Below are 254,251 nucleotides of genomic sequence, written 5' to 3' on the forward strand. Positions count from 1 at the left end.
TCTTTCTTTCTCTTTTCTTCCTTCCTTCTCTTTCTTTCTCCTTCCTTCCTTCCTTCTTTCTTTCTTTCTTTCTTTCTTTCTTCTTTCTTTCTTTCTTTCTTTCTTTCTCCTTCCTTCCTTCTTTCGTTCTTTCTCTTTCTTTCTTTCTCTCTCTCTCTCTCTCCCTCCCTCCCTGATCGCCTCTTCACGCACGACAACCCAGAAAAATTTAAGGCGCCCTTCTGGATTTGCAACTCTTCTGGACGAAGCAGCGCCACTCCCCGCAGGATGCCCAGGGCACCCGCCCAACGAGGCGCGCCGGCCAAAGGGGAGGCGAGGGCTCTGCCGGCCGGCCTCGCCTGGCGGAAGGGGAAGGCTCGTACCCATGAAGCGGCCGGGGATTGGCTACCGGGGAGGGAGGCATCTTTCGCCTTCACTCTCCCCGCCGCGCCTCCCCGCTCTGTAAATAGCGGCGCTTGGCAGGGTCTGGCGCCTGCTCGCCCGGGTGCAAGTCGAGCCCTCTTCGGGAACTGCGGCAGGTCCGGCGTTACTCTCGACCATTGAGGTAAGCGGTGCCCTGCAGGCTGGGCGCCTTGTCACTCCGGGGGATGGGTCGGGCGAGTCGGGCCTAGGAGTCTCCCAGACTCCCGGCGCGCACATGCGCCGGCTGCTGCTTTTGCAGAACCTGCTCTCCCTGTCCTTGCAGTAGGCCTCGCATGGGGAGCGCATGGGCAGTGGGAGCGGCGCGCCAGGTTAGCGAAGGGAGGCGGGAGCGAATCCTCCTCCGAGCTGCGTCTCTTATGAACAACTTCTTCTTGTTGTTCCTGGCGTTTAATGGGAGCTTCGTAGCCTTCCTTAACTCTTCTCTCTTTTTTTTCTCGTTTCTCCTGAAACCCCCCCCCTCCACCCCCAGGCTTTGGGTTATAGGGTTCGCTTCCCTTGCCTTTTCCAACATGGGTTTTTGGGCACATTCCCAATCGGCAGTCAGTCGGGAATGATGGTTCCAATAGATGTCGAGTCCCTCAGGTTGAGAGAAACATCCTGGCTATGCATCAGAGAGGAGCAAAATAAAGACTTTCGGTTTTTTTTTCTCCACATGAAAATCCCTCAGGCGTTCAGAGCTAGAAACAGAGGCAGGAGAAAGCAGTTGGCTGAAAAGTTTCTTTGGCTACTAGATCAGGGGTCTCCAACCTTGGCAACTTTAAGCCTGAAGGACTTCAACTCCCAGAATTCCCCAGCCAGCTTTGCTTTGCTGGCTGGGGAATTCTGGGAGTTGAAGTCCTTCAGGCTTAAAGTTGCCAAGGTTGGAGACCCCTGCACTAGATCATAAAGCAAAATACAACATTTAAGAGGTTTGAGGTCTCCAAGATCAGTCCGACTAAAGACATTCTGGGAATATGAACATTCAATAGTCTTGGGGCAGTTGAAGATTTGCTTTAAAGAATTGCTTTAGAGATTAGAGACTTCCAAAGGCAACTTCTATCTACATATTTAACAGATAGCATAGCAGTCCGTCCCTTTGGAGAGGCAGTTTGATGTAGGCAGGGAATAAAAGAACTAGGATGGAAACCAGGAAAGTGATTTCTACTCCTGCTTAGGCACGAAGTTAGCTGGTTGACTTTGGGCCACTCCTTCTCCCTCAACTCTGCCAGAAAGGAGGCAATGGCAAACCACTACTGAAAATGCTGCCAAAGAAATTGCATAGAAAATTGCATAGAAAACAGCATTCATTATTTAGAAGAGCACAAAGTTTTGAGGTTATCGGCCCATCCTATCCCCATCCAACATAATACTGTTGGCTTCTAGATTAGTTCCATTTTCTTATTCTTGCTTAGATTACAAGTTTGGCTGTATTATTGCTACTTTTGCAACTTTTCTGGGATTGTTTCTGTATCAGATAATGATTTTCTATTTCTGTACTGTAAAGATCAGGTCAATAGCACAATTCAGAAATGTAGAGGAGGCAGTGATTTTCCATTGCCATTTCTTAGCAACTAGTGTTCAGTAAATGCTCCCTGTGATCTCAGAGAAAATAAATAGGTGTGTTGGATGCCTTGTTGTAATTGGAGTATTTAATGACTTTGAGTTTTATTGTGTTAGTTATAAAAATTCAGAGTATTTCTAGTATTGGTTCACTTCCATGAGTAGCAGTATAAGAAAAATAAGCAAATAACTTATTAAGGTGAATTCTCATTGGTAGATGATCCTATATGAATTTTTCTACAGCATTTTAAAGGCCAACTTAATTGGTGACCATCAAAACATCTTTTTACATCAACGAACTCATTCATTCATTAGTGTATTTATGTATTTTGCAGAATTTTAAAGAATAATTCCATCCTGAATTTCCCATATTTAATTTTACTGCATATCCTGAGTTCTAACATTGGGAGAAAGATTTTTCATACCATGAAATCCTTATCCAGTTTCTTCTTCTATGGTTTTGCCACAAGCTAAAAAGACCCCCAAACTGTAGGCTTTCCTTGTAGAGGCCCACAGTTCCCCCACATCACACTTTGACAACCACTACTCTAGAATATCCTTTTTTTCACTTGTGGTGATCACAATGATAAGCAGTGCTCCAAGTTTGAAGTCATAAAGTCACATAAGGAAATTCTGTTGTTCCCGTCTGAATGGTTTCATTTCAGCAGCCATATACTGGATTGATATTTATTTATATTATTTATTTGTTAAATTTATTTGCCACCTATCTGGCTGCAAGGCTACTCTAGACAGTTATTTTTCTTAAGCTACCCATTTGTGAGTCAAAAATAGGCCTTCTGATCTGCTTAGATCAGGGGTCTCCAACCTTGGCAACTTTAAGACTTGTGGACAAAGCTGGCTGAGGAATTCTGGGAGTTGAAGTCCACAAATCTTAAAGTTGCCAAGGTTGGAGTCCCCTGGCTTAGATCCTGTTAATGTGTATTTGAAGTTTAGATTTTTTTTAAAAAAAGTGAATGACATCCTTGTTTCCATTTAATTTGTTTGCTATTTGATAATTGGGATTGATCCTATTGGAGCTCATTATAATCTCCTTTTGCTTTTAATATAATTAACAACTTACAAATATTAGTAAATTTGATCAACTCACTGCTCTCCTTATAGAATCCCAGTTTGCATTTTTTTTTCAACCATGAAAACTGTTCATTTATTAACTTTCCTATATTTAAGTCAGTTAACAATTCAAAAGAATATGTGCCTTCTTATCCCATGTTACTCAGTTTGGTAACTGTAATAGTCAAGGTGTTATATAACTGTATATTGATTTTAGAAGTGGCAACTAAACTGGAACAATGTTGCTGTTGGCAGAACAGTATGAACATCTTTGCTACAGTGTTTAAAATTGGGTGTAAACAATTACAGATTTATTTGTGGAACTTTTTTTAAGGCTAAGATTTCTTGTTACTTATATGCATGCATGCTAGCACATGTATAAATTCCAAAATTGCATTTTGGTCATGTAAATCACTGAATTACAAGGGCACTCTAACTTTGGAGGCATAGGGGGTGTTTGAAATTGTGGACACTGTGGCTGAAAACTTTGAAGGGTTAAGAACTCCCAACAGCAAGAAGTAAAATGTCTTTCTCTTTTGTTCCATTGGAGGTTATGTTTAATTGTGAACAGAGATCTGTTGTTTTATAGATTATTTCTTATCTTTTCCCCTGGAGTGTTTCAAAAATGTATCCCTGTGCTTGGGTAAGAATATCTCACAACAACACTATAAAATGTTTGTAACGTATAGTCCAAATACATCTAAAACCATTATGTGAACTCTACACTGGCATAAATTGGTATGCAATTTGAGAGTTTCTCTGGTAAAGAGAGAGAAGGTGATATCCAAATTTGGTAAATAAATAAATTTCTGAAACCTCACTTTCTTTTAGGCTTGTTGCTACTAGCAGTACTAACTGCTAGGATATGAACTGGAATTTGATTTTATCATACAAGTTCAGAAATACCTTATCCTGTCCTATGTATTCCTGAGTATAACTGAACTACAGTAGTTCTGATTATTGCTTTAAAGGCCAAAGTGACTTCAGATAGCCAGAATAAACCTGAATATGAGAAATGCCACTTTTTCTCTTGTGAACCTACTTATGAACATAGATATTGATCTTCTCGAGGCACTTTTGATGTCAAACACAATGCAAATTTCAAATGGGGAGAAGGCTTTTTGTGATGGAATTTGGAATATTTTCCTTAAGGAGTTTCATTGGGTTTCAATTTATGTATCTTTCCAGTAAACTCTTTGAACTTTTTTTCACCTAGGCCTTTAAAAAAATGTTAGGTGAGGTCAGATAAAGTACATATCAAAGCATTATTTCATTGAGTATAATGCTATTTCTTAATCACAATATAAATATTTAAGAAAAATTTAAAGTTGCATTGTTTGGTGTTTGTACCCATTTGCATAGTTTGGTGTGGCAGTCAAGATACCAGGGTAGACATTTGGGGAGACTTTCTGGTCCCACCTTTGACACAAAAGGGCAAACCATGTCTGAAAAATCTTGCCAAGAAAACTGCAAAGACTACAGGTGGTCACCAGGATTGAAAAAAAAAATTGATTTGGACTGGGGTCCTTTTGGAAGAGAATTAAAATCTGGCTGTGCAGGCTGACTTGGAGTCCCAATAGGAGCGCTCAAGGTTGGGAGTGGCTGATGGGTTAGAGCAGTGTTTCTCAACCTTGGAAGCTTGAAGATGGGTGGACTTCAACTCCCAGAATCCCACAGCCAGCGCTGCTGGCTGGGGGATTCTGGGAGTTGAAGTTCACCCATCTTCAAGCTTCCAAGGTTGAGAAACACTGGATTAGAGAAAAGATCTTCGTCCCTGTGATGCCTGTGGCTTTTTAGTCTATTTAATTCTTCTTAATTTTAACTCTTTTGTATTATCTTTTTATTATGCTGTAAACTGCCCAGAGTCACTGTTATAGTGGGGTGTGTGTGTCATATAAACTTAATAAATGAATTAAAAAACTAAATGGAATTGTGGATTGTGGATTATTATAATTTTGATCAGTGTGGTTGGTAGGAACTTTTATTCAGAACCATAAACAATGTGAATTCTAGGGGAAGGTTAGGATTGATTGGTTTGGATGTGTTTTTTGAATTCTTGGAGCACCTTTGGTTTTTTCTTTTTTTTGGAATGACATGTATATTTACGGCACTTCTCCTGTTTTTGATATGTTACCTGCAAAGTGCTGTTATGATCTTGTTTAGTAAAGAAAAGCCATTTGAACAATAAAAAAGGACTCAAAGTGCTTGACTATTAGTGTGGTAATACTAAGAGCAGTAATGGTAATAATAATGGCAATGTGCGTTTATGGCTTATTAGCTGCCTAGATTTTACAGCAGATTTCTAAGGAATCAAGATTTCTTTCTCTCTTGTTCCATTAAAATGTTGCTTCAAAACATATTTATGCTGTATTCGTTTGTTACTGCATCTTTGCTGTGGCAAGGTTTTCAATCATGCTGCAAGCATTCAAACACACGGGGGATCAGTTTGAGAGGCACCTTTCAAGATGGCAGCATTATCACAAGTCTGTCCTGGCAATCAGGAGAGAGGATGTTAATGCCTGGGAAAGAAGAGCCCCTCTGGCACCACGCCATGTCAAGATGTTGACCAACTTGGGGTACAAAGTTCTGGTGCAACCATCCAATCGCAGGGCCATCCATGAAAAGGTATGTTTAGGTCACGGTGGTGTTTGCGTGTAGTATTTTATTTTGCTCTTTTGAACAGAAAGAATGCATGAAATGCACGGGCAAATTAATAAACAACAAAAGCTGTCTATACCAGGGGTCTCCAACCTTGGCAACTTTAAGACTTGTGGACTTCAACTCCCAGAGTTCCTCAGCCAGCTTGGTTGGCTGAGGATCTCTGGGAGTTGAAGTCCACAAATCTTAAAGTTGTCAAGGTTGGAGACCCCTGGTCTATACTATATAGAGAGATTTTGTGGAAAGCTAATGAAATCCTGACATGGATGGGCTAAAATGCCCTTACTCAGGAGCAAAGCAGCTGGAGGCTTTCAGAAAAGAAAGAAGGAAGAGTCAGAGACTTTGGAAAAAGATACCTGAGATACCTCAAGCAAGACTTAGATCAAAAGCAAGGCTTGGAAGAAGGAATGAACCAAAAGAATGATAAGAAGAATTAGAGATAGAGCCCTGGTGGTGCAGCAGACTAAAGCACTGTTATTAACACCAGCTGCCTGCAATTACTGCAAGTCCAAATCTCACCAGGCTCAAGGTTGACTCAGCCTTCCATCCTTTCTAAGGTAGGTGAAATGAGGACCCAGATTGTGGGGGCAATAAGCTGACTTTGTATACATATACAAAAGTATGAAGGCTATTGCTTAACGCATTGTAAGCCGCCCTGAGTCTCCGGAGAAGGGCGACATAAATATATATATATATAAAAAAAAGATAGGCAAGAGCAGCAGAGGTGAAGAAGGATGGATTTCACACCAAAGAATCTTTTGTTCAGAAGCTTCTCTTTTAATGTGAAAGGAATTATATTGCAGCTCTGCTCTGGGCTGATGAATATGATCTAACTGAAAATCAAAAGTCCCCCCCCTTTACAGGACTGTAGAACCACTCCATGGGGGGGCGGCTTCTGCTATAGCTACGTGATCCTGGAAACAGATGTGACTGCTTTAATGAGTGGCAGGCTCTGTACAGGTGGTCCTTGACTTACAGCCACTTGTTTCACAGCTGTTCAGAGTTAACAGTGGCACTGAAAAATAAAAGATACCAGTGCCTATGCTTAATGACTACATGGTTCACTTAACCATGTGAGTTGCTTAACAACCGTGGCAGAAAAGGTCATACAATTGGGCACAACTCACTTAACAACTGCCTTTTTTAGCATCAGAAATTCTGGTTCCAATTGTGGTTGTAAGTCACTGCCTATAATTCGGCCTTGCCCGTGTTCTAAAATAGCTCTTCAGAATCAAATCTGAAGAGCTGCACATCTCTCTTGACCAGTATAGATATAAATTATACTCACTCAGAATAGCATCTAGAAAACGTATCTCTGTTTTCTGCTTTTGTTCATCTCGGCTGTCTCAGTAACCTTTTAATGATCCATTGGCAGGACTATATTAAAGCGGGAGGCATTATACAAGAAGATATTTCCCAGGCTTGCCTTATTGTGGGTGTGAAGAGGCCCCCAGAAGACAAGCTAATTCCCAACAAGAACTATGCATTTTTCTCTCATACTATCAAAGCTCAAGAGGCAAATATGTCCTTGCTGGATGAGATCCTAAGCAAGGTAATACTGCACTTACTGAGAACTATTGTTATGATAATACCATTATGAAATGCAATAGAAGCTGTGTGAGAATACTTGTCAAGCATGCAATTAACTTTCCATACTATGACAGTTATCTATAATGTGTGTTAGGAGTTTTAAAGGCAAAAAAGGAGAAGAAAAATACACATGCTCCCAATCTACTGCTATGCATTTTTAGACTATATTAATCTAAGCAGGAAACATTCCCATCAGCGTGGCTTACATTTCAATAGAGATGCATCAAATGCTTGATTTAATTTTTTACTATAATTAAAAGATGTTTATCTTTAATTGGCTTTTCCTTCTGTTCCCATACATCTCTATCATGAACTTTTCTCCATCCACACACAGTAAATTATTAATTACTAATTTAGGCAAAGGATTGGAGAGACGGAAATTGTATTTTAGGTTATTTAGAGAAATTCAAGTGGAGTAAAAGAAGGATAAATCAAATGCAAATTAAAAAATCAAGATTGTGTTGAAACAAAAAAGTCACTAATGCCAAGAAATACCCTCTGGAGACAGAGTTGATTTTGAATTCATATTAATGATTTTTTTAAAAGCCTACAAAATATTTTGAAGTCATGAGTAAAACAAAGGCACATTTCTCTTATGCTACTATTTCTGAAATGAAAGATATTAAAGCTGGCTTAAACTTTGATACTTGCTTCAATCCCATTTGTTCCAGCGATATATGCATGGGATTTGTGAGGCACCAAACCTGATATAAAAACTGAAACCACATTCACCTCTGTTAAAAATCTGGATCACGGAGACTAATGTGAGAAGCCACCTGCAGCCTGGCTTCTATGACTTGACTTGACACATGCTTTCTCTCTATGTTTTTAGAAGATTCGATTGATAGATTATGAGAAAATGGTGGATCACAGAGGAGTGCGAGTTGTAGCGTTTGGAAAGTGGGCTGGAGTTGCAGGTATCTGGATTGAATATTAATATTGTGCACTTATTTTCCAAGAAGAATATTTGGGGTAACTATGAAGTGATAGTGTATATAAAGTGATCCTTCTGTTTTGTTCAGTTTTAGTTCATTCATTTAGATTAGAATGTCTTAAATTTCTGCAACATATTGCACTCTTAGACCATAAGATTTTACCTAATCAAAAGTCAGGCTATTTGTATAGCTCAGTTTCATTTGGGAAGTTGTAGACTGCCTGGTAGCTACTCATCCTGCCTCTTCCCATTAAAACAAAAACTAGAATGCAATGCTTCACTCAGGGGTGGATGGTTCACATTATCTAATCAGTAAGATAAGTAATAGATAATCTTATCCAGTATTTATTTGAATAGGAGATTGCATTTATATGTAGGATCTGGTCTGGCTCAATTTTAGATAAGAATAGATAGCAACTTTCTCCAACAGGAATCCTTCAAACACTGCAGGCTAGAGTTCCTTCATTCCTAGTAATTTATTTGATAAAGGTCTGAAGGGATTTGTACTTCTAAACTTCAGAACTGACCCATTTTGGAAAGGATGATGATATATATTTGATATACAAGCTATTTCAATTCTGTTCTGTGTTTCAATTGATTTTTTTGTTTTGGCAACAAAAACATTTTATTTTGCATCATTTGATTAATAACTATATAAATTGCAATTCTAATCCAGGTATGATCAATATTTTACATGGAATGGGATTACGTTTTCTGGCTTTGGGACATCATACTCCATTCATGGTAAGACTATGTACCAAACTGCCAGCCAAACATTGTTAATCTTTCTGAAAGTGCTACTGACAACAGTAACTGTTTTCTGTCTTTGGTTTCAGCATATTGGTATGGCCCATAATTATAGAAATAGCAATCAGGCTGTTCAAGCAGTTCGGGACGCTGGCTATGAAATTTCCTTAGGATTGATGCCGAAATCTATTGGGCCCCTCACATTTGTGTTTACAGGAACTGGCAATGTGTCTAAGGTAAAACACATTTGAAATATGCCACATTAATACATTTTCTCACTGAAATCATAAGCTATTATCTATATCAGGTTAATAAATAGTTTTTAGAAGTACATAATGCCTATCTACCTTATAAATACCGAGTGCAGTAATGTGATTGCCCCAGGTAGCAGGTAGAACAAGACATTGCCACAGTGGTGAAATCCAATTTTTTTTACTATCGGTTCTGTGGGCATGGCTTGGTGGGCGTGGTGTGGCTTGGTGGGCGTGGTGTGGCTTGGTGGGCATGGCAGGGGAAGGATACTGCAAAATCTCCATTCCCAGCCCACTCCAGGGGAAGGATACTGCAAAATCCCCATTCCCACCCCACTCTGGGGCCAGACAGAGGTGGTATTTGCTGGTTCTCCAAACTACTCAAAATTTCCGCTACCGGTTCTCCAGAACCTGTCAGAACCTGCTGGATTTCACCCCTGCATTGCCCTTATATCAAAGTGGGAAACTCATGGTCTTCATTCCTGATACTTTGCTCCTCTCTTTTTCTTTTGGCCCCAGAACCACCCTTACAAATATCACTTAATCTGTTTTATTGTTGCAAATTGTCTTGATAGTCAAATACGCTACTGGTTTTCATTGTGTTTTCCATGGAATCACAGTTCATGAGAACTGGATGGAGTTTTACAAAAGACTAAGTGCAAAATCTCTCTCTCCCTCTCCCTCCCTCCCTCCCTCCCTCCCTCTCTCTCTCTCTCTCTCTCTCCCTCTCTCTCACACACACACACATACACAAAATAGACTTTTAAAAACTAACACACTCACAGTTTTATGGCCCCAAAAAGTATAAACACTCCTGTAATAGTCAGAAAGGTAAATTAGGAATCCAACAGGACATTTAATTCATGAAGTTGATATTAGTCAGTAAGGTTTTTTTAATGCTTTGTGAAAAGAAAGAAAGGGCAAAATAGTTGTATTATTTTATTTATTTATTAAATTTATATACCACCCATCTCATTATAAAGTTTCCACAAGACTCAACACATATTTTTCTCCTCTTTTTTTCAAAGGTAAATGAAAATGGGCTATAGTCATATTAAAACTGACTATATGCCACAGTGGGATCATGTACACTCATTGGTGGAATCTCCAGGATTTTAGAGGCTTTCTCAGATCTCCCCATAGGATTTCTAGGCTGAAAGCAGATATTTTGCCCCTTAGAGTCAAAATAGCAAATGCCCTCTTGCGGTCTGGGGTCCCTCTCTGTAGTATCTATCACACATTCAGTAGTAGAGTCTACAGAGAGCAAGAAATGAGAGCAAGGATTGAGAAGGAGGGAATGGTGATCTAAAGTCAGGTAGGATATGAATAGCATTTTTCCTTGGCCAATTTGAGCATCATATGGGAGGTATGCAGTGGCGTACCCCAGGGCTCTGTTTTAGGCCCAGTACTCTTCAACATCTTCATCAATTATTTGAACGAAGGGATAGATAGGGAACTCATCAAATTTGCAGATGACACCAAGCTAGCAGGAATAGCCAACACTCTGGAAGATAGGCTTAAGATACAGAAGGATCTTGACAGACTTGAAGATTGGGCGCTATCTAACAAAATGAAATTCAATGGTGAAAAAAGTAAGGCTCTACATTTAGGCAAGAAAAACAAAATGCACAGATACAGTATATGTGGTACCTTGCTCAATAGTAGTAACTGTGAGAGGGATCTTGGAGTCCTAGTGGACAATCACTTAAATATGAGCCAGTGGTGTACAGTAGCTACCAAAAAGCCAACACAGTTCTAGGCTGCTTATACAGAGGGATAGAATCAAGATCGCATGAAGTGTTTATACCACTTTATAATGCCTTGGTAAGGCCACACTTGGAATACTGCATCCAATTTTGGTCACCATGATGTAAAAAAGATGTTGAGATGCTAGAAAGAGTGCAGAGAAGAGCAACAAAGATGATTAGGGGACTTGAGGATAAAACATATAAAGAACGGTTGCTTGAACTGGATATGTCTAGTCTTATGAAGAGAAAGACTAGGGGTGACATGATAGCAGTGTTCCGATATCTCAGGGGTTGCCACAAAGAAGACGGAGTCAAACTATTGTCCAAAGCACCTGAGGGTAGAACAAGAATCAATGGGTGGAAACTAATCAAGGAGAGAAGCAACTTAGAACTAAGGAGAAATTTCCTGACAGAACAATTAATCAGCAGAACAACTTGCCTCCTGAAGTTGTAAATGCTCCAAAACTGGAGCTTCTCTTCTTTTAAGAAGAGATTAAATAACCATTTGTCTGAAGTGGTGTAGGGTTTCCTGCCTAAGCAGGGGGTTGGATTAGAAGACCTCCAAGGTCCCTTCCAACTCTGTTATTCTATTCTATTCATACCATTACCGACTCCGCATACTGGCTCTATAAAGTATAGTATGCAAAAGTCTTTAGTATAAATATTATTTCCCATTGTCTTGCATTATTTCCAAAATCTTATATTTTTATCTGCAGGGTGCCCAGGAAATGTTTAATGCTTTGCCTTGTGAGTTTGTGGAACCCCATGAATTGAAGGAGGTCTCTAGAACTGGAGGTATTACTAAATCAATCATATGTGCATTAGAAATTTGCAGTATCTAGTATCTCTGTCTGATTTACTGCCTACTTCATCACAGACCTAAGAAAAGTATATGGAACAGTACTAAGTCGACATCAACATCTTGTAAGGAAAACTGATGGGGTTTATGATCCAGTAGAATATGACAAGCATCCAGAACTCTATACATCACGGTTCAACAATGATGTAAGTAGGACTTCTATTTTTTCCAGGTTAGGAGCTCCTTGTTCTTTGGAATTCACCATAAATTGTGAGCACCTGCCCTCTAGTCATGAAAACACTTGTCTGAAATTCATGCTAATGGTGGCAATTCTTGGCAAGGTATCCTACCTGAACAAAGCTTTTTTTGCGTTTTTTATTTTGGGTTCTTCAACTCTTGATTACTTAGACCTGCTTCTGAAAAGCCCATAATTTGCATGTAACCCTCAATGATTCAAAGTGTCAACTTCAGAAGGAATAGGTTGCTGTCACCAAAATTCTCTGCTAACTACCACCAAAGGAAGTATACTTAAGGCTCCTGTTCAGTGGGATAGGATAATTTTCCCGGAGGTGGGAATCAAGAGTGGTACAATCTCTCCTTAAGCATTCAGCATTGTAAAAGGAGGTCCCTTTTGACCACCAATTATCAGGCAGCCTGTTCTGCACCCAAATCTTTTGATGTCAAAATAAGTGTGAGGAATTCAGTTGATGGAAACAGCTATTCAAGGTAATTAATTTGATTCATGTAATTGACATCACAGGGAATAAGTAAAATACAGTTTCATTTACAGATCGCACCCTATGCTACCTGCGTGATAAATGGAATCTACTGGGAGCAGAATACTCCACGCTTGCTAAACAGACAGGATGCACAAAAGCTTTTGACTCCTCTCCAGCCTTCTCCTGCTGCTACTGAGGGCTGTCCTGAATTGCCACACAAGTAAGATGTTTTAATTAGGACATGATTTGGAAACAACCAGCTCAGTATCACAGTGGAATGGATGGAGTTGGAAGCAGACTTAGAACTTGACTGGCACTGAAAAAAAAGCTGGGAAAGCATTGGAAAAGCAATGCCCTTTAATCCCTGTTTTCCTTTTGTGATTGCCTATGCCACTTTAACATTACTCCAGAAGATGCTCAGATTTTCTGGAACACGATGAGAGGTGGTGCTGTAGGTTGCAAGTCAGATGATGATTGGAGAACTGGCCCTAATATATCCAAAATAGCCAGATGCCAAATTATCTTCTTTAGCTGCTATCTTCATCATTCCCATTATTAGTCATGCTGGCTAGACTGACAAGAGTAATAGGTGACAATTAATTTATCTAGTTGCTAGTTAAATATCTCTCTCCTGTCCAATAAAGACAAATAGTAATAAAATAGCTTTCCTCAATTTACAAGAAGAACATTAAAAGGCTTGCCAGCAACAAATATAGGGCAAATATCATTTAAACTTGTTAGGGCAAGCGAGACAGTTTAAAAACTGCAGATCAGTTTAGATGAAAATTTATTTGCCTATTGATAGATAACATCGTGGGGTTCCTTGCCAATCTGAAGATGTTAAAATCCTTACAAATAGCATGTCTTCAAATAATGTCAAGATTTATAGACCAGTAATTTGAGTTTGAATAGAATATGTCAACTCTAGAAAGCTATGCATTTAATCTCAGTTGTCAGGGTTTTCTGGGAAGGAACCTGGAATTACATTTCTAATGAATAATTCTGTGCTGAAGACATAGTTGACTAAATTAGAATCCTTCTAGTCTATTCCTACCAATGCAGTAACTATTCTGTTATTGCTAATAATAATATTTTATTCTCTACTGAGTTCAGGTATGCATATGGATTCAGCTGCACTTCTCTATCTTGTGTAGGTAACCTGGTGACCTCAGATAGTTTGGATTTATACAGTCTCTTGGCACTAGCCATAGTGGTTGGTACTGGTAAAAATGAATCCAAACTATTTGGATGACAACAGTTATCTATCTCTGTCTTATATGACCTACTATGTATGGTTATTGTGTTATGATTTCATTAGTTTTAGGCATGTCACATTCTGCAGTCTTGATTTTAAACATACCTTTAAAAATACCAAAATAAATAGGAAAAAAATATTCATATTTACGTCTAAACTTTACCTGATGACTAGCATTGTGTTAGCATTCTTCCCACTGCTTTCATTCCTTTTTTAATAAATTTACCCTGGAATGGTAATGCTTCTCAAGTTTCCAGTTTTATTCTTTTTTATAATGAATGACAATCTTACTGAGATGAATGTAGTTAAACCAACCTCACTATATAAGCTTTAAGTAATGTTGAGTACACACACTGTCCAATTAGAACATGGTTTAGAGGCTAGATATTCAGAAATACAATTCTCCTAATTTATGAAGATAGCATTTTTTCCACTTAAATTTATCCATAATGACATTTCATTCATTATTCTGAGGGATTTTTTATGTCAATGGATTACTATTTTGTTACGATCAATTCTAGACTTGTTGCAATATGTGACATCTCAGCAGATACTGAAGGATCTATAGAATTTATGACAGAATGTACAACAATTGATAGTCCATTCTGTATGTATGATGCTGACCAGCATATTATTCATGGCAGGTAAGAGATTTTATTTTTAAATTTGTACTGGTTTGCTTTTGAATTGATGATTCAGGGTGTTTTTTGTTTTTTTTTTATTATGTTTTTGCAATCATTAACTAGGATGAATGTTATCAAGCGTAAGGGATGCCAAAATAATTTAGTTTAAGGAATTTCCGGAAATAAAAGTTTCCTGTCTTAACTACCCCTTTCGTGGCAATCATTTGTAAATGAGCCCCTTCTCAAACCATTCTGGCAGGGCAAGGGTTCTCTTAAATAGTGTGCAAAAATTAAAAATACTTTTTTCCAAGAGAAATGAAATTTTTATTCTGTGTACTATTTACTTTAAGATCCAAGCCAGATTTGGGAATAGGTCACACTCCCAAGCATTCCCTAGACCAGATGTCTCCAACCTTGGCAACATTAAGACTTGTGGACTGCAAATCCCAGTCAGGAGTTGAAGTCCACAAGTCTTAAAATTGCCAAGATTGGAGATCCCTGCCCTAGACCCCTGCCCTAGACCCTATCTGGCCTCCTCCTCCTCTTAAGAGACAGTTGTCTCTTTCCCCCAGTGCCATCCATGGCACCTTTTTGACTGTTCATTACATGGAATGAAATGTCTCTCTCTTCCAGTGTGGAGGGACTTGGGATTTTGATGTGTTCCATTGATAACCTACCAGCTCAGCTTCCAATAGAGTCAACAGAATGTTTTGGAGACATGCTGTTCCCCTATATTGAAGAAATGGTAAGTAGAGGATGCACCTTTTGATCTATTCTAAATAAAAGAAATCTGCTGTAAAATGTAACAGGCTTTAATGAAATGATTTCTAAATACTCTTTTTTACATCTTGCTAAAGTTTAATATCTTCAAATGGTTTAATATCTTCAAATATTTGTCAACTTGCAAAGCTTTCAAGTTGCCATGAGCAGGAGGGAGGGAGAACTGAAGTGAATTCCATACATTCTTTCTGACCGAAATCAGAAGGAGGGTGTTAGGTTTCACAGCCAGCCAAAGTGGTTAATTGGAGAATGTGATTTATGACATGGCCAGAGAGGAGGGGAGAGACAGGGTCATAGGGGAACGTAAATCTACGTAGGATCAGTCCTAATTGCATCCGAGTATTGCCGGAATGGTGCTCCTAATAAATGAATATATTTCCTTTGAAGTTTGGATCATGGCTCATGAATTAATTAGGGCATCTTTCGGAAACTTGACAATATTGTTGGACAGTTTTTCTTTCTTCCTCTGCTCACATTGCTTGAGAGAAATTCATCATCTGGGGATAAAAATGTAGGAGATGAATGTTGCATACATATTATAGTATATCATATAGGAGCCATTTCATTGAAGTTGTCTTCCTACCTAAATTATGATGGCTCTTTTCTGGATATGTTTCATCTATGTTAATTTGGGCAGTTCTTCAAAAGGTGGCTAGTGAAACATTTTTTTTTTAAAAAAAAATTGCAATGGATGCAATGGATAATATTGTACTATAGCCCAATCTGATTGGCTATATGATATCACAATATCATTACATTTGTGATATTTAAAGTGGAAAATGTATGTTATTAGATTGAAAAAAGTTCGGCTGTTAAATAGCTATGGTAAAACCAGTGAAAAATTAGGCAGCTGAAAACCTCCAATACAGTGGTTACAAAATTTAATACAGCTTTAATTTGCACTGAAAATATATTTTGGGTAGAGTTGGGTAAAGTAATAACTCTATTTGTGGAGTGCTTGGTGCTCTGTGAACTTGGTTGTTTGCTTTCAGATGTTTTATTACCTGAGTAGGTAACATCATCAGAAGTAGTGAGAGTTTGCTCCCTGTTTATATATGTAGTAGCTTATCCTACCAGTGTTGATAGGAATGCGGTTTTCTTCTCGGTAGTTTTTGATTAGAATAGTGGGTGTTTTTCCCCCTAGGTGTTGTCTGCTGTTAACTCCTTGGCTGCTAGAGTGGAATGTGATCTTTTTGTTTCTTTCTTAGCTTTTTTATTGGCTTTTTTTTTAATGGTATGATACACTTACATCACAAAAATGTAGCAAAGCTTTTGACAATTGACAAAGGCCTCCAATCCTATGGATGCCTCTGGGAACTATGGTTAACCTGATTTTATTTTTATCTTTATGGATAAAGCAATTTTCTGACAACTGATACAGTAAATAGAGGTTAGGAAAGATTTGTGGTTGACAAGTCTTATCCGGAGAGGAACATGACTATTACAGTGGTTTTCTAGATACTAGGCTGCAATTTTATATCTGTAATCACAAATTGTGTGAAATGAAAACAATGAACTAAATATATAGCAGCATTATTGACTGTTTTGAGGATAGAATGGTTCAAAATAGCTACTAAAGATAAATATATGTTAAATATCAAATTTTAATCAATTTGGATTCTGAATACATTTTAAAATGGAGACACCAGTGACTGAATTTGAGATAATCTCATATAAAACTAAGCTATTCTGTTGGCTAGAAATGGACTTCAAGTGTCTTCATAGCACATCAAAAGTATTTTATGGTGCTTCCAATGCAAGTTATTCTTTTGCTATAAGGAATTATTCAAATATATTAGAACTACAACATTCACAGTCATTGGTGTGATATTAGTTTGCCTATCCCTATTTTAAACAGTGCTTCTGTAAAATCCAGTTGTTAAGCTGGTTTCTTATAGTTTCCTGAATAGTTTCTTTTCTGTTGTGATATTAAAACTTATCCCTGTTAAATTTAATTCCTTTCCAAATCTTGCTCAAGAGCAAAAAGAATAATGGAATATTTGTTACAGACAAGGAAAGGAGGAATGATATATACATGGCTGAAAAAAAGAAGATAGAAACCATGTGATTAAAAATAAAGCTATGGATGGATAGTAATAATAAAAAGGAGGTTTTTATAGATTAATAAAAATGACTATGAATATGAGATGAATATGATATAATATGTAAAAAGCTGAAATAAAGGAAAAAATAAGAATATGTGAGGAATAGAATATATTAACAGAAATTTACTAATTTATATAAGGAAGTGGTTGGAGTAAGAACTAAGCCTCAATGTTAAATTGTTATAAAGATGATAATGATAATGTGATTGAATATTAACAAGTAATGTATTGATGGATGATAAAATTAAAAAAGGTGATTATGCTGGGATAAGCAGCAAACTAAGGTGATTATGCTGGGATAGACAGCAAAACTTAGAGAATTATACTGGATATAACAGTAAAATATTAAGAAAATTATGCTGGGTTTGACAGCAAAACAAGATGATTATACTGGGAATAACAGTAAAGATAAAAATAATTATGCTGGGATTGACAGCAAAAATGATGATTATACTGGGAATAACAGTAAAACCTAAGAAGACTATGCTGTGATTAACAGCCAAAAGAGGATAATTAAGAGGAAGATTATATACTAGGATAAACTTTTAGAGATAAAGAGCAAAAAGAATAATCTTTTATGTTACTTTCTAAGAATTATAGTTCTTGTGTCTCTTGCCTTCTAGATAAAACCTGTAATTATCAGGGAATGTACGAAAAGGCATGTCTTGTACTGTATATTTGGCTTTTTGTTTGTATTTTGTCATTCTTCTTTTCTTCCTGCCTTCCAGCTTTTGTAATATATTGTGCTTGTGTACTTTTCACCTCAGTGGTGTCAATACGGTAATAAGTTAAAATGTGGAGAAGTTAATCCTAGTTTTAATTGCCAATTAACGTTCCAGAAAATTTCTCATTTTCAAAATAACGTGGCTACTATTCAGCCAGTTTTTTCATTTGAGTTTCTGTCTTGACAGTTCCTATGTTTTTAATATTTTTTTCCCCAAGGTTCTCTTACCTGTCCAACATACGGTAATTACATATCTGAGGATGTGTGTCTATGTGAAAGCAAGTATTCTAACAGAAAACCTTGCTCTCCACAGCTCCTCTCTGATGCTTCAGAACCCCTGGAAAGCCAGAATTACTCACCTGTAGTTAGAGATGTAAGTCTTACAAATCAATTGTCTTTCTTCCACACACTTTAAAAAGGAAATCTGGCATGCCAAGGTCAAATGTAAAGAATAATGATGTCTCTCCTATACCTTTCTAGGCAGTGATAACATCCAATGGTTCACTGACTGATAAATATAAATATATCCAGAAACTGAGGGAGAACAGGTAATACACAGAGTACTTTTTCCCTCTTCAGAATATATCTCAAGTGTAAAATTATTGAGTCTATGTGTGCATGCTAATATGAATGTTTTGTTTTATGAGACGAGGTTAACATAGCAATCACAACAGGTCTATGTAAAGTCATGAGAAAACAAAAGGAGCAAATATGGACCATTCCTTCTAGTGTCACCACTAATGATTAGATATTTGTGATTCTTTGGGAAAATGTCCAAAGTTTACTTTTAGATCTGATCATCTGGATTACAGTCTCTTGCCACTGAAATGTGTGGTATATAACGATTCACTTGAAGGTGACATTGTCATTGATTTGAAGGATTCATTTGAAGGCAATTCAATTTAGTGCAGAATTCAATTGATATAGTAAAGTGTTTTCTGCATTTTGTGATTGTGGCGACATGCGGACAACAACACATATGTCTTTTGTGCCCTGATCAATGCACACTTGAGGACCTTATGGCAAAAAACAGAAAGCAATTAAGGTTGCTAGTTTGTGGGCAATATCTGTTTAACTTGTACATATTTTAATCTTGTATTTTATATTTTAAATATAATATACTATGCGTTATTTTAATTGTGATGCTTCTGACACGATTAAACAAATAATGAAGTGGCCTTATATAACACTAACTCTGAAAGGGTTAAATTAGTTGCCCATTAGTTTTTGAACCCAAGATGCTGGTTCCCACCTTTATTGCACATTCAGAGTCCAAATTTAACATTTAGCAAGATGCCAAGGATCACAGTGGGAGAAGTAATGGTGCAAAGCAGCTGATTTTTTTCATCTTTTTCCCCTTGGGTTTTTTGAGGGATTTGGATTCTTCTTTGTTTTATAATGTATGTCAATCATGCGTTAAGACTTAGGCTATATTTCTGTGTATTTCCCATCACACAATTCAGAAAAAACGTTACGATTTTTAGCAATTTTGGACAGAGAACCTTCTAGAGCAGTGATGGCTAACCTTTTTGCTGTCGCGTGCCAAAAGCAGGGGGAGTGTGTGTGTGGGGGTCACCCACATGCGTGCCCACATCCATAATTCAATTCCTCTCCATGCCCCGCCCCCCCGCGCATGCGCATGTGACCCGCTCCCTCCGCTTTTGGCACACGACAGCAAAAAGGTTACCGGTGGGCCCGGTAGACCCATTTTTCACCCTCCCCAGGCTCCAGAGGCTTTCTTGGAGCCTGGAGAGGGCGAAAATGGCCTCCCCCCCAGGGACTGGAAACAGCCCGTTTTCTGACTTCCAGTGGGCCCGGAAGGCCTGAAAACCAGCTGGCTGGCGCATGCATACATGCTGGACCTAGGGCCCACTCATGTGCCCACAGATATGGCTCTGCATGCCACCTGTGGCACCCGTGCCATAGGTTCGCCATCACGGTTCTAGGGATTGTAAGTGATAGTTGAGGCTTGTTTTAATACCTTAATGATTCTATTTCTCTGTAGAAGTGTTTGTTTCAGTACCCCACTCGGTACTGAAGGAGGGAGGGGCTTCCATGTTGCGTAAGGGGAGATAACCTCTGGTCTTGCATTGGTCTTGCATTTTGGAAAGACGTCCAGCAATATCATGCAGCCCTGGGTCTTTCGTTGTACACTCCTGGCCTCAGGCAATACATTTAATGCTGCCATTGTAGTTTCTGTAAGTTTTGGGTTGTGGCAAGATGAGTTGTCCTAATGGAGTTGAGATGATGTAGTAAAATTTGTGGGATTAAACCCTATTGTCTATTATCATCTTTCCTTTTGTGAATGAATTCAGACTGGCTAGCTAAAAGATTCTTACACCTATATTTAAACAAGTCTCACTGATCAATAGAGCAATAATCTATTGGGCTGTATTTAATAATATGTGTAGATACTATGATGGCAGCAAAAAGAAATATATATTGATTTCACTGTAACCTTGTAAGTGTAAAGCTACTGCTAGAGTTAGTAGAGGCATATAGAGGCATAAATTTGCACACTATCAAACTGACCATTTTTCACCATCAAATGCAATATTGAAAATATTTTCATATGGGCTCTGAAGGAATAAAATCCTAGTAATCAAAAGTTTTTAAAGCTAATTTATAATGTTAACAATTTTCATGTTTATTTTACTGATATTTACTTTAAATTGTATATATATTGTAGGGAATATATGCAATCCCTGACCATGGATAAGAAGAAGAAGGTTTTAATACTTGGATCTGGATATGTTTCTGAGCCTGTAATAGAATATCTTACAAGAGATCCCAATGTTGAAATAACAGCAGGTTTGTAAGTAAGGTTATAACCCTAAAATCTCAGCATTGTTGAAACTAGGGGAGTTTCATTTATTCAATTTTTCATTTATTTGAGAAGGATTGTCTCTTTGTTCCTTCTGATTGTTCTTGGCTGGGGTACAGGTAGTCCTTACCTTATGACCAAATTGTTCAGCAAGTCAGTTGTTAAGAGTCACGCCCAATTTTACAATCTTTTTTTATCATGGTTGTCAATGCAGTTAACTGAGTTAGGCAGTCGTTCTGGATCCCCCTATTGACAACTGGGAAGGTTGCACATGACACTGGGACACTGTAACCAATGTAATTACATGCTGGTTGCCAAGTGCCCAATTTTGATTTTTTTTGCTTGATCATGGGGATACTGCAATGGTTGCAAGTGCAAGAGCTAGTCATAAGTCACTTTTTTTCAGTGCTGCTTGAGTGATCACTAAACAAATGGTTGTAACTCAAGGACTACCTGTGCAGGCCATTGGGTGGAATGAACATAGATTTTACTTGCAGAAGGGCATCACTCTCACAGAAGCATCCTACCATGAAAACACTAAATCTTATGACAACAACTACACTTACTAATTTATGAATTACAACAAGAAATGGGTAAAAGCAGAAGAAGGCAAGCCTCTGTTTCAGTGCCAAGGGGTTCTGTACATCTTCAGGCCTGCATGTGTGAATATTTGCTTTGCTCTTCCTCAGTGCTCTGTTTTTGATTATTATGTGGTGGGTTTTTAAAAATCCTAATATGGAAGCTGTCTAGAGTTGCTTCTATGACTGAGGTTTATAGATGTTTATAAATAAATTAAAAAAAAACATCTGAGATACTTAACCTAAGATGAAAATTAACCCAATATACCTGTGTGCATTGATGTTTCTAATGTGCTGCTAGATCTTCTCCCTGAAATATGTTGTGTTCCTTTGGAATTAACTTTCCCAATACTGGCATTTTTTTTAAAAAAAATTAAAATTGCAGAATTAAGATTTTAAACAGAATTGATATTTGGATGGAATCTTGGGCTAGCTCTTCTTTACTGTGATTACTCTTCAATTTTTTAAAATTTTGTTTAGTGATGTTATCAACATCTCTCCATGACTGATAAAATTCTAGGGTGGTTTTTTTTCCCTTTTGCTTTATTTATTTAGTTGAAGATCCAGAGCCTTATGGCACTTGCTAGCAAATTGAGTTAAAATGCACCTGGCTGCTTACGGTGTCACCCACATTAAATCTCTGCCTGGTGGAGAATGTGGGAGTAGTTGACCTGAATGGCTTAGAATGACTAAGCCATCATTTCATTATTTTCATTTGTTGATACTCTTGATTTCTTTCCCCTCCAAACAGTTTCTTCGGTGACCCTTTGTCCTAGAACAGGTACTGCTTTGCCTGCATGGATTAGTTTAGCTTTAGTTAAATATTGATCAGAACTCCTCCTTCTGTTCTTGCCACTATGTACCACAAGATGGTTTTAGAGAACATTCACTTTTGGGTCCTGATTCTACAAATAATATTTTCCAGCAATAAGCCTTGTTTGTTGAAGTTTTATTGCTCTAATCCATTTGATACCTCGTTCTCCTTTCATCTTAAAATGCTGCCTCCCTGTTATAATGACTGCCTTCAGAAACCATTGCAAATCACTGAAGTTTATTATACCTATTTTATTGCCTAAGAAAAATAATTTTGCCAACTTGTGATGGCTAAAGTACCAAACAATTTCCCATTATTGATTTACATGACCAGTTGGGCTTTATATCTCACAGATAATCCCCTTCTTTTCTGGATGGCTCAGCAAGCTATGCCTAATCTGATAAGAATGTGAAACTTTTTGACATTGTTTCAGTGGAGTGCATGAGAACAAGGTTTTCCTGATCTCATCCTGCTAACGCTAAGCTACAGTTCTGGTTTTGAGAGGCAGCATACTTCTCAAATCAAAGATAATATAGAGGTTAAAAATACTGTGGTAGCCAGTCTTTTTCATCTATCATTTCCACTCTCCAATAGCCTCCATCATGAAGACTCAGCTTCAGCAGCTGTCCAAGAAATACAATAATGTTGTTCCCATCTTTATGAACATCACAGAAGATGAGAGATTATCATCATTGGTGAAGAAACATAATCTTGTTATTAGGTCTGTATTTGATCATCAATTTCAGAAAATGAACTGTTCCAGAATAAGGCTTGATAATTTAAGCATCTGATTCCTAGCAATCACCCATGTTGGAATTCTATTTATTGAAACCTTTTAGGTGTTTACCTCCAAAATATCGGCCCATCATTAGATAATGTTAGCATTAAACAATAAAAATGAATTATAATGATAAAATAATCACAAAAATAAAGTCTAAATGTATATTTTAATATCTCTCATAAGTATACTCTGATGAAATATAGTGAAATTCACAAAAGATTATATGATAATACATTTGGTCTTATATAGATGTTGCCTTTTCTATTATTATTTAAAACATTTTTTTTTTTACACTAAGAACATGCTCCAGGCTACTTGAAACATTCACTACATTTTCTGGTTCAGGTGGTTTTTCCCCAAAGAACTCAGGATTATATATGCTAATTTCTCCCAACTTGATGTTTTTTATGGAGCTTGATGGAAGATCATCATCTGGAACAACACAGTTTGAGAAAAAAATGAGATATAAACTCCCTCCCTCCCTCCCATTTTATTCTTAACAACATCTGCGTGAGAGAAGAATAATAATAACTGGCCCATGTTCACTCGCTGATATTATTTATTTATTTAATTAATTTATTAAAAATGTACTGTATGGCTGTACATCTGAAGCAAATAACTGCGTGAAAACAATCAAAACCACTATAAAACAACAAAGATAGAGTTAAAAAGAGACATAATAAATACAAAAGCTGGAACATCTTATGCATAATTAAAAATCCCAATGCACATACACTAAATCAAGTTCTGCTAACAACTCTGCCTTCTACTATTTTAAACTCAGTTTACTCAATTTCAAATTTGTCAAGTAACTGAAAAAGTTCATAATTCTGATTTCAGTGGACTATGTAAAACTAAAGAAGTATGTGCGGGTGTGTGAGTATTCGTGCAAACACACATACACAAGAAAGCTCATGTAGCAAGAACTAAATGCATTAATTGCCGCACATTTAATTAAATATTGGTCTATTTGAGTTAGCACTGACAGCTAATGATTTCCCATAATGATTGAGCAGAGAGATGAAAAGGTATAGATAGGTCTTCTACTTACAAATGTTCAAGAGAGATTCCAGATTTAAACCTGGATCATTACATATGTAGCATGTGCCCTAGTCCTCTCAAAATTCCATTTAGCAATTTTTATATATTGTTGCAAAAGTGTTGCTTAATAGCGTTTGAAAAATAAATTAGAGCAGTTCGTATTTAGAGACAAACAAGTTAGTCCATTTCTCAGAAAATTTTATTTTAAAAAAATCTGACAAGTATTTCCTACTTAAACCTTGATACTGAATGCTATTTGTGGATGTAAGTATGCGTGAAAAAAAGTTATTTTTCTTTTCGCTTTGTAACCTTATTTTAAAAGTCAGAGAATGACCTTTCCAATTAAACTGATTTTATAGAAATCAGTAATTATGGGCTACCTTTCTCTTTAGAAATGAGACAACATTGGCCTGGGTTTTCTGCCTGTTTTGACAGCATAGAAAAGAATTGGCATTTTCTAGTGCTGACCTTGCCCTCACTTTTCCACTCTCTTGTTTTTAGTTTGTTGCCATATTCATTCCATCCTCTGGTTGCTAAGAAATGCATAGACAGCAGAGTGAATTTGGTGACCGCGAGTTACCTGACGCCTGAAATGAAAGAGCTACAGAAAAGGTATGACCCACCATGTTTGAGCACTTAGCATCCTCTGCAGATTTCTTAACATCATTCTTGAAGCTGAATGTAAGTTTAAGCCAGGTAAATGACTTAAATGTGGATTATCTCCAGGCACAGAAATTCACCATTTTAATCAGAATATCAAAATCCAGCATGGCTAAGTCACAACTTTGCTCCCATCTTGTGACAAACATACAAATGAGGCAAGGTTTGTGACAACTCTGCAGTGCCTCAGGGTTTTTTCCTCAAAATCCTTTGCCAACCATGGCTGGATTATCATTACCATGGCTTAAGAAATACAGCTTTTTGGTGGCAACACTTAGCTGTTTTTAAGATGATGAAACAAAGCAGTCAGGATGATGTCATGCACCTATATGCTTGTCTTCCCAGCCATCCACCCCCAAATTTCTACTTTGTTTTATGAGCTATTAAACATGTTGTAGGCATATGCAATAGGATTTTTTTTCAATTTTCCCATCTCATTGGGAACCCATACCCATGACTTTTGGCAGTTATAATAGGGAGGTACAGAATGAAGGGAAGGGGAAGGGGAAGGGGAAGGGGAAGGGGAAGGGGAAGGAAAGGAAAGGAAAGGAAAGGAAAGGAAAGGAAAGGAAAGGAAAGGGAAGGGAAGGGGAAGGGAAGGGAAGGGAAGGGAAGGGAAGGGAAGGGGAAGGGAAGGGAAGGGGAAGGGAAGGGAAGGGAAGGGAAGGGGAAGGGGAAGGGAAGGGAAGGGGAAGGGAAGGGGGGGGAGGGGAAGGGAAGGGAAGGGAAGGGAAGGGAAGGAAGGAAGGAAGGAAGGAAGGAAGGAAGGAAGGAAGGAAGGAAGGAAGGAAGGAAGGAAGATCAAAGACTACCTATATGACCTGGAATCGAAAGTTGGGCACCCTGTTTGAAAGAAAGTCATTTAGGTTAAAAACTTGTTTTCCAGATAATTTCTTGTGTGTAGAAAGCACATGTAAACCAGTATTCCTCTCACTGAAGGAATCAAGTGTAGCCCATTCAACTCACTGCAGTGATATTTGAAAACAACTTGAAATACAGTGAATTGTATGGACCCTGCCTGCTGGAGCAATGTCTTTAAATCTTGGCCTCTTTAAGACGTATGGACTTCAACACCCAGATTTCCTCGGCTAGGATGGGTTTCAATTCTGGATGTTGAAATCCACACTTCTTAACAATTGCAAGGTTGGAAATCCCTGTGTTAGAGGATGGTTTGGGAGCTACTGAGTTCAATCAACAGTGGAATATAGGTAGTCCTTAACTTATAATTATAGTTGAACACAAAATTTATGTGAGACAGTTAAGTAAGTTTTACCCCTTTTAGGACCTTTCTTGCCACAAATGTTAAGTAAATCACTACATTTGTTAAGTTAGTAACTTAGTTGTTAAGTGAATCTGGCTTCCCCATTGACTCTGCTTGTCAGAAGGTTGCAAAAGGTGATCACATGATGCTGGGACACTGCAACCATCAAAATATGAACCAGTTGCCAAACATCTGAATTTTGATCACTTGATCATGTGGATGCTGCAATGGTGGTAAGTGTAAAAAATGGTTATAAGTCACTTTTTTCAGTGCTGTTGTAACTTCAAATGGTCACTAAACGAAAGGTTGTAAGTCGAGGGTTACCTGAAGTTCAGGGGTGTCAAACTGGCGGCCCATGGGCCAGATGTGTCACATGCAGGTCATGCTCACCCCAGCTCCACAAGGGAAAAAAACGTTGCAATACGTTACATGAAGGCAACATGACGCTGCGAGATTGACCCCCGTGCTGTCGTTTGTAGAGATATCTTGCTGTTGCCTTTCACCTGACAGCTTTCCTTGTATTACAGCGCAGAGGAAGCTGGCATTGCCATTATAAGCGAAGTTGGTTTGGATCCTGGCCTTGATCATATGTTGGCAATGGAATGTATTGATAAAGCAAAAGAAGTGGGTGCTACGGTAAGCTCGACTAACTAAAAAAGAATCCATGTCATCGCCCACACTCCTTGTCCCCAGTTTTGTTTTTATCCTCCTCTTCCTCCTTAGAAAAACTGGAAAGCTTTCCTCTTTCCTTTGCTTTTTCTATGAAGCATCAGATTTTTACCACACGCAAAGACAAAATGGAAAAGACAAATTCCTATGAATCTTAAATTTTGAATTTCACCCGAGCAAAGTCCATAGCCTGAGGAGCAGATTAAGTCCCCCAGAAAGCAACAATATGCAGCTGCTATAATTTTAATGCATTTATAATAAATCCCATCATTTTCAGAGGGGTGTGTAGTAGAATCCCTTTCATGTCTACCCGTTTCTTTTTCTGAAGCTCATCGATAGCTATGGGATTGCAGTAAATTCACTTTGTGATTTGTTTGTGCTTAGAATGTGCAGGCTTTATATGAATAGAAGACCCTAAGTTAACTTTTAATTCTTTTTTGTTACTAGACATTATAAAAGTTAAATGAATGCATTTCTAAAGAAAACTGTATAAAATGTCTTAGATGTCTTTCTGTCGACATACTGCAAAACTAGATTAATCAGAAATATAGAGTTAGACTACATTAAATAAATTCAGAAATTTAAATTGAGAACTTCATTTTCATCAACTCCAGGTGATCTCCTACACTTCCTTCTGTGGAGGCTTGCCTGCTCCTGAATATTCTGACAACCCCCTGAGATATAAATTTAGCTGGAGTCCACAGGGAGTCCTACTAAACACAGTTAAATCTGCAACCTATTTAAAAGATGGAGAGGTGACGTAATTTCTTTCTAACAGTATATACATTTGTTTGTATGTGTGAGTGCTTTCAAGTCCACGCCTTTCTTGTAACATTTTTAGAAATAGTCTGCCACTGCATTTCTTCTGGGACTGAAAGAAAGTCCAAAGTCACCCAGCTGGCTTCATACCTAAGGCAAGATCAGAACTCTGGTTTCTAGCTTGGTGGTTTTAACCACTGTATCAAACTGGTTTCCATGTATATGCATATATATATATGAAAAGGTGGCTAATAGGTATATCAGGTTGAGGAGTTTTGAAAACTCTTCTGAAGTGAACAAAGTTAGTTCTTAATGGAATGTTTTCGTTTTCAGTTAGGCAGGGGCAGATATAACTGAGCCAATCTAAGCACAGCCATTTTTGTATCACTACCCCTTTCCAAAGTTGTCTTTCCCATGTCATCCATGGCTAAAGGAAACGTAGCCTTAGCTGTCAATCACCTGTTCTATTAACTAAATTGTCTAGTTCAGGGGTGTCAAACTCCCATCCCGTGGGCCAGATGTGTCAAGCACTGGCCATGCCCATGCCAAGTTTAGCGAAGGGGAAGAAAGTTACAATACATTATGTGATGCTGCTATGACGCCACAAATTTGACACCCATGGTCTAGTTCCTTCCTGTTAGAATAATCAGTGGACAATACAATGGTCACCTAATTGTTATGTGGTTAGGTGATCAAGGAAGAAATCACTCTATGGGGAGATAAATTCGATAAACAATACGAAAGCAAGAAGAGTCTTCATGCTGCTATAATTGTCATGGAGACTGTTTTAAAGAAAAGCAAAACATTGATCAGCTCGAGAAAGGGCTAATTTCTCCTAATTCTGAATTAAATCTCCTTTGAATTCAGCCACACCCATTGGGACAAATTTGAAGAGGAACAAACAATTTGGCATAGTAATAACTTTTGTTATTATATGAGATTATGTTAGTAATTTAGGCTTTTAGGGCATGAAAAGTAAGATTTGAGGCAATGTCAAAATTTGTCTTAAGAAAGTTTCTATTAAGGGAATGCAGGTTATGTGTGTCATGTAGCACACTGAAGGTGTTGCGAAAGGACAGAGCAGGGACCTGAAAGGAAGTGGCCATAAATAAGATTTGGGAGAGATGCTCAACCTTCATAATTGTGGGAGACAGGCATTTATAAAGAGGAGTTTACAAAGTTTGGTGGGCCCTGCCCTCAAATATAATAACACTTACATGATTGTTATTTTTCATAATCCTTAGATTATTAATATTCCAGCCGGAGGAGCTTTGCTTGATTCTGTTACTGTCATGGATTTTTTCCCAGGATTAAATTTGGAAGGCTTTCCAAACAGGGACAGTACAAAATATGCTGAACCTTATGGAATTCAATCAGCTCACACTCTTTTAAGAGGAACTTTAAGGTACACGGTAGGTACATTTGGCATCATAGAAGTGTGATTGATCGTAGAGAGAGCATGGGCACCCACAGAGGAAGTGGGAAATGGCAAAATAGATGTCATAACTCAAACCACATGGATTATGTATTTGCATGGGCTATGGAACAAAAGGATGAAAGACTGGGCTTTTGTGTTGTGATATCATAATACATACATCATCATTTTTGCATCATTGTGGTTTGTAATACATGCCTGTGTCAGAGAGCTGAAGGTGTATTTCCACACCAATTAAAAGATTAGTTACCGTATTTTTTGGAGTATAAGACGCACCTTTCCCCCCCTAAAAGGACATGAAAATTTAGGTGCGTTTTATACACCGAATGTAGCCCTGCTCACCCACTGGCCCCCACCCTTTGGCCTCTGCCTCCCAGCAGTTTACCTCTTTGCAGCAAGAAGAAACAGCTCATTTCAGCTTCAGCACAGCCTAATTAGCACAAGTTGATTGGATTGGCCTCCCGACTCTCAGCTGTTTTGCTCTCAGCTGTTTTGTACGGGCCTCTGCTGCTTGCTGCAAGGAGGTAAATTGCTGGGAGCAGATTTTTTTGTTGTGCTAATCAAGCTATGCTGAAAACGAAAATGAAAATAAAGCAGGCTGTTTGCTGCAATGAGACAAAATTGCTGGGAAGCAGATTTCTTTTTCTTGATTTCCTCACCAAAAAAAGGGAGGTGCGTCTTATAGTCTGGAATGTCTTATACTCCGAAAAATATGGTAATTGCTCTTTGGTTTTTAATTCTGGAACAGGAGGCTTTTTTTAAAATAGCCCCTGCTTTATACACAGATAATCCACAACTTGCAACCATTTGTTTAGTGACTGTTCCAAATTACAACAGCACTGGAAAAAGTGACTTATGGGTGGTGCTCACAGTTATGACTGTTGCAGCTTCCCCATGGTCATGTAATCAAAATCCAGGCTCTTGACAATTGGCAACTAACTGGTTGCGGTGTGCCAGGGTCCTGGGATTACCATTTGTGACCTTCCCAACTGGCTTCTGACAAGCAAAGTCAATGGAGTCAATATTGTCATGAGCTGTTTTCATGCTTATTAGGTTAGTAGGTCTGAAGGTTTGTGTTATTTCCTAATCCTTTCCATTTGTCTTTTCCAGGGTTACTGTAAAGCTATAGAAGGTTTTGTGAAATTGGGATTAATAAATCAAGAACCCTGCCCTATGCTTAGTGCGACTACACCTTCTGTAAAATGGGTAAGTTATACCCGTTCCAAATGAGAGAAATAAAACTGAGGATGGTATGATAATCAATCAGTTCCTGTAAATTTAGTAAGTTTATAAAATGTATTGTTTTAAATTAGTGTAAATAAGAGCAAACCTGTAAAATCATTTTCTCTTGAGGGATTCTGGGTAGAGGGGCCATTATTCAGGAGACCCAGTCTTTGGTGTCAACCAACCTTTTATAATTTTTATTGAAGATTTTTTTACAAAGTTAAAATTACAGAAAAATAAAAAAAAACACATAGAAGAGAGAAAAGTATATAAAAAGAAAAACAGAAGAAAATTTTATAGTATAGATCAAGAAAAGAGAAAGAAAAAAAGCAACTCCAATCTTCTTTACAGAGGTTGCAAGCATAATTAATCCCCCCAAATTACATAACATAGTTCCCTTCTTCCCATCTATAGCCCTTTTTAATCAGTAAGTCCAGAGATCACCAGTTCATTTTTATCTATTTTCAGCAAAAACTTTATAAAGGATTTCTAGTCTTTTATAAAAGTAGTTACTGCTCCTTCCTAAGTCAAATAACTCAATTTAGCCATTTCTTCACATTCTGCCATCTTCCTGATCCACTTTTCCATTGTGGCTATTTGTATATTTTTCCATCTTTGTGTATATAATAGTCTTTTTGCATTTCCCATGAGTCTTTACCAGTTGTCTGTCCTTAAATCCTATTAGGAAAAGTTCTGGTTTTAGCGGAATATTAAATTTTTAAAATTCTCTGCATATGAATTTGCACCCAGGTTAAAAAAAAACCTTTTCACAAGTCTATCAAATATGGTAAAATGCCCCTTCGTGTTCTTGGTGATATGTGTCAGAAAACCTCTCTAGTGATATATACCTACAGTATATCATTTTATTAAAAAATCTCTCTTAAATTATAAGACAGTGTAAATTTTATTTCTTTTAACCACATTATTTCCCATTGATCTATCTGTATGTTGTAATATTTTCTTAGCTCATGTTATCATGCACTCTTTAACTCATTCATCTTCCATTTCAAATCTCAACAGTCATGTATACATTTTAGTAATTACATGTTCATCATCTGTTCTATACCTGCTAGCTTTTTATCTATATTCAACTTCTTCCTTAGTTGTGCATACGAAAACTATTGAAAAATAAATCCTTCTATGGCAGGGGTGGCAGTTGAAGTCTACAGGTCAGAGGTGCCCATCTCTTCTATGGTCATTGGTTCTCAGGATTTCAAATTCTCAATTTTCCTGTATTAACAAAACTTGATATGTTACCCATTTTTCCTTGCCTGCTGTTTTGGTATAATATTTTTCTGCAATTTTTTAAGGCCTCAGTACAGTGGTGGGTTGCTACCGGTTTGCCCTGGATTGGGCAAATCGGTAGCGGCAGTGGCAGGAGGCTCCGCCCACTCACCCGGATGCTTCTGCGCATGTGCAGAAGTGTCACACGCACGCATGAGTGCGTGTGTACGAGCGAACCAGTAGCAAACAAAATTGAAACCCACTACTGCCTCAGTACCTTGGTTTTCAGAATTTCAATCATTTTTCTTAAACTGTTTGTATTTAGAAAGAGCTAATGTGTAAGTTACTTGGACTTCAGCCTTCTGTCAAATATGATGAACTCCAACAGGCCGTCTGCAAACATCTGAATGAGAACGAAAAACAATTGGAAGCAGTGGAATGGTATGATAGAAATTGTAGGATTTCCTTTTCCCCCCCTCCACTTCTAGCATTTAGATATTTCATATACTGGCCAAAATTTCTGTTGCTAAGCAGGACAGTTGTTAAGTGAGTTTTGCCCCATTTTATGACCTTGTTAAGTGAATCATGCATTCTTTAAATCAATCTGGCTTTCCCCATTGACTTTGCTTGTCAGAAGCTGTCTGGGAAGGTTACAAATGGTGATCATTTGACCCTGGGATAAATATAATATGTGTCCGAATTTGGATCACGTGACCATGGGGGATGCTCATGTGTGGAAAATGGTCAGTCACTTTTTTCAATGCCATTGTAACTTCAATGGTTACTAAACAAATGGTTGTAAGTCGAAGACTGTAATTTTGCTTCTCAGTCATTCCTGTGCAGAATATGAAATTCATACATCTTTGTCAATCCTGCATGTACTTAATAGGGTATAGATTTTCATTCTTCTTTTCCTAGTTTGACGTTTTAGGATGTGAATTTTTAATAAAAAAATTGTCTCAGAAATTTGTGTAAGTTTAGGTTACATAGCCTACCTATATCCATGAAAATATAATTTTCAGGGTGGCTGTAATGATACTCAGATATGGAAGAATAAAAAAAAAACCAGTTCAAGTGCTTTATCTTCTGCCTTTACACCTGTTGAACATCTCCACTTGAGAAAACTCTTCTTATTGTTCTTGGCATTACCTGTTTTTATCTGCTTTTCAGGTTGGGGTTACTTGGAGATGAACCTGTTCCAAAAGCACATAGTATAGTGGATGCATTGGCCAAACACATGGAAGCAAAGCTCTCGTATGGTAGGTGACAGGTTGTTCACATATAGTTTTATTTTCCAATACAGGTAGTCCGCAATTTATGACTGTAATTGAGCCAGGAATTACGGACCTAAGTCATTGCAGTCATTAACAGAGTCACCATGTGACCGTGTCTGATTTTCCAATCATTTTTGTGGTGGCCATTCAGCACTTGTTAAGTGTACCCAGTGGTGGGATTCTGCCGGTTCTAGGCGGTTCGGCCGAACTGTTTGTTAAATTGCTGGCTCACCCCGCCCCTTGCCCCACCCCTCCACACCACTATTTATTGCCAATAAATAGTGGTGGGCGGGGCGGGGTGAAGGGCGGGCGAGCCAGCAATTTAACAAATGGTTCGGTTTTTTTGCAATTTATTGACCTCGCAGCACACCGAACCGTTTCTTAAATTGCTGGCTCGCCTGCCCCTCTTGCCGCCCCCCCCCGTGCGGCGCCAGCCTACCCTAGCCCATTCAGTCGCTGGGGGAGACGCGCGACTTTTCTCCACCCCGGAACACTGGCTGCCCAGGCTGCAGCTGAAGCTCCGCATCCTAATGGGCTCCAGGAGGAGGAAGGGCGCCATCTGCCCCATTGCTAAGCTCAGTAAGAGCAACCAGATCTGGCTGCGTGCGCAGCCGGGTGGGCGCACCTGCGGTGGGGCGCAGACTTAAGATGCTGCCTCCAAGCCGAGGGGTGACCCGATGGTGCGGTAGGTGCGCTGCCGCCGCCGCCCGAACATAAGAGGAGAAAGAATTGGAGAGAAAGAGAGATGAAGGAGAGAAAGGGGGAGAAAGAGAGATGGAGAGAAAGAGAGATGAAGGAGAGAAAGTGGGGGGAGAAAGAGATGAAGGAGAGAAAGGGGGGAGAAAGATGGAGAGAAAGAGAGATGGAGAGAAAGAGAGATGAAGGAGAGAAGGGGAGAAAGAGAGATGAAGGAGAGAAAGGGGAGAAAGAGATGGAGAGAAAGAAAGAGGGAGAGAGATGGAGAGAAAGAGATGAAGGAGAGAAAGGGGGGAGAAAGAGATGGAGAGAAAGAGAGAGGGAGAGAGATGGAGAGAAAGAGAGATGAAGGAGAGAAAGGGGGGAGAAAGAGATGGAGGGAAAGAGATGAACGCAAGAAAGGGGGGAGAAAGAGAGATGAGGGGAGAAAGAAAGAGATGAGAGAAATGAAAGAGACAGACAGAGATACCTGTTTAAAAGAAAATACTGGGAGCCGCAAAATCTGGGTGGGAGTAAGTGATATGGAGTTGGCAATGCTCACTCAGGTTTAAGGTTGTGTTTAAGTGTTTACATGTGTTTAAGGTTGAGTGTTTAAAGTTGCAGACCCCTGACCTACCCCATCTGATCGCTTCACCCTGCAGCCAGTCCTGTAGGTCTGAGCCCGCCTTCCACCTGGGCAGCAGTGGCCTACCTACCCCAGTTGTATCACCTTGCCCTGCAGCTGGCCTGAACGCCCACCTCAGACTGCCTCCGACCGGTCATTTTTATTTAATTAATTTAATTAAGAATGCTGCAATGGGCATAAATGATGACCAGTCAAAAGTGCGAGGACCTGTCAGAAATCACTTTTTTCAGCCCTCTGGGTAGTCCCTATGTGCATGTGGACTACTCAGAGGGCTGAAAAAGTGATTTTTGACTTGAACTTGAACTTACGACTGTCCTCACATTTTACATTTTATGCCCTATCTTGTCACTGTGGTGAAGAGAAGTAGTGGTGAAATGACTGACACGGTTGTTAAGAATACCGCAACGGGCATAAATGTGAGGATGGTCATAAGTGCGAAGACCGGTCAAAAGTGCAAGGACCAGTCAGAAATGACTTTTTTCAGTCCTCTGAGTAGTCCCTATGCACATAGCCATGCCCACCCGGTCACATGACCAGCTAGCCATGCCCACCCGGTCACATGACTACCAAGCCACACACCCCCCAACTAAGCCACGCCCACAGAACCGGTTGTTAAAAAAATTGAATCCCACCACTGAATGTACCCATTTTACTCAACGGCTATTTTTGGTGGAATCTAGAAGCTAATAAAACAAAGGAAGGAAATATCTAACTACCAGATGGATTCATTCAACCTGTCTTAATTAATGTCAAGGAAACTGAGCATTGAGATGGTCAGACTATTCAAATGATACAGTCCAGATAGTCCTCGCTTAAGTGCTAATTGGGACTTCAAAATCTGTTGTTAAGGAGCACGGTTGTGTCAGCCGTCCCAGGTTTGTTTGTTTATTGTTGCCAGAAGCATCACAATTAAAATAAAGCATACTATACGACATAAAATTTAAAATATAAAATATAAGATTAAAATATGTACAAATTAATCTTGCCCAGAAACTAGCAACATTAATTGCGTTCTGTTGTGTTGCCATGAGGTTCTCAAAGTGCACACTGATTGGGGAACAAAGGTATACATATGTATTGTTGTTTGCATGTCACCCCAATCGCAAACAGCAGAAGCTTATTTCCCAGGTTTCATCAGATTAAAGCTCCTCCATTGGTTCCATCCAGGGTTGGTTCTTTATAGCTTTCCATAGATCCACTCTGCTTTCAAATTCTTCAAAGTCTTCCATTGACCTGAGGAAGTTTTTCCTGCATTTTAATCTCTGCTGAGCTGGTTGTAGGCCATAGAGAAGGTGCTGTCTAGATATTGATGAAATGAGTCTCTTTCTTTGTGCTGCTGCTTCTCTGTGAACAGCAGGCAGGGCAATTGCCAGCTAGGTGGTAGATCTTTACCTAGAGGGGTAGGTTTAAGGCATTTGGTGAGAAGCAAAACGTCTTCAAGGGTCCAGTGTTGGGACATGAAATATGAAATATGACCTGGATGACTGGGAATGTCTAGGCATTTGATAATAATTCTGCTACCTTCATTCAGAGCAACATTTATTTTCCCAGCATGTGCTGATTTATATCAGACTGGGCATAACATTGTTTAACCTCCTCGAATGATTTTCCCTGTACAGCCATTGCCAGCTATCTCAGGTAATCAAGCAGGACACATGATCATATGAGATAGACCTACTTTATTATAAGGCTCCATTAACAGATCCTTGCAAATCTGAAAGTGCAAACTTCCTACTGCCACTTTTAACCATCTGATTACCGTATTTTTCAGAGTATCATATGCACCTTCCCCCCCCAAAAGGGGGTGAAAATTTGGGTACATCTTATACTGGCCCCCACCCTATGGCCTCTGCCTCCCAGCAATTTACTTCCTTGCAGCAAGCAGCAAGAAGAAACAGCCCATTTCAGCTTCAGCACAGCTTAATTAGCACAAATTGATTGTCGGCCTCCCAACTCTCAGCTGTTTCAGGCTGCAGGGATTGCCATCGCCTATTGCTGCACGGGCTCTGCTGCTTGCTGCAAAGAGGTAAATTGCTGGGAGCAGATTTTTTTTCCTTGTGCTAATCAAGCTATGCTGAAAACAAAAATGAAAGTAAAGCAGGCTGTTTGCTGCAACGAGGCAAAATTGCTGGGAGGCAGAGGCAGATTTCTTTTTCTTGTTTTCCTCACTAAAAAAGGTAGGTGCGTCTTATAGTCCGGAGTGTCTTATACTCTGAAAAATAGGTAATTAGGGTGGGTCCATCTTACTTATAATTCTTTCTCTGACTGTTAATTTTGTGGTGACTCCACCCTCTTTGATCATTTCCTATTTCTTTCCCTCAAACCCCCCCCCCCCAAGGTCATTCACACATTCCATTACAGGTCATACGTCAAAAGAATCATGTGACTGGTTGCAACACTTAGCAACCACTTTCACAGTTCCACTTGCGATCATTAATTGATGAGCATGAGGGCCATTAAGTGAGAACTTCATGTGACCGCAACTTCCTGCCAGCTTCCTCATCTATATTTCCTCCACCTAATCTGGCAGGGAAGGCCATAAATAGCAATCACATGACCTTTTTAAATAGAGAAGTGAATCTTTAGTATGATTTGGATGGGAGTTAAACTGCTGTTTTAATGCATTTTTATTATACGGCAAAGTTAATGATAACTGAGTTTCATAATGTAAGTACAGATTTTTTTTTACAATTAAAACTTTATTTAGCAATAACACAACACATACAGATATACATGGAGATATGTATTCAATTCTGTGAAGCACATTGTTTATAGACAAAAAGTGTGATGGGGATTCTGAGAAATATATTTTATAAATGGAGAAATAAGATAATTAATTGATGTTATGCTAAGAAACTAGGAATTGAAGGGCAGACGGTGATATTGTTTATATATTATGTATTAAGAAGAGATTAAGATAAGATAAAGAAGTAGGGAAAAAGAATAATATGGCTGAAATGAAATATGTAAATTGTATTTGGAAAAAACAAAAAGGAAGATTGGAATAGACTAGAAAAATCAATATATAACTATGTTACAAGATGTATACGATATGACCTGGTCAACACTCTGTTCATAAAATATGTATGTAAAAGAAAAAAATAATAAAACTTGTTTAAAAAAGGTATGTATTCAATTCCCTTTTTCAAAAGGTGGATTAGCAGTGCTCTGTGCTAAATTTTTCATTATAATCCTTTTATTGTATTTAAAATGTATTTTGAAAAAAACATTGTCTATGAATAACAGATAATTACTACTCAATATAGCATTAGTAAAAGTTGTGCTGTTCTTGAAATAGTTTTGCAGTTCACTTTTAATGCACAACTTGGTCAATTTTTTAAAAACAATTTCCTTTTGTTTAGGATCTGGAGAGCGAGATATGATAGTTATGAGGAATGAAATAGGAATTAAGCATCCCTCTGGTCATTTGGAAGACAAATATATCAACCTTGTGGTGTATGGAGATGATAAAGGGTATTCTGCGATGGCCAAAACAGTGGGATACCCTACTGCTATTGCAGCAAAGATGATTCTTGAAGGTATGTATCTTTCTTCCCATATTTTAACTGTTATAAAATGCCTCCTGAAAAAGCACAACTTATTTACCGCATTATTCCTTTCTATGATATCTTTCTATTTATGTGGTAAATTAAGCCTCAATGCCCAACTATTTATTTTAAAGGACTTCGGTTACACTCAGTGACATTTCGTTAAGATACATTCTGTTGCTCTAACCTAGAAATATGTGTGGAGTAATTTCCCATAACAATCCTGTCCTCATATTCCTAGTACGGAATGTTCCCAATTTTTCTTTTTCTTTCACTTCTCTTTCTCTGAGTGAAAGGAAATTAATTGTTCACTTGAAATTAATACACTTGCTTTCAAGAATAAGTAAAGACGCAAGCCTTAACTGCCAGTAGAATTCCATTGAATTTTTTTATTAAATGAATACCTATAGTTTCTTAAATGAAATGTTATAGAACTATTATGCTGTTATGCCCCTCTAAAATTTGTTCAAATAGAAAATTGTATTATTTTGTATTTCAGGTGAAATTAACAGCAAAGGTATGATCGTCCCATTGACAAAGGATATATATGGACCAATACTAAAACATATTCAGGCAGAAGGCATTGCATACACAACCCAGAGTGTTATCAGGCAATAAAGCACCTTTCATGTTCCTCTCAGCCACCCGTCCACTGAGTTTCTAGTATGCAAATTGAAGCTTGAAAATCTGCCATGGATACCTTCAATTGAGAAATTAAACCATGTTGAAACCATTGAAATGAACGGAAGAGCAACAGCGTTTCTATTATCTTGAGAACCTCCAGCCTTTGGTTCAGGCTTTCACATGAGATTATCCTATTGAATTGGGTTTATTAAAGGCTACAGTGCCAACGAACTTATTTGGAAGCAAGTCTCAATGACTTCTGTTCTATTTGTGTATTTATCACAGTATTTATCATAGTATGTCATGGTATTTTTTCCTTCAGAAATGTAGGATTTTTATACATGAGGCAAGGCTCTTAAGACTGTGCAGAAGTGTTTTTCATTGTTTCATAAATGCTGCAAAATTGCTGCATATGGTGAATGTTCAGACTATTTTCTAGTACAGTATTTAAAATGGATTTCTAAAACAATGTATTTCTAAATTTAGAATGATTTGCTCTTTATTAGGAATGAAGAGGTTTATGACCTAAGTGCCCATACTATTGATTTTGAAAAGCTCCCACTTTACCCAGATATGGCTAAGTTTTGTCATTTATTGGTCTTCTAAGAATGTGTAAGGGATAATTCATTTTTCCATGAGCCATTTTTGTAATCACTGTGTGATTTGATCCATATGCTGTGTGATTTGATCCATATGCTATGAGCATCTACACTGATTCCTTGATAACTAGAGTCAAAAGTATTTTGGCTTTTTTAAAACTTAAATCATATTGTTGAGCTAGCTCAGTCTAAGCACTTCCAGTTAAAGGCTACAGTTAGCAGAATTGGAAAAGATCTGTCTCTAGAACTCTGAAGAACTTCTACTAAAAAGGAGATGTTAATGTGCAATACGCCAGCCTTTCCTAACTTGGTTACCGTCCAACGGTATTGGGACTGAAGTTTCCCATATTGTTAGAATGTATGAACAGTTCTTTGAATGTCATAAAAACTGATACAGCTGTAACAGAGATGATTTTATAGTCAAAGGGAAAACTCTTTTTCAGTTGCACTTTTAATTTGGCATTTTTAATGTATTGAGAATGTGATTGTAGACACTTCTGTATGTTTAAAATCCTATTGTGGAGGTAAAATGATCTACTTTGCTTTACATTTGCCAACTGTTATATTCCTAGAAATTATATTTTATATATTGGACAACTTCTGAATTCTGAAGTGCCATGTAAAGTTGCCAATTAGTTTATTTATTTACATTATTTTGAAGACAGAATATTCTGCAGTGCCTTGTAAGGTCCTTACATGCTTCAATATTGGAGAGAAACAATATATTAGGTAGATATCTGGTATATATATAAAAAAATATTTTCTTATTCTGTAATGGACTTTCAGATCAGTGTCACACGAATAATATGAATTATCTGTTTCAAATGAAAATATGATGTAAGGAAACCAGGATGTTTTCCTTAAAACCATTCAGGAATGGAGAAAGGTCTTTTTTTTTTTTTTTAATCCCAGGGAGGGAAAAATGTGGGCAGAATTCATTTGGAAGTAGAGATAAAAATTGAATGTGGTGGGAGAAATGTGGAGTCTCCACTGACATCTGCAGCCACACACTGTTGACCATTCAGATAGCTAAACTAATATCAACATTTTCCCAGATTTCCAGGATACAGTGAGTGATAGCTCTGGCTCTTAATATTTTTGGATATACAAATACTAAATTTACACATGGGCCCCTGATATTTGATGTATTAGGTTAGACCAATTTTTAATATTGTATAATCCTGTGCACATTTACTGAAAAGTAAATTCCACTGTAGCGACGAAATGTAATGTGTATATACAAGTGTATCAGTAGAAGCTTTAATATCTATATAGCATTAATATCCCTAATTTTATTTTTTTGATGCTCACTTATGTTAACAGGAGATAATTGCTATCTGAAATCATTTAATTTTTTTTTAACAAAATGTCCAATGTTCTTTCTCTGCCTGTTGCGGTCACTGAGAAGTAAGAAAAGTGAGTACAAGATATTCACTGGAAAGTACTGGAACTGCTTCATTTATACTTCGCAAATTTTGCAGAAAATTTTTTGAGGGCTGCTGGCCTGCAAACAATTTGCCACCTAATTTCACAACAAAATGCCTCGCTTTGTACAATCCCCATAACAAAAAGCAAGCAAGCAAACAAACCCTGTTCTAAAATAAATCTGAAAAGGTTAAATCATAAAGCTGTGTTACTGTGCATTTCTATGGCTCCTGCATACAAGAATGTATGCATGGAGAAGTGGGAGAATAAGGAAACTAAGAAGTAAGGAGTAAATGTGTCAGTAGAGTTTCAGGAGGGATGATGTCCAATTTTAGACTTCATTCAGGGAAAAAGGCACAACCTGTTTAAGAGAAATGTTGTTTCAAGTAATCCAGAATTGATTCAGATCTTTACTCTTTTCATCTCCCCAAATTAAAGGGTTATCATGGAAGCCTTAGTTTTATACGGTTTTCAGTTTACAGTAAAGGGGCAAGAAATTGCCTGACTAAATCCAGAGTCCCTGACATAAAAAGTGTGCTTGTGAAAGACTATTTTGTAATTTGTATTGTTTTTGAAAATTACTTTCTTGCAGATAGGTAAAGCTAAGGGTAATGTGTTACATTGGGTTTAAAAATCTGGTGCTTTTGCTATCCTGCCACACAAAAATAAAAATGTTTGACTTTCATGTGTGAGCATCTTTTTAGAGTAATACTGTGGGAGCAATTCTTCATATATGTGAGAGTGTTCATACTGCATTGTTATTATCATAAAGTTTATGTACAGTTAGTGCAAAGAAGCATTAGATCTACATGCAGAAATGTTTTGAATTCTTTTAAGTATAAGGCATCTGTCAGAGATCCCATAAGGCCTTCTGTTTGAAGATCTCTATTTCTGATAACTGCATTCATGTAGTAAAGTATTAACCGCAACTAAATCTCCTTAGCTTTTGAGATCACTCAATTTCAGTTAAAAAGAAAAGTACAGCTAGCCACAGAGTGGCTTGTTCACTAAAAGGAAGACCTTCTATGGTTTATGAATTGGATTTTTTTCCCCCAGAATTAATGAAGATTGGTCAAGTTGCTGCAATGTTACCAAATGTCAAAATGACTCTTAATGGATAAACTTATATATCCATAGCATTGGCCTCTTTTGCAGCTAAGGATGCACCTTAGAATGTTGCCTGATTTTGTAATGAAATATTTGGTTCTAACAATGAGAAATGAAGCACCAAGTTAAAATCAAAACATTTGGTTAACAATATGCCAGAAAGATATGTATTGGAATCATGAATCACTATTATCAATGAAATACTGGAAAATTTGCAAGCTTCATAGTGGTTGGACTGACATTTAGAAAAGGGACTATACAAGAATAATCTGAAAGTTTGCCTTTGTTAGGATTGTTTGCATCTCTGATATACTTATTTCCAAAATATATATGCCATTCAGTCCCCAAAAAAGATTCTAAGCCCTTTACAAATGCATATGTTTCTTGACATATAACTGTTTGTTTAACAATCATTCAAATTACAATAGCCTTGGGAAAAAATGTGATTTACAACCTGTCCTCAAAGTTACAGCTGTTGCACAGCCCCTTTGATCATGTGATCACAATTTGTCTGCTTGGCAATTGGCTTGAATTTACAACTGGTTGCAGTCAAGTGATCAGGACTTGCAACCTTTCCAGCTGGTTTCCAACAAGCAACATCAATTGAGGAAACCAGATTTGCTTAACAACCATGTGATTTGCTTAACAACAGTGATTCGTTTGATAGTGGTAAAGACAGCCGTAAAATCAGATCCAGTATGTGATGACTCACTTAACCACATTGTTTAGCAACTGAAATTCCAGTCCCAATCATAAGATCTACCTGTAATAATAATAATAAAAAAAAATGAAAGCAGCAAGGAAAGCACCATCATCCTAAAAACCCCTAGTAACAGTAAGATTTCTTTTTGAATAACATAGAGAGGGCAAATAGTCATCTTACTTGCCTCCAATCGGAAAAGGCCTTGCATAGGTGTCACCATATCAACAGTCCTTAAAAAACAGTAGCAGTTTGGAGGATCTGGGTGCCAAATTTAATCCTGTATCAAGGCCTGTGACCATTTTTCTGCCTTGCCAATATTTTGCTGCTGAAAAATGAAAAGGCATCTCTGAAGGTACAACGAGGGTCTTAAAGAGTGATGAGGCAGATTTTATTTTTGCTAAGTGTTCAATACAAGCTGAAATATTGATACTCATTTTTGTAATGTCGTGGATAAAAGCCATTGAAACAATGCTTAGTACAGACGTTATTTTCATAGAAACTTCGTATTTCAAAACAAGTATATTTCGATTTCCCACAAAAGTTAAAATTACATGCAGAAATAGTTACCATTTAGGATGCATGACAATATATCAGAAGCTACTAAAATTAAGAACAGGTAATGAACTACATCATTTTAACAATGCAATTACACAGAACTAGAAAACTGACTTTGTAGTAAAATATAAAAATCTACAATTATAAATATAAATTTGGTCCATGGAATCCACTCTAGAAATATTTACAATAAGTATCAGTTCTACTAAATGCCTACTAAAATCTTAAAATGTTGAATATTACAGAGAATATATTTACATTCTACCATATTAAAAGTTAAATTTCTAACAAAGGTATTAGGAGTGCTATAAATAACAGGGAATTGGATACTAAAATGTGTGTTGCTGAAAACTTCAGCATCTATAGTTATGATAAAATTTAAGTGAAAATGTAATCACAAAAATTAAAAACTAATACTGTAAAAGACTACATACCATTCTTAGAAACTGCAGAGTTCAGTAAAATTAGTTCAAACGTAACAAAATGCATTACGAGATTTTTTTCCAAAAAGGCACACATTGTTAATGCATTTGCAAGAAATGTTTATTCAAATCAAATGAAATAAAAAAAGATTATCTAATAGCTGGACATCACCCTGCCCCACGTAAAAAAAGGAAATATTTCCAGCTCTGAATAATTGCTCTGTCATATTTTGATTGAAGTCAAACTAATGATTCCAAGCTCTCGGCTGCACTGCCATCTGGTAAAGCTGAGCCATTACTGTCGATGGATATGGAGGGATTTTCTTCTTGCCTTGAACTAACAAGACTGAGGACAGTTTTGTACAAAAACTGGTAATGGTCCTAAAAGATTGTGGGTGGGTAGAAAATGATGGGACATTAGCGTAGCTTGTATGGATTACAAGAATCACTAACAGCACATTCAGTCACCAGGTAGTAAAAAACAAGCAACCACATGCTCAGGAGATGGTTGAAAGAGACACATCAATTTGTCGTCAACACAGAAAGGAGAGCATTTTCTTGGCCAAGAATAGTGCCTAGGTGATGGTAGGGAGAAAAGTGACATATTCAAAATAGTAAAAGTAGCTGTTCCTGAGTTATAGATCACGTATATCCATGTTCAGCAAATTGGCAAATTAATTGTTGCCAATATGAAGCAATACTAGCCCTGCTATTTTAAATACTTAAAATGAGATTTTATCTCTTTGGGAATGGAATTTCATCCCACAAAGAATGCAGTTTCATTATGCAGAGTAATTCTTGCCTACTTACAATATCTGTGAAGACTCCAGGTCTCATCAAATTGACCATCTTAGCTACATGATAAACATCCACACAACTTTCATTTTCTAGCTGATGCATAAGTGTTGTTAAAGCACAGAAGGTACCTGCTGTCACTCCTCCATGCCTTATGAAAAAAAAAATACATGAATGTACATCTAGAAAAAGGACATGCTTTACATTGTGATAAAATATACAGCTGCTTAATAAAAATGCCATTTAGGACTTCCTAGAAGGGTAGAGAATCAATCAAATGTGATTTATTTATGATCAACTACTGGTTCTAATTACTATTAGATGGGCATATCCACTTAAAAAAACATACTAAAGGGTTCACATTCTCTTATTTAAGAGCACCCTTAGTTATCTGCTTGATTGTTGCAGTTATGAAACATAAAAATATAAAAAAATAATGTACGCACACTACTTTTGGACCTTTTAACAACTGTATTATTATAAATCAGTAAATCTCTTGCCTTCTACTCCAGAACTATGCTTGCTGTTCTACCATCTTTATTTTTTTTCCTATTTCTCAAAATCATTTCTTGTATGTATTTCTTGGATCTATTTTGAAGCTGAATTAATGTCTTTGAGTTGACATGACAGTTAACTTTTCTGTGCCACTACAAATTTTATTATTATCGTTTTAAGTAGTTTTATATGCATGCTGTTTTAAATGTCCAAATACAGCAATAGACCATGTAAATACATTTCATTGCCTTAAATTACAGAGGATAGCGTTAGGGCACCTGACTAGAAAGTGGGAGGCCATGAGTTCTAGTCCCGCCTTAGCCAAGAATAACTTTGGGCCAGTCACTCTTTCTCAGCCCAACCCTCCTCATAGGGTGGTTGTTATGGGAAAAATAGAAGGAGGAAAGAGGAACTCAAGGTATGCTCACCACCTTTAGTTATTTGTAAAAATAATAAAGGCAGGATGCAAATAAATAAGTAAATAAAAAAAACTATTTTTTTCTAACAAAGCAATGACTGAATAATAAGAAATTATTAGTCATTGCTTTTGAATGATCTTTTACTTATAATGATTTTATTATTCTATTAAAGTGTTGCTATTTCTTTTCCACGTACTCTTAAACTGTTTTGCTCCATGGACAGTTCCCACGGATGCAATATACTGAAGTACTGGCAGAGTCAAGAGATGAGTCAAGAAGGCATTGTTAAGAGATTTTGAATACTGGCAATTTTTAAGTGAAAGAGAAATTTGGTTCCAATTTCTTTCTATACATATGACTTTTAATAAATCACAAATGCTGTACAAAACATACATAGAGATGCCAACAACTATTGAAATTGAATTAATACTTACTCATCATGCACAATCATAGGGCCATCTCTGTTGGAAGTTTCTTCTTTTATGATGCTTATAAGTTCAAAAGTTTTACTAATAGGGCTATCTGGATTTGGCCATTTTGGACACTGAAAGTGCCTCACTTCAAGAACGTAATCATCCTCAAAGATTAAAAAAAAAAATAATGCATTTAATTGATTCACATTTATGAAACAGGTGAATCGATACAACTGAAAAACATGTTTGGCTTGAAAATTTCCCACAGTTCTGTGAAAACGTATTTGCCCCCCTTTAGGATTTTCTGAATGGTGACAGATCTTTGCCACTAAATGCATCAGAATTACTGATATATAAAAGATTGAGTGAACAGAATCTCAACCTCCTCCTCAAATGTTTGGGTCATGTTTTATTTAGTTCATGAACAAATAATCCTAGACACATAATAATCCCAGTTAATCTACATTCCTTTAAGAAAACAGGAGTGACCTGCGTCAACTCTGTTTTATATAATTTTTTAGTTAATTCAAGTGAAATTCTCATCATGCAAAATCTAGATGCAAGTCATAATACCTCTGAAATTAACATTTTGAAAACCTAGATAAAAAATCACTGATGCCTTTCAATCTGGAAAATATTACAAAACTATTTCTAAAATTCTGGGGCTCTACTACTACTTTAAGACAATCTTAACATTGAGAATGTTTGGAAAAACAGTGAATTTTCCCAATTTTCCCATCCTGTTAAAATGAATAAAAAAGTGCAACATAAAAATTGAGAACATCAAGAGGACTGTAATCCTTTTTTTTTTTTGCTTTGCAAAAACCATTGCTTGCCAAGATGATTGCTTATCTCAGTTATTAAAAAGTATTTCTGTGGAGGAATGTTTTATGGAGAGATGAATCAAACATGCTCACATTTGGTCTACATTAGTATTGTTATGCTTTCTGGAAGCCAAATTCTGCGTTTTACAGTAAGACTTTTATACCAATTATGAAGCCTGGAAATACTGCCATGGGTTGTTAGGGTTGTTTTGCTGCCTTGGGAACTAGACATTTGGTCATCATTTAAGGAACCAAATTCTCTGCTTTATATCAGAGAATTAAAAGTACATGAGAAAATCAGGACATTAACAATTAACTGAATGGCCAGGTCAAATCAAAACCTAAACCTTATACTAATATTTTGACAGATTGTGAAATGAGATGCCCATGCTATAAAATTCTGAAATGATATTGAACTAAAACAGCTTGGTATGGAGTAATGGCCAGGGTTCTGATATAGGAATATAAAGAACTAATAACTAATTATGAGAAGCATACTAATCATTTAATTGTTAACTCACTGCCTTGAGTTACTTATAAGGTTATAAAATCTAATAAATAAATAAATGTGACTGAGATTACTGCACCTGAACAATTACTTTTTCATACTGTGTTTCTCTGAAAATAAGACCCTGTCTTATATTTTTTTGAATCCTGAAATAAGCGCTTGGCCTTATTGCCATGTGCTCAAAAACCCGATTGGGCTTATTATCAGGGGATGTCTTATTTTGGGGGAAACAGCGTACTTGTTCACTACATATTGGATCACGATGTATAAAATAAATTAAATAAGCATCAATGTGAATTATTCACTCAGACTCCTTTTCATATCAGCAAGAATTTCTGATAACATTAAATGGCAAAGTTAAATAAAAATTAAGAACCTCCAAAATGGTTAAATACAGGTAGTCCTTCACTTATGACCACAATAGATCCCACAATTTCTATTGTTAAGTGAGACATTTGTTAAGTGAGTTTCGCCCCATTTTACGACTCTCTTGCCACAGTTGTTAAACGAATCACCATAGTTGATAAATTAGGAACCGGGTTGTTAAGTGAATCTTGCTTTCCCATTGACTTTGCATAACAGAAGGTCTCAAGATCATATGACCTTGGGACACTGGAATGGTCATAAGTGACATTTGGAATTACAAAAATATAAATTACAGGGCTAGAAAGCAAGCTATTGTAATCCACCCATAAAAGCAACATGATCATCTGAGTTATGTTTGAATTCAAATGACAGTAATACTCTATTGTATAGTAGGAGAGCAAGTATACTTGTGTAGCTTCTAAAATGAAATCCTGGATTATGAGTTTCTCTTCATTGGATAAACATTTATGCTCTTCTGAAATCAGGCTGACTTTAAAGCTCTCACAATATATAGGATCTTCTTTGTTTGGCCAGTAGACAAATTCATCTTCTGCCTGCTAAAAGGAAAGGAAAAGAAACCCTTCAGATTTGCTATGAAGAAAAATAATGGTTATTTTAATAAATTAACTATGATGTAATTTAATTGCACATTCTAAAATAGGTCAGAATCATGATGATCTTAAGCTTTATGATTAAAATCAAGATTTTAAAAATATGTTTTAAAAGACATTGTCCTGGTTTTGTTTAATAAATCACTAATTTTTCAGTGCATTTTAAAGCATAAATACCAACTTTTAAACAAAGTTATCATGCTAACACATGCCAGGCAACAATTTCCTATCTCTTTTCTTATGACAGAAATATATTATCTTTCCAGAATTCTATCATTTTAAGTATTTTATTTTATTATCTCTATTATGTCCAAAAGACTATTTCCCATGTCTTCATTAAGATATTAGTAATGAGAAAAATGGTTTTTAATATCATTTTCTTATTTTTAACACCGAGTTCGCTAATCAGTAAAGCGATGAGATTCTGTTTCGTGATTAACAACTCTAGTAAGTAATAAAAATGCTGATGTGAAGCAAAGCATTTAATCTTACCATATTCTGACTATCAGGGAGCATAACAATTATTTGAGCATTGTGATCCCATATCATTTTCCAGAAATCTTTGATAGTGTGTAGCAAAGGATGTTGGGTAATAATGAATTCATTACTTTGATAATAACCCTGTAAAGAATACAAATTAAATTAAGGACACCCTGTTTCTTATAAGCATGTGTTTCTTATAAGGAGTGCTCTTCCTTTTAATAGGCTTGTGCTGTTTCTTCAAAGCCTCAGAAAAGGCATAATCTTATTAAAAGAAGGAAGATTCCTCCAGAAGATGAAGAACTAAACCAGTACATAGACCCCAGACTACTGCAGAAACACTTCAGAGGGTTTCTTGTTCAACCTTTTCCTTAACCTGTTTTATAACTACATGGTTTAGGGCAGTGGTTCTCAACCTTCCTAATGCCGCGACCCTTTAATACAGTTCCTCATGTTGTGGTGACTCCCAACCATAAAATTATTCCTAAAACCATCGAAAATATGTGTTTTCCGATGGTCTTAGGCGACCCTTGTGACCCCCAAAGGGGTCGCGACCCACAGGTTGAGAACCACTGGTTTAGGGAGTTTTTAAAATGGTTATATTGGCAAGGAAGAATATTCAATCAGTTTCATTTCTATGATAGCAAGTATGGATGACTGAGGATCTCCATAGACATTTACCTAAAAGTAAGTTTTTTTGACTATCTATGCAAGATGACCTACATCAGAATTATAATTTTACTAGTTCTCTATAAATATACTTTAAATTGGCTATATATTCAATTAGAGTGATACATAATTTGTGCTTTTGTTTTTAACTATTTTTAGCTGTTTATAAATTTTTAATTTCCCTTTTATTTTCTAGGGATTTTTTCCCACTGCTTTTTTTTCTCTTTAGTATAGTATAGTATAGTATAGTATAGTATAGTATAGTATAGTATAGTATAGTATAGTATAGTATAGTATAACACTGTGATGGCGAACCTATGGCACACATGCCAGAGGTGGCACACAGTGCCCACTCTGTGGGCACGTGAGCTGTTGCCCCAGTTCAGCTCCTCTGTGCATGCGCGCATGCATCCCACCAGCCAGCTGGTCTTCGGGTCTCTGCGCACATACGTGGGCGGGTGGGGCACATAAGGGGAGGTCGCACATGCATGCATGGGGAGTATGGCACATGTGGGGGGCCATGCACAGGGGGCAGGGCATGTGCAGGGCCTGCACACATGCATGGGGGATACATGCAGGGGCGCGCGTGTGCATTGCATTTTGGGGGGTTGGGAGCACGTGCATGCATTCGCGTGTGCATATGTGCGCTTTGGGTACTCAGTCTGGAAAAGGTTAGCCATCACTGGTATAGTATATACTCCTCCCATCACTGTACAGTTTATTAAAAACATTTAAAAATAAGAAAGCAAAACATCACAAAAAGGATGACAGAAATGACAAAACTCAATTGGTTGAAGTCTTTGTGTTGAAAAATTAGTCTGAATTGTGTTTCTGTGGTATTTTTCCTCTTCCTTTTATTGTGTTTGTTTTTATATTTTTTCCTCTTTTAATACTGACCCATGGAACACTTTCAGATTGCACCATGGATTTTCAGTGAGACTGATTATTTAGCTCTGCTTTCCTTCCAAAAGTTACAAAACAGGTAAATTAAGGTTCCCAAAGTTGATGCCTTTCATTAAAAAGACCCCAATATGAACCTGCAGTCCCTGGTCTCTATGTCCTTTCAGTCTGTGATCAGTGGGAAGAGAGTGAGCTGGAGGGGAGGGGATTGCTTAAAGCTGCTGTTACTCCATCCTGGGGTTGGGATGGTTCAAAAAGCTACAAATAAATATTAAACTGTCACATCCAATTATAAATAGCTACTGTTTCCTAACTTAAGGACTGGCATGGATTTCTGAATAACTCTTCAACTTAAAGAAAGCTGTGTCATGATATCAAAGCCAAATATTGTGTAATATTGTGCTGGTCCTTACATTTTACTTGATTACACATGTATTCAACCTATGGATGCCACTTCACACAAGATAATTGCAACTCTTTGGTGTTCTCCTTGCCTTATCTAGGCTTGTTGCTGGTTTGTTTGGTCAAATGGGCAGGCCATGGCTGAGACAAAGAAAGTTCCTCAGAAAGCTGACACCAATGTGTAGATCAATTCAAATTGCAGTGTGATTTACAAGGTAACTCACCATAATATAGGAAGCATTAATGTAATCAGTGCCCTCACCAGACAATGATGAAATACCAACTCTAGATCTTTCCACTGTAACACAAAGATAAGAATTTATTGGGGCGTGTGCTGCCAAACACCAACCATTTTCTGACATATATTTTAAAATTCTCCAAATCAGAGAAACTGGAGGAGCACTGCTATTAACACAGGAACCAATATCTGGAGCTATATCTATTGTAATTATTTTACCGAGAGGCCTGGTTTCTTGAGATCTGGAAGAATAATAGGGCCTTCCTTTCTTTCATCCTTCCATCTAAGCAAATGATACATTTGGGATCATTTGTACATTGGATCCATACATTTTATCCCTTCAGATTAAGTTATGGTAAATTGATCCTCCTCCATTTAATAATGTGTGAATGGTCTGTAAATTATCAGAAGGAATCTTTCTTTCTTTCTTTCTTTCTTTTCCTTCCTTCCTTCCTTCCTTCCTTCCTTCCTTCCTTATTTTCCTTCCTTCCTTCCTACTAAAAGTGCATGAAATACAAAACTGAAAAGAGAGAGTTTGGGATGATCTGAGTTACATTATCTGAAATGTACAGTTTTTCATAAATGCATTGTCATTTCAAGGTGCATCCATCTTATTCATTTTGAATTATATCTATTTAGACTTATACAGAAAAATACTAAAAGTTAATATAAATAATTACTGGTACTTATCACAAATTTTAGTATACTGCATAGCTAACTTCAGACTTTCAGGTCACAAATATTAAAAAGAGAAAGTAAAAAACAGCAGATTTGTTTTCCCCAAACTTCCTTTATCATGATATACTTCTGGTATACTAATAATAACTGCAATAAAATCACTGTCCTAATTTTGTGGTTATGTTTCGTGAATTTTGTTTTTGACAAACCTACCAGGAATTATAGATGAAGTCCTGTTCTTTTCTCTGTTGCACTGTTTCAAGGCAGTAGAATAATCACACTGCTGTATATTTGATTGGTTCAGAAGCTGAATAAATACATACATAATAGTATTAATAATAAATGAACAACTGTAGTACCACTTGAATACTATTGGCATTGACAAAATTACCGTCAGACAATTGCCAAAGGGAGCTTTATTCCAAACAGATTACATCCTGCGATGATACCTTTAACGCCATCAAATATCCACACCTGCCTATTCCAGGTCCTTGGGAAGGACTTGATAGATAAATAAATATGCCAAACCCAGTCTGAACATCTGGCTGACTTTGCTGACTATGAACCATAATAATAAAGAAGGGTTGCTTTAGGTGGACAATGCATATTTCCCTTTATCCTCTTAACTCAGAATAGTTAAGGTTTATTGCCTTTAACATGACTGCAATACTTCTGCATAAAAGCTATTGACCTACATCCAGCTCCCCAGCTACCAGGATACACACATGGACCACATAAAATGTTCGATCCAGCCATCTATAATTTTTCTAAATCTCAAGTTATACTAAACATTCATCCACAAAAAAAGTAAAATAGGTTAATGATGGAATTCTAAAGTACAATAAATTTATTTATATTCTGCCTTTGTTATTTATAGAAATAACTCAAGGCAGCCAATGCCCCTTCCTTCTCTTATTCTCCCCACACCCACCCTCTGAAGTGAGTTGGGCTGAGAGAGAATGACTGGCCTAAAGTCACCCAGATGGCTTTCATGCATAAGGTGAGACTAGAACTCATGAACTCCCAGTTCCTGACCTAGTGCTTTAACCACATGACTTAACTGGCCTTCAGTGAAAGAGGTTTTGTAATTAGTGGTACAGTTTAAGATACAAAGCAGTTGATGAGGATTAAATATAATAGATAATTAGAACTGCAGAAAAAACAATTACTACCAACCTGCCTTCCATTGAGGACCCGTATACTGCACGAGTCAAAAAGAGGGCTGTGAAAATATTTACAGACCCCTCACATCCTGGACATAAACTGTTTCAACTCCTGCCCTCAAAATGATGTTATAGAGCACTGCACACCAAAACAATTAGACACAACACTGTCAAACTATTCACTAAGTCTGCATTACTATTACTATTAGTCTTCTCATCGTTCCTATCACCCATCTCCTCCCACTTATGACTGCATGACTGTAACTTTTTTGCTTATATCCTTATGATTTATATTGATATTGTTTCCTAGTATGATTTGATTGCTTATTTGTACCCTATGACTATCATTAAGTGTTGTACCTATGATTCTTGACAAATGTATCTTTTCTTTTTATGTACACTGAGAGCATATGCACCAAAGACAAATTCCTTGTGTATCCAATCACACTTGGCCAATAAAGAATTCTATTCTATTCTATTCTATTCTATTCTATTCTATTCTATTCTATTCTATTCTATTCTATTCTATTCTATTCTATTCTATTCTATTCTATTCCATTCCATTCCATTCCATTCCATTCCATTCCATTCTATATCATCATCTGGGTTCTATAGCAGCAACTGGGACATGGTGTATCTATAAAGATACTGCTTACTATCAAGTATATTCATTGCCATAGATAGCCAGATTATTATTATTCTTTTTCACTTCAATATATATATTTCATTTTTTACAAACAGCCTAAGTGATCCAAGCATCAGGGAGGAAAAGCAAATTCCATTTTATTCCTGATAGGTATTGCAACTGCAATATTGGAAAAATGACAAAACTTGTGATGTGATGTCAAAATGCAAACCCTGGAGTTTTCTCTTGCATCCCAATATTGTACACATCTGTGTAGGTCATATCAATTGTGTTATGAAGTCATAACAGACATTTTGTCATGTTCTGCTTAATCGGCAGACCCCAGAAACACATGGTAATGGTACTATGATTTCAGTGAGTCAAAATGTTAGGCAGCAAAAGCACAGAGTATCTCTCTATGGCTGGCAAGTAGTGTGAACTTTGTTGGTTTGTTTATAAATTTATATAGTTGCCCAACTCACACACAGTGATATTAGCATGCAGAAGGCACAGAACAAAATGCCAGGTAGTTAGAGGTAAATAGTTAGAGTATGCCAGAGGTAAACTGGCATACTTCACATGGCAGTATTTGCAACACAGTTGAGGAAACAGCTGAGGCTGAATTGCCAATTTCTTGAAATCCAAACAGCCTCACCTTGAACTGTTTCTCTAATCTTGTCTTTCCCATTGGTCCTGGTATTAAGAGTGAATTCACATAGGCATGAATGTGATTTTCGGGTACTTCTGTTTCTTTGCTTAGTATGGCTTCCACAAGTGCATCATGAATGAAGATGTACTGTTCCTGATTTACAACATGAAGAAATAGTCTTGGTCATAGCATTAATATTTATTGTGATTCAATGCCAGTTAATTTAGGCTACGTCCTACTATAAACTATTCAGCAGAACAGACTAACAATTATATACATTTTATTCCAAAGTTGGAAATGTTTTCTACAGTTACAACAATTATAGAGATTGCTACAGTACCATGCTGTAATGTATATATAATGTAATGTATTATTCATTACTGATCACAGGAGGCATCAACAAACTATAAGGTGTGTAATGTTTTATTTTTGTTAGAACTTGTCAGTCATATGTAGTCTCCTGTGTTTGGACTATCTTGAGGACTTAGTACAAGCAAATAAAAAAGGAAGGTACCATTCGTAGCATCAATGCAGGTACTCCTTGACTTACAACCAATTATTTAGCAACCATTTAAAATTACAACGGCATTGAAAACAAGTGACTTACAATCATTCCTCGCACTTACAACCATTGCAGCATCCCCATGGTTACATGGTCAAAATTTGGATACTTGGAAACCGACATGTATTTATGACGGTTGCATATCCCGGTGTCATGCAATTGCCTCTTATGATCTTTCCAATCAGCTTTAAGAAGCAAAGTCAATTTGGATTTGCTTAATCACTGCATTTAATAACTGCAATGATTCACTTAAAAAACATAGCATAAAAGGTCATAAAATCAGACACAACTCACTTAACAACCACTTTGATGAGCAATGGAAATTTTTGTGCCAGTTGTGGTCATCATGAATTACCGGTACCTTTAATTACTATACTATTTTCATACATATATATTTACAGGTATATAAGAATAGTTTGAACAGTGCTATATTTTAAATCCACCCCAGAACTGATCTGCATGACAAATTTTTAGTTTTTTATTTTAGATCTAGAACACAAAAGGTAATAAAAAGGTCTCAGTAAGATGTGATATGGAAACACTATAATAGTAACATAAGGTGCCAAGAAAGATCAGTTTAATGTTCCTGATACTGTCTCCACTGTTCATGTAAACACATTTCGGATTTCTTCTAATTATTGAAGTTGCAGAGCAAAAACCAGGGAGCTGATACTGATTTTATCTTATAAAATGATATAGGCATTTTCTACACTTCCCTTATAATAGCTTTCAAAATATGGCTCCAGTACACATAAAAAAAATCAGGGGGAACTTCGATAGCACCAGTGTGGATGCCACCTCCTTTTTTGCCCACATGCCACTGCAATGTAAAATGTGGATGAAGCCCACAAGTTTTTTTTTTTAATTTGATTTATATGCCGCCCTTCTCCGGAGACTCAGGGCGGCTTACAATGCGTTAAGCAATAGCCTTCATACTTTTGTGTATTTATACAAAGTCAGCTTATTGCCCCCACAAACTGGGTCCTCAATTTACCCACCTTAGAAAGGATGGAAGGCTGAGTCGACCTTGAGCCTGGTGAGAATTGAACTCGCAGTAATTGCAGGCAGCTGGATGTTAAATGCTGCCTTAGGAGGCATTAGCCTCCTACGCCACTCAGGCAAGTAAAATATGCTCATGCCAATTTTCTGTGATAGAATAGATTTTAATTAATTTCTCTAATATATTTCTCTAATACACTGAAAAGGTTACAGGTAACCCTTGACTAACAACAATAATTCTGCCTGGAATTGTGGACATAAGATATTGGCAGTCATTCAGTGGGTCACCACATGACCATCCCTGATTTTATGACCTTTTTATGGCAGTCATTAAGAGAACATTGTGGTAATTAAGTGAATGCTGTAGTCATTAAATGCACCCATTGTATCCAATGGGCCTTTTTTATTGGAAACTGGAAGTAAACATTGGTTTCTGGCAAAAAGCTGGAATTCATGGTCAAGTGACTATGGGACGCTGCAAATGGCTGTAAATTGCCAAATGGTCAAAATGCAATCATGTGACTATGCAGCCATTGTAACCTCAAATGATCCCTAAGTATCTGGTCATAAGTTAATGACTATATATATATATATATATTAGTGCAAAATGACTACTGGCATAAGCCTGATGATGGCAGATGGGATTCTGCCGAAACGTCGCTTCTACCCTTTTAGGGATATATCCACAATTACACGGGAAGAAACCCGAAATATTAACTATACACACACACACACACACACACACACACACACACACACACACACACACACACACACACACACACATATATATATATATATATATATATATATATATATATATATATATATATATATATATATATATATTGAAACTAATCAGTTTTCAGGTGGTTATGTTACCTGTATTTTTTTTTTGTGAGGCAGGGGAGCCATTTTATAACAGGGCTCTGTAACCGGTATTGGAACCATAGAATATTTTAATTTGCCTCTTTTAAATCCATTTCAAAAGTTACCTTTGTGAATTTTCATGATACAACATGGACAACCTAAGCAAAGCAAACCATTTTCGTACCTCTGTCTGCACCAAATAATTCCTTTGTGTTCGAATATGCTTCAGGAACCCAAATATGTTGACAGTCCCTTCATGTTGAATTTGCTGGAGCATGCTGTCTAATACTATGTATGTGCCTGTCCTTCCAACACCAGCACTGTTAAACATTAAAAATGAAGAATATATATAAATCTGAGAAAAAGCATTAATACGACTATTCAGATCAATTCATTCACAACAGGAGTCACCTGCAGAAGAAAGGCCTTGATACTTCCTTATATCTAGTTGAAAACAACATTTTACACTTTATGATTCAAAATCTGCTTTGTTAAAGTGAAACCTAAATGAGAAAGCCAAGTTATAAAGCAGACTGAAGTTCACTTGAATTGAAAGCATTAAGAAAATATACTGTGTTTCCCCGCAAATAAAACCCTGTCTTATATTTTTTTTGAACCCTGAAATAAGCGCTTGGCTTTATTGCCATATGCTCAAAAGCCCAATTGGGCTTAATATCAGGGGATGTCTTAATTTGAGGGAAACAGGGTAGCTTGCTTATGGAGAGATTCATTATGTTTTTGCTAATAATTAAAAGGAGAAAAGGGGAATAAATATCTAACGAGTGAAAGATGAGAACCACAGACCTGCAATGAACCACCACAGGACCTACAGCATGTCGTTTAGCATAGGATGCCTTTCGAACAAATGTCAGCACTGGCAACGTGTACTCAGGAACTCCCATGTCAGGCCACTGAGTATAATGATACTGAGAAACTAAACGACCACTTGACCTTCCTTTTTGGGAGCCCTATGACATAGAATAAAAATTAAATCAACAGCATTTATATTTATTTTATAGTTTTGTGAAGTCACATCTCTCACAATGTGACTCTGGCAATCTACAAAATTGAGTATGGTATTATTATTCAAGACAATACAATACAAAGCAAAACCAACAGATCCCAACAAAATCGAAAACATAAGCAACAACCAACTGGAATATCTACCTTTTTCACTTTGGTGTTCCTGATAGTGAAATTCCTCACGGTGTAGTAGGCAAGAACATGAATGCTCTTTTGTGTCACCAGAAAATTTCCATATTCTTCACTGCCATCAGCAGGCCAGTACTGATCACATTTTCTCTGGCAGCCAAGAAATATACAACGTTAATATGGAAAGGATGCTTTAAAGCATTATTTTAACTAGCAAACTGTCCGAGCGTGTGTATTTAAATATCTCTAGTGCTAAGTGACTACATTATATAAAGGGTCTGTGAAGGCTGTTATTTTTCCCCAGACTTTGGAATTTTAAAATATTTTATCTGATTTGAATGGAAATGGCATGGAAATGGCCAATCGTGTTTGAAAAATAGTATTAAATTAGATTACTTTCAATCAAGGATTAATTTTTTCTTTCCAACTTTCTTCAATGTTTTTATTAATTTTCTAGAATTATGGAATTCACCAATACAAATGAAAATAAGATCAAATCCAGACTTCTGCCTTCAAGATTCCTGGAGATGTAGTTATCACTTTTGAAAGCTAGAGAGAGAGAGGATTTTATTAAGAGCAGATTTCAAAAAAATTCTTTCTCAACTGAATTTGAACAGCTCAGGTTTTCTAATGACTAATATTAATATTTCAAATATTTCAAGCCTATGTGTGTTTATTTAAAATGAACCTGCTCTGTTCCATGAGTTTATCACTAGAAAGCATTCAATTAATAGGTTTTATTGAGAAGTTCATACAACATATAAAGCTAAAGAATATTAACTAAGAGGTTTATACCCGTCCTTTCTCAACAAGGTTCGTTATCATTACAATGACTTCCACATTATGTTCCCATATCATTCTCCAGAAATCTTCCGCTGTTGATTTTAAAGGGCCTTGAGCTGCAATATAAGCTTTGGGTCTGTTGTAGCCCTGCATGAAATAAAGCAAAGAAGACAGTTTATGATAGGACAATGACATATGGTTCTTTTTAATGAAATGGTAGCTTCGGGCAATCCTCTACGAAATATATTCATTTTTTATGGATTGAGAAATAAAAATTACACCTTTTTCTTGGACTGAGGTTATAGTTGAGGATGTAATGTTAAATATTGCTTAGCATAGATTTCTCAGACTTTCAGGCTGAACTGGATTGATGATTGGCTCTCTCATCCTTTTACACAGTTTTTTTTCAAAAGGGATGAAATCCAGCAGGTTCTGATAGGTTCTGGAGAACCGGTAGCAGAAATTCTGAGTAGTTTGGAGAACTGGTAGCGGAAATTTTGAGTAGTTAGGAGAACCGGCAAATGACATCTCTGGCTGGTCCCAGTGAGGTGGGAATGGAGATTTTTCAATATTCTTCCCCCAGGAGTGGGGAGGGAATGGGGATTTTGCAGTATCCTTCCCCTGGAGTGGGGAGGGAATGGGGATTTTGCAGTATCCTTCCCCTGCCATGCCCACCAAGCCACGCCCACAGAACCGGTAGTAAAAAAAATTGGATTTCACCACTGGAATAACATGAACGGGTATGTGACAGACCAATATTTTATGTAAATTTGTTCCATTTGCTAACCAACTGCTATTTGACCCATGAAGTAAACACCAATATGCAATTTATCTTAAACAGGAGAAAAAAGAAAGAAAGAAAGAAAGATAGAAAGAAAGAATTAAAGGAAGGAAGGAAGGAAGGAAGGAAGGAAGGAAGGAAGGAAGGAAGGAAGGAAGGAAGAAATCTTTTGAGTAACTGGGACCTTTAAAACTACAGGTTCTAGGCATGGGGAGACTTGATTTAATCCATCAAAAGGCTTTTGATATACAGTATTAATGCTAATCTGAAGCTAATATTCAAGGAATTACTTCAAAATGTATAAGACTATCCACACACACCATTTTGAGATTATATGTATAAAAATAATTATGTAGAAAAGCAGATAAATAATGGTGTCCTCACACAAACACAATGAGTCATATGCATGGACCAGACATCAGGGTGAAAATATGCAATGGCAGCATTTGTGTGATGACTTCATTTTGAATGTCATTTGGGTGTCACTATAGTTTTTGCATATGCCATTGTATCAACACATACTTAATGGCAGCTTTGGATCTGCTTTTAAGGTTCACGTATCAAATTGTGGAGAGGAAAAGGGGATTATAATAAATATATTGTTTTTTACAGTGCATATTCTTTTATACAAAGAATGGGATAAAGATGTAAGATCTCTCCATCCTCCTCAACAAATATTCTCTAAAGCAATGTTTCTTAACCTTGGCAAGTTTAAGAGATGTGGACTTTAGCTCCCCAAATTCCACCAGCCAGCAGAAAAACACTGCTCTAAAGAATACATTTTCTTAATGTTCTTAATTTATTTTATTGGTTCGGTGACTTAAGCTCTCAGCTGGGTCTCTTTTTTTCTTTTTCTCAGCAACTTGGTATACTTCTTTCCAGTTTCTTATTGTTTCCAGTGCTGGAAAAGGGGAAATCTTTCAGCGATCCAAGGTCAAAACTCACACAGAATGCTGAATAAACAAAAATAAAAGAGCCATATGTGGGAAGATGCAAACTTACATCAACATAATTGGCATTAATATAGTCAGTAGGTTTTCCATCCTTGTCTGAAAGTTGGGTAAGTTTAACTCTGCTATGATCATCTACATTGGAAAGAAAGTGAAAATAAGAATGTTTTAGCAACAGGAATAATAGTCTTTCTTAACAGTGAACTACTAAAATTAAAAAAATCAGAAATTATTTATAGTGCATCCACTATCCTACTTACTAAACATAATACAATAAGGTGAAAACAAACCAAAATAAAAATATACAGGACTCGAAGAGAGAGTGTAATTGCTTTCGGTAGAGGTTTTTTTTGGCTATATATGAAAGCTTCTATGTGAGTTTTTAGTGAAATATTCCTTTTGTAGATGATCTACACTGTTCCTAGAGAAACAAAAGATTCCTTGGGGTAACTAGAGAGGGAAGAGGTTGCTTTCTGTTCTGTACATATTGACTTATACATGCACTAGCTGAATACCCGTGCTCTGTTACAAAACTATGTGATCGGGCTTGATAAATCGACACTTACAGCTTAAAAATTAATGAATAGTTATGATTGACCTCTCCTCTCCCTCAGCCTTGCCCCACAGAAACATCTCCTATCCTATCCCCTTCTCTCCTTCAGGCTTGCCCCACAGAAGCCTCCCCTATCCTATCCCCTTCTCCCCCTGAGGCTTGCCTCACAGAAGCCTATCCTATCCTATCCTATCCCCCTTCTCTCCCTCAGGCTTGTCCCACAGAAGTCTCCTCTATCCTATCCACTGCTTGCTGCTGTGAAAGTAAAACTGAAACTCCTCTCCTCTGTTTGTGTTTTGCATTTGGAGCAGATTTCTTTTCAGGTGGTGAGGGGGAGTAGAACTTAGCATCAGAGCCTGTTAATAATAATAATATAGGAAATACTAATGTTCTAATGGTCATTTCAAAAAATCGTTTCTTAGTGAGCACCTAGAAGCCAAGAGGAACATACGTGGCAAATTTCAAGTTTGTAGGCTTTACGGTTCTGGAGATTTTGTGATGATTTGTGAGTGGTATTTCACACACACACACACACACACACACACACACACACACACACTATCATTTAAACCAAACTGTTACAATTTTTAAAAAAAAGTTTCATTGGAATACCCAAACATAGTATAGTTATCTGTTTATACCTCATCTTCCTTCTCTAGCAAATAGTCAAGATGGCTTCTCCAATTACATAGAAATATAGCAGCTAATTTATATCATATTTCTTAACATTAACAACTTTAGGATGGACTTCAAGTTGTAGAATTTCTCAGCATATTACTGTTTACAATAAATAATATGTAGAATTACTTACAGGCAACAATATTTATGTATCTATTCTTATTCTTGTTATCTGGATGATTAGAACTGTCTGATGTAATACCTAGATCTACTGTGCAACTCTGGATTTCCTGAAAAAAAGAAAATAGAAACATGCTGCTGAATACACATGTATATTTGCATACATGGCCCCACCCCACCAAATATTCACATCTTGCCACTATTTCTTTACTAAAATAAGATTTGTTTAAATAATTCCTTACCTGATAAAACTCTTTCAGTGTCTAATGAAGGAATGAATGCAAAAATAAAAATAAATCAAATTTCACAGCACACAAATGAATGTTTATATATTACAAATACAATGGAAAGCAGTTATGGTTATGAGATACACATATATACGATAGATATATACATGTTGATAATTGAATATTGCTGAGTATTTCCAATAATAAGGCATGCAATTAAAATCATTTTGAAACATAATTTTACTGGCTAGATCAGGGGTGTCAAACTTGATTTCATTGAGGGCCACATCAGGGTTGTGCTTGACCTTGGGGGTGTGTGGCCAGAATGGGCATGGCCAGCTTGACGTCACTCATGTCAGGGGGCGCCTGTGGTGGCCCGAGTCCCCTGACAGCGAAAATGGACTACCGAGCTCTGTTTTCAGTTGGGACATCCTCCTGCAACCCTCTACCAGCAAAAATGGAGCTCACACGTGGCCCTCCCAAGCTCTGTTTTCGCTGGCAGAGGCACCGCAGGCTGCTCCTTCACTGTTTCCAGAGTGGCCCCATGGGCCAGATCTAAGCACCCTGCAGGCTGGATCTGGCCCGCAGTTCATGAGTTTGACCCCCCCTGGCCTAGATGTATAATACAATGTTCATTGAAGTCAGTGGAAATACATCATTTTGCTATCATAGGTTGTTTTCAATGCATAATGCGTAAAAATGCTTGTGATTTTTCAGTAGTATTGTCTTAAACAGAAAGTTGGTAAATGCAAACTTGTTTTGCAAATAAAAATATTAATGGCAACGTTTCCATTAAAACATGCAAATAATGTCATGCATAGAACTGGTAAAATATATGAACTGCAAATGAAGTTAAATTTCTATTTCACTGATGCAAGACACAGAAATTAGGTATCTAATGGGGTTACTTTTAATGTTTTCAATGCTTTATAGCAATACTATTCATGCATTGCTTTCTAGAGAAGAAAATCATGATGTATACATGTATTCTTATGAAACTAATATGACACACCGGAAGTCTCACAAATATAAGATGCGAAACTGAATAAGGTAAAATTCAATGTATTATTCTGTTATATATTGATCAAGACTTCCAAATGTTTCTCTTTTCCTGTACTCCGAGCACACTCTGTTTAAGTATAGTGAACAAAACCATTTTACTTCCATATTTATTATTCAGAATTAAGGTCAGAAGCAGCAGTTCAGGTGCGACATGCCAATTATGTCAAAACCCAACAACTACTCAGCTTCAAGAGCATAAAGTACAGAATGAGAAGTCCAGTGAAAAAGGAGAAAGAGCAGAAGAAAAAGTAAGAGGTTTAAACTACAGTACTGTGGGTCTAAAAGAGAACTGTACTTAAACACAGAGGGTAATTAATTGAACTATGTCAAATGAAAGAGTTCAACGGAGTTCACATTTAGCAGATACTGCAGTTAGGAATTTGATTTTTAGCCAGGTCCTCATCCATGTGCCTCACACCTATGAAACGTATAACACATGAAATGGGAGTACAGGACAATAATAAGTTTGAGATGGGGAGATTTATAGGAGACTGTCAGAATAAAACTTCCTCTTCAAATGTTCCACGTGCAGAAAGGCTCAAACATAGTTTCTTGTACTTTTTTTAGTTAGTTCTTATGTGTACTTTTTGCAGCGTTATTACTACAGTTTTCTACTATAGTAATTAAAAGTGTGGTTCAACCCCACATAAGCCTAGATATTCTTTTCATACAGAAACTACTCAACTTGATCCTTGCCACATACCCAATCCACTTTGTGCTCATCATAACATGGCTGAGATTAAACATTTCTTTTCCATATATAAATATGGACATTTCACAATTCATTCTTTTAATTCAGAAAATCTGATTTTTTTTTCACTTATGAATATACTTTCAACTGTGCCTTTAATTTTAAAGGAGCAATAGTTCGTACCTCAAATTCTTCTGCAAATCCATTACTGGCATGCAAATCTGCAACATGTTTTGGAAAATGTTTTGTTGGGATTGCTCCAACATCGTCTTAAAGGTAAATTGAGAAAAGTGGAGAAAGATGTGGGGAAGAAGAAATGTAAAAAAGGTAAATAAAGTAATTGTAAATAAGTACTTATTTTTAAGTTATTATTTTTGAACAGTCAAGTCTTAATGAGTTCCTTCATAAACATGTCAGAAGATGGATCTCTCCATTGTTGAAATGCACCAGTGGAACATGGAAAATTGTTTCTGAAGACACACAATTATCCAAGCACATCTATTCTAGGATAAAATATACATCAGCACAGCAAACTAAATACATTTAATTATTGGTCCAAGATTGATTGGTTCTCCTGAAAATTAGAATAAGCACATTGCAATTGAGTGCCTTATTTCACTAGTTTTTTTTTTTTTTCCCTTTTGGAATAAACTCCTGCCAGAGTTTTTTAGTGTTTATTTTTAACTTTTCCTCCCAAACTTTAAAAAAACATATTTATTTAATTGTTTTTGTTGACTGTTTTTAGCTGGATGAAATCTGCATATTAAATGGGTGGATATATATATATATTCCAAATAAATAATCATAACTTCAGGGAGATACCTATACATTTTTCAGATCCTCGACTTATTAAAATCAAAAAAGGCTAAAGGATATATAAAAATTTTCTGTGATAAAAGTTTAATTAGCTTTGTGTTTGAATGTCATTTCCCCATAAAATATTTAAATGATGTGGCTGATTATTCTTGAGCTTCTTCTAGGTTTTTTAGAGGGATACTGTGATTATCTTATTAGAAATGAGGTATTGAACTAACCCCCCCCCCCAAATATGAACAATAGGTTGCTTTGTATGTTGTTTTTCTTATGTCATACTTTGTAATTTCAAATGATGAATAAACATTGAAAAAAACTGCACAAGAAACTTCTATATGTGTCAGCAGATGTTCCCTTATTTAAGTTAAATAACTTTTTAAAGCTTTAGCTAACAATAATTTGCTGTTTTGTATTAGGATCCATCTGTTCTTCTTTTATCTGAATAGGCTTGAATGCACAGATCAAATTAGCAGTTCAAACCTGCATAAAACTGCATGAATGTGCAAGAATAACTTCACACCTTGGGGAAGGAAGCTGTCAAAATGTATTTCCTAATGAAATTAGACTATATGTTACTTATTTACTTTATTTGATTTATTTTTAACTTTTAAAATTAACTTTTAAATGTTAATTTTCCTTTAAATACACAGCCATACAATTTTACTATAAGGAAAAGACAGAAGCACACTTGTAATAGGCATAGAAATTACATGTTATATAAAGTGGGATAAACTTATATGAATATCTACACACACAAACACACAAGGGATAAAGATCCAGATGTTGCAAAATAAATAATTAAAATAGAAAGATAAGTTGTATGAAGGACTGTTAGGCTGCTTAGAAAGTTCACTTCAACAAGATGGAACACAGGATAAAATAAATCTTCTCGAATACAATTTTATTTAGGGAATTGCTAAAGAATTGCAGTTAGAGAATTGCTCACTATCATATTGTAAGCATATTGCCGATACTTATTGTCGAGAGAGTGATTGTCATTGCTCATTGTCAATTGAAGCTTGCTAGAATGCTAGAGATAGAGCCCACACACATTTATCTAGAAAAGGACTCTTTGTCCAGCCTTTTCTGTGCTTTTTCTGTGTGATGATTAATCCTGGTATTTAACTTTTTAAAGAATTTTATATTTTCTTAAATGCAAGGCACATACACTTAGCTTTTATCTCCCTTCAGAAATAACTTTTGGATTAATGTCTACAAATCGAAATTAAACCTGACATATTCTCTATATATCTAAATATACTGACATTGTTAATAATGAAGGTGGCACAGGAGATGATAAAATAGATTTAAGTTCAAATTTCTTTGCTTTGTGCTCCTATATAGTTTCATAAACATAAAATTGTCAAACAATAAATTTGCCTTTTAGGAACCACATCTAGAAATGCAAAAGACCAAGAGTCACTCATAATTACATTTCAAAGTGATTATGATTATCTACCATGTTCAGAAATTTCTAGAACAGGCTTCTGATCAGATACCCAAATACAGGAGAACATAAGCCTCCATTCTGCATATAGCACTGAACTTGATGTTCTTCTGCTGGATGCTTAGATTTTATAATCTGATTGCAAAAGCCTGAATGGAATGTCTATTCAACACATAATTATATGGTATATCACCAGGGGTGAAATCCAGCAGGTTCTGACAGGTTCTGGAGAGCCGGTAGCGGAAATTTTGAGTAGTTCGGAGAACCGGCAAATACCACCTCTGGCTGGCCCCAGAGTGGGGTGGGAATGGAGATTTTGCAGTATCCTTTCCCTGGAGTGGGGTGGGAATGGAGATTTTGCACGCCCGCCAAGCCCCGCCCACAGAACCGGTAGTAAAAAAAAAATGGATTTCACCACTGTATATCATGCCTCTTTGTCAACTCACAATTCTATTTACTGAAATGATGCATTAATCACCATGATTAAAAATGGTCATTCTTCATAAAATAAATTCTAAGCATAATACCTGACACAGGAAAGACTGGTGCTGGGGGAATGGATATCACTCGAGGGGATGTATTATCTTCTAAATAAAAGTGTGCAGTTTGAAAGCATTTCCTAAAACAAAAGAAAACAAAACTTCACATAAATATAAGACAGTTCCACCCAGTATTAAGATTACATTCGTCTGTTAAATCATGACTGAAACACTTGAGGGGAAAAAAATTACTATGCATGCATGTTCTGACACCTACATGTCAACATCAGTACAGTACATTCCAAATAATAGGACATTCCTCAGCCAAAGTTTAATACATTTATATTGCCTTGATTTCTAAATGACAGTTAAAAAAAAGATATATGCAATGACACCTTAAAGCTTTAATTTCGGTTAGATCACTCCAAAACAATATATGACACAATTGTTTTTAAATACAATTTTTACCTGAAGAAGATGCAGAAAATATAGCAGACATCTGTCATAGTGGCAAGGGTATATCACTGAAACACATTCTTAGTAATGAAGTTTAATGTTTCAGTGATAAAACTATTACTGCAATAAAATCCAAATGCTTCCTTAACAGGTCTTTTTCATAAACTAGCTAGCTTAGTTCTGGATCTGCTCTTTCAAGCATCTTTTTATATATTACTGAGAGATGTTTCTCCAGGGATATTGAATTTAATGAAAAAGTAAACTATTGTGAAGAGGTTCCAGTAGTTTCCAATAAAACAGCTGAAATTCAGGGAGGAAAGGTTAGTTAATCAAATGATCATCAGCCTGTAGCACTCTTTATCTATGCCCATTCATTATAGATTATAGAACATTTCATTGATCAATAAAGAAAGTTAGCAATTTAAGTCAAAACATTTACTGTGTTGCATAACATAATTTGAATATTCTTTCAGTACTCCAGATGTGATGATAATAGAAATAGCATCTGGTAAGAGCATGCTATTAGCAAATTAAAAAACAGTACTAATCAACTTCAGCTTCAAACAATGCAGTTTTTCCTTAATTAAAAAAATCAATTTTAGATAATTATGCCTACTAATAACTTTATATGGATCATTTATTTTATCAGAAATATTATTTATCAAATATGCTTTTTTTAATATGAGACAGCTGCAAAGAAAGCCCTTCCGAATGAGTCAATTTTTTCTTTTTCATTTTGTATTTGTTTTCTGACTATTGCATAAATTAATGAAGCTGGATTTTTTTATTTTCAAAGCTATTATGCTTCCACTGATTTAAATACTAATATATTATAGTGGATAGAAAATTCTTTTACGCTGGACTTAATAGACTGCATTATGCTTCAATAAACTTTTTGCTATGGAAAAAGGAAATATAATGATAAATTAGTATTTTTTTTTAATATGAAATTACCATATAAGATGAAATAATACTTAAAACATGTGTAAGCAATAGTTAATTTGGGCAATTTAAATAGCCAGAATATAATCAGATCAATTCAAATCAAGGGGAGTTTATATGTTTAAGTCACAAAATATTCCAAGCAAACAGAGTTCCAACTTCTGGAATATTTTTGTGTTAAGACAGAAGGAAAGCTTTTGTTCTTGTATGAGACAGCACTAGTCTTTTCTTACATGACACAAGTATTAAATGGTGTCAAAAGAGGTATCTGAACACAGCAGCAGCTCTAGAAAGAATAACCTCAAATACATGGCAAGTACAGCAATTGATTTCTTATTCCGGGAAAGTGGCAGGAAATTGGTTCAAGTCCAGCAGGAGTTAGAATTTGCAGGCTTTGAAGGAGAGAAATGGCCTGAAGAGGACAAGGAGGCACGCTCCTGATAGCCATAAGTGGGAAAGACGGTGTTCATGTGTGTGTGTGTGTGTGTGTGTGTGTGTGTGTGTGTGTGTAGATTGCAAGTGTTACTACCTAGCTACTGCCTAATCACAAACTATTATTTATCATCAATTATTATTTAATATTTATTATTATATTATTATTTTCAAACTTTTGGGCAAGAACAAGACTATGGAGAGCAGGTTTACTTATGGGAAACTTCAAGGACAATGTGAATTTATAGGTGAGTTGATTAGACATTGCCATAAAGTTTGCACATTTCTTGAAATGGCCAAAACACAAATCGAGTTGGCACAAAATAAACAATTAGTAGGACAAAATGAAAATTTGTGACAAAGCTGTAAATGTTGAGAAGCTGAAGATGATGAATCAGAATGCCCTGTAAGACTATGTATTATATATGTTAAATGCAATATGTAATTAATTCCTTGCTCTATAAAACAACTTTAATATTCCTCATCTGTTTTTGTGTGACTTTACCACATCCAGAATTAAGATATGCCAAGAAGACAAGAGACATAGGAAATGTTGCTTGATTTGCACTTTAACATGAATCTGATAAATTTGTGTTTTGAGACAATAAAACAAACTGAGATCTAATGATTAGTTGAAATCCATGCCTTTTTGTGATGATGTTCCCAATCCCTCATATCAACTGAAAAAAACTGCACTTCTATTTTAAACATAATACTAATAATCACAATATCCATATGAGTTTTCACATTATACAGATATTAACATAATTGGCTTAAATGTGCCATAAAGAACAACTAAGAATTCACAAAATTATGCTTCAAGCAAATATTTCTTGTGCCCAATCAAATATGTGCATCTTCATACTAGTAATTTGCTTGGTCCTTAAATTGTGGAGAAATAATCTCCTCAACGATTCTAAGGAATGGTCACAGAATAAATAACTTAACCCAGAAGACCATCCATTTATCCAGCGCAATGTATTACTTCAGTTGAAAAAGTATCAGCCACCATTTGCCCAATGTCACAGTGCATATTTAGGATTGTTCTTAATATTTTAACAGCATTTTAACATGATTGAAATTTTACTTCAAACAAGGAACTAATATGCTCAGACTTTCAATTATGATTTTCTATTAAATTCATTCATCTGAATTCATTAACTCTCTATTAAAAAATTACCCAAACAGGATTTACCAGTATCAGGCAGAGAAATTATTAACAAAAATGAGTATAAATGAGGCTGACAAAAAAGAAAAGCTTACCTCCAGTATATTAGAATAGCAACAAGTATCACTAGACAGGTGAATGTCAAGGCTGATACGATCACAAGGGGTATAACTGTCTTCTGTTCTGGCAGTCCAATAATCAACTGATGGCTACTATTACTTGCTTCTGCAGTCGGAGAAAATTGAAACAGCCTATATTTAAACTTTGGCAAAAGACAGCACATAACTGGCCATGATTTCAGAATCCTAGGTTATTGTCACTTACCCATATGCTTTACCACAGAGAGCAAAATGTGTGTGAACGTGTGTATTCATAGACAGCACATGTACATTTGCAAACCAGTTTAAGGGAAATAGACAGAAAAGGCAGCAAAGCAGGAGAAGCCATGCTTAAGCAACTGAACCTCCTCAGAGTCCAGAATCCCATTTGCCATTCATGATTTTATGGCGAAAAAAATCAGGTTTGATTCAATCCAGAATAATAAAGTAGGCATGTCCTTTATTTATTTATGGCTAGAAACAATAAAAATAATTTCATATATGTTTCCCTATAGTTTAATGCTGATGGGATGCAATTACTGTTTCTAACTTACCATTTTTATTCTTTACTCATACTTTATAATTAAATGTTTTGAATATGCTCTTCATTGAAGATCAGATCTGCATTAAGGTAACTCCCATAAGAAAATAGGATTTTTCTATAACAATACAACTCAGAAATAGACCAGGCTTAACCTTTCTGCCAGTGGAACTTGGAAGAAATTGTAGAATGTTTTGTATCAAAATGTCTGCTTTTCTTCATTAATATATTGACATCAAATGGCAGGTATTCTTCTGCAATTATAAATGGTTCCATAAAAGCTCAATATATTGTAATGATCTAATGAAAAGAGTAGAAGCTAGAAGCTAAAATTATAATCTTCTAAGTCTTCATAGAGTATATTTGAAGTATTAACATAGTCTGGAGACATAGGCACATATTGTGAAATATGTGAAATTTCCCAGCAATGACAATATAAATGCGTTTGTGGAACCCATACATAAAACTGAGCTCTTGGTTGAAAATGAAAACAGTAATAATGATGGGATGGGGGAGGACAGCATGACAGGGGGCCAAATTTGGAAACCTACTATCTGAAATAAATGATTTTATCAAGACAAATAGAAAATGCTTTTTTGGGCCAAATTTTGTAGTTTATATTTTAGTAAATACCCAACTTGATGGAAAAGTCTGTATTTAAATTGCATCACAGGACTAGAGAAATAAGCCATGATAAAAAAAATGAGGATCAATTCTAAACTATTATTACACTTAAGCAATCCTGACAATGATTTCAAGAAGATGTTGTATGGCCCATGGAGTTATGTTCAACAATCAACAGAATGGATATGGCTAGCAAAATGGATTTCTCCTTCTGCAAAGAGGTCAGTGATCCTTCTAAGCAGATTTGGAAAGCACAGAAAAAGGACTGAAAGAAAGGGAAAGACTGATTAAGCTTGTATGGAATCCAAACCAAATAGCATTTTGTTCACTGTAACATCATGAAAAAGTAGGTGCTGTGCAAAAGAGTCGGGTGCATATAAAACTTCACAAAATCCTAAGGAAAAAGGCAGTCACTATTTGTACCAAACTGCACACATGTATTAGCATCTAAAATAACATTAGGCTTCTCTATTTTAAGTTATCAGCATTTCCCACTACACAAGATTGTGTAGAACATCTTAATGCCTGTAAAGCAATTGAAGTTTTTTTTTTGAAACTTCTTCAGATTTCTGAATTTATATTACTGACAATGGAAGGATATAAACTGTGAATTTCATACACCAAAATGCACAGCCAAAAAAAATAAAAAAACAAACAGCCTTTTTAATAATCTATTTAATACTATCTATTGACTGTCAAGAATCTGTTCAGGGCAACTGATTCTTCTGCTTTCAAGTTTGTCTTGCTCACACAGATCTGACCTGCATAATCTGATAAAAATTTCCACATGGTTTTAGTGCAGAAAACAAATCAAAACTTCTAAAATCATTGAAGAGATTTTTCCTCCACTGAAGAGGCTGGGGTATTTAGGAGCCTTGCAAACATAATGAGTACTGTATAATGAACGAAGAATAATGGACTGCATTTAAAAACCATTTATAGAGAACAACACAAAAACCTTAATCTGCTAAAAAAAAATTGCCTACTTCTAAAGGAATGCTATTAATGAGATCATCCTCCTTGCCAATATTCATTTATTTATTACAACCCCGCACTCTTGGAATAACAGGTATTTTTAAAGTCAGTGGCATAAATGCAGTCAAAGCAGGGATGATGGCCACCTTGGGATCTGCAAGAATTGCAGCCTATCCTGGATCTTCACTCTAACACCTCCCCCCCACTCTCCTACCTTGGCATTTGCCTAGGTTTGTAGAATGGAGATAGAATTAGTCACCAGCAGAAGAGGGCTGTGGATGGCCAGCCTTATTCTGTGCTGCACAATATGAATTCTGGGTGGCATCAAAGAGATACAGAAAACTTTCAGTTTTGCTGTTTTACCGTTGTCTGGATTTGTGCAATTCAGATATGGTAAGAACCTGTAAGTGCTGCTCCATTCAACAGGACTGCTCTAAGCTGTGCTGCTGCTGGCCATTCAGAAAATAGCTTGTATGTGCAGATCCTGCTGCTTCAAAGGTAGTAATGATGAATTATTACAATGGGGCACCTCATTTATTTAGGGACCAAAAAACTTTACTCATACATATGGTTTAGACTCAAAGGGCCAGGTCATTGAATCTTGCGTTTTGCTAAATAAATAAATAAAGTCCCTCAGCCACAGTCTATAGCCATAGATAAGTCTAATATTCAATCCATTCATTTAGACTTGAAAATCCATGAAGTGATTTTCTCTTGTGTGCATGAAGAACACTTTAAAATCATTTGTAGGACTTCAGGCTTACTCCTGTTTCCTGAACTTAGGTTTCATGTGCATTTCTAGTTGATTAACAAAATACCACTTCATAGAAAACATTAATGTTTAACTGCTGCTCTGCTGAAATAAAAATAAAGCAGAGTAGAAGGAAATACTGTTATAATACCAGGAAGGGGTAGAAAATCAAAGATTGCTTCCCGTGAAGCATAGCATGCAGCCTTTCTAATGTATCCTTTAATTGCTGCTTAGGGTGAACTGCACACAATGTATTATATTGTTAATTAGAGTAAATTAAATGTACTGTCCTCATTTAACTTTTAAAATCCCTCTTTGCATATTTCATTTCTATCCTTTATACAAATTGTCAATAATCTGATTGATGTTACTATTGGAAAGCTGTTCAGTGTGACACATGGATATACATTTTACTGGATTGTTCCGATGGTGAATATTTCATGTGATGATCTAAAATCTATATGCTGGATACCCATAACATCATTTTAGTGAAGGTAAAAAGAAAAAAAGAAAACAAAATGTATTCCTCAGAATCTTTAGCCTTATAACCATGCACACTAGCTCAAATTGTTGTATATGAGGCTGAAGTCTCAGAAACGTAAAGACACAATTCTTTTCTACACACAAAAGATAAAAGGTTATATAATACTGCCCTCTACAGATACAGCTTCTGTGTGCAGTTCACACTTAATTTATCAAATTTAATTTAAATCTTTATCATACGAGACCATAATTTGACATTGCATTATATCATATGAATAAAAAACTGATTTTAGTTCCCTAATGTTTATTTTAAATTAAGTCATATAGATATAAAGAAAGATTTAATTCTTCTTTCAGTTTTAGTGCGAGGGAAGATAGCAAAGCCTTTATGTCAAAACAATTGAGATCAAAAGCTTTTCCTTACCAAGAAATGTCTTATCATCAGCTATTCTAGCTGAATTATATAATAAATTCATAGTTCTAAAAGTCAATACTGATGCTTTGTTTTCTTCCCATCCCACTTCATTTTTTCTTTTGTATTATATTAGAACATAAGCTAACATAAAGAAAATGTTTTGCACTTAATCTCCAAAAAGTGTCATATTAATGAACATTTCCTAGATTCAGAGAACACATTGTTTTGAATGAACACGGGCCTTCTCATAGTATTGCCTCCAAGTTACAATCCACAGAATTCTCTTTAAAAAGATATTAAAATCAAATTAGAAGACTGCTATAGCTATGCAAATCATGAATACCCACCCACAACTAACCTGCCTCAGAAATGTTGAATACTGTGGAGACAGCTCTAGATATGAATTCTATCGATGACTGTTGCAGTCCAGGAGTTAATTCTGAGTTACCTGTTCCAACTACCCCCTCCAGGTCATGTTCATTAACATCAAAGAAACTGAAATCTGTGGACATCTCCTCATTTATGCTATCTGAGGTACCTGGACCTGAACCACTTTCTTCATCACTGGTAAAAACTGCCCAAGATTTAGATTCTAATGTTCTTTGCAATGGGCTGCTAAGAGTCTGAATGGAATTATCCAGTAAAGCCTGATCACCGTGTTTCTTCATCTTCCTGTTTGGAGCCATGGCTGGAACTGATGCTTGCTTGAGTTGGTCTGTCTCCTCAGTAAGTGTACGGTCTGACAAAGAACTGAGGATTTTCTTTGCTTCCTTTTTCTGAGGACTTTCAAAATGTAGTTTTCTAATTATGTTCTGATGACTGTTCACACTGTTTAGGTCAGTATCTGGCTCATCTATCTCTTCCTGAGTTTCTCTGTTGGAAATGCATGTGTGACAACCACTTACAGGCAAGCCACTATCATACTCATCATATTCATGATCAACAAGAGAAGACCATGATGCAGGATCAGAACTGGTTGTGGGGAGCAATTGAGTGGGAATTAATAGAGGGTTTAAACTTTTGCTGCCTTCACTGCTGGAAGAATCAGCCGTAAGAGAACTATGTACATTGATAGAGGCATGCTGAATGGAATCAGAAATTATTTCAGGCATAGAAAACGTCATATCAACTATCTTAGCACTTGAGGATAAAGTGAGAGACTCAGCCTTTGGCAAATCATTTGGAAGGCTGTAACTCTGAATAAAGGCAGCTGCATTTGGCAACATTTCAGTTGGCCCAACAGGAATAGTCACTGTATTCACTGCATTCAGGGGGAAAGCATTTTTATTTTCAAAATTGGTTGGTGGATATGGCACACCATTATTATACAAGGAAGGAGAAACCTGTTGTATGTCTTCACTCTTATGCAAATAGGGAGAGATGTATTCATCACTTATATGGGGAAAAGTTAAACTTTCTGGTGAACTGATAGCCTTACCAACAGTATGGGATATATTTACAGCAGATGGTTTTGATGTAGAATGCAATACTTTTTTATTTTCAGCTGCATTTGTTGCCCTTTGAGGCAACATTTGGTTAAAAACAGAACTACTACTATGACCATTTGTAACATTTTCAACCAGTACTGGATCACCAGGCACAGATGTTTTACGCACTGTATCGTCATTGGAGGATTGAAAGGAGGTTTGCAGCAATGAAATATTATTTAGGGTAGCTGAAGCCCAGTAAAAGTACTGCTGGCTGGGAGAAGGCAGTGTTTTGCTAGAAGCAGGGGTAGAGGAAGCTTGCTGTGAGCTTGCACTAAGCATAGGCTTAAGCAAAGTGTCATCAAAGGCCGGAGTTGTAACATGCAAAGACTGAATAGGAACATTTTCCAAGCGCTTACTAACATAATAACCAAACACCTTAGTAACAGGAAAAGCAATAGATCCTGGCAGGATTCCCTTTGCACTAGAGACAGTAATGAGGCTTTCTTGAGGACGTATATCCTGCTTAGGAATCTCATAATTAGAAACTGATGTAGGAGGTTCAGTCATTTCATTTTCAGTATGAGAAGCCATTTCACTGAAAGCAGAAATTTGCAGTCCTTTGTCATATCCATGCATTACACCATTTTGGGGAGTCATCTCAACCTCACCTGTAAATACAGGTGTGCTGCACATTACTTCACTGGAAGGAACATGCGAAGAAGCTTTCAGTACCGACCAAATATCTGTGTCAGGCAAAAGGGACTCACTACCAGAATGAGCTTCAGAGCAATCCATTTCACTAGAAAGAAAACATGGTGGCCGCAGAAAAGTATCAACTTGCGAGACTGCAGAAGAAGGCTTAGGCACCGGCATATTGCTATAGCTGCTAAACAATGGACCCTGGTGAAATGTGCCAACAGACTCATGCACAAATTCAGACGTGTAATAAGAAGCAGCAACAGTTTGAGGAGAGCCCACATTACCAGATAAAGCATAAATAGATTCAGACATTGTAGACACTCCATGCCCATTGAAATCATTGCTGGGTGGTTCCACTTGAGATAACAAGTGAGTTCTATCATGGCCAAATCTCAATGTCTCTGAAGTAGCATGGATCATCTGATATGACGTCACATCAGAAAACTGAGTGAAGCGTGATTGGGTTAATGTGCCACCCTCCTCCAATGTCAAAGAAACATGCAGGGACCCTTTATCATTTTCAATAGCTGGAGCAGCTTGTGGAAATGTTTGAGAAACCATATATAAATGGTGAAACATTTTACTACTGGAGGAAGCAGAGGAAAATGGAAGCAAAGGTACATCATCATAGGAAGACAAGGTGGATTCAAATGACACATCAACACTGGGAAATACAGGTGTAGCATGCAAGGTCACATCACTACTTGATGCTTCAGGGGAAGTGTTGAGCAACTGAGTGTCAGACAATAAAGGGGTGACTAGAGGAAACACTTCACTACTGTAGGAAGGTTGAAGTGGTATCTCACCATTATAAACTGCTTGAGTTGTCTGAGAGAGTACCTCACTTCCAGAAGAAGCAGAGCCATGTTCTTCAGAATTTGATGAGACAGAGTAAGATGATAACTCAGAAGAGGAGAGAGCAAAGGTAGAAGAATGTAGCAATACTGTAACTGCAACTGAAGTATCTTGTGGCCCCTCAGGATCATTAGGATAAAGTGCTGTTGTAGGAATAGGGGAATTAACGTTAGAAAGATCCTTGCTATCCAATGCAACAGCAGTACTATCTGTGCTATTAGGATACCACTCATTTTCATTGATTGCAGATATTTTGGGAGCAGATTCTTCTGCTTTTGAGGGTAACATGTCTTCTGATAGAATTTTGACATAGTTTTGAGAAAGATCATCCTGTGTGGTTGTGTCTGGACTCCCAGAACTAAAAGTATTTTCCTGAGATGTCTCCATAGTAACTAACCGGGCAGCAGAGGTGATAGGAATGGAACCCCAAGAGTCATCAGTTTCTAGGTCAGGCTTAAAAGCAGATACCTCTATATCATCTTCATTACTATCAGCAGCAGATTCTCTGGTTGTTTCATTGCCAGAAAAAGTGTGTGCATACTCTTCCTCATTACCTTTGGAGGAGCTGCTTGCAGGAGGAACAATTGCTGTTGCTGCTTGAAATTCCATGGCGTTATCCTCTTCCTCCTTTAGTCCTTCAGTGATAGGTGGAAAAGTTTGATGAGAAATTGTTTTGGAATGATCGGGTAAGTATTTCTCTTCTGTGAAATATCTCTGTGTTTCATCTTCATTGAATTTTGTTTCCATTCTTTCCTGACTGTAGCTAGATGTAGTTAACTGGAACTTGCTTTTTTGTATTTGGTTTGTTGCACTATCTCTACTGGCAATTACAGTAGCATCTTCATCCAACCCTGTCCTTTCATCTTCCATTTCATCTTCCTCCTTTAAAAATAGGCAGCAAACATGTGTAAAATATAGTTAATGATCTCTTAAATAATGCCTGAATAAATGAACTAAGATATTATAAAAAATGGTATTTTGGTAGCTTATAGTAGCAGATCCCCAGGCTTTGCAGATTGGTGGGGGGGGGGAGGAAGAGAGAATGGTTACATACAAGTGGTGGGCAAATGCGCGCATGTGCACAGCTCCACTTGTGCGAGTGGTGGGCACATGCACCCCCTGCTTGCACAAATGGAGTTGCGTGCCCGCTCACCTGCCACTTCCACAGCCCATTTCTGAAATGGCCTGGTAGTGGGCTGTGGCCTGGGGGTATATCCTTTTGAAAAAGACTGCCAAAAGTAGAATCCAAGTTGTTTTGGGAATTAGCAATATTCCAGAATTTTGCAAACATACAGAATGTTTTCAGTGATGTACATAATCACTATTAAGAAATACATATGGTAATGAACCAGAAAATAATTTCATTAGATGTCATGAATTACATTTGATTCCCATCCAATAATAAGCTCTATGTATAATTATTTCCTTTCTCTCTTGATAATAGTTACTGATACACAATGTAAAATATATCGTAAGATTCAAAGTTTTCATCTCCTCAAACAGTATCCTCAAACAGTATACAAACTCAAGGTAAACCGCTTCAAAATCAATTGCAGAAAATATGACTTCAGCAACAGAGTGGTCAACACCTGGAATGCTTTATCCGACCCTGTTCTTACAGCCTCAAACCCTCACAGCTTCAATCTCAAAATGTCTACCATGGATCTCACCCCATTCTTAAGAGGTCCGTAAAGGGGGCATGCATAAGCACATCAGCGTGCCTACCATCCGTCTTTCTGTCCCCATTTATCTGTATTTACTTCCTTTGTTCATGTTTATGTTCATACCTATACTTGTTATCTTGTATATGTTTGACAAATAAATAAATAAAGTATGAAGTACAGCATGACTGGGAAATCTATTTAAAAGAACACATGGCAAAACCTATTTTTGGGTACGGCTGTTTTCTGCATTGTGTACAATATATATTTTTGAGAAGACGTTTTAGCATCTGTTCGTTGATATAAATCAGTCTGATTCATATAGCCAATCAATAGCCATGTCCTAGAAGTGTCTACTGAGATATATATGCTGTTAGTTCAATGACTCTACCTTTAGACACGTTATAGAATTGCAGCCCTGTAATCATTTTTCATGCTTTACTATAACTTACCATATTATTTAGAATGCTTTAGACTAACTTTGTGATAGCTAAATATTTTACTTCAAATGTCAAAATATTCACACTGAATATTCTATTAAACACTTATTTTCGATTAGCAGTAGCATAATATCCTGCAAAATAATGTAATAAGAATACCTCATAATCTTCTGTTTCAGTCAATTCAGGAAATAGTTCAATTTCTACAAAAGAAAAATATGAATGTTTAAGCTAACATTTAAAATTCATAGACAATAAATTGTTTAAGTGCTTAAGATCTATTCTAAAGTTGTTTTTTTAAAAAATCACTTTACAAATATTTTTAAAAAGTTTTAATGGAATTACTGAATAATTTCTGTACTTTGGTTTCTAGCACAATTATTTCTGAGATGTAGTATGGTACATAGCAGAAATATTATAAACTACTGACATTACATGATCAAAGGAGCAGAAATAATTATCTAGAAAACTCTGATAGAATCAATCTATTCTAGGATACAAATGTATAGGGAAGATTAAAAAAACTAATCTTTAATTTAATATTGGAACTTCTATGTCCCAGGACCAAGTTATATGAGACTGTGGTGATCACAGGATCATAGACCACATAGATAATAGAAATGCATAATAATGAAATAAACCATATGTATTGGGAAAATGCAATCTAGATATCTATCTTTTGATTCAAATACCAGAGTTGTATTTGTGTGTCTTAACTTTGGAACTGGTCATACTATACTTTGGAAGTTAATCTTAATATTACTTGTCCCATATTTTATTCATGATATTACCATTTCTGAATTATGTTCTGTTTTAATATTTTATGTTTCAGTATTTTGATGACTGTTTAAAAGTTGGGATCAAATATTTTAGGTAAATAATATATTTAAAATCAATAATGTGTAGCACAAATAATATCCTCACCATCTTCCAAAATATTAAATTTGTGAATAATTTTTCCAAACAAAAGATGTCAAATTTCCAGTCATGAATTCCCACATTATATCTTAGTCTGTTTATTAAAGAAGCAGGAATATCAATGTACCCTTATGACTTTCTTAAACCTGAATCTATTGAACATGTCCATCTGTACAGCCCATTCCATAGGAATGTTAGAATTAGTCTAAGAAGTTACTCTTATGTTTTCATTTATTACAAGGTTATGCTATTACTGATTGTAATCCTTTAATAACTTATAAGACTGGGATGTGGTATGCCAGCATAAAATAGATTTTGGGAACTGACTGCTAGTAAAACAAGACAAATATCGTATTAATACATCTGTATTTTTTCATTATCAGTAATTATTTATCTTTAACTTTTAATTATTGTATTATATCATAAACCTCATTCTAATGCAGGGCAGAATCTTAATATATTTAAATAGTCAACTCAGGATTTTTTAACTTAGGCTACTCAAAAACCATATCAAGTTTTTTTTTATTTGATCTGAGGAAAAAACAAATGTATGTAGGCATATGCTATTTTTTGCAAATCACAAGCTAAAAGGGAAGAAGCTTGATAAGGTTACAACCATTGATGTGCTGGTAAATGTTTAAAACTCTGTAGAGCCTGTAGTACAGTGGACTAAAGCACTGTTATTAACATCTGCTGCTTACAATTACTGCAAGTTCAAATCTCACCAGGCTCAAGGTTGACTCAGCCTTCCATCCTTTCAAAGGTAAGTGAAATGAGGACCCAGATTGTGGGGGCAATAAACTGACTTTATATAAAATATACAAAAGTATGAAGGCTATTGCTTAATGCATTGTAAGCCACCCTGAGTCTCCGGAGAAGGGCGGCATATAAATCAAATTAAAAAACAACAACAAACAAACAAACAAAAAAAAAACCCTCAACTTTGGCAACTCCATTGTCATCATTGCACTGCTAACCCAAAAGTTGATTGGCAAGCGGGTCATTAGGGCTCAAATTCAACCAATTCACAAAATTTCAGGAAATTTAACAATTGCCTCGCAAGCCTGTGTGATCTGGACCAAGAACTAGTTGTACCCCTTAACTAATAATTTAAGAATAATTGGAATAGTTTGGGCATAATTGGAAGTTCCATACAAATTTAAAAAAAAATGCACCATACTTTTCTGGTGTAGAATGTGCACCAGAGGTGTTTAAACAGTGTACATAAATTCTTAAGTGTTAAAAAAAACATATTTAGGAAAAAATAGCATGGAACGCAGCAGTTTTTTTAGAAAAAAACCAAAGCAAAAAAAGATGCAGAATTTTATTAGATGTTTAGGAAAAATGATCTTACCTGTTATGTTTTGAAGACTAAGAAGCTAATGGATAAAATAATGATGATATTCCCTGGCTTCTCAATACTGAAAGTCATATATATATGATAATACTGAACGTCACACACACACACACACACACACACACACACACACACACACACACACCTACATACATATATACATATTGGTGGTTTAAATATTTTTCTATTTCATCCAGGAGTGAAATGCTCCTGGTTTGGACTGGATCACCCAATCCGGTAGCGATGGCGGTGGGTGGCTTGGAGAACCGGTAGCAAAAATCCCTGCCCCCCCCTCATGCCCAGCTGAGCCGCATGATCATCATAGGTTTTTTTTTTTTTACTTTTAAAAGCATTTTTTCTACAACCTCTTCGGCCGAAAAAATGCTTTTAAAAGTAAAAAAAAAAAGCCTCTGATGATCGCGTGGCTCAGCTGGGATCGTCAGAGGCTTTTAAAAGCATTTTTTTCTGCAACCTCTTAAGGTTGTAGAAAAAATGATTTTAAAAGTAAAAAAAAAAAAGTTGGTCATTCCCACCCAGTCACATTACCCCCCACAAGCCACGCCCATAGAACTGGTAGTAACAAATTTTACATTTCACCACTGATTTCATCCATTAGTCACAATTACAGCAATCTTACAGATATTGCTTTTGCAAACTATAACCATGGAGAAGTGATGCCTGAACACCTTTTCCCTTTCTGTTTCTCTTTTTAAAAGTAAATATTTTCAGATCCCATACTTTGTTTTAATTATATAAAAATTGCACTGGGTGGCTTCCAGCAAAAAACTTTATGCTTTAAATAAACAAATGCTGCTTCTCTTCTTTTTTTAAAACATGCACTGATAAAGTTTTACATATTCTTGTATTTTTGCCATCATTTGCTCAATTTAAATTACCAACAAAACACTGAACACAGCATTAGCTCATGATGAAGAGCCAGGTCTCCCTTGAATACTGATGAAGAAATAAATGCAAGTGAACTTTATTTGCATAAACCAGAAACCAGGCTGAAAAATCAGGATGCGTCTCGTTTCAGAAGATGCAAAAAGGGACAAGAAGAAAGACTCTGAAATGCAACAGAAGCTTTTTCAACTTCATCACAATAAGTCTGTCTAAGACAAAATAGTTTCTCGAGCTTTCTATAACAAAGAAGTTTCCTAACGTCATACTTCCTTGCTTGGAAGAAAACAAATGTTGAATGAGTTCTTTGCTGATAAAGGGAATAACAAATAAATTTAATCTTATTAATTAATTCATTAATTAATCTTATTAATTCATGCTACTCTGATTGAATTCATGCTACTCTGACTGAAAAAAAGAGTAAAAAAAACTATCAACTTAAAGCTGTTTGGAAATATATTCTTTAAAAACAAAAAACAAAAAACTTTACAACAAGCAAGGGAGCAAATTCAGTGTTTCATGAATGGATGTTTGTTCTCTTGTTGAATCCTGAAAGTTCACCAACCCTTCTGAACTAGATTTAAAACAGAAAGGCTGTAAGAAGAGCATCTATGAGAAGAAAGGGAATTTGTTCTGCTGGGAAAAAAATGTTAAATATAACCTTATTTATGGTCCTGAATCATAATAAATTTGCTCAAAGAATATTTCACAGAAATTCACTCCTTCCAGCAAATGTGCAATAGCACTATTGTTTAACATGAAATTTTTAAAGAAATTAGTGACAATACAATAGATACTAGCTGCAAAATTGGATAATACATTTCAGTGGGAAACAGATGAAACAAGTGAGTCATATTATGTCTTTCAAGAGTGAAAATAAAGTTTTGAAATAAGTGCAATTAATTGTTAGTCTTCTGATTTCAGCAATTCAACATTAAGAAGCAAGGGAATTCCATCACCACTGCACTGAAATCTCATTTTAGAAAAGCAACATGCAATGGAGTTTCAGAATCATAAGAACAGAATTTGTTAATTACTATGTCCTATGTCACAGGCCTTTCCTTAATAAATAGAAATTAGTCATATTTTATACATTCTTTTAAACACAGACACTTATTATTTTTTCTCCAATTGGAATTATGTTGTGTAGGAATCTGAATCTAATAATATTCAGATTCAGAATAATAATATTCAGAATAATAAATTTAATTTATTATTTTTAAAAGTAATATTTGGCATATTTTATGTATTAGCTCATAATAAAACTTATTATGGACCCCCAGATCTTATTTTTATTCTAAAATAATAAATCTGGTTCTAACATTTCAAAGGAATCTTTGAAATATCTCAGAAAATGAGATATTTAAGGTGAAGAACACTGATATAGAAATACCATTGCATTGTATTTTGAGCTGGTTTGCAAGTAAAAGACCATTGTGGATTTTTAAGTAAAATTTACCTTTGTAAACTTACCTGGGTCATCTAAAGGCATGTCAACAATAACTTGATCACTGTACTTTCCATACAGACCATTAGCACAAATAGCAACTATCTGAAGAATATAACTTGTATTGGGCAGCAGGTTATTCAGAATTGCTCCCTGAAATGATTTAAATTCATAAACCATATTTATTACTTTCTGTATTTCATATAAAGTTACATATTATATTTCTTTAGTCACAGAAAATTCCACTGACAAGAAAAGGCTTTCAAATTAATTTAATGTAAATATAAATATGCAATTTTAATCATTCCAACACTTCCACTCATCCATTTATGGCTTATTATATGAAGAAAACAATTGAAAATTAATTGTTAAGCATTGACTGAATAGCCACAATGCAAGATTCTGTAAAGGTTCCACAACTCTCTAGTAGGTTGTACTCTGTTCAAGACTGAAGTATATTTTTATGTGTCTATGTATGCATGTTTAGAGTAGATATATGTATATCGGTGTATTAGATATTCAGTATATATTATTGCAATTGTGATTTTTTTTCTCATAATAATCAAGGAAAAATGTTTTTGTTAATGGGTCATTAATGATGGCTGCAAACTTAAACACATTTAAATTCAGTTGTACAAGAATTCCTTAAGTCATGACCATAACTGGGGGTCGAATTTCCATTGCTAAGCAAGAAACTGAAGCAAATAACTGCATTTGTTAAATGAATCATGCAGTCATTAAGTGAATCTGGCTTCCCCCATTGACTTTGCTTGTTGGAAACTGGCTGGGAAAGTTGCAAATGGTGACCACATCAGTGGTGGGTTGCCCCTGGTTCGCACCGGTTCTATAGAACCAGTAGTAAAACTGGCGGGAAGCCCCGCTCACTGACTCTGATGTCATGAAAACGCTTCTGCGCTTGCGCAGAAGAGCACGCACGAGCAGAAGCAAGCGCACCCACGCGGCCCCGTTGCGAACTGGTAGTAAAGGTAAGTAGAACCCATCCCTGGACCACATGACCCTCTGATGCCGCAAGTGTCATAAATACTTGCCAGTTTCCAAGGGTCTGAATTTTGACGAGGCCATGAAGATGCTGCAATCAGGGTGAATGGGAGAACTGGCTGCAAGTCACTTTTTCAGTGCTATTGTAACTTCAAATTAATAGTTTCAAATCAAGGACTGCCTGTACGTCATCTGCATAGATGTTATTTAACATCTTTGCAATCAATTTGGAAATAGACAATATTCGTGTTAACATATGTGGACCCAGAGTGAGCAGCACGATGGCCTAGAGGTGGAGCTCTCATGCCACAATTGTGAGGTAACAGCAGATATTTTTCTCTCTGGGCACAAAGTGAAAATATCTGCTGTAAATTCTGCATAGGCATGAAGGGCATCCGGCTAGTAATGTTCAGCTTCATTCAGTCGCCCCAACTCTACCCCAATGCAAGGGATGACACGGTTGTTAAAAGAAAAAAAATGCGGACTCAGCATACCACTAACACTATTGGTACTGGCTACAAAAACCACCAATTTTTCACCTTGCAAATTGTATTAAAGATACAGATGACTGAGACTTTCATATTCTCCCCTGTCTGTTACAGGTTTTCCAGCTTTTAAAAAGCATCTCTGAAAATGACCTCTAAGGCAATCTGCAAGATGGAGTGGTAGAGAAAAGTGGGCAGCAAAACTTCCTTTTTCTTAAGATCCCTTAAGCTAATTTACCTAAGATTTGGAGTGAGTCTATTCTCCAGTTATGCCTACATCCCACTTCATTGTGTTATAGAAAATTCAGAGAGTTTTTAAAGTGTAGATGGAGAAGAAGCAGCATTTGGAAATCTTCCTCATGCAGACTTTTTAAACTTTTTAAAGTTTATTTATTTTGGTATGAGGATAGTATCTCTAGCTAGAGGTTTTGTATTAGTATATGATTATATGCAGCTGATTCACAGAGCAATTATTTTATAACATTATAACAACCATTTATAATATAATCAGATATTTTTGATACCATCCACAAGGACATTTAACATTAAAATGGGACTAAGCATAAAAACATTTGGAGTTAAAAGCTGCACTGAATGTCCATTAAGGAAAGTAATCAATATGAATTTGAATATCATTGGCTTAAATGATGGGTGAACTGCACAACACTGATTTTGTCATCATTTGTGATAGTAAGTTTTTTCAGAGGAGTAATTATTTGTTCAGATGAGTAAATTATAGATTTTTCTTGTGCTTCTGATAATATCTTTATTGTAAGAGATTTATGTATATATTTATACAGATTATGTGACTGCCAGCCTGCTGCAATGATCCTGGCAGGCTAAAATAATAAAGCAAAAGGAACACCCAATAGAACAATTAAAAAAACATCTACAATAACAATTGGAGGTCCAAATCAATCCCTTCAATCTTGCAATAGGCAGTCTATAAGCAAATAACCAACCAGGATCGTGCTTGTGGGAAAAGTCAAACCTTTTAAGGCTTTACAAAACACCAACAGGGTCAGGGCCATCTGAATCTTGGAGGTGGGGGAGTTGCTCCTCCACAGGTGCTGGGACAGAGAAAGCATGTCTGGGTCTTAAGCATGTCTGCTTAATAGATGAGACCTGGAGTGAGCCAACCTGTTCCATCTGGTAGGTTTAGCAGAAACAATAAAAAAGGATGTTCCACAAACAACTTTGCTCTAAGACTTTATAGCAATAACCACCACCTGGATTTGAACTCAGAAGTTTACTGGGAGCTAGTTCAGCTCATGAAGGACTGATTTTAAATGGGCATTTCAAGCTGCTCTTAATGCCACAACCGGAATCAATTGCAGCTTCTAAATGTTTTGCAATGAACTATGAGTGCAGAAAGAGCTTCAAGCAGCATATCAACTCTGTTTGGGGAATGCAACTCCACTCAGAGTTAAAGAGGGAAGATCTTCAGATCCGGGAGTGTTCTCCAAACCCATACCCAATGATATTGCCAGGGTTGAACCAAAGTTATTCCCTATCCAGACTCTCACAATGTCTAGACATTGACAAAATGCCAATTCAATTAATTCTTGATTTACAAGCATAACTGGGACCAGAATCTTGGTTGTTGAGTGAAGTGATCATTAAATGATATGTCACGTAACTGTTTTACTTAATAACTGCAATCCCAGTACTCCTGGTTGTGGCTCTTAAGTGATCTTCTGAGTTGTTCAATGGACAGAGTCTGAGGTGAGGCATGTAGGAGTGCCTCAGGAGGGTGGGGCAGGTTGTGTAGGGGCCTGAGGCAGGTTATAGGACCCACCAGCACATGAAGCTTGAGCCTGCTTCCTGCCTCAACATGCCCAGGAAACCAAGAAGAACAGGAGGCTCAGGCCCAAGCACCCCCCCACAATTCTACCAATGTTCATCAACAGGTGTGACCAATGCTACTACAATACTGTAACCAGGTCTAAAATCTGGCTGAAAAATGTCCAGATAATCAGCATGGAGATTTCAATCATCATCATTCCAAGCATCTAAGGCCCTGGTGGAACCATGTACCAGAGCCACAAGGCAAGACCAAGGGTCCTCTGAAACCCAATAAGAATCCATCAGGTGCTGGGATAGATTATCCAACTAGGTCCTATCTTCCTGCAGTAGAGCAGTCACAGATTATTCCAAGACAAATGTCATGGCATTAAAAGTGACATCACTCTATTCCAGATCATGTCACCATAGACCTGAATTAAAAACCAGATCTAATACATAATCCCTACTGTGAGTTAGGCTAGAGATAAACAGGCTGCCATAATGACCATATATTCCTGGTTCGTTTTTAGGTCTATATCCATGGATGGAAGGCTCATCTTCACTAGTACCATAACCCTGGGAAACTCCACTACTAACCCAGATTCCAATAGATAGGCAGATTACTATGTGCCTGTGGTGATGGTATATTAGTCTCCTCATCAGACCAATTTCACCAACAGGGTCCCAGTGCCACTTATTTCTGTGGCAAGGGGTTTGTTTTATACCAATATTTACACAATCCATGAAATGTCTTAGTAAGGGAATGATTGTAAGGAATGGGAATGGCTTAAGGGTACTGCATTAGGTGAAACCAACTTGGTAAGCAAAAGCTGTCACAATTATCCTGCTGAAGCATTTTAAATTCAAGTTTATCCTAATCTAATCCACTATATTTGTGCAATCCCATACATTTTGATTCCCAGTTCTATAGAATACCTTCACAGAAAACCTTTTAAATTGTCATTTACCAAGTCCTGATAACCATCTGTTAGAAATTCATGTTTTGTCTGGTCTTCTCCTTCCAATTGTTGGTAAAAAACAGCAAATTTTTCTATCATTGTGTCATATACAACTCGTGGTCTTTCCCAAGTAACAAGAAGACTGGTATAATTCTTTGGATCGGCTTGAACATTTTCTGGTTCTAAGCTGCAAACTTAAAAAAGGAAAAGGTGGTTTACAAATTATAGCAACTATGTATTAAAAAACAACAACTATAAAATAGACCTACAGAGAGAAAATTCACATTTCTGGCTTTCACCCATAAAATAAATCTAATTTTTAATTAACCAATATATAGTCCTCCTCCCCATAATCCTCATTCCATAATCTTTACTAGAGCTATTACTAGAACTGTTAGCTTCATTTTTTACTTTTCATACTGTAATATCTTTATATATTATGAGTTCTTATATAAACATTTTAGAAGCACATGTTAACTTGTTAAATTTATGTCTTTTAAAAATGGGAATCGAATAAATATGATGAGGAAATAAATCAAACATGTACTATTGCTGTGATATAATTGCAAGAACTAGAATGATAAAAATAACTAAGGAATTGAGATGAATAACTGATATCTCTGTTTCAAATATACAGTATGATACTACCCTCCTCACATTTTTTTAAGCTTGGAGATTTAATCTGGAAATCCCTTCTCATTTTAAGATGGAAGATCTTACCTCAGACTATGAGAGAGTTTTTGGTTTTCAAAAAAATAACAATGGTCATTCTATATCCAATTAAGTATAGAATTACTGTGAATGCTTGGATAATTTGGGTGCAGTGAAAACACGTTCTGTGGTATTGTGGTAAAAATCAATGATTTTCCACAGGCCAGAAAAGCTAAACTGTTTTTAATTAGATTTAAACTAGTTCAATGCAGCCACCTTAAAAAATAAATTAGCCTAAATTCAGACAAAAAAGCCTTAACTCATTTATTGAGATGTCACCATTGCCAATCAATTTTCATTAAATTGATTTCACTTGTTTTTTAATGTGTTTTTCTCTAACATTATTTCAGAATTTATCTTTTGAACACAAGAGGGCACTCACTAGTCGGTATAGCTTTCCAACATTAAATGTGCATGATAAAATAAATTTTAAATTTGTATTTTTCCAATTTATCAAACTGAAGTTTAATAACTTCATCAATTCCAGTTTATCAAACTGAAGTTTAATAACACAATCTTATTTAATGTGTGACCCATTTAAAGCTTCTTTTAGAATAAAACAATAAACAGATAATGTATTAATGCTCATTTGCCTGATTTTGTTACATATTCCTTTGTTAGACTGAGTGGATACTCTGAGTGCTTGATTTATCCAGTGGGCAAAAAACCCTTCACTCAGTTGTATTAATTGCTTTTTGGCCTTTGGCTAACTAAACTCATTCACAGGTGTGTTAGATTATACTAAAACAACAAATCATGGAATCTATGTGGGGTGAGTCATGTGACAAATGTGTGTGATGGTATCATCAATCACCACAGCTTATATACTTGTTTTACATCTCAGGATGGAAATACAAAATTGTGGCATTTGCAAGATGCCATTATCACAAATGGATGATACTTATCTAACATCCACACTTTTTGCTGTGAACGGGAGTTATATCTATTGCAAGTAATAGCTCACTTAACCAAGGTGAAGGCAATATGAGAAGCCTTATCTAATTTGGTGTTTTCCAGATGTACTAACAGTCCCAAGGTATCTAAAAGGCACTAGCCTGATGTAAAGGCACATACCTATGTGTGCATCCCCAGGACTATATTGGTATAGCTTCAAAAGCTCAACTGCATGACAGATAATCATGCTGGACAAATGTTCAAGTTTGGGCAAGGTTGAATTTATTTGCTCATTTATTTATTGTTCCTTGCTTCATGTCCTACAGCTAATTAGCACAAAAGATACTTGTCTTAAAACTCTCTGCATATGGACAGTTGAATAAGGATCTCTTATTGTTTTCCTTAGGAGCAATTCACTGTGGCAAAAATTATGCTTAAGGCCACAATTTTAACACACAAGTACCTGCTTCATGAATTTCTTCCTGTCCAGTGTATGATGAAAATACTTGGCCGGAAAACTTGTGCTGCTGATCTCTAAAATTATTTTGTAGGTAGTCCATTAGCATCACATAACCAGATTGCTGCATGGTTAGAACATCACAGAACACTGACAGCTGGAATAAGACAAGAAATAAGAGAAGAGCCTTGGTAGTACAGTGGTTTAATGCACCCTGTTATTAACAGAGCTGCCTGCAATTTCTGCAGGTTCGAATCTCTCCAAGGCTCAAGGTTGACTCAGCCTTCCATCCTTTCTAAGGTAGGTGAAATGAGGACCCAGTTTGTGGGGGCAATAAGCTGACTTTGTATAAAATATACAAAAGTATGAAGGCTATTGCTTAACGCATTGTAAGCTGCCCTGAGTCTCCGGAGAAGGGCGGCATATAAATCAAATTAAAAATAAATAAATAAATAAAAAAAATTAAAAAAAAAAATGGAAACACAGAAGTAATTTAGTAAGGAATACATTTTTGAAAAGCCACATTCAGATGATGGAGAAACATGTATTACTCTAAATGTTATGTTGCCTGATTCTTCCTATATAATCTTTTTGTTCAGCAGAACATTAGTTCTTTAGAACTAGAGAGTTCATAAACTCTACGGACAAACATTTTAAAAAAATAAAAATTTGAATCTTTCTAGGTAAGTATATCAAGGTTGATGACTTTATTATTAAACTCTTTCCATACCTTCCATTCCAATGGACCTTTTTCTCTTCTTTTGTCACTATAGTTCTAAAGAAACTCCAGTGTATTGTGCAGGGATTTTCACTTTGATGCCACCCCCCATTTAATTTTAATTTCCAAGCAATTGTTTAAAAGAAACATACTCAGAACCTCATTTTGTCATTCTTTTTGTCAATAAAAGAATTCAGATGTACATCAAAATGGCATTTTAAACCACAATAGAAATAAAATATGTATATGAGAGGAGAAGAGAAAGAGAAGACATGAGGTAGCACACTGTAAAGTTTGAAGTTCATTCTGAGCCTTAACAAAATACTTGTTATTGTTCAACATTGTTATAGATACAATCCATACTATCACAACATCAGTTTGTAGGTACAGATATTCCAATCACCAACAAGCAAATATATTTTGTTGGTTCAGAAAAGAGCATGCTTTTCCTAAAGCTGATGTAGATATAGATACCACAACTGTTTATTTTTTGAGGAAACTCTGTCCTTGTTTCACTCTAATCATGTAGATTTGTTGTCTGATGCTGGCTGCAAATCATTTTCCTTTACCATTAGGATCAACTTTTTCATTCAGATATGTATAAATCACCTGGTTTTCTGAAATGTTAACAGTGTCTTTGAACACAATCCATTCAACTGTTTCTGAGCATGGAGGAGTTGACAAAGATCCATTGTAAGTGTAATATTTGTCTGTTGAATTTGGCAAAAGATTCAACAAAATGAAAGGTTCCAGTTCATTTTTCTTCCCTGCAAAATATAAAGAAGTTCCCATGATGATATTTAAAATCCAAATTGCATGGTGTAGAAATGGGGTAGCTAGATGAAGGCATGGATCTGTCTAGGTTAGAATTCAAGACTGAATTGTCTTCAAGATTATTCAAAATCAATATAAATAAGGAAACCTGTAATTTGCCTTGTCTCCAACACACAATTTATATCTCACAGAGCCATAGAATGCCAGGCCCAAAATTTGGGAGGTAAAGGCTGTGTTAAACTTTGTAATGGTGTAAGGCTCCCTTAGCATATTTTAAAATTTCCCAAGTCTACCATGAAGGTACCTAATTTTTCCAATGAGGAGACATGGAAAGGTTAAGGGGCAGAATTGGTACTTTAAGTCTGTGAAAGGAAACCAAATTAAAGCATCCCTTTTACATAAAGTTATGTATGATAGATTGTTAATCAGTGGCCACTAGCCATGGACTAAAATGTTCAGTAATCCACTTATCCAGCCAAATCCCTTTTCAAGCTCAGTTTTGCTCCTCCTACAGACCCTGAAATCTCTCTGTTCCAACTGATATTTTCCTGCTATACCTGAATAGCTGCAGTTTTAGTATCAGTATCAGAAATAAAGAAAAAAAAAAGAACTATTAGATTAAGATACCAGTTGAAGGAAAAAAATAGAGGTGGAGGTTGCTTCTTTAATGCTATGGTTATGAGCTCCCTAAGAATCTCATTAGCTTATGCTAAAAAACAATGGTAGACTACATGGTCTTTTTCTTTAATCAGGAGAATAACTCTTAAAATTAATGCATGTATATATTTAATTATAAGCCTCCTATAAATTGTCATGGTGGGAATCTGATATTTACAGATTCCACTAAACTCCCTGAGCCTGTTCTTATCTCCAATGGATCTCTTATAAACAATAGAAGTGATTACAATTCACCAGCTCTGTCATCTATCTTGGGAACTACAGAAAGCGTCCATTGTTGCAACATATTTTCCATCATGGTGGCACACTTTCCTTTTGGTAGAAAAAGGGATGCAGTTCTCTTCTCCATGCCTCTAAGAACACAGAACACAGAAGGAGAGATCTCTCTATCATGGAAATGCTTGGTGGACCCATTTCAGGAAGGGTGAGATGGTATTTGTACAACAGGGTTTCAATGCCTTAAATCTGTTCTTCTCTGGGGTTGCTAAACACATGCCACGATGATATCTTACTGAGAGTAATGTGTTATATTTCCTCTGTGTTTTATTTCAAAACCCAGATCTCTCAAATAAACAACATGCTATAGCTACTCTCTTGATACATATTATTCTAATCCATAATATTTAAACCAAACATAAAGGAGGCTATTACAGCTTGTTTGGGTGCGATTTACATTATTCCTTACTTAAATACTAATGAAACACTTTGATTTTTTTTTTTTTTAGTTTACTCATATTGACTAGGGTCTGAAGGAGCCACAAAGTGCCCTGTGCACTAAAATAAAATTTCCTTTGAGATGAACCCGATTCCTGGTGATCTCACATATCTTATGGAAATGGTTTGTCATTAACTTCTGATTTTGTTGTATTTTGTTGTTTTAATCACCACTCATAACTGTTAGATTGTTGGATTCCAATTCCTAATAAATTCCAACCCGAATAGTGAGTTTCAATCTTGCACTAGTCTGCTACCTGGCCTTTATAAGGAAGGTTCATATTTTGTCATGATATGTAAAGTTATTTTTTTAAAAAAAGAAAACAGTATCTTTATTCACATAAAATGATATTGAATACTATGGCTGTGATAATAGGGGAGTAGGGCTGATTAAAATCCTTTGGAGACATGTTTTGCATAGCATTGGAGCCATGTTCTTTTGAACATTTGGCATGGCATCTAAGCATGTTCAGAAGAACTTCCATTGAGATGCAATGTGCCTACTGGATGGTATGCAGAACCCTACCATTTATATAACTTCGGCTATAGAATTTGAACAAATTTTTGCTATGCATCCAGATTCCATAAATTCATATATTACTAGGCTTAGAATCTTAAAATTGATAACTTCATATAATTTCTCATATTTTATCACAGACTCACCAAACCGACTAACGCTGGCCACTCCTTCAATAATTGAATTATAATCTATATTATCTTCCAGACCCACCTGTTGAAGAAAGATTGGTTTTTTTTCAATAAGAAATCATGCAAGATATTGTTAGTTTGATAGTTAATAAATTATAAAAATTACACTTCTTTTAATACTTTACACAGACACACATTAGTGCCCAAACCTTTTTAAAAATAAAGCTATTTCTTCTTATGCAAAAATAATTAACAATAATAATACCCATACATATAGTACAACTCTTACCCTCAAAATGGAAACAATTACATTTCAAAGTTGAAGAATCATTAAAAACTATTACCTCAAATAAAACTGATAAAGTTCTTAATTTCCCATTTCCTTCAATTGCTTTGTCGATATCTGAAAACTCATTAGAATCATAACAGTAGATTTGCATCTATAATATAATACAGTTAAAAAAGTTAATAGAACAGTGAAAAGAAGGACATTCATTCATCTGGTATTTATATTATATTTATTATATTATATTATATTATATTATATTATATTATATTATATTATTATATTATATTATATTATATTATATTATATTATATTATATTATATTATATTATATTATATTATATTATATTATATTATATATATTATATAATATAATATAATATAATATAATAATATAATATAATATAATATAATATAATATAATATAATATAATATAATATAATATAATATAATATAATATAATATAATATAATATAATATAATATAATTTAATATAATATAATATAATTTAATATAATATAATATAATATTGCCACCTATTCGCCCATGGCGACTCAAGGCGGCTTACAGAATATAAAATGACATTTAAAACAATATAAACTAACAAAAACTAATATAGTACAATATAACAAAATCACCACCTATCTCCCACCCCCTGCCCTGGTGACAGCAAATCACACGAGCCATTTAATGGGCTCCATCCCACTCTGGCCCGCTGGCAGAACCAGATCTTCAGCGCCTTCCGGAAGAGTATTTGAGTGGGAGCCATTCTAATCTCTGGGGGAATGATGTTCCAGGGAGCCACCATGGAGAAGTCCTTCTTCTGGGTCCCACCAGGTGTATCTCCCTTGGGGGATGGGACCCGCAACATTCCCTGCCTTCCTGCTCTGATGGGTCAGGTAGATGTGACCAGAAAGACACGGTCCCTCAGATAATTTATACCAGGAACTTTAGAAATTTAAAGCACTGATATGCTCAGATGCATATCACTTGGTTTCAATCAATATAATATATGGATATTAAATTAAATTATAAATTAAGTTTATTATTATTACAAAATTATATATTTAATGATTATTTTTCCATTAATAATGGAATACATATCAAAGTTATTTGGTAGCACTGGACATTAGCAATATTTTAAATGATTCCGAAGCCATGCATAATCCTCTGTTGTTCAACTGATACTGTGCTGGATTTCAGAAGAGGCTAACTCTAGAGTGTTCTGATTGTTCTAAAGTTATCAGCAGTAAAAAATAACAAGGAAAGTGACAGGGCAGCCCATAAAATATTAGAATGGTATGAAATTCCAATTCTACTAAATAATAATAATAATAATAATAATAATAATAATAATAATAATAATAATAATAAGTCTGAAAGCAAAAAGCTCTTTACAACTGTCAAAAAGAGGGCCATAATAGGTTTCAGGTGCAGCTGGATTAAGGCTAACCTAAACACAGCCTAACAATAGTGCTCTTCAGCCCTGACATTGCTTAACTTAAATTAAGACATAATAAGTGTTGGAAACTAAAGCTGAATGTGGCATTGAAAGGGTAAAAGTCATGTTAACTAGAGAAATAGAGTCTATGGTGCCCCCCTTTTGCTTAGGACCTTTAACACATGCTTATTTGACTGAGTAGCTTTAGTTTCATCTCTCTGGTAAAAGCATATGACAAATCCGAAAAGGCAATTGAAGAAAACATTAAGGCACAAGAAGGATTCATCCAATGGAATGAAACCTAATCTGTGCCCCTTGAAAGACTAAAAGCAGCACCTCAAAAATTGCATCCAGAATTAGTAACTAGCACACATGGCAAACTAGCTATATTCTTTGGAACTAATTGAGGTTATCATATCAAAGGGAAATTTATTAATGGCATTTATAGCTATTTAATTATGCCTAGGCAAATGAATGTGCACAAATATATTGATACTTATAATGTTATTAAATCAATTACCTCAAGGGGATATTTTTGTCCATCTATACTATGTTCAGATCCATCATGAGATACATTACATTTTCCCCAGTGAAATGTTATCCTGCTTGCTTTAAATATTGCTTCTGATCCTCCTCCAATCACAAAGTATTCATTTTTCAGCTTAATTTCCACTGGAAAAAAACAAAAAATAACTATTATTCATTATATTTAAGAAGAAAAGAGGAACTTGCATTTCAAATTTATCAGCATTAATTTTAAGATTATCAAATCAAATATCACACCATGAGTGAAATTTAAAATAGGTTAACTACATTTTCCCCCACTGAAATCAACAGGATTTGAGTTAAATTAGGCTTATTATTAATTATAATAATAGTCATATATTTCAACTCAGAATACAGTTTGAATTTAACCTAGTAATTATTTATACCTTATGTATGGGAATTATGGAAATATATAGGTAGACTCCAATATAGAAAGGGTTAATTTTACTGCTAATTAACTGCTAAATATTATTTTCTACTCTCACTGTGGTACTGCTGAATGTTTAAAGTAATAATTTCTAAGGACTTTAGAGATGAGAGTCAAGGAATTACTAATAGCTCTCTCTCCCTGCCTCCCACCTTTAAATGTTCACACACATCAAGCATTTCTTCCTCACTTTTCTATGAAAACATGTCCCATTGCCTATTTGGAAACACGATGTTTACTATTTATGTTAACACAATGTAACTAAAATGAATCTAAACTAAGCATTAATATATAGTGTTTGCATGTTAGATTAATAAGATTACTTATATGAGCTTTAATATATTTTGAACACTTTAAGTACAATGTTTTTATATATCAGTTTTGTTTTTTCAATTTATAATTTTCAAAAGTTCAGTTTGCTTAAAAATTTTCTGAAAAATAAAAGAACAAAATAAATTATGTAGCAATATAATTGGTTTGCACAACATAGCTTCAGCAGATAAATGGTACAATATGTTACAGTAGGGAAACCTACCCTGTTTTCCCCAAAATAAGACATCCCCTGATAATAAGCCCAATCGGGCTTTTGAGCGCATGGCAATAAGGCCAAGCACTTATTTCAGGGTTCAAAAAAATATAAGACAGGGTCTTATTTTCGGGGAAACACCTTATTAATACTAAATATTATATCAAATTTAATTAAATAGATAGCTCAATTTCAAATGTTGAAATATATTTTATAGGCCTGGTAAATATTCAACAGATTTCTATTCCATACTTCAAGTTTTTGTAATTTCCCTTCAGTTTTCAAATGAAAACTACTAAGTAATTTAGTAGTTTAGTAACTACTTTAGTAACTACTTCAAATGAAAATTACTAAGTAATTTAGTGATTCAAATGTATGTTTTGAGGAATAATTCACCGTTTTCTTATACAAAAATAATACAAATCATTAGAACCAACTGATATGAAGATTTGCAGGTTTTATAATACATATTCTAGACAAATAATATTCTATATGATTAAATACCAATTGGATAGATGGTATGTTTATTTCAACTCTTCTTTTATGTGACCTATCAATACATTAATAATCTGTACATGGCAAACTCCCAATAATTAGAATGATGCCTCTTGAAATAGAACATTGCAATTAAGTATGATAAATTTTTTTAAATATCTTTATAAACAACTCTGTGAAAATATTAGCTGGGTCTTTGTGACATAACATTTTGCACAATTTGGGCTATATTAATAGCATACATATTATGCTAAAATATATTTATATTCAGAAAATAGAGAGGACTGGATTATAGGAATTATGTTATTTCAAGGGCTATTTTTGTTAATATATTTCTTTTGTGCCTGGTATCCTCATGATTTAATGCTTGTTTGCTATTGCCAGCTGTCTTCCCATTAATTGCAAGAATCTTACTTTCAAAAAGATAAAAAATAATAAAATAAATCAAGAGACTGTAAAAAAAACTTTAAATAATTGCTTCACATGTGAACAAAAACTTCTATGAATATCAAACCAAATATGAATATGTATTCTGTACCTGTTTTGCCTGTATTATAGATTAAGGTGTCTTCTGAAGTTTCTTCTTCCCAACCTTTGAACTTCAGTTGCTTGAGGTTCACATTTACTTGAGTGAGATCTTCATCAATATTTATAGGTGACTGCTTGGCACCATTGCATGCTGGATATTTTTTCCCCCACTTTGTTTGATTTAAGGCTCCTAAAAATCAAAACGAATCAGGGAAGTAATTTAGTTAAACGTATTTGATAGCTTTTCATTTGTTTATGAAAGCCACAAATTATGTTCTAAAAGATATTCTGTTAATCTCCGAAACAACAAGAATCCCCTCTAATTCACATGCTTTTACAACAATATATGACAATGCCAGAAAAGTTGTTATGGATAACATTTACAAATGACCTGCCATATCACAAATCTCAGCAAAGGTAGTACATCAAAGTATGAGTCTTTTCCTTGAACATGAAGTTTGAGTTTTAGCACAATCATTTTCAGTTTCATGGTGTCTACAGTAGGAATGCAAGAGGGAAAATGGTGACATATGCATATGGTAAAAATGGTTTCACTGGAAGATGGGTGAAGAGGAATTATAAAGATGTGTGTCCTCGACTTACAATTGCAAAGGAACCTGCAAAGGAATATGGTTGTAAGTTGTGACCAACTTGATTTTATAACCTTTTAAAATGTGTCTATGGAGATTCTCAGCCATCCAGGTCATGGTTGTCCCAAAGGTGCTTTTTGAAGAAGCAACTGGACTTTCTGGTTTTTCGTTTTTCTTTGAAGACATTTCACTTCTCGTCCAAGAAGCTTCTTCAGTTTCTTCAGTGGGAGCCTTGATAGTACAGTGGTTTAGTGCACCTTGTCATTGACACAGCTGCCTGCAATTTCTGCTGGTTTGAATCTCTCCAAGGCTCAAGGTTGACTCAGCCTTCCATCCTTTCTAAGGTAGGTGAAATGAGGACCCAGTTTGTGGGGGCAATAAGCTGACTTTGTATAAAATATACAAAAGAATGAAGGCTATTGCTTAACGCATTGTAAGCCGCCCTGAGTCTCCGGAGAAGGGCGGCATATAAATCAAATTAAAAAAAAAAAAAAAAAAAAAAAAAAGAAAAATGAAAAACCAGAAAGTCCAGTTGCCTCTTCAAAAAGCACCTTTGGGATTTTTTTGAGGTGGTTTTAAAGTGAACCCATTGTTTGCTATGAGGTATTTTTGCTGAAAACCATAGATAAGCACTATTTTTTGGCAAAGATATTGCAAACAACTGTTTGCTAAGCACCCAAAATGTGCTCAAGTGTCTGTGGGACGGTCAGAACATAAAGTTCCAACTTACAATTAGTCCCAGTTGAAGTTACAGCAGAACCCTCCTCCCCAAAACAAGCAATTATGATCCGGTTCTTAAGTGCTGGGTACTACTGATTCACGTAATGTTTCAGTATGTAATAGACAATTAAGTAAGCATTTATTTTAACCACAAAAAGGCTGATACTTTGTTTTTTCCTCTCTTTGGTATGGAAAGTATGTGCAAAGTTCGATGATCTTTCTCATCTTCAATACTGCTTACCCTTGGGATGGTCTTATCCTTGGCAGGAATGGATGATGCATTCCAGGAATAAGACAAGATAAGCATATCTCTTTGGCTTGGCAAAATCAAGTGAAACAATGCTCACTGAGAAAGGACAAATTATGCTTCAGAATATATATAAGCTGGTTGGCAATCCCCACGAGATGGAAATTCCATGCAGACCTGACTGAGACAGGTGCTGCATAATCAATAGCTCTGAAGAGGCCCACCGTCCATCATTTTTTGGGTTCTCTGACTGGCAGAAGAAGTCTTTTGTCTTCCTTTTGTTCTTGAATATTTTTGAATATTATCTGATTGTTATTTTATGTTATGATGTTATGTTTATAGTTAATGTTATGTTGTTATACTGGTTTGGAATAAAGCCATATGTTCTTATATTCAACGTTGTCATTGCTTCTGAATCCAAAAGTACCTGTGACTCAAACCTGCTGGGCTGGGCAAAGAGCAATATACAACATGATGCATGTAAATTTTGAATCAGGCATCAGGACACAAATATACAGTCATGGGCCACATATGGCATCATATATTCTTTCATCAGTTTAGCATTATTGCAATTTTTTCCGTAGGCTCCTGGTCATTTTTATTATCCCCAATTTCTAGTTCATTCATTTTTGGTTTCTATTTTAAAGTAATCTGGAAACTCAGCTGGTCCTTAGATTAATATTCAGCCATTTTTCTCAATCACTTTGGTTTCAAAATTCATTTCAGCAAAGTTGACCTATCAAAGAGTGACTCCTCTTAAGTTTCCATTTCTATATATTTCCCATATTTCATCCAATGTCTAATTGACCATAAGTATGTCAAATAATGTTTTAGTGCAAGAGTAGCAAAGTGGTGTTCATAGTCCTTCTTTCTGATATAGCGTTTGTCAAATTTAAAATGCCCCTATGATGTGAGGTCAGCAAATCTCCCTAGATTTCCATATTCTTTGAAAATGTTACAAGGTTTCCTGTCACAATTCCATCATTTTATATGTACTGTTAATGTAAAATTTTCACAAGATTTTCATATTTGCATGAAAAATGTGGTGATCTAGTATTATTTCAGTCTATTATTTTCACCTATTTTCCCCATCCTTCATATGACAAGATATGTCAAGTATATCACTTGACAGATGCCAGAATCACCAACTTAGGTCTGAATACCTGAATACATGCTGAATACCTCTAAATGAAAGTATATTCTGGATTAAGTTTCCTTTCACAAATTGCAAAAGAGTGAAACAAGAACACTTACAAAGCCACTCAGTTGCAGTCTAGCCGTTGCTGAAATATTGATGCTGTATACACCATGCTAGACAGCTGCTTTGCTAACTTGAACCCCCAATACTAGATGATTCACGAGTGTGAGAAATTGACATCATATGTATCATTATATTATTATGCAAAACATGTATTTTGTGTCAGTCATGATTACATGGATATGGGCCTAATGCTGGACATGATATAATTGTGGCTTCTATTGGGATCCTTGATAGAAATAACAGTAAGGCCAGATGTTACTTCCTTGGCAAGAATAATACTAGGAGCAGAACAATATCATGCCAAATTCATCACATTCTCTTTAGAGTGAAGGGCAGTGGTGGGTTGCTACCGGTTCACCCCGGATCAGGAGAACCGGTAGCAGTGGCAGCGGGAGGCTCTGCCCATCTACCCAGAAGTCTCTGTGCATGTGCAGAAGCGTTGCACGCACCCATGCATTTACGCCCACGAGCAAACCGGTAGCAAATGAAATTGAAACCCATTACAGTGAAGGGCATAAATGTAACAACATAACTCATTAAACTATGATTTTCCATCATTATGGCAGGATTCTGAGCAATATTTCCAGGAAAGAGTTTGTAACAGAAAGTCCACTTAAAAATAAAAACAATCATATTTCCTCCTCCTAGTTCTAATTTAGCAATCTCCAAAAGTTAATAATTGTTCTCTATGAAACAACTGACTTCCGAGTGCTTAAATTTAAATGTTACCAAATTTTAACAAAGTTTTTAATTATAAATCTAATCTTGCAAACTGTGTCACCCATTTAAATTAATAGTAGACAGCCAGAATTGCATCAAAAATATTATTACATTGACATTTTGTTTGATTACTCTAATTTTTGCTGAGTTCTATATAATCTGTCACAAAGAACAGAAATATATAATGGCCTGTCATCTCCTCATTCTCTGCCAGAGCAGGTAATTACTATGATTTTCAAGCAGCAATTGTTCTATCCTACTCTGAAAATATTCTTACCACTGTACTTCCCTATGTCCTCCCTATACTTCTCTGTTGCTTATTAGAATTGATCCTAAGATGCTAGTCCTGCAGCTGACAGATACTGTATGTTGGATTTTTATCCTTTCCGAAAAAGAATGAAACAAACTTTCTTTCTTTCAAACAAAAGAATGTTTGAAAGAAAGGAGGTTGAAATTCTGTCAATGAGTTTAATAGATCGATGGAAGAGAATATTTGTAGCTCAGGATTGAACTGTAACATGGTTGATGTACTGATGACATTACCTAATGTGGTAATGAAATGTCTGCAAGAAATCAACCAAACTCAGAGAGCATCAAACACCCCACAGTTTAAGAAAACTCTGAAAACTGAACAGTCTGGAACCAACTAAGTAGGGAGAAGTTACCAAAAGAAAAAGATCAGTGAGAAGGCTACAAAGAGGGAAAAAATTACCAGTGGATTCCTGTTCAGTGGCTCAGAATGTTAGTGATTTATCTATTCTAAGTCCTACCCCCTCCCAGTCACATGATCCAGAGTGGACCACATGCCGCTTACACAGCCTTTCCCAGCACTCTTGGTGCAACATGAATGAAAGCAAAAATTTACACTTAGAAACATCACTTTGTTACACATAACAGATGCACTTTGGTTCTTGGTAAGAAGTTGGAAGGAATTCCAGAAGTCATTCTCTGCATGCTGTGGCTACATTATTTATCAATGTATTATATACATTAAAGGTTTTTCTTTCTTTCTATTTCTCCCTTTTGTTTTGAACAACCAATACACACAATGGCACATCCCTGCTAGTCAGTGTGTTTCCTGTTTAGGAGGTTGCCGTACTTATGCCAATGTGATATTTCAGTTCTTTTCTTTTTAATAAATTTGCAGACATTTCTAAAGTTCTGTTTTCACTTTGTCATTATGGAGTACTGAATGTAGATTAATGAGGAAAAAAATGAATTTCAACAACTGCAGAATCAGGCTGCAGCATAACAAAATTGACAAAAGTGAAGAGGGTCTGAATACTTTCTGAATGCACTGTATACAGTATTTCAAGAGCCCAGGAAAACCGTCAATAGAGATAATGACTATTCATTCAGCGACCATTTAAAATTACGACAATGCCAAACGAGACACTTATAGCTAGTCCTTGAAGTTGCAGTTGTTGCAATGTCACATGATCACAATTTGGGCACTTAGCAACTGGCTATCAATTACAATAGTGGCAGCATCCTGTTATCACATTTGTAACCTTCACTGTTGTCTTCTAATAAGCAAAGTAAATGGGGAAACTGATAGGAGATTGCAAATGTCGATCACATGATCCTCTACCCAATAGCCATGGGCAATGTGCCTAACAACCACCACCACTGGAATTGCTGCCATTAAGTCAGCATGGTCACATGACATTACATTTAATGACCTCATTGTTTGATGACGGGGTTCACAGTTCCAGTTACATTTGTTAGCCAAGGATTACCTTCACTATAGGGAGTTGAACTATTTTCAGGTTGAAGTCTAAAATATCCCAAAGAGTTCTTGGATGAATTAACAAGAACTGAATTCATAGTAAGCAAATAGAATAAGATTGTGATAAACAGTGAATATATATGCTATTTCTTTAACTGAATGGATTTCCTCCCAGAGAAAATATCAGAACTTTTAACCTGAAAATCATTCTCAAAATTTAAAAGTTCATTTCCCACTAATTAAAAAAAAATGGACTGCTGTGAACAGCTGGCTAGGAAGTGACATTCAAGCTAAGTTCCTTTCTGAATTATATCAGTATAGGTGACCTTTAAAATAATTGTAGTCTCAGTGACTGTAGTTGATTCTGAGTTATAAATTTATAGATCAGAAAGAAGACAAACTTCATAGTCTGTGGAGCAATGTCACAATTCTGTGTGGCTGTAATATTCCATATATCTCATTTTGGGATTTTTTCTATTTTAACTGAGTTATGCATATTTTAAAGTTGGAATTTATGATACAATCCCACTCCCTTATAATAAATATTTTAGAAAATCTTGCTGAATCTTTCAGATTCAAGTTTTGGTCTTGTGCTCCAATATATTATTGCTAATACGTTTTATGTGTGCGCTCTCTCTCTCTCTCTCTCTCTCTCTCTCTCTCTCTCTCTCTCTCTCTCTCTCTCTCTCTCTCTGTGTGTGTGTGTGTGTGTGTGTGTGTGTGTGTGTGTGTGTATGCATGTCCTATCGCTACCTACCCTCTGACCGGTCTCAACACAAACTGTCACAACGGCATCCAAGAACATGTCTACTGTATTAACTTGAGGGCAGCCACCCCAAACACTTTGTACACTGACACAAAAGACTTTTTTAGTAATTACACTTATACAATCTGTCACACTCCGGATGTTACTGAATTGTAAGTTCCAGATGCTGTAGCTCAACATCACCAGAGCTTCTTCTAAGGGGAAGATATTTCCCAACAACCATGATGGCTCTCCATATTCAATGTATCTGCAACTCAACACAGGACCTAACAGAGTCTGCAATCTAGATATCAAAATAAGAAGACTTTTCAGTTGATGGCTGACAGAAAAGCAGATGTTTCTGTTGTCCTATAGCATAAGAAAGAGCTGATCTTTGCCTGCTGTCACTCATATCCAGAAATGATGAAAAGAGAAGAATGGGGGACATGGAGAACTTCAAAAGGTGCTACTCACACACTTCCGGATATGAAGATTTGATCAGTACACATAGCAGCAAATATTTATCATAATTGAAAAACTTTTTCAAATGTCCTATTTCTGCATGTATAACCAGTTAGAACAACTGAGCATCTAAATATACAAAGAGTATTAATATTCTGCACAACTTGCAGAACCAAGAGGCATAGATGGAAGGAAAGTATTTGCATGCAGAATTAGATAAAAAAACAGAGGGAAAATGTCATTTAGCTAACTCTGAATGTAAACTTCTCTGAAGACAATCTAGAACCACTATTTGTTGTTTGTTTGTTTGTTTGTTCGATTTATATGCCGCCCTTCTCCGGAGACTCAGGGTGGCTTACAATGCGTTAAGCAATAAACTATGCATTATAAATATTTAAATGAATAAAATTAGATATACAAACTACAAATAAAGATATTAAAAAGGTATGCCCTGAGTAGAGCAATGTAGAAAATATGTTATCCCAATTATACCGGCAGGCTCCAAAATTATTCTGAATAGATTGCTCTATTGTATGAGCGCATGCATGCAATACAATAAAATGAGTGCAATGCTGCTTCCATTGAATTTAGTAGAATTCATCCTCAGGTATATAAGTAGAGGATTTTTAAACTGGAGTCCAGTTTAAAAATAGCCACATTATATGCAACTCATTAGCTGAGACCCAATTATATATCTCCAACCTTAGTCAGACAGGTGATGCCATGGCTGTGCTGGTTTAGTGAATGTAAGTTGTAAGGGTCTGAATGGAGAGAAACCAACTTTGACTCAACTTGGCAAGACAGAGTGATTCTGGATTCTTGGTTCCTCAGGCCCTCATCTTTGACTCTGGATGGGATAGCATTTCCCTGGACTGTGCAATTTGGGAGTCCTCTTGGGAGGGCTTGGATCATCAGAGCATTTAAAAGAAAAAAAGGGTTTGTTTGTTTTTAAATGCTCTGACGATCTGCCAATCAACTCAGCTTGGATTATCAGAGCATTTAAAAGAAAAAAAACCTTTTTTTCCTTTAAATGCCTTTGACGAGCCGCGCGATCATCAGAGGCTTTTTTTTTTTTACTTTTAAAAGCATTTTTTCGGTCGAAGTTGTAGAAAAAATGCTTTTAAAAGTAAAAAAAAAAAGCCTCTGAGGATTGTGCGGCTCAGCTGGGCATGGGGGGGGGGTTTGCTACCGGTTCTCCGAACCACCGCCTCCATCGCTACTGGATTGGGCGATCCGGTCTGAACCGGGAGCATTTCACCCCTGCTCTGGATGGTTTACAGTTGTTGAACCATTTAAAAACAAAGAACAATACAAAAACAGCATAAGACAAAAGAATAACACTGGCAAATAAAGTATAACTTGTATAAGAAAATTATATTTGAAGGGTCTCCTCCCACTCCCCGTGTCTAATTCTTGGAGACTGCCTGGACACAAGTCCCTCCATGGGTTTTCACAAGGTTTTTCAGAAGTGGTTTGCCATTGTTTGCTTCCTAGGGCTGAGAGAAAGTGACTGGCCCAAGTTCTCTTTGCTGGCTTTGTGCTCAAGATGGGATTAGAACCAGGGGCAGGTTTCAAAACCCGTCGCTACTGGTTTGCTCGTTCTGCACGCATGATGCTTCTGCGAATGTGCAGAAGCGTCGGGTGGGTGGGTGGGTGGAGTCTCACACCGCCGCTGCTATCGGTTCCGGGGCGAACCGGTAGCAACCCACCACTGATTAGAACTCACTGTCTCCTGGTTTCTAGCCTGATGCTTTAATCACTATACTAAGATGGCTTTCATTAGAAGTTTAGTTCTATGCATATCTATGTCTCCTACGGACAATTGAATACTGAATTTTCATGAAGTGCAAAACTTATTATTTCAGAGGACACAAAACGCTTGCAGGAAAGGAAAAGGGAATTTTCTACTCTTATATTATATCTACTCTTATATATTTTCTACTCTTATATTTCTACTCTGTCTTTTAATGTGTTAGGGCACTTTTTAAAAATGTGTAAATGATGTAAAAGAATCAGGAATTGTACAAACTCAATGACAAAAATCCAAAGCCAATTTCGATGGGTTCATATAAGTGAGCATAAACAAAAACTTTTCAAGGCAATTGCCATCAGCATTCCTCCTAGTGTGTTACATTATAGTGTTATTTTCTGTGTCTCTATTCCATTTGGCATAATTTTTGCACTTATTCAACTTTAACTGCAGATATTTGTAATTGATTTCTTAGGAGATAGATGAAGATTGTTTATGGTTGCAGCAAAATTTCTGTCCCACTGAAAGTAATGCAATATGGCTGGGATGACATCTGGAGTCTATTCCAGCTATAATTTGTCTGAATTGGCTGGATTATGGTAAAAGAAAGCTAGTTTAATTGTTGTGCCAAATGTGATGCGTCTTTCTCCCTCCAAACAATCTGGATGCAGTTTTCTTCCTATCTTGAAAGCATTTTTGGAGAGGTTGATTGAGCCTCTTTCATCCTTTCTGTTCCCCTCAGGGTCTATTTATTTCTAAATATTGTTCTTTTGTCTTGTGCTCCTTTTGTCTTGTTTGTTTTTAAATGTTTCAACAACTGTAAACCATCCAGAGTCATTGGGAATTGGGTGTCATATAATTTTATTATTATATGAAAAATATTTCATAAAACAAGTCAACAAGGCTGTATTAACATTTGTGGAATCATACATATTGCTATAGTTAACTTATTGGTGAAATTATTCAGTTGAGTATATGAATTGCTGATTTATTTACTACATGGTTTTAATGTATCACCTATTTCTATAAGATTAAAAATAGCGTAAAACCCAGAAAATATATAGAATAAAACAGAGCAAATATCTCTATCTAACTACAGCAATTGCTTTATAGACCCCTATGCACTGTAAACCATAAATTAAGCCAGGATTTTGTGATGATGAGTTACTAATGGTTTTTTAAAGTGATGATAATACAGGCAAATTATTAACAAATGCATTGATTTTAATTCATGGAGACTTCCTGGACAAGTGCATTTCAAGGTGTTGGTGACCACCTTTAAAGCGCTCCATGGCTTAGGGCCGGGGTATTTACGAGACCACCTTCTGCCACCAATAGCCTCCCACCGGCCAGTACGCTCGCACAGAGTGGGCCTCCTCAGGGTGCCGTCCACCAGACAATGTCGGCTGGTGACCCTCAGGGGGAGAGCCTTCTCTGTGGCGGCGCCCACCCTCTGGAACAACCTCCCCCCAGAGATAACAGACCTCCGGATTTTTTGTCGGGCCCTGAAAACTTATTTATTTCAACTAGCTGGGCTGGCTTGAGTTAAATTTTAAACTGATTTTAAATTGGGTTGTTTTAAATTACGGCCAAAAATATTTAATCATTTTAAACTGCTTTTAAATGTTGTATGTTCTGTTTTTTACTCTGGCTGTTCACCGCCCTGAGTCCTATTGGAGAAGGGTGGTATAGAAATGGGGAAAAAAAAAGTTCTTTCAGTTTTCTTGAGGTTCTTCAAAAATAATTCGTTACTTCTTAGAGGTATAGTGAGTGACTCATTGTCTAGTCACCCAGTTAGGTTATATGTCTAAGGCTGGGCTAGCTTATAGACTCCCAGTCTCTAGCCTGAACCTCAATCATTATACCAAACTCATGCTAAGAAATTAGAGAGTTCTGAATCACTTTTTAGATGCTATATTAATTACTAATTACTAGCTGCTCTTTTTCTTTTCTTTTTCCTTTGATTTATATTGTTGTTATGAATAACTTTTGCCTTTCTATAAGGAAATATGGCATGTTCTTGGATTGAATATGGTTGATTATTTCATTTATTCATGGCATTGAAATTAATTATTCATGAAGTGAATGTTGATAAATTTGTTATGCTTTGCATTTTAAACATTCCTCTTCTTTCACATATTTATAAGATGTATAAAAAGGATACATTAATTATACCTATTTGAAATGTAAACTTGCATCCCTCTTAGAAGAGAATATGAATATACTTGTATTCAAGGAAGAAGAAGAGTACAGTAAGGTACACCAGTAAGGTACAAAGTGCTCTCTGTGAATGCCAGTGGAATGAGATTTCTCCAGAGAAAGTAGACCACAGGAAGCTGTCCAAGAGCAGAGGGTCTGCATTGGAATTATTCACTTCTTGAAGGTTTCTGACAGAAAAAACAAGAGAAGCCCCATGCCACTGCAGCTGTTCAACAACTTTGAGCTCTATATATGGAAGGTAGTATCTGACCATCAAAATAATTTTATCATCCCAAACTCTTCAAATGAATGAAAAATAACAATCTTATTTCCACAAGGATCAACAAAATAAAATTCTCTATTTTCTATTCTGGGGAATAGAGTTTGGGAGAAAGGGCTCACAATATATTAATCAGTATTCATCTGGAGGGGATAATATATGTATACGTGTTGGATTTTGTTTTTAATGCACTTTTTTCAATGTCTTGTTTGCTTTTCATTTTTGTTTTGTTTTCTTTTAAAATTTTTTGCAATTTTGTATTTTTTTCAAATAAAATAAAACTAGATTAAGAAAGAACAATATATATCAGCCAATGGAAATTTACACTAGTTTAGTTTAGTGCTTAAGGCATCAAGCTAGAAACAAGGAGATCATGTGTTCTAGTACTGCTTAGATATGAAAGTCAGCTGGGTGATCTTGGGCCAGTCACTCTCTCTCTCAGCCCAACCCAACCTAACCCACCTCGCAAGGCTGATTTGTGGAGAAAATAGGAGAAGGAAGGAGTGTTATATATGTTTATTTTATTTCACAAAGGACTGAAGTTTCAATCCTAGATACATTTGCAGAAAGTAGTATTTATGGGGTATACATCCATGGGTAGGATCAGATGGCCCTTGAGTTATTAAATAATAATAATAAAGGCAGGATGATAAAAAATCTAATCTCACAAAGGAAGGCAAATATATAGATGTTCCAGGATAATGTTGCAGGATTCAATCTGGTCAGTCACTAGGATCAGAAGTTTACTCTTCCGAGCCGTTGAACTCATGCTGGAGACAATCCTCAGGGAACATCTCTCTCACCAGAATGTGTAGGATGAGCCAAACTCCAGCACGAGTCCGAAAGCTTGGAAGACTAAGCCTCTGGTGTTTGACCCAGATTGGATCTTGCACATCTAAATCTAAACTAAATAGTGAAATTTAGGAAAACAAAGGAAATTTAGGAAAACAAAGGATAAAATGATAAAAGAATAAAAGAACTTCCTTTTGACAATGTAAAAGAATAATTGTAACTGAATATCTTGAAAAGATTGGACACTTTGCCACAGTGGCAAAGTATCAAGCCAATCAAGATAGTTTCTTATTTATTTTATTTAGTATTTATTTACTTTATTAGACAGAGACATTTCTGGACATCAAAGTGACAATAGGCAGCTTGTTAGAATTATGAAAACAGATGCCCCCATATCCTACATACAGTAATTAGTCTGAGATAATAGCAACATCTTCTTACATTTTTTTGATGTTAGATCAATTAGAGTAAAAGTCAAGCAAAAGGACACACATTTTCTGTATGCATTGTAGAATCCTGGGCCCACTAACCATACGGTGCTGATTAGTGCTAGAGAAAGAAACTGGCAACAAGGCAAAACCCAAGAATGCACAAATTTGCTATCCTGAATAGCATATTTTTAAACAAAAGTTAACTACTGGGAAGTAAATAAATCAGGAATCCCAGCAACAATAAAGAACAGAATGGAAACAGAATCCCCCAAATACACTTTTTCTTTCCTTTGCCTAATAAATATCTCATAATCCACAAACATGCATGGAAATTCTACAGCATCAAATGATGGAATGTATAAACCTGACTGAATTTTGTTTTGGTGCAAAAATAATGCTGTTAGATTCTTGATTCTTTTCAATCAATAGTAAGAAAACAAGGAAGCAACTATGAAAACACATTGGATTGGTGGCATTTTTAGAATATAGGAGTGATGATACATGTCTCACCTCTAAGAGTAATTCAAAGCAGTTGTAAGAATCAATTAACTTGATAAATAACCTGAACGTTAAAATCCTAACTGAAAAATATACATCTGAATCTTATTTTTATCTGCACAATTTCTGTAATAAATTATGCATTCTCACATTATTCATCATAGTATTATTTCCATCATTATAATATATATCAGAATAAGAGATAAAATAGGCAGAAATGTTACTTTGTATTCTCTCTTTCTGACATTTTCTGTAATAAATATTATTTTGAAGCCTACAGAGCATGAAATTAATACTATTATTCTGGTCCTACATAATGAAATCTTACATTTGGAGAGAAATAAAATGTTTTAGAATTGAGTATGACTAGTATTGTTAGAGATTATCTATCTATCTTTCTATCTTTCTATCTATCTATCTATCTATCTATCTATCTATCTATCTATCATCTATCTATCTATCTATCTATCATCTATCTATCATCTATCATCTATCATCTATCTATCTATCTATCTATCTATCTATCTATCTATCTATCTATTTATCTATCTATCTATCTATCTATCTACCTATCTATCTCTCTATCATCTATCTATCATCTATCATCTATCTATTTATCTATTATACATATATTAAAATGCTTTAATTAAAAGCTAATATTTCATACTGGTTATTAAGAAAATGGGATAACATTTGCGGATTTTAAAACCAATATTATATTATTATATTGCTTCTAATAATACTGTACATTTCTTGGATGCACATTTTCTGTATTCAGGAACATTTATTCTTAGATCAATTTTATTGCTTATTATGGTAAAATCTGGGCTATATATGAATAGGGGCAATTAATTTCTTTAAGGAACTATTAGTTTTTCCCATTATCATCTTAATACATTATATGGAAACTCTTATTACTCATTCTGCTATCTCCAAATCCAATATGTTAGAAAATGGAGAACAAGATAAAAACATTAAAACTATGCTAAGAATTCCTTGTTCTTCAAACTATACATATTCTCTTGACATTTTTATTAAGTTAAATTCTACTTTGAAATCAATGCATATTTTATTAGAACTCTGCCTTGTCAGACTTCTGTAGTTGTTATAAACTCTTCCCTTAGTATTATCATTGTTTCTAAACTTACTATGAATCTCTGACAGAGAAATCATATAATCAGTAATAATATAATTGGGGATTAATCAGAAATTATAATATACTTCTGCAATTCCAGGATTTGAACTATAATCATGTGAAGGATATTTATTTAGTTAATAGATTAGTCATGTAGTATAACGAAATTTTAACATTCATTTTCCTGTCAACTTTTAGTACACTTTTCACATCATTTAATGTAATCTTTCTTTAATGTTAATTTATTTCATTGATGTCAACACAACAGCAAAGCATTTTTTATGGATTTGTACATTTTATGGTAAAGCAATTCATCCCTGATTCTTTCAGCAGCCAGTGACATCTTCTTTTTTTGAATGTATGTAGTTCAGCAACACTGCTCAGGCTTGAGAAAACAATTAAATGAACTCTTAATTCCCAGTTTAGCACGTTCATTAATTAACCCAGAAGAGATGGGACAGAAAAGGTCACTTCTTGTGTAAGACAATACAGGCACTTACTTACTCATCATGGTAATCCTTTTCCAGATAAACTATTATATACAGTAGGAAATAGAGTAAAAGATAATAAACCAAAGAATTAGATGTAATATAATACAGCTAAATGTATTCTCTACTAATTAGCATCATTCATACATCTCTTTGTATCTTTGTAAACCATTTGTGCTTTTACCAACTCCATATACCATTTCAGTATTGTGTTTTTGTTCTTATGCAGTGCCTTTTTAAAAAAATTCCCGTTGTTGGGAACATCATCATTTTAAATCATTGGTCTTCCCCTTCCTCATGACCATCCATTCTCCCTTAATATATTTGTTTGCAATTCAGTCCTCATTAATTCCTTCTATAAGTCACTTGAAAGCAAGATGGGTTACTACCTATCTTAATATGACCAATTACCTATCTTAACAATATGACCAATTCATCCCAATTTACTTCTTTTATGTTGATCAGTAACTTATGTAATCAGCCCATATTTATTTTTGACTCTATCTCATGCTTTACCACACAAACCTTGTAAATACCAATTTTTATTGTTTAAAAAATAATATATATGCGATAAATATTACACAGAAGTGCTAATAATATATATACAGTGTATATATATATGTGTGTGTGTGTGTGTGTATGAATAAGTGAGACATGTATCTACAACGTGTAATATAAAACTACAATTCTTTAACAAATTTTGACATCTAATCATAAAAGCCATTTACTGCTCCATCTTTTCAGATTTAGTAATATGTTATTGTGATACAAGATTTATATATTATGCTTATTATAATATATACTTATTATATTAAGAAAATGCCTTAGACTATTAATTCTTTACAACTACATAGATAGACCTTCTATAAGCCATTTTCCCATCCTTAATACACATGCTACTAAAATACAAACATTAACCTAACTTGATCTAGTTTTTGCCCTTTATGTTTAATTGCAATTGTTCTGTCAGATATGACTATCCTGTTCTTTGGTACATTCATACTAAAATGCATAATCCTAGTGGCATTTTATACACTATCTGCATAAATATAATCTCTACACACATTGTACACACATTAAGTACATTGTAGAATCACACCCAAATTTAAACATTTTATAATTCCACATGCACTTGCAGCCTTACCATTGCTCAACAATCTCAAAACATTTACAATGTTCTTCTCATCCATTTTTGTTACGTTAACGCTTGATGTATTTGGATTTGTTTCAATTCCATTCTTCAACATATCTTTCCTGTATACTGTACATTTCTCACATGCTGTACTTCTTTCAAATACTTCTCACTTTTTTTTTTTTAAAAAAAAATTGATTTATATGCCGCCCTTCTCCGGAGACTCAGGGCGGCTTACAATGCGTTAAGTAATAGCCTTCATACTTTTGTATATTTTTATACAAAGTCAGCTTATTGCCCCCACAAACTGGGTCCTCATTTCACCTACCTTAGAAAGGATGGAAGGCTGAGTCAACCTTGAGCCTTGGAGAGATTCGAACCAGCAGTAATTGCAGGCAGCTGTGTTAATAACAGGGTGCTTAGACTATTCTTAATTCTATTCAATTTTCTAGAAATGTCTTGTTCAGCCCTCTTCACCCACTTCCAAATCAATTTATTTCCATCAGAACTGCTTTGCATTTTCTCAGCCTCTTTTAATTTTAATTATTCATTCCTATGTTTCTGTTTCTATACATTAGATAATAGGTTTCTCTCATCCTAAACTTTCTCTTACATACATTTTTCTCATCCAAGCCTCTTTTACTTCGTCATCTCAAATATAAAAAGTATCACTTTTTATATTTCTCTTTATTGGGACTCTTCCGTGTCACTCTCTAACTAATTCTTTCCATATCACTTCCCATTATGTCCACTTCCCATTCTTTCTGTTGGGTGATTATCTATGTACTAACGCCTTTCATGGAGGACTATTTTTCTTTATGCAATCATTCTCCTATACCCGTGATGGCGAACCTGTGGCACGCAGAGCCGTCTCTGTGGGCACGCGCGTTGTCGCCAGTTGCTCTTCCAGGTTTCATCGTACACATGCGCGCCCGACAGCTGCCCTCTTTCTGGTTTCGTTGCACGCATGCTTACATGAAACTAACCCACAAAATTGCTGTATTGGTAATTGCCATACCACAGCCTAGCACAGTGATGGCTAACCTTTTCAGCACCGACCGCCAGAAACTGGAAGAGAGCAGCTGGCTGATGTGCATGTGTGCAGCTCCTCTTCCGGGTTCCGGTGCTCGGTACCAAAAAGATTAGCCATCACTGTCCTATACTCTACTTTCTCTTCCATGTGCATTTCCCCCCAAGATCTATTCTTTATGCTACCAAAAATGATCTCTCCCATGTCCAGAATCTTTCATCCAGACAGCCTTCCCTAATTTGTTCATTCATATTTAACTAAATCATTCAAACTTTTAGATTTATATTCATTCCTTTGCTTTGTACGTTATGAATAAATTTGTGTTTAAACTAGGTATTGTCATTCAGCATGTCACACAATTATCCCCTGAACTTTTTTCTAAGTTCTTCCTTGATCATCATTCACTGGAGTATAACATGCCATTATCACCACTTACAAATTCCATCCACAAAATGTAGATAATATATTCATATTTTGTGATGTACATTTTTAGCCTTTCCATTCATAATTAAACCAAAATTTCCCTCTCCATAGATGTATTCATAAATTCTACTTCACATTCTCAGGAAACCTTCACTCTGACTTATCTTTTTTAGTTTTTCTTTTAGTTTTATTGCTTTGATTTGTGCTTTTTTATGATTTATCATGTTTCCCCGAAAATAAGACCCTGTCTTATAATTTTTTGAACCCCGAAATAAGGGCTTGTAAAATCCCCCATTTTTCCTGCTGATCCCAAGTAAAGAATGATCAGCAGAAAAAAAAAAGGGGGGGGGGTTTCCTGCAGCCTATCCTTTCTTTCGGATTGCAGTACAGAGACACATCCCCAAAATGCTCCATTCAAAGCTTTCAGCCTTGCAATCCTGCCAGGGGTGTCTGTGCTGCGATCCCAAGTAAAGAAAGATCAGCAGGAAAAGGGAAAGGAGGCCGGCAGCTGGGGAGGTGCTCTGGAGATCTGGGTCGAGTTGCACAGCTCTCACTGGCTCAGCTGATCAGCGGGCAGCAATTATGGGGCTGAACCTCCAGGAGGTGACGGGGAAAGGGAAGGGCTGCCTCCTGTGCTGGCCACGCCCACCCCTTCACTAGAGCTTATTTTCAGGAGAGGGCGTATATTTATGCCCACCCCAAAAATCAAGCTTGCCTTATTCTTGGGACAAGTCGTATTTTTGGGAAAACACAGTACTTCTATTATTTTCCAAATCTCAATATTCCACACCTCAAGCTTATCCCAAATGGGTCTACATATATTGATCTTGACTATTTATCATAGCTTTGGTCAACTGAGGTTTTCACATAAAGCATTTTACCTACACAGACAGCACTAAGTTACCAACTAACTTATTTCCTGCTAAGTATATACAGGCAGTCCACAACTTATTACCACAATTCAATCCAAAATTTCTATTGCTAAGCAAGACAGTTTTTAAGTGAATTTTGCCTCATTTTGCAACCTTTCTCACCACAGTTGTAGAGTGACTCACTGCAGTTGTTAAATTTGTAACACAGTTATTAAGTGAACCCTGCTTCCCCATTGACTTCGCAAAAGGTGATCACACTGCAACCATCATAAACACATGCAAGTTGCCAAGCATTTGAATTTTGATAACGTGACCATAGGGATGCTGCAATGGTTGAAAATGTAAAAAATTGTCATAATTCAGTGCCAGTGTAACTTCAAATGATCACTAAACAAATGGTTGTAAGTCAAGGACTACCAGTACTGGTTGATATGCCATAAGCATAATCAAATTCCAAGTCCAACTTTACTCCCAACAGACTCACTTTAATCTATGGAAAACTTACAATAGTTACTACTTACTTACAAGCAACCTTAACTTTTATAGTCACGAAGTGTGGAAGAATGGGCTACTAAGAAACTTGTAGGCACCTGTACTGAGCCTTCTCCCCAATGTCAGCAGGGCAAAATTGGTTATGAAAGCCACAACCTTGAAACAGGTGGGGGAGGAGACAGGAGGAGCTGTGTGTGTTTTGGAAGCTCAACAACCACAACAAAAAGAAAAAGCAGCCAAATAAAAGAAGAATGTTTCATAGAGACTGAAGGAAGAAAAAGAGGCACAGCACTAAAAAGATGCCAGTACTTTACCTGCTGGGCATTTATAAAGAATAAAATAGAAATATAATGAGAGAGAGCGAGACAGAGAAGATTTAAAGAAAGACCAGGATCTATAAGAGTTAAAATATTGTTATATCCTAATAATAGTAGTATAGCAGCAGTAGTACTATACGTCTAGTAGAAGTAATACGTATAGCATAGAAGGATGAATACTAGTATAGTAAAATAGTAGAGAACATTGTATAAATGTAACTAGTAATAGAAATATAGTATAACACAACATACATAGAAAGAGTCACATATATATATTTGTATGTTTTGTATCTTGGATATTTTTTCAAAATAAATCATCTCCCTAATCTTTATAGGGCGATATAAAGATCCCATTGTCTAGGGTCCTATACTTTTTATTGATGTTTTGAGTTGGAGTCAATCAAATTGGGTACAGTTTAAAAAGAACCTGTGACACAGGGAAATTTATGTGACAGCAGGGTTTGACTTTCTTTGCTATCCATATCCTAAAGACAAAGGAGGTTCACTTCACAAAGCCCAATGAAGAGAGCTGGCAGCAGCCAATTAATGGCTTGGATTAAGACCAAGAGCCGTCCTTGTGGATGCTGAAAACAATTTATTTTGTCACAGATAATCTAGGAAACCCACACAGTGTACTTTGTGAAACAGAATGAAACATTAAATTTTCATTCAAGAAATGTGATAATATTCAGATCTCTTTAAAGAATTGACTTGAAAGCCAGTAATAACTTTTCTGCCTTTTGAAAGGAGCATGATTTCAAAAAGGCCATTTCTTTGCATCATTTAGTATTCTTACAAAGCCTTCATTATAATAATGGGAAGTGGCATCTTCTTCTTAATGTTTGACAATGGCAGACAAGTGAAACATGCTTTAACTGCTATTTCAGGAGCTTTGGTATCTGAGATGAAATATGCATCTCTGGTAAGCCGTCTGATCCTACCCATGTATACCTGGAAAATAAATCCTACTTTCTGTGAATGTATGAATGTACTTGGGATCAGTCCTCTGTGAAATGAAATAAAATACTTTTATCTTTGGTTCAAACTAGAAATAATAATCTTATGTATTTTGTGATTTTCTAAAAAATTAAGGTTGCAGAGACACATGGACTGCAATAACTTCAGTTCTGACTTGACTCTGTGCTTGTGTTTTGCTCCAGAAGAGAATTCATCCTCAGCACAGCAGATAATCTCCATGCCCATATGACATAATTGTAAACTCTTCCCTTCCCTCCACTATCTTCCCCAAAAGTACTATAAAAAGCACCACACGAGATTTAGCATAGCCTTAGTGTGTCACCTGCCATTCTGGCAGCAAGTCAATTTCTTTTAGTTTTTAATTTATATCAAACAATATGAAGTCATTAATAGTTTAACGACTTAGGGAAAATTACATTTGATGCAGGAGATTTGTGATGGAATTGCTAATTTTATAGAGAAAGCTGTGAAGGGTAGCTTAATTATTATTTTTTTCTAGTGATCCTTTTATGAACTGATCTTCAGTTACTGTTGAATACCACCTCTATTCCCTCCCATCTGCCTCTAAATTTCTGACAAAAATCTAGGTTAACTTGAATCAGGTAAAATCATTTTTATAGTACACTCAATAGTTACCCGAGTTGCTTCCAATGACATGATGACAAGTACCCGTATTTTCCGGCATATAAGACAACTTTTTAACACATGAAAATCTTCTCAAAAGTCAGGGGTCGTCTTATACGCCGGGTGTCGTTCTCCTGTAACCAGGTAGACCAGCCCGAAAGGCTCTGACGAGCCTTAAATGGCTCTGGCGATCCAAGCTCTGACGATCCCAGCTTTGCCTGCTAATCAGGCAACTCAGCTGGGATCGCCAGAGCCCTGTAAAAGGAAAAAAGTTTTCCCCCTCCAGCTTGCTTACCTTAGCTGCTAATCGCAACACTCGCCTTGCTTCGCTTGCCTGAATCCATTCCATCAGCAAGCCACTCCCTGCCTGCAATCAAGCAGGCAGGAGTTGTGGACTTCAACTCCCAGAATTCCTCAGCCAGCAAAACAAAGCTGGTTGAGGAATTCTGGGAGTTGAAGTCTACAAGTTTTAAAGTTGCCAAGGTTGGAGACCCCTGTTCTATTGGGTAAGTTTTTTTCCCCTTTGGGAGCTTTAAAAAAAATAGTTAATTGGGATTTTTTTTAGTTGTTCTTTTTTAGACCTAGCCATTTAAAGTTTAGGAAGTTTTAAATTTAGTTTTCATATAAAAATAAAAATAAAATAATATTTGTGCAGCTTTCTGAGATTTAGTGTGTTTCTGTAGTGTTTCACTTTAACTACACAAACACACAAAATCTCACAAAGCTATATGTGGAATTTTGTGTGTGTAAAGTGTGAAAGTTGTTTTTTGTGGCTTTTTGTGGCTGTGTGAGGTTCCTGCTTGTTGCAGGGGCCATTTTGGGTCTAGCACAGCTGCTTTTACATTGTGGGTGAGCCAGTTGATGTTTTTTAATTTTTATTTGGTGTGCGTTGGAAGAGGGGTAGTCTTATATGGTGAGTATAGCCCAAACCCTATATTTTAACAGGAAAAGTCGGGGGTCGTCTTATATGCCCAGTCGTTTTATACGCCGGAAAATACGGTAAGTAAGTAAGACAAAATAAACAGAATACTGTTTAACATCATAAAAACTAAAACATAATCCAAACCATTAGTGAAGACAAACTTCAAATCAAGCCTGGGAAAAGAGAAACAGAAGGCCAGAAAGCCCAAACAGTTGGAAGCAATTGTTTATTATTTATGCAGATTAAGGATTTCTATACCACAGGTCTTCAGGCAGTTTACAACCAAGAAAATAATAAAAATAAGTTTTACGTAAATCTTTCAACCACACTACAAATCCTAATCAAAATTCAATAAAAATAAAATAGAATAAAAATCATATTATTATAATAAAAGGTCAGCCCATTGATCATTCAGATTCTACATGAAACAAAATACTTTTGGTGTCTCTCAGTAATGGGTCTCCATGGAAAGGCAGTTCCATAATAGGGCAGTTAATGAAAATATTTTTCTTTGCCCTTTTAGGTTGAATGTTCAGGGAAAGAATACTCTGTTTGAAGGAAGATACTTAAAGGCCATCCTAGGGAGGGCTTTATATAATGCATCCATTTCAGTTTATCAAAATAGCTGTCCACAATGCCTTCCTCATACGCTGGGCAATATCGTAAAGCAATCAGGACAAAATTTTAACTGAAGTGGCAACATGGATGCAATAGTTGAGCAAGGCCTGTTTGATTTCTAAGCCAGTTGTCTTCTAATGATCCTGTCAAATGGAGTTAAGCTTCAAGATGAATGAAATAGGAATTATAATTGTCAAAGAATTATAATAGTGCTTATCCTTGTATGTGTATGCATGTCTTTGAGTCAATGTTGACTCCTAGTGACTGCTTAGATATGTGCTTTAAGTTTTCTTGGCAAGATTTCAGAAGTGGTTTGCTTCCTGGGACCAAGAGAGAATGATTAGCTGTCACCCAGCTGGCTTTGTGCTTAAGGCAAGACTGGAACTCACAGTCTCCCATTTTCCAACCTGGTGCTTTATCCACTGTACCAATCTGGTTCTCACTACTTCTTATTATGCCTACAGCAAAGAAGTAATCAATTCAAACTGACAAATCAATACATTCTGACCCAGGAACTCCAAAGAAGATACTTGACACTTGGGTTATAGATGACTGAAATAACTGAACACTCCCAAAATGGTAATACAGACTATGTTGCAATAATTTAATCTTCAGTCTCCAGTGACTTTGGGCAAGTGAGTGCACACTCAGAAGAAAAAATCAAGCTAAAAGATATTACACAGAAGAATGCCAAGATCAATTCTCTATTATCCCAGAGTATATTGCAGAAAAGCAGCTTCTTGTTGCAGATTAATAGAAGTGATAGAAAAAGCAAGAGAGATGACCATCTGTAAGGAATACTTTACATTCTGCATTAACCTGACGATTTCTTGTTCTAAGTAAATGCAGGGGTGAAATCCTACCGGTTTAGACCGGTTCGGGTGAACCAATAGTGATGATTGGCATCAGTTCACTGAACCGGTAGCAATTATTGCTGGTGGCTCCACCCCCGCCTGCCTGGTCACCCAAGGTAGCAAGCATACACTGCGCTGTGCGAAAAATGAGAGGCCCTGTCGTTCTGCAGAGCCTGCCACTGCTAGAGTGGAGGGGGTGGTGGTGAGGAGAACGGCAAGACTCAGGGAGTAGGTCAGGTGGAACTGGCTGACTCAGGGCTGCTCAGAAGCCACCCCGCCACTGCCAGAAGTTTGGGTGCCTCAGCTTCAGATCGCTCCCTCCCTCCCTCCCTCTCTCTCTCTCACACACAAAAACAGAGGTTGGAGAGCTCTCTTGCTCTCTCTCTTTCTCCAAGCACCCTATGCACAGCCCATTTGAGGAAAGGGCACCCACGGATGGGCATGCTTGGCTGCAGGAGGAGGCCCAGGTGTAAGATGGCCTTTTCTGCAGCATCCCCCTCCCCTCTTTCAATCACCCTGCAAGGGGTGGTTCTGCCTTTGCATAAATGGGGCAGGCAATTTGTGCGGAGGATTGGCAGGGGGGATGTGTGGCCCTCCGCGATGGAGCGCAGGGCAAGAGAAGACTCCGAGGTTCACTTGGGCAGTCAAGCCAGAGGGAAACTCAAAGTGTTGGGGACTTTAGAAGGGCAGAATGTGGTTCAGAATGTGCAGCTCCTAGCTCTAACAGTGAGTGACGTGAGTGATGTCAAGTTGGCTACGCCACCCGGTCACATGACCACCAAGCCACGCCTACTAAGCCACACCCACAGAACCAGTAGGGAAAATTTTTGGATTTCACCATTGAGTAAATGTATGATTCTACCATTTTGAATAAATAAAATATATGCTTGTCTTAAAGGCATGACAGTAAATATAATTGAGCAATTATAAATATAAATGAAGAAAAGTAAAAAAAGGAGATGCCTATTTTACTTGTTACACATAAAAATATTCATGATAAAAATACATATATATCTAGTTCTTTTCTTTTACTACTATTAACACTACGTTGGAAGATGTAATTTCCCCACCTCCTATATTTAATATTTATTCCTAATAATTTCAATTGGAATATAATTTTTAGGATTTCAATGGTTTTAATATTTTATGTTCCAAGGAAATGAAAATAGGGAAGACCCTAATTGATATTAAATATTCAGCTGAAGATCTGAAGAAAAAGTATTTTTCTAAAAATCTGCAGAAGGAAATAATGAAAAAGTATGCTACTGTCTGATTATTCACAAACTGCTATTTTGGATGAGTGTCTGCTCAATGAGCTTTTAAAGAGTACAATTATGTATATAAAATTACCTAATTTGTGAACATCTGAAGGTATTAATCTGGAGAGCAGACAGTAGAATTTTACCATGGTAAATCCAGTCCACTCTGCCTCCTTGCTATTTTACTAAGGAAAGATAATGACCAGACATACATAGTGAACTAACATCTACAGAACATGAAACTACATCCCAGGCTGACTTTCCATGTGACTCAGATTCATACTTAATTTATATACATCATTGGAGTTTCTTGGTAGATCAGGGTACCAGATACTGTATAACGGCAGTGCAACATGAACCTGAGAAACTAGGGCTGTGCAAGTAGTATTTTCTAACTCATGGGAGTATGATTGACACCACTCTGCATTATTAAAGCAGCCACACCTTTTGCAGGATTTATGTGCTGCTTTGGCAGCTGCTTCTAGATGTTTCTACATGTCTATGCATGCACAGCTAGTTTATTCCATTCCATTACCCAAAGAGAAAGATAGTAAGATGCAAAATTATAACAGCTCTGAAAAGATCAGTCTAATTAATTAGAAACACATTAAATAGTTTCAAAAGAGAATGTAAATAAGTCATAGAGGGAAACCTCTACACAAATTACATCTATTATCTCTAGTGCAATGAAGCATTGCATACTGAAATGGATCTTCCAACATGAAGCACTTCTTTCAAATACTTTGCACAGCCCTGAGACCAATCCCACATGTACTGAAACTTGTTTTGATTTCAAGCAATTGGAATTGATTCAAGACTATTCATTCATTCATTCATTCATCCATCCATTCATTCATTCATTCATTCATTCATTCAATCATTCCCCGCCTTTATTATTTTTTATAAATAATTCAAGGTAGTTGGATTAGGAATATAACACATCTTCCTCCTCCTATTTTCCCCACAACAACAGCCCTGTGGAGGTGGATTGGACTGATAGAGAATAACTGGCCCAAAGTCACCCAGCCACTTTTGCATGCCTAAGGCAGGACTAGAACTCACAGTCTCCTTCTTCTAACCTGGTTCCTGAAGCAATGGACCAAACTGGTTCTTGGAAGTCTCAAGTGTCTAAATTTTCTAAAAGAAAATTTGTTCTTTCTGCTTGGCCTGTCAGTAGTATGGGCCACTCATTATCTCCTAAGTGTAGGAATGGATGATATCATCCTCCTTCCACTCCCAGCTCACTGAAAAAGCACCCCATACCCATGGTTTCATTTTAGCATTGATTCAAAACTGTTTTCTGATCTGAGCCCATCAAAGCAGACGGACTTTAGCAATTCATTTCATCCTAGTATCAGTCCCAACTCCAACTGGCTACAGGGCCTGACACACCCCTTTCCCTCCAGTGGCTAGTCACTGTCATGGGCAGCCATTTTGATCTGATAACAGAAGAACAGAATTGGAAGGGACTTTGGAGGTCTTCTAGTCCAACCCCCTACTCAAGCAGGAGACTCTATACCATTTGAGACAAGTGGTTGTCCAGTATCTTCTTAAACACCTCCAGTGATGGAGCACACACAACTTCTGGAAGTAAGCTGTTCCACTGGTTAATTATTTTCACTGTTAGGACATTTCTCCTAAGAGTTCTAGGTTGGTTCCCTCCTTGATTAGTTTCCATCCATTGCTTCTTGAATTGCCTTCAGGTACTTTGGAGAATAGGTTGACACTCCTTTTCTTTGTGGCAGCCCCTCAAATATTGGAACACTGCTATCACCTCTAGTTTTTCTTTTCACTAAATTAGAAATACCCAATTCCTGAAACTCTTCTTCATATGTTTTAGCCTGATATGTTTATATGTTATATTTTTATACAAAGTAGCTTTCATATATTTCTATCTACTGGTTTCTTACATTCTCTCTGATTGGCAATTATTATTTTTCATTACGTTGAGATTGATCTAATATTGATCCATTAAATCAATGAATTATTCTTAACTGTAGAAGTTCATGCTTCTTTCAACTTTTAGGTCTCCCAGTGGACACAAATTTTCTTGCTTCCACTGCATTCCCACCTATTTCCAACCCCCAGTAAGCAAAATGTTGTTTCCCTTTCCCTTTTCCAGAAAACCTCTTTAAGATGCAGTGTAGTAGCATTGCTACTTGCTTCTGTGATACTGAATTACTTGTTCATCCTTGCTATAAAGTTTCCATGGAACTGCAGAGCAATATAGGAACAAAATAACAATCTGTTTCCTATTGCTTTGATTACTGCAGCAGTAGAATAACAATGGAATCATAAGAGGAAAAAAAAATCTGGATTAATCTCAGAGGAGATAACCGAGTCGTGGTAGTGAGGGTGAAGGTATCAAAGAAAAGGCATTATCTCTCTCATCGGGACAGAATCCAGCTAGCAAGACTTTGCTTTGCTGCACAGGTAGGAAAAACAAAAAGCTTGAAAATGACAAATACCTTGCAATGGTTGTAGACCAGACTGAGCACCAGCCCATTGCTAACCCAACTGATATCTCTAAAATTGATTTAAGAAAATTCAGGAACATCATGGGAAATGAGATTGCAGGGCAGAATTGCCCTAAATATCCTAAAAGTACAAAGGTTTATAAGCGGCGCAGTACTGTTTTTAGTGAAAAGAGGTTGTGCTTTTAAGGGAAAAAAAATCTAGCCAAATGCAGTTCAAAAATTAATATTTCTTTGCAGTAACGCAGGGTAAGCAACCTTTTAATCAGCAACCATGCACTTCAAGTATATTGGCACCCAGGACACAATAATGGAATGGTTAGAAAGATTTTAATCCTTTTCTGGATTTGAAAGATTGATCAGCAGTTTTTTGCTTCACAAATTAAACCATGATTATTTCAAGAATTGCCACCTTTTTTTGTTCCATGCTAGAAATAGTACAAAATCATTACTGGTTTCTTAAAACTGCAGTCAAGGCTTTGGTGCTATAAGAAAGTTGTCCAGAGGCTGCATGCAATAGGGGAATAAGTCAGCATCATAAGACCTTTTAATATTTTTAATTAGGTACACAGAGCACATTTTTAATAACTGATCTTTATCAGCTCATACTGCAGCCAACAGGAACAATTTGATTTGGCCAGGAAAAAAAACCCAACTTGCTGAATTGTCATAATGAAGCATTGTGAAATAGGAGCATCCAAAAAGTGTCAAAATAGTGTGATCAAACAATTGCCTGTTTTTATGTGACGCACACCATTGCGGCTTCCATCTTAATGTTTTTCACCACACTCTTTGAGCACTCTTGGTGAAGTAGCAGATAATGTCCTTACCTGAATAGGACCAATCAACAGCTTCTGCAAATTTTCGCTGTGGTCGAAAATAGCCAAGAATCAGTTCTAAAAACAAACAAGCAACATAAAAAGTTAACATAAAACAGCTGAGATGGGTTTTAAAAAATATTATTAACTTCAGTGCATTTGCTCTCAATTTTAGTGACTTGGTGTAATTGCCTGTGCAGGAGGCAGCATCTGGTTGACTTTAGGCCTGGAAACTAAAACATAATGCCTGGAAGATTTCAAGGAGACATCGCTGTGGGCTGCACTGGGAAGTAGAGAAAATACATTGAGAGAAGAAAACCATGGCAAAGTCATGTCTGTGTTGTGGCCATGAAAAGTACATAGACATGACCCTAAATTCTCCAAGAGTCAATAACACATTGAAATTTACTTTGACCTTTCTTAAAAATAACTAATGCATATTCTATCCAAATATTTACTTAATTTGTACTACTATATAACAAACCTTCACTCAGTTCTTGTTTCCATTGTTCTAGTCTCTACTTCTTAAATCAATGTAGCTTTCCAATGTATACTGAGAAAGAATTTATTCACCGGTATATATTCAGAAGGTTTACATGGCTGCCCATTCACTCTCAGTGATTCTGGGTAGTTTACAAACATTAAAAAATCCCACTATAAAAGAATAAAAACAATACCCACCCACCCCAGCAGCAACAAGCAATCAAATAAGCCACTTGATGAACTCCATCCCTCTCTGGATTCCACAGGCCTGTTGGCTGAACTAGGTCTTCAGGGCTCTACGAAAGAGTATCAAGTCTCTGTAGGGATGATATTCCAAAGGGAGGCAGCCAACACAGAGAAGGCTCTTCTTCTGGGTCCTGCCAATTGCACCTCCTTAGGAGACGGGACCCACAGCATTCCCTACCTTCCTGCTCTAGTGGGTCAGGTGGATGTAACTAGGAAGAACCGTTCTTCAGATAACCTGGTTCCAACCCATGAAGGGCTTTAATTTTATTTTTCAAAAAATATTAGTATCAGGGTTGATTATTTGAGATTTCATAAACTATGCCCAGGCTTGAATGCTCTCCCTAATCTTCTCTCATACATTCTCTAAAGAATAGCTTGGGGTGAAAATCCTGCTTTGCATTATAGCAAAATTCTTGGTCTTCTGGTTCACTGCCAGATAGCAAATAAAAATCAATCAATCAATCAATCAATCAATCAATCAATCAATCAATCCCCAGCATGAGATTCTATTTTCATAGTTGGATAGTAACTGAATTAAGTTAGAGCAAGGGAAGAACTGTGGTGAAATAGGTTAGAACATGAATTTTCATTAGTCTTTCACTTGTTTGAATATTGTTCAACATTTCTTAGAAATGTTTAGCATGTTAATAAAGTTTCCCAGTCAGCTTTCATGCCTAAGGCCTGAAACATATGTTTCAGACCTCAAACATATGTTTGCAAGCATGTGCAAGATGGCAGTCGCGTGGTGAAGCGCTGCGGTGAGATGGAGGACTTTTCGGGGCCTTAGGGGGTACTACAGAGGAGCTCGACCATCAGCAACCCCTGGTTTAGTCAGATGGGTCCGGGGCGAGGGTTTTGAGACCTTCCTCGCCCGTGGACGTTCCCAGAGTCGGAAGCGGCAAGGGAGAGTGGAAATTGTGCCGCTCCGACACTGCCGATGCTGCTGAGAGAGCTGAGAGCTGAGAGCGGAGGCCCTGCTGGAGGGGAGCAGAGAGCGGAGCCGAAAGCTGAGGCATGGTGGCTTATCAGGCGAGAACCGAGAGAGGAGAACTGAGAATGGAAGTGCTGCTGGAGTGGAGAAGGGTGAGAAAAGAGAGCAGAGCAGCGCAGAGAGCGGAGATATGGTGGCTTATCATTGCAGCGGCGGGCTCAGTCAGTGGAGCTCGGGGCGAGGGTTTTTTTTTTTAATTGAAAAAGTTTTTCAAATACAAATTCCCCCCTCTTTTCCCCCTCCTCCCTAACCCCCCCTCCCCCTCCCCTCCCCCTGTGACTTCTTCATAATAAAACCCAAATTCATAACAGATTATATAATACTTTACCATCCCCTTACTTCATCCCCATATACTGACCCTTTATTTCTAATAAAATTATCATATCCCCCTTGTACTATACATTTCAAAATGACATTCTACTGTAACATTATATAATAACTCCTAATTTAGCATAATAATAAATCAAATCTTTTATGTATATTAATCTAACATTTCAAAACAACCTTCTGCTATAAAACTATATAATAAATCCTAATTTAACATTTATTCAGTTCATAGTCTACCCATTTCCTTCACCCCCATCGTTATATCTCTTAACTCAAATCTTTTACATATATTCATATCTAAACATAATATCCTTTTTCTTAATCTAAACAATCAATAAACTAACCTGTCTCCACCCACTTTCCTACAAGACTACCATACTTAATAATTCTTAATATCTTTATTCTTCTGCCCACTCCCCTAAAAAATATTCCCTTATGTAAATAAAATCCTCTTAAAAAGACTTTAGGCTTGTAATCCATATAATATCTTCTGTAATGTCTTTCAGATGGATTATAAACTCCATCACCCATGTTAGGGTAACATCACATCCTGATTCCAACAGTATGTTCGGTATCTTCAATTACCATCTGCCCCCATCAATAGCAAATATCTTCATATTAACAAAAAAAAAACAACAACCACCCGAGTGACTTTGTATTTGTATTCCATAAAGTATCTGTAGAGGTGTCTTTTATCCAAATTATTAATTCCAACCACCGTAATAGGGTAACAACCAGATCTTCTGCGTGCCCCAATCCCATAACTCTCTTGCCTTGTAGCTCAACCTAAACGTAGTATATTTATCAAAGAATAAAAAAAAAAAAGATAGTTCCAATCCATTCAGTTTAAGGCCCTTTTCACATCCCAAAAGTACAGCACTGCAGAGGTCTGTCACTCTCCTCAGGATAAAATAAACCAATACGTTGCCGATTATCTTTTCATATATTCAATCATCTCTTAAATAACTGGCATTACACTGTTGTTTAGTTTAGAAGTTTTTGTTTTTGTGAGACCTGCTTCTTCTTTTCTTGACTTTTTGTGGGTTGGATCTCAATCCTGAATTCCTTTCTGTAAATTGTATATCGACTATTTGGTTTTCATGCTGATCTATAACTTGATCTTGTTGGTTTTGCTTTTGTGGCTTAAATCTTTCTGGTTCTATAAATTGTATATCAACTGATTGATTTCCATGCTGGTTTGTAACTTGATAATTCGTTACATTAGAATCCAGAGCCGCCTCTCTTGTATTAAATAGTCCAGCTGAGGCCTCTGAAAGAGAATCCAAAAGCGGCTCATCTGTAGAGACCTCTGTAACTTGTTGTTTCTTCATTACTTCCACCTCCTTCTGCTTTTCTTGAGTTTCTATCTCTTGTTGGTTTTGCTTTTTGAGGACCTTGTAGTAAAATTCTTCCACTTTTTCAACAGTATTTAGCTGATATCTTTCTCCTTGATATCTCAATATTATACCAACTGGAACATCCCACCTGAATGAAATATTTTGTTTTTTTAGCTCAGTCACCAAAAGTCCAAATTTCTTTCTATCTTTTAACATCTTAGGCGGCAATTCTTTATATATCCAGATCTTTCTTCCATACAATTGTGAAGTAGAATTAAAAGATTTTTGCACAATATCATTTCTTATTTCTTTATCTGTGAAGTAAATCACCACATCTCTAGGCAATTGCCTTTGCTTTGCAATCCAAGAATTTACTCTATAGGCCTTGTCAATCTTACAAGATACCTCCTCAGGATGAACCTTTAAAATCCCAGCCAGAACTTGAGCAGATATTTTTCTTAGATCATCTCTATTATTTTCCTGTAATCCTCTCATTCTGACCTCAAATTCTGTGAGCCTGTATTGCATCATTACAACTTCTCTTTCAATCCCTTGCTTTATATCTTCTGCATTGTAAGTCTCGTGACCAGCTTCCTTTTTAGACTTTACTTCTAAACTATTGTCTTGAATATTTATTAAATCATTTTCAATTCTTTGTATTTTATTATCCAAATTATAAATCTTATCATCAACTTCCTCCATTTTAGACTCTAATAATTTGATATTTATATCCATCTTTATAACAACTTCTGAAAAAGCATTAGTCACTGTTACAATCTTTCGTTGCAAATTATCATACTTTAGTTGTATCATTTCTTTAATTTCCTGCCTTAATTTTTCAAATTTCTGGTTCACAGTCTCATGATATTTTGCCATTTCCTCCTGAAGAAATTCTTTTAAATTAAAACCATACTGCAGAGTCTGTAGGCTCAGAACTTGTTCAGATAATTGTGGATGGGGGAGCACCCCCCCCCCACTGCTTGTCTGTCAGGCTTTATTAGTTTTAACGCCATCCTTTTTTTTTTTAAGAAGACTTTTCCCCAAACAAGATCAAATACAGATCTCCAAGAAAAAAGAAAACTTAAAATGGATATATTCCTTCTAGCCTAGCCGGCACTGTATATTTCGCTACTGTGTAGCTTATTACGGAAGGACTTTCACTTTCGGCTTTCTTCTCAAGCCTCAGCAGTTGCCATTTTAAACTTATTTTTTCCGTTCAATTAGAAGCACTTGTAAAATCATTAAAAATACTTGCGATTTAGGGTCCCAGGTACAAATCTCGCTCTCTTCAACTAAACCATCTGTTATTTTATTAGTTGGTCCGGTCCCGGCGCCTAGCTCTGCAAAAAGGCAGAGTCCTCCCGAAGCCCGGAGCAGCGGCGAGCGAAAATAGGGAGCCCCGCTCTGCTCGTCCCCAAGAGTAAAAAAAAACAAACTCTGGGGACTTCACAGAGGGCTCTACCTGCCCTCACCTGCTCTGGCTCACATTTCCATCAGGAAATGGAGTTTTTCGAGCTGCCTTTCAGATGTAAAGGCGGCTCTTTACAGGCAACGGGGCTGGCGGTGATGGAGGACCATCTGGTGGCGACGGAAGCCAGACCGGAAGTCGGGGCGAGGGTTTTTTAAGACCTCCCTCACCCCTGGATAAGCCCAGAGGCATTGGCAGAGAAGATGAAGGAGGAAGAATGGCTTTGGGGCAGCGAGTGGTGGCAGCCCGTTGAATTTCCACCTAACCCACTCAGAAACTGAGAGGAGTATAAACGGGTCTTGGGATTGGAGAAGAGAGACCACCCCCCTCGGAATATCCTGGTGGCTGCAGAGGACCTGGAGGCCTCCTGTGACATTTAATGGAGGCTGGAGTCTGGAAGAACTGAGGAAAATAGGGCTGGTGGGTGACAGAGGGTTTTCCCTCGTATGGATACCAGCCCTTTTTCCTCCCCCTCCTGGGTACTGTGTCCGCCTAAATGGGCTCATTATTTGCCCTGAGTGAGTCCTCTCTCTCCCCCCCTTTCTTCCCCTTTTCCCTTCTTCCCCCTCCATTCTCCCCCCCTTTTTTTTCATCGGGACTTACTCGGATGTGATCTTGAGTATAAGACTATGCCAAGGATTTCCCATCTTTGCCCCTGAAGTGACTCACTGACTGACTGATAGACTGATAAACTCTTCCTCTGACCATGGGTCAGCCAATTGATGCAATTGTTGAGGGGTCCCCTATTACATCATGAGTCTCGTCTGTCGGAGAACAGGGGGCCCTGCCGTGAGAGGGCGGGCCAGAGGCCGTTCCCATTGGATGAGATAATCAGGACCCTCCTACTGTCGTGGGAGGACAGTAGAGATACCAATAGTACATCAATGAACAAATGGCTGTGTTACATCTTTTGTGAAGTCCCGTTTGAGCTCCGTGCCTCCATCACTGTATCTTGGAGATGTACATGACTGCAGATCTTCTTGCGCTGCGAGATTCCCCCCTCTTGCAGATGTGGCCCTCATCGTTATCGAGGGCCCACCTCAATGACGGGCTTTGGGACCCAGAGAGGTGGCATGTGAAAACTAGGGGGTTGAGGGCTTTTTAATCAAATTTTTAGTTAAATTTTTAAGGGGTCTCAGGGAGGGGGAGGGTCAAATTAGAACTCAGGTTGTGGGTTTGGGGGAAAACCCACAAGGGGGAGGGTCGGGGTCGGGTCTGGCCGCGAAGCACGGTGGGGTGGGTGGGCCCGGGATCGAGGGGGGGTTAGAGCTCATCCGGATAGTGTTTTGAATATCAATACTGTGGGTGGGAGAGGTAGATATGGCGGGAGCAGGGGGCCATATCGTGTTAGGGGAGCGCGCACTCGCTGTTTACGAGCAATGGCATGCTCTGGCCCCAAAGCTCCACCCGTCTCCCAGGTTGCATAGACCCTCAGGGCCCGGGCCTTTGGCTGATGCTGTGCAATGCCAGGTCCGTAGTAAATAAAGCCCCCCTCATTTGTGATCTTATTCAGGAGGGGGGTGCGGACCTGGCAGGTTTTACGGAGACCTGGTTGGGCCAGGAGGGGGGGGTTCCCTTCATTGAAATGTGCCCTCCAGGTTTCCTTGCTTTTCACCAGCCGAGCTCACAGGGGAGGGGCGGGGGGGGTAGCGGTTATCATTAAGGAAGGTCTGAAACCGAGGGAGGCCACTGTCCCTCAGACGACCGGCTGTGAATCCCTCCTTGTGAAATGGGGCCATGGGGTTCAGATGGGTTTGCTGATCACGTACCTTTCTCCCTGCCACGTGGCAGCAGCCCTGCCCGAGCTACTCAATGTCATTGCCGCGGTGGCGGTTGATATCCCCAGGCTTATGGTCATGGTGGATTTCAACCTACCGTCCGTGGGCGAGGCATCTGAGGTGGCTCGGGAGTTCATGGCTTCCATGACAGCTATGGACCTGACCCAGTTAATTCATGGCCCTACGCACACGGGGGGAAACACGTTGGATCTGGTTTTTGTCTCTGGACAGTGGTTGAGTGATCTCGAGATAGGGGATATAGTCACCGAGCCCTTGTCATGGTCTGATCACTCTCTCCTTCATCTCAACCTTCGAACCGCTACACCCTGCCACAGGGAGGCAGAGCCGGTAAGATGGTTCCGCCCCAGAAGCCTGATGGAACCTGATAGGTTCCAGATGGAGCTTGGGCCATTCCCTGAGGCTCTGGCACACGCCTCGACTGGAGACTTAGTGGCCGCCTGAGATAGGGCGGCCGCTGGAGCTCTGGACCGGGTCGTGCCTTTGCAGCCTCTGACCCGGCGCTGATCTCATTTAGCTCCTTGGTTTACTGAGGAGCTGAGGGAGTTGAAGCACCAGAAAAGACGCCTAGAGAGTAGTTGGAGGGCCAGTCGTTCTGAATCTGACCGGACACTGGTAAGATCTCATATTAGGAATTACCTAGTGGCGATAAAAGCAGCAAAATGTAGTTACTTTGCTGCTCTTATTACGTCATCAGATAATCGCCCGGCCGCCCTCTTTAGGGTGACCCGCTCCCTGCTCCACCAGGAAGTGCGGGAGGACCCCTTGGAGGGTAGAGTCAAGGATTTTGTTCAATATCTGTATGACAAAATCACTCAGATTCAGGAAGATCTGGACTCTGACTGGGTAGTCTCAGGGGGAGGGACTGGGACAGGTCTTGAGAATGTTATCTGGGATGAGTTTGATCCTGTGACCCCTGAGGACGTGGACAGGATTCTGGGTAGACTGAACGCGACCACTTGTTTATTGGACCCGTGTCCCTCCTGGTTAGTGCTGGCTTCTCGGGAGGTGACACGAGGCTGGTTCCAGGGGATTATAAATGCTTCGCTGGGTGAGGGTGTCTTTCCTGCCGCCTTGAAAGAGGCGGTGGTGAGGCCTCTCCTCAAGAAGCCTTCCCTGGACCCGGCAATGTTGGTAAATTATCGTCCGGTCTCCAACCTTCGTTTTGCAGCGAAGGTTATTGAGAGTGTGGTCACGCAACAGCTCCCCCAGCACCTGGATGAAACGACGTATCTGGATCCGTTCCAGTCGGGCTTCAGGCCCGGGTACAGCACGGAAACGGCATTGGTCGCGTTGGTTGATGATCTCTGGAGGGCTCGGGACAGGGGGTGCTCCTCTGTCCTGGTCCTGTTAGATCTCTCAGCGGCTTTTGATACCATCGACCATGGTATCATGCTGCACTGGTTAGAAGAGTTAGGGGTGGCAGGCACTGTGTTGCGGTGGTTCTCCTTCCTCTCTGACTGGTCGCAGTCTGTGTTGACAGGGGGACAGAGGTCGACCCCGAGGCCCCTCATATGTGGGGTGCCGCAGGGGTCGGTCCTCTCGCCTCTCCTGTTCAACATTTATGTGAAGCCGCTGGGCGAGATCATCCGTGGTTTCGGGGTGGAGTACCATCAGTACGCTGATGACACCCAGCTGTACATCTCCACCCCAGATCACCCCAACGATGCCCTTGAAGTGATGTCCCGGTGCCTGGAGGCCATACGGATCTGGATGGGGAGGAACAGGCTCAGGCTCAACCCATCCAAGACCGAGTGGCTGTGGTTTCCGATGTCCCAATATAGTCAGTTGACGCCATCACTGACTATTGGGGGTGAATCATTGGCCCCCATGGAGAGGGCTCCCAACTTGGGCGTCCTCCTGGATTCACGGCTGTCTTTAGAAGAGCACTTGACGGCCGTGACCGGGAGGATTTTTTATCAGGTTCGCCTGATTCGCCAGTTGCGTCCCTTTCTGGATCGAGACTCGTTACGCACGGTCACTCATGCCCTTGTCACCTCCCGCCTGGACTATTGTAATGCTCTCTACATGTGGCTCCCCTTGAGGAGCACCCGGAGGCTCCAACTGGCACAGAGTGCGGCCGTGCGGGTGGTAATGGGAGCGTCATGGCGCTCCCATGTGACACCTCTCCTGCGCGAGCTGCACTGGCTCCCGGTGGTCTTCCGGGTGCGCTTCAAGGTTTTGGTTACCACCTTTAAAGCGCTCCATGGCTTAGGACCTGATTATCTACGGGACCGCCTACTACCACCAATAGCCTCCCACTGGCCAGTACGCTCTCATAGAGAGGGACTCCTCTGGGTGCCGTCAGCCAAACAGTGTCGGCTGGCGGCCCCTAGGGGGAGAGCCTTCTCTGTGGGGGCACCTACCGTCTAGAATGAGCTCCCCCCAGAGATACGGAGGATCCCGGATCTGCGCACCTTCCGCCGCGCTGTGAAGACTTTTTTATTCCATCAAGCGGGCTTGGCCTAATCTCCTCCCTCTTTTAATATGTAAATTTTAATCTGTTTTTAAATTATTGGGGTGTTTTAATCTGTCCGGGCCAAAATGATTTAATTTGATTTTATCTGGTTTTTAAATTTTGTGTATTTATGTATTTTATTGCTTGGCTGTTCACCGCCCTGAGTCCTTCGGGAGTAGGGCGGTATACAAATAAACTAAACTAAACTAAACTAAACTTTAAACATAATGTTATTATGAAGAATTTAGAAGAATTACAATAGCCATTTATTAAAAATCTTCTTAATTGTATTGGTAAACATGAATAGTCATATAATTATATAATTACATCACCATTGTATGAAATATTATATACCTTTTTTTAAAAAAAGTTTAGCCTATTACATAAAAATTATAAGAAGTATAAGAATATAAGAAGTATATAGTAAGAGAAAAAATAAATGTATATGCATCAGGAAAAATGAAGCAGAAAAACAAATGAAAGAAAACACATTCCAAATAAATGAAAAACAGTCTTAAATGCATTATAAGCTCACCACCAGCTCCAACCCTACACTTAAATTGTATTTAATTCTAAACATTGAGAAAAGACCATTAAGAGAAAGGGAGAAAATATAAAATATATATCTGACATTTGAAATGATGTAAGTTTCTTTGGTGTCATCATGATTCAAATTTTGAACAGTGATCTAATTCAGGGCATTTAGATTCATATTGTCTCTCATTCAGCACAAAGCTAGACCAAAATCTGGGATTGATAACATTTTTAAAGCCAGTCTTGACCATCTAGGACACAAATATTCTTTCATGAATACATAATCACTTTTTTTTTGCAACAGTGAAAGTTTCATATATTGAATATTCAAGATTCCTTGTGTGATGAAAAATCACATTCAAATTTTCTACCCCATAATGCCCTGACATGTCTAACTACTTTAAATGCTGGAAAACCAAATTCCTATTGTTAGAATCTTTCCATTCATCTATAAAGGTGGTGACGTAAAACTCTCAAGCTGTGTCCAAAATGGTAGAAGTGAATATTATGTTGTTGTTGTTTTTTGCTTTAATTTATATGCCGCTCTTCTCTGGAGACTCAGGGCAGCTTACAATGCGTTAAGCAATAGCCTTCATACTTTTGTATATTTATACAAAGTCAGCTTATTGCCCCCAGATTCTGGGTCCTCATTTTACCTACCTTTGAAAGGATGGAAGGCTGAGTCAACCTTGAGCCTGGTGAGATTTGAACTTGCAGTAATTGCAAACAGCAGATGTTAATAACAGTGCTTTAGTCCACTGTACTACAGGCTCTTTTTTGTTCATTCCACTATTGTGGCATTGTCAAAACTTATGTTGCTTCCATAAAAAAATTAACATTTAAGCTTACCAATCTTCTTGAAATATATAAGTAGAACTAATCTTACTTTATATTATCTATCGGTTTTAATGCAAAATTAATTTTTGCAATAAATATATCTATATTTCCATAAAAGTATGGATATTTTTAACTGCCTCATATCTTTTTCCATCTAGATGATAATTTTGAAATGTTATCTATTATTATAGCTAATATTGAGTATTATAAATAAATAATACTGGGTATTTCCTTTTGCATAGTAATCCCAGATTATTTAATAACTTTGGAACAATATATAAAACCTAATATTAACTCTATGAGCTTTAGAATTTTCTTGCCAATTGGCAAGTGACTCTCCAGTTTACTGAATATCCCATATATTTATTATACCTACATACCTAAAAAATTATCAATGCTTGTAGACAATCTTTTTTAAAAAAATCACTTGCTCATTACAGCATCTTATTCAGAAAACATTTTAAAATGTTGTATATGTTTTATTAAGCATATTAGGAGTTCCATCACTAAATTACAATTTAAAGGTGATAAAGACATCTTTGATGAGTTTCATATTGCATTTTAATTACTACTGAAATAGTTTCACGTTGCATTTTAATTAATAGTGAAATAATCCCATTGATTATTTATTTATTTATTTATTTATTTATTTATTTATTTATTTATTTATTTATTTATTTATTTATTTATTTATTTATCGGACTTATATGCCGCCCTTTCTCCACAAGGACTCAGGGCGGCTCACAGCAATAAGCAACAACAAGTCAAAATTAAAATTCAAACAATAATATAATATATATAATATACAGTTAGAAGATTGGGAGAGGGTATGGGAAAATTATAGTATGACAAAATTGGCAGCATACAAGGAGAACCATTAGAAGATGTGGTATAGATGGTATCTAGCTCCCTTGAGACTAGCGAAAATGTACCCGAATGTAAATCCTGTTTGTTGGAAATGTAAAAAAGCTCAGGGTGCTTTTTTCCATGTTTGGTGACTTTGCCCAGAAATAAAGAAATATTGGAAAAAAATAAAAACATGGATAGTAGAAATAATAGATCAAGAAATTGAATTAGAACCAGAAGTTTTCTTATTAGGCATGATAAAAAAGAATATTAGAAAAGACATAAAATATTTGACACTACACATAATTACGGCAGCCAGACTGGCTATAGCACAACTGTGGAAAACAGATCGTATGCCAACAGATCAGGAAGTAATTCAAAAAATCTACACATGCGCAGAAATGGATAAATTAACTCTAGAATTAAAAGACAAGGAAGACTCAAAATATTTTATAGTATGGAATAGATGGTATAAGTGGATAAACCAAAGGAAAAAAGGGTAAAGATAAGAATTAGGGGAAATGCAAGTAATTAAAAAAAAATGCACCATCATATAGAAAGAATAGGTAAATAAGTCACTGTTTGTATATTTGTATATATGTGTTTATATAATCACATGTATTTAGTATGTTAGTGTAACTGTGGATTGAAAATGTAAATTTTACGAGTGAGAAAATTTGTATATTTTCTCTTTTTTTTCTTGTTAATATTTTTAAATTCAATAAAGTTTGTTTTTTAAAATTAAAATTAAAATAAATTAAAATAAAATTCAAACAATAAAAGAATCTAAAATTCCCATTAAAACCCTTATTATATGAGAAGGATATGATATTCCAAGAAATACACTCTATTTAATTTTTTAAACTTCTGCCACACTTAATTGAAACTTGATTTGAACAGAATTCTAATAATTCTAGAGGTATACAGTAGATAGCTGTTGTTTTTTTCCGATACATCTATAATGATATACTATGATTGGCAAATGAGGTAAAATAATCTGCCAACTACCTGTCAAATAGAATTCTATTAGAAAAGTTTGAGTCATTCATCTAATTAATTGCTATCTCCAAAAGATCAAGTTGTATGTACAGGCACTTATAGTTTATGAAGTAAATATGACGGAGTACTTAGTGATATTAAGAGTGTCTATCACCACTTTCTTTTCTTGAATTTCTTTATCCATTATTTTATGTTATCTGCGTTTCTATTATCTGTTGCTTTTCTTAATTATTAAGCACCCACTAAAGTATTAATTGAAAAACTATGTGAGATTTGCACATAAGAAATTCCAGCTTAAAAACTCCTTAATGAAAAAGAAAATGATAGTCCAATAAAACAGAAGTGTATATTCTGTGCATATTCACATTTATCATCAGTTAATAAGTATCAAATGATGCTAATTCCAATATTTAAACTATAACAATATTTCATTGTTTTAAATAAATAAAAACTGATGAACAAAACAGGAGCAAAAGTAATTTAGAATGCACTTGACAAATATTAAATATATTACATAATTTTAATAAGAAAAACATGCTTACTATGTGATGAATGACTATAATAAATAGAACAGGTTTGAATAGCATTGTTATTGTGTTATTTCTTAGTATAATACTTTGGAAAAATTAGCATATTGTAAAGAAAAATATGAAGAAAAATTTGTCTTTCAGTTGATTTTAAAATTTACTTTATTTATTCTACAGGTTTATGTACAGTATTTGCCTTAAGACTGCCCAACACAATGTTTACAGGAGACCACAAATAGCACATCCTGTTTATGTTCCCTAGCAACTAGTATTGAGAAGCATGAAATTTTTGATATTAATAATAAGTAACCACTGAGTTTTACTCTTCATGAAATACAGGTATATATTTGTCTATTTTAATGCATTCCAGAAATTGCTGAGAAGTTATCCTCATATCCATATTATACAATAAGATAAATATGAGTGCCTGTATGTATTAACGTCAATGGATTTATAAAATTATTTTTCAATTTAAACTAAGGCTAGTTGAACTCTCAAAGTGGAAATTTAAGAATTCACAATGAAATCACAACAACCAACAATACTGAGTAGGATAAAAAACAATACTGAAACCAAGCTTGAAAATATATTTGAAGAATTGGAAAGTCATTGCTGAAAATCTGCTAAGTAGCACAGAGTTCCTCAACCTTTCCGGCTTTGCAGACCGGCTTGCGGGGGTGGGGGAAAAGATTGTTCTGCACCAGAGGCCAGCAAGCACACGCATGCAGCTCCACTTGTGCAAATGGAGCCCGTACACATGCAGCCCACACCCACTCCTCGTGCAAGTGGAAATGCATGCACACACATATTTACCCACTACTTCTGCAGCCTGGTTCTGAATGGATCACGGCCCAGTAGTGGGCTGCGGCCCGGGGATTGGGGACCCATAAACTAGCCAATCCTTCTTCTTTCCAGAAGGAAATTCAGTATGATACTCAGTAACAAGGTAAAGATAAATGTTTGTCTATCTGTACCTACCTTCAGTCATGAGAAAGGTGGGGCTAGATGAATCAAAAGTTGGAGTTAAGATTGCCGGGAGAAATATCAACAACCTCAGATATATAGATGATACCACTCTAATGGCAGAAAGTGAAGAGGAACTAAAGTGCCTTTTGATGCGGTGAAGAAGGAGAGTGCAAAAGTTGGCTTGAAACTCAACATTAAGAAAAATAAGATCATGGCATTTGGCCCTCTCAATTTCTGGCAAATAGATGGGGAAGAAATGGAGGTAGTGACAGATTTTATTTTTCTGGGCTCCAAGATCACCGCAGATGGGGACTGCAGCCAAAAATTAAAAGATGCTTGCTCCTGGGGAGGAAAACTATGGCAAATCTAAACAGTATACTAAAAAGCAGAGACATCACTCTGCCAACAAAAGTGTGTATAGTCAAGGCTATGGTTTTCCCAGTTGCAATGTATGGCTGTGAAGGTTGGACCATAAGAAAGGCTGAGCGCCAAAGAATTGAGGCCTTTGAACTCTGGCGCTGGAGAAGACTCCTGTGAGTCCCTTGGACTGCAAGGCAATCAAACCGGTCAGTCCTAGAGGAGATCAACCCTGACTTTAGAAGGCCAGATCCTGAAGATGAAATTCAAATACTTTGGCAACCTAATGAGAAGGAAGGACTCACTGGAAAAGAGCCTAATGTTGAGAAAGATTAAGGACAAAAGAAGGGACGACAGAGAATGAGGTGGCTGGATGGAGTCACTGAAGAAATAGGTGTGAGCTTAAATGGACTCCAAAGGATGGTAGAGGACAGGAAGGCCTGGAGGAACGTTGTCCATGGGGTCGTGATGGATCAGACACGACTTCGCAACTAACAGCAACCTACCTTCAGACTGAGAAGGAATCCTGATGGAGAAAAATTACATAAAATCTGGATTTAACTATCTATAAAAAAGAAATCAGCAATACCTAACTGTATCTACAAATGGACTGACAGCCAAGATAACTTCATTATTTCACCAAGAAGATGCATTTAGTATTTTAATCCAGTTTAGTATTTTAGTTTCAGTTGTTAGAAGTACTTAAAGATAGCTTCACACAATCCATTGCAGAAGCCTCTTTTAGAAGATATTATGCCATGGATAATTTTGGCCAGGTCATTCATACCTCAGCAACACAAATGCAGTGTAAACATTTATGGAAATTCACAATGTTTTCATTTATGCATCTATCATTACTTAAAACTCAAAACAAGATTGAGTTAAAGTTCATCTCTTTTGTACCAAACAAAACCATCTTCTAATCCTTAATAAGAATTGAATAGAATAACAGAGTTGGAAGCTATCTTGTAGGTCATCTAGTTCAACCCCCTGCTCAATCCCCTGGTCAAGGCCTGAGGAATGTTGTCCTATACCATTTCTGACAGATGCTATCCAGTCTCTTCTTGAAAGCTTCCAGTGATGAAGCACCCACAACTTCTGAAGGCAACCTGTTCCATTGGTTGATTGTTCTCACCGTCAGAAAATTTCTCCTTATTCCTAGGTTGAATCTCTGCTTGATCAATTTCCATCCATTATTCCTTGTTGGCCTTTAAGTGCTTTGGAAAATAGGTTGACCCCCTTCTGTCTGTGACAGCCCCTCAAATATTGGAACACTGCTATCATGTTACCCCTGGTTCTTCTTTTCACTAGACTAGTCATGCCCAGTTCCTGCAACCATTCTTCATATGTTTTGCCTCCTGTCTCTTAATCATCTTTGTTGCTCTTCTCTGCACTTTTTCTAGATTCTCAACATCTTTTTTATAGTGTGACCAAAACTGGATGCAGTATTCTAGATGTGGTCTTACTAAGGCTTTATAGAGTGGTATTAGTACCTAACATGATCTTGATTGAATCCCTCTGTTGATGCAATTTAGGATTGCATTGGCTTTTTTTGCTGCTGCTGCACACTGCTGGTTCCTATTTAATTGATTGTCGACTATATCTCCAAAATCCATCTCACAGTTACTGCTATGAAGCCTGGTTTCATCCAGTCTATATGTGTACTTTTGGTTTGTGTAAGACTTTACTTTTCTCTACACTGAATTTCATTTTGTTAGATAGGCCTAGTGTTCAAGTCTGTCAAGATCCATCTGGATCTTGAGCCTGTCATCTAGGGTGTTATCTATTACTGCCAGCTTAGTATCATCTACAAGTTTGATGAGTTCCCCTTCTATTCCCTCATCTAAATCATTTATGAAGATATTGAAGAGTACTGGGCCTAAGAGGAACCTTGTGGTACCCCCTACTTACTTCCCTCCATGTAGATGTAGTACCATTAAGGACTACCTGTTGAGTATGTTCTCATGAAGTTAAACTTAGATAAAGGATCCTGAGAAGAACAGAGCTCTGTCATTATATTTAGGATTCCTTCCTTCCTTCCTTCCTTCCTTCCTTCCTTCCTTCCTTCCTTCCTTCCTTCCTTTTCTCTCACTTAGCTCTAGGTAGAACAGCCTTTCTCTTGGTAGAGATGGGCCTAGTTCCTTTTTTCTGGTCTTTTGAAACCTTTAGATTGCTGAGATACTTCAAAGCCCTTTCCCTGATTTGATTTGATATTAACATCATATATAATTTTATGTTCTTTGTAATGCTGTACTGTTTTTATTTTGACAAGTTTTATACTGGTTTTTGTTTTTTTTTGTATGTGTGTTAAATCATCAAGAAGTGGCATTGTTGGTTTTGGTGAGTACAACTACATCACAGTTTATGTCCCATAAATGATATATAATGATAATATAATGAAATATATTGTCGAATATTTATTTTATTTTGCAGTCCTATTACAGCTACTGTGTTCATGAAGCTTAATAAGCCCAAGATTAAAATCGAATTATATATACAGTTATACAATAAAAAACAGAATTTGGGATATGGTATAAGTCTAACAAGTTGTCCAGGCAATATATGTGTTCTATAACTTTAAATGTATTCTGTAACTTTAAATGTAATGCTGAGTAATTGTACTGCTGAGTCATTGTAATGACTAATGACTGCTGACTGAATGCTGACTGCAATTATCATAATTGTACTGTTGAGTCATTGCACTGCTGACTTCACTTATCTTCAGTGGATAATTACTAGTGTAAACTGTATATAAGAAGGAAGCCGAGCTATAGTCATTGTTGGACCTGCTCTCATCATTGCTTGACTTGCTGCTTGACTGGAACTGTTGATTGGAACTGTTACTGTCGTGTGTGAAGACATGGATGGATATGCTACCATCGTGATTTGTTACCAGTGTTGAATTGCTGTTTATTACCAACTGCTGTTTGTCTGGTAAGAAGATATCTGTAACTTCAGACTGATTTGAATGGCTAAAGACTTGGATTGACTAAAAGACTATGCAATTGTTTTTCACTACAAAGTAAAAGCTTTGTTAAACCAGTTTGTATGTATTGTATTCATTGCTCTCAGTACCATTTCTCTGTGTACTTACTCTGCTGGTTGGTAACACAACAATATCCTTAACAGGATATGCTTTATGAATTTAAAAAATATCCTACTACAAAACATACAAATGCATCCAATGTCTAAATATATTCAGAAGGATGTGATCAGAAATATTTATCTGAAATATATTCCACCATAAATAAAATAATATATACAGTTATAATCCACTTAATATACTCTCAAAAGTGAAATCATCACTTACAGGTACAATTGTTGAAATAAACTTAGCAGACATGTACTATATATTACTATATATATTTAACAAAATAGGAATCTCTTAAATTATTTTAAAATTATTCATCTTACAGTATAAGACAGCTTGAAAAGTCTAATTCTAGCCGTTGAGTCAAACATGTAACAGGATTAATAACTTTTAATGGGGTTTCATTTTATGTTAATTTGATTAGCTTTTTTAAACAAAAAACTCTGTAGTAAATGTATGTGCACGCGTGCACGCACACAGAAATACTCTATTAGCTAACTAGAAAAGTAATACTATTGAATATCTCATTATTGTACTGTGTTCAAGAAACATGACTGTATAAAGTAAGACTTCAGTATAAAATATATAATATGCAATTTGGAAACATTCAGCCAGTACAGATTACGAAAAAAGTTTCATTTATGTATCATCCAGAATCCAGTCAGTGGGTGATGTCTATAAATAAATAAAATATAGCTTTTCAGTCACAGAAGTCCCATTTAAATAGTGCAAATAATACACATATAGTAGACAGCTCTATTTTCTATACCCACATATGCAGGGGGGGATGGGCAGAGGGCTAAGGCCAAGTAAGTGCTGGCCTAGGGCAGCAAAGCTTAGGGGCCCTTCCTTCTGAATAGCTGCATTGTAAAAATGCAAATCTTTGCATCAACAAGAGGTGGCAACATCATTCACTGTGGCTTAGAGGCACCATATACCCTTTGGATAAGCAGCACAGGAATCACACTCAGTGTGCTATTATATGAATGAAACTAGGACAAAAAGACATCAGAAAATATATTTCAACTCCCACCTGGAGTTGGGTATTCACAACCTGAAATTGCTTTCAACATTTTTCCACAGAATTGTGTTAGATTTACTTTGTTCTACCCTTTAAATAGAGAACAACTTCTATAATCTTCCTCAAACAGTTTTGTCAGTTTGGGTTTAATTATGCAAACACACTCAGCTACAGAACAGCTTCTCGATTCAAAATTGTGCCAACTATTTCTATTATCATAGAATTGGTTCCTTGTTTAATCCTTAACAAAAGTGGTCTAAGAATCATTTTCCCCAACATCTCTTTTAACAAATCTCAGGGCTTTAGAAAAAAAACATTTTAAAAGCATCCCCTTTTCATCTGGAATAAACTTTTATATCCTATAAACCTAATTATGGAGTTGATGTATCTGCTTTTGAGCCCAAGGCTGGAAAATTTTTAAGGTTTAATTATTGCTTTCTGTCGCCAGCTGTTTTTCTAATAGCTTTGTTAAGTCAAAAGCAGATGTACGGTAACTATTCTAATCATACAGGAAGTTTCATTGCATTAAAAAAAAACACTGACTGAAAAGTATAAAAACATAAAGATGAAATCAGCTTGTTGGTGTGGTTTAATCATGACTTATTATATTATACATTATTATTATTATTATACTTCAGGTGTATTTATTTGTAATTATTTCATATTTAGATAAGATTCATTTTAACATCTGAAGTATCTTCTACTTTATATGGAATGGATGAGATCCTGTAATTTGGTTATATATTTACTCCCATTTTTCCTTTTTTTAAAAAAAAAAAAAATAGAATTGGCCTCTATCCTTCTCACCAAATTTTAGAAATTCGCCTAAAGCAGATGAAAAAAAATAAAAGCCAGAGAGAGAAAATGGTTGTCATGGTATCTACGTGGTGAAACTTCTGCAATACACCTCCATACTTTGAAAACTATATTGGTCCAATATGCAGCAGGCTGCACATTGATTAGGGTCAGTTGCTATGACCATTTTATACCTAATTTGCAAGCTATGCATTGATTAGCAGGGTTATTGGTGCAATGCAAAGAACTACAGGTAGTCCTCGACTTACAACAGTTCATGTAATGATTGTTCAAAGTTACAATGGTACTGAGAAAAGTAATTTATGACCATTTTTCACACTTATGACCATCACAGCATCCCCATGGTCATGTGGTCAAAATTCAGGTGCTTGGCAATTGGTTCATATTTATGATGGTTGCAGTGTCCCAGGGTCATGTGATCACCTTTTGCGACTTTCTGACAAGCAAAGTCAATGGGGAAGCCAGGTTCTCTTAATAACCATGTTAGTAACTTAACAACTGCAGTGATTCACTTAACAACTATAGCAAGAAATATGGTAAAATGGGGAAAAACCCACTTAACAAATGTCTCACTTAGCAACATAAATTTTGGGCTCAGTTGTGGTCAAAAGTTGAGGACTACTTGTAGTGGGTGTTTTATGAGATAAGAGAGGCTGAACCAGGCAACTTTGTCTATATGAGGCCATATATTATATAATATATAAAAGGTATTTATCTTAGCTGGATAAAACTACAAATCACTAATGTAGAAATTTCTGTCTTCATTTCCAGTTGCTTATTTAAATTTGTGAGAAGGCTCATTTTTACACATCTTTGATTTAATATATCATAGATTCTACAAAGTTAAGAGCTGTTCTTTTGGAGAAGATGACATCTGGGATGATAGGTTGGGGACTACAGCCAAATATTAACTTTATTAACAAGAATCCCAGAAAGTGGCAATTGTGTACCTGTCATGGAATACAGTGTAAGGACCCATAATTTGATCATCAGGATAAATTACTGTCTAGACAAAACAATTCTTATTCAGCAAATCAGCACTAAATAGGAAGATTATTTAATTCCTGTGATAAGAGAACTAACATTTGGATTTGGAAAATAGATTTGTTTTTGTTCTCAGACTTGCAAAACCTTTTGATGAGGAGCTGGGTCCAGACAAAAACAGATAATTAAAAAGCCATCAAGGGTGATACATCTTTTATGTAGTCCAGTTCATTAAGTCACTGAGCTGTTTTTAATAAAGGAATACTGTGCTCTAAAATAATGTAGCTTTCGTTCAAAAGCGTTTCCAGGAAAAATAATTGTGCTTAGCTTAATTTTATGCAGCTTATGTCTTGGTAGTTTATAATAGAGGAATAAAATAAAAAGTATTTTTTTAAAAAAATTACTCAGTTATTAAGAGGTATTACACAATCCCAAGTGATCTTTTAAGGAAAAAAAAGACACCTGGTATCTCACTAGTATATATAAATTAAAAGATCTATTGCACTCTTTTTATGGATGCTAGCAAAAGAAGAAAAAGAAAATAGAGAAGAGCCTGAAGGGCAAATACAATATAAAGTATCCTGGGAGATTTGCAGAAGTGATATTTAATTGAGTTGCAATCCTCAGATAATTTACTGTTCATTCAGTTTTATTTTATTCTAGTTTAAGTCCTATATGCTCTCAAAGCAAGAAAAATAAAATAAAATCAAAAGTTGTTTTAAAAAATCAGTTAATGGAAGGGACCTCTGTTATTTCCACTTGACTGTTAAATCATTATCTACAGTAGCATCATTACACAAATGACAACACATATATATGTATACAAATGATGTAAACTGATGCAAAAGTTCTAAATGCAATGTATGTTTATTTATTCACTTACTGATCAAACTTATATCTTACCTTTGAGAGCTCATGATAGAGATTTAGTCCACAATCAGTCATGGAATGAACTAGATCTTCCTAGTGTCATTCCCACATTTTCACTATAACGTATTGGCATTGTACTTGAAAAATGCCTTCAATACAACAAACATATGCTTGGGTCTGGCATATGTTGTATCTACGCATAGAAATACAACACTGACACTGGTTCATATATAGAGTAGATTTTCTATTGTTCATGTTGCATAGAGCTAATACTGAATGTATTGTTCTGATTTTCCATGCAGTCAATGTTTCTTGGATGTTCAGCTGAGACATACCAATTATAAGAGGCATTTAGTGTGATACAATAAAATATAGCCATTGTTACATAAGACAGACAATGATGAGGATACCATATGCCTCTTCCCATGGAGCAGGGGTGTGTTAGGCCTTTTGCTGACACACAGGAAAATACTTGATTCTTCAACTTGAAGTTTTTACTGAACGCTGTACAATTTCAATAAGTTGAAGTATTTTGAATGACAGCATGTGAACTTAGAGTAGATTGAACATATGCAGTGTACATGAACTGCATATACTTAATATATATGTAAGGTAAAGGTAAAGGTTCCCCTCACACATATGTGCTAGTCGTTCCTGACTCTAGGGGGCAGCTCATCTCTGTTTCAAAGCTGAAGAGCCAGCGCTGTCTGAAGATGTCTCCGTGGTCATCTGGCCGGCATGACTAAATGCCAAAGGTGCATGGAACACTGTTACCTTCCTACCAAAGGTGGTTTCTATTTTTCTACTTGCATTTTTTAGGTGCTTTCGAACTGCTGGGTTGGCAGAAGCTAGGACAAGTAATGGGAGCTCACCCCCTTATGTGGCACTAGGGATTCGAACTGAACTGCCGATCTTCCGATCGACAAGCTCAGCATCTTAGCCACTGAGCCACTGCGTCCCTTTTATACATGTACATATACTCAATATACATGAGTATACTGTACTCATTAAAACCTGAAGAGTATTGCTGAATTCATCAGTATCACCACAGTATTAACATATGGTGATGTACTCATTTATTTAAGTTAGACTAGCCAAAATGATTTTATAAGGAATTTGAAGACAATTTCTACTTTTTGTAAGTATCTACTAGTTTTATGAACATTACTTGGCACTAAAGAAAATAAAATAAATTTTTATTTACAGGACTTTTTTATTCTCTTAACTGATATACAGTAGTTTTTCTTCTTGAGATAATTCCTTATAAACCATCTGACTCCTTTTTAAAGTATTTTTATGGTGCAATGCTCTCAGATCTATTATGTTCTCAGCATACAACCAATCCATTCACCTTGCTCATTTGAACTGGTCTATTTGTTGCCTTAATCTTCTCTCAACCTGATCATTTATTCTAAGTCATAATCCACTCGGTTCACATTATTTGTTCCTTTAATTTATGTGGCTGCCTATTGTACAGATGTGATTCGGGATAGCCAACAGCACATTAAAAGCACTAGGATAAACAATATCAACATAATATAAAAAAAATCATTGATAACTGAGAATAAACCCAGAAAACATTCAGGAATACAACAACATTTCATTTAACCTTTTGACCAGTAATGCCTTGGAGCACAAGCAGCACTTCAATGCTACACAAAAGGCTAGAAGGGCTGGAGGCCCATCTAATCTCAGGGGTATATTGTTCCAGAAGACAAAAAAGACCCATTTCCTAGGCCCTATTAGATGACATTCTTTAATTGAGAGGACCTGGCCCCATGCCATGAAGGCTTTATATGTGATAACCAGCACCTTGAATTCTACTCAAAAGCATATTGCATACAGCAAGCATACTGCAAGCAAGTGTAGCTCATGGAACAGAGGTGTAACCTGGGTGTACTGTGTACTGTGTAACCTGGGTGTACTGTGTATAAAAGCCCAAGGTATTGGGTGATATGGAAGCTACCAGTTGTAGCTTCCACATAACCCAGGTATAGCACATTGTAGTAATCCACTCAGGAGGTACCACTCAGGAGGCAGACAACTGCCACACAAAACAAGATTACGAAAAGTCGTCTTGGTCACAACAGCCATCTGCCACTAGAAGCCTTGAGTCCAGAAGGATCTCCTGATTGTAAACCATTTTTGTCTGGGATGTACATCCAAAAATGGGAAAACACTAGATCCAGTGGAGGTCCTACATCCATCCACTCTTGCCAAAGTTCAGCCACAAATATGTGAGCTTCTGCTTACTGATCATTTCCTTTCTGATAGCAATCTATGTTTTGTATACTTCTTGCACTCCATGGAACTCTTAGAAACAATGTCCATGTTCTGAAGAAAGAAAAATTGGAATTTTCTTAGAAAATAGGAATACCTACTCATGGTAAAACATTAGAACATTTATCTGCTTGATAAATACTTTGGGCAAGATATGAAATTCAATTCCACAACCTAACAATTATAAAAAGAGAAAGAGAAACTCTGATTCAGAATCCCTGAGAATAGTGGGACTTCCAAATTCTCTTGGACAGACCAATTGGTTATGAATGAGCAAAGAGAATAACTCATAAATTAACTGTAAGTTTACACTAACTATACACTAACTGTAAGTTTTCATGTTTGAAAACTTACAGTTAGTGAATGCTACTGGCTTTAGTTGTATTCAGATGCACGCATTGTTTACTGCTTATTTTCTTGCTTAAACAACTGGTGCCAAAAATCTAAAACATTGCAGAACATTGGAGTGCAGTAACTCATAAAAGTCTAAAGTTAAAACTCCTGTTTCTCATTTCTTAGTGACTGACATGCATTAAAACAAATAAAACACAAGTGGCCAAAATAGAACCAGTTTGGTCTAAGGGTTAAAGCACTGGCTTAGAAAGCAGAAGACTATGCATTCTAGTCCGGCCTTCACCAGGAAAGCCAGCTGGGTGACTTGGGCCAGTCATTTCTCTCCCAGCCCAACCTACCTCACAGAGTTCTTGTTGTGGGGAAAATAGGAAAAGGAAGGTGTTGAATATATTCACTGCCTTGAGTTATTTGTAAAAATAATAAAGGTTGGATATCAATCAATCAATTAATAGTGGAATATCTACAGTACTTAATTTGTTTATCAAGACAATGCTGTATGTTAAACTGCTGTTGCTAAACTGCTTTCTTCTATTTAGCTGTTCAGAGCAATAGGTTGTAAAAGCATGTTGTATTTTTAACTGCACTGCCTTCTTGTTGCAATTGACTGAGGACCATTTGTGATTCTGAACTACAACAAACAAGCAATCAGAATTAGAAGAATTAAACAGTTCACTCTTCTAGCTTATCCTCAGCTTCTGAAGGTCCTTCTTCTTAGATAACAAGAAATATTACAAAGTTGTCTCCTTCTGCTATTATTTCTTTCTTTCAACTTTACAACATGTTGTAAACAACATACAGCATTTGATCAATAAAGATCAATAAAGAGCTATGCTGGCTGGAGAATTCTGGGAGTTGAAGTCCACAAGTCTTAAAGTTGCCAAGTTTGGGGACCCCTGCTTTACACTTTAAAACAAATAAAACATAAGTGGTCAGATAGTTTGGTCTAGTAGTTAAGGCACCAGACAGAAATCAGGAGACTGTGAATTCTAATCCCACTTTAGGGATGAAAGCCAGCTGGCTGACTTTGGACCACTCACTCTCTCACAGTTCAGCTCACCTCACAGGGTTGCTGCTATGGCAAAAATAGAAGGAGGAAGCAGTATTAGGTACAGTATGTTCACCACCTTAAGTTAAAGGCAGATAAAATAAAAAAAATAAAAAAAATAATTTTGGGGGGTTGTCCACACCACCAAATGAGGCTACCTAAAACTACGCTTATATAAATAGATAACTAGAAATCTGAGTTAGATATTTGCCTAAAAGGTCACAGAACAGCACCCTAACCAGTGAAGTGTGTTTTGGAAAGGGGACTATCTATCCTGGCAAATGTCTGATTTCTTTTAGAAAAGCTGGACTGAAGCATTTCATCCTGCTGGTCCACAAAATGAGTTTTCAAACTTTTGATTCACATTGTCTCATTAATTCACTGGATAATTCATACCACACCATGCCTTCTTTAAAATTTAAGGACACTATTTCTATAAAGTTAAATTTAAGGCTTTTAAGTCACTCTTGCAATGCTGAATGTAGCTGATACAAAATTTAAAGCAAGAGAAAGCCAGTCAAATTTGGAAACTCCTAATGGCTTGCCAAGAAAATATACAAGTTACAGTTGTACAGGCAGAGAAACGGGTCTTTATTCATTAAACTCCATCTGGAGCCCTTTATTTCTACATAATACATTCCATTTGAAAAAACAATGGTATGTCAGTAAAACTAAAAAACAAAAATGCCGTCCAAAAACTGTTTAATTTTGTATCTCATTTTTCTATAAACAACCAAAAAAAAGATACTTATCTATATATTTTTCAGGCTTTAATTAAAGGATTGGATTTAAGTCAATTTAGATTTCTACTGAAGCATTAACTATGTGGAGCATTAAAAGCAGTTTACTAAGGATTCTGCTCTTTTTTAATTCCAGTCTCCAATATTGTGTTAGCCTTGAATGTTAGTGGCTAGTAATGAGTATTGCAAATAGAATTGGGATGCAGTTGATGGAGCAGCCATTCTTCTGCCACCAGGCTCCCTCTTTCACTGGTGATAGAAACAGACTGATAGCCTTGAGGAAATAAAACATTCATGCCAAGGTGAGTTCAAGTGGAGCAGTTTGAGATTTCATGATTTTGTGTTATAATGTTGCAAATTATAGTAAACTTGTCATATATCAGACATGTTTTATTATATCAGAATAAGAAATAATAATCCAAAAATGGGGATTCAGTTATGAGGACATCTATAACTGCTGAAAGATTGACCAATAAATAAGGTCTGATCCAGAAAGTGATGGAATACTGTTCAGGATTTATATGGCTTTCCTCCTGCAGCCCTTTTCTTGGATAGGCTGTACAGCAGAATCATTGAATCTCTTTGATGTGAGGAAAATGGCAGAGGTTGAAGATCAGGGCCCACAATTATTTATGTATTTATTTATTAAAGCAATTTCTATGCAGCCTACTCATCAGACTCAAGACAACTTTTAATATTAAAATGTTAATATTATATAATAAACAAACAATAAACACTATCAAACTATTCACATTAGGCTTCATTACTATTGCTATTGGTCTTCTCATTGTTCCTGTCATCCATCTCCTCCCACTTGTGACTGCATGACTGTAACTTTGTTGCTTGTATCCTTGCAATTTATATTGATATTGATGTTTTCCTAGTATGATTTGATTGCTTATTGTACAGTATGACTGTCACTGGGTGTTGTGCCTTGTGATTCTTGATGAGTGTATCTTGTCTTTTTATGTACACTGAGAGCATATGCACCAAAGACAAATTCCTTGTGTGGCCAATAAAGAATTCTATTCTATTCTAAAATGTAATATAAATAAATTTAAATATATACCACCTTCCAGTTTATAGTCTTTATCTATAAATATTCTACTAAATAGATTGTTTATGTATTTATTGTTTTAAAAAATTAGATGGCTGCTCAACTCACTCATGGTGACTACAAGAGCGACTTACAGAAATAAAACCCACAAATACGTAACTCAATAAACACCCCCCCCCCCGGGGCAACAGTGAAACAAACCACTTGCAAATTCCCTGAAGGATGAAAGAATAAGGGTTAGTGTGACTTCTGAGAACAAGCAGTGCTACAGATAAGTATCTACCAGTCATCAGTCTCAAGATTTCTCAATGTATAGCTAGATAACATAGGGTAACCTCATTTTATTTAGAGAAGTTGTCCCAGGAGTAAAAAGGGCACAAGCTGTAAAAAGTGTTGTAGTTAGCATCAGCATCTTGAATTGAATGTGACTTAGCACAATCAGTCCTGTTCCAGGAACTTAGGTATTAATCTATCAAATCATATACTACCAGCTAATAAGAGGACAGCTTCCAAATCATTTTCATGGGTAGCCTCCTTAAAACAGACAAATGGTTACAATGCCATTATTGCAGCATTGTTGTTGTTCAGTTGCTAAGTTGTGTCCGACTCTTTGTGATCACATGGACCACAGCACACCAGGCTCCCCTGTCCTCCCGTCTTTTGAGGTTTGCCTAAATTCATGTTTATTGAATTGATGACATTATCTAACCATCTTATCCTCTGCCATCCCCTTCTCCTTTTGCTTCAATTAACCTATCTGCAAAAAACTTAAGTCAATTTTATATTTGATAACATCTAGAGAATTGGGCTACTATATGAAATGCAGTGGCAACTTATCACCCTAAACTTTAATCTTAGTTCATTCTATCTCTATATTCTTTTTTCTTTATGCATTATGATTTCCCCCCTAATATAACCATAACTCTTCTTTCTTCAAATCCCATCTCTAATGCTTTCTCTTAGCATTTACTACTATGTAATATTTTTTCTTGCCCTATTTCTGCATATGTCTTCTAATCAATAATTTTCCTTGTTAAAGCACAGCAGCACTTAATATGAAAACTTCTAGGAAGTGAATTCTTCAGAGATTTATCTATCAGTTATTTGATAGCTTCCAACTAAGCAGAGAACTCATTGTCTTCAACAACACATTTCGGCCCAGATAACCATGCTTTTTAAACGCATCTCTTATCTTACCTCTTAAGATAATTAACTCAATTTAATAATTTTAATTGTAGATGTCTACTACAAGATAAAATAGCAAAGCTATAAATGGTATTTCCAAATCAACTTTATTCATGTCAGGGTGTTCAGGCATCAGTGATTTCTTATTGCAATCTTTTTTGTATTTTTTTAACTAAAAGGAAAAAATAAAGAAATAATAGCTGGTATATTTTGATGGTACAATGAGAAGGTATCAATTTTAAGGTATGTGCATGTGTATTTGCTTGTTTAATTAATTTATAGGCTGCCCCACTCTATCATGACTCTGAATAGAATAAAGTATAAGACAATTTAAAACAATACCAATTAAAAAGCATATCTCTGGAAAAAATACCAAAATTCTGACAAACCCCACAAGAGGTCCATCACTCACGATAACCCAAGAGAAAGGACCAGTTTTAAGGGTTCATTTGAATAAGATAAGAGTGGTGGATGGCGTATAAATCTTGGCGAAAGCTGTATCATTCCAAAGGGCAGGAACTAACAGAGAAGGCCCATTTCCCAAGTTCCATCATATAACACTATTTAATCTATGGACCCACAGCATGCTGATTCTGCCAGATTGTATAAAATGACTAGAAACTATGGGGGACAGACAGTTCCTTGGACCTGTGCCATGAATGGATCTGTAGATGAAAACCTGCACCATGAATTGCATCCAGAAGCCTATGGTAACTAGTGTGGCTCATAGAGAAAAGGTGTTATATGAACATATTATGGTATGCTTATCACTGCCTGTGTTTCTGTATTCTGGGCCACCTACAGCTTCTATAATATTCAAGAGTAGCTCCATGTGGAGTGCAAGGCATTCATCGAAAACACAACGTGACCAAAGTATGAGTGACTTTCTAAGAGGGTACTTCAATAGTGAACTGATGATAACTGGCCACAAAGAAAAGAAATTACAGCAGCCTCCTATAGATATTAAACAGGAGCTGTTTGCTGGTCCCTGATTGAAATAAAGAACTTGAACTGAAGAAAGGAAGGTGAGAGCACTGAGCCCTAAGGCAATTCATAGAGAGGATCCTGGCTTGATCTCTCCCTCATGCAATCAATCAACATTAGCTTGATCTGACCACAGAGGAAGGAAGATAAGGACTGAATACCATGATCCCTACCTCTAATCCCTGTAGGTGGTCCAGAATGATACCATGTTAAATAGTATTGAAAACCACGTTTTTCCCAGATTCTTGTCCCAGTTCCAGCAGATATCATCAGCAAGCACAAACAATGCTGTATCAGTGCCATTTCCCAGTTTGCAATCTGAGTGAAAGTAATCTAGATAATCCATATTTTCTAGGTCTGTAAACCAACTATCTTTTCAACAACCTTCCTTAAGAAGGCAAGATCAGACACTGCATAAATTTTCTCCAAGACTGTCAAGTCCAGTGAGGAGAAAGCATACCATTTTCTATCGGTATATTATAAATCTTTCTCTCAGTAAACTATATATTATCACATGGGTTCAATCACATATCATTCCCCCAGACAGTCTTTACCAAACAGGAAGAATATGGAACTAATAAGCAAATCACTGCATTACCAGATCTGAAGATCCTGTCCACTTCATCAGAATTACTGGCTCAAATAACTATACGAAAACATGCTTCTAATACATTAGTATGACCTACTCAAATGGAGTCCAACTCCAAGCAAACTCTGAGTGATTTTGTCTACCGTAGGCTGAAAATGTTCCTCACAGTGGCCATCCAAATACTTCTGTGTTATGTCCCTTCCCAGCAAGATAAAGTCATTTTAAATATGGTCTCTGGATGTCTAGCAGCAGATACATAATGGTAGAAAAATGTGTTTTGCTATTCTTATTGTTACAACATAATCCCTAATATGAGTTTGGTCAAATTCATTGTTCATCTTCCTCCAGTAATACTCCAGACATCTATTCTGGCATTTCATCTCTTGACATTCCTCAGAAAACCAAGGAGCATCTTAGGAACAACGAACAATAAGAGGTTGCATAGGAGCAATCTGAGTCAACACCCACATCACTTGCCTATTCCAAACAGTAACCTAGGCCTTGGGGGAAAAGCCTAAGCTCCTTCTGAAATCATTATCTACTTGGCGCTATTAGTCACATGGGTGGATCACTCTAATAAATCTTATCTTCTGCAGGGTCAATGTTGGGAAATGCCCAGCCAGGTAGGGAGGAGGGATCAAGCAGGGAATTAGCCTTGAATTGTTGTACAGCTGCAAGAGATCCAGGACTAACACAAACACACATATATATACACACACACCAACTCCATGGAATCTTAACTCCCTGTGTTTCCAAGGGAAAGCAAACAGTCTGGGGAGATTCCTGTATTATAGAGAGAATACAATAAAGTAGTTAGGTTGAATCCTACACATGAGGATCCTGTCACTTGTACCTGTCAGTCAGAGGCAGCACCAGGCAGTCAAACAGCCATTAGAAAATGATCTGATTGTGGTAATTCATTGATATTTTACATTCTTAGATCACATCACAATTGTCTCAAGGCAAAATGCAAACCCCAGTCCATGGTTGTCATGGTGGACATGAATTACTGGGTTGTCCCAGACTGTATGTCACCTAGAAGTAGTTTAAAGTACCCAAGAATCATAAACGTTGGGAACGTGACTCTTAACTAGACAATGTAATCTAGCAATTTAGGCAGAGATGTCACTGCAGCAATGACAAAATCCAACTGCTTCTTAAAACCCAACTTGAACCACAATGTCTCATATCCAATTATTTGCAAAGTAGATCCTCTAAAAGCCATAATAATTCCCACCTGCCTCATTGTGTCCTGGGCTTGCAAATGTGCAAAACATGAAAAATATCCCCAAGAGGGAAACTTTCTTCCCTGAGCTCCTCCGTGTTTCAGTTATAATACCAGGTTGGTAGTCTCATAATCAGATTATGAATGAGAATTGTCTTATCTTATACTCAACTAAAATTCAATAAAAGCAGCTGGAGACCACAATAAGTAAGGATTTGATGACCTGGTTACAGGAATAAATACTAGAGGACAGGACTGGACAGTTCTGAGCCACAGGTCCTGCTTCCTCTCAAGCCGGTCACCCTCATCTTCCCATCATATCTCCCTTGGTGAAACTGCTTTCCTTCTCCTCTTTCCCCCTAGTTCCTCCCACCCTCACTCTCAAACCCATCTGATCAGTGGTGGGATTCAGCCACTTCGCACCACTTTGGGAGAACCGGTTGTTAACTTTCTGAGCAGTTGGTGAACTGGTTGTTGGAAGAAATCATTAGGGCAGAGAACCGGTTGTTAAAGTATTTGAATCCCACCACTGCATCTGATCACCCTGGAAGGTGTGCCATCACTATGAAATGTTGACATAATGATCATTATTGTCATCATAAGACTCAACAGTATCTAAAATATACCTCTAGGTACATGTGAATCAGTGGTGGGTTGCCCCCGGTTCACACCGGTTCTATAAAACTGGTAGTAAAACCAGCGGGAGGCTCTGCCCACTGACCCCAATGTCATCAGAACACTTCTGAGCATGCTCAGAAGCTTCTGTGCATGTGAAGAGCGCGTGCATGTATGAGTGAAGCAAATGCGCGCGTATGGCCCCGTTGCGAACCGGTAGTAAAGGTAAGTAGAATCCACTCCTGATGTGAATATAAATCCACTTCATACACTGACTCAATATTGCAGCTAACAAACAGCTTGGCTATTACAATTTAATTCTGCATACCAATATGTGATGCATGTTCTTTAAACCAGTACCCCGAAAGGTACACATTAACAAAGCAAACCTATCTTCAGTGTTATGCATGTGAGCAATCTTGCTGCCACAGAAACCCCTAATAAGCTTACCTGAATAGAACCAAATAATTACATTGCACAACCTAATTCATGTTGGGCTCAAAGCTAGAACAATTCCACAGGCTATACTATTACATTTGTGCAATAGTTCCACCACACCTAAATCTCACTGCCTCTTAACCAGTATGACACACCACAATTGATTGTGTTTTCATTCTAAAAACACTTTGGATTTATATATATATTGCTATATAGAAAACTGGCCAATGCCATTTGCTTATGCATTTTTTAAATCAGTAAGTTTAAATTAAAATTTAAACAACAACAAAAATGAAGGTGATATGTGAAAGATTTATTTATTTATTTATTTATTTATTTATTTATTTATTTATTTATTTATTTATTTATTTATTTGTTCGATTTATATGCCGCCCTTTTCCGGAGACTCAGGGCGGCTTACAATGCGTTAAGCAATAGCCTTCATACTTTTGTATATACCTGCTTAGTAGGGCTTTTTGGCCCCCCCAAGCGGTGTTCTATTTTATACAAAGTCAGCTTATTGCCCCCACAAACAGGGTCCTCATTTCACCTACCTCGAAAGGATGGAAGGCTGAGTCAACCTTGAGCCTGGTGAGATTTGAACTTGCAGTAATTGCAGGCAGCTGGTGTTACTTAACAATGCTTTAGTCTTCTGCGCCATCAAGGCTCCAAGATAACAGAGAGGGTCTTGTAAACATTGTAAACACCAGCCTTTTTCAAAATGGATGTTTTAGAACTACAATTCCTAGATTTTCCACCACAACTGAAGAGTACCAGATCGATAATTTATATATATATAAGCATTGTTAAGTAACACCAGCTGCCTGCAATTACTGCAAGTTCAAATCTCACCAGGCTCAAGGTTGACTCAGCCTTCCATCCGTGTGTGTGTGTGTGTGTGTGTGTGTGTGTGTGTGTGTGTGTGTGTGTGTATACACACACACACACACACACACACACACACATATATGCAAAAAATTAAAATCTCGGGTGTTTTCCCACGTCATTATAAATAAGTTGGTTAAAATATTTAAAATCCTAGTTAAAATCCCAGCGAAAACTTAAGAAGACATATACATATATATATATATATATATATATATATATATATATATATATATATATATATATATATGTGTGTGTGTGTGTGTGTGTGTGTGTGTGTGTGTGTGTGTATATATGTGTGTGTGTATATGTATGTATGTATGTATGTGTGTGTGTGTATATATATATATATATATATATATATATATATATGCAAGGTTTAGTATATTATAAACGACATTAGAATTTTATATATTCTTGTAAGGTGTCCCAAAATTTTGGAATGGCACCATATGTATGCATAAACAAAAAACCAATTAGGATTAAAAACTTATCTGGACTAAGCCCTATCATTATTTACTTTTGGAAAATATTTTATACTAAGATTTCAGATTGTAACATGCAGCATCACCTTGGGAAAAATAAAATGTCACTAGAAAAATATGTATATATGTATACACACACACATACATACATATATGTCTTCTTAAGTTTTCGCGGGTGTGTGTATGTAAAAAGTTAAAATCTCGGGTGTTTTCCCGCGTCATTATAAGTTTGTTAGTTAAAATGTTTAAAATCCTGGCTTAGATCACAGCTCAGAATCCTCTAAATTCCCAAACAAAAACCTTTTTAAGGTTTTTCAAAAACTCTGGCTGAAATCCTAACCAACACTTTAAGGTTAGGCAACGTTTCAACAAGCTCTCTACCTTGTCATCTTCTGGCCTTTATTATCAGTTTAGAAGCTGTGGGTCATGCTTCATTATACTAGCTGCAGCCTGAATGCATATTAATGGTCCAGTTTTCTCTGGCTCCCTATTACCAACTGACAACTGCAAAGAGGTAAGAATTCTAGTAGGCATCACAGCACCACTGGTTGCCTGTTGAGATCTTAGCATATCTTCTGGCTTGGTTCTCTCTCTCTCCCTATTGCTAGCTATCAACTGCAAAGAGGAAAGATTCTGAGGCAAGTCTTGGTGTATTTGGGTCTTCTCCCGTGTAAGATTGAGAGCACTTTGGCAAAGTTTCGGCAGAATCTCATCTGCCATCATCAGGCTTATGCAAGGGGTCTTCTGCAGCAACTGCCGTTACTACAAATAGTAACAGCAGTTGCTGCAGAAGACCCCTTGCATAAGCCTGATGATGGCAGATGAGATTCTGCCGAAACATTGCCGAAGTGTTCTCAATCTTACACGGGAGAAGACTCAAATACACCAAGACTTGCATACCTGTACCCATGAAAATCTACGAATATATATATATATATATATTCTGAAGTTTTCGCGGGTGTTTGTATGTAGGTCTTTGGTTATTTGGGTTTTCTCCCGCGTAAAATTGGAGGTTTCTTGGTAACGTTTCGACGAAGTCTTATTCGTCATCTTCAGGCTGGTGTCTTCAGCTTCGTGCTTCTAGGAGCAATCTAGGAGCAACATTGCTCCTAGAAGCGTGAAGCCGAAGACACCAGCCTGAAGATGACGAATAAGACTTCGTCGAAACGTTACCAAGAAACCTCCAATTTTACGCGGGAGAAAACCCGAATAACCAAAGACCTACATATATATATATATATATATATATATCACACTACTTAAAGAAATAATAAGATGAGAGAGAGAAAGCAGAAAGAGAAAAATCTTCCCTTCTACTATGTCCTTAGGATCTTCTGCAATGAAGGATAGAGGGTTCTCTGATATGTCATGATTAATTAAAAAAAAGAAATGACAGTTGAAATTAAATAAGTGCTTAGGATGCATCTTCAATCTCATTATTCTGAAATAATCCTATTAGTGTATTTCAGTTATTCAATGAAAATGATCTGCCTTCTTTTTCACATATTTTTCAATAGTGCTGTATTTTGTCTATAGTACCTCTAAAATAGAAAAGGATTTATGTCTACTCTCAAAAAAGAAAAAAAAACCCTGTTATAAATATTGTAAAATGTAGCAGTTTCCTTGGACAAATAGCTCTTGCTGAGTAGTAGTTTTATTAATCAAAGCTTTATCATCTTTTCCAAGATACTTTTGTTTCCTCAGGCAAAAATATCCTGGTATCTCCCAATAGACCCTTGCCTTAATGAGAAAAATAGTTGATAAGGATAATTAGTTCATTAACGAAAATATGAGTCAAATTGGAAAAGTTTAAAAAGTACAAAAAGTTGCAAAGAATAAACCTCTTTGACGCTCTTCTATTAGAGATCAGATTTCCAGGGATTGAATCACCCTGTTTCAAGAGGAATTGAAATTGTCAGCAAAAGAGCTGAACCATTTCACCCTTAAGTTCCTAATTAAAGCAGGCAGCCACAGTGGGAACTGACCATTTAAATGACAAGTAGAAGAAAAGAAGGAAACAAGAGTTGCTAAGATGATATTACTCAAATTAATTACTTCACAGTAATTCTACAGTTCTCAGTGGAACTCATTGCCCAGAAAAATAATGCAAGGATGCCAAAATACCATTTAAGCTATTTTCAATTCTCTTGCAGTGTGTAGGTCTAAACAGGCTCAAAACCAACACTTTGGCACATGGTATTGATTGCTGTAAACTATCCAACTACTTTGAAGAATAAAGAAAAGTGAGAGAGCATCAACTGATTATGGTATCAATTCAATATTGTTTCTTTTAAATAGCCTATATATTGCCACAAATACATGCAAATAATCTGCCATCTTTCTTGGATTGTGTTTTGTATGGTTCACTGACTATTTATGTTGTTTTCCATATTTGGATTTTGTTCACCACCAGAGTTGTTTTGGTTTGGGGGGTTCACTATATAAATTTAAATAAGTAAAATATTAATTGATGGAAATGCTCCTATATGATGAATATTAACATGAGACTACTTCTGTTCCTCTACATAGTAGCTGTATACTATTTTAATCTATCTTTTATCTTCTTCACATTTTAAAATAAGATTTAAGTAATCCAGGACTTCCTAAAGCCTTGAAGAAAGGTCACGATATTGGGGCTGGAAAAAATTATCCGGGCAACTAAGAGATAGGTTAAGAGTTCTCTACATATCTTTACTTCCACCTAGTGATCATCCAGATTTTTGCAGCCAAGATTAGGCAGCCCTAGTTTAGAGAATATATCATGTTATACCAGGGGTCCCCAACTCCCGTTCTGTGGCCCAGTGCTGGGCTGTAGCACATTCAGAACTGGGCTGTGGAAGTGGGGGGCAAGTGTGCATTTGTGAAAGTGGCACATGCATGCGAAACCATTCCCTTCCCCCTCTCCCCGCCACCACCACTGGTCCACAGAGATGGAATGGTTGGAGACCGATGTGTTATACAAATGACTGTAGATTTAAGGCCTTTGAATATGATCTCAAAACTATAACACCATTTATAGCATTTTTGCATTTTTGTTTTACTCTCTGGCCTGATCTATGCTTTGCCAGGGTTATCAATCAAAGGCGTCTCTTGTCACCTATGTAATGTGGTTGTCCAATATTAATATTGGCTCCAGGAATTCCTAAGTGTTCAGTCTAATCTCCCAGAAGAAATGCATCCCAATCCTGATCAGACCTATTTTTCAAATTCCCAAATCAAGCCATATTCTTGAATTCTATTCAGTTCAGTTTCTTCTCTTTACAGCCTAAAGTCATGCAGAGCAGAAGAGAATCCAAAACTAGTACATTCATATATTTAAATTAAATAAGAAATTAATATAGGACTTTGTGTCGGAATCCCAACTTCAGGCATTCAGGATGCTACAATGGTTGTAAGTGTGAAAAATGGCCATAAGTCACTTTTCTCAGTGCCGTTGTAATTTCCAACGGTCACTAAATAAAATGTTGTAAATCAAGGACTATTTGTAATTCATCCTCCTAACTTTCTGGAAAACTCTAGGAAGCCCATCTTGTTGCACATTAATATCACAGGAAAGTAGATAACTAGTCAAGGGAAGCAACTTATCCAGATAAACAATAAGAGTGTACAGTGCTTAGATTCAATTCCAGAATGATGCATAAACATAGCACATATATCAGCAAATCTTTAAATTAGCTGTATTTTCTTCCAGGAATGTATGCCAGCTACAGAGGCCAGCTACATCTTGAGAAAAGACACAGGTGCTTTAAAGAATTGCAAACAGGTGCCACTTTTATGCCCTTAAGTACTTCAAAGAACCTTTTGTAATGTGAATGTGAAGTACACAGTCCTAAGAAATCAGATTACATGGCGCATTAAACTCATCAAGAGTACCACTTCTCAAAATGGCATCAAACCAAGTATACATCTAAGCAATTTTATATACACACACACAGCTCAAGGTGTTCATAATGTAATCAGATGGCATTAGTTATTTGGCCAGAGCTACCAATGGCTGCATCCTCTGGCCGATAGTTAATACAAGCTCTGGTATCCTGTGGTACCTGCTAGATATGGTCAGCTCTCTTGGAGCTTGGTGAAGGTTTTCTGGGCTAGATGACTCTGGCCTATTCTTGGGCAATTCTGAAGCATCCAGACTAGAAGCATTTCATCCAGCATTTTATTTCATTCATTTCATTCACAGAAGCTTAAAAGGAACCTGCTCCCTCAACCTTGTTCAAAACCATCTGAATTGCTTTGTTGAGATGAATCAGACACACATGACAATTCATGAAATGAATCTCATCATCTTCATGACAAAAATTACTTGGTATCTACTCTATATTGCTTATACTTTGACTGATCAGATTCATCCTTAGATGTGTCCAATAGTCACTCAAGTTCCATCACCTGCAACAATTCTGTATACTTTTATGCACCATAGACCCAGGAACAAAGATATGCCGGAGGAAAACATTATTTCCTGTCTATACCAGGTTGCATTAGGGTAGCCAGCCAAGTTCAAGAGAGGACACCCAGTTAGATCTACCATACTTAAGATCTGGACCAGCCAAATTTACAGTATATCCTGCCCTGTTCAATGAGTTTGATTTAACAATAATCCTTCACCTGGCAATATTCCATTCATGGCATGGACACTACTCTGGAATTGATATAAATTGGATTTCAATAAAGGAGAATATTTGTAGTTCAGGGTTGAAATGAGTGGTCCTTGGTCCTACAATTGATGATGTTACCTAGTTTGGGTAATGAAACATCTGATATAAAGCAACCAAACTCAGAGAGCATCAAGGACCCCTCGAAGATTATTTCTCACTGTGATAGGAATGAGATTAAGGAATGAGATAACTTGCTTCATGGGCATTCTGTGAAATGGACTGGTAAAAGATGAAGAAACCAAGAAATCCACAAAAGCCTAAGCTGTTCCTTTCAAGGAAGACCGCTTCAGTATGAAGTCCTGAAATCCACCAATGCCTTGAGTGTCTCCAATATTATATTCAAGATTACCCAAGCCAGCTCAGTTAGGTTTTCCATTATGCAGTCAATACACCAGTGGAATTCCTGGCTTCACCTGACATTGCACACAAATATCATACTCTTAATGAGTGAAAGGGCCTGAAAAGGAGATGAAAGACCTAAGGACTCTAGCAACCTCCAAGTGATTGCAATTCATGTATAGAATATTCTCTAGCAGCAGATATATCCTAGGAGACTTACCTTATCTGAACAGACTGTTTTTTTTTCCAATCAATTACTCAATCACAAATCATGAAAAGGTCCCCTAAATGCTTCTTTTTTCAGCTCCTTTTATGAAGTTGTAAGGAGCATGATTTTTAGTTGCAATACACGTAGCCAGTTTAAATTATGGTGGTGCCAGGGTTAGGGTTAGTACATGCCAAACACAAATATGATTATTACTGTTATTGCTATAGACCTAATACAGTAGATTTTATCGGATTTTTAATAAATCTATTAAAGTTTAATGATATAGCTATCCAAAATGTGTCTTGTTAGAAATCACAGCTCGTAACAATCCTTTCAACTTTCCAAATGAATTGTAATAATTTGTATAATAATTATGTCAATACATTCATATCTGAGAACAATTCCTTAACTTGGAAAGCAAAATGTCTACTCAACAAACTCCACAATAAATTATCCTTGTCCAATAATTTATTATTTTTATGGTTCTTTCAGCACATATCTGAAAACAATGATGTGTCATCCATAGGAAAGCAACTAGACAATGGCCAACATTATACCCTCCGTATAAATTAAAAGTTTTGTTCAAACCAATATCATTCTAGTTTGTATCCCAAATCAAATTAGCACTTCCCACCCCACTTCAACAAGGTAACCTTGTTGAAAATATTCAAGAAAAAGAATCAGTACTTCATTATAGAATGATATCTTGTGTCTTTATGCAATTGATATTAAAAATGTAAATGCTTGTTTAAGGTGTAATAAATTCAAGTTGTTCCTCATTTAAAGAATCAGTTTCAGCAACTGGAGAAATGTTACTCATCTAAACTGAATTCTATTCACATTGAACAAATATGACTTTAGTTAAGATTTTTTCTGCCAATCTGCATATTTTGACACTCATTTATTTTTTGTTCAACTTATTAATATCTAGCACCATGATTGGAAGAATTCAGTTAAAACAATAATGACTACCAAAGCATTAAAAAATATTATATCACTCATCCAATTCTACTGGAGACTCTACTTAATAAACTCAGTTGCAAATTAAGTCTTTTTAGCAGACTTTGAAATCGGAATGCAAATTAATTTGGTGTATGAAATAATGATATACAGAATTTTTTCGCCTAGTTGAAATAGGATACTAATTGTCGTGGTGCAGAGAGGTTTAATATACTAAAAGGATGTTTACCCATTGGGTAAAGAATAGAGATTAATGTTTTTTGTGGTAAAAGTGGACTTGAATATAAATTATTGCACCATATCATTACTTTCAGTAAATATTAATAATATAATGTACAATAGGCTAAAGAAAAATCCAATGCTAGCTTGTCAACATGTAACACTTGTAAACTGATCGGTGTAATATGATTCCTATTGTAACTAGTATTAATTACAAAGGAGAAAAGGCACTGTTCGATTCAATACTTTCAACTGAATCTGATTATGCAAGTTGCAGTGTTAAAAAAAAACCCGGTATTTGAATAAGTAAGTGATGGCAGCACTTAGATTAGTAATGAATTGTTTTGCAACTGTGAGCTATCTATGTAATACATTTCACCCGCTCCCTCCCTTGCATTCCACTTCGAACTACATTGGAGGAAAGAGCCACTGATTTCAAAAGAAAGAGGTTTCACATCCAGGGCTAACTGCCTGAACATGTAACACAATGTAATACTCAGGACACTGTACAGACAGGTTGATGCCTGTTGTCAACACCCATGCTTGGACTGTAGGCGATTTCTTATTCCCCATCTCATTCTCTTTTTTAGGTCAAATGTGCAGATGTTCACCTAAATGTTTCATTTTGCCAGGGAGAATGGCTGAAACGGATTTCCTCTGCTCTCTCTCTCTCTCTCTCTCTCTCTCTCCCCCCCCCCCCGCCGATTTCATGGCAATGCCACTGATCTGTATGAAATCCTACTGGATGTGGCAGAGAGGAAAGAATGCAAGGAGGAAGCTTCTTCATATCTACCGATCTGCTGGTAAATGGGAAGCTATACTTTCCTACACTCCGGTAAACAGAAGCAGGGGGAGAGCAGCTTTCAAGAAACGTCCCTTCCTTTGAAGAAACTCCCTTCCTCCCCCTCTCCAATATGAGGCCACCACAATCGGCGAAAAGGAGAGAAAGAAGAGCAGGTGCATCCCACGCCCACCGGCCAACGGGGCTCCTTCCTCACTCCAGGCACGGCACCCCCAGGAGCGCCTTCTTTCTTAAGTTTTGGTCCCGGCGCCTAGGAGGAGGTGGGGAAGGGAAGGGAAGGGAAGAAAACCGAGAGAGGGAGACCATTCCCAGCCTCGTCGACGGCGCGGTGTGCAAGTAAGGCAAGAGAATGGGACAGACTGAGGCGCCAAGGCAAAGTTGGCCGCACCGACGCCATGCAAAGCGGCCCTCACTCACCTATTGGGCAGAGGCAGAAGAGCTGGACGGAAAGAAGCAACAAATGCCGAAGGAGGCGCATTTCCAACCGGTCCTCCTGAGGGTTTGCCTCTTTCTTCCAAGTAGCCTCCTTTGCTCCTTATTCCCCGCCGGTAAGCCGCCTTTTCTCTCGCCGGGGGAAAAAGGCTCGCCGGGGCTGAAAGGCTGCAGGGCTGGGGGATAATTAAGTCCCGTTAGCGAGGAGCTGCGAGAGAATCCAGCTCGGGCTGAGCGGCCAAGCGCATCTCGGAGCGCCTTCCCCCAGCCTCCTGGCAGCCCAAGGCGCTCGGCGAGAGGAGAGCGGAGAGCGGAGAGCGGAGCGCAGCGGAGGAGCGGGCGCCGGCTCTGGGATCGTCGGCGCGTGCGGGAGAAATGCACGGGCCCGAGCACGAGCGTGACAAGACGCGCGCTCCCGGTGGGGCAGGAGCGCCCGCCTCAGCCGAGCTCGGGCAGCCGCCAAGCTGGGAGGAGCGGCGGCGTGGAGTGGGCTGAGGCGCGGGGGGCAGTCGGGGGTGTGAGGATGGGGTAGTGGGAGGGGAGGGTCGCGCGCCCATGGCGGAGGAGGCGAGGGAAAGAGGGCGAGCGCCTTCAATCCTGCAGCCGAAGCATCCTTAGTTGCGGGGGGGGGGGCTGCTCGTGGTTGGGATGCCTTTTTCAAGCTTGCTCTGCTCCCTGGTCTCCAAAAATAAGGTCAAGAAGGTGGGGGAGGGAGGCAGCCTTTCGTACAGATGATTGTTTAAAGGTTTAGTGTGCCCGCGGGAAAAGAAATTAAAGAAATGACGGAGGGGGTGGGGAGAGGGAGGGAAATCGTACATTATCTCCCCCCCACCCTCCTCCCGGCAGAAAAAAAATGAACTGGTGGTGGTCTCTGTCTCCCAGTAGCGGCCTCCGTCAATGGCCACACCAAATCGTCACAAAAGCCAGTGGGGGTGACAAAAATATCGGTAGGCATTCCATTACGTTGCTATTCCTGCTGTTGCCACCAAAATACAAAAGGAAGAAATGCAATGGTTGCAGGCACATTCCCTTCCTGTCCCTCGCCTTCCCCATATAGTGATCCAAACTTTATTGTGAGGTAGGATAAGAGGGCACAATGGGGTAAAGAAGCGAATCGTTGCAGATTTTCTCCCCCACCCTTTTTAAAAATAAAAATCCAACCTGCCTTTCTCCAAACTACTTCGCTGCTGCTGAAGTCCTGTTTCCAAGATGGTACAAGGGTTTTATAGAAGGGGGAAAAAAAGGTACCTAGTCAATCTTAAAACTCTAACAATAGGCAGAGCTAGCAACTGCTCCATCACTCCCCTCTTTCATCTTTGTTTTGTGTGTTTGCTGTCTTGTCTGATGAAGATTTGGGGGGAAGTCCCAAATTCACATCCCATTATCAGATTCTGAGCTGTTTTCCCTAAAAAGCATGGCTTAATGGATTTGGGAACTGAAAGTGCTACTCATCTTTAGGGAAGATGAGAACTAAAGATGAGAACTATGAAAGTTGGCCTTGCCTGGTTTTGCAGAATTAAGCATGTCTTGGTGTAGTTCAGTGATGGTGAATCTTTTGAGCTTGGTATGTAAAAATTTAGAAAAATGTCTAATTTGATTCTGCTGGTGGACCTCTCTCTCTCACACTCCCTAAACAAAAGAAAATTCTGTATCTCTTCCCCTCCTCCCCACCATCTAAGCCAGTGGTCCCCAACCCCCGGTCCGCGGACCGGTGCCGGGCCGTGGAGTACCTGGCACCGGGCCGCGCAGCGGCCGGGGGACATGAACGCTGCAGCGCAAAGGCTCCTGGGCCGTGCGCAATGGGCCGTGCGCAAAAGCTCCTGGGCCGTGCCCCCACCCCTGCGCGCGCTCAGCGGGCCGCGGCGATAAAAAGGTTGGGGACCACTGATCTAAGCCATCCTAAATAGTGACACTTGGTGGTAGCATCAAAGCTGGGCCTGAAATGGAGACTGGCCTTGACTTCAGCCCTAGTGGCATCATGGCATTTCAAAAAGTTCATTTTGCACCATTCCACAAGGCCTCTGCAGCCCAGCACTTTCCAGGATCTGTCATACACTGTTTACCTTTAGGTGGTATTCTCTTTCTGTTTCCAGGTTCCTGCAGCCTATCAGGGTTGCAGCTCCGAGCTGCACCAGACCTTTATTGAAGCAGCTTCAAAGAATGCTCTTCAGAGGCCTTTGCAGTCTCCAAAAACTGCACAAAAGCAAAGTTCTTCCATTATTTTTTGAGATTCTGGAAGCCAACCCTCTCTCACTACTTCCAGAAGGTTCAGAGGCTGTGCAAGAGCACATAGTCTGTTCTTGCATGGTCTCCGTAGCCTCTGAAAATCATGTGGAAATGGGGCACGCTTTTGAGAATAGTTATTGTTGGTAAATGCTAGTGTGTTACTTTTTATGTATGTCATAAGTGTACCATCACTGACCTAGTTAGTAGCAGGGTTTTAAACTAGATTGGGAAATTTAAAAATCCTGGGATTAGGAAACAAGTGAAGCTATACTATGACCAAGTAAAGTAAATGAATATGTCTACGAAGCCTGAAGGAGACTGCTTTTACTTTGGTCCCTGTTTTGTCTCCGGAACACATACTTGTCAATCCATGCAGTATAGGCTGACCTCATTTAACAACCCTAATTGGGACTGGCTACTTGGTTACTAAGGAAAACTGTTGGTAAGCAAAACATCAGGTAATCTTCCTGTTTGTGGCAGTCATTAAATGAATCGTCCATGGTCATTAAGCAAGACATCACATGACTACTTGCAATCTTCCTTGCCAGCAATCACGTGGGACTCTGTGACCATACTGAATGTGTGATGGTTACCAAGCACCTGAACTACAATCATGTAATTGTGGGATTGCTGTGTAGGACATACAGTAAGTGCCAGGAGAGGTCCTAAGTTCCTTTTTTTCAGCACTGCCATAACAGTCCCTAAAAAATGACCATTAAGGGAGCACTACCTCTCTCGACTATCTAGAAAAATTGGGTTTTTTTCTATAGAAATCTCTTATTTAGCACTCAAAGCAGTCAGTGACTTGAGATTCTGCCCTTGCAATGCACCCTAATGTACAGTTCTGGGCTAAAATCTTGCAGATGCTGAAATGCCAATACCAGTAACATCATGTATACCATACATATTTGCATTCATTCAGATAAGTGGGGCTGGTGTTAGGCAATGCACACAAGGGATAAGCAACACAAAGCCCCCAAAGAACAATGAACAATAAAAACAGTTATTGTGAGGGTGTCTCTAATGATCAACATTCAATAGTTCAGAATTGTATAGATGATTTTAGTTCAGTAAATTACACTCTACCTATTGCTACCACAGTGGTAAAGGTAAGAAATTACAGGTAATTCTTGATTTATGATACTAAGCCTGGAATTATGGTCACACATCATGCTGGTTGTTAAGTGGGTCATCATATGACTGACTTGATTATATGACTCTTTTGTGGTGGTCATTAAGCAAATCATCATGGCTGTTGAGTGAATGTGCTATTGTTAAGTGAACTCATTGTTCATAATGGGTATCCTTGGCTGGAAACCAACGATACACACACACACACACCCAAAATACTCCTCCCTCCTATTTTCTCTTCACCAGCAACCCTGTGAGCTGTGCTGTGCTGAGAGAGGATGATGGACCCAAGGTCACCCAGCCGGCTTTCATGTGTAAGGACTAGAACTCACCAATTCCTGTTTCTAACCTGTAGCCTTAACCACTGGAACAAACTGATCATCACATAACCAAATTCAGAGGGGCCAGTTGTCAGAACTTTGAATCAAGGTCATAAGTACCTTTTTTTGGATCCATCATATCTTTGAATGGTCACTAAGTGACTGATCATAAATTGAGGACTACCTATATATGTAAAGGAAACTTCCCAGGGTAGCGTATTTATTTATTTTAAAAGGAAAAGCCATGTGACACTTCACAGCCTGCTTTAATTAATATGTGTCATGTGTTCAATCTCATACTTAGCCAGTTTTTAAATAACAGACTTATCTTTTTTTCCTATGACATATATTCCCTTTTGCTGTTGGAGAAAAGGTAAGATATAAATCTAACGAAACAGGATGTCACAATAATTAGAGAAAACTAAAAGCCTTATATCTTTTCTATAATGTTAATTTTTATACTTCTGACATATAATGGAAAAATGCTCACTCTAAGGTGACAGTTGTTCCTATCTATAACTTCTGTAACATATGCAAGTTCAAATGAGATCTTAATGATTATTTAATTTCATCTAGCGTACCAGGATATCTCGAACATGATATGGAAGCCACTTTTAAATCACATTTAGTATATCTGATGTATGTGTATGTGTGTGTGTGTAGGTGGAGTTTTTGTTGTAGATAATTTGACAGGCTTTAACTAACCACATATCTTTCAGTGGTTAAGGCTCTTAATTCTCATTTTCGCAATTGTGAGCTGTCAGTAACTAGTGACTTGGATCTCTGCTGTAGCAGTTAGTAAAAATCAGTAGATTGTCAGGTTGTCTCCTAGACTGCCTGTACTTATGGTAGGTGTATTTGTAACATTAACCTTGCATCTTTGATCTCCACCTTATAAATTGAATCAGTCTTCACTGTTGAGGATATAACAATAGGCCACACAGAAATGTAATTTATTACATGTATTAAAGGATTCTGTTTTTAAAAGAGAAATGTCACCCTTCCAGGAGACATTTCAGTGGAATGCAGCAGCAGCAGTAAGGATGAATGTTGACCTTTTGCTTCACTTCAAAATTGCCCTCAATTTCTTTTCTTACCATGGATGACTTCAGCAATATTCTGGTCACAATAACCATTCTATGATATAATTTCCATGAAGCTTGATGCACTTATTGCAACCTAGTAGCACCGAAAGTCCAAACACCCATAGCTCTTGTAAATTGATTGTAATAATGGTGAGGGCCTTGGAAGATTATGGATACCCCTACACTTTAACATGCTGTTTTCCAGTCTGAGAAGTAGAAGAAAATATGTTAGAGTTATGCCTGGCTTACTGATCTCTTCTCTCTGTCTCAGTAACAAAGTCTGACTTGCAAATGGTGCTGTCCTAAAAATTCAGAGCAAGAAATTCCTACTGGCAGGAAAAACGCCTACCAATTTCTCTTGCTCAAGTGGACTAGTGATGGGACTGGAGGAAGAAATGAATTAGAGAAGTAGGTTTCCGAATGTTCTCATCCCAAACTTCTTCATCCTTAAAAATGTTTAATTATGTTAATCTACATGAACACTTATTCATGGACAAGGTATATATAGTGTCCTCCTTCTGACATTATTTCCTCTTAATATTCTTATTCTTCCCCAGGCTATTTTTATGATGATTCCTTTGGGTGATAGCAGCTTTTCTTTTTTTTAAGTACTGCAAATAAGTATTGTTCCCTCTTTCAGCATTATAATTCCTACTGGTAGGAGTGGTTCCAAAGTAGCTATAAGAATGAACAGCATGACAGAACTGGTTTTCTGTAAATGGGTTGGTCATGGATACCTTTTCTGAGTGTCTTGGAAAAGAGTGACACTGTTATAAAAGATAGTATAAAAGGAAATGCAAAGAAATTCCTTTGAAGTAGTGAAGAATTATTTTCATAAAACAGAGTGCCCCCAAACTGGGAAAAAGAGACTTGCAATAAAAAAACCCAAACCAATTTATTTTAGAGTAAGAATTATAATTCTTACACCTGCATTCCTGCAAATATATGGAGATATGGTTACAATTGTTTGACTTCAAAAGCTGATATAGCAATGTTTGGAGCTATATGTCGTCGGTGTTTCCCAAACCTGGGTAAATTCCCCAAACTTGAGTGAAAATGTTTTTAAACCATTAAGAATTTTTCAGAGTAAATGATCAAGCTTAAATCGAGCAGTCAATGCAAACTCTTATTTGAAGAAAAGAAGGACAATTTGGAATTCGTATGGTTAGCAATTCATGGTGAACAACTTGTGATAGCTTGGAAGATCATTATACAATTATTGCTGTTTTCAAGCACCTACATGTATGAAGTAGAATTTTTCATTCATGCTCTCATAAAGAGCACTAATGAGCTGATTACTGAAAATGGTTTGGGTAATGAAGGAGAAAGTTTGGGAAACACTACTATAGGTGGTAAGCATTCATACCTTTTACTTTCAGCTCCATGAATTAATATGGGACAAATTGAGTATTCTACATTGTGTTCACGTCATGTATTCCTTTCCCCCTAGAAGCAAATATATTTAGAACAAATACTATATCTTTACAGTGATGCTACACATACAAAAAAGATTCTTGTGTAAAATTGCTCATTATCCTAGAGCAGGGGTGTCAAACTCACATCGTCATGGTGATGTCACGTGACATATCGGGACTTCCCCCCCCTTCATTAAACGGGTGGGCGTGACCAACGCACGACGCATCCAGCCTATGGGCTGGGAGTTTGACAACCCTGTCCTAGAGGATAACACTAAAGTACTTATAAATAAAGTATTTATTTATTTATTCATTCATTTTCTATAATCCCACATATTGAATTTTATGGGTCTCACCATGCCTAAAGCCTGATATATCCTTCACAAGTCCCTAAACACAAGGATCAAATACTGGTTTTTCATATCTCCTACCTTGAAGTTGAGAAGGGAAGGAAGAGTGTACTGAATGAACAACAGAATCTGGGTTGACCAGGTGAAAACAATTTGTGACGTCTCTTGATTTTATCCATCTTTTACCATGTTTGTCTATAGAATGGAATATTGAAAGTGGATAATATCATGCATATATACATATGGTATCACAATTTGTGATACCTGGACCCAGTTTGTCCAGAAATGCAAAATAATTATCAATCTTCATTGGTTTTCATAATTAGCATTATCAATTAATGACTTCTAGGTATTCTGAAGAATACTTAGAAGAAGCAAGTACTTCATACTGCCCCAAAGGTGGTTTTTCAAAAGGCAAACAGACTTTATTTTTCCTTGAAGATGTTTCACTTCTTTTGCTTCATGGGAAGCGAAATGTCTTCAAGGAAAAACAAAGTCCATTTGCCTTTTGAAAAACCACCTTTGGGAGAACTATGACCTGGATGACTGAAAATCGCCACAGGGATTAAGTGATTCATATGTATCATCCTCCAGAATTCTAATCTGCATTCTTTATAACTGAACTGCTATTTGATGATTTGTATTAACAGGGTAAAATATTCCATCTTCCTCTTCCCTTGCTCCGTTCAGTTTTTAAAAACTTCTACTTATCTTAGCTATAAATGCGGTACCTTTTGAAATTATTTTATAGGTACTTTCTACAGTATGAAAAGGTGGAACAAAACAATTTAAATGAAATAACCCTATTTTATTTAGATAAACCTATGAACTGTTCTGATAGAAAACATGCCAAAGGGAAGAAGAACAGGAGTGATCCAAGAAACTGTCACTGCTATTTAGCCATTTAACCATACTTACGCAACTGGCTGCTTCTGCACTAAGTAACCCACCGTCAGCATTTCTCACAGAAAGTAATCATATGGTATCCACTAAAGGTGGCTTTTTTAGCCAAAAAAAATAGGGCTGGAGTGAAAATGGCTCTTTTTACAACAAACAAAAATTATAATATCAAATATAAAGATATCAGAACAGTGTAAGTATCAAATGTAAGACTTTGTAGTAGATACAAAGAAAGTGCAAGGAATGCTTTCCTGAATGAATGGAAGGATTTGGGATGAATTTGTCTATAAAGGGGGAATCAAATGTTTTTTAAAAAATAAATTAGTTGTTCTGTAGGATTTCTGAAATAAGTAATATCACAAAAACTGGTTATATTGTAAAACTGTGATTTGGAATAAATCTCATGGCTAATGATATCAGTGTATGAAAAGTGTATGAAAAGTGCTTATATATTATAGGTAATAGGTAACTAGGCAACATTTAATGGAGAAGACACTGTTTCAGTCCTATAACTTGTATAGATGCAGAAGTGAGAAATTTCATATGAACTGCCACTTAAAGCTGAGAGATTTGCTGTCCTTTAACAGTTGAAAGTGATGTGAGATCGAATCAAGGTTGGTCAATTGGGACCAGAGGCTTACTCTTCTGAGCTTTCAGACTTGTACTGGAGCCCAGGGAACTTCTCTCTACTGGAATATGTGCTTTGGGCTATTCTGTGAGTTATATTTATATGGTGCCTTTCTATTGGTTGATTGGTGTGTTGATCGCTGGTCATTGGCTGTGGTTTCCACACCCTTGGCTCCTAAGATCCCAGATTTGGTCTTGCAACATTATACTGAGGCATGTACAGTATATTTACCTTTATACTTTGATTTAAGAAGATATACAAAGAGTTGTTCTTCAAGACACAATAGATTGTTTGTAGAAGGGGTGAACACCCCATTTTAAAGCCAATAGTGCATCAAAGCGTAAAAACTCCCTTCCTAAAAAAGCTCCTTCTATCTAAGTATTTTATATCATGCCCAGATAAATAGTAAATGTCCCTTCCGATATAAATTTGATTTTAAGCTAAAATGGGTTTAAACAGGAACAGGTACTTCAATAGCAACAATTTTCTCTCAGATGCCACAAAAATAGCCCCAGATCATTTTACGTATATTTATAACATACAATATATCCATGCAATCTGTTGCAAAATGTTAATTAGGACTGCCATCATGTAGGTTGCATATTAGCGGTTACACAGTGTTAAAATAGAGTGCAACAGAGCCCAGGTAGCATTTGTTATGTGGGAGGAAGGAACTGAGACATGCTTTGCTAAAAGATTCACAGTATCCAGAGAGTCACCATAAGGTAAACAAGCATACTTACTAGACTAGAAATAAGCTACATTTGTTGCTCTGGCTTCACTTTTCATATTTATTTCTTTGATTTTTGGAATTTTTTTGGAGTTGGGGGATGAAAGTGCTTTGTTGACTACAGAATTCTGTTCCAAATACTTTTTGACACAAAATAATTACTTGAAAACTCCTGAAAAATTCACATGCATTGACTGAGGTGAACTGTGGTGTAGCAAACAGCAGATTGTATTCTCTTTTATTTATACTGTGGCAAGTATGTTAGCACACCATATGTGAGCTTATTCCTCTGTAGCAATTAGCATCCTAGCTGCTTGCAATCATAAACCTGCATACTATACATACAGTAGCTTAATTCATTTGTGTGTGTGTGTGTGTGTGTGTGTGTGTGTGTGTAATTTTTCATTTAAGAAAGGGAAATCAAATGCACTGGCATAAAGTTCATTTAACTGCATTTGAAAAGGGTCATGGAATTATGATTAGCCACAGGCTGGGTATGAGTCAGCAGGATGATATGGTAGTAAAAAATGAAAAATGGAAATCAATTGACTGATTGATTGAATGATTGATTTGGGATTTGTGTAATTAGTCACATTGTTTCTAAATCATGAGAATTCCTACACTTGATCTAATTGGAATTGAATTGACCATAGTGGCGAATTATTTCTGGTTTGATTGCCACTCTTTAGGAATTCAGATAAATTGGATCAGGTTCAGATAAAGGTAGAAAATAACTGATCAGAGGATTGGTATGACAGTCCTATCTGGTGGAATGTAAACTGGGTAAGCTTAGTCTTCAGAGGTAAAGATTGACTGAGAGATCTGTCACTCTTTAAGTACCTGAAGAGCTATTTTACAGCAAAAGACACAACTTTAGATAACTTCTGTCCTAATGAACTACTGACTTGAAGTTATGGAAAGGTATATTTCAGCTGAATATTAACGAAACAATTCTCATGACAAAATGATTCAAAAAAGGAATCAATTTACAAGTAAGATAGTAGGTTGTCTGCCTTTGGGCGTAGTCTAGCTAAAGTTATTAAGTCATCTATTAGAGTTGTTTTGTGCTGGATTTCTGTACTAAGTAGACCCAATGAATTTATGATTCCTTCCTATTCTAAGAGTCTATCACAGGAATTTATTTCCAAATAAACCCTAACCCTAACCCAAATAAAGAAAATGTTTGAAAAGTTCCAATCCAATGCATCCGGACTTGGAAAAGAATCACATCTTCTTCCATGTAAGCCCCAGTAAAGCTTATATTTGAATAAACATGCATTAAGCATTTCTCTAATTATAAGCAGACTTGGTAGATCATCATTACCATTGACAACACTTAAGACTTAAATTTTGAGTAAATCCTTCTATACATATTACTAGAAGGAATTTGTAGTACCTTGAGGACAAGTTTTAATTCCTTGTATAGGATGGATTAATTAATAATTAAAGAAAGGATTAATTTCTGGTCAACCATAACTGGTTTCAATACAACCTAATATTCTATTTAGATTGCTCAGTATTTAATAAAAAAAAATCTGGGATTCAGTCTTTAGTATAGAGAAACTTTCAGCATTTGAAAAAATTATATGCTTTGAATTTAAGATTTAACATTATGATTTGAAGAGAAATCAAAATTGAGATGATTCCATTATATATTTCTTTTTCATATAGTTCGCCGTTCACTTTCATATTGTTCAATTTTACTGAATTGTTTATGTAAGCTAGTCTCCAAATAAACAAATAAAATGGAAGTTTCTCTTCTCATATATGAACAGCTAATTTGGGAGAGGAGAAATAGTGTTTATATGGAGCCAGTCCTTCCAAGGTACTCCTACCTTAGGTAGCAAAATGGTGAGATATAGCCAATGAGTTGATAGAACTGTATGCACCATGTATACTGTCCTATGTAATTAAAAAAACTATTCTATAAATAAGACTGAAATAAGATTGAATCCTCATACTGGCAGGCATTGGTGTTCATGCCATGTTGTCTTAGATACCTTTCTTTTCCTCAGTTTTCTTCAGTGCCAATTAATTGTGCATATCCTAGGAAGTAGTCTAGCAAGTGAATTCTTAATAGTTAAGTGTAATTGGTAATAGTATATTTACATCAGCGGCCCCCAACTTTTGGGCACCAGGGAGCCAAAAGGTTGAGGGGGGGACTGTGGCTATGTGCTGCCTGCATTGCATGGATTGGGCTTCACTTGTTTGTGCGGCCCAGTTTCTGGCATGCCGTGGATGGGTGCTGGTTCACAGATTGGGGATTGGGGACCCCTATACTACATGAAATCTTAGGTTTATCCATATAGAATTGTTTTAGTAGTTACAGTTTTTCTGCTTCCTTGCCTGTCCCTCCCTCCCTCCCTCCCTCCCTCCCTCCCTCCCTCCCTCCATCCGCCTGCCTACCTACCTACCTACCTACCTACCTACCTACCTATCAAAACAGTACTGTTTGTAACTTTAATATATTAGATAATTTCACCACTCTATCTTCTCCAAGCCTGCTCATTGTCCCAAAGCAGCTATTTGGTACAGGACAAGTTGCTATTGGCATCAATGGCAATTTCATTCCCTTATCAAATAGTGACTTCAGGATACGATGGTTGGTTTATTTTTATTTATTTTTTTAAAATTTGATTTATATGCCGCCCTTCTCCGGAGACTCAGGGCGGCTTACAATGCGTTAAGCAATAGCCTTCATACTTTTGTATATTTATACAAAATCAGTTTATTGTCCCCACAATCCGGGTCCTCATTTTACCTACCTTAGAAAGAATGGAAGGCTGAGTCAACCTTGAGCCTGGTGAGATTTGAACTTGCAGTAATTGCAGGCAGCTGATGTTAATAATAGTTAATAACATTGCTTTAGTCTGCTGCGCCATTAGGGCTCTGCTCCGCACCAGAGTTTATATTGGCCTTTGGGTAAAACATGGTGAAATAGATGACACAACTGTACACTCTGGGCCTGTTCCAGTGGTGGGTTCCAACCGGCTTTACTACTGGTTTTCTTCATGCATGCGCTTTGCGCGTGATCACCACGCGCATGCGAGCTCCGCTCAAGCGCGTTAGGTATCTACCCAGCTGAGGTGCGGCAATCTGCTGCACCTATCAGCTGAGCTAAAAAAAGAAGAAATAAAGGTAGGAATAACGCGGGGGGGGGGGGAGGGCCCAGCTGCCAGACAAAGAGAACCAGTTCGGTGAGGTCACATCGTCACCGCTACCGGCTCGGCCAAGCCGGGCTGAACCGGGAGGAACCCACCACTGGCCTGTTCCAAACCTTTGTCTGCAACTGCAGACAAAAAGTTCAAAATCTAAACACAAACTGTAAAATATTATATTTAAGTAAAGACAAATAGATTTATATATCCAAGCTAGCTCATTCACAAATAGATCCCCCACAAAATTGTCACCAGGGAAAAGAATAATTTCATAATCTCAGCCAGCATGAATTTTAGCATCTGAATTAAGCTATACTTTCAGCCCACAGTGTTGTGATTATTCATTGGTTGCTTTAACTATATGGGGAAAAAACATGATTTCTTTTTACACACTTTCTAAAATCTGGGAAGGATTTTTAAAAATTAAAAAGAACCTATGTTGATCTTCATTCAAAACATTTGCAGCAACAAAAGTTGGTAAGACATTACATTTTTTTAAAAAAAGAATCTAGAACATTGTTTAGCAAAGGGAGTTCAGTAGCTACCAAAATTATTTGCAGACTAGACCATTCTCTAGTTCTACAAGGTTGTTCTTTTAGTCAAATCCTCTGACTCAACAGAGCCTTTGGAGAGAACTGTTAGGGTATGTTCCATGCATAACAAAAGTACTCCCTAGATATAAAGCAACTACTGTTGAGAAAAATGGGAGCTTTCTAGGAAAGAAGGAAAACAACAACAAAAGAAGGAAAGAAGCAAAGGAAAGAAAGAAAAAACACTGTTGTTCATGAATGTGAAAACATTCCCTTTATCCCTTGATCTTGTTTGTAGATGAATTTAAAACCCTTATACATATTTACTTGGAAATGTCTCATTAAACTCAATGGAGCTGAGTTTGTATAGAGGTTGCTCTTAAATAGAGTGTTTTAAATTTAACTACTGTAAACAGTTTTTGTCAAGATTTCTCCCCTCCCCCCCGAATATATTTTTAGAGTTATTATTGCATTACTATATAATTATTAATTTTTTATATATGAAAGATGCAAAAAAAATCAGATTACAAGTCAAAAATACATGATATTACAATTGCAATAAACACGTAGAAAGCATTGTACACATTTGAATTTTCACTATTAAGATGTTAAAACTGTAGCGTGCAATCTTTCAGTTCACCTTTGAGGAGAATCCAACTCTATTTCATTAGCCAGGAAGATTGCAAAGTATCATTTCTCTCTAACAAAAATATATTTTAGATTGACTTTTAGCTAAGCTCATTTATTTGTAACACTGTGGATAGTATTGTTCCTGTTATTTTTTTTCTAATAATAAACAACAAATCATAACAATAGTATCTTTAATGTCAGAAAAAGAAAGTAAATTATCATATGACTTATACTTCTATTGTACTAAACATGCTGTTTTATGACCGGTGTGTGTGTGTTATTCTTTGAATTCTTATAAGCATTTCTGATCCTTTCAAAACCCATTTAAAAAGATAGATAGACAGATTAATACATTGTTATCAAACTACCAAGATTATACAATATTACTTTCATTTCTTTCTGTGTTGTGATTCAATTGGAGCTACATCACACAGAAGCATATTGTCTGCCTCCTCATCATTACAGAGGTAATTCAAAGGCTAAAAATTGACAAATTCCATTAAGCCAAGAATTGGGGATACAGACATTATTTCACAATTGAGTATTTATCCTTTTGGATATCCAAGCATGACATACCATACATTCTTCCTAAATTGAAACTTGCCAGATATTTGAGATATAGTTTAATTTTAAAAAATTGACATCTTTAGCCTAACTTTCTTTGAGGAGCCAGGGACATTATAACAAGAACATATAACCAATATGGAAATATAAGTAGATTAGCACATAACATATGTACCAAAGTTCCTTCAAATTTATTACATCTCCACCATAAAATCAATGGGAGCCAACTGTTTTTCAACCTTAAAATTCTCATAGGATTTATTTGCTGACAAAGCAAAGTTTTTAAATCCTAAAAACATGTCTACTATTTTTAAATCTGGAGCCATTGGTTGAGTAGTCTGGGTTACTTTGATTCATTAGTGTAAATTGCTTGGATATTATCTAAATTTATTTTGATTTTTTTTTAATGGTTTAGTTTCCATGAAGGCCATTTCCAACAACTTTAATACTTCTGGTGTTTATAAGGCTACAATGGCCTAAGAGCTGAAGAATGTAGATATTTTTTTAATGGCATGGATTCAGCCTATCTAGGTAAGTACCTTTTGCAGAATTTCTAAACTTTTAAAAGTAGTTATTTAATATCTAACTGAGGGCTTTACCTTCCTGAGAACTGGGAAGTTCATGTCTGAGACACTTTCTCAAATTACATTTCTTCCCCGACTCAGAGTCCTTTTATCTGAATATGTCTTGCTTGCAGCCCTTCCTCTTGTTCCTCAAAATTATTCCTTTTGTCCTTTACAACATATCATACAGTACATGATATGCTTAATTATGGTTACTGTGGTTAGGAAGTTCAGTATTAAGATTAATTACACTAATTGCATCAGTTTCCAAAAGTATGCAGCGTTATTGGATTGCAGAATGGATACATTAGTTTATTAATGTATTTCTGATAAACTATCAACTATTGGAAAGAGTGAGACTTAAGCACAGTATTGAAATCAAATCAAGGTACATCCTTTCAATTAGATTTGGATACTTAATTTCCTGACAATTATATGGATGTAGTAAAGCTAATGTCTAACTAAACCACAAAGAAAATGATTTTCTATCTTTGACCTTCATCATGCAAATAGTGTTCATCTACAGATATAGAAACTTCATATTTATTAATTGAAAACACTCCTAAGTATTAGTTATATAACCAAGCATCTGATCTTATACCAATGTTGGAACTCGATTTAGTATTGTATCTTTCTCATAGGCTAAAAAATACATTAATAAGAAGATAAATTGATATAGAGAAAAAAAAATCAATGTTATATTCCAAGGAGGTTTTTGGCCATCAGAACAGCCAAGCTCTTTAGACATTTATTAAATTAAATTTGGCTGTGAGCTGAGAAAATTTCAAATACATTTATTCAATATATAAATGAATTTTGTAGCAAGGATTTGGGAAGACAGCAAATATCAAGACTGATAGCAATTGTTGAGAAATAACTATAGCTGCCATCCAATACATTTACTTGGAAGTACATTGCATTGAAAACAATATTTTTAGTCCTGAATAAATATGATAGGACCTAAAGGCCAGACATGATAGCCTCATGACAACATAGCAACTAGACATATTTTCGTGTGCTTTAGCTTATTACTAGTCATAATTCACTGATAACTCTGATCCAGACTGGAACCACCATTTTCAAGATTATAATTCATAATTCTAATCAAGAGTAGAGCTGCTGGGGAAAGGGTTAAACAATCTGCCAGTCACCTTGTTCAAGATTCCTTTTACTTTCTTTTGAAATGTAAAAAAAGGATATACCCTTATTTCAGTGGTGGAATTCAAATTTTTTTACTACTGGTTCTGTGGGCATGGCTTGGTGGGCGTAGCAGGACAAGGATTCTACCAAATCTCCATTTTCACCCCACTCCAGGGGAAGGATACTGCAAAATCCCCATTCCCACCCCACTCTGGGACCAGCCAGAGATTGTATTTGCCAATTCTCCAAATTACTCAAAATTCCCACTACCGGTTCTCCAGAACCTGTCAGAACCTGATGAATAGCACCCCTGCCTTATTTCTTTAAATTTCCTACCTGGAGAGGAAGAAGAATCCTGAATTAAAGTGATTAGAGGTAACCCAAATTGGATTAAGATTCCATACATTTCCTCCAATGAAATGAAGAGGGGCAGTTGTATGCTATGTTATTAAGCATGTAATACGTAGTCTAACCAGGGAATTGCAGAGCTGAAGATTAAACTTACATTCTACTACAACTAATGAAGATGGCCACACTGGAGGTTGTATCCTTCTCATCTAGGACAAATATCTTAGCAAGGGAGAGACCAGCTTGACTTAATTAGCCCAAGAAGAAATTGCCACATACTGTACATTCACTGGGGAACTGAAACACATAGCCGGGTAGACAATATTTTAGGGGGCTCTAGGGAATTTGAAATATTAAGAGCTTATTGTAGGGACTGTCGCAAAAGAATGCTAGTAGGAACTTAAATATTCAAACAACTTGCCACAGTGAGCACAGCCAGGTGCAAAATGCTCATTTAGTAGTAGCTAAACTGTTGAAGTTGCTATATATGCCATTCCTTCAAGACTTTCATAAAGCTATTCTGAAGTTGTACACAATTCAATAATTTGAAAGAAATGCTTCATACTTGCATGGGTGTGAGCATAGTACCTCTTTGTCACCCACTAAAAAACAACCTGTGCCTGAGAAAGATGTTGTGGTTTTAGAGTCAAGGTAACCTATAACTAGTGTAATTCACTTCTGTTATCTATCATAACTTGTAGTCAAATGGATTGCCTTTTTCCATAAACAGTATATTAAGATGCGTATTCCTATCTGCTAAATCTACTTAATGTAATTATCAAAGCATTTGTTATTCTTGTGCTTATTGATGATATCAATTGACACTACCTTCTTCTTTCGTATGGAAATCTGGTTTGGAAAGCAGCAACTCCACCACTACCAACGAGCAAGGGATGGGAAACCTTTGTATCCTTTATGAATAATGAGAGCAATGGCAACAGTAGAAGTTGCAGATAGGGATCTGGCATTCCGATATATCAGTGCACCAAGTCTTGATTTGATTGAATCGAATCCCTAGTACAGGTCTCCTGCGTGAGCAGGGGATTGAACTAGATGACCTCCAAGATCCCTTCCAACTCTGTTACTGACTGACTGAAGTCATTGTCATCACATTTGAGTTGCATGCATTCACAGTTCCACCAGAACATCGAGTTTAGAGAACCTTAAAATCAGGGCTGAAATCCAGCAGGTTCTGACAGGTTCTGGAGAACCGGTAGTGGAAATTTTGAGCAATTTGGAGAACCAGCAAATACCACCTCTGGCTGGCCCCAGAGTGGGGTGGGAACGGAGATTTTGCAATATGCTTCTCCCAGGAGTGGGGAGGGAATGGGGATTTTGCAGTATCCTTCCCCTGGAGTGGGTTGGGAATGGAGATTTTGCAGTATCCTTCCCCTGCCATGCCCACTAAATTATAAATTCAGTGGTGCTCCTCATTATATTAAGTATCAATTAACCCATATCAATAGAGTGATGTTGCTGCTAAGAAACTAAATTCTTGAAATAATTCAACATCCAGCAGTGGATGAAATCTGATATTCATTCCAAATTTACTCAAAAATAAGGTTTTTCATCTATCACTGGCATTTGATCAAAAGAAATTATCACTGCTTTCAGTTTTGCCACCCTCCTTAGTAATTATGTAGAAGATTGCAGCTTTATCCACTATTTTTCATTGGAAGCATTTGTTTTCCCAAAAGAAGAAAAGCTTCTACAACTATAAACAGGCCCTTTTCTCTTTGCCCAAAATATAAGTATACAATAAAATTGTATACTTATATACAATTTTATATATACAAAAAAGCAATGTGTATAAAACCCTTAAGTATAATATAGCAAATTCAACATTATACATGTTTCTAAGCATAAATATCAAAATCTTTCCTGTAATTGTAATATAGCTCTTTCTCCTACTTCCAGATACAACATCTGAAATGAGCACTGCTTGTAATCCACAGCCTTCTGTTCACCTAAAAAAAATTAAGCACATTGCTTTTCTTTCCAGTGGAAGTTTCTTTGGTAGAAATGCCACTGATTATTTTACAGAGATAAAATGAGTCAAGATCCTTGATTAACCTATAGATTCCCGAGCAAATTGTAAAGCTTTCTAGGAAATAATCTTGGAGGCTGCAATTACTGTAGTATAAACCTCAGGACATTCCAGCTTCTTCTAGGTGAGTAGTGGGGAGAGTGAGGTGGGGAGCAGACAGGAAGATGGTTACTCAATGAGTTTCTCCCATGGCAACTGATATGCCAATTATATCTTTTCATTTATTCCATAGCCAAAAATATGAGTCATTAGAAGGAGCATCAGGGTTGTTGCATGAATAATAAATGGCACAAAGCTTTTGAAGTCTCTCTAGGTACTCCTTAATATTAATGGCTGTTTTGGTGTTATTTACTAGGTAGCGTATTAAGAAAGAAGCAGCTAGTATTTAGAAATACAATTTGCCAGAATGACACCTTTAGAAGATAAGGGTTACTTGGTTGCCAGGCAACAGATATTCTAAAACCAAAAGCTAACTGCAGAATGTTATGAGTCTCAGTAAGCCATGATAAGGAAGTTCTACTTTTTCATTCCATTTATTATGTTCATAAAGAGACTGTTTGTGACATTTGTAATTTCTCAGAAGGGAATTAAGTGTCCAGGACATCAAATTTGATAGAAACAATTTTTTATTATATTTTCTTCTTAAAACACAAAGGAATAGTGCATGCCAAGCTGATACACATCAAAGTATTGTGAAGTAAATTCTAAATCTGAATATGATTCAAGAGACCAATAACTGGGTAGAAGATTGCATAAAGTAGTGGGTGGAAATCACTGTACACTCTAGAGCAGTGATGGTTAACCTTTTCGGTGGCGAGTGCCCAAAGTGCACGAGCATATGCGCAAATGCATGTGCGCGTGCCAGAACCCCCAAGATGCAATGTGAGCAGCCCCCCTGCATGCGCCCCACCCTCCCATACCCCGTTTTGGCTTCCAGGTTGGTGCAGAAGGCTTTCCAGGCCCAAAATGGGGTGCAGGGGGGGTTCCCGCACTCCGTTTTGGGCCTGGAAAGCCTCCTGCACCAACCTGCAACCCCCGCGCATGCACCCCACCCCACTGCGCATGGACGCCTGCATCCCCATATGTGCCCCACCCCACACACATGCGCGACAGTGACACGAAGACCAGCTGGCTGGTGGGAGGAGCACTTGCATGCACGGTGGAGCTGGGCTGGGGCAACCGCTGGTGTGCCCACAGAGAGGGCTCTGCATGTCACCTGTGGCACGCGTGCCATAGGTTTGCCATCACGGCTCTAGAGCATTAGATTAATGTGCAGTGGGAAGATTTGATACTGCAAAGGAATGTAGTATGTTTTTACTCAACGGCAAGATCATAACCAACCAGAGCAATTCTTATTTGTTTCTGGAGAATATGTCATACTATTCTAGGAAATGAAGGACAAATTAGGGCCAGAGGGAACAAATTCTCCAAATTACATATAAGCCCAAAAAGCAAGAGGATATTAAAAAGTAAATCCAAGCAGGAATATGATATATGTTCAAATACTTCTTCCTCTAATGAAATATGTGTCATGACCTCTGAGTATTATGTCTCCCATATGCATTGTAAAAACAAAAGGGGGCAGAGGAAAACATCCCAGAGAGTCAAAAACAATGATTTCTATAAAAGTATGCCACATGTGCAAAGTTATCCTAATTTTAATAGAAATGCAGGGTATTGATAATGTATGTTACTGTACTGGGAAAGGCTGACCTGATCAAGTGTGCATCAATTGTGATCTGATAGGGTGGGTGGCCAACTATTAATTTTTATATAAAGTTTATTGTCATTGTACGTATATACACAGTATACCCATACAAGGAAATCACATAACACCCAGAGACCAAGCCCAACACACATGACAATCCCCACACACACCAAAAATTCCCCATCCCTAAACCACCCAAGCATCCACACAGCAGACCAAGGCAGTTTGAAGACTCTGGTTCTTATGGTCCTTTATTTTAAATTCAAAGCAATCTGAGATGATCAGCTTTCAAACAGAAGTCACCTTTTCTGAAGAAATTAACTAGGCATTAACTTCAAATATATAACTAATATTTTTGACTTTGACTTTGACTTTTATTAGATTTCTATACCGCCCTTCTCCCGAAGGACTCAGGGCGGTGTACAGCCATATTAAAACACATATAATTTACAAAATTTAAAAAACCATTAAAATTGCATATACAAAAATTTGGCCCGCAAATTAAAACTAACATACACCCATTTAAAATTCATATTCATGTTAGGCCAGCCTGGCTTGTTGAAATAAAAGGGTCTTCAGGGCACGGCGAAAGGTGCGCAGGTCGGGGATCGTACGTACATCTAGGGGCAGCTCATTCCAGAGGGCTGGGGCCCCCACAGAGAAGGCTCTCCCCCTGGATGTCGCCAGTCAACATTGTTTGGCCAACGGCACCCTGAGGAGCCCCTCTCTGTGGGAGTGAGTTGGCCGGTGGGAGGCTGTCGATGGTAGAAGGCGGTCTCGTAAATACTCTGGTCCTAAGCCATGGAGCGCTTTGAAGGTGGTAACCAACACCTTGAATCGCACCCGGAAGACCACTGGGAGCCAGTGCAGCTCGTGCAGGAGAGGTGTCACGTGGGTGCGACAAGTCGCCCCCATAATCACCCGCGCGGCCACATTCTGGACCAGTTGGAACCTCTGAGTGCTCTTCAAGGAGAGCCCCATGTAGAGAGCATTGCAGTAGTCCAGACGGGACGTGACAAGGGCATGAATGACTGTGTGCAGGGCATCCCGGTCCAGAAAGGGACGCAACTGGCGTATCAGGCAAACCGGATAAAAAGCTCCCCTGGCCACGGCCATCATATGCTTTTCCAAAGACAGCCGTGCATCCAGGAGAACACCCAAGTTGTGAGCCCTCTCTGAGGGGGCCAAGATCTCACCCCCAATAGTCAGCGATGGCGCCAGCTGACTATACCGGGACGCCGGGAACCACAGCCATTCGGTCTTGGAAGGGTTGAGTCTGAGCCTGTTCCTCCCCATCCAGATCCGCACAGCCTCCAGGCACTGGGACATCACGTCAAGGGCATCATTGGGATGGTCTGGGGTGGAGATGTACAGCTGAGTGTCATCAGCGTACTGATGGAACCTCACTCCGAAACCATGGATGATCTCGCCCAGCAGCTTCACATAAATGTTGAACCGAAGGGGCGAGAGGACCGACCCTTGTGGCACCCCACAAATAAGGCGCCTCGAGGTCGACCTCCGTCCCCCTGCCAACACAAACTGCATACGGTCGGAGAGGAAGGAGGAGAACCACCGCAACATGGTGTCCTCCACTCCCAACCCTCCAATCGTTGCAGCATGATACCATGGTCGATGGTATCAAAAGCCGCTGAGAGGTCTAATAGGACCAGGGCAGAGGAACAACCCCTGTTGCCCTCCAGAGATCATCAACTCAATGCGACCAATGCCGTTTCCGTGCTGTACCCCGGCCTGAAGCCCGACTGGAACGGATCTAGATAGTCAGCTTCATCCAGGTACTGGGGAAGTTGTCACGCCACCACACTCTCAACAACCTTTGCAACAAAGCAAAGGTTGGAGACTGGACGATAGTTCGCTAATATAGCTGGGTCCAGGGAAGGCTTCTTGAGGAGGGGCTTCACCACCGCCTCTTTCAAAGAGGGAGGGAAGAAATCCTCACTCAAAGAAGCATTAATAATCCCCTGGAGCCAGCCTCGTGTAACCGCCCAGGAGGCCAGCACCAACCAGGAGGGACACGGGTCCAATAAACATGTGGGAGCGCTAAGCCTACCCAGAATCCTGTCCACGTTCTCGGGAGTCACAGGGTCAAACCCCTCCCAGATAACATTCTCAAGACCCACCTCCATCACCCCATCTGAATCTACCCAATCAGAGTCCAAGCCTTCCCGAATCTGAGTGACTTTGTCATGCAGGAATTGCACAAAATCCTCAGCCCTGCCCTGCAACGGGTCTTCCCTCGCTCCCAGTTGAAGGAGGGAGCGGGTCACCCTAAACAGGGCTGCTGGGTGGTTCTCTGCAGACCCGATAAGAGCAGAAAAATAATTAGATTTTGCCGCTTTTATCGCCACTAGGTAGATCTTAATATGAGGCCTCACCAGTGTTCGGTCAGATTCAGAGCGGCTGGCCCTCCAATCGCTCTCCAGGCCTCTTTTCTGGTGCTTCATCTCTCTCAGCTCCTCGGAGAACCAGGGAGCCAGCTGAGATCAGGCCAGAGGCCGCAAAGGCACGACGCGGTCCAAAGCTCCAGTGGCCGCCCTATCCCAGGTGGCCACCAGTTCTTCAGTCGCGCCGTGAGCCAGTGCCTCAGGGAATGGCCCAAGCTCCATCAGGAACCTGTCAGGATCCATCAGGTGCTGGGATGGAACCATCTAGTTGGCTCCATCTCCCTGCGGCGAGGGGTAGCGGTTTGAAAGCCCATGCAAAGGAGAGAGTGATCAGACCATGACAAGGGCTTAATGACTAAATCCCCTATTTCCAGATCACCCTGCCACTGACCAGAGACAAAAATCAGATCCAGAGTGTGTCCCCGCATGTGAGTAGGGTCATGAACTAACTGGGTCAGGTCCAAGGCCGTCATGGAAGCCATGAACTCCCAAGCCGCCATAGACGTTTCACCAACAGATGGCAGGTTGAAATCCCCCATAACCATAAGCTTGGGGGTATGAACCACCACCCCCGCTATCACGTCAGGCAGTTTGGGCAGGGCCGCTGCCATGCAGCAGGGAGCCAAGTACGTAATCAGCAGGCCCATCTGCACCCTATGGCCCCACTTCACGAGGAGGGACTCACACCCGGCTATCTGAGGTACAGTGGTCTCCCTCGGACATAGACTTTCTTTAATAATAACCGCCACCCCCACCCGCCCCTGCCCTGGGCTCTCGGCTGATGGAATGCCTGGAAACCTGGTGGGCACATTTCAACAAGGGGCACCCCTCCTTCCGGACCCAACCAGGTCTCCGTGATACCCACCAGGTCCGCTCCCCCCTCTTGAATAAGATCATGAAAGAGGGGGGCTTTATTTACCATGGACCTGGCGTTACACAACATCAGCCAGCGGCCCAGGCCCTAAGGCTCTGTGCTACCTGGGGAACGAGAAAAGCATTGGGGACTGGAGCGTGCAATCGCTTGAAGATAAGGAGTGCGCACTCCTGAAACATGATATGGCCCCCTGCTTCCACCATACCTGCCCCTCCCACCCACAGTACTAATTAAACAGCCCTCACTAGATCGAGTTCTAGCCCCCTCCCTAGTATCCGACCCTGCACCCCTAATGCTGCAGCCCCCCGCCGGACCCGGCCTTGACCCTGGTGGGTTACCCCCCAGACCCACTCTGGGGGGTAACTTTATTCCTACCAGTGGCATGTGAGCTGGGAATTCTCAGAGCTGTGGTCCCAGTACTTAGGGATGAAAAAGATTGACCTAATTCATTCCAGATTGCAAAGGGTTGTTTATACCATCAGCATCTTCTGATGTTGTGCTATAGTTTTTTTCTGAAGCTTAGAAGATAGGGAGAAAAGAGAAAAAGAAAGACTAATATCACACGTCTCTGCTTCCCTCCCCAATGTCTTTTGTTTCCTGCTGAACTAATCCTTTTCACTATTAAATCTGCCTCACTTGCCATCCTTCTTGCTTGTTTAGATGACTTTTCCCAAGCTCTCTTAGTTGTGCACTTGACTGATGGTTCTTATATTGGCAAAACGATGAATGAGCTAAAGCTCAATTCTGTGTTTTTTCTGCTGAACTGAAACACGAAGCTGTTAGTTTCTCACACAAGATCTCACACATTGAAAGCAGCCATCGTGATATGAGGCAAGGAAGTCTTTAGTTCCCGTAAATGAATCATGAATGTATTGTATATTGGATTTAAATTGTATCTTTCATAAATGTTAGATTTATAGCAAAATATTATGTAAGTCTTAAAAGAACATTTTGTAGACAAAACTACTAGAACAGTAGTCAGCATCAAGCCAATTTGGTGTCAATGTGATGTTTTGTCATGATGTCATTGCACAAATTACTTAATTATGTACTTGTGCATAGTGAATTTCACTATTTGCTTCCTTGTCTCCATCATAGCATTCATGAGTGCAGCTTTTATACTAACTTGAAACTGTGGGCAATTTGAAACTAAGGAAGAAATAATTGGGCTACTTAAATTAGATGTACCAGTGCCTAGAGTCATTGACTGAGATGGGAAACTATAAAAATCAGGGGTGAAATGCTCCCGGTTTGGACCGGATCACCTGATCTGGTAGCGATGGAGGCGGGTGGTTCAGAGAACCAGTAGCAAAAATCCCTGCCCCGCCCCACGTTGCCCAGCTGAGTCGCACAATCATCAGAGGCATTTTTTTTTAATTTTTAAAAGCATTTTTTCTATAACCTCTTTGGCCGAAAAAATGCTTTTAAAAGTTAAAAAAAAAAAGCCTCTGATGATCGTGCGGCTCAGCTGGGATCATCAGAGTCTTTTAAAAGCATTTTTTCTACAACCTCTTCGGCTGAAGAGGTTATAGAAAAATGTTTTTAAAAGGAAAAAAAGCCTCTGCCGATCAGGCAAGTCAGTTGGGATCGTCAGAGGCTTTTAAAAAAAAAAAGCCTCTGCCAATCAGGCAAGTCAGCTGGGATCTTCAGAGGCTTTTCAGCCGAAGCAGTTGTAGAAAAAATGGTTTTAAAAGTAAAAAAAAAAAAAAAAGTTGGCCACGCCCACTCAGTCATATTACACCCCCACACCAAGCCATGCCCACAGAACCGATAGTAACAAATTTTACATTTCACCACTGATAGAAATTAAACAACAAAAACAAAAACAAACAAACAAACAAACTAGCTGTGTGGATAATTTAATGCTTAAGGCCTATTATTTTTATAGAAATTTCATTGTATGCTTGGACAGCCATTTTGTGATGAACTTCCTATCTCTGCATCTATTTTGGGAAAGTACTCATCATATGGCCTCAAAATCTCATTCAATATATTGCTTAAAGCTCAATAGCATTGCCTATCCTTGTGTTATATCATCACTGGGTGGTGGAGCAGTGATTAGAATGCAGTACTGGTAGTCCTCAACATATGACCACAATTGAGCTCAATATTTCTGTTGTTAAATGAGACATCTGTTAAGTGAGTTTTGCCCCATTTTATGACCTTTCTTGTCACAGTTGTTAAGTGAATGACTGCAGTTGATACCTTAGTTTGATTCATTTGTTAAATGAATCTGGCTTCCCCACTGACTCTGCTTGTTGAAGGTTGCAAAAGGGAATCACATGATCTCAGGATACATAAATACGTGCCAGTTGCCAAGCATCTTAATTCTGATCACGTGATCATAGGGATGCTGCAATGGTCGTTAAGTGTGAAAAACAGTCATATATCACTGTTTTCAGTGCCATTGAAACTTTAAACAGTCACTAAACAAATGGTTGTAGATCAAGGACTACCTGTAATGAATTTTTTGCACCTATATTTATTGCCAAAGTTAGGGTTGTTATGTGCATCTGGCTTCCCCATTGATTTTGCTTGCCAAAAGGTTTCAAAAGGGGATCTCATGACCTTATGACACAGCAACAGTCATAAGTATGAGTCAGTTGACAAGCATCTGAATTTTGATCACATGATCAGGGATACTACAAAAGTCATAAGTGTGAAAAACTGTCAAAAAATCACTTTTTTCAGTTCTGTTGTAACTTTGAACATTCACTAAATGAATTGTTGCAGGATGAGGACTATCTGTATTGCAGGCTAAATCTGCCCTCATTCAGTTCCGACTGGCTCAAGGTTGACTCAGCCTTCCATCCTTCCGAGGTGGGTAAAATGAAGACCTGTTCTGCCCCAGCTACGGATCCCAAAGAACGCAGCACACACAAAGTCCGTTCAAACCTTAGTTTACTAAATAAACCAGTTTTTTACAACAAAAACTGCCTTTTGGCAGCTCTGCGCACCCGTACATCGAGAGGAGGCTCCTCTTCTTTGTCCTCTTCACTTAAGGGAGCTTCTGGAGGTTCTGAAGGCCCTGGCTGAATCCCCGCCTCTGGCACCACATCTTCTCCAGCCTCCTCATTGTCTGACTCGAGTGCCAACTGCACAGGCTGCTGGCGCAGCACCATACCAGCCTCCTCGCTGTCGGAATCAGCTACTAGCTGCACAGGCCGCTGACAGGCCACAACAAGACCCAGATTGTTGGGGGCAATATGAAGACTTGGCTGTTCAAGCAAATAGGCTGACTCTGATTCTGAGTTTTATTATTTATTATTTATTAGTTAATTTGGTTTAAAAATGGGATTTTGTTATACATGTTTTTAACTTGTGTTCGCCGCCCTGAGTCCTTCTGGAGAAGGGCGGCATATAAATACTTGAAATAAATAAATAAATAATAAATATATTGACTCTGTAAACCTCTGTAAAGAGAGGGCTGTAAAGCATTATGAAGCAGTGTATAATTCTAAGTGCTATTGCTATTGATTCAGCCTTCCATCCTTCCCAGCTCAGTAAAATGAGGACCTAGATTGTTGTAAGCAAACTGTAAACCATTTAGAGAGGGCTGTAAAGTATTGTGAAGCAGTATATCAGCCTAAGTGCTATTGCTATCATCCAGTGTTTGAACCAACTCCAAATAAAGAGTGTATGTTCACTGAAGTGGTATGTGTTGTACCAGTAAACAGTACCAGAGATTTGGTTGATACTTTATTTCAGTCCTTCGGTGCAAAACTCTCTACTTCTGATAAGGTCTAATTATATTTTACCCTGGAAGGAAACTGATGAAGTAATTCACACCCTGACTTTTTTCCACAATTAGAAAAATATGCTTTTATTTTCTTCTAATGAAGATCTTACAGTTGGGATACTGGGGTTCTTTATTTTGGACAATGTTTGCAGGATAATTGATAAGGACACAAAGTCCGTTTTTGATTTTTGCAGTCTAATAGGAAATTACAGAGCAACTGTGATTAAAGGCAAATGACACATCTTGATGAAGAAAAATTATCACAGCTTCTGTATAGGTAAAAATCACTCTCGCTAATTATTTGAAGTTGACTGTAAATTTCAGGAGGATTGGGTAAGGGAATGGGATCCTGATACTACTGCTCAGGGTTTCTTCTCGTGTATTGGATCTCATAATTCAGAAATATAGATTGGTCAAATAACCAGAACATTACCAAATCCTGACAAGTATTACCAATAAAGGGAATATTTTCAGGGTTGAAATGAGGGATTCTTGTGCTCTCTGAGCCTGATTATTTTCTTGCAGATGTTTTATTACCCAAACTAGGTAACATCATTAGTAAGGAGTGGAGTTTGCTCTCAGTTTATATTCTACTCGCTTGTGCTGCCAATGTTGGTGGGGATGGTCTTAGAGAGTCTTTGGCTGGACTATTTACTGTTGGCTTGTTTGGCAATTCCTTGATTGGGGTATTATTCACTTGATTGTTTGTCTGATGTAGGCCTGTCAAACTGGTGGCCTGTGGGCCAGATACATCACATGCAGGCCACGCCCACTCTGACTCCGCAAAAGCAAAAAACGTTGCGATACATCACAATCCAGCCTGTGACATGATTGAGTTTGACACCTGTGGTCTGATGTTAATTTTGGAGTTAATCTATGCTCATTAAGGTGTTGATTGCTAGTGGGGAGGTGTTTTGGACTTTTTGTTCCCTTTTTGGCTTGTTGATTATCTCTTTTGAATAGTATATAGATACTGTTTTATGTTTATATGCCTATTAATGGTTATTTTGCCAGACTTCTAGAAATTCCCTAGCATTTTTGGACTTGGCTTGGTCTAGGATGGTCACAGTTTCTGATTTAATATATAGGTAAATCTGTCTATATGTCAGTTAGTATGTGAAAAGTTATTAGTCTGATACATATGCAAATGTACCAGAGGCAAGAACTGGAAACAGGTTGAGAGAGAAAGACAGAAAAGGGAAAGGGAGAGAGAGAGATTAAAATATTTAGGCAGATAAATCTTTATCTATGTTCTACAAATGAGACTCTTTAATAGGGATTGTTACAACTTTCCTTTTAATGCCCCAAAGAAATTCAGACATGGTTCTCCTTTTGCTGGTCTTCTTAACGAAACCTTAAATTTAAATGACTATTAGCTCTTTTCTCACATATTCTGTCTCAGCTTTAGAGAGCTCGCCTATTGTAATCAAATACAACAGTTTCTTTAGGGGTACTGAATTTCCTCCCCTCTCAATGGGAGTCACCAAAAGGGAGAAGAAAAAAATTTGGTGTGTCAGCAAAGGGACAATCTAATCCTCTTTGCGACTATATCAGCTCTTGCAGTTTTGCTCTACAAATCAAAAGGCATTCCGTTAATGAAAGACCCTTTCCTTTTCATTTTTATTCAGCTTGTGAAATGTGATTAGTATTCACAAAAAGGAAAGGGTGGGGGAGAAGAAGTTTCAGCAAACTTTCAACACCAATAGCCACAAGAAGAGTCTACACTTTGATTTGTTGCCTAGTTTCCGTTCACTATTCTCCTCTCGTTTCTCTTTCTCCCCATTCTCTCTCTGCTTCATTTTACGCTGTGGACCTTCTCCTGTGGCTAAGTGCACTACATTCAGAGAGTCTTACAAAAACAAAGCTCTTGTTTCTTGATCAGCAACAAACTCATCTTTGTTTGTGCAGCTCAGTTAAGGAAAGCAGGCCAATTTGATGCAGGTTTCTATGGTTCATGGGTACAAAAGCATCTATTTGTATGCAGGCTCTCTGGCAGCCACACAGCAGACTGTGAGATCATCGAATGCTGGAATCACCAGCTGTAATAAGGAACTGTTAAATATATATATATATATAAACTCTTTTTATTCAGTGCTTTTATTTTCTCAGCTATCTGTGCCATGGATTTATTCACAGTTCTATGGGGTAGTAACAAGGGCAGCTACAAATACCTCTGAAAACCGAGAGCCCATTGGACCTTTCCCCCACTTTTGTTTAAGGACTAATGATATTTGTCTTAAGCAGGAAATGATGCTTGACTGCTTCATCCCAGGATTATAATTACTGGAGCTGAAAGAATTCTCACCCTGTATTTGACAGACTTCCATAGCACTTCTGTGATGGCCCCATAATGTCCCGCAGCAGATAATCATCCATTTCACAGTTGCTTCTCTAAAATCACTCATTTGATATGAGGTATTTAGAGATATTCATTTTTTCAAATTCAGCCAGTTTCCCTAACATTCACATTGCATTCTGATATGTAACATCTTAAAAATATGTCCCATTAAATTCAGTGGAGCTGAATTTAGGTATGGGGTATCTGGGATTGCAACCTTAAATGGAACCATCTATTTTATTATGTTGGCTTTTTTTGGAGGGGGGGAGCAGTGGTTGCAATAGGATTTTATAATTCAGTTTTTAAAAATGAGATAGTATAATATTTCATTATAAACATAGTCCAGCATAATTTTAATCATGAAATCATTTCATTGCAATACACCAATGGAACAGTCTTCATGGTCTCTGGCCTTGGTTGTTTTCCTGCAGATGGTTTATTGCCCAACTATGTATCATCTTCAGTAGTATTATTCAGTGCTATAATATTCTCCTCTATTGGAACGATCTGATTTGAATTGTTAAAGATTAGTCACTTACCCTTTCCTCTGTAACCCAGGAAAATTCCAAGTTGCTTAGAGAATCACCTTGACCTCAATAGCCATATACCCTGTATGGAATACAGCCAGACCTTTTTCTTCCTAAAATCTAAGAAATGTAGAAAGGTCTGTTGCATATGGCAAATGCCTTTATAGGAAAATCCATTCCCATAAACCCATTTCTCTGTTATGTGTCATTTACAAGCAACAGTGATAACAACATTATCCCTTGATTCAAAATGAATATACTCCCCCCCCCACACACACATACAAATTAAGAATGACTTCTACTTAAATGATCACTTGCTTTCCGGAGAGTGGGCTAAGTTTTGCACATTATTTTGGAGTAAGTGGTATACCAGACAAAATGATGCAGTGGTACCAGTTCTGGAATTCTTGCCATCAGCTGTGTTGTATTTTTGGTAGAGTCTGCTATTCTATCTTCTCATGTGCATATTGTCGACCATTCTGCTCACATTATTGATCTGAAAAAGCCCATGGAGACAATTTCAGGATTCTTTTCTCATGATATAATTGAAACCTAGAAAGCTTTAGTTGCTGCAGTTCACTAGAAAGATGAACTTTTATGAAAGATGAAATATTATGAAAGATGGAATATTAATATACATCCCTGGATCAATTCATTAAAAATTAAATGTTAAATTAAAAATTAAATGTTATTTTAAAAAGAAAAAAACCCAGTGGAACGGAAATTTGGGATGATTATAAGAATTGAACAGACTATCATGTCTAGCATGATGAATAACAATCATTAATATTGCCTTTCAAACCTGCAATGAACTTGATTTGAGAACTTTAAAACAACTGCCAAGGTCATTAATATTTCATATGTTTTGGATATTGGATCCTATAGTTTGGAGATATTTGAACTTTGTACTTAGAGAGCAATGTGTTCTCTTCATGAATGCAGAGTATTTCCTAGCCACCATAAATGCTTCACTCCTTGTAGAAATCCTCAATTTGCATCTATTTCATACTCTCCAACACACTTCTGGATATTGTCTAGCAAAAATAGTTGTGTGTTGGGAGTTCTGAACTAACTAACCAGAATGTAATATGAACTAAATGGAATGGAAAATGTATGCAGAAGTACTAAGGGTTTTGGGTCTTTTGTTGCCAGGGGTGGGTGGGGGCATTTCAACTTCAAGATTAAACTGTATACTGGTTTACAATAGGTGCTTATCAGTGACATCATCAAAGTAAACAAAATCCACATGGTGCAGATGGCACCAGGTCATGAACTCTATCAGAAATGACGTATTACTAATCCCATCAGGAAAGGCTACTTGCCAACCCTAAAATTGATGATTAACATCAATCTCCATTTCATTGCATTGACTCTGTAATCCCAGATTTGACTTTACTGAAAAGCTTTATTTTGAAGCAAACCTAATTTTGATAGTTTCCGAAATAAAGAAAATCATATTAAAGTTATATTTTTATTGAGTTTTTTTAAAATTAGCACTTTAAATTCCTGGAAATTAACTTTGAAAACAAAAGTTGGGGTTTTTGTTTCCTGTTCTCCTTTTCTGAAAATAAAGTAAATATGTATATTCCTCATCCCACACAGTCCTTAGAACAATCCTTCTCTGTTTTGGCATGTCAAAAATGTTAATAATGCTACACTATATAGATGTGCCTCTGATCCTGCAAATCTGTTTGATGAAATCCTCATAAACTGGTGACTGCAGTATCTGCTTTTTAGTAGTTTTCCTAATGCTTAGATAAATTTCTCTTAAATAGTAAAAGTTGGCTTTCATGGCATCCTTTCATGGCAATAAAGCTCAATGATATCTATACATTAGATTATAAAAATGTTGACTTGGAACTATAGTTAATATAGATAAGTTATAATTTTCTTATAAATATCCTGGCAATTGCGGAATCAATTTAAATGCAATACATCAATCTTCAGCTTTGATCTTTTTAGGCTAATAGGCTTGGGGACACATTCAGAAGCCTTGCTGGAAGAAAAAAAATGCATGAAAAGCAAGAGTAAAATTGTAGTCTTTTAAACTCCATGGTAACTCAAATTGCCTGACAAATCCAGGTCACATTTCCATTTTGGATTTTTTTTCTCCTGCTGAAGAATAAAATAGCCTCTTTTAAAAACTTCTTACTGACTGAAAATTGGTGAATCTTCACAGAGGCAGCCAGTTGGAGCTGACCAATTTGTGGATTATATAGAACAATCCAATGGTTGGCAAACAGAGAGCAATTTTTTTTATAAAGAAGGGAAACCAGCACAATAACGGTGAGTGCCCTCAATGCTGTCAGTGCCAGGGGCCTTAGGCTCCCAGTAAATAGCAAAAGAAAAAAAAAGTCAATTGGCAAAGGAGAGCTACGGGAAAACCTATTTAGTTCAATGAGAATACTTCAGTAAGTTCATGATATGGCCATAAAAGTAGGCTATATTTCAAGCAGCCTTTCAGATTTCAAGCTAAGCTGAAACATCCAGAAATATGGATGTGAAAAGTCTTCAATTGACCCAGTTATCAGAACTTGCCTTGTAAAAGCTGCATGGTCAGCTATAGACATCTTTGGACCGGGTTAAGCTTGGTGAATGGTGATTAGGTTGATGAAGGAAGAAATGTAAATATCTATCAATAAAATTGAAGACTTCAGATAAACTAATCTCATTTTCCTCCAGAATAATTCATTTCCATAAGTAACCACCTGTGAATTTACTGAAATGTAACAATGGTCTCCTATTCCCATAAGAAGAATAACTTAAAAACTGAGAAGCAGAAATCCTGATCTATTAATAAATAACATCTTCCAACTGAGCCTTGGATGAGGTTGGGGAAACTCAATTTCAATTCCAGACTACGGAAATACAATTTGTGTATTACTTCCCTATCACATAGCCATGCCCCATTCTCTGCCCATTACTTCATTAGGGAAACAATTCTTTGTTTTTAATTTCATTAAGGTACTGTTGCTACACCTTCAGACCAGTGGTGGGTTGCCCCCAGTTTGGACCGGTTCACAAGAACCGGTAGTAAAACCGGTGGGAGGCCCTACTCGCCGCCCCAGATGTCATCATCAGCGATCTGCGCATGCGCAGAAGCAAGGCTCATGCGCGCGATCGCATTGCAAACTGGTAGTAAAGGTAAGTAGAACCCACACCTGCTACAGACTCATTGTTATTTGTTGTGGACTTTATTTTGCAGTTTGTTTCTCTGATCTAATAAAACACCCCAAGTAAAAAAAAAAGTATATTTCTCATATTTATACAGAATAAAAGACTTGGACTGCAAAATTCAAAAAATACTAAATTAGCAAAGGATCTTTCAATTCATCTAATATTGTCTTAAAATTAATGTCTTAAACCTAAGACATGGCTGCATGCATAACTCTTCAAGATATGCATACAACAATGTTTTCTCCTGTTACACACATCACCAAGGATTCCATGATCATTTTTAATTTTTTCAAAGAATATATTAAAAGCAATAGACACAACATGACTATTCTGAAGTAAGCCCATTGAAGTTTACTGTCTGTGTAGCTCATTCTTTTCCAAAATGACAGAGAATTAAAATGTTTCTTTCAACACAGACTTAAAAATTACAATATTTTCAATTTAAATCTACATTTTAAAACTTCGTTGTATTTTCTTAGTCTTCCAATATGTTATATTTAGTGTCTATTATATTATAATAGTTTATTATATGAATAGTTGATTTTGATAACCATTGCCCTAAGAGATTCTTTTCTGGGAGGAAAGTACAGGATATTTTTTAAAAATAAATGCCTAATATAACAAAGAGGAATAGCATGTACAGTCTTAGTATCAAATTAACAGTAGTTGGTTTCCGTTGGGGAAGCTTCTTGTTGGTTTCTTCTTCCAGCAGGTATGTTCCTTCAGTTTCAATCTAAAAGGGGAAGAAAGTGGGGCTATCAGAATCGGGTTACAAAAAAAAAAAAAAAAAACCAAATGATTTCTAGATTCCAGAGGTTTCCAAATCTCTTTGAAGTCATGGTTCTGGTTGTCCAGATTTGCAGTTCAGATCTCATCCCTCTAAAAGAAAGATTTGATGTAGTTATCAGTTTAACCTTCTCCCTTTCACAAGGATTTGTGTGCTGCCTTGGAGTGTCTTCATGTCTGGATTCTTCACAATACTTACTACAGGCCTTGAACTAGCCAGTCCTCTCTCCAGTAAACAGCTGAAATGAACAAAACTCAATATCTAAACAGTTCCTTAATGAGTTTGCTTGTAGTTTGTTTTTCAGAGAAAAAACTTGATTATCTTTATTTTAAAAAAACAGGGTGACTGATTGTAAGGAAGTGAGGAAAAGTGAGGGTTCAAATCCTATAACATGAAAGATTATCCTACTACAAAGTTTCCTCCTCACAAAAGTGCTTTTTTTCAAGAGACAACTGGACTTTCTGTTTTTTCTTTGAAGCTGTTTCACTTCTCATCTAAGAAGAGAAGTGTTTCTCTTCCTTAATAACTTTAAAGATGTGTGCAGTCTGTGGACGTCACCTCACAGAATTTCTCAACCAGCATGCTGTAAGTAACCTGTGTTTCTTCCTGTTCTGTAGCTAAACCAGAAGTTAGCATGTTCAGCTGCTAAATACCAGCGTTATGAGAATATAAAGTATGATAACAACCCTTGATTGAGGCACATACTTGAAGGCAGGTAAGGCATTCTTACCTTTGTTCTTTGACATGTTGAAAAGCATAGTGGCAAAAAAAAAAAAAAAAGGGGGGGGGAGCCCTGTGCTGGGAAGCATGGAATTGAGGTAAGTTCTGTCTCATTAGTAACAGAACTAGAACTAGAAAGTAAAAAGAAATAATAAGAGAGAAATGTGTGATTTTTATTATGAGCCACTAACAAATAACCACACTGCTAAAGTGCGACTTCTGACGCACCTGAGAGTAATTACGACTTATCCACCATAGGAGTATATAAGTAAAAAGTAGTTCCTGTTGTGTGACAGTATAATGTATTGATATAACTTATTGCAGTGGTTATTTTATTTTGTATACAATCTGGAATCCAAGATACTGAACAATTTAGGGATAATTCTTAACAGCATATGACAGTTTATTCTGAGATACTTGGAAGTTCTTAGGAAAATGCATCTGGAGTTGAGGATGATGCTACTTTTTTTTCCCAAATGAATTGAAGCAATATAGCATAAGAAAGTACATCTATGAAATACCATGGAAGGTTCATTTGAAAAAATCATAGAATGCTATTACAAATAGCCATTAAAAGAGAATATGTATGTCCTTTGGGTAAAGCATTCCAAATAATTCCAAATATCTTATTTTCATAAAGCTAGGGAAAAGGAACAATGTATTCCTAATGAGTGGCTTGGGTGAATATTAACTTGGCAATTTAAGTCCACAAGTCTTAAAGTTGTCAAGGTTGGAGACCCGTGCATTAAAGCATCCATGTCTTTGAATGACTTATTCAGAGTAATTCTCAAGGCATGTACTTCCCCATAGACTACCTTCTGAGATAGAACAAGAAGCAATGGGTAGAAACTAATCAAGGAGAGAAGCAACTTAGAACTAAAGAGAAATTTCCTGACAGTTAGAACAATTAATCAGTGGAACAACTTGCCTCCAGAAGTTGTGAATGCTCCAACACTGGAAATTTTTAAGAAGATGTTGAATAGCCATTTGTCTGAAGTGGTGTAGGGTTTCCTGCCTAAGCAGAGGGTTGGACTAGAAGACCTCCAAGGTCCCTTCCAACTGTTATTCTATTCTATTCTATTCTATTCTATTCTATTCTATTCTATTCTATTCTATTCTATTCTATTCTATTCTATTCTATTCTAGATTGTCCTTTAAAAATAGTTTTAAAATAATCCTGTATCAAACAGATGAGTGAATTAATAAAGAGCTCCTACAATCTGCTTGCAAAAATCTGGATGACTACTAGCTAGCCATAAGTAGATACAAAAATATTGCCCACCAAATATGGTAGCCCTGGTTAATAAAAAGTGATTTCAATTTTTTAAAAATAGTTTGTGTCTGAGTTGTAAAAATTATGAAGATGCCATAGATCCCATGTGCTTCTGTTAGAAAGGCTATAGCTTTTTTTTGCAAATCATAGAATTCTTTTCTTTTTATGTGTCATAAGAGAATATATTTGATTATTAACATTGACATTTGACACAGGGGCACAGGGGTCTAGTGGTTAAAATGCTGGTTTGTTTACCAGAAAGTCAGCCGTTTGAGACCCAAGTATTGCATGATAGGGTGAGCTCCCATTCTTGCCCCAGCTCCTCCACATAACAGTCTGAAAGCATGCAAATGCGAGTAGATAAATAGATATCGCTTTGGTGCAAGAGTAACAGCATTCCAGAAGGTAATGGTCTTGGCGTATAGTCATGCCAGTCACATGACCATGGAAATGCCTTCAGTCAATGCTGGCTCCCTAGGCTAGGAAGCAGAGATGAACATTGCCTCCTAGAATTGGATACAAGAAGGCAGGGGAAAACACTACCTTTACCTTGTGACATTTGACATGACCAAGAACTATATTATACTGTTAGCTCCATTAAACAATTAAGTAGGAGATGAAAACATTTGAAGTCATTTGTAATATTATTAGTAAATACGCAGGAGCTCAGAATATAGCAATATTGTGGGAATAAAAGGAGACTTAGGTTTTTAAAATGAGGCATCTGTTTCATTTATTTATTCATTTTAAAGAAAGATGGGGTGTCACTGAACTGGGAACGGGCACCAGGCTGAAGGGTGTATCTGGACATTTACTGCCCACAGTGCAAATGAATTTCCAAATCAGAAATTGGCACATTAAATGTGGTGAATCTATTTTCAGCAATTTTCTATGCAAAATGAAAATGGCACACCAAGATACATGAGAATATTTACATGGGTGGTTGATTAGCATAGCACTGCACAAGCCTATGCATGAAAATCTGATAGATGATTTCAAGAAAGTTCATAACAGCTGAAAATGTGCATATATTGTACTGCTTCATGGGGGTGGAATACAAATGAACAGAATATCTTCCAGCTGCATCTACCAAATAAACAGGGAGTTACTAATTTTCTTCTTAGGCTACCCTATAAATTACTCATAGATTTTACTGAATATAGGTATGGTTTAATTTTTTTAGGCATAGTCTTAGAGATGAACTTGAATAAAAGAAAATTTAGACTTGAGTAGCTAGTGGCGATCTGAAAAATAATATCATGTTGATTGATACAAGTTTTTTTTATTAAAAAGTTTTACAAAAGGTTCACATATTTATTCCCCCCCTTCCCTACCACCACTCCCCCACCCCTCCCCCACCCCTTCCCCTTCCCATCCACCCCCCTCCCTCTTCCCAGAATAAATTACAGGGTATAACATTCAACAAACATAATCCATCCTAATCTAAGTAATTATAACATTCAGCATCTCTTATTCCTTCAATTCTCTAATTACCCTGCTAACTTAATTACCTAAAAACACACCAAATATCTACATAGGTATGAATATAGGTATGGTTTAATTTTTTTAGGCATAGTCTTAGAGATGAATTTGAATAAAAGAAAATTTAGACTTGAGTAGCTAGTGCCGATCTGAAAAATAATATGTTGATTGATACAAGTATTGATTTAACTATACCAGCATTTTCAGAATTTGCGTTTCATAATTGGAGCAATCTTAATGCTGTTTAAATTTTAGACTCCTATCTATGCTTCTGTTTCTTCTTCATATTTTTCAGAAAGAACTAATACCATATTTAATAGTTATCTGAATGCACTAACTTCAATTCCAGTCTTCAAAAAGAATGAACAAAATGGGTGATAGGTTGTCAGAGAGTGAAACGGATATTGAATTGCTCTAGAAGCCTACAGTACATATCTGGCACATGAAAAGTGCTGGGTTTTAAATTCTAAAATCTCCAGTTAGAAGGGAGCTGAGCTTGTTAATATATAAAGACATTAAATGCTAGGAAGTCTCAGCAAAACATTGGAAAGGAGGCGTGTCCAGATAGTTTATTCTGCTTCCCCAATCTAGCTTTCAGATGTAATGAAATATATTGTCTTAGTATCAATGGCAAAAAAAAGTATTCAAGCTGCAGTCCCACCATCTTTCCTACACAGAATAAAAGAGCATCTTGTGTTATCTCAAAGTACTACATATCTTGCATCAGATCTTGATAACAATATCAAAGATTGATTAAAAATTAAAAATCTTAGGTCATCCTAAGATCTTGGAGAAGTACTGCAGATGAAGTAGACATCCCTAGACCAACTGTTAGATCAGGCGCAGGAACAGAAGACGTGACCAGCTCGATACATGTAACAGCTTTATTTACAAAGTAACAAGTAAAAGAAGACTGCTGGCACGCTGCCGGAGCTCTCCTTATATTCGCTCCCGGCAGACGCACCGCCCCTAGACAGGGATTCAAATCTCCCGCCCGATGGCTGGCAGCCAATCAGGGCGGATGTCCTTATAAGGACATAACACTCCTCCCCCCTTGGTCTGGACTGTCAAATCTCATCCACAAAAGTCACGTAATCACGCAGGTACGTAGGGCGCCTCGGCACCCTAGCTGACCTGCGCAGTCTCACTTGTTCTCCGTCTCCGGCCTGGATGGACGGGGCTCTTTCGTCTCCCGGCTCCCTATCCAGAACCGGGCTTGGTTCGGCTGTCGAGTGAGCGGGGTCACCCCCAGCGCCTCCGGCCGGACCGCAGACCTTGGATGGCTGGTTCTGATGGTCTTCCTCCTGGCCTGTGGATCTCTCGCCTCGTCTCGGTGGCTCGGTTCCGACCCGGGAAGAGCGTCTGAGTCTCGGTAAGTCCATCTTTTGCTCCTCCCTGGTCTCCCGGGCGCTGCGGTTCGGTTGCGGTTCGGCCTGGTGCCGGGTGAGTGGTGGTTCCGCTCGGTGCCCTCTGGACCGGCCCGCCGGCTGCGGGTGGTGCTGGCTAGTGTTGTGTTGTCCGACCTCGCAGGGGTTGTGTTGGTCTGCTAGGTCGGGCTGGCGTTGGTCTACCCCGTCTGGTTGGTGGTGGTCGACCTGGCCGGGCTGTTGTTGCGGCACTACCTCTGCGGGGTGACGGAGGTCTCCCCTGCCGGGGTGGTGCAGGTCTCCCTGGCTGGGTTGTTGTCGGCTTTCCCTTCCCCCTAGTCCCTGGTCTACCGTCGGGTGGTGCCTGGGGTCATCCGGGTCGGGTTGTTGTTTTCTGGCTGCCTCTTGAGATGGGCGGGGGTCCCTCTCGCCGGGGAGCCATGTGCCACCCTTGCCCATGGGTTGCGGGGTGCCCGTCTTGGATGGGTCCCGGTCTACTCGCCTGGATCTGCGGTCTCCTTGGCTGGGCTGGAGTAGGCTGCCGTCACTGGTGGGGTGCGCCGCTCCTTCCTTGGGTAGGTCCCGGTCTACTTGTGGCCTGGGTTGGTGGTCCCTGGCCCTGTATAGCCGAGTGCCCACCTGGCTGGGTTGGTGTTGCCATCCCCCATGTGGTTGGCCCCGGTCTACCTCGCTGAACTGCCGACGTGACAGTACCTGGTAGTGTGCCGGGCCGACCTCGTCGGGATGGCGTTGCTCTGCCTCGTCGGGGTGTGGTAGGTCTACCTCGCCGGGGTGTGGTAGGCCTACCTCGTCAGGGTGTGGTAGGCCTACCTCGTGCGGTCACTTCCGGGCTGTATTGGGGGTGCAGCCGGTCCAGGGGTGACCTCAGTCTTCTGCCCATCAGCAGTTCGGCCGGGCTCTTGTGGGTGGTGGCATGCGGCGTGATGTGCTGGGTGAGGAGGAAGTTGTCGATGCGGTCTTGCCAGTCCCCCGGGCCCATCTTGGTGAGGGCTTCCTTGGTGAGGCGGACCATGCGTTCCGCTTGTCCGTTTCCGGCCGGCCTGTACGGGGCGGACAGGGCGTGGCGGATGCCCAGTCCTGCCAGGAAGGACTCCATGGCCAGGGATGTGAGCTGGGGGCCGTTGTCCGAGACCAGCACGTCCGGTAGCCCGTGTGTGGCGAAAAGGCGGCGCAGGGCTCGGATCGTCGCTTCTGTTGTGGTAGATGCCATGGGTACCACCTCGAGCCACTTGGAGAAGGCATCTACCACGATGAGGAGGTGTCGCCCCTGCATCGGACCCGCGAAGTCTATGTGGATCCTCGACCAGGGGTTGCTGGGGGTCTCCCACCTCGCGACTTCGGATTGCGGCGGTGCTGGGCGGACTTCTTGGCACGGGTCACATCTGGAGACCCATTGCTCAATGTCTCTGTCCATAGAGGGCCACCAGACGTAACTCCGTGCCAGGGCCTTCATGCGGACGATGCCCGGATGCCCTTTGTGCAATGTCTCTAGAGTCCGCCGTTGCAGAGTGCTTGGGATCAGCACCCTGTCTCCCCATAGAAGACAGCCCTTTATGGTGGACAGCTCCTTCTGCTTCCTGGCGAACGGGCTGAACTTCTCTTCCGTCTTTTCCGATGGCCACCCTCTGAGGATCCAGGACTTCACTTGGCGGAGCGTGGGGTCCTTCTGGGTGTGGACGGCCACATCTGCGGATGAGACTGGGCAGCTGGCGTCGTCGTCGATGTGGAATAGGTGGAGCGTGGGGGCTGGGTCTTCGACTGGGTTCTTAGACGGGCATCTGCTGAGCGCGTCGGCGTTTCCTATGGCTGTGCCTGGCTGGTGCACGAGCCTATAGGAGTAGCCGGCTAAGAAGATGGCCCATCTCGTCATCCGCGGAGACATGAAGGTCGGGGTGGGTTGGTCGCCTGCGAGGAGTCCCAGGAGTGGCTTGTGGTCGGTGACTATGGTGAAGCGTCTTCCGTAGAGGTATTCGTGGAAGCGCTTCACTCCAGCCACGATGGCCAGGGCTTCTTTGTCCAGCTGACTGTAGTTCCGTTCCGCGCCGGACATCGTCTTGGAGAAGTAGGCGATCGGGGCTTCCGTGCCGTTGGGCAGTTTGTGGCTGAGGACTGCCCCCACTCCATATGGCGATGCGTCACAGGTCAGCTGGATGGGGAGCGTCTCGCTGTATTGAATGAGTACGCTCTTGGACGTCAATAGTCCTTTGATGGCCCGGAATGCTGCCTCCTCTTCCTGGCCCCACCTCCAGGAAGCCGATTTCCCCAGCAGGCGGTGAAGTGGCTCAGCAACTGTGGCTTTCTGTTTTAAAAAGATGGCGTAGAAGTTGAGCAACCCAAGGAAAGCCTGGAGCTCCGTTTTGTTTTTTGGGCTTGGAGCTTCATGGATTGCTTCTACTTTTGATTTGGTGGGGTGGATGCCAGTGCTATCAATGAGGTAGCCCAGGAACTCAACTTCCTGTACTCCTATGATGCACTTGTCCCGCCTGACCCTCAAGCCCTTGGCCTTGAACCGCTGCAGGACAAGCCTGAGCCTTTCAAGGAGTTGAGCTCTTGGGCCACCGGAGATGAGCACATCGTCGAAGTATGGCACCACCCCTGGAACGCCTTGGAGAAGGCGTTCCATCATTGATTGGAAAATGCCAGGGGCAGCGCTGACTCCAAATTGGAGACGGTTGCATTTGAATGCCCCCCTGTGCGTGACAATTGTTTGTGCCTCCGCCGTTTTTTCATCCACTGGCAGTTGCTGGTAAGCCTGGGCCAGGTCCAGTTTCACAAAAATTGAGCCAGTTCCCAGGGAATGCAGCAGATGTTGCACCACTGGGACTGGGTATGCGCTCTGTGCCAACGCCTTGTTGATGGTACAACGGTAGTCGGCGCAGATGCGCACAGATCCATCATGCTTCAGTGGGGTCACAATGGGAGTCTCCCATGAGGCATGATCGATCGGTTCCAGGACGCCCTGGGCGATCAGCTTATCCAGCTGTTCGTCTACTTTAGGCCGCAGGGCAAACGGAACTCGGCGGGGCTTGAGCCTAATTGGGGTGATTCCCTTATCCAGATTAAAAGAGATTGGCCTCCCCACAAATTTTCCCAGCTTACCATCGAAGACTTCTTTGAACTCTTCGATGATGGTGTCGAGTTCGTCCCTGTGGATTTCGTGGATGCCCTCTATGGAAAGCCCCAGCGGCTTAAACCACTCCACACCAAGCAGGTTCGGTCGGCTGTGCTCCACGATGGTGATGGGCAGCTCTCCGTTGAAGTCGTTGTACTTCACGTGGATGGTGGCTCTGCCCAGGATTCCAATGGGGTTCCCGTTGAAGTCCACAAGCCTCGACTTTGGGTTTTTTAGCTGTGCCTTTTTGTAGGATGGCTTCAGCTGCTGTAGGTGCTGCCAGTCCATGATGGAGTAGGCGGATCCGGAGTCTACCTCCATCTTGCACGGTGACCCCTCTGCTAGCAGCGTCACGTGGAACTTGGTGGTTCCCTCGTCGCTTGTGTGAGCGATGGTGGTCTGGTGCACTGTTCTACTTCGGGGGTATTCCTCCTCTCCGCGCCGGGACTGGTTTGAGGACCGTTTGGATGTCCTCTGGTTGTCTTTGCGATTCTCCCGGAATCGTGGTCTGGATGGTTCCGGGGCTGGATCTGTGGCTCTGCAGGCCTCGGCGATGTGCCCTCTCTTCAGGCATCGGCGGCAGGTTGCGTCCCTCCATCTGCAGGTTGCCCTGGGGTGGTCGCCTTTGCAGCTGCCGCATCGTTCTCCCCGGTCGCCATGCTGTGGGTTTTCCCGCCTGGGGGTGCGGGAAACCTTGTGGACGGTCCTTTCCCCATCAGACTCAGAGTGTGTGGATGAGTCGTCTGATGAGGTCAGGCCCGCCTTGTGTATCTTGTGGATCCCTCTCGCCTTTATCATTGCGGCGGCTGCTTGCTCCGATGTCTCAGCCGCTGTTGCCTCGTCGAGGACGTCTTTGAGCGGGATCCTCTTTCGGCTGAGGAACTTTTTCTGCAGACCCACATCTCGCATCCCAAACACAACGCGGTCTCGGATAGCGTTGTCTACGTTATCAAATTCACAGTTGGCAGCGATTTGGCGGAGTGCTGCCACGAATTCTTTGATGGATTCACCTTCCCGCTGGTTCCTTTGCTGGAAGGTGAATCTGTTTGCGATTGGTGTGCCTGTGGGTGCGTAGTGCTCCTGTAGGACTTCTTGCAGGTCGTTCCAGGACATCTCCTCAATGTCCCTGGGCGCCATGAGGTCGATTGCCATCTCCAGGACGTCCGATCCGCAGTGAGCCAGGAAGAGGGCTCTTTTCCGCTCATCGTCGAGGTTCTGGTAGCCATTACCTCGCAGGAACTGCCGGAATCGGACCATGTACGACCTCCACTTCTCTCGGGATGGGTCGAATGGGTTCAGCGCGGTCATCGGGGCTTGCGGAGTTGCCATTCTGTAAGTCGCTGTGTTGTAGTGACTTCAGCTCGGTGGCGATCGTGCCGTGAGTCTTTCTCAGGTTCTCTTCTCTAGTCCTTCGTCGCCAGTGTTAGATCAGGCGCAGGAACAGAAGATGTGACCAGCTCGATACATGTAACAGCTTTATTTACAAAGTAACAAGTAAAAGAAGACTGCTGGCACGCTGCCGGAGCTCTCCTTATATTCGCTCCCGGCAGACGCACCGCCCCTAGACAGGGATTCAAATCTCCCGCCCGATGGCTGGCAGCCAATCAGGGCGGATGTCCTTATAAGGACATAACACCAACAAAAGTAGTTTATATTTGTGGTAAGAAGAAAAAGAATGATTGGCCAAGTCAAATGTCAGGAGTAAGATTTTCCTTAAATAAAAAGTAATATATAATAATAACAGAGTTGGAAGGAACTTTGGAGGTCTTCTGGTCCAACCTGCTGCTTAGGCAGGAAACCCTATATCATTTCAGACAAATGGTCTGAAACATCCAACATCTTCTTATAAACTTCCCATGTTGGAGCATTCACAACTTCTGGAGGCAAGTTGTTCCACAGATTAATTGTTTTAACTGTCAGGAAATTTCTCCTTAGTTCTAAGTTGCTTCTCTCCTTGATTAGTTTCCACTCATTTCTTCTTTCCTACCCTCAGGTGCTTTGGAGAATAGCTTCGTTTCCTCTTGTTTGTGGCAGTCCCAGAGATATTGGAACTGTTGCAATATTTTCAGGATCAGACTCAATAATATTAGTGAGAGTTGAAGGTTTAAATATACTTCCTTTTATTTACAATAGGCATTCTATATTCACTGAATATTCACAGATAGAAGCGAGGAAAAGGGTGTAGGTGGCTCCTTATATATACAATGGGTGGAGCTATAAGTGGGAGTGGTGAATTATGAATACATTAAGAAGTGAAGAATAAGTTAACCCCTGATACCCCATTCATATACTATTTACACATTAGAGAATAAGGCATTTACATCTGACAAATCCCCCTCTAAATGCCGATTCGTTATACAACACCAATTACATTCAGATTCAGGACAATACAAGACATACAATTTAGATGTTAAATATTTGTGTTGCTTAGAAGGTAAAGGTTTTGTCAATATGTCAGCTAATTGTTCTGAAGTATCACAATGCACTGCTTTAATAAATCCATCTTGAGATAATTGCCTCACATGTTTAAATTTTATATCTATATGCCTGGACCTTTGTCCAATGGCATCAGATCTAGATATTTCAATGGCCGCTTTATTGTCTTCATGCATGACAAAAGGCAAAGCAGGTTTTTTCCAAACATCTGAAATTAAATCATTAAACCATACAAGGTTATTTGCAGCTTTGGATAAACAAACATATTCCGCTTCTGTCGTTGAAGTGGCTACTAGTTCTTGTTTACCAGTATACCAGTAAACTGGACAGTCATTTAAGAGAAAAATATAACCAGATGTACTTTTTCTGCATGATGTGTCTCCAGCCCAGTCCGCATCTGCATAACATGCAAGCTTTGGTTCTTTATTATCACTAGGTTCTAATACTAAGCAAAAATCTAATGTACTTTTCAGATATCTTAAAATTCTTTTAACAGCTTCCCAGTGATACATTGTTGGTTTGCTGACGTGTCTGGATAATAAATTGAGTGGTAAGGCGATATCTGGTCTAGTCCAATTAGATATATAAAGAAGTGAACCTATGATTGATCTATAAAACGTGTTATCCTTGAATTCAGGGGAAGATTCATCAGTATTTCTAAGAAAATCAGTTTGCATAGGAGTATCACAGGGTTTGGCATTGTTTAAATTGCATTTATTTAAAAGTTCTATAATCTTATCTCTCTGAGTAAGTTTGAATCCCCTTCTAGTCTTATTAATTTGAACACCAAGATATTTGTTCACTTTACCTAGAGATTTCAACGAGAAATGTTCATTTAACTTATTTACAAAAGTTTCTCTTCTCTCTTTGTGTTTTCCTATATATAAAATGTCATCTACATAAATCAACACAAATTCAATGTAATCATCACCCTTTTTGACAAAGAAACAGTTATCAGCAGTGGTAGCGTTGAAATCCATGGTCTTAAGTACTTTTACTAAACAATCATACCATCTTTTACCAGATTGTTTTAATCCGTATAAACTCTTGTTCAACAGCCAAATTTCATTTTTGTTGGTGTATTGACTGTGAGGTGCTCTTACGTATATTTCCTTATCTAGTTTTGCGTGTAGATACGCAGTCTGTATGTCATATTGAAATACATCAAGATTGAGTGCTGATGCTACCACTAGAGCTGTTTTGACACTCTCTGTTCTTACAGTGGGGGAATACGTGTCAGTATAGTCCTCCGGATATTTCTGTGCATAACCTTGTGCAACTAATCTAGCTTTATATAGAGTATTGCCTCCTTCTAAGTTCTTAATTTTATATATCCACCTGGTACCAATAATTGTTTTATCTTTAGGTGCAATTGCAGGTGTAAATACATTTAATCCTTGTAAACTTTCCATCTCTTTTTTCATAGCTAATTCCCATTTTTCTTTTTCTTCACGAGGGAGTTTTAACACTTCCTCATAAGTATTAGGTGTTATTGGCTCATCATCCATATGCATTATGTAATCTCTGTATTTATTTGGCATTTGATTTCTGTTGTTTCTAATGACTCTTTCAGGTTTGCTATTGTTATCATGCAAATATCTTGCTTCTTTTTTTGTTAGTGTGTCTGTCTTTATTTTGTGTTGGCTATTTGTCCAAGTTTTGGTTTTGCTTTTATATTTGTTGATATTCTGTTTTTCTATGGTCCCTTTCTCATGAGATTTTGTATCTTTACATTTATTTGGAAATATTTCATTAAGATGTAATTTAGACCAGTTGGCCTGTTCATGGAACACAGCTGTTCTGGAAACTATAAATTTGTTATTATTATCAATGAATCTGTACCCTTTGGTGCCAGTTTCATATCCCATAAATCTGAGTCTTCTGGATACGTTTTCTCCCTTTCTTCTCAACTGCTTAGGTATGTGTACGTCTGCAGTGACTCCAAATATGTGCATGTGTGCTAATTTCGGTTTCCTATTATACATTACTTCATATGGTGTCTTATTTACAATACTGGACCAGGTTCTATTTTGTGTGTAATTTGAATAATGTAAGGCTTCTGACCAAAATTGTTTGCTTAAGCCAGCATCCTCCAATGTGCATCTAATCATGGTTTGTAATGTGGAATTCTTTCTCTCTGAAATCCCGTTCTGAAACGCAGAAAATGGACTAGACGTGTAATGTAGCATTCCTCTATCCTTTAACCATTGGGAGAATTCTTTAGACATGAATTCACATCCCCTATCTGTCATAATTTGTTTTATTTTGATATTGTGTTGTGTTTCTATGCGTTTGTAAAATTCCTTAAATTTTTGAAAGGTTTCATCTTTGTGTTTTAATGTATAAACAAACCCATAACGGCTATAATCGTCTACTATTGTCAGGAAGTAACGTTTTCTATAGGTGATTGATGGAGTTAATGGGCCAACTAAGTCCATGTGTACTAAGTCAAAAATTTTGTTAGTTGATCTAGTAGATTTTCTTGGCCTGGGACTAGTTTTTAGTTTTGTAGATTTACATACTGAGCATTCCAAATAGTTTTCACAATTTTTTATTTTGACACCTTCTGCGTGTTCAGTCATTTTTTGTACTACAGGAAAACTGGCATGTCCTAACTTCCTATGTAAGATGTGAGCACACTCATCATGAATTGGTTTACCTATTTTTGGTTTTTTTTCATTGTGTGCATCTGCGTGATCATGAGATATTTTACATTCATCATTGTCACTGTTGCTAATATTTTCATCATCTGCTTCAATACAATCTTCCATATTTGAATCAATGTTATGCAACCATTTTTCCTTTGTTATCAGATAAGGTAGGCCTCCTTTAATCATCACAGTGCCTATATTTATTTTATTCTTCTCCAAAGTCGCTTTTCCCTTTGAGAAAACTATATTAATGTCAGAATCTCTACTTAGTTTTATGGCACTTAGTATGTTATGAGGTATTTCAGGTATTAACAATACCCCCTCTATTTCTCCTAGACCAGGCAAGGTTACATTTCCTCTGCCTAATACTTGAACCTTTTCTTGGTTAGCTACCTTTATTACAAATTTATCTTCTGTAAATGAAGACAATATATTTTTGTTATTAGTGGTGTGATTAGTTGCTCCAGAATCAATAAGCCAATTATTGTTCTCATTTTGCTGTATTTTAGTGTTGTCTTGTTTATTTAATCCATTTAGTGAACCAGATTTTCTATCCTTTGAATTATCTCTGCCCCCTCTATTCTCTTTGTAATTTGGTGGGCTTCTATATCTATGTCTATCTATGGAAGACTGTCTATAATTGTATTTGTTCCTATATTCTGACCTATGTCTTTCCTTTGAAATTTTGGGACAATCTCTTCTATTGTGTTCCCTGGATCCACAATTGTGACATTTAAATGTTTCATTATATTTTTCTTGGAAAGCTACTTTCCTATAAGGTTTGTGTTCTGTGTGATTGCTAGAACGATTTCTTCTTGAATTGTCTTCTGCTATCAATTTATTGGATAGACTTTCTATGGATAAATATCCTAGATTGATAGTGTCTAAATGTGACATAAAACTGTCCCATGATGAATCAAGTGAGTTGATAATAACACTTTTCATTGTTTGGTCTGAAATCACCTCCCCCCTCAAATGCAGCTCAGCTCTTATTTTGTTTAAAGATATTAAATGCTCACTTATGGAAACCCCTGGTTTCACTCTAGATGAAAAGAAATCCTTAGACATTCTTGTGGTGGTAGCCACACTATCGCTGTGAAACAAATTAAACATGCATTGAATAATTTCTGAAACAGTCAGATTAGGTTTGATGCTATGATACATTGCAGGAGACACACTAGATATTATTAAGAAAAATGCTCTATGGTGTAAACAATCTATTTTTAAAGTCCAAGGTCTTTTTGGGGGACTAGTGATAAAAAATAGTAAATTTTCCTTCATAAAGACAACCTGTAGCTGTTGATACCATTCTTGCAAGTTAATGCCATCAACCCTTAGTTTTGGGAAGTCACTGGGTAAATTTCCGACATTATTTTGTCCATTACTTACGACCTGAGGTAGTCCGTGGTCTCGCAAGTGTAGAAAATTGCAAAACGGCATGGGGATGCTCGCAACGAGTCTGCGTGGTTCTCTCGCCAGTTCATGTCTTCCCGGACCGTCTGCGTAGTTTCGCGCATGCGCGTTGTCCATTTCTTCTTTGAAGTCGTCGTGGAAGGTTCTCTCCGTTGCGGCTCGCTCGCTCTGCTCTGCTTCAGACGAGTCGGTCTCTGGTTCGACCTTGAGAGTTCTGACGACGGCGGCTGCTCTTCTTTTTCTTTTGGGGGCGTTGGCACTTGCTTCGGTCTGTGGTGTAGGGCGGAATCGACAAGGCTCTCTGGGTTCGGGCGTCGTCGCTTTCGAAGTCAGGATGGGAGCGGGCAGGTCTTGAGGTATCGGCTTGCTCGCTCGCTTCTTCGGTGGCTCTTTGGTAATTTTTAGTTTTGGCCCAAATGCAGCAAAAAGTGTTTTCAATGCTGATTTTATTTGGGATTTTGTTGAGTCATCTTCACTTTCTGATTCTGATTCTTCTGAGGAGTTCGAATCTTCTTTTTCTTTTTCGTTGTCTGATAACGTTTTTCGCGCCAGAAATTTTGAATTGAGCATTTTGATTGGCTCTGCTTCGCTCACCTTGGAGGCCTGTTGAAACCAAGATGGCTGCCATTCAAAATTTAGCGCGGGATCACCGTTTTTCTTCTTCGTAATGACTTTCTCTGCAGTCATATCACTCACTATTTTTGGGTCTTTAGACTTCTCATTAGTGATGTTTTTCTCTCTCGCTGCTCCGCTGTTCTTCAGCATTTCTTGGAGGTTCGCGATGAGGCTTTCATCATTCTTCTGGCTTTTTAATAGTTTTAATATCTCTGACCTGAGTTCGTTATTCTCTATTTCAATTTCCTCCTGGTCATCATTTTCGTCTATTATTTCTTCGTCTTCAGTGGTGTATTCTTCGGATTCTCTCGAAATTGCGTTTGTGGATTCGTTGATTATTTCTTGTTCTGTTTCCATTTCTTTGCTGTAGGCCCTGGTGTTGGGCCTATCTTTCTTAGACATTTTTAAGTTTTTATTGAGTCAATTAACCATCCTCTGCTACCAGCTTGTTGCAATATTTTCAGGATCAGACTCAATAATATTAGTGAGAGTTGAAGGTTTAAATATACTTCCTTTTATTTACAATAGGCATTCTATATTCACTGAATATTCACAGATAGAAGCGAGGAAAAGGGTGTAGGTGGCTCCTTATATATACAATGGGTGGAGCTATAAGTGGGAGTGGTGAATTATGAATACATTAAGAAGTGAAGAATAAGTTAACCCCTGATACCCCATTCATATACTATTTACACATTAGAGAATAAGGCATTTACATCTGACAGGAACACTGCTATCATGTCTCCCCTAGTCCTTCTTTTCATTAAACCAGACATACCCAGTTTCTGCAACAGTTCTTCATATGTTTTAGCCTCTAGTCCCCTAATCATCTTTGTTGCTCTTCCCTGCACTCTTTCTAGAGTCCCCACATCCTTTTTACATTGTGGCAACCAAAACTGAATGCAGTATTCCAAGTGTGGCCTTACCAAGGCATTATAAACTAGTATTAACACTTCACATGATCTTGATAAGCCTCAAGTCAAGAGAAAAAGTTAAACCTTAAAAAACCTAAAATGTAGCTTTTAAAAAAGTTAGATCCACATAAAAAAAGTATCCCGTGATGTTTTCACCCCGATTTATGGAGGTTGTCTGGCATGCTCAAAATCTTTTGTGGTCTATAAATCAATCAATCATAGATAAATGGGGCAGTTCAATGCCATCTGGAACTACTTGTCATAGAGATGCTAAACTATTCTGCCTCTCAAGATTGAGCTGCCAGACACATGTGACTTGCATCTAATTAAACAATCTCACCTCAGTATTATCTTCCTGTCATATGCAATCTCTGATGTCAGTGTCTTTTTTTTTGTTCTTCAAAGTTAAAACATAATCCCATTATCAGTCAAAGATCTATTGGGTTGGCTATCATTACCAACACCTTTTCTATCTGGAAAATCCATCCATCCATCCATCCATCCATCCATCCATCCATCCATCATCGGCTGTCTTCTGTCTGTCTTCATTAAATCACTTTATTAAATCACTGGGTTATGAATAGTAACCTTCATAATAAACATATCTATAGGCTATCATTCCTTGACTTCTTGGACACTAAATATATATTTTTAACCCTGTCATTCTAAGGCCTTTCTCCCAAATTTTATATTGGTGCAAGAGTTCATATGCAGCATCTGTTAGGCAGTTCTGGGCTTCAGCCTTCAGGGTTTAGTGACCTTAATAGTATAGACAACATATTGTCTACATGGGACAATCTACAATCATGGGACATGTTTGAAACCTTTAAATATATTAAGGATGTGACTAAGGTTTTAAAAGGCAGTATTTTCAATATTAAGCAAAACTCAAGAACACTGGGGCATAACCTCAATCTGACAGGAGGGAACTTTAAAATAATGTTAGAAAGTATTACTTCACAGAAAAAACAGTGGACGTTTGGAACTAACTTTCAGCAGAGATAATCATCAGTAACTGAGTTTAAACATACTTAGAATAAACATATTACATGTGTCCTTAAAAATTGTGAACAGCTTGGATTTGGGATACCAATATTCAAAAAAGATAGTATCAAACACTTTGCTTTGCCATTTTCCTTACTCTAATTTCCTTAGTTTATAGAACTTCTTTAAAAGCCAAAGATCTGCATGTGCAGCTTAATATATGATTTTTACAAAATTAACAATAAAACTTCAGGAATGCCCATGTCCACCAACAACTACGGTAATGGTTGCAAGTCCATAAACAAGACACAGGATCTAAAATCAGACAATCCCAGAGTATTATATTGCAAACAGATGCCAGACGTGAGCAATGAAATACATTCTGGAAATGACTTGAATAAATTTAGAGATTTATTAAAACCTATTGTGATGAGGCTTAATGAACCCCACCTGGCAATTCAATTCCCAAGGGTTGGGCCACAATAGAAAAGCCCAAACTTTTCCAGTGTTAATTAATAAATAGGCTTTAAAGAAGACCAAATGAGAAGGCCCTCTTCCTCTTCTAAATGAACATTGTTCTTCCTCATGAAACACTCTTGGACTTATCAAACAGGGAATTTGAAGGCATTATATAGAATGAAAACATACTAAGAGGCAAAATCACTATAACTTCAACCATGCAATGAAAAGTTACTTGTATATTTTTATTTGTACATCATTAATTGCTGAGAAGTGCTTTACTAAACATTGACTCTTAAAAAGAAGAAGCACAGATCTTTTCCTGCTTATTAAAATGAAATGCTTTTCACTCAGAACATGGCTGGGGAAATGTAGCTTTGATATCAAAGCCATATTTGGCCAGTTGATTCGAGTGGGACATCTGTTTTCTTCAAAGTAACTTTTTAGATCAAAGTAGCTTTCTTCTTCAGGTTTTCTCCTCAGATGAATTATGACTGAGCCTTGTTTGTGTGAGTGGTTACTCTTTAATTTATCAAACCATTTCATTATTTAGCATGATTCCCAGGACTATTTTATTTTTGCATTTAATTGCCACAAAATATTTTATTGCAGGTTTTTGGTTTTTTTACTGATTTTGCAGTATCTTCCTGGAGGCAAAATGTTGTCAGGAAATTATCTGGAGATTGTTTCCTTGGTGACTGATACATTTTAATTTCCTATTGTCCTTCAAACCAGGACACTACCTAACTCCCAATTCAGATGCTATATTTTAACCTGTATCTTCACTTATGCTTATAAAACCTATTTGGAATATGTTAATATCCTCATTTCTTTTACATTGAACTGTGATAAGTAGTCTAAATGAACCTCTCATGACAGAGGAGGATGTTCATTAAAATGATTTCCTTTTTACAGACTACTGTGCAAAGTAGAGCATTTACAAAAGAGGCTCTTGCTTGCATTCAGCAGATTCTCAATAGGCCCTGTAGCAAAGACAAGGAAGATTATGAATGGCATTTTACAAGGCTGTCATCGCTCAAAAACTCATTTTCTTTCTTTTTTTTTAAAAAAAGGAGGGCAGATTTCATCCTGTACTGCCATCTTTTTCATATATTTGACAAATCGCCAATTTGCCTAAAGCTTCTCAAAAAATGTTCAAATATTATGCATTAGTGTAAGGAAGGAAAACTTTTTTGTAGGTGTGAATATATAAATCTCTAATGACTTCTTGGCACTGGATAGTACCCTGGGGCTTTATGTTTTCCCCCTTCCCTACTTTGAAACTTGCACAGGAGCTACAGAATATGGAAATTGAACAGATCATAACAAACTTATAATAAGGAGGACGGTTGGCGCCGCGAGGATACAGACGGGGAAATGGTGAGCTCTGCGGAGCTCTGCCAAAACCCCGTCTGCCAAGCTGCTGCCGACAGGTCTTCGGACCTCCCCTGTCTTGAAGGGACAGGGGGACAAGAAGGGACCCCTTGGGTGGCTGAGAGGAGCGGGCAGGTTCCTCGGGGCCAGAGACTTTCCCTTCACACCGGCGGCAGTGGAATGACAAACATGGCAGCTGTCCCGAAACCACAGCAACCGGGAACAAAGATCGTGCTGGAGGAGAGGAGGAGAAGTGGAGAAGAACAGGGAGCTTGTATGCCGGGTGAGTTTAACAATTGCCCAGGTGGGAGCTGCCCTCAGATGTGGATTGCAACAAGTGAGCCCCTGTTTAAATAGCGGCTAACAACTACAGGGGCTAAAAGACAAAGGACCTGTTTGATAGAAAGCACTTATGACTGTGTGGAAATGGTTTAGTTACAATTTTTTAAAGTATTTTTGTTTTTATTTTTCCTGTGGATAAATGAGGCTAGATTGATTTTGTGGAGTGAGACTGGATTATATCTGGGAGAGAGGAAGGAGAAGAGGAAACAACTATGTTTTAAAAGTAAAGAACAGGCCTGGTAGCTCAACAGACTAAAAGCATTGTGATTAACACCAGCTGTCTGCAATTACTGTAAGTTTGAATCTCACCAGGCTCAAAGTTGACTCAGCCTTCGATCCTTTCTAAGGTAGGTAAAATGAGGACCCAGTTTGTGGGGGCAATAAGCTGACTTTGTATAAATATACAAAAGTATGAAGGCTATTGCTTAACTCATTGAAAGCCGCCCTGAGTCTCCGGAGAAGGGCGGCATATAAATCAAATTAAAAAAAAAGATAAAAGACAAACAGTGATGGATAAAATGGCTGCTAGCTCTGAAGGGAAAGTATGAATCCCAGACTATTTGCTAATTGAAAAGAGAAACTATGTTGCTTGCTACTTGTACTGAATTGATACTGAGAAAAGACTTAGAGACCTTGGTTTCTGATACATAATCTGTTCACTGGAGGACTTATGGAAGATTTGAAAGAAGAAATTAATGGAATAATGGAAATTGAACTAAATAAAAATGATTATAAGAGAAAGGCGTGGCAACAAAAGGAAGGCATGATGATACCATATATGGAATAGTTCCAGAATTAACTTTGCAGAACTTATAACTTTGATGACATTGAAAGGGAAAAGAAATACATTTGGACAGATTGGAGAAAAAACAATAACAATGGAATAAATCAAGTAACAAGATAACCAAATATTACATTTTGATTCAAATGGATGTAATGGTTACTGGGTGAATGATTAATGTTAGGAGATACTTTTCTTTCTTCTCCATGCTTTCTTTTTATTTCTTAGCTTTCTTTTTTCTCTTTGTTGTATTCTTTTCTCATCTGCTTTTTTTTCTTCTTCCCTCTCTATTTTTTCTCTTTTTTCTCTCTAATATAATTGTTTAACTCTTTTTTTTGTTATTTTTAAACTCCCTTTTCCCTTCTTACTGATTTCTCTATTGCTTCCTTATTTTTTTTATTGTAATTACTATTGTTATTATTTTCCTTGTTATTACTATCACCACCTTGTTTTAATATATATATATATATAAATACACAAATAATTTGATTAAGAAATAAGAGCACAAATGATTTAAGAAAAATACGATCTCTGGAGGCTCTAATTTTTTCTTAAGCTTTGAATTTTCTGTAGATTCAACAATTTAGAAGAAAAGGTTTTCTAAAACATTGGAAGATATTTGTTAAAATATATTTTTATTTTAAATTAGAAATATGGAGGAGAATAAATGGAAAAACAATATGGATAATACATTGTGAAGTAATTTGAAGCTAACAGATTGAATAAGAAAAGTTGGAAGGGAGGAAAATGCAAGCAAGATAATAATTAAAACAAAATGTTATCAATCAATTAAATATGTGAAACTAGGAGTAATGTGAAACATGATTTTGGAAATTAGCTAAAGTAGAGTTTTGCTCCAGGTTAATAAATATGGTAGGAGTGGAGGAAGGTATTATATTAGAAAACAGTTGAAATAAAGCTTGGAATTAGTTAAAACTTAAAATAAAAGTTAGGAGTGGAGGAAAGCATGAGCTGGAAAACAGTTAAAGCAACGCTGTGGACCAGCCAATAAACAGAGTTAGGAGTGGAGGAAAGCATACGCTGGGTAACAGTTTATATGAACTGTGAACCAGTTAAAAATAAAAAGGTAGGAGTGGAGGAGACTATACCTGGGGATCAACTGAAATATAATTGTGAACCAGTTAAAAAGAAGGGTAGGAGCGGAGGAAAATATGTACTAGAAGACAGTTAAAGTAAAGCTGTGAACCAATTAATATATAGATTAGGAGTGGAGGAAAGCATATACTGGGTAACAGCGAAAGCTAAACTGAACTAGTCAAAAAATATAAAGTTAGGAGTGGAGGAGACTATACCTGGGAACCAATTGAAATATAGTCGTGAACCAGTTAAAAATAAAGGTGGGAGCGGAGGAAAGCACTGCTGGAAAGCAACTATTTAAGTTGCAAACCAGTTATAAAATAAATATAGGAGGAGTAAAGGAGATAAGGTTGATGTGTAGTTAAAATCATACTGTGAACCAGCCAAAATAATTTAAGATCAGGAGTGGAGATAAACTTTGCTGGAAAGCAGCAGATTAAGATGTGAACCAGCTAAAAAATAAAATTAGGAGGAAGTGGAAGAAACTTTACAGGACAATAATAATATAACTGTGAACCAATTAAATAATCAGATTGGAGTTATATAAACTATGAATTAGCCAAAATAATTTTAATAGTATAAGAGAATAACTATGGAGTAACTAAATCAAAATAAAATACTTTGGAAGTAATAAACTACAGAGTGAAATGTTGATTGATTTTGTGAAAATTCCAAGAGAAAAGGGAAATAAATTTTTGACAAGATTTGGATATTAGTTGTGATCAAGAAGAGGTGAAATATAGATTTGGTGTAATGGGTCTTAAATTGAGAAATGTATATGAAATATTGATTGTTAAAATGATAGAGATTTAGAATGGTGTTTATAGTCTAGAATGTTGGGCGAAATAATTGAATGATAAATGTTTAGAATAAGATTTTTTTTCTTTCTTTTTTCTTTTTTCTTTTTAAAAAGATGTAATTGGATAAAAATGGGAACAAAATTGATTATGGGAGTCTTAATAATTGTACTTACTATATGATGGTACAAGCACCTGTTCTAAAAGATGTATTTTATGTTTTGTGTTTTGAAAAATAAAAAAAAAATTGGGAAAAAAAACAAACTTATAATAAGGTTCCTATATAAGGCTATAGAAAACTCTGCTGCTGCTACTTTTCTGGTATGCCAGAATCTCCTAGTAAAACCTCTAGCATTATTCCTGGAATAATCCTTTTTGCCACCCTCTGATTTCAAAGCAGTCTTAGAATGAGTATATGATCTTGACTCATTTACAGTTGATTTGGTGAATGGTGAAATGATGACTGGTAGATTTTGATATTAACAAATGTAGTATCTTTCTGGATCACGTGGAGATTTCAGCTTGGAGTTGTCCCTCAAGATCAGACTGTTATAATTATTCTGTAGTATAATTTGCCTCTGTCGCCTTTCAAAAATTACATGAAATTATAGATCATCAGAAAAGGTGAAGTTGGGTGTATCAGTATTCTGATGACATCAAATCTATTGCTCTCAACATGCAAGGGAGTTGGGAGTAGGAGGCACCGTGTTACGGTGGTTCTCCTCTTATCTCTCTGGTCAGTCACAGTCGGTGTTAACAGGAGGACAGAAGTTGACCCCTAGGCCCAGTTAATATAGAATTGCGTGGCCAAACTGAAGTGAAGAAACTCATGCTGCACTTGTGCTAAAAATGTTACACTGGCTGCCAACTGATTTCCAGGCAAAATAGGAAGTTCTGGTTATCACCTCTAAAGGCCCACATGCTTTGAGTCTGGATTATTTTAGAAATCACCTTGTTCTACATGATATTCCATCCTCTGAAGTCATCAGATGAGATTTGGTTTCAGATGCAATGGCTCAGAAATGTCTAGAGTGAGACCCGATCTCTGGATTCCACTTTCTGTTGAACTAAAAGATGTAAGCAACTTGTCGGTATTCAAAAAGGCTTTGAAGACACAATATGATTTTCTCAAAGGATTTAATGTTCAATGTTTATTCTTTTTGAAAAAAATAACTCTGATTTTCTTTCTTGATTGTAATGCACTGTTCTCTAGGAGATGCAATATTGAAAATAATAAATAGGAAATAGGAAATGTGGATCGTCACAGAGATTTGTGGACTAATATCATAAAACTCGGTTAGAAACTATGCTCTGTTTCCCACATCAACTTAACATTAAATGGTACAGTTATAAGTCTTTTAAGAACTATAAATGTAAATTAACACTAAGATAATCAATCTAATTAAGATGAAATAATGATGCATTTCAAGTATGAAATAGCCAAAGAAATATAGTCAAAGAGAATGCAAGATAATTAACATCTGGGAGAATTTCCCCATCACTAAATTAAGTTCTTCTCCAGCTATCTTTGAATTGGCAGAAAACTCCACTGGCATGACAGTTGCTGTTTCCATTGCCAGTCCTTATCCTGCTTCTGTTGCCTCTAATCCAAGTCACTGTAATAATGGATGCCAAAACTTAACAGGTGTTAATAAACCTTAAGGTTGTTCTTGTTGGTGTTGAAATAAGGCAGAAAATACTATTTTAACAGGTTGCAAGGCATGTTTCTACCAGGGTCAGATCTAAGTGGAGATGCCTCTTGAGCTATAATTGTTTCAAAAAATACAGCCCTGCAGATATGCATGTAACAGTTTTCAGGAACACTCTAAAGCAGCTGTGTCCTTCCTGAACTTGTGATGATTTGCTGCCATCCACTGCAAATAGTCAATCAGAATAGAACTGGAAGGGACCTTGGAGGACTTTTAGTCTAACCCCCTGTTCAAACAAGAGACACTATACCATTTCAGACAAGTGACTGTCCAGTCTTTTCTTAAAAACCTCCAGTGAGGAAGCACCCACAATGTCTGAAGGCAAGCTGTTCCACTGGTTAATTGTCCTTTGTTAATTGTTAGGAAGTTTCTTCTTAGTTCCAGTTGCTTCTCTCCTTGATTAGTTGCCATCCATTGTTTCTTGTCCTGCCTACAGGTGCTTTGTTAAACAAGTTGAACTCCTTCTCTTTGTGGCAACCTCTCAAATACTGGAATGCTACTATCATGTCTACCCTAGTCCTTCTTTTCTCTAGACTAGCCAAACCCAAATCCTGTAACTGTTCTTCATATGTTTTAGTCTCCAAGCCTTTAATCATCTTAGATGCTCTTTGCATTTTTTCCAGTCTCAATATCTTTTTTGTAATGTGACCAAAATTGGATGCAGTATTCCAGGTGTGGCCTTACTAAGGCTTTATAAAGCTGTACTAATACTTCACATGATTTTGATTCTTTGCCTGTTTATACAATCAAGGATTGTATAAACACTGCTGGCTCATATTTAAGTGATCGTCCACTAGGACTCCAAGGTCTCTCTTTCACAGTTAGTTTTTGAGCCAGATTTCACCTAATCTGTATTTGTATGGTTGCTTTTTCCTGCCTGAATGTAAAACCTTGCTTTTCTCCACATTAAATTTCATGTTGCTGGATAGGGCCCATTGTTCAATTCTATCAAGATCTTTTTGGATCCTGAGCTTGTCTTCTGGGGTGTTGGCTATTCCTGCTAGCTTAATGCCACCTGCAAATTTGATGAGTTCCTCTTCTATTCCTTCATCTAAGTCATGTATGAAGATATTGAAGAGTACTGGGCCTAAGAAGAACCCTGTGGCACCCCACTGTTTACTTCCCTCCTTAAAGATGTAGTACCATTAAGGACGACTTGTTGAGTATGGTTTGTTAACCAGTTGCAAATCCATCTGATGGTGATGCTGTTTATCCCATATTTTTCTAGCTTACCAAGAAGTAGGTTGTGGTCTACTTTGTCGAATGCCTTGCTGAAGTCTAAGTATACTATGTCCACAGCATTTCACTGGTCTACTAATTTAGTCACTTTGTCAAAGAATGAAATAAGATTGATTTGGCATGATCTGTTTTTAACAAACCCATGCTGGCTTTTAGTTATAACTTTATTTGTTTCTAGATGTTTGCAGATCTGTTTTTTTATTATCTTTTCCAGTATCTTACCAGGTATTGATGTTAGGCTGATTGGTCTGTAGTTTCCTGGATCTGTTTTTTTTTTTTCCTTTTTTGAAGATGGCAACCATATCAGCTCTTCTCCAATCCTCAGGTAATTCCCCAGGGTTCCAGGATTTTTGAAAGATATGGTACAAAGGTTCTGAGATAACACTTATCAGCTCCTTCAGAACTCTGGGATGTAAACCATCAGGTCTCAGTGATTTATATTCATCAAGATCAGATTGTCAAGATTTATATTTGTCAATACGCAATGCCTGGAAAAGATAAAATTCTGTGGCAAATCATACAACATCAACAGTACATTTTTTCCTCTGATATGATCTGTCTGATATATATGTATTAGATTATTCAGTAGACTTTTCTTGTTGTTCAGTTTTCAGGCACTTGACCTGAGGGCCTTTATTTTGTCTACGTTCATTGTAAGTAATGGCTTGTTTGAATTCTTATAAGCTCAGGATTCTATCATCCATAAAAGAACCTAGCCATTTTTTGTTCTTGTCAGCTCCTTTTGCACTTCTTCAAGTTTTTGAAACATCAGGGTTTCTTCTCATTATTCTGCTTCAGCAGAGATAGAGAAAGAGAGAGTGGGGGGGCAGGAGGGAGAGAGAGAGAAAGATAGAGAGAGAGAGAGAGGGAGGGAGAGAGAGAGAGAGAAGAAAAACTTAAATTAATAACTTAAAATCTGACATCTGGGATTTCTTTTGGTACGATAAAAGATAATGGTATATAAATAAAATGAGAATTATTTATTGTGTACTTTAATAAATTTTGCAGAAGTATCTGTGAAAAATCCCTATTAAATCAATATCTTCAAGTTGATAATCATTATTCAGAAGACCATTTTCCTATTTTATTATGCAAAAGTTTCCTGGAATAAACACAGAAGCCAATGAACAATGTTGGGCTATGCAGAGAAGAATTAAGCAATTGGTCCTTCAAATTCTCCTCTTTGTAAAAATGCTTCACATAATCACAATTCTCCTTTTAAATATAGCCCAAGGGTGTGAAGAGATGTGTACCCTAGAGCGAGCTAATTAAAGAAAGTGCACTGAAGTATGTATAACTAACCACAGCAGAACAGGCCGGGCAGATGCCCGTAAGCAATGAAGAATTCCAGGCGTGAAAAATAATTCTAACCTCCCTCTCAAAATCTCAAAATTGTACTCTTCTACATGCCAAAGCAGGCAATGAATGGTAGTAGTGCCTTACCTACTAAAATTTATTTAAAGGACTTTACCTCTGTAGGTAACACACAGTTAAGCGATTTAAGAGCCTAAACTTAAGAATCTTATGGAGAGCCCTTCCTTTGATGTCATTCTTTTATACACAAATGAGTTAAGCCATCTGTGCTACATTCTTCTGAATGGGGCCCTGAAGTCCAGCCTGGGCCTTTAAGTTGTGCCTTAAAAGCTGCCAGGCTTACGTTAAACTTTCCACTCTCCAATACTCCATTTCTCCTGTCCTTGTTTGAATCCAGAGTCACCCTTACAGGGTAGATGGGTGGCAGAAAAATTTGATAAACAAACCAACAAATAAATCTTAAAGAAACAAACAGGGCTGTCCAACTGTATAAAGTAGCAAAATTCATACAGCGTAATTGAACAAGGTTAAAATATTCAGGAAACCTATAGCATGAATGGATAGTGCATCTTATTCAGGCAATTATTTCAGGTAATACAAAATATGTAATGAAATGTTATCTAAGTCTGGACTTAGAATTTCAGTTTTTATTATACGTATTTAAAATTGCTGCTTTTGAAGTTTTATTAGACATGTAGGCTCATATATAGATATGGTGTCTGTGTGCATTTATGCATGAGTGCGTATATGGGTGTGTGTGTCCTTCTGGATGTGTTTTATGGTTTTTTTGTTTTGTTTCTTATTAGCTGTCTAGAGCTACTAAGTACATACATATTCTAAATAAACTATTGTGTATGTCCGGAAGTAGATTTGATTGACTTCAGATCCAGAGTCCAGATCTTTAGATCTGAACTTTCAGTCTTAAATTATAGCTCTGTGTCATTTCTTTTCATAATATATACAGTATTTGATGAAATACAAAGCCTTAGGATATGAATATCCTTTGAATGACTTGAATGAGTCCTGCTGAGTAGACTTAAGGCAACTATGCCAAGTATCAATATATCAAATGTTGATACTTGTGAATTTCTTTTTTTCAAAGTGCTTGTAAGTGTGAGCAGAAATACTTGGGAAAAAAAGGAAGAATATGCAGGTGTGCTCATAAGTTTACATACCCTGGCAGAATTTATAATTTCCTGGCCATTTTTCAGAGAATATGAATGATAACACAAAAACCTTTCTTTCACTTATGGTTAGTGTTTGGCTGAAGCCATTTATTATCAATCAACTGTGTTTATTCTTTTTCAATCATAATGACAACAGAAACTACCCAAATGACCCTGATCAAAAATTTACATACCCTGGTGATTGTGGCCTGATAACATGCACACATGTTGACACAAAGGGGTGGCTATGAAAGGTAACCATCCTCATCTGTGATCTGTTTGCATGTAATTAGTGTGTGTGTATAAAAGGTCAATGAGTTTCTGGCCTCCTGACAGACCTTTGCATCCTTCATCCAGTGCTGCACTGACGTTTCTGGATTCTGAGTCATGGGGAAAGCAAAAGAATTGTCAAAGGATCTGCGGGAAAAGGTAGTTGAACTGTATAAAACAGGAAAGGGATATAAAAAGATATCCAAGGAATTGAGAATGCCAATCGGAAGTGTTCAAACTCTAATCAAGAAGTGGAAAATGAGGGGTTCTGTTGAAACCAAACCATGGTCAGGTAGACCAACTAAACTTTCAGCCACAACTGCCAGGAAAATTGTTCGGGATGCAAAAATAACCCCACAAATAACTTCAGGTGAAATACAGGAATCTCTGAAAACATGTGGCGTGGCTGTTGCAAGATGCACAATAAGGAAGCACTTGAAGAAAGATGGGCTGCATCATCGAGTCGCCAGAAGAAAGCCATTACTATGCAAATGCCACAAAGTATCCCGCTTACAATATGCCAAACAATACAGAGACAAGCCTCAAACCTTCTGGCACAAAGTCACTTGGAGTGATGAGACCAAAATTGAGCTTTTCAGCTCAATAGCGTTCACAACCATAAACGCTCCATTTGGAGAGGAGTCAACACCATTCCTACTGTGAAACACGGAGGTGGATCGCTGATGTTTTGGGGATATGTGAGCTACAAAGGCACAGGAAATTTGGTCAGAATTGATGGCACAATGACTGCAGTATAATATCAAAAGATACTGGAGGACAATTTGCATTCATCAGCCCGGAAGCTGCGCATGGGACGTACTTGGACATTCCAACATGGCAATGATCCTATACACAAGGCCAAGCTGACCTGTCATTGGCTACAGCAGAATAAAGTGAAGGTTCTGGAGTGACCATCTCAGTCTCCTGACCTCAATATCATTGAGCCACTCTGGGGAGATCTCAAATGTGCAGTTCATGCAAGACAGCCCAAGAATTTACAGGACCTGGAAGCTTTTTGCCAGGAAGAATGGGCAGCTTTACCATCTGAGAAGATAAAGAGTCTCATCCACACATACCACAATATACTTCAAGCTGTCATTGATGTTAAAGGGGGCAATACACCGTATTAAGAACTGGGGTATGTAAACTTGTGATCAGGATCATTTGGGTAGTTTCTGTTGTCATTATGATTGAAAAAGAGTAAACTCAGTTGATTGATAATAAATGGCTTCAGCCAAACACTAACCATGAGTGAAAGAAAGGTTTTCATGTTATCATTCATATTCTCTGAAAAATGGCCAGGAAATCATGAATTCTACCAGGGTATGTAAACTTATGAGCACAACTGTAAATGTGTTTCTTTACAAATTAATTTGAATTATTAGAAGTTGCCTCTGACTTGTTTTTCTTCTGGATCTGGTTAATAATGTCCGAAGGAAATAATAGTTATCTGTAGATGTTTTGTCCAAAATAACAAATTTGGATGGGAGAATGAGTATTGGTTGATCCTGACAAGGCAGAAGAGGGATGGATGTGAATTTTTTCAGTTTACTTGATTTATTTGGAGTAATTCTTTTCCAGAATAATCTCTCATTAATTCTGAAGACTGATGTAGTCTATTATTGTTTCAGATGTTGGAAGTGGAACATGGAAGATTGTGGTAGGGAATCTTACTTAGACTTACAACACGTGCTATACAAACTTTCCCCAAATGAAAGTGAGAGCAACCCAGTCTTCCATTTTTAAAGCTTTGTCCCACAGAGGGTCTACTTTGGCTGTGTGATCTGCCTCGTCTAGGCGATAAGGCCAGTGTTGACAGACTCCTTCAGAGGAGTGGCCAAGCTTGACAGGCAGTTTAACAGCCTTATTGGCAACCCAGGAAACCCAGATCAACCCAGATCAAAGACAGCAAAGCATAGCTTGGTGACAATCCAGCAAAACAACTAGAAATGTAAAACATTATTTCTTAATAAAGATAAAGGTAAAGTTTTCCCTGCCCAGTCAGGTCCGATCTAGGGGGCACAGTGTGGGTCATCTCCTTAATACCCTTTTAAAAAGTGTGTAGTCTAAAAAGGAATGTGACACATGCTCTGCACTGACTCAACAACTAGTTTATTGGCATTCTGCTAAATAATTTGAAGACAACTGTGTTGTCCTTTCTTTATTCCAGAGTCTTCTAGAGGGGATGCAGCCAAAACACATCATCATCATCATCAAATATTTATTTTGGCAAACCCCTTTAAGATACACAATTGAAACTTGGTGGGTAAAACTCTCTAAAGCAGTGGTCCCCAACCTTTTTATCGCCGCGGACCAATCAGCCTTTGATAATTTTACCGTGGCCCACCCAGGAGCTTTTGCGCACGGCCCAGGAGCTTTTGCGCACGGCCCAGGAGCCTTTGCGCTGCAGCGTTCATGTCCCCCGGCCGCTGCGCGGCCCGGTGCCAGGTACACCACGGCCCGGCACCGGTCCGCGGACTGGGGGTTGGGGACCACTGCTCTAAAGGGCCTACTCTCCCTGTTGTTTGCATTTCTTTCTGACCCAAACTGAAGCAGCTTCAGGCACTGATGTTTTCCTATTATAATCTATGGATTTTATTTTTCAAAGTGGCTTGAAAACGAACTGAGTGGCCATAGAATTTCAAATTGCAAAATTGAATCAAATTACACCATCTTGAAATTCCAAATCAGCATTAAGAATTGAATCAGAGATAATTTGCATAAGCCTAATTTGATTACCAATGAATTTTTATATACTAAATCAAGAGAAAATTAATTATCTTTCCTCTATTCCTAATTCTTCAAAATAGACTAAGGAACATAAATACTTTCTGCTGGAGAGCTGATCAGAATAGAAAGTCCAAAAGTTCAAAAAGGAATGGAGTAAAAGGCTAGCAGAAGCATGGACTCTGATTATCTTTGAAAATTTTGGACTACGTTGTCAAGAATCCTGTATTATTATAATTGAGGATGGTAGTACTTCAGATCATCTTGATGGTAGCAGATTATCTCTTTTAGCCCAATGGAAAAGCAGAGACAAATAGGCTATATTCTAAATTTTGATGTAACTGTGTTAATGCACTTAAAAACATTCAAAGCAGACATTGGTATGCAATGAAATTCTTTAGTGCTCACCAGTTGCATTAGGTAGATTCTTAAACTATGAAAGCAAAAAGATCTGAAGCAACTGGTTCATGGATCCCGAGGGATGTTTCCCACGCACTTTGTTAAAAACTTTGCTTCAGCATGTGGCCTCCCAACTTCAAATGAAGTTGCTCAACTCCATATGAATGTGGGAATATATTTAACTAAATCTTACAATGATGCACTGCCTATTAGTTTCCTTCTGGGCCCAACTGAAAGCATCATTTTAACTTTATAACTTGGACTTGACATAACACAGAGATGGACTTCTTAGGATGACAAAAAACAAAAGTGTTTCCTTCTTTCTTTCTCTGTCTGTTTCTGGCACTTACTTTTTCTTTGTCACTTTCTCCCTCCCTTTCTGTCAGTGATTATTGTGTGATCTGATGATTTGGCAATTAAAATTTTAGACTGAAAACTCTGCTTCAAGTACCACAAATATCAGAAATCAAATTTGATTTAACTAAGAAGAAATCTTTCTTGGTGAGTTTTCTACAATTATGGAATACTTCTCCCAATGCATCTACAATGCAAAAGCATAGATATCATTAGGGATCCTACAGGACCTTCCATTTTACTGAATTTGTGGAAAGTTCAATGGAGTTTGTATTAGTCTTAATGAAGTGGCTAGCAGGACCACGGTGTCATTTGCACACATAAAGCTACTGTTGTGCCTATGTAACAGCAATAACATCAATACATCAATATTAGCTAGCCCACCTATAGGAAGTACAGCGACTTCCTTTCTGCAGTTGAATGCATACAAATCAAAATACTGAACAAAAACATAATTTTAAAAATTGTATCTTATTGGTATATATACCAGTAGAATAACTTCTGTGTTATTAAAATAGAACCAACCAAATCTAACCAGCAAAGCTTCTGGAAGAGTATACTTACTGCCACATCAGGTTGTTACTTACAAATATATCTAATTTATTTATTTATTGCAGTTGATATACCATTCAATCCAAAAAAGCCCAAGGTAGTTTAGTAAAGTTAAAATTTTTAAAAATTGTGTATGCTTTCAAACCAGTGTTGGTTTGATGTGATTCCTATGACTGCCTGGAAAAGTCTCTGCAGTTTTCTTGGCAAGATTTCAAAAATAGTTTGCCGTTGCCTGCTACCTAGGGCTGTGAGAAAGGGGCTGGCCCAAGTCACTCAGCAGGCTTTGTTCCAAAGGCAGGTGTAGAACTCACTAATCTTCCAGTTGGTGCCTTAACCAAACTTGCTCTCTAAAACTGTAATAAAAAATAACAAAACCAACATCAATTTAATGATTCTACTTTATAAATTTTATTTTGCTTTATGTGTCTTTGTGCAGTGAAGCTTAGTTGAAATCAAAGTAAACCATGGGCCCAGTATCTCAATAGAACTTACTTCTCTAAGAATGAATTGTAATGGTAAATATATAAGGGTAAAAGCAACACTACTGTTTCTTACTAAAGTAAACAAAAATGTGTGTTTAAATATAACCAATATCTGTGCTCTGATTTCCATTTATTAGATTTATAACACAGGAAAGACATAAAGAGATTTCTAAAAAGCAAAGTGTAATTAATCATGGGGGGGGGAGAATCACAGGTTTAAGCTTGATCATAAAATCAAAAGCTAACATACTTGACTGTTAAGCCCATATCCTAAGCAGAAAATTATTCTTCACACTCAGGCCAAATGAAAAGAGAATCAAAACTAAAGTATTTCAGGTAGTTGAAGCTCATGCTTTTCGTAAAAATTCAAAGTTACAAAAACAAATAAAATTTACATTTTACAATACATAATATGGATTTGTTTTGTGAATAGACAACAAGAACAGCTGCTGATTTTGACAAAGTAAAATTGATTTTGGCCTAATCACTTCTTAAAATGTTAAAATGAGGTAATTTAAGCTTTAATGCTCAAATAAACATTTACCCAAGAGAACATTCTGAACTAAATAACTTGTCTTTGGAACAAATGGATAAAATCAAGTGTATTTGTGTTGTGAAGCTTAAAAAATAAAACACTGGTTTAGACTGAGACAGAAAGTCTCTGAATCTTACAAGAAATCATGAAAATAATACTACCCTAGTAAGGATGATAATATGATAATATATTCAGAGTGTTTTGAAATGGTAAACATTATTAAAATATAGCCCTGAACCTGGTCACAGATAAATTTCTTCTCTTAATAGATTATTAAAATATTTACTTATATAATTACATTGAAATAAAGGTATAATATCACATTTATTATACCTTTTCTTTCAATGTAATTGTATAAGTAAATAAAATATATTTACAGTACAAGAAAAGTAAGGGAAGAAGTCAAAGAAGAAAGAAGATAAAAAGTAGAAAAACACAAAATATGAACAGAAATATAAAGAAATTTCTGATTTGTTAAAAGCATTTATATTTGGCTTTTCTATTGGGAAAAATGCTGCTGCAATCAACAAACCACGCAACATATTGAAGGAAGAAATTAAATTTCTATCTTTCAACCTACCTTTAATTTAGTGTATTTCTTGCGGTGACCTGGAAACTGTTGCATTGTTATAGTTATAGATTATATTGTTATAGATGCCCATCTCTCTCTCCCCCTGCTTTCTGCCCTTTTGGTCTACAGCCAGAGAAATGGAAAAGTCAATTCAGTTGACCAAGATAATGCAGTAACCTCTTCTTTTGCTCAACCTGATGCATTTCTATTACCATGAAGTCATAACTTTTGGTTTTAGTTGTACACCACTTAGATTTCAACTGATTCTTAAAGATGGTCATATTACTTGTACCACAGAAGAAGACTTAGCATTTCCCACGAGGTGAATACCAAAAATTGAAAAGGAGAATCCATAATGCAGACTTTTATTACTTCGTTAGCCTTGTATAAAGCAAATTAAGAACAATTGTGAAATGTTGTAGGATTACACACCACACCTTTTCTCTCATAGCAAATAGTTGGGTTATCAAAAGATCTCATATTAAAGCTTCTAGCAGAAAATTAAATGGGCAATTATGGCATGCATATATAAGCATAGGGTACACCCTTTAATTATATTCAGGTTTTCCACTTGCACATTGTGTGAAAATTGTACATTCTTATCTAGAACTATATGATGAAAGCTATATAGCTTTAAGGAATATTATAGAAACAACCTCGTGATTTAATCACTGGTTATCTAATAACTGTGTTATGCTATCTTTAATATAAAAATATGGCCTGAGTACCTTGTTGTACATAACTTTCCAGCAACATAGAGGACACATGTTAAACACTGGAAATTATGTGTAAGGGAATTACGATCGCAGAATGATGAAGTGATGTTTTTTTACAACATGAACAAACCATGTAATATTGTTGCAAGTGGAAATGAATGCATAAGAACACTTAAATTAGCAGCACCCTCTCAATGTTTCTGAATACAATTGCTTATTTTTGATAGATTATCCCTCTTTCTGATCTGTAGACACATTTGGATGTATTTTGCAATCCTTTAGCCCCACTTCTGTTTATTTTGTTTGAAAGTTTAAAGAGCAAGAGTGCCTCCTATCTGATGTTAGATAGGGAGAATTTTCAACAGGACTCCTGACTGAATCTTGGACATAACTATTTATTTGTTAATAATGAGTTCTTCCTAAACTACAGGAAGGTGGTAGACATCGCACCAAGCATACTGATGAGGGACTTCATTCATCACATGCTTTAACTGCTTTTTGGATTTGGAAGTGGGAATTTCCTGTGGCAGACCATTCCAAAATGCAAGTTGAATAGGAAATGTGGATAAAAACACAAAAGTTTCCCAAGCATTTCCAATATAATATGTGTCACAGTCTTACATGAGCGCTTCAAATTCTCTTTATGAATTTATCTCCTTTTTCTGAATACTGAAGGAGATGCTAGATAAGCTCATGTATTTATAAGCTTCACAATTTGCTACTCTCAACCATAACTGAAGGCACATGGGAAAATCTTCCAAAGGTTGGCCATTCAGAGAGAAAAACATCAACAAACAAACAAAAAGCAACCAGTCTGGAAATTTTGCTTAGTATCAAAAGCAGCTGTAATTTTGCACATACATCCAGTGCTGTTGTACTTGAAATAATGAGTACAGTTTTGTCTAGAATGAGAAAAAATAACAATAATACAGATCAACAATATAATGTTGTGGATATCTCAGCATTATTACAAAGATTTATCAAAGATTTTTTGGTGGGATAGGGGCGTTTTTATATAATGATTTTTAAAGATCTGCTTTTTTAATGGTTGGCAGGTAAATGTATACATTTCCTGAAAATAAAATGGATTTTATGCAAAGGCAGAGGGTATTAACCTTAAAAAGCTCCTAACATTTTAATAGTTCCATGGTCCAAGAAAGCAATGAATTTTCTAGGAAATGTATCAATAAAAGGGAGAAGAATGAATAAAGGGCGTTCAGGACAAAAAATGTACATAAATTTCATTTACAGTATATAAATATTTATATACCAGCCAGTTACATATTCTTCTAGCATTGTTAAATTACCAAATGCTAAATATCAAACTAGCTATATCAAGCTTTGCATTAAGCACAATTTTGTCTTGATTTACTTTAGAGGCACTTTATAACAAACTTTACTTTAAGCAGGACCAGGCCAAGATATTTTGTTTATTGAAGTATAACTGTGAATGTTATCCTGAGTTAGAATGCATGATATAGTATTTTGGAACCTGAGATACAAAGTTTTTAAAAAGCTCCTCCCCTACCTAGCAACTAAACTAAATGGGGTAGAGTGTGTGTATGTAGAGGGCAGCTTGATTACATGGGTGTAGTTGCCCTCTCTTTTGATAGGGCAACTACAGCCATGTAATCAAGCTGCCCTCTTTTTTTGATAATGGGTAAACACAAAGTCACATGGCCAGCTGGTCCTTTTAGCAAAGCTTTCAGAACTATTGTAGAAAAAAATAAACCAGCCATAATCACTATATTTGTGATTAGCTATGTGCCAGAACCAAAGTGATGCCTCCTGGCACAATATTTCCCTACAAAACTCAACAAATGTTTCTTTTTGCATTAAGATATGAGCAATCTAACAGGTCCTCAAAAATGAAACCTCAGTATGACGGAAGTCTGTACAACAGACTTTGAAGAATAAAACAAAGCATATAAAATGTATTTAATATAAGAATTGTTACATTGGGTGAATGAGGACACAGCAAGCCAGGCAGTGAGTGATAACAGCTCTTTAATGTAGAGTGAGAATCCAGCAACTGACCAGGGGAAACAGCTCCCCTTATATACCTTGCAGCTGTGGTGGTCAGCCAATCAGCTGATGACTAGTTTATTCAAACTTCCCGCCAAAACTATATACATAACACTCCTCCCCTCCCAGAAGTCACTTGGGGTGGACATTAGCATACGTAGTCCCACAGGTGACCAGGGCGTGTCCGCACCCTAGTTGACCTGCGCAGTTCAGTCGGAGGTGCAGCGTCGAGCGGGTCGGAGGAACTCCCTGTTTCTCCCTGCTCCGCCAATGGAACCTCCGAGAATTCGTTGTGGGCGGTGACTTCCTCGGTTGGTCGATCTTCCATGATGGGGCATCGCTGGATCTTGGGGCCGACAGCTAAGTCCTCCACTTGAATCGGGCTTGAGTTAGCCTTGGAGTTCTGTTGGTAGTTAGGGAGCGGTTCATCAAAACTGTCTTCTGTGTGGGCGGCTAATCGCTTTCATAGCTGATGTGCCAGCGCCAAATCCTCCCATCTCCCATGTCTACTCTATAAGACTTGGGCCCGGTTACCTCCGTAATTGTCTCGGTTTCCCAGAGGGGCCCATTCCCATAATTTCGTGCATATACCGGGGTCCCTATAGCGAGCTCTCGAAGCTTCCTGTCCGTCCCTCTGAAGTTGTCAGGGGAATAGCTGGGGTTTAGCCTGTCCAGGACTCCTCGGAGCTTTCTCCCCATTAGAAGCTCCACCGAGCTTCGGCCTGTGGCAGTACATGGTGTGGCGTGTTGGACCGTTAAGAATTTGTCTATTCTTTCCTGCCAGTCCCCGGGGCCTAGGCGTGAAATGGCTTCCTTAGCCGTTCTCACAAATCTCTCTGCCAATCCATTGCTAGCCGGATGAAACGGGGCGGAGAGCATGTGCCTGATCCCCAACTCCACCAAGTACCCCTCAAACTGTGTGGCCATGAACTGGGGCCCGTTGTCTGAAACTAAGGTGTCTGGTAGGCCATGGGTGGCAAACAACTGCTTTAGCTCCCTAATGACTGCGTCGGTGATAGTGGCTTTCATAAGTCTAATCTCCAGCTACTTCGAGAAGGCATCCACGATGACCATAAATACCTGCCCATGGAATGGGCCAGCAAAATCTATATGGATCCTGGACCAGGGACTCTGAGGCCGCTCCCATTCCCTTACCAGTGCTGTAGGGGGGTCTGGCCTAGACTCTTGGCAGGGCTGGCACTTCCCCACCCACTCAGTGATGTCCTTATCCATTTGGGGCCACCAAACGTAGCTCCTAGCTAACCCCTTCATCCTCACGATCCCGGGGTGCTCCTCATGTAACAGATTCAAAACTTTTTCCCTTAGGCACAAGGGAACAATGACCCGATCGCTCCACAATAGACAACTCTTTTGTTAGCAAAGTGTTTGAATTCCCCACCCTCAGTCTTTTCCGGCCACCCCCTCGTGACCCAACTCATGACTTTCCTGAGTACGTGGTCTTTGGTTGAAGCCCTCGCCACCTCTGCTGAAGTGGTGGGTCCCGAGTCCAAGACGTCAATCAGCAGGACTGGTATTCCGGGTGTGGGGTCTTCTATCCTGTCCAGTAATGGGCAACGGCTGAGGGCGTTAGCATTGCCCATGCTCACCCCTGGTCGATGTACCAGGCGATAGAAGTATGCTGCCAGGAAGATGGCCCAGTGTGTCATCCTGGGAGACAGGGCTGCCGGGATGGGTTGGTCCCCTGCTATGAGACCCAGAAGGGGGCGATGGTCCATGATGAGGTCGAAGTCTCTGCTGAACATTTACTCGTGGAACTTCTTGACTCCCGAGACGGCTGGTAGGGCCTCCTTGTCAAGTTGACTGTAGTTCCGTTTGGCACTTGACAGAGTCCAGGAGTAGTAGGCGATGGGTGCCTCTAGACCGTTCGGTAGTCTATGGCTCAGGATGGCCCCCACGCCAAATGGGGACGTGTCACAGACTAGAACAAGGGGAAGCGTAGAGTTGTACTGGATTAGAAAACTCTCGGCCAACAGGAGTTTCTTTACGGCAGCAAATGCGATAGCCTTCCCCCAAACCTATGTGGACTTCTTGGCCAACAGTCTGTGCAGGGGCTCTGCTACTGTTGCCTTGTCTTTTAGGAACATTGTGTAGAAATTCAACAGTCCCAGGAATGCTTGTAGTTCTGCCTTGTCTTTGGGGTGGGGGCCTCTTGGATCGCCCTAATCTTCCTCTCAGTGGAGTGTATGCCAGTTCCTTCTACCTGATACCCCAAGAATTCCATGGAAGGGACTGCGATCCTGCACTTGCTGCGTTTGACCCTGAGTCCTGCACTTCTGAACTTCCCTAGAACTTGTCTAAGCCTCTCCCCAGATGTTGTTCATCCTCTGCAGTGATGAGCATGTCATCGAAATATGGGACCACCGTGGGGATCCCTGTAATAGTCGCTCCATGGTGTTCTGGAGCTATGCTGACTCCGAATTGGAGTCTGGTACACTTGAAGGCACCTCTGTGCGTAACTATAGTCTGTGCCTCAGTGGTAGTGCCATCTACTGGCAACTGCTGATATGCCTGCGCAAGATCAAGTTTTGCAAAGATCTTGCCGGGCCCTAGGGAATGTAGCAGATGGTGTACAATTGGAACCGGGTAAGCGCTCTGTTGGAGGGCCTTATTGATCGTACATTTGTAATCAGCACAGATGCGCATGGACACATCAGGCTTAACGGGGGTCACTATTGGGGTCTCCCACCGGGCATGATCGACTGGCACTAATACCCCTTGCTTAATCAATTTGTCCAGTTCGACATCAATCTTCGGCTTTAGGGTGAATGGTACCCTCCTGGGCTTCAACCGGATAGGGGCAATATTGGGGTTGAGGTTGAACAAGATAGGGGTCCCCACATACTTGCCGAGCCACTCATCGAACACGTCCTGGAACTCCTGCATCAGGTCATCCTTTAGAGTGCTTTGCACATTGCGGACTCCGGTGAATCCCATGCCCAGGGCCCTGAACCAGTCCATGTCCAGGAGGCTTGGGAGCTTTCTGCCGACCACGGTGAGAGGAAGCTTCTCTCAGAATTCCCCGTACGCCACTTGGAACTCGCAGATTCCTTCCATGGGGATGCGGTTCCCCTGGTAATCACACAGTCCAAGCCGCTGGTACCGTAGGTGCCGTTTCTGGATGCTGGGGACGGCCTTCTTTAGCTTGTCCCAGGACATGATGGTTATTGGGGACCCAGTGTCGATCTCCATTACGCACTCATGCCCCTCAATTTCGACCATCGTGTAGGTCTTCTCTCCGAGGGATGTGCAGGTCTGGCTGATTTGAATGGTGCAGGCTTTGAGGTCCTCAGATTTCGTGCCCTTCCTGTGACCACCCTTCTTATTGGTCTTCTTCCACTGCACCGTCTCTGATTCGCTGGCGTTGCTCCGCGGCTTGTAATTGGGATTCTGCTTGGATCTGCATACTCTAGCGATTTGACCCTCCCGATCGCATTGCCGGCAAATGGCGTCTCGGAACTTGCAGGTCTGGCGCAGATGGGGTTCCCCATAGCTCGCACAGGCGTCTCGGTGACCTTGTCGGTCCTGCTGGTACTGTTCGGTTCAGCAGACCTCCTCATCTGACTCCTCCTCACTCTCAGTGTATATGGTTTACTGATGAACTGGGGCTGACCTCTGTGCTGTTCTGGCCTGTGTCGTCCCCTGTGGTCTCTCGGCTGCCTTGGTGGAGGATTCTTGAGCCTTGCCTCATTCAGTGTGATGTTCAATGTTAGATTCGTCTTTGTGAGCAATCTCCTCTGCAAGCGAATATCTCTCACTCTGCAGATTAGTTGCTCTAGGAGCATCTCATCTAGATCTCGGTATTTGCACTGGTTTGCGGCCTTGCGCAGGGCAGCGACGTACTCGCTGATCGATTCTCCCTCCTGCTGCATTCGTTGCTGGAACTCATACCGCTGGACATATTTCAATGGTGTTGGGGCGTAGTGGTCCTTCAGCAGCGTCTGGAGCGTTTGCCATGAGATGGTGTGGACCGAGTTCGGTTCCGACAGGGCTTCAGCCATGTCAAATACCTTGGATCCACAATGGCTCAGGAACAAGGCTTTCTTTAGTACGTCTGGCAGCCCCTGTAAGTCACTGGCCATTAGGAAGCATTCGAAGCGGAACATGTCTCGGCTCCCCTAGGACTGTGTCCACGCTCAAAAAACACGCTTAAAGCTAAGCTGGTGTATCTTCATTTAATCGTGGCAATCAGCGCTTACAGAAACCGGAATGCAAAGCTAGCAAAACAAAGACGCAGCTGTCACGCCCTTGCAAGCGAGTCCTTATATAGTTCCTTCCAGATTACATTCAGCTGGAAGGTCTCGTACTTCCTCATTTCCTTCGGACGTACTGGGATGCCGTCACTTTTCTAGAGTGTTCTCAGAGTAGTAAGCTAATCCCACGCGACCCCATAAGGCACCCGTGCACATAAACGCCTACTCGGAAGCCTATTCCACCACCATCACCCATGTGGCTCAACCCCCCCCCTTCCAGCCGGGTATCCATGTTCTGCCGGTGCATGGACATGATGTCGAGTGCTTCTTGACGCTCGACAGGCGGCTCCCCCTACCAGGCGTCCGTCTAAGAGGAGGAGACAAAAAGAGATGATATTAATGGTCAGGTAAGGGATGTGGTTTCTGGGGGTTTGCTTTGTGGAACTTTCTCAGTAATCTAAGGGCGTTTATGTCTTTTACAGGTACCCAGGATGCTTCACTATCAGGATACCCTGTCCAGCGGACTAAATAGTATAACTGGCCTCTACGTAGTTTGGAATTGATGATGTCTTGTATTTCATAGTGGGCACCGGTTACCGGGCCAGGAGGTGGTTTTGGTGTTGTAGTGGGTGCAGTGGCCGGTTTTAACAAGCTAGAGTGGAACACCGGATGGGTCTTTCCCAATAAGGGGGGTAGTTTTAGCATGAATGTTACGGGGTTAATTACTCTAATGATAGGAAATGGGCCTATATATTCGGGTCCTAGTTTTTTACTTGGTAATCGTAGCTTTAAGTATTTTGTTGACAAATAAACCAGGTCTCCGATCTGAAAAGATGGACATGTAGCCCTCCTTTTGTCTGCCTGGTGCTTGTATTCATCGGCTGCCCGTGTCAAAGCGGTTTTTACATGAGGCCACACAGCATTCACGTTAGTAGCCCAGTCATTGGGAGTCATAGGTTTTTGGAGGGAAAGGTCTAACTCCGGGATAGCAGGGAAGTCCCTCCCCATGACTACCCGGAACGGAGTAAATCCGGTACTCCGATGTACTGCGTTATTGTATGCCGTTTCAGCAAATAGAAGGTAATCAACCCAATCGTTTTGTTGGTAGGTAACGTAGGAGCGTAAGTATCGTTCTATCATGGCATTCGTGCGTTCAGCAACACTGTTCGTACTAGGGTGATAGGCTGAACTAAGGCCCTGGGTTGACCCTATATCACGGAGAAACCCTCTCCAGAATCGAGCGGTGAATTGTACCCCTCTGTCTGATATTATCCTCTTAGGCACTCCATGCAAACGGTAAATATGTTGTAGGAATAAACGTACCAGGCGTCGGGCAGAGAGTAAGCCTTTACATGGAATAAAGTGGGCTTGCTTTGAGAAAAGATCGACTACTGTCCAAATAACGGTATAACCTCTGCTACTGGGAAGGTCTACAATGAAATCCATGGCTATTTCCTCCCATGGTCTGTTTGGTTCGGCTACGGTTTGTAATAAGCCCAGTGGCTTCCCTGGTTGTGGCTTGGATACCGCGCATGTGTGGCATCCCCGGACGTATTGGTCAATGTCTTTCCTCATTTTAGGCCACCAGAATTGTCTACGCGTCAGATGTAGGGTTTTAAGGAACCCGAAGTGTCCGGCGGTTTTCCTATCATGGCACTGGAGTAACACTCGTTGTCTCAATGTTGCTGGAATATAGAGTTTATCTCCCCACCACGCTAGGCCATCATGGTGGGTTAGGGATGCTGCATTGTTTTGTGCCCATGCGTCCGTCCGAATGGCTTTCCGTAAAAGCGTGAGCCAATCCTCGGTCTGCGGGGCTGTCAATACATACGCTTTTAGGGGTGAGATTACTGCTTGTAAACCCTCATCTCGTTTACTGTGATATTGCGGCATCCGTGACAACGCATCCGCTAAAAACATTCCTCTAGCTGGCTTATACACGAGGGCAAAACGGAACCGCTGAAAATATTGTGCCCATCTCACCTGTTTTGGGGACAGTTTCCGAGGTGTTTGGAGGGCCTGTAGATTCTTGTGATCCGTCCAGACCTCGAACGGTATGGGATTGCCCTCCAGTAGGTGCCGCCATGTCTGTAACGCCCATTTTACGGCATAGGCCTCTTTCTCCCACACTGCCCAGTTCCTTTCTGCGGTTGTAAATTTTCGGGAGGTGTATGCACAAGGCCTTAACATACCGTTCGCATCTTTCTGCATTAGAATAGCTCCTACTGCCACGTCACTAGCATCCGCTTGTATTACGAATGGTTGTGACGTGTTAGGGTGTATCAATACGGGTTCAGTGGCAAAAGCCCGTTTAAGATTTTCAAAGGCTTGTTGGCATTCAGATGACCATTGTAGTTTGTATCCCGGCCTAGGCTTTTTCCTAGGGGCCACCACACCTTTTGTTCGCAATAGCTCCGTTAATGGTAATGCTGTTGTTGCAAAGGACGGAATGAAATGTCGATAAAAGTTTGCAAAACCTAAAAAACTTTGCAGTTGTTTACGGGTTTGCGGAGCTTTCCACTCTAAGACCGCAGCTACTTTCTTCGGGTCCATCTGGATACCAGTACGACTAATTCGAAAACCTAGATAATCGATCTCCTCCCGGTGGAACTCACATTTTGAGAGTTTTACAAAAAGATGTGCGTCCAGCAACTTGGTCAGGACCTGTCTAACCAGCTGGACGTGTTCTTCCATTGTATCAGAGTAGATCAAAATGTCGTCCAGATAGACTAAGACGCCCCGATATAGGTGTTCATGTAAAATACCGTTTATAAGCTGCATAAACACCGCTGGTGCCCCTTGTAGACCGAAAGGCATCACCAGGAACTGGTAGCTGCCGAGGGGAGTGTTAAATGTGGTTTTCCACTCGTCTCCCTGACGTATCCGTACCCGATAATAGGCTTCGCGGAGGTCCAATTTCATGAAGATTTTCCCTGACGCCAGGGTAGCCAACAAATCAGTTATCAGCGGCAGGGGGTACAACGGTTCTACGCAGACAGCATTCAATCCCCGGTAGTCAACACATAAACGTAAGCCGCCATCCTTCTTACCTCGAAAGAGGACGGGTGCCGCTAAATGCGAATGACTGGGGCGAATAAATCCCCGGGCCAGGTTTTTATCTATATACGTTCGCAATTCCTTCAGTTCCTGTGGTGTCATCGAGTACATACGGGGTTTTGGCAACCGGGCTCCGGGAAGTATTTCGATACCACAATCCGTATCCCGATGGGGGGGCAGGATGTCACATTCTTCCTCGCTAAATACTCGGGCGAGGTCATTATATGCTTGGGGGTATGTACCTTGTCTTGTTGTTTCTTGCTGGAGAGCCACACTCTCTTTTGTACATGGCAGTCTGAGCCTACGATAATCCCCCTCCCACCATATGTGTGGTTCCCACCTGTCCAACCACGCGAGCCCAAGAATGATGGGTTCGATCATCTGGGTTACTACAATGAACCGGATCATTTCCTGATGGGCTCCTATTTGCAGGAATACGGGTTCTGTAACACTGGCGGTAGGTGTGCCTCCCAGGATGGACCCATCCATCTGCTCGAATTTAATGGGGGTACGAAGAGTCAGGATCCGAAGGCCCAAGCCCTCAGCTACCGACTGCCGCATAAGGCATCGAGTACAGCCTGTATCAATTAAGGCTTTTTGTTCACACTCCTTCTTAGTGATAGGATGTCTAAGGGTCACTGGTATCAGGAAGGGGTGTACAGGGTCACTTACCATAGGATCCTGCAACTCATCTCCGTTGTCGCTTTCTTCGGATGCGTCGGGGACACGAGCCGTCCCTGGCATGGTATTACTGGACCGGGTTGTCGGTTCTAACGAGGGCGTCTGTGTGGCCGCCCTAGAGCATTCTGGTGTTCGTAGGGGTCGGTCACGTGGCGTGGTAGTCGGAACGGATGGCCGGGGAGTTGACAGTCGCGGGGCTGCGACGGGGCAGTCCGCAGCTCTATGACCCTCTTGGTTGCATTGAAAGCACCGGAACGGGCGTCTGTTCGCCTCGGTAGCGGTCGGCCCGAATGCCGGGGTTCCTCTAAATGCCCCGCGGTCACTGGATCTGCCACCTGGACCACGACGGGACTAGAACGGTGGTGTGTTCCGAGGCCTGAATTCTCGTAAACCAACGTCTAGGCTCACCGCTGCCTTGTACCATTCGGACAATCGTGGGCCTAGACCCCGGTATACACAGGCCTGTTTTATTTCTCTATCTAGCCCTGCCTGGAATTGGTGGATAAGTAATCGCTCTGGCCACGAATGGAGTTTTCCTGCCAGATTACGGAACTCCTTGACATAATCCTTGGCAGGGCGACCACGCTGTCATAGGTTGACCAAGTCACCTTCGATGACCTGGGTCCGAGTTTCATCCTCAAACCTATTGCGTAATGCTTCAAGGAACAGGCCCAGATCCGTTAACTCGCGGGCGTGTTCACTATGTAAATCGGCGACCCATTCAGCTGCCTCCCCCATTAGCACTGCTGTGACCGCCACGACCATGGACCACTGCGAAGGATATAATCTGCCATAAAGGTCCATATGGCTTATTACCTGACTCAGGAACAGTGCCACCTTTCCTGCAGTTCCATCAAATGCAGCCTGCACAGGCGGTAATCCCCAGGGATGTTGCTGGAGGGGGGGTGCCCAGGGACCGTGGCCCCATGCCGGTAGCGGGTCTCTGTAACGCTGTTGTGGTGGCCTATCTCCTGTGCCGGGTAGCTGTCGAGGGGCGTCTCTCACGGGATCTATTCTCCTCTCTCTCCCGGGCTGTGTAGCGGCACCGGGAGTTGCGTGGCTGCCCTCGCCCCCACCGTATGAATGTACAGCCTGTCTCCGCTCTCCACTCACCCAGCGTTGTTCACGCCCCTCCAACTTCAGCTTCGGGCTGGCAAGGCGGAATTTGCTGTCAGAACTCCCACCCGCCGTACCGCCTCCCGACCAGGAGGTGGCTCCCTCCATGCTGGGCGCCCATGGCTGCCAGGAGGGCGCGTCGCGAAAGCTCGCCTCGCCAAAACGGTCGCGTAGGATCTCTAGGGTGGAAGGCCCCAGGCCAGTGGAGTGGCTCCATTCCCCTTCCTCGTCTTCCAGCCATCGCCGTTCCCTCCAATCCTGGAACTGGGAACCGGCATAGGGCGGGGTTTGAAGACGCATCCCACCTGTCTCTGGGCCGGGCGTCTCCCGGGCGTTGCGTTCGCGTTCCTTTCGTTCACTAGGGGCGCCGTCGACCCCGGGCTCATGCTGTTTCGGCCGCACCACTGGCGGGCTGGCCGCCCCATCCATCCCGGCGTCAACCTCCTCCTCCGCTTCGCCCACGGTCTCCGCTGTATCCTCCGGCAGCACGTCGGCCGCTACGCCCTCTGCCATCCCGTTCCTTCCTTCACGGGGGGGGCTCCAAAACGGCTTGTGAAAAGGGAGAGCTGCGTCTTCCTCTCGGCTCCCCTAGGACTGTGTCCACGCTCAAAAAACACGCTTAAAGCTAAGCTGGTGTATCTTCATTTAATCGTGGCAATCAGCGCTTACAGAAACTGGAATGCAAAGCTAGCAAAACAAAGACGCAGCTGTCACGCCCTTGCAAGCGAGTCCTTATATAGTTCCTTCCAGATTACATTCAGCTGGAAGGTCTCGTACTTCCTCATTTCCTTCGGACGTACTGGGATGCCGTCACTTTTCTAGAGTGTTCTCAGAGTAGTAAGCTAATCCCACGTGACCGCATAAGGCACCCGTGCACATAAACGCCTACTCGGAAGCCTATTCCACCACCATCACCCATGTGGCTCAACCCCCCCCCTTCCAGCCGGGTATCCATGTTCTGCCGGTGCATGGACATGATGTCGAGTGCTTCTTGACGCTCGACACATGTAGGATCCCCACTTCTCTTCTGTTGGGTTGAAAGGTGCTGGCGGTACATAGGCAGACATCGTCGGTAGGATCTCCGGGTACTCTGCTCGCTCGCCTGGCTGGATTCGGGGTTGCAGCTTCCTTGTCGGCTCGTGGCTTCAGCTCTTCCATGGCTTCTGGCCTCAAGATCCCATCCTCGTCGCCAATGTTATGTTGGGTGAATGAGGACACAACAAGCCAGGCAGTGAGTGACAACAGCTCTTTAATGTAGAGTGAGAATCCAGCAACTGACCAGGGGAAACAGCTCCCCTTATATACCTTGCAGCTGTGGTGGTCAGCCAATCAGCTGATGGCTAGTTTATTCAAACTTCCCACCAAAACTATATATATAACAAGAATCAAAGCCAATTCTGTGATAGAAGCTATTAATTTCAGTTCATAGTGTCTAGGCATGATCCCTGTTCCCACAACACGATTAACTGTCTCAATGCGAGGGTGGGGGGAATGTATAGTGGAAACATTAAAAAGAGGAACATCAAAAAGAAGTTAATTCAGTCACTGAATTTGTCACAAGTAAATGCCTTATTCTCCATTATGTAAATAGTACATGGACAGTGTGTGTCAGGGGTTAACTTATTCTTCACTTCTTAATGTATTCATACTTTACCACTCCCATACTTAGCTCCACCCATTGTATATATAAGGAGCTGCATACGTCCATTCTGTGCTTCTATCTGTGAATATTCAGCGAATATAGAATGCCTTATGTAAATAAACAGAGATATACTTGAATATCTGATTCTCAAATTATTTATTGAGTCTGATCCTGAAAATATCGCCACAATCTGGTAGCAGAGGATGGTTGAATTGACTCAATAAAAACTTAAACATGTCTAAAAGAGATAGGCCCAACACCAGGGCATACAGCAAAGAAATGGAAGCGGATCAAGAAATAATAGATGAGTCCACGAATGCAATTTCGAGAGAATCTGAAGAATACACCACAGAAGACGAAGAAATAATAAATGAAGATGAAGAACAAGAAGAAAACGAAATAGAAAACAACGAACTCAGGTCAGAGATACTAAAACTTTTAAAAAGCCAAAAGAGCGATGAAAGTCTTGTCGCGAACCTCCAAGATATACTAAAAAACAACGGAGCAGCGAGAGAGAAGCACATCGCTACTGAAAAATCAAAAGACTCAAAAATAGTAAGTGATATGCTTACAGATAAAAATGCAGCGAAGAAGAAAACCAACAATCCCGCGCAAAATTTCGAATGGCAGCCATCTTGGTTCCAACAGACCCCTAAGATGAGCGAAGCAGAGCCAATCAGAAAGCAGGATTCAAAATGTCTGGCGCGAAAAACCTTACTCGATACAAAAAATGAAAGAGAAAAAATATATACCTCAGAAGAATCAGAAACAGAAAACGAAGAAGATTCAGTAGACATGCAAGTAAAGTCAGCAATGAAAACGCTTTTTGCTGCATTTGGACCGAAACTGAAAATTACTAAAAAATCAACAAAAAAGCAAGCAAGCGAACCAACGCCTCAAAATCTACCTGTTCCTATCCAGACGGCGAGAGAACCGACACCTGAACCCAGAGAGCCTTGCAGATACCACCCCACGCCGCAGACTAATCCAAGGACCAGCGCCTTCAGCAAAAGAAAACGAATGCCCGCTATCACCAGGACTCCCAAGATCGAGCCGGAGACTGATTCATTGGAAGAAGAACAAAGCGAGGAAGCTGCAGCAGCGAGAACCTCTCTCAATGACTCCAGGAACGAAATGAACAACGCGCATGCGCAGGACTACGCAGACAACCCAGGAAGACATGGAATGCGGAGAGAATCATGCAGACTCGTAGCGAGCATCCCCACGCCGTTTTGCAACTTTAAACATTTACAAGACCACGGACTACCCCCGGTTGTAAGTAATGGACCCAACAATGTTGGGAATTTACCCAGTGACTTCCCGAAGCTGAGAATAGATGGCATTAATTTGCAAGAATGGTATCAGCAGCTCCAGGTTGTCTTTATGAAAGAAAACTTATTGTTTTTTATTACTAACCCCCCAAAAAGACCTTGGACTCTAAAGTTAGATTGCCTACACCACAGAGCATTTTTCTTATTAATTTCTAGTGTGTCTCCTGCCATGTATCACAGTATTAAGCAAAATCTGACTGTCTCAGAAATTATTCAATGCATGTTTAATTTGTTTCACAGTGAAAGTGTAGCCACTACCACAAGAATGTCTAAAGATTTCTTCTCTTCTAGGATAAAGCCAGGGGTTACCATAAGTGAACATTTAATATCTTTAAACAAGATTAGAGCAGAACTGCACTTAAGGGGGGAGGTGATTTCAGATCAAACGATGAAAAGTGTTATCATCAACTCACTTGACCCATCATGGGATAATTATATGTCACACTTAGACACAATCAATCTAGGATACTTATCCATAGAAAGTCTATCCAATAAATTAATAGCTGAAGACAATTCAAGGAGAAGTCGTTATAACAACCACATAGAGCACAAACAATATAAAAAGGTAGCATTTCAAGAAAGATATCATGAAACATTTAGATGCCACAATTGTGGGTCCAAAGAGCATAATAGGAGGGATTGTCCTAAAATTCTAAGAGAAAGACATAGATCAGAATATAGAAATAGGTACAACGACAGACAGTCTTCCATTGATAGACATAGGCATAGAAGTCCACCCAACTATAGAGAACATAGAGGGGGCAGAGATAATTCAAAGGATAGAAAATTTGGTTCACTGAATGGGCTAAATAAACATAACAACATTAACATACAACAACCAGAAAACAATAATTGGCTTATTGATTCTGGAGCAACTAATCACACTACAAATAATAAAAATATATTATCTTCATTTGTAAAAGATAAATTTGTAATCAAAGTAGCTAATCAAGAAAAGGTTCAAGTGATAGGTAGAGGGAATGTAACCTTACCTGGCCTAGGAAAAATAGAGGGGGTATTACTAATACCTGAAATTCCTCATAACATACTTAGTGCCATAAAACTAAGCAGAGATTCTGACATTAACATTGTGTTCTCAAAAGGAAAAGCAACATTAGAGAAAAACAAAATAAATATAGGTACAGTATTAATCAAAGGAGGTCTGCCTTACTTAATGACAAAGGAGGAATGGTTACATAACATTGATTCAAGTATGGAAAATGACAATGAGATAGATAATGGAGACAATAGTAACAGTGACAATGAGGAACGTGAAGTAACCCATAATCACAAAGATACACACAATAAAAAAAAACCTAAGATAGGTAAACCAATTCATGATGAGTGTGCTCATGTCTTACATAGGAAATTAGGACATGCCAGTTTTCCTGTAGTGCAAAAGATGACTGAACATGCAGAAGGTGTTAAAATAAAAAATTGTGAAAACTATTTGGAATGCTCAGTATGTAAATCTACAAAGCTCAAAATTAGTCCCAGACCTAGAAAATCAACGAGATCAACCAACAAAATTTTTGATTTGGTACATATGGATCTAGTTGGTCCACTAACACCATCAATTACTTATAAAAAACGCTATTTTCTGACCATTGTGGATGACATTTTGTACATAGGTAAACATAAAGAAAGGAAAGAGGCATTTGTAGCAAAACTGAATGAACATTTTTCATTGAAATCTTTGGGTAAAGTAAATAAGTATCTTGGTGTTCAAATCAGCAAAACCAGAAGGGGATTTAAACTTTCTCAAAGAGACAAAATCATAGAGCTCTTGAATAAATGTAATTTAAGTAACGCCAAGCCCTGTGACACTCCCATGCAAACTGATTTTTTGAAGAATGCAGAAGAATCATCTCCTGAATTTAAAGATAATACATTTTACAGGTCAGTCATAGGTTCACTTCTTTACATCTCTAATTGGACTAGGCCTGATATTGCTTTACCTCTCAACTTATTGTCCAGACATGTCAGCAAACCATCACTATACCATTGGGAAGCTGTCAAAAGAATATTAAGATATTTAAAGAATAGTTTAGATTTCTGTTTATTGTTAGAACCTAATAATGTCAAGGAGCCTATCCTCACATGTTACGCCGATGCGGATTGGGCTGGAGATACCTCATGTAGAAAAAGCACATCTGGTTATATATTCTTTCTTAACGGTTGTCCAGTTTACTGGTATACTGGCAAACAAGATTTAGTAGCCACCTCGACAACAGAGGCAGAATATGTTTGTCTATCTAAGGCAGCAAATAATCTTGTATGGTTCAATGATTTACTTTCAGACATTTGGAAAAAACCCATTTTGCCTTTTATTATGTATGAAGATAACAAAGGTGCTATCGAAATATCTAGATCTGATGCCATTGGACAAAGGTCCAGACATATAGATATAAAATTTAAACATGTGAGACAGTTATCTCAGGATGGATTTATCAAAGCAGTTCATTGCGAAACATCAGAGCAAATAGCTGACATATTGACAAAGCCTTTGCCTTCTAAACAACACAAATATTTAACTTCCAAATTGCAAGTTTTGTATTGTTCTGAATCTGAATGTAATTATTGTTATATACCGAATCGGCATTTAGAGGGGGATTTGTCACAAGTAAATGCCTTATTCTCCATTATGTAAATAGTACATGGACAGTGTGTGTCAGGGGTTAACTTATTCTTCACTTCTTAATGTATTCATACTTTACCACTCCCATACTTAGCTCCACCCATTGTATATATAAGGAGCTGCATACGTCCATTCTGTGCTTCTATCTGTGAATATTCAGCGAATATAGAATGCCTTATGTAAATAAACAGAGATATACTTGAATATCTGATTCTCAAATTATTTATTGAGTCTGATCGCCACAAAATTATTTGTCTCTAAGTGGTGAACAGAATATAAGATGCTCTGGACTATAAAAGGCACCTAGCTTTTGGGGAGGAAAACAAGAAAAAAAAATCTTCCTCGGCCTCTGCCTCCCAGCAATTTGCCTCCTCCCAGCAAACAGCCTGACCTTTGCAGCATCCCCATGTTAATGTGATCAAAATTCACATGCTTGGCAACTGGTCCATATTTATGACCATTGCTGTATCCCAAGGTGATCACTTTTTGTGACCTTCTGATAAGCAAAGTCAATGGGGAAGCAAGATTCACTTAACAACCAAGTTACTAACTTATCAACTGCAGTGATTCACTTAACAACGGAAGCAAGAAAACTTGTAAAATGGGGCAAAACTCACTTAACAAATGTCTCTCTTAACAAAAATTTGGGGTTCAATTGTGGTTGTAAGTTAAGGGCTACCTGAAATATTCTGTTAGAAGTCCAAACTATACTTCTAAATAGAATCCAGTAGAGATTGAATTGATTTAGTGACTTACTAGGTAAACATATAGAACAGTGTTTCTCAACCGTGCTGAGGTTAAGGTTTTGAAGTTCAGATTTGTGAACTTCAACTCCCAGAATTCCCCAGCCAGCAATGGGGCTGGGGCATTGGAGGAATCCTGATGTAGGAAAAGCAAACACACATCTCGTTGAAATCTATATGTCAGTATTTGAAATCTATATGTCTTGTACTGAAGTTACTTTATTCCACGATAGCTAGCAAGCTGGTCAGCTGTGGTCCTGTACCTGCTAGAATTTCTATATCAGAAATATATTTAGAAATAGATAGTAAAAACAAAAATTAAAAAGTACTAAGATGAAATCCTAGAGTGCTTCGTATACTGTGCCACTTTTGATACAACAGCTTGTAAGGGAGAGAAAAGGTTTTGCTAAACTGCCCTGGGAAATCACAATGAACGATTATGCACTGTATTTTGCCATAGACCTGCAATAAATGATGAACTGCAATGCTACCAACTGTGGGGGGAAATGGTCCATTTTAAAAGTAACCACATTTGAAAATGTGACGGAAACAAACGGATAAAAGCAGAAATCATTAATGTAAAGTATTCTTCTACATACAATGTCCATAAACAAGCCGATGGATGCCTGCAAGCCTTTTGAAATAATATACAGTGTGTTAAAAATGCAGACAATTGTGCATTATGCATGGCAGGAATGGGAGACAACTGAAGTAAATAATTGACACTGGGTTAATAAAAACCCTACCATACCTGGCATACTATGTTACAACTTGAGTATGAGGAATGGGTTTGAATTGCAAGCCCAGATTTTTTAAAAATGTGCACATTGTTTCGGCGAAACCAGGTGGTGCTTTAAAATGCAGTCTGCTATATATTTTGCAGCCTATTTCAGGGTAAGGGATTAAGAGAGATAGCCCATCCCTTGGCAGGATGAAACAGATAATAGCCTACCCCGAGCTGCAGGTGTATCAGGCATATCAAGCTCCTTCATGCTCCAGAGACTCTGCAGTACAGTAGTTTTCAATTTATGACCTTTCGTTTAACAGTGGTTCAAAGTTACAACAGTCTCAGAAAAAGTGATGTATGATCCGTCCTCCAAATTACAATTGCTGCACCACCCTCACAGTCAAGTGATTGCAATTTTGGTACTTGGCAACTGACTCTCATTTATGATGGTTGCAGTGTCTTGTGGTCATGTGATTGCAATTTGTGATCTTCCCAGTTGTTTTCCGGTAACTTCTTCGGTAAGCTGGTGTTGCTGAATGACCATATGAGTAGCTTGACAGCCATGTGCTTTGCTGATGTGTGGTGATTCACTTAATGGCTGCAGTAAAAAAAAGTCATAAAATTGGGGTCTGGTCACATGATGACTCACTTGACTGATTTAAATCTCAATCGTGGTGATAAGATGCAAACTACCTATAGAAACTTATCAAGATTGCTTGTGTTTCTAGAACAGGGGTGTCAAACTCACATCTCATGGCATCATCACATGATGTATCGCAACTTTTTCCCCCTTCACTAAACTGGGCGTGGGCGTGGCCAGCGCATGACGCATCCAGCCCCTGGCCATGAGTTTGAAACCCCTGTTCTAGAAAGATGCTCTGGCTGGGTTCATGGATTGTGCTAAACCATAGTATTTTTAACCATCATATTTTGTGTTATTCATACTTTACATATCACTAGGAGTTTAAAGAAAAGCTGTGTGGTGTGCAGGATGCAGGGTCATGGGTATCAAAATCAATATGATAGTGGACAGAGCATTGAGATGCAAGACATGCCCTTTTGTATCTGCACTGATTGTTGCATGCAGATTCAAAGGGGCAGGGCTTGCAGCACAATGCTTCTACCACATTCTGACACCCCGCCCCAAAACTTCATTACCTTGTATGTGAATCCAGCTCAAATGTATTAGGACATGTTTTTGAACCATGAATAAGAAATCTGTTAAAGGCTTTATTTATTCTTGAATAAAGCTGCACTACCTTCCAGTAAACCTACACAGGGTTGTTACGTGTCTGTTAACAATATCCAAAGAAAAAGCTTATTGCACTGTATACTCAAGCTGCAAGTAAATATAATTCAGCCTGCTTTTATTTAAATTCAGAACTATATTTCAATTTGAATGTGGAACTCATTTGGAAAACTACTAATGCATTATTAGAAAGTCTACTAATGAAATGAGTATCCCTTAATTTAGTAATAGGCTATTCCATTAACAGTTACAAATGTAGGCTACTTAGAATGTAATCGTTATCTAATATACAGTTTAAATATTACAAACAATTTTTACATTTTATTCTTATCCATTTCTATCATAAACACATTTGGTAATCTAGATATAACCAGCGGTGGGATTCAAGTAATTTAACAACCGGTTCTCTGCCCTAATGATTTCTTCCAACAACCAGCTCACCAAACTGCTCAGAAAGTTAACAACTGGTTCTCCCAAAGTGGTGCGAACTGGCTGAATCCCACCACTGGATATAACCATCAAAACACTTAGAATGTTGCAAATTCCACAAACCTGCATCCTGACACCCGTTGTAGAGTTTGGAAATGTGATGGCATCAGGATAAATCTGCATTGCAAGAAGCATTCCTAAGTGGTGTCTATGTGAATGGAGGGGGAGTGGAAGAAGCTTTGAAGACTGGGTACACAAACAGCAGACACTGAAAAGTCATGATTGATTGTAGATGCTGAATCTGCCCTATTTAAGATGGAAGTGAATGCTGAAACTGAGCAGAGAATGAGGGGTCATGACAAGTAATCACTTCCATGGTCTACAGAAGCTTTGTAAAGATTCTAATGTAGTAATGGGGGCATGAAGGAAAAAAGGACTGTTCTGAAGTAAAAAAAAACAGTATTTTCTCTACTTCCATTTGAGGGAATATAGTGTTGGAAGAAATGTCCATCTGGGTTCAGTTCCAAGTGGGGAGAAAGACACTGAAAACATGGAGGCTGTTTGGAAAGATGGTTTAATGGTGGACAGGACCACGTGATTTGAGGTCCTGGGAAATTGAACACATGGGAGAGAGAGAGAGGGAGGGAGAGGGAGAGGGAGGGAGGGGGGGAGAGAAAGAAAGAGAGAGAGATATTTATACCCACTCTTGGGCTTTGAACTTGCTTCCTGTTCCTGTGGCAAGGGCATGTACTCTGATGGGTTGTCAGGCTCCTTGTCGAGACTCCCATGGGGCCATGCAGGGGTAACTTTGTAGGCTGTCTTGAGTCCCAGGCTTGGTTGAACCTTGCTGGGTGATGCAATCTTCCCAGATGCCATGTGGTGAGATGGGTAGAGGGCAGTGGTGGGTTGCTACCAGTTCTCCCCGGTTCTTGCAAACCAGTAGTGGAAATTTTGAGTAGTTCGGAGAACCGGTATATTCCATCTCTGCCTGCCCCGCCCTCAATCTATTCGCTGCCTCCCAAGTCCCAGCTGACTGGCTAGAAGGAAAAAATCAGGGCTCACTTGACAAAGAAGAGAGAGAGAAAAAAAAGACACCTTAGCTTTAAATTGAGAAGCCAAGAAGCCTCCCAACTGATTGGCTAGAACTGATCCACTCCTTGTAAACTGCTCGGTAGTGGTAGATTGGCAATTGAGGCCAAGCTGCCTGAAATTGGTTTCCGATGCTCTCGGTGGTGGCAGAGCGGCAAAAAACTGTTTAAACTCTTGCTGCGGTGCTTCAAAGGGCCACCCTACAGCTGATCAGTGGTAAAAGGCAGTGTGGTGGTAGACCAGTGCGCTCCAAAAACAAATGGGTAGACCGGTGCATTCCAAAAACAAATCGGTAGGCCGGAACACTCCAAAAACAAATGGGTAGACCGGTATGGCTCTGCAAGCAGTTAAAAGCCTGGTAGACCAGTACCTCTGCTAAATCCTAAAGAATTGTTTGTCACATGACCATCAAACCCTGTCCACAAAATAAGCCACGCCCACAGAACCAGTAGTAAAAAAATTTAGAACCCACCCCTGGTAGAGGGCTAATCCTATTATGTCCTGAGGGTGAAGGTCTTTTGTTTTGTAGATAAGCTGGCCCAGACTTTTTTCTTGTAGATAGGTTGGCACCAGTCTTTCTGGGGCTATTAACTAAGGTGGGGGCTGCTTTCCAAGAGCATGTTTCTCCTTTTCTCATCCAGGGAGGTATAATATTCTGCCTTTTTAATATTTCCTAGATTGTTTCATTCTTCTAAGAGTGAATGGATGTTAACTTTCTTCAGTAGTGAATATAGAGATCCTACCACTTCTAATGGACAGGGGACACATGCTCAATTTGACTGGATGAAAATGCAGGAAATGTGGTTAATTGGGATATACTTTAAGCATTTCAGTTTTTCCTTGAATATTGGTCTATTGTCTGACTTGTCCACTACTCTATTTCTAATAAAAGGTGGCCTTAAGCCAAATCACATTATACCACAACAAAGCAACTGCTGCTGAGTTCCTCAGTTGCAGGGTGAGGGGCTCTTAGCAGCCTGTAACTTGGCATATTTTGTAAAAAATGCAGTTTGAAGAAAATGGTATGGGAGGAATAAAGAAGAATACATCACACAGAAAGGCTTCTGGGTCATCAAAAGCGTCAGTGGGTGGACATTCTGTGGTGAATTAAAAAAAGATACTTAAAATATCACTTTGTTATATTAATTCTTTGATGGTAAAATCAATTTCTTTGAACTTACTGACCAATCTTTCATGACCACCTTTGATTCATTTTTGTAAAAATAAAGTGCAGAGTTAAAAAAACAGTTGAACCAACATATTAATTTTAATATAAAATATAAAAAATATTTTTTAAAAAACTCAGCTGGTGTGAGAATTGCCTCCATTTCATCCTGAACAACTGGGTGATGGTGACATAAATTCATTCCTCATTTTAAAGACTAATGGTACCTTGTGGCTTTTTATTTGAGAAGAATATATTCTATAAAAATGGGAATTTCCCCCCCTGATCTGGATTCAGGATTTAGCATGTTGGAGAATGCATACTGAGTTGGGATGAAGAGGAAGAGATGGAAAGTGATTGCTGATCTTAAGACATGGCGCCATGTCTTGAGGAGGGATGTGGTTGGGGAGGGATATTCTCTCTCTCTCTGTCTCTTGCAGTTGAACTTTGGCGTGCAGAAGAAAAAGGAGGGTTTCTTCATCCAAGCAGAAAGAATCGAGAGGGCCGAGGCACAGTGTGGACTATAGAGAAAGTTCCAGGAAAGCAACGGCAAGAGAGCTGTCATAAGGAGTCTTGCTCAAGTGGGTGGCTTAATAGAACTTCCATACTAAGGGGCAGTCTTAGTGGGTCCCACCTACTTTCGCTATTGGTTCAAAATCGGGAGCGCGCATGCGCACACTTCACTCACGTGTGGTGCTTCTGTACATGCACAGAACCTTCTGCACATGCACAGAGCATCCGTGATGACATCTGGGTGGGTGGGCGGAGCCTCCAGCCACCGCCACTACTAGTTCACTCGAACCGGGGCGAACCGGTAGAAACCCACCCCTGGGCAGTCTACACTGCAAGAGCTTGGATAAAAAGGAAAAGTCTGATCTTTTGGCTTCCTTAAGAGCTGGACCCCTCAAAATTGGAATTTGCCTAAAAGAGGGTCATGTGATCATGAAGCTATACCTATTTTGTTGGGGCAGAATGTGTTCTATGAATACATTTTTTTTCCTGGCTTGGATTGCTCTATGAGAAATGAGGTCTGGAGAAAAAGGTTTCTGCATCTAAGCAAAAACAACAGAGAGAACTGACCCTAGTCACAGCAGTGCTGGGGGGAAAAGAAAGAGGCTGTTATCTCCTTGGGAATTCAATTGGCTTTATGGCTTTTGGGGTGAAAGGTCACTAACTCTCAGTTGTCAGTTATCACAGTGAAGATAGCAATAGCAATAGCACTTAGACTTGTATACCACTTCATAGTGCTTTTACAGCCCTCTCTAAGCGCTTTACAGAGTCAGCATATTGTCCCCAACAATCTGGGTCTTCATTTTACCGACCTTGGAAGGATGGAAGTCTGAGTCAACCTTGAGCCGGTGAGATTTGAACTGCTGAACTGCAACTAGCAGTCAGCTGAAATAGCCTGCAGTGCTGCACTCTAACCACTGCACCACCTCGACTTCCAACATGTAAATTGGTCTTCAGAAGGACTGCTCTAGCGCTTTTATCAATGTTTTTCCTTTTTGGGGGTGGGGATGGGGGAGGCAGGCAGGCTGTAGAAGACATCTTTGATGAGGGGACTGAGGAGCATAAGGTAGGGAAGGGATGTCCTCAGGACTGGGCTCCTTCCCAGAGATTTAAACAGAAAGAACTCTGTGCCCAAATGCTCTCTTCAGTTCAGAGACAGAGCAGAGGCCAACCCTTTTCTGAATCACTAAGAAGCCCTTCCTACTGAAGCTCCTCTGAACCCCCCCCCCCCCGCCTTCCCTTCAGGTTTTCTGT

General features: G+C 38.2%; 2 protein-coding genes across 2 annotated transcripts; one reads left to right on the forward strand and one right to left on the reverse strand.

Moving 5' to 3' along the window:
• The first annotated feature begins 475 nt into the window (after positions 1–475).
• AASS (aminoadipate-semialdehyde synthase) lies at positions 476–40,712 on the forward strand. Its single transcript, XM_070947059.1, has 24 exons — positions 476–544; positions 5,436–5,658; positions 7,067–7,243; positions 8,114–8,198; positions 8,892–8,959; positions 9,052–9,198; positions 11,678–11,756; positions 11,839–11,966; positions 12,551–12,699; positions 14,256–14,378; positions 14,991–15,102; positions 18,280–18,339; positions 18,447–18,514; positions 20,656–20,777; positions 22,777–22,903; positions 24,506–24,616; positions 26,453–26,561; positions 27,209–27,349; positions 28,598–28,765; positions 29,899–29,994; positions 31,562–31,677; positions 32,407–32,495; positions 37,194–37,370; positions 37,879–40,712. The coding sequence occupies exons 2-24, from the start codon at positions 5,446–5,448 to the stop codon at positions 37,995–37,997; spliced, it is 2,784 nt and encodes a 927-aa protein (XP_070803160.1). The 5' UTR covers positions 476–544; positions 5,436–5,445; the 3' UTR covers positions 37,998–40,712.
• A 2,196-nt stretch (positions 40,713–42,908) lies between these two features.
• On the reverse strand, positions 42,909–163,317 carry PTPRZ1 (protein tyrosine phosphatase receptor type Z1). The gene is made up of 30 exons (XM_070947947.1): positions 163,180–163,317; positions 122,753–122,818; positions 95,891–96,070; positions 93,879–94,030; positions 91,975–92,070; positions 91,646–91,712; positions 89,426–89,583; positions 88,105–88,255; positions 86,046–86,230; positions 81,835–81,961; positions 77,346–77,389; positions 72,460–75,967; positions 68,310–68,439; positions 65,265–65,356; positions 62,661–62,746; positions 60,740–60,760; positions 60,511–60,607; positions 59,199–59,281; positions 57,428–57,562; positions 56,648–56,782; positions 56,285–56,448; positions 55,665–55,800; positions 53,056–53,202; positions 50,826–50,919; positions 49,921–49,994; positions 47,738–47,866; positions 47,042–47,191; positions 44,958–45,100; positions 43,625–43,760; positions 42,909–43,195 (listed from the first exon to the last, which is right to left on the reverse strand). The coding sequence occupies exons 1-30, from the start codon at positions 163,238–163,240 to the stop codon at positions 43,055–43,057; spliced, it is 6,888 nt and encodes a 2,295-aa protein (XP_070804048.1). The 5' UTR covers positions 163,241–163,317; the 3' UTR covers positions 42,909–43,054.
• Between the last annotated feature and the right edge of the window lie 90,934 nt (positions 163,318–254,251).

This window comes from Pituophis catenifer, unplaced genomic scaffold, assembly GCF_029215685.1.
Source record: "Pituophis catenifer annectens isolate HBS135680 unplaced genomic scaffold, rPitCat1.0.hap2 SCAF_7, whole genome shotgun sequence".
NCBI lineage: Eukaryota > Metazoa > Chordata > Lepidosauria > Squamata > Colubridae > Pituophis > Pituophis catenifer.

Coding starts and splice junctions, on each gene's coding strand:
- AASS (XM_070947059.1), top strand. CDS start 5,446: ATGCTGCAAGCATTCAAACACACGGGGGATCAGTTTGAGAGGCACCTT. Junction 18,340..18,446: donor ACTCACCTGTAGTTAGAGAT/GTAAGTCTTACA, acceptor ATACCTTTCTAG/GCAGTGATAACATCCAATGG. Junction 24,617..26,452: donor ATGAAAGAGCTACAGAAAAG/GTATGACCCACC, acceptor CTTGTATTACAG/CGCAGAGGAAGCTGGCATTG.
- PTPRZ1 (XM_070947947.1), bottom strand. CDS start 163,240: ATGCGCCTCCTTCGGCATTTGTTGCTTCTTTCCGTCCAGCTCTTCTGC. Junction 94,031..95,890: donor CTATAATACAGGCAAAACAG/GTACAGAATACA, acceptor GTTTTTTTCCAG/TGGAAATTAAGCTGAAAAAT. Junction 47,867..49,920: donor TTAATGCTTCCTATATTATG/GTGAGTTACCTT, acceptor TATTCTTTACAG/GGTTATTATCAAAGTAATGA.